Source organism: Onychostruthus taczanowskii, unplaced genomic scaffold (assembly GCF_017590055.1).
Source record: "Onychostruthus taczanowskii isolate IOZ18803 unplaced genomic scaffold, ASM1759005v1 scaffold32, whole genome shotgun sequence".
NCBI classification, from domain to species: domain Eukaryota; kingdom Metazoa; phylum Chordata; class Aves; order Passeriformes; family Passeridae; genus Onychostruthus; species Onychostruthus taczanowskii.
This window is the reverse complement of record NW_024500572.1, coordinates 1,801,823-2,088,697: the sequence shown is the minus strand read 5'-3', so window position 1 is coordinate 2,088,697 and position 286,875 is coordinate 1,801,823. Positions and strand designations below refer to the sequence as shown.

The 286,875-nt window shown below is 50.9% G+C and overlaps 2 protein-coding genes across 15 annotated transcripts; one reads left to right on the top strand and one right to left on the bottom strand.

The window, feature by feature from the left end:
- The first annotated feature begins 23,951 nt into the window (after positions 1 to 23,951).
- LOC121338957 (refilin-A-like) lies at positions 23,952 to 34,884 on the top strand. Its single transcript, XM_041410351.1, has 3 exons — positions 23,952 to 24,176; positions 32,776 to 32,885; positions 34,551 to 34,884. The coding sequence occupies exons 1-3, from the start codon at positions 23,967 to 23,969 to the stop codon at positions 34,882 to 34,884; spliced, it is 654 nt and encodes a 217-aa protein (XP_041266285.1). The 5' UTR covers positions 23,952 to 23,966.
- Positions 34,885 to 51,095: 16,211 nt separating this feature from the next.
- NCOR2 (nuclear receptor corepressor 2) lies at positions 51,096 to 281,086 on the bottom strand. Of its 14 annotated transcripts, none has more exons than XM_041410484.1 (47): positions 280,856 to 281,086; positions 208,862 to 209,062; positions 195,985 to 196,112; positions 186,599 to 186,779; positions 166,816 to 166,995; positions 161,878 to 161,991; positions 150,952 to 151,008; positions 146,043 to 146,095; positions 137,153 to 137,219; positions 131,854 to 132,041; positions 130,518 to 130,614; positions 128,060 to 128,238; positions 124,670 to 124,724; positions 122,434 to 122,532; positions 108,200 to 108,321; positions 107,176 to 107,348; positions 104,393 to 104,455; positions 95,025 to 95,167; positions 90,590 to 90,737; positions 87,488 to 88,043; positions 83,084 to 83,204; positions 81,935 to 82,172; positions 77,548 to 77,703; positions 76,954 to 77,093; positions 76,769 to 76,874; positions 76,006 to 76,110; positions 75,070 to 75,173; positions 72,504 to 72,654; positions 68,880 to 69,032; positions 68,421 to 68,507; positions 67,691 to 67,965; positions 66,540 to 66,903; positions 65,581 to 65,811; positions 65,239 to 65,484; positions 64,946 to 65,095; positions 64,383 to 64,523; positions 64,110 to 64,272; positions 63,198 to 63,631; positions 61,849 to 61,992; positions 61,607 to 61,749; positions 61,075 to 61,268; positions 59,282 to 59,428; positions 58,836 to 58,981; positions 57,546 to 57,599; positions 55,332 to 55,559; positions 53,557 to 53,736; positions 51,096 to 53,441 (listed from the first exon to the last, which is right to left on the bottom strand). In XM_041410484.1, the coding sequence occupies exons 2-47, from the start codon at positions 208,964 to 208,966 to the stop codon at positions 53,266 to 53,268; spliced, it is 7,485 nt and encodes a 2,494-aa protein (XP_041266418.1). In that variant the 5' UTR covers positions 208,967 to 209,062; positions 280,856 to 281,086; the 3' UTR covers positions 51,096 to 53,265. The 14 variants fall into 14 exon arrangements, with proteins under 14 accessions (XP_041266418.1, XP_041266425.1, XP_041266421.1 ...); XM_041410491.1 differs by having other exon boundaries at positions 55,473 to 55,559; XM_041410487.1 differs by having other exon boundaries at positions 65,581 to 65,808.
- Between the last annotated feature and the right edge of the window lie 5,789 nt (positions 281,087 to 286,875).

Below are 286,875 nucleotides of genomic sequence, written 5' to 3'. Positions count from 1 at the left end.
GTGAAGTTAATTGCTGTATTTTAATTTTCTTGCCATTTCTTAACTAAAAGCATTCTTGTTCTTTATGAGTCAGTCAGCAGGTGTACACATAACTTTATGTCAACATCTGATTAGTACTTATTGCTCATTTAACTCAGCAAAATATAAAAATTGGACCATGCCTCTAGGAAAATAAATAAAAGGAGAATGTTGTGGAGTTAGAGCAGAGAAGGTTTTTTTTTTTTTAAATCAAAACAGGAGAGGTTTTCTTGAATATTTTTTCCAAGCACTGTTGTTATAGGTGTTTCCTGAGGAAGTGACGGACTTCCCCCCATTCCATGACTTGCACCCTCGAGTTTCTATTTTTTTTTCTTTAAGCAGAGTCCAAGAGGTATGAGCAGGCCAGCACAGTGGACAGTTATTTCACTCTGCTGCTAGAATGAACCGATAGGAAGAGAACCAGACTTTTTGTACTCCAGTAAAGCAAAGCAGGGCATAGAGGTTGTATAGTGTGCTAATTTTAGGCAGGTGCCTTGCTAAGCTGTGGCCATGATAAGCCACACAAACCCATCAGTGAAATTAAACACAATTTTATTTTTCTAACTGTGCTTCAGTGCAGGGCTCCTGCAATTGGAAGCCACCTGGTTGGGGATGGATTTATGTTCTGCATTTCATGGTCAGGGCATGAGAAGGCTCCTGGGACCTCAGCTCCTTCTCCACAGGAGCTGCTCCAGCACCATGGTCTCACCAGGGTCCCCTGAGGGCCTGGTTTCAGTCCTTTGTTGCCACCAACAAACAACACACCAGTCCTGTGGTGGGCAATCTCTGCAACTGAGGTGGAATAGGGAAGGGCAACTCTTTAAACTGGCCAGTGATGGACCCAATTCTTTCCTCCACCCCAAGCTGGTGATCCCAACAACTTCACATCACGTTTCGCAGGAGAAGGCTCTGCACTTGACCCACAAACTCCCCCAGTTCAGGTGGAGGGAACTGGATTTCCACAGTTGGTTTAGCTCTTTTACAGACAGGAGTAGCTCATAAAGACAGAGCTTCAGGCGTGTTGAAAGCTTTAGAGAAAGGCAGGTTCAGATCAGCAGTGATCTCTAACCCACATGTGCAGATATGTAGATTATCCTCTAAAATTAACACCTAGGATGGTGCTGGTAGATTTGTTAAAAAAAGGAGAGAAGCCTCAGGCAGCTGTGCTGATGCAGCTATTACGATTTAGTTGCTAAAAATATTATTATTTGACTTCTCCTTGTGTACATGGATTTAACTCTACAGTATCACACCTCAGTGGAACACGTCAGCTCGGAGGCTTCACTGCATCTCAGGTTCAGCCAGAAACAGCTTCAGTAGGAGCACAGGCAGATCCAGGGCATAGGCAAAATGTTCCCTCTAGGACTTCATTCTGTGACAATCTCAGCAGTCACTGTGAATCTGCTGTTGCTTTTCCTCCCCTCATCTTCCTCCTCTTCAAAAACCAGCATGGCCCGTTTCCCCTGGCTTTGCAAACACCTCTCCCAGACATTTACAGTGCAATATTTAGCAATGGGAAGTTGCTTCTTTGGCAAGTTTCCAAGCTGCTAAATGAGAAGTGCTGCAGGAAGGTGATGTTTTCTCCCATTGGGTTAACACCCTTCCCCTCAACTGTGCACAGGGGGCTTGAAGCCAAGTCTTGTTTCTTGGATACTCTGAGTAACAAGAGCTCACAGAAAAGCTATTGCAAGGCATAAATGTTGGTTTTCATGCAGAAGATTCCACTTAGGCCCAATGCAGAATATGTCCAGGCAGAACACAGGCCCTGGTGCCAGCTTTATGTATCCTTAGCTGAGAGCTGTCCATGGAACAGACCAAAGGAAAGTGTCAACAGTACACAGAAGCACTAAGCTGTAAATCAGGGTAGAAAGCAAAACTGATCACAACTTTGTGTGCAGACCCACAAAAGTGGGTACCAAAACTGCCCTCTGGTTTTACACTGACACACCTGCTGCCAGTTCAGCATAATGACTCCAGATTGGCAGCAGCATTCCCAAAAAAACCCAATCAAGCCAGCAATCTCCACCTCAGCTGAGGCTGCTAGTTAATCAGAACAGGGGCAGCACATTTTGGGAAACAGACTTCTATGGGCTTTTACCATTGTTCCTTAGCCAGCATTGATCAGAGAACTAAAAAAAGTTGCCAAGTCCTCAAAAGATTTTAGTGTGAGAGATGCAGACCACATGTGCTGGATGGTAAACAGCTCTGGAGGATCAGAATAAAACAGTCTTTATAGTCCAAGCAAACAAAAGTAAATGCCAGAATCTAAATGAAACAGAACTTTTCAAAAGCCTGAGGCTACCAAGATTTCAGAGCTGAAAGTGTAACCTTGTTTGTTTCTTTAAAAGACCTAAAAACCAGCAGATTATCAAGAGAGGTGACCCTGTGCTGTTCTCAGCAGGGCAGCAGTGTCTTTTGGTTCTCATCTTGTTACCAAGCACCCATCTGAGCAAAGTCAGTCCATGATATTGCTTCAGATGCCTATTAAAGCTGCATGTAGTTGGTTACTTTGTAAGAGGGCAGGCAGCAGAGAGGAATATTGTCAATAAAGGCAAATACCATTTATACAATTTACTGAATACAGCAATCCAGCTTAAGCCACACCACCAGAAACACAGAGAAAGCTTTGAAATACTTTGCTTTTCTGCTTTAAAAACATGTATGCTAAACCAGAGCTGAAAGAAGGAAAGAGTTTTTACTTTTGGGGACCACAAATCTGAGGACCAAGTAAAAGCACACAGATTGGAAAGGACTGCAATTTAGCCATCACAGACTGCTGCTGCTGGGTATGTAGAATTGTTCCACAAAGACCCTTGGCCCTGTTTCAAGCATCCTCAGAAGCACATCAGTGAGGCTTTGTGCAGAAGACTGCCTAGAATTTTAACCCAGTTGGGAACTAAAGGCTCCTGCAGGATAAATCCTCAGGCAAACATCCCACTTGGCCCTGGTACACACTGCCTCTGTGAAGGCTGATGAATGCCTGCAGCTTTGAGGTTAGACAGATTTGGTTTATTTAAACTAAAGTTTTGGCTGCTGCAGCATAAACCTACTACTGCTGATGCAGTCCTCGGGCTGTGCAGGGCTGCTTCCCCCACTTCAGTACAACTGGTGTTGCGGCTGCCAGCAGCTGCTGCTCCGCTTCCTCCGAGTGTTTCTGCTCTCTGCAGATGGCTCTGCAGCACCACTGCCACGGAGCAGGATGAAATGCAGCCTGGCAGCCTCCTGCTAGCCCAAACCCCTCCTTTCCTGGCCCACTGCTGTCGGTCTTCCCCCCCATCTCAGTTTCTCTCCCAGTGCATTAACCAGCCCCGCCTTGCTGGTTCCAGTGACGCTGCTCTGTTTATCCCAGGATGAACACACACATCCAATCTGTTCAGCAAATCTTAACAGCCCTGGCAAAGCAGGCCTCCATCTGGAGTGTCCATCTTTGCTGCCTTCAGCTCTGGAGGAGCAGAGAAGTGATAACAAACTTGGGCAAAGGAAAGCCAAAAAGCATCTGAATATCACCCCTTCCAGCTACCAAACAGGTCAGCAGGCAACATGTATGACCTGAATCATTTGGCTTTTGGTTTTTTTGGGTTTTTTTTTTTTTTTAGATAATTCAGGAACATTTCTGGGATTTACATATCCAGTCTCTACTAGGGAACTTAGTTTATGTGGGCAGAGTCAGCCCAAATCAGGTGCAAGATGAAGCACAGGATAAGGGAAAATGCAATGGCAGTAGAGAGGCTGGAAAAGACCTTTTGATATTAGAGATGCTTTGTCACTTGAAGCTCATCCCACCTCACACAATCCACACTGGTACCACATAGAGAATAGAGGGAGAAGGCAACATCCCTCTCCCTCTCCAAATCCTTAACAAATACACAAACCAACGATGAGAGAGTCCACAAATTTGAAAAGCTTGTAAAGCAGCACCAACACTTCAGTTCTTTTATGGCCCTATGGGTAAACAGAAGAAGCATGGTTCACCTTGAGCCTCTTTTATTCCCCTTAAGAAATTCTTTCCAGTGCTGTTTTACAGGTTTGCACAGCCTTGCAATGAACAGACACCCCACAGCAAACCAGGCATTTAAAAAACACACTAAGCTACCATGAAGTAAATTACTGCCTTAACAGCCAGGCACCTACAGGTATAATTGGGTTTCATTTGAAGAACAAATTAAAGCAATGTGCATATTAGCTGTGAGTCTGTAAGGGGGCAGAAAAAGACAGTCTGGAAACTTTCCAAAGTGCACAAGATTAAAGAAGCCCTGCCAAAACAGCTCCCAGGAGACAGCAGTCACACCAAGAAGGATCAGCTCCCAGGGAGAGCCAGACCCACACCCAGGTACATCTGCATGCAGGCTCCCATCAGAGGGGCTGGGAAAGCTGCATTTGAACTGTAAACTCCAATGCAGGGGAAGATTTGGGTCAACAAGAACATTGACAGGGACAGAAAAGACCAGGACAGGGTGAGCAGTTGGATGGATGTTGCAGTTGTTGGATCATAATGCTCCTTTCCTTCATGCCCTTTTCCTAAAGCCCAGGGGCAGCCATACAGACTTCCCTCTCTCAGTATCAAATCCAGCACTTCAGTGTATTTCAGGGCTTTACTAGTACCTATAACTTCTGTTAAATCCCAGTTCCAAAGGCTTGAGTGGGAAAAACATGACTCCAAAGCACTCACCAAAAGTTTCTTACAACAAAGTACTCCACCACAGTGACAGTACGTCTCAGGCCAGTTTCCTCAGATACACAACTGTTGCTACTGCAGGAATATTTGACTAGATCCAGAGTCTCCTTAGATCCAGAGTCTCCTCAAAGGGATAGGATTTGTTTCCTTACTAGCTTTGCCTCCTCTACCCTCACCTCTTCTGCTTGCCATCTTTTTGCTGCTGCTAAAGAGGAGAGCAAAGGATGAAAACAATCAAGCAGCTGAAAGGGAAAATAAGTAACAGCCACGGAGGGCTTCAAAGTTAAGCAAGGAAGTAATTAGTGGAACAGCGGAAAGAGGAAGGCAGCAAGAAAAGGCAAAATGGTAAAAGAGTCAGATGAAAGTAGGGAGAGATAATGAAGAGATTATTAGCAGCTTCAAGGCTGGTCTTGGATGTTATCCTCCAGGTATTTTTTTCCACCCTGTCCCTGGAGGAGTGCCTTTCCTTCAAACCACTTGAATTTCTGAACTCTGTACTGCTCCCTGTCCACAGTCAGGGGCCAGATCCAACTGCTGCTTTCCCTCTTCTGACTCTCAAGGCCACTGAAAGTCTCAGCACTCGCCTTCCCCAGACAAAGCACCTGGATTTCAGCTGTGCAAGCCAGTCTGAGTCAGGCAGGGAGCGTTCTCTGAACAGCACTGCTCAGTCCTGCCCTGTGGAGCCAAAGGACTCAGATGACTGTGCTGAAGAAGGGCACAGTCAGACCTTTGGAGCAGGGGAACAACTTGACATGAAATCCTGCTGGAGCACTGCAGAGGGAGGCTTGGTTGGTGTCAGTTCAGAACATGAGACTGTAATAATATTTGCCCTCGGTTCAACTTCATATACTATGTACAAAAGCCTCTGTTTGAATGAAGGAATGGCCAGGGAAACATGAACTGAGAAGAGCCAAGAAACTCAAAGCAAAGTCCCAGTCCTTTTTGTCTGGAAATCTAACTGTTTTGGAAAGAAACAAAAACACAGCGAAGGTAGACAAGGAAAGCTCAAAACACATTTCTTGCTGAATTTTCTCAGTTTTCCTTGATGATATTTAAGAAGGAGAGAGCAAGCACATGTGTGTTCTACAGAAAGGGTTCAAAAATATGCCTTTTTTTTCCTCATTCAGGGAACCAGTCTGACTGTCAGAGCAGCCTTGGTCTCCTGGATTAATAAAATCATAGTGTTTTTTCATAGCCTGCAGGGTGGGAAGTTAAAAAGCAGCAGTCAGGCAATCTAGGCTTCACTCTGCCCCAATTTTGACCTAGGACAAGCCACTTGCTCACATGGCTCAGGAACAGTAATGAGGGGACGTGTGCCACTGCTTTTGCAGCCATCTAAACCACAATGCCTTCACCATTCCCTGACCCACCCTTGCTTTGCACATTTTGAGGGTTGCTGTGCAGCAGATTGAACACCAGGGCCTTTAGTGGCACCGGATCCTGGAACTTCAGGAAAAAAATATAAGCTGATTGTCAAGAGAAGAGTAAACCTGGTCCAAGGGCAGAGAGATGTCAGGATGTAGTAAAGTTTTTCTCCATCCCTCACCTAGAACACGCTGCTTTCAGCACAGCATTCAGATAACAGCCTTGGCAGTTGTTTCTGCCACTGATAAGACAGACTGGACCACTGAGAGATTCTTGAGCCTGTACACACCATTACAAATTTTGGTTTGGTCATATGAATGCTAGTTACCAAAGCTTTCTGGGCAACAAAGACCAGTGCAGCCGTGCTGAAGAAACAATATTTAGGATTTTCCAGTTGACTGTGTTTTTCCAAATATGTTTGAGAAGGTCCAGGCAGGCTTACCTGCCCCAGACACTACCCCTTTCTCCTTGAGGTGTATTTACCCAGATGGCAGGTGTTTTATATTTCAGAAAACATTCAAGTAGGAAAACATTTATACAGGCAGGTTCACCTCAGAGGACTTATTTTCTTTTTCCCTTTTTTTGTAGGAATAAAGAGCCTTGCACCAGACCCTGGAGCTACTCACGAGCTAACCCTGTGAGCACGTGAGGCCACGCAGAGCCAAGCACAGGTGGGGGACATCTGTGCTGCCAGGTCCAGGCAGGCAGTGTGCTGGGGCATTTGGCACTGCTAGGCTGAGGCAGGAGGGTGACATTATGGATACACTGTCTAACAATCCAGATGTGACTTAAATATGCACACAAGAAGCAGCTCCATACAGCTGTAGCTGCTTGTGTGATTTAATTTTTTTTTTTTTTTTTTTTTTTAATGCTAAAGGAAAGGTCCTCAGCCTTCTGGCCTCTGGATGGGCTGCAAAGGAGAGGTAACCTGAGTTAGCTGCAGCAGCCTAATGAACTCAGTAATGTGTCACCAGTGAAGCATCAGCTCTGCCAGACTTCTCCAGACACCCGCTGCTCCCCACAGATAGAGGGAGGAAAGAGCCAGTCTTGAAACAGGCAGAGCCTGAAGCACATCTGGCCAGGAAAGCCTGAGAGTGCTGTGACCTGAAAGGCTACGATTATTCATCACAGTTCCTGGGCATCTTCTGCATGAGGGTTTGTCAAAAGCCTGCTGCTCCTTTCAGGAGAGGGAGCCAAAACCCAAGCAGAGTACCAAGGCCAGCAGTGCCAGGCCTGTGCCAAACAGCCCCAGCATACCTGAGAGCAGTGAGCAGGGGAGGTGGCAGCCAGCTTCAGCTGAATCCACAGCACAGCCTGGGAACGCAGGACAGGGTCAGACACAGTCCAGACAGCACCAGGCAAGGTCAAGGAACATCCAAGGTCAAGACAGGAACAGTCAAAGATTCAGGGACTAAATTAAAAAAGTCCACGAGCAGACATCCCTACAGCACTGCTTGGAGAGAGGGGAGAGCCTCAGGTCTGAGCTGAGCTGAATTCAAGGGCCCACCCTGTAGGCAGAGAGTTTGGGTGGAGACCCCAGGCGAGGCCAGTAGGGACCAGTGATGCCCTCAGGGCTAATGACCACCTCAGGTGTGGCTGATCAGGACAGGGACAGCAGCTGTACAAGAAGAAAAACACACACGGACAGATTTCAGTTCTTGTGATGGCAGTTTGTGCTATAAGCAACTGAAGAGGGGTTTCTTTATGTAAGGATGTATGAAAAAGATTGTCTTATGTGAAGGATTATTTTCTTATATTAATTAATCCTGCTCTCTGTCAAAGTCTTTTGCAAAAGAGCAGGATGTCCTCTGGAAAAATGAAACACAGAGAGGTTCCCATGACCTAGCTAGTCCAGCCACCTGAGATCCCAGTCCAGTGCTCTGCTACATCACATTGCCTTTAATTTTATTTACACATTGCTCCCCATTCTTATAAGCCAAGATATAGAATCTAAAATTGTCTCCTATGTTTGCTGAAGTTTGGAAACTGGAAGCAAACCCTGTAACTGTAGGCTATGTCTAAAGAGCCAACTCATTTGTCTTGTCAGTAGCTTCTTTCTTTTGATCTCCAGAGTTATTCACAGCCCAGTCGCTTTCCAGAGATGACTTGTTGCAGTTTGCTTTGGTTTGAACCAGGCTTTGAAACTAGTGACCAGAATGCACAACACTTCTGCACAAGATCTTGAGGAAACAGCAGGGTAATTTATGAGACAAACTACTGGTATTCAAAGGATAACATCTTTTCAGCAGAAGTCCCTTTTCTTCAAAGGAAAAAATGCATTTTGCTTTGTGAACTTGCATTTTTATAGACACACATATAACAAATATTTATTTTACACCCACCATGCCTGTGGCATGATGTGTGTGTGCGTAGAAAGGTCAAAAGAAAGGAAGAGATGTTGTCTGGAGGTGGCTGCTCGCAGTCCCTGTGAAGTTGAAAGCAGGATTGTAAGATGCCCTGTGGAAGCAGCCAGCGAGGGCTGGCCTCCCACTGGGCAGTGCTGGAGCAGGAGCAGACAGCACGCCAGCATCTGACACAGGAATGGAACCTGTGGGAATGATCTGGCAGCCAGGAGGCTGCAGGGGAAACAAGCTCAGGCAGATAATTAGAAAGACACAAACGGCCTGGAATGGCCTGGATGTCCATGGTAATGATCCCAGTCCCATCCTTCCCTCCACACGTTCCTTGGAACAGCTCCCTCACTGGGATCCTAAGGAAAGCTGTGTCTTTACACAAAGTGCCTTCTTCTGTGTGCTAGGACAATGAAAATGGATCACAGCTCTTGCTGGAATTAGTCCTAAGGTGGGAACTCAGCCATTCTGGAGCACAGATGGGGTCAGGTCAGGTTTTTCCCTACAAACAGGAGAAGCCATGTGGTTTTCGTATAATTTGGAACGTTTTCTTACAGAATGAAGATTGATTAGATGCCTGGAGTTCCCCAGAAACAATGTTGATAGTGTTAGCAGCCTGCACACCACAAGAACCCATTCATAAAAAAAAAAAAATCCTCATTTTTAAATTTATTTTTTTTAAACTTTATGTTCTTGGAAAAAGAAGCTTATTGAGTAACTATCAGAGTTCCTCTTTCATCACCTTGTCATAAATCCCACAGGCTCTGAATTCCTTTAGCAATCTCTCAGTTAAATTGTGACCTGCCTATTCTAATAAATAAGTCTTTTTTTTCTTCCCCCCCAAAAAAGCTGGAAACATCCAAGGAGTTGCTCCCCCTTGCCCTTGCCCTGAGTTCTACTAATTGAGACATCAAAGCAGATGGAAAATCAAGGTTGTGCCTGTACAATCCCTGGGCATTAACCTTTCTATTTAGACCATTTGCAAACAGGGCAATTAACTTTTGCCAACATAGATCCCCCTCTGAAGTTTCAGCCATACATTCTTCTATCACTATTTATGTGAAGCATGGAACAGCTGCTGCCTTTCACCCCGAAGTGGCTGTTCCCTGAGGGCAGGTGAAGTGTTCCTGGGTGTATTTTGTGCAAACTGACATCCCATCCCAACCCAGTTCCAAACCAAACTCATGGTGCTGCTATAAGGCGTGGAGGCTTTTTTGTCATCTTCACAAACACTGACAGATAAATTTGATACTGACTGGTAAATTTGATACTGCAAATATCAAGGCTGAAGATGATTTTGCTATAAAAGGTAAACTAAAGAAAAAACTACCTAAAATTCATAAACCATGAGAGTGCACTTAAAAAATGATCCCTGGGCAGAGAGGAAGCAGTGTCACCTTAACTCCTTTGGACTGGGGCTTTGCTTCCTTATGGAGCCCTGCAGATAATTTAAACATTTCAAAGAAGCACAGGAACATCTGCACGAGGGCTGCACTGTGCTCTGCATTTGCCCCATCCTAAAGTAAATCAGAAAGCTCGGCTATGGAGCAATGTCTAATTCACACTGTGCCTCATGGATGTAAACATTTCACTGACAACCTGAGAAAAGATAATGCCAGATCTCCCAAGGACCCCCAAGGATCCACAGCATTTTTGTAGCTGGTTTGACACGGTAACATATGTGTACCCATGTTATATGGAGCAAACAGGGTACATAAATGAGTGTTGCCCTTGGGCAAGAACAAATCAGGTGGTGCTTGTTTTCTCCCTAATTTGCTGCCATGGTTGTTCTGCTGGCGAGCAACCCCAACAACAAAGCCCCCTGGCACATTTTCACTCATATTTAGCTTAGGCCTGTGAACACTGAACATTCAGGAAGAGAGACTGAAATGGGACCAGGCTTCAATGAAAATCTGGCCCCTAACACACACACACACACACACACACACACGCACACACACACACACACACACACTCACTCTTAAGTGCTCTATGCAGGGAACACATGATTGTGCTTAGGACAATGTGCTGCTCCCAAGAAGGGTTTGCAGGTTTCCTTGTAGAGGAGGTGGTGGCAAAGTGCCAACAACAGACATCCTCGTAAGCTCCATTTCTCTACAGTTTCTGCCTTTCCCTGTCAGACAGGACAGTCCCATTAAACCAGATACAAAATAGAACCTTAGAATAATTGAATGTAAGGTGTCCCTGGATGTCCCAGAGTACCTGGACTGAACACTGTGGATTCAGAAAATATCAGTGGTATAGCATAGAAACACATCTTTCCCTCCTGAGGTATCGAATTACTTCACATCCTTGGGCAATACAGAGTGGAGATGTGACATGCTGCCAGTCCAGAATACGTCCCTGATGTCATTTCAGTAATTCACAGTAATCCACAGGACATCTAAGCACGTGCTGATTCAGCCAAGCATTTTTGGTGTGTGCTTCAGTTCTTCAGTGACGGGGAGCCAGTGTGTGATGCTCCCTGCAATGTGTGACCACACGAGCATCTGGAACCCGGCTTCTGCTTTTAGAATTAGCCTGTTTGACCAGTGGATGACTAGAAGTGACCCCCACTTCTGGCAGTAGTTCCCCAAAACCACGCTCTGTCAGGACCTCGGTTCTTCACTGCCCCACATGCTGCTCACATCGAGCTTCCAGTGACCCCCACCCAGTGCTGAGACCCAGTAAATTTTGCTGGGTATCCAAGTCCTGGAGAATGAGCCTGGCCATCATACTCAGCTTGGGAGGCGCAGATGAACACCAGAGCTTCTCTCCAAAGCTTCCTGGCAGGATCTGACTTGGAGCAGACGGAGGGAAAGAAGAAATTTGAAAACACCCTTTCCCCTTTCAGAGCAGTGAGCTGGAAATCAGACTGCCTGCCAGCTCTTGTGGTGTAGTTGCCAGGCAGTAGTACTGCTCTGCAGGCCAGGATCAACAAACTACACATTTGTATTCTCACCAGGGCCAGCATTATTACTGCCACAACTTAACACCCTTAAACAGGGACTGCTGCAGACGAGAGAGCTGTCTTGGGAATCAGGAGAATCACACCAACCAGTAATGAAGAGCCCACAGAAAAGAGTGGTGGCTACAAACCTCATGGAAAGGGCAAACTCCTTCCTGTTGTGGACAGAAAACAAAATATCTGATACCAAGATGGATAGGAAAAGATATATAGGAAGGAAATAGACCAACTAGTTGAAGATGAGCCCTTTGGATGGACTTCCTGATGGCCTGACCACAGCCACCAGCATTGCTCCAGCAGGATGCTGTCACTAGCACTGTGGGAATTAGGACTGACATCCATCACAGTCTGTAGGCACAAGAAAGTCCACTGCCACCTGACTAAGGGCCTCTGACTTCCTCCATCTTTCTCCCTCATGTGGCCACTTACACAACCTCAGCAAGTGACCTGTTATTTGTGTTCAGCCAAGGATTCATCAGCCAGCAAGCAGTACCAGACACAAGGAAACACTTGTGCCAGTAGAAATAAAACTGAGATGCTGGAAACACTTTGCTTTTTCCACACACAGATCTGACTCAGGTCATTGTAGAGAGCTGGAGTGAACTCCAGGTGAAAGGGTTTAGACATGGTAATTACAGCATGATATTCCCTGTCAGAATTTCAGAGTGATCCCTTCATGGTGCACAGCGATGGTGAATGGCAGGATAGAGATTCATTGTTACCAAGGGTTTTCTTACCCTGGATTCCTGTGAATGTCTCAGATCATGGACAGGAGACAAACAAGGAAAAGTGTAAATTCTGTGCTTTGACCAGTTTTTCCTCCCTTCTGGCACAGCCCCTTTTGCTGCTCCCAAAACTACTGCTGCAGACAAACTGCATCGTGGAGGGTCCTCTCCATTTCCTAGGATTGAGGATGACAGTCTTACATATTCCAGGAGCTATTACTGCTGAAAATCTTCTTGAAGAGAAAACCAGATCATCCCTTGAGACAACACCTTCTATCTCAACCTTCCAGGGTTGATGCTTCACGGGAAAATTCTTCACCAAGAGGTCTTAACATTGAGCTTGTGGAACACCATCTTCTCCCTTGTTTGTTTCAACAAACAGCTAAAGATTCTCTGGCCACAGAGGAGACCAAATCACCCCATCACCTCTCTGACAAGCTCATACCAATGTACCATCATGGTGAATGAAAAGCTGTGGATGGCTCCAAATCAGGATTTATTTTTAGGTTTCCAGACTGTGCATGCTCTTGCCAAAAGAGCCTGGTCCAAAGTTTATTCAAGTCCACGATAAAAATGTCTAATGGCGTGAATGACCTTTGGATCAGCTCCAAACACTGTGCACTGATATTAGCACTGGGGCTGGCTGGGGATTCCCTTTGGGAAGGTTGCCCAGTAAAGAGGCAGTTTTCACAAAACTGAAATTTTCAGGGAGAAAAACATCCTGATTTTGAACCTTCTTTCCTTTCACAATAGAGACATTAAAATGTCCCCCCTTTTTTTTTCAATTGAGAAAAGTCAAGAAGAAATATTTTCTTTAGGGCCAGTTGGAACAAAATCAAAAACTATGTTTTGGTTTGAATATGTTCAATAAACCATTAAAACCTCATTTTCCTATAAGTACACAGTCTCAGTGGGCTGTGGTTTAGATGTCTCATCTTTCCTGCAGGCTGTTCCTCGAGGATTCCATCTGCCATGGTGCAGAGACTCTAAAGGTCTGTGAGACATCACAGCAGCTACACATTGTTCCCTGAAAAATACAGGTATTAAGTTACTGCATGAGAGCTGCTAGAAGGAAATTCAATTCAGGGCTGATGTTCAGCACTGAGTGGAGTTAAAGTGAAGCTTTTAGGGTTAATTGAACAAACTAAAGTGAAATACATCAATTTGGAGCATACCAGAACTTTGATCAAAAAATGTTGGAGCAAGACTTATTTCCCTCTGCAAAGCAAGATGTTTTGGAATTTTACTCCATGAAAAATTTGGAAACATTGGTGTTTCATAACAGCCAGAGAGAAAAACAAAGGTTTCAAGAGAGCAAACCTCCCTTTCACTGCACTGCTGTTATAAAGAAAGCAAGAAAGGTGAGGAAGGAAGATGTAAGAAGCTTCCTGCTCTGTAGCTGAAAAGTCCTGCGGAAGTGAGCACCAAACATCCACACTCTCTCTGCAACTGCATGCCTTTGTATTTCCAGGATCCTTTCACAGGATGACATGCAACGCACCAGGGAGGAGAGATTAAAGGATCCCCAGCTGATGAGAGACAGTTTTGAGTAACCATTTCCCTGGGTGCCTCAGCTCACCATGGCAAGAACACATCTCTAGGGCTTTGTAGGCTCTCTCAGATCTAATTTCACCTCCACTGCCTCGTTGTCTTTCCTGGAGATGTTCATGGTTCAAGTAAGGGAGGCCAGAATTCATTCCTGTCTCACTTGCCACCCAGCTGACAGGTGGTGTGAAAGTGAAGTGGCATGTGGTGCAAGCACAGGGAAAATCACCTTTTGATCTCACTGAAGGTGGTCCTCAAACCAGTCATGCTTGAGAGAACTGGCAGGGAAAATAAGGAGAGGCTGGGCTGCAGCTGTCTGTTTTGGGGCAGTCTCCAGGACAGAAGAATATGTGCCTTTCTCTTGCTGCCAATTTTAGAGCCTTTATATATACCACACCTAAATAAAATGGAATAAAATAAATGATCCACTTCAAACACCCCACGCCCTTTAATCACCCTCCCTAAGAACATCCAAAGGCTGCAGAGATGCATGAGGGCAGGAATTATTGTTAAAAATACCCAGTCTAGGGAGGAAAGCAATTTATGCTGGGTCTGGAGCAAGGATGAGGTTCCACTTCCTTCTGAGAATCAAGTGAACTGTGTCAACCCAGAGCCTGCTGTGCAGTCAGCAGTGACTTCCACAGCACAACTCACAGCCTGCAGCAGCACACACAGAGTCAGGACACGGGGTTGGGGAGCAGCCAGCTCATTCCCTGTCACTTGTCCAGTGACAATATTTCACAACAATCCCATCCCATCCTCGCTTGTAAACCTTTTCCTCGATGTGCACAGTTTTGTTTTGTCATGAAGCACAAAATTTAATTTTTTGATTATTTGGCCTTTGTCCTGTGAATGCTTACGGGCTCAGCACAGATTTAGGACTATTCCCTGGGGTCTTATGCTCACAGACAGATATTTGCCAATTCTTAACAGGTCCGGATATTTAGCCACCTTTTCTGAACAAGGTGGTTCACCAGAGATGAGAAGCAAGACAGATGCAGCACTAATTAGCTCTGAACCAAGGGTAGTTCAAAACACAGCTCTTAGAGAAGATAATGCCACTCAACTTTGAACTGGACCATGCAACCTATAAATGTCAGGTCTGGAATATACACTACAGTGTGGTATTTATAAGTGCCTTTTTACTATTGCTATTATTATTGTTATTATTTTCCTTTTTACCTGGGGACTGAATGTTTGGGGACTGTGGCAGGAGAGGTCTGTACATCTGGAAAGCGTCAGATTTAACGCCCAAAGTCATCAGCCCAGGTCAGCTAAAAGTACATGTTTGCTTCCAGCAGCAGCTGTGCAAACTCCTGTTGCCTTGGTTGTGCAGGGCTTATGTAAAGATTCCTCAAAGACAGTGCCCTCTTTGTGAGCCCATAGCTCTGCTGATCCCTGGCAATTCCAAGCCCAGTTTCAAAAAGAAACGGGCCTAAAATGGCACTCCACCGCAAACAGATGTACTTCAGCCTCTGTCTAAGGCAGCATTCATTTCATCATGAAAAGGAAAACACCATAATTTAGGGTCACACGTCTCCTGCCTGTCAGTCAGGCATTGCCAGCTATTTTTACAGCATCCCAGGGTGTTGTGGCAGTCTAGAGAACAAGTGACACACCTTTCCAAAGGCAGTTCAGAACAATACCATTCAGCAAAGCTTTGGGTTTGTCCCTGTTTGTTTGGTTTTTCTTTCCCTTGAACAGGCTTGAAATAAAATCTCTCTGTATTGCACATTTTTTTCTACTGCACATTGATTTTCTTTGCTTTCCATTGCTTCATGGACTGGCCCTGCACACTGCAAAATCCACAGTGCAGGTTCAGCATTAGAACTTTTTCCATGGGGCTGTGGCATGTGGGTGGAGCAGAGGTACCATGAGAACAAACTCTCTCACACCAGTGGCCAACAGCTGAATAAAACTACCCCTACTTTAAGAAAAGCCAAATTTCAGTCATTGATTTCAGGAGCTGTCAGTTGCTTCTGTTTTGCATTGAGATTGAAACTGGCCATTTTTTTAACCTAATAAAAAAACTATAATTAAAAACAATCCAGTAAAATTACCAGGAATCTGAAAGACACACAGAGAGCACAGAGAAAACAGTTCCAAGCATCCCTGCCTTGTAGTCAAATATTATATCTGCAATGCAAACAGAACACCTCCATATTTGGTGGGAGTTTTGATCAGCTTTAGGGTTCAGACCACTGCTAATTAAAGTCACCAAAAGTCTTTACATTGACTTTAATGAGCTCTGAGACAAGACTGGAACATACAGCATTCTATCAAGAATTCAAAGTGGAAAAAAAACCAACTCTGGTAAAACTCTTACTTTGGTATTTTTGAAAGTTGAATGCCTGAAGGGACTCTACTGCTCTGGCTGTGCAGTTTCAGCCTGCGTGGATAAAAAAAAAAAATCTGTTGAGCTTTTGACTCAGGCTCCTGACAGTGCCTGAGTTCCTCATGTGGCAAGGTCTGCTGGCAGGTTCCATTACAATAATTGTGCAACAGTTAATAGTACACTGTGGAGAAAGTGGGCAAGAAAACACAAGGGAGCAAAATCCAGATGATCAATCATCCTTTTCCCTGACACTGTCTTTATGTGGGCTGTTTTCACCAGGAATATACATCTAGTAATTGCCCAGATTCCTTGTTTTTTCAACATCATTCCCATGGCAAATGCCATTAGTTACTGTACTGTGGTGATTTAAAGCTGAAAACGTACTGTGACCTGAATCAAAAGACAGATTAACTTATCTGCTTTAACAAGGAGTTGCTTGAAGTCTTATAGGAAACACTGTATGAACTTACATTTCATAAAGCCAGTAATAGCTTTTCCTGTTACTTTTCTATGAGAGAAATACAAAAGGAAATGGGAGCTGGGTGCATAATGGGAACCGCGCTGCAGAGCTTTTAGTCTGCAGGTCATCAATTCAAGGTAATTTAGCTGATGACTCCAGTGGTCTCAGCCCAGCTGCCAGGGGACAGGTGACCACACTTGGCTATCCACCAATGCTGAAACCTTGATGGCAGTTCAGTGAATGCAGGGAGCTTTGACTGCTCAGCCTGTCCAATCCTGGATCCCGTGCCGGGGGGTTTGGCTCTGCCCCATCTGTTGAGCAGCTGGATACAGCACGGGCAGAACTGACGAGAGGTACCCAGGTCAGTCCCTCTGAGCACCACACAGAGGCCAGGCTCTCTCTGCCTCTGATTATGGAAATCAGAAAAGGCTGAGTGGATTCCAGTGATACAGGCTCACCCCTAGACAGCCCCAGAGGAGGGCTGTCTGTGAGGGATCTGCTAAGAGCCTGCTGATGAGCATAAACAAGTAGGAGACTTTTCAGCAAATGACCTCCAACAACGAATTTACTGAATTACAGCATCTATGGATCGATATCCTTCAGGAAGGCTCCATTCTCAGCTCCCACTCTTTCACTAGGAAAGATGTTCAGGTTGGTTTTCAGTGGGATATTAGCTTAGACATGAGGACCAAAGACTTTTAACTTGAAAAGTTAGGACAGTGAGTTCTGACTTTCCTCCCCCGTTTGTGGACTCAGCAGCAATGCAGCTCCTCTACAGTGAATTTAAGCTGACTAGAATTGCTTTTCTTGGTTTTCTTCCACAAGTGACAGGTTGACAGCTACTGCTCTTGGAAGAAGACGGCCTTCCAATCCTCAGGTCACCATATGGTGCCAAATAATTTCTTTCATGTCATAGCTGATTTAGAGCAGGAGGAAATAGAGCTAAGAGAACATCTCCCCCATTGTCCATCACGTGTCACTGCGTCATGCCGTTTTCAACGTGCCCCATCCCAACAGGCAATTTGAGAGCTGTTGTTGTCCTTCCAAGCTTTATAAATGTGCTAAATGGGGTGGATAGCTGGAGAAGAAATGTGCCGTTGACTGTTAGACATTACAGGAGGGAATAATGTGTCATAAATCAAAGAGACACAACACTATCACCACAGGCTAGCCAAGAATACGAACTGTAAGAGTTCTTATAATGACACCTATTTGTTGAGTCAAGAATTTCATCTCTAAGCTGTTCAGTGAGGCTTTACATCTCTGCTCTGGTCCTGTGTTTTAAATTATTGCTTACAAGAAAAATCTGAAAAAAAAAGAGATGTGTTTTATTTTCTTGGGGAGAGTTATCCTCATTTATCCATGCTTCTTCCATTTAAAAAAAATTCCAGAAAATCTTAAGCTATGAAATACTTGCTTTTTCAAAGAGTTTTTAATTCTTCAGAGTACCTTTTGGTGTGCTCTTCTTCTTTAATCATGCTTAGAACAGAAGCATCCTTCCCACTGTGATATTTTCTCTTGCTTGTCACAGGAGTAAGCAGGCTAGAAAAGCAGAAGTAGGAAGCACAGTGTATGTCTAGAAATCAGGGAGAGTAAACAAACCAGCAGAGAGCCACCTTGTTTCCACTCTGAATGGAAGACTATCTGAAGGAAGCACAGTAGAGGCATACAGACTGTATTCCACCACTTGGTGTTTCTTCCTCTGCTCCCCTTGCATCTTCTTCAGGCTCTCACTGCTGGTCAACATCCACGGCAGGGAAGGCAAGAACTATGCAGTCTCCCTCCTTTCTTCCTAGCACAGCACTTGGTCCAAATGAACAGGGCAAGACAAGACTCCACTTGGATCAGAAAGGAATCACCTGCCCTCCAGGTGGGGTGTTAATCCAGCCCTGGATTCCCTTTTTGGCAACAGACTTCACAATACCCTCACACCTTTAAACACCATGAGGTGCAAGTACAGTTAATCTCCAAATACTTTACTTGCACCATAAAACAAGGCACCAGTCTTAGTCCCATTCTGCAGTTGGACCCAGAGGCATGGTGGACTTGAGCCAACAGGGGTCTGGAACATCTTGCCACTGCCTCCCAAACAGGCAGCCCATTTGGCCTCTATAAGCACTGGGCAAAGCCTTAGTCCTTCATTTTTGCTGCCTTATTCCAATCCCACTGCTGTCCCTCCACAAGCCAGTTTGGTGTGAGAACAGGCCCGTTGGGGCTGCAGAGCATTCCCTGCAAGCGGGCAGAAGGGCCACGTAAAAATCAAATCCACATGACTGCAGTTACAGGCAACCAAAGAGAGGGTTGCTCTTCCAAGAAAAACTTTTCCATGTAAAAGAATTCTTAATCTCCCCTTTGACTGTCATTGTTGAAATGATGGCTTCACAGGCTTGAAATTTAAGACTCTATCGGCGTCTTTTCTGTTTGCTGTGATTTATGAATGGTTTCGCTGTTGATTATCCTCCAAGATTACAGCACAGCAGCCCTGACAGACAAGCAGAGGAAATTTCACAGGATAACAGGCAGCTCCTTCTCTGGGACAGTAAGGCAGGGAGGTGTGTTTTGATTCAGGTATGTAACAATATCTGACTGGACACCACAGGCAATTGAATACTCATCATGTGGCACCCTACTCAAAGGCAAGCAGGGTCAGCAGAAGTCTTGATAATTTTTCTGTGCTTCAGAGCCTTTGCTCATTCTGTAATACAGTGTTCAGTTGGGGATTTTTGTCTGGATTGTGGCACAAATCTACACTCTGCAGTCAAATATGAAAAGGCAACACTCTCATACAACCCTGTGCATGCTCTTCAAAGATCATCCTTCTTTCCTGCAGTCACAAAGTCTACTGCCTTGTCGGGAGATGGACCGTCTTTGTTCAAGTCCAGGCTATTCAAAGGAAATTTACTTCCTTTGATTTATTGCCAAGAACAGGCACTCCTGACCCCAGAAAAGGAGATTCTTGTGCTTTTCATTCCCATTTCCTGCCAGACAGTTTGTTCCAAGTCACTGCTAGGAGGGCTGTTTGTCTGGTGAGGGTAGCAGGGCCAGAGCAGGTGCAGCCATCACTTGAGGGGGCTGTGGCTTTCACTGGAGCAGACAGCCAAACTCGGGAGTCAAGGTTGAAAAAATTTCTGATGTAGGGGCTGCCTAAAAATAAATGAGTAGATCTATCAGGAGATGATTTTATCTCTTGATAAATAGCCTCTGCTTTTCAGGCAGAAACGTTCCTTTGATTTGAACTCTGCCACGCTGCAAAATTAATCATTATTGGCATGTGGTTTCCAGGTCCAGTACTATGGATGTGCTTCCTGCTCTTTGTATCACATCTGGACCTGTGCAGTGAGCAGTGGTTTGCTGCCCTCATGCTTGGAATCATTTTGGGCTGAGGTGAACAACTTGCAGTGTGCCAGGCAATGCTGCTGCTTTGGTGCCTTTCAACAGTGTTGTCAGGATCCCATGGCACAGAGGGAAGGATGCTCTTCTTTGGAGGGAACCAGAGAGCACAGTTACATCCCACCGTGGCCCGAGCCATTCTTACTGGGACTGGAGTTACACTGTGGGTGTTCTCAAGGCTCGGGTTCGACAGTGAACCAGAATGGACATTCCTAGCATTCTTCCTGTTTTGCCACCCAGCCTGCTTCAGAAAAAGTCCTGATGTAGGTGTTTGTATCCTGTCTCTTTCTTCCCTCACTGTATTTGTCTTTCAAGCCTGGCAGCAGTGGAAGGAAACTTAGCACGTGATGCTGACTCTCTGCCATGTCTGTGGGACGGCAGATTCCTAAAGTACTCAAACCTAGCTAAGAGAACAGCTAGGAAAACAGAAGGCAGAGGACTCATAAAAGCATGGAGAGGCTTGAATCCCAGTGGATTTGAGAAAGGATACCAGCTTTTATCCAGGAGCAGAGCTGCTCACATCAGGAGGGCTGTCTGGGTTCCTGCCCCCACTATCCACACGGTCCCTCTCTTAGGACCTCCCACCTGTTTCAGGACTTGGCCTGGGATTTTGTGTTTTATAACAAACAGATCAATGAAAAAAAAGTGGGAGAAGCTCTGAGAAATGTGTGCCTCAAAAAGCCCTCTAATTGTTGTTGTCAGGATGGCAGCACTGCCTGAGAGTAAATCTTAACAGATACAGTTGGAATATTCCCTGCTGGAATATTCCCTAGTTTTCTGCTACTTGACTCCCTACTTCTTATTTGCAGTTTTACACACAAATTCACAGCAAGGCAGGATTTTTCCTTTGCAGACAGTGCTGGTAATGGAGGCCACTCTCCACCAGGCTGTGCCTTCACACTGCTGCCCTTGTACCACTGTGCTTGCACCTGTTTGTCTCTACTCAGCTGCTTCAGAAAACTCCCCTCCAGACTTTTCCTTCCTCCTCGTCCCACCACACACACAAGGGCCCAATTTCCCTTTTCCCAGGCCAAGACACAGGAATGCACCAGTCCCTAGTGATTCCTTCCAGCAAATGAAGAAGTGCTGAACTAAGGAGGGTTTCAGTAAAGCAACATGGCCTCAGCTGAAAAAAATTTGGTTTTCTCCTTTTCTCCTTTGACATGGCACTGTGCAATATTTAAATCCTGGTTCAACAGGCATAATTCTACCACACCATACATACACCTCTGTCTGCACACTGACTCCTTCACCAAGTTTCCATTCAGACTGACTTTCATGGGCCAAGAGCAAGATACTGTGACTCCAGGAGGACTCTGACCAAAGTCTGAGTCACTTCTATCACAACCACCAGGACAGGAGCATTTCTTACCACCTGCCTGCTCTGTGCTTTGCACAAGAGAGCTCCAACCTGGGTGAGCAACCCACTACTAACTTTAAACAAATTACTAATCATAACCATAACAACAATAATACCACCACAGCTCACACATGTGCTGCAGAACAACAACAACCATGATAACAATATCAACATTAGGTGTGTCCACACATGCCTTGCAAGAACCAGCAGCAGTTTTGCCACTCATAAATGAAATCAACATCCCTACCAGTGCTGGGGGATGCTCAGCAGTGCTTTGTGTCTTCAGCTGCTTGGAACTCAGCAACTCCTAAACCATAACAACCACTTCTGAGCTGAACACATGTTGTACTGAAATCTACCTTTAGAAACATACATTATTTAGGTCTGGGAAAGACTGGATTGTAGTTTTCTCAAAACAAGAAACAGAAAAACCAGTCTCCTCTCGACTGCTCCCCAAGTTAAAACAGGGCTTTCTAGGACAAAAGGACAGTGAACTCACCTCTGCCCAGTGTCTCTTTGTCCTGCTCCTTTTTCCTCCGAGGAGGAAAGCAGCTCTGAAGACACTCTTTCCCCTTGCACACATGGTCTTGAGCCAGTTCAGGAGAGGGGCAGGGAACTGGGCTGCAGGGGAACTGCTGGGCTGATTGCCTGACTTCACAGTGTTAACTGGCCAGAGAATCCTATTACTTGATAGGTAGCAAGCCAGGGACTAATTTATGGAAATTTTGACCTTCAGTCCCCTTTGACATTTTCAGATCAGCCGTAGCCTGTGTGAGACATGAGAGCCCTTACAGTAAGGGGCTCTAAATCCGCCTGTGCAGCTGCTGGAGCCGACGAGCGGGTCAGAGGTAAGAATTCACTGAGGTTCGTGTGTGGGCTGCTCGGTGCCTGTTTGACATTTACAAATCAGTGACATTCCTCTGAACAGCTCAGTGCATACAAATCGCTTCAGTCACTCTGAGGAGGGCCCCTCATTTCAGTCAAAGGTGGATTTGGGCATCCTTAGCCTTCCCTTTCGACTTTAGTAAGAACACATAGTGGGATCTGCTCCCTCAGCAGGATGCAGTGGGGGCACTTTTAAGTTCAACCCAACTTCCAAGGACTTTGCACCATCTTCATGGTTTGGGTGTGAAGCCTTTATCATTAGTTTCAGTATCAGACCCCTCACATTTTCACTCGTTGCCACAACAAGCACTGTGTTTGTCCATTTTGTAGCACAAACAGACACAGTCTCATTTCACTCAGTGCTGGGCCAATAACTTGGACCACGAGAAGGCCAATTGGATTTCAACAGCTTCCCATGGAAACCTATTTGCCATGAATAAAGCTCCACTGAGCTGAGCCATATGAGTGGGCTTGCCCCAGATTTCTCACAGTCTAGACTCTATGTAGAGAGAAAACATGATGAGAAAAACACAGCCAGGGCTGTGGACAAGGTAACATTAGCCTCAACCGGTTATTGTGCAACAAATGACCATACTGGCTTCAGCCAGCCTGACCTGTTTAACCACTGCTGCTTCTCTGAACCCTGAGGGTCAGTGTGGACTCTTCATTCCCCTCCGTACTGGCACATGCTGCTCCTCCTGGCTAGAGGCTGTGCTGTGATTTGGGATGCCCTTCCATGGTGTTTACATTGGCCTTGACCACACAATGGCTGGGATAAGGAGGCCGATTCCTTGGTTGTGAACCAGAAGCTGTGGAGCCAAAGGAAGAGGTGTGAGGGAGGCAGGAGGTGTGAGGGCCGCCATGAGGGGATATGGTGGGTATGTGTACCTTGGTAGCCAAGACTGCCATGGTGACCTGCTCCCTTGGTGAAGCTGCCTTTTGCCATCTCAAAGCAAAGAGGGATGATGGTTCTCGAGAGGAAAATCTCTTCCCTCATGCTCACAAGCCACAGCACTGAGGGGAAAGGCTACTTTGGGGGTGTGGGGGTGAAAAAAGGATGATGAAAATCAAACCTGAGGGGGAAATCAGCTCTGAGTGCAGGAAACCTTGGGACAGCAGTGAGGGAATGAGTGGAGGTAAGCTGTGCCCCTGTGATGGCGTGTTGTATGTGGCGAGGCCCCTTTCCCAGCCTTGGAGCGTGCAGAGATCGAAGAGGGACAAAACGAAGGGGAAAACGGAACATAACTGAGGGAAAACTTGGGACAGCAGTGAGGGAATGAGCAGAGGACAGCCACAGCCCACGGGGAGGTGTGTGTGCGCGGGTGCTGCCCCGTCCCCTCATGAGGGAGAGGGCGGGCGGGCGGCGCCGAACGCGCTCCGTGCCTGGGAAGCGCCCGAGAACGCGCGGCCGGGACAGAGCTAGGGGGCCGGGGGAAGGGGAGGGCGCTGCCCGGCTCCCTCCCACCCTCTCCGGATAAATGAGCCTCCGGGAGGCGGCGGGCGGCGCAGGCTGTGGACGAGCGCGGCGCATCCCTGTCCCGTCCCCATCCCGTCCCCCGCCGCGCCCAGCGCTCCCTGCCGGCGGGGCCGCCCCGGCCGCTGCCGCACATACTCGTGGGGCTGGGCGGGGGGATCGGGCTTCGCTTCCCTCCCCTGGGAACGCCTGAGGGCGGGGGCGGCAGGGCCAGGGCCGGTGGAGGGGAGGCGGCCGGGACACCCCGGTCTGGCTGATGCTGGCGCTGCCCCGCGCAGCACCGGGCTCCGGCAGGCTGGTAGCGGCGGTCGGGACGCAGGAGGGGCCCCCCGGGCTCCCTTCCCCTTCCCTCCCTCCGCGGCGGGCGGCGCTGGAGGATTTTCTCCCGCCGCGGCCCCCTCGCTGTCCCCCAGACATGGTAGGTCACCTCCAGCTGCAAGGGATGGACGAAAGCCTGAAGGAGAAGAGCCGGGAAGGCTTGCTGGACAGTCCGGACTCGGGGCTGCCCCCCAGCCCCAGCCCCCCCTTCTACTCCCTGTCGCCCGGTGAGGGCCGAGCAGGGGGCAGCGGCGGTGCGGACCCCCCGGCCCCGGGCCACCGGCGAGAGGCCAAGGACGGCAGAGTGGTAAGAGCCAAACCCGGGCACCGGGCTCTGTCCCCTGCGGGCCCCGCGGGGGAAAGGCAGGAGGGCGCCTGTGGCCACTGCCCGGGCAGCCCTGGGCTGAGTTCCCCCCGCAGTGCCCCTCGCCGGCCGAGGGCACTCCGGGCTGCCCGTGGCGGCTGCAGTCCGGTGTTGGCAGCGCCGCTGCTGTGCCAGGCAGGGCTTGGCCCAGTGCCGGGCAGGGTTTTTGGATACACTCACAGAGCGTTGGCAGTTTGGCTGGGTGAACTGTAATAACGGTGTGGGAGTGAAAGCCCAAGCCTGAACCAAGCTCCCCTGCCCACCTTCGGAAAAGTGTAGTTGTTTCTCAGTGACTCTGCCTGGTGGGTACAGGTTGGAGCTGCATCCATCCGGACCGAGGCAGGGGCGTGTGGCTCCCAGCCATCATTACACCCTGGCATCCCACATCTGGTTTGTGAGGAGCGCGGAGCCGCGTTTGCTGGAGCCCTGGCTGAAAGAAAGACAAAAGTGCCCTTTAGCTGTGGCAGGGTAGGGATGTGTCTCCGGGGAGTTGCTGGGGACAGGGTCTGGGAAGGGCTGTGTGCCGCTGCCCTTTGCTGGAGCCAGGCTTTGTGGCATGAGCCTGTGTGAAAGGTTTGTCCTCTGGCAGCTGAGCAGAGCTGGGGGTAGTGGTTTGTAAACTCAGACAGCTGGCAGAGCACTGCAGGTCTCGGTCAGCCTGATGCAGTGCCAGTGAAGCACTTGAATGTGGAGTAGGATCTGGGTAGATTTATTATCACTATTATTTTGCTTTATTTGTTTATTTTTATCCCTGAGCTATAAAACCTGTTTTTAAAACACAGCGTTCAGAGCATAAGTAGTGGTGGTGGAGGTTTTAAAAGGATGATGAAAGTTCTTCCCCAGGGCTCTTTAAAAATTTTTTAAACATGTATAAAAGATGTTTGTAGGTGTATTCAGCGTGGTTAATTGGCTTAAAACTGCAGCACAAATCTTTCCATGAGAAAAAAATTTATCTACCTCTGGTTTAGTGACAATTTAGACTTCTTTCCCATAGAGACATTTTGCAATGACTCCTCACACCCTCATGCACTTTCTCAAGTTCTAAGGCCTTCTGAGCATATTACTGAAAACTGCCTTTTACTCCTGAGCATGCCAAAACCTTCCCTATGAACAATGACTCCTCACAGTGGAGAGGGTGTGAGGGCTTATTATGAAAGTCAAATCTCAAACCTGCTAATGCCACAGTTCCTAATATGGAGCCTTACCTGCAGATGCCTGGGTGTGTGTGCCATTTGATGGGAGTGTTTATGTACAAAGTTATCCTCATGCCTCTCACTTGGCAGCATCAGGCTGTTCCTGTGTGTCTGTAAAATAAAATTGGGGAGGAAGGTGAGTGAAGGCTGCTGGAGCAAAAAAACAGCAGGGGTGGAGGTGTCTGAAAAACTCTGGGGGATATGACAGTCTCCATTCCAGTCATATGACAGTTGGCCACCACACCATCCAAGAAAGTCCTTAGATATCGAAGAAGAAAGAACATGAGAAAATTTATTTCAGTTCATGGGCTGTTAGGATTGAGAGTTTTAGTGCTTGACTCCTATAGGGAAAAAAGTTATTCCTGTGATCTGTGTAAGGTAAAGTTTTTCAGTTGTTTTGATCATTAATGAACATTTTGGACACTTCAGAAAAGCTCACACTGTAGATGTTTCCAAATTCTGTATCACATTGCAAGGGCTCCTGCTTAGAGTATGGGTTCCATACATTGGAAATGTATGGAATTCCATGCTCTTAGCAGGTACAGAAGGTTGCAGGGATCCAAATGCTGAAACCAGTTGGACTGTATTATTTGGAGTGGTGCTGGGCTCTGCTCTTTAACTCTGTTTGGTTCACTGCAAAATAATGAAGTAAACAGGAATTTTCACTCTATTTGACTGCAGAGAGTTTCACTTCCTCTCCTTTCCACTGTGCAAATACTGTACTTGCAGCTGATACTAAAGCAGGAAAAATATGAAGAGTATTGCTTGCTTCATACTTCTAAATTGCAGTGTCTAATTAGCTTTAATTTTGCCATTTTACAAGGGCTTGCAGAGCTGTGAGCAGTTATGCAACCCATGAATGTGCTTCTGTTTAAGTCTATTCCTCTGCTGTTCATCAGAGCACGCAGAATTGGCAAATCAATAATTGCAGCTATTTGCACACCAAGAAATGCTGGTTTTAATCGCCTGTTATATTAGTGTTTGTTTTGCTTATAAACGTGACAGAGCCAGGAGCACAACCTGCACTCTTTGTGTTGGAATACTATAAAACCATACATAACTCAGTCACCAACAGCCAAGGTTCTACTATGTACGGTTACAATAAATTGCTGTCAGGTGAAGGAAACAACATTCCAGATCTGAGTGAAGTATTTCATACTGTTCTTTGCTGCAGAACTATCAAACCACCAGTCTGAACCCAGTTGCATTCTTCTGCAGTCAGCTATTTTGCTCCAACTTCACAAATATGTTACAAAATTTTTCTGCTTTAGGACAGCCCTTCTCGTGGAGACCAAAAGGAGATTGCATGCCCTGATCGAAGGCTTTCTTGTGTGCACAATCTGTGCTCTCTCTGCTCTGTGTTATTAACTGTGACTCTGAAAACGTAAACTCTCTGCTCTTTAATAAGCACAACTTTGTTTCAAAGACAATGCACCATTTATTCACATTTAACCAGCCAATTTGGGAACAGCTTTGGGATCCAAGAAAATATGAAAGGCAATTTAGGGCCAGAGTCATAAATACCACAAGTTCAACACCATTTGGGGACTTTTTTTTTTTTTTTTCATTTTACTTGTAGTGCAGGATAAATTGGCTTTTATTTCTTCAAATAAAATCCATGTAGGGAATTTGTCAAGTGTTTTGTGCTTAAGTGCAAATATCCTAAGGAAAATAGAAAGTGACTTTTACCTAGTTCTGCCTTTTAAATCTGAAACATTATTAAATTTATTCTTATGACTTGGGTTACTGAATTCTCTAGACTGTGCCTCTAAAGCTGGGTCAGAATGAACAGAAATACAACAAAATAAATCCTAATAATATGCACAAAGAAGCAGTTGCTGACAATGTGGGTAATGAAATGACATCAAAGTACCCATATCTGCTTAGAGTTTTCCCTGTTGTTCTTGCCCTGGGATACTGATTGAGGATAGAAGAACTGCTTTTGGACTGTGCTGAAATAAGTGCTTTGCATCCATCACATATCCCTAATGGATATCAGGGGACATCAAGCTCACGTTCATCTACAGAACTATCCACTGTGTGTTCTTGAAGCAGATTTTATGTTCCTTCCCAACAGCGAAAGGAGCTTTTGCCACTGCAGTGAGTTCCTTTTACTTTGTAAGATTTAGGTATTTGTGCACTCAACCTGCCTCAGTGAGCACTGACTTCTGTGGGACTGTATCCCAGTGAATCAGCTGTGGGGATATAGGGAATTTCTACTTACATTCAGCAGCAAGAATGGTTCAGAATCACTCTTGGGTGGTGGGAGAAAATTCCAGCTTCATTTCAAGTATGGATAAGGAGACCTTGCCCCTTGGCACAGCCTTCACAGACAACAGTGAGGTCCCAACAATGTGGTCCAAGTCAGCATTTGTGCCAACCATGTTGGATTAATGGCTCATGTTAAAAAAACCCAAAAGAACGTCTCTTCCTGACATGCAGCATTTTGAAGACCCCTTGGGTCGCAGAGCCAGCATCTCATCCTGCACTGAAAGTGCTTCAGGAATGGGGCAATGTCTTGTAGGGACTGGGTGGGGAATGTGACCATCAAAGTTTTTCCATGTGTAATTTCCATACCTGTCAGCACCTAGACTGAAAGCACACGTGAGAGGGAGGCCCAGCACCCCGACCTGAGGCAGCTTGCAGCCCACACACGAGGCAGGGGACGTGACTCCCAGGCCCTGTGGGTCCCAGCAGCTCTGGGGAAGCCCCAGGCTGGTGCAGGGAGCAAGGCACCCATCTGGCACCACAGCAGGGTTTGCCTCAGGGCTTGTTGGCAGCCTGGCATCCTGACCCACTTCTGAGCCACTCCCATGGGACTGGATCCTGCAGGAATTCCCCCAGCTTCAGTTCCACGCCTGTGTCCTCTCCTGGCAAAGGCTAATCCCACCTGGCTGTTCCCTGTCCCTCAGCCCCACCCAGTTCTGGATATGCATCCTCTCCTCTTCCTCCTTGACGAAGGACAGGGCATGGCTCTGGGCTTCACTTGATTGGCCTCACCTGATCTGACAGATGTCCCTTCTGGGCAGATCAGGGAAACGGGCATCAGGATCTCATCATCTTCTCTGAAAAGTGTGGCTCTGATCAAAGACATTGAGGGTGATGTCTTCTAGCTGTTGAATTTCCATTGTGTCCCTACATAACCCTGTGGACAATAAGCAAAGTAGCACACATTTCCCACTTGAAATAAAAGAGGGAGATAAGCAGGAAGGATGTAATTCTTTGAAATAATAAACCCCTGCTTTCTACCTGAGGTTTGCATTTTCTGTTATCACCTCTCAATATAATCTCATCCGGCTCTGGTATAAATTACTCGTAATGTGCAATACGTGCAGATATTGGGAAAATAAATGGTCTGTTAAACAAATATTGCTTATCTTCTAGAGCGGAGAATGTAGATGTGTGTCAAATAACTCAGCCAGATCTTTCATTATAGCTGTAAATAACAGCTGAGTAAAGTGACATTTTCATGGACCTGACATGTTACCATAGTGGGAAAATGTGGTGAGAGATTTGCTTATGCCCTAGTTAAGTTAGGAGCTGGGAATTTGGGAAGCTCTATCCTGTTTGTAGCCCTGACACTTGGAAAGCTGTTTCACCTTACAGTCCCTAGAGATCTAATGCCACATCTTAGTGCCTTCCATATAATGACCATAGCAAAAGGAGTCAGTTCTGGTTCTTTGTGCTCTCTGGGGAAAGGTTTTGGGGGTTTATTTATTTCAAGTCACGTTAATTTCCTTTCCTTTTTCTTGCTTTGCTGCCTGGAATTTGGCAGCTAAAGAACAGTCAATGCTGTCGATGAGCAGTAGGTTGAATTCCATTCAGCAACCAATTTTATCTGTGTTTATCTATCTGCTACTTGCAAAAAGCAGAGTTTAGCTGCCCAGGCCGTTACATGCCTGAAAGGCATCAGAGTTAAGGCAGAGGGAAAAATGCAGCCAAACAAGAAAGCTCTTCAACTTTTTAATACTACTGTAACTCTTTGCTGGTTGACACAAATTATGTACTAGGGAAGAAATAAAAATAAAAGCTCATTTACTGCCTAATATTCACCTTGGATTAAGTTGTAAACATGGGAGTCACTTTTTTGATATCTCTCGTATCTTTCATTTTGTCTTCTCAACCTTCCTTGCCAGACTCCTTCTGTCCTTAAAGATGCCAGGGTTGTGGTGTCTTTTGTGAAGCTGCATCTGGTAAGTGTCAGCACAGCTCCAGTTAGTGGGGACAGATGGATCAGGTCCCCACTGCAGCGTTCCAGCACAGCAACCCTTGGATAGACAGACCTTGACTATGGATCACTCGTGGACAGCCTGGTCTGAAGTGATGGGAGCTTCTCCACTTCACCATCAGTGACCCCCAGAGTGTGCAGCAAGCTCTGCTCCCTGCCAGTCTATCCATATTTCAGGATAATACAGAAACCTACCTTATTTGTGGAGTGCCTGGAGATCACCAAGTGATTCCTAGAAACAAGCCAGAGATCCTGATTTTCTCAAGGGAGCTCAGAAGTTCAGTGCTCCTCCTCTTTCAGCCATTCCTGTGCAGAAGGAAAAAGAATTGAGTCAGTATTTTTTTGACAGGCAGAACATTTTTGGTTTTTTTCCTTAAAGCAGGTTGGAAGGAGTCGGTGTCAAACTCTTGCCAAAAAGCCAGCTTTTGACATGTGCCAAGCATATAACATTTCAGCCCCAAAGACAAATCTTTTGGAAAGCTCATATCCCCTGTGCCTTGCTTCCCAGCTCCAGGTGACTTGCAGGAGCCGACATTTCGGAACATCACTGGAGGGAAAACAAAATGTCACCTGAGGTGCCTTTCAGTGGCTGCTGTGTGAAACCTGTGGTTGCTGTTCAGTGACCCTTCATGCTGTGCAAGCAAATCAGTTGCTGTTTGGTGAGCAGCCTGCAGGATCTTAGAGATCTCTATTTTTAGGCCATGATTTGTAAGTTATTTACATCTGCCACGTGCAGACTTCCAGGTTACTTCAAAGTTTCTGACCTGCAGCAGCTCACAGAAGAGAGGTCTGAGTCTGTAATGGTCTTGACAGGCAGTAGAAATCCTGGCTTTGGCTTGCCAATGTTCTCAGTTGTTCCAGCTTTCTAAACTAAGCCAAGCCTGCAGGTCTGAAGTTGGTGCTCATCCACAGCATATGAAATGCCTTTTGCCACCCTTCCCTGCCCAGAGCAAGGTTAACCCCCAATGGAAATAGCCTCATCACATCCCATCCAGCACTAACCTGGAGAACGCTTAATCCTGCTCTCACCAAGTTCAGCGGCAAATTTTTGAGTCTGATTGCTGTCAGTCGTGCATGCCAGCACCTCTGTTTCTCTGTGCACACTGGTGTTGTTCCTGCAGTGTGTTCGTGTTTCCTGTTCCCTGCTGTGGGACTTGTGCTCTCCGCAGACGGGGATTGCCGCCGTGCCCACGCTCTGGCCAAGCAGCACCCCCGATGCTCAGTGGGCTGGGAAAGCTTTTCCCGTGCACACACTGGGGGCCAGATGCCCCAGCAATGTTCCTGCTAAGCCACAGGAAAGACTGTGTAACATCTCCTGCATCCTGGGGATGTTTGGAGCACACTTAGTGTCAGCATTTGTTAGCAAGAAGTGTGAAGGCTTTTTTGCCTTCTTTGAAACTGCTTCTTTAAAGGAGGGACACGTATCCCCAGGCTGGTTTCCTTCACCAGTTCAAGAAATCTGCATCCCTCTGCAGGTGAACCCCCAAAGGGCAGCCTGCCTGCTGTTCACAAAGCTCATGAGCATGTGCAAATGGTGTTTGACTCCTGCACCCAAAGGAACCTCTTCTTATGTACAAAATGTCTTTAGAAAGAGCTCTGGCCTTGTGCAGACTGTTACAAGCTGGACATCTGCACCCTTGTGAACTGAGGCTTGTCTGATGTAAACAATTCACATTTCAGAAGCAAAGAGCTTTATTTACGACCAGAAAGGCTGCCCTTGCCCTCCCCTGTCAAGAGTGTTGAAAGCAATTCAGGAATGAACTTTGCCTTTTGGCCAGTATTTGCTAGGGAGAGTGAACATATATTTTTTTTTCTTTTTACCCCCTCCCATAACTATGCAGTTACTGTTCTGTTTTGACAATGGAACAGTATTCAATCAAAAAGAGGGGTTAGCCATTTTACTTAATAGTACAACTTTACACAGTTGTAAAGTGCAGGGAAATTTCAGTATGAAAAGAAGAAACAGCTTTGTGGCTTTGGGACACAGAATTAAATGGCTTGGCAAATTCAGATGGAGCAGTGACATTTTTTTGCCTTAGCCAGAGGCAGAAGGCCCAAACCAGGAGAGGAAAGCAGACCTCAGCTAGCCATCTACAGACAGCACAGAGGCTGCCAGCCATCTCCTTTAAAGAGATCCTGTGTCCCTGTGCGTCATAAATATCTGCTGACAGAAAAGTTGTGGCAGAGACTGAAACCTGCAGTGACATTTTTCCAGGAGGGCAGGATTAGGCTGAATTAGCTGCTGGGTTTGGTCCAGGCACCAGACACAGGATCCCCATATGTGGGAACTGGTGTTTGAGAGCACTCCAGTATAGAGAAGTGGGATTAGTCATTTCTGTGGTGGGCAGAGGAGCCTAGGCTGGTCTGTGACAATTTGTCAGAGTAAGTAAGTTCACAGTGCAGTTAGTCTTAAAAATGCAGTTTTTGGTGTCATGAATTGGAGCAGCTCCACTCATTATAAAGTCCTGGCTTGCAACTGGCTTCCTGCATTGCAGAGGCCACAAGGTGCCCCAGTGTCTCACCCCACCCTCAGTTTTATGGCTAACAAGAATGTCCTTTGGAGCACAAGAGCCATTTTTGGCACAGAGACTTTGGGAACAGCAAGTCTAACACTTCCTCTGCTGGATTGTTGCAAGGGATACATGATTTTATGTACATATTTGGATGTATATCTATAAAAATACATATACATGTCTCACTTCAGTAGACCTACATCCTTCAAGTCAGCAACCTTAGGCCCTGTTGCTGTGTTAAGTCAGACATAGAGCTCTTCTCCATGCTGACACATTTTGAGTGTTTCTAAGACTTGTTAATTCCTACCAGTAAAGGCAATATCAGGGCTAAAGAACACTCAAAACCAATTGCAATTCCTATGAGAAACAAGAAAGGAAGAAGGAAAGGCAAGGTTAAACTTCAACAAACAGATACTGCAGCATGAAGTGACAGAGATGTGGGCACAGTCACGTACCTGGGAGGTGTGCTGGGGCAGAGGGAGGTGTTGGTAGGTGAGGACAGTCCAGGTGTTGTGTTAGGCTGCTCAGCTGCCAGCCACAGCACGTTATGAACTGTGCCAGCCCCATCTGTTGTGTTCCAACACTTGCTGTGCTCTCCTTCCCTGCAGATGCCTTATCTGCTCCTGAACCCATCCATGCCAGAGATAAGGCCTCGAATGTACCCGGTGTTTTTTGGAGAAAGCATTGAGGTCAACCCTGAGCCCGTGCAGGAAATCAGGTACAGATGGGATTGGGTGGGTAGATGGGGATTTCTGTCTTTTTTCTGGTGCTTCTGCCAAAGATTAAAATGTGTTTACAAATGGGAGTCATGGTTATTTTGATGGAAAGGGAAGGACAGGTGGGAGGGTAATTCCCAAATTAAAGCCACTGACAGCAGCACAGGCAGAGGGGAAGAGGCAAGAACTGGAGGGAGGTTTTAACACAAGGCAGCTTTCCTTCCAAGGTCAGCTAAAATCCAAGGCTATGACAGAAAACCATTACCATCTGTGGGCTTGATGGCCTCCACTAAGTGATCTGATGGTCTTCATACTGTTCCCAGATGACTTGTGTCTTCAGAAGAAGCAACACCCTTCTAATTGGCACCTGTTTTTGTTCGCTCTTGCCACAGAGAAACCAGCATTAGACAGCCCACAGAGACTGAATGAGCTCCTCTGTGTGAGGAGATGGTCCCTCAAGCCAGTGATGGAGATGTTCTGCCCTCCTGTGGGGCTGGTGCTGTGGCCCATGGATAAATGTTGGTCTTTGCTCTTCGTTTGCTCTTTTGCTGATGTGGAATGTATCCTGCAAACAGCGCTTACACACAGCTTGGGGCAGGGACAGTGGGAGGACTGTAAACCCCCTCAACCTATGCAAAAGTCTCTGTGGAAATGTACCCCAGTAAATCTCTGCTAGCTGAGGAACTGCCAGCGGGCATGTTTTTATGGTGATTACATCGGAGTCTTGTTTTATGCGTGCTGAATGACTTGCTTACACCCTAGCTGTGCAAAATACATTACAGCAGCTCAGATTACACACGGTGCACAATCAGTCAGCCCCCTTCTGGGTGGAGGTAATGACAAGCACACACCCAGCTTTTAATCTTTTTTACGTGGAGCTGCACATTCCTTGGCTGCTGATTGCTGGAGGAGCATTTGGGGAGCGGGGAAAACCAGTGGAAATCCTGTTACCCATGGCTAGGGATTCCAGAAAAAGCCCTTTTTCTGGCCCGGTGTCTGTGCATCCTTTCTGGATGGCTGCAGAAAAAAGGCAGGGCTGTGACATCCCACCTTTTGTGGTTTGTCATCTGTTGGCAGTTCAAGTGGCCAGTTCCTTTGAGACCACTGGCATGGGCGTTGGGCAGCCATAGCCCACAATATCCATTTGCTTTACCTGCTCTTTTAGCATTGCTTGGATTTTTTGTAGGCTTCAGCAAGCATCCTCACCCCTCATCTCCCAGCACTCAGATTTTAGCTGTTTTGGGCATTTTTGTGCAATGATGAAAGAAAAGACAGACAGCATTGACAGCTCAACAGGTCCATCACAGGGTGTTTGTCTGCCTCCAGTGTAGCTCTCAGGGCTGAGCTGAGTCCCCAGTGGGGCCCATGGAGAAAACCAGAGGAAGAAGAGCATTGCATGGAGCCTCTGCAACAAGGTGTTTTCTGCCCTGGTTTTGCTGGTAATTGCAGAAATGCTGACATGGATTCATAGCAAGGTGGGGTTCCAACAAGATTCCCCAGCAGGACAGAGTCCTCTTGGCTTTGGGTGGTAGAGTTGGCATCTGCCCCAGAGTGTGCAGTAAGAGTTGGTAAATGCTGCCAGCTTCAAAGGGTTAGAGAAGAGTTCTGCCGGTCTTACCTCCTCTGCTGCCAGGGCTGCGCTCCTGACCCCTTGCTGTCCCCTGTAGGTGCAATTCCGAGGTGAAGTACGACTCGGAGAAGCACTATCGGGATGACATCTTCTACGGCCCCATCCCCACGGTCACCACCTACAGCGAGACCATCATCGCCGCTCCCAACTGCACCTGGCGGAACTACAAGTCCCAGCTGATCTTCGAGCCCCGCCAGAAGCCGGTGAGGTTTCAGAGCACGACCATCATTTTCCCCAAGCGTGCCAAGAACATTTACCGGACCACCCTCAACTACAGCTTGGGTTGTGCCAAGCGCTGGTTTGCTTCCAGCGTGCAGCTGGAACTCTGTGAGGAAACCAACCCGTGCGTCATGTACAGCGAGACCCTCTGATCCGCCCCGCCGCTGGCAACCGCGCGACCCCCGGGAGGCTTCGCGGGGCTCTGCCTGCGCCTGGCTTGGTGGCAACTGAATATTCATGGCTGCAGAACAGCTCTCAGTGAGGCTGAACTGGCTGGGAGGAGGCTTGCAGGGCACAGGATGGTTTTGATCAGTGAGAGGCTGGCTTGTATTTTGCGACGTTCCTGACATTCGTGATCTGGATTTTATTTTTGGTTGCTTTTTTTTTTTTTTTCCTCCGAGTGTATCTATTTTTGGCTTGTGTTTAGATGAAATCAAGATGACAAAGGACCCTGTTACCCATTGCAGAAGGATGCCTTATGAGCTCTGTAGGTCTTGTCTAGCACATAGGTGAGAGTCACTGTAAGCTTCAGAGCTATTTTGGTCTCTGCAAAGGGAAGACCAACTGCAGAGTCAGCGTCTGTTCGGTCCAGCACACACCAGGCCAGATCTCTTTCAGAGCTGAAATGCAGAGGAGGTGGTTATTTGTACCAGTACATCACAGCTTGCTCCAACAGCTCATCTGAGTGAGAGCTGCACTATTACAGCACCGCAGTCGCCCCACTTCCTGAGAGGAGTGGAGACTGTCACCCTGAGAAAAAGAGGATTTAAACAGGTCCCCCAGCTCCTGATGGCAGCTGGATGTTTGCATACCATAGCAAAGCACAGCACAACCAGGAGATGGGAGAAAGGCCTGCTGTGATGCACAGACACATCTTACATCTTCTGTGAGCCCAGCCAGGAGTAAGCAGGGAGACTGAGGAAAATGAACAGCTGAAGGGCTAGTTTCTAAAAGTGACTGAGAGATTTAGGAGCCCAGTGCCCTTCTATCAAAAATATTGTCAGATCAAGTGTACCATGCTGTTCACTGCCTCCAACACCTAATTTAAGGGATCTGTATGCACTTGCAGCCCTTCTGAGTTTCAGGGTGTGGCTGTGTTGCAGAGAGGAGTGTAGAGCAGAAAGATGCTCCCTGGCTTCTTTGAAGTTAGGGCAGGGTTAACTCACCCTCTCAATAGTTTCCATATTTGTGGCATGGGCAGCTTTTCTGCCTGTAGAGAAGCAGCCAAACTTTCTCAGTGTAGAGCTTGAAGGATTGAAGAGCCCAAATCCATCTGGGTTTTCCTTACTCAGCCAGGCTGTAGCACTAAAAACAGGTACTTCACAAACAGCTGAACTGTCTCTGCAAAAGGACAAAGAAACAGTGAGCAGGAGCCAGTGTAGCCATCCTAAGGTAAAACATTCCCCACTCATGAATCCCATCTCCTGGTATATCTTCACTTTGGTCTCTTGCAAGACCTGGATTCCCACAAACATATAACTTTTGAAAATAGCACGGAATTGTCTCCAAAAATCTTACCAAGAATTTTTGCATGCTGCTCAGACTTAGAAATAACCACACAGCTCCGGAAATTAATTTCCAGCTTTCTCTCTTTTAAACTTTCCATTTTGTTCCTGACTTGCTGTGAGTCTGATGGAGTTATTTCAGAACACAGCTGAGCAGCCAAGGCAGAAAGCCTATTAACAATGTCAACAAGACGTAGCTGATTGCCCAGAACAGTTGACGCACAAACCCACTGGGATTTAAAAAAAAAAAAGTCTGAGAAACTTGAAAAAATAATAAAATTAGTGACTTATAAAGATACTTTTTCCATCAGTTTCAAAAAGCAGTTGGTAAATGTGACCAGAACTGTGACCTTTATGAAACAGAGTTCTCTTGTTTAAAATGTAGCACAGTTTTTCCACCAGAGGTAAATATAAAGTCTTTAAATACAAACTTCAGTCCTGACAGCTGAAGCATCATTAGTGCTGAAAGATGTGTGTTATGGCAGTGCTGAACTCTCCCTGTCTTCTGGGAGTTAGGACTTGGTAGGAAGAACCCCTCAAAGGATTTCCAAGGCTTCCACCTACTGTTGAATTCTTTACAGCAGCACAAACAAGGACTATATTTGTTAGTGGTCAGATTCTGCTGTCACTGTCTGTCAGCATCAAAGCCTGGAAAAGCAGCATCTGCTTCCAAAGGGATTATTATGCCTGAAGCAACCCTTCTCCCCAGGGCTCCAGCAAACAGGAGAGCTGGCTTAGGCAGCAGGGAGTTGGTGCCTGGATGAACGTGGTCCCAGTGCAGTGAGGTCAGTGATGCACTTACTTGCTGGTTCATCTTCAGGTCTGTCCTGTTGGCCACGTGCTGCTGATAAGCCTTGGGAGCAGGGGAAATTCTCCTCTGCTTTCCTGGGGACATGTGGAGGCTCTGGAGGGTTCAGTGCCTGCATCCCCAAGAGTCTGTGCCAAGGGGCAGGGTCCCAAGCTGACAGCAGCATGATCCAGGTCCAAAAGCAAGGTCATACTCACACCCAGGAGATCCCTGCACGATGACAGAGTGGACTGATGGAGACAGGCTCACCTCAGAGCCGAGGGGATGCCAGACTCTTCCCTATTCTGCTCCTTTGAACAGCTGGATTATTCCCCTGCTTCGAGCAAAAAGCTTCTGTTCTTGAACACGGTGGTCTTTGAGCAGGACAGTTTTTCCCCAGAAAAATCCCTTTCGTCGTGACTGGCTGCAGGTTTCTGCCCACTCTGTCCACTTTTAGTTCTGTTTCCTAGATATCAGCTGCAACAGTAAAAGAGAATTCAGGGCAAGCCAAAAAAACCTAGTGTGCAAATACAAATCCAGCAGGGAGACTGAACCTCCACCTGGACTGTGACCACAGAGGGAGAGGGGCTGCTGAGGCAAAGTCTCACAGGTGGATGTGACCCTTGGGAGGGTGCAGTGCAGAGCTGCATCCTTGGCACTGGAGGGTCCCACACACCCAGCCCAAGCCTCTTTGAAGCTTCATGTTTTGTTTTCTCTGCAAATACACTAGAGGTGACCTAACATGCTCCTGCTCCTTTGAGTTGAAGCAGCTTTTCTGGTTTTGCCATGTTAGGGAAAAAAAAAAAAAAAGATAGAAAGCAGCTTGGGTTTCTATGCTGCTGAACGTATTTTGAGCTGTGTAGCCACTGTGGCTATGGTAGGACTGTCACCCTGGGCCACATCCAGACTGGGACATTGCCAAGTGCATGAGATCTGGAGAAACTTTTGAAAAATCCCTTTTTATATGGTATCTGCCGTGGGCCCGTCACAAGCTGCTTTTCCTCTCAGCAAAAGCTGGTGTTGGAAAGGGACTTTGTTTTTCCTGAGGTCAAGGAAACCACAGAGGGTCAAGTCTTCACCCTTGCCTGGGCACACATCCTAACCTGCCTGCCCACTCTGTCCCTGCTGCTCCCATCCCTGTGGCTGGGTTAGGCAGTGGCAGAAAAGCCAAAGTTCATCTTACTCATGCCTGGGAAAAGTGATGCCTTTTTTTGTTTTACTTAAACACCAGAAACCGAATTGTGTTTTTGTGTTGCCAATGAAGAATCACTCTGGGCAGCCAGGAAATGCCTTGTGCCATACCTGTAGTGTGTTTGTACATCTGAAAGGAACAATTAGTCCCACTAGGGAGGTGCTTTTCTTTTAAATGGAGTGTTGTTAACCTCAGCCAAAAAATCTTTGTTCCTGTATATTTTCTCAAAGATACAAATGATAAATTTAGACCATGGAAATGTGAGTTTCCTTGAACAGCTGGGACTGCAGCTACACTATTTCTCCCCAGGATCCTGATGTGCATGTTGCCCACAGCTCTGCAATCCTGATGGGTAAAGTCAGACACTGCCTTTATCTTTTTTGATGAGGGGAAGATTGTTTTTTTTCAATATGGAAAGTCCCTGTCTCAAAGGTGGGGGGTGTCTCTCTCCCCTTCATCCCTGTGATTCCTTTGCCCTGGAATACAACAGAGTGTGCTCACGTCTGGCCTGCCTGCATTGCCGTCATTGCATTTGGGGCCAAAAAGATGAAACCCTAACCAAATATTGAACTTTTAGAAGCTGTGGAATATGTTGCACAAACCATAGAGAACAACTTTGACCAAAAGTTTACTGCTTGTCTTCGTTTTTTGCCTTTTTCTCTCTCTTTTTTTTTTTTTTTTTTTTTTTTTTTAATTCCTAAGCCAGCTCTACTTTCCTCAATGTGAAATACAGACAGATTTGCACCCTGGGTGCACGCTTCTGGGACTGTTGAAATGGTGTTTGGGTGTTGATAGCAGTGTTTGAGTGAGCTGCTGGTCAGAGAAGTGAATGCTATTTACTATTTATGTTGAGTGTGTCTTAAAAAAATGGGAAAGGTCACCAGAAGGCTAATGAGCAAAAAAAGAAAAAAGACTTTGTAGAGCAAACTGAAGACTAAAGACTGCCTGAGTCTGATGTAGAGGTGAATGGTTCTGTGTGTGAACACTGTGATCTAGGATATTTAGCCATTGTGGTTTTAGCCTGCCTCTTTTCCTGTAGGAAAAGGCATTTTTGCCTTTTTTAGAGCTGAAACAAAATCAGATCCATCCTCTGTCACAGTCACTGCTGGAGTCTGTGAGCATCAGCATTCCCCAGGCTCACGAGGTGCTTTCTGTGAGCATCAATCAAACAGGCACAGAGCTGTGCCTCAGTGGAGATGGGGGAATACTTTAGAGGGGATGATGGATCTTCTGGTGGGATATTCAGATTTTTATTGCCAGATAAAGTCTGCTCCCTGAGGATCACCTGATCACTCACAAATTGATCTGTTCTGAACATCTCCCCCAAAGCTCTATAAGCAGTGGATTTTATAAGTCTAGGGAGGCACTAATTCTTTTTCAGATACTGTAATGGCCATCAGAATGAGCAAAGTATCCTATCTTGTGAATTGTGACCTGAGGATGGGATTGAAAGGTGTCTGAAGGTTAGAGAAGGAAGAAGAGAACTTATAAGTGGTGGAAATGCATAAGGATGTGTCATATTTTTATTTTTGTAAGTCTGATTCTCTTAAGTGCTTGTAAAGTACTTTACTGTTGTATATGTGGTGATGCAGTAGCTCACAATATCCTTTTATTTTTGTATATTCCTTCCTCCACCATAATCCCTTTCTGTTCAACTCATAGAGAGTAATTTAAGAAGACAAAATTTATATATCGTAATAAAATGCTCAAACCCTCATGCTGATGTATGCAGAGTTTCCTTCCTCTTCCATCTCCCTTTACTTGGTGCCTAATGCCCTTTTTCCATCCAGAGGGAACGTTTCTGGTGTGTCCATCCCTGCCTGTGGATTTCAGCCCAGCTCCCATGGATGGCTGGCTGTGGCACAGCCAGTCAGTGCTGTGATGTGCAAACCCTGCTCTGTGTGCCCAGGAAAAGCTGAAAAGCTGAGGAGGAACTCTCAGAGGCAGTTTTAGCTTTCAGGATTTCCCTGGTTGTCAGTTTGTCCATTTCTTCGCTCTAAATTTCCCTCTTCAGCTTCATCTTGTTCTACCCAGCTATGAAGCCTTGGTGTTGGATCTAGACAATTCCTCTCACAGCTTTTCCATGGCCTTCAAGGGCAGGAAGAACCCACACAGTGCTTATTTCATATCCAGGTATCCACATTCTAGTGCACTGTTGGGACCCCTCCTGTGTCCTGGCTTCCCAAATCCCGATGGTGGATGAGCTGCACCGGGGCTGAAACCCTGCCTGGCCATGAAGTGCATTTTAAGCCATGGCTGTAAATGCCTCAGGCTCACCAGCCAGCCCTTAGTAGAACACTCCTTTGTCTTCCAAGATGTCTGCAGGGAGAATCTGACACTAATCCTTATGGAAAAATCATTGGATTTATAGGGATGAAGTCAATAGGCTTGGATGAAAACGGCTGTAAAACTCTAAGGAATGGAAAGGAGAAGCAAAGCCATGTTATGCAAGAAGCTTGCTTCAGCTGCAGCGTAAGTGCCCGTGTCCTCATCCCAAACCTTTTGACAGAAATTATGGCTGAACTGCTCCTGGGATGAAGGATGGGAGACAAGCTCATGGCTAGGAACCTGAGGAAACAACAGTGTGGAGAAGGCAGGGATTGTGCAGGCCGGGTGAGCTCACTGGCTGACACCCAAATGCCAGATGAAGGACATGTGCATCCACTCCTGCTATTTAAATAAAACCATAAAATATGAATGCTGTCCAATGAAGATTCCTGAGGTGGCAGCTAAATCCTCAGCAGCAAAAGCAGTATTAGATGCAAGATATGTGTTTTGGCAAGTGTGCTCAGATGAGCTAACCCCTAAGCTAGTGGCTTTTACTGTGCTAGTTGGATGTTGTAAATTTAAGCAGATGATGCTTGGTATTAGTTTTGCTCCTGGGATATTTCAGAGAGTAATTGCACATATCTCTGAGGGATTACAAGGTGCTGAAGTTATAATGGATGGACTTTGAATTTAAACTAGATGCCTTTAGGAACAGAAGGAAAGGTTTAGGCTGGTTTTACAGACAGCAAGAATGCTGAATATAAAATGCCAAAAGCCTCACCTAAAAGAATTTGCTGATTATGGGCAGCTACAAATTAAATAATAATAAAACTCCACATGGCTGGGATCCCTATTCCACTCAACAAAGCAGAGCTGTAAGGAAACAATAGATGCCTTCATCAAATTTCATTCCACAGCTATTTACAGTTAACAAACAATGGAAAGATTTGCTAGAGAAAGACCCTTACCTGATCCTGAAGCAGTAAAAACGCCCCCCTGCTGCCAAACCATCAGCTCCAATACCGTGTGCAAGACCTTAGGCTGGGTCTTTGCTCTCCATCAGCAGTTGCCAATGCCACAGCCTGGACCTGCAGGAGTGTCTTTGGAAGTTCTAGACAATGCCGGGCAGCTGGAGGTTATATTGTCCTCAGAAATGTCAGGAATCTCTTGCAATGTGAAGGAATCACCAGAAGCATGCCTGGAGTGATGGCCACCTGCTTTTGTCTCCTCTGGCACAGGACACTGAACTGTCACTTAATGCTCTGTGGGGAGACTGGAATGGAAGACTGTCACAGCAGATACATCTCTGTCCCCTGAGCTGACCCTGTGGCTTCACAACTATCTCCCCCAGAAACCATTCCAGGATTCCAGTGAGTCCACCTGGGATGCTTCAGATGCAGCTCTGCAACCTCCTTGTGTCCTGTGTTGCAGGTTCAGTGCCTCAGGGGGCACCTTGGCTTCAGCAGTTGTGCCCCCAGGGCGGCTGCATGGGGCCTCTGGATGCTTGGCATGCTGGCAGGATGGTCACTTCCAAGGCTGGCACTGCCAGCTGCCCTCATGTGTCTGCCCAGCCATGGGATGTGGATCCAGTGCTGGTTTCCATCCCATTGCTTGTGGGAGCAATTCCCACAGCAGATGCAGCCCCTGCAAATATTCCACAGCCTGGCAGGAATGTGGCTTGGCCACCACACTGCCCATGCCCAGCTCTGTTTCTCAGTCCCCTGGTGTGGTGACACTGCAGAGGAGCAGGGACCTGCCCCAGGGCCGTGCATCTTCTGCCAAAGCACTGAGTCTCCTTCTCCTGGCAACAAGCCCAGCCACAGCAGGGAAATTAATGCAGGAATGGCTTGTTCTCAAGTAGGATAAAGGGTCCTGGAATTGCTTTTTTAGGGGTGTAAGGAGGGAGTTTTATGGGCTCTATTTTCTGCTTCTAATAATGATATTTGATCTAAACAGTTCCACGCCTTGGAGTCCACGGCAGATGGGGAGTTCACATCTACGAGGATGAAAATGCTCATCCTGCCAAGCCTTTGATTCTCATCGTATCCTTCCTACCCTACAAACAGGCGGACAGCACATTTCTAGCATAAAAATATCCTCCTCTCCAGCTAACCACCTCCAGATTCCCTTCCTGAGCCTGTTCTGAGCCTGGTGATTAGACATTTCTATATACATAAACATTCAGATCATCTCCCCAAGGTTCTTCCTGTCTCACAAGCAAATCCTGAGACCAGCAGCTATTCGCAGCTCCTTGAAATACAAATGGGCTCCTTCCAAGTTGACTGCTGTGGCTGGGGCTCTCCATGCTCCTCTCCCCAGGGCTCCTGGCTGCACCCTCCAATCCCAGGACACTGAAATGCCCATCACCTCCTTCTCCAGAGACCAAACTGCTCCAAACACCCTGTGCGTGGCTGCTGTTGATGGTCAAGGGACTGGGAAAGGGTCAAGCCAAGGGACTGTGTAGACTGGGAAGCATTTTGGACTGGGATGCAGCATGGGAGTGCCTGGGCATAGGCACAGTTGCAGAGGGAGGTTGCAGACCCACGCCAAAACCCACACAAAGCAGCGAGGGAACGAACAACAGACGCACACGCGCGTGCAAACTCCTTTCTCTTTGATGGAGGGTTGTAGAAACATTACCTTCCCCTGGGGCTTTGCAGTGAAATAACCTGATTATTCATGAACCAGCCAGAATCATCAATCCCTCATTTATCATTTTCAACATAAATAATAAGGGCAAGAGAGAAACACACCAGCAATAAACTAGTTATAGATGTAGTGTTGAAATCTGCCCATATCCTTTAAATATGCCCCACTTACTGATAACAAACAGGGATCCAGCCGACTCCTCTGCTGATTCCTGAGCGTTGGATTACAAAGGACACAAGCCAACGCTCAGCTTTATGTGAGTGAAAGTCCATTTGGCGCTCGCGTGGGCGGCCAGCTAGGAAATGGCAGCAAATTTTAAAAAACCCACATTTGTCTTGCTGACAAATGCCTCCAGGAAATAAAAGCCTTTGTATTCTTCTGTGACCTCTTCCACTCACAGATGGGTTTTGCTGTGCTTCCGACAGCGATTCTTTTTTAGCGCCTGCACTTCCAGGATATTTATTTTATCTGCTGACGAGCATGGCTCGGAGAGGCCACGATGCACATCATGTTGTGGGCCTGTTGTGGCCGAGTAGGATGGCCTTGGGTGGGCAGAGCTGGGGTTTTAACTTCAAGTCCGGCTGCGAACGAGGCATTTTGGGATGGCGGCGTCTCTTGGAGCACCCTTGGCTGGTTGAGCACCGGCTTTACCCTGAGATACACATTGACCCAGAGGAGAGAGGACCCAGAGCCACGCAGATCCCTCAGTGTCTGGGAGAGGAGTTGAGCATCCTTCCAGCTCTAGTGTGAGCCTGTTTTCCAAGTGGACTGAAGGTGGAGTGGAGCAGGGAATGGAGGAGCAGCCTTTGGGGCTCAGGGTGCTTTGCTAAGCAGAGCTCTGCCCTGAACTCTGCAGACTCTCCTTTCCGAGTCCCCCAGGACTTGTTCTGGCAGCGCCAGCCCCGAGTGTGAGCCCAGCCGTGGCTGAGGCACTCTGGTAATGAGCCACGTGTTCCCAAGGCCCCCAGGCCTGGCAGGGACCCTCTGGAGCCCGGCTCTGCCAGCGGGCAGCCCCGCTCAGCACTTGTGGGGAAGGTCTCCCTTGTCCTCCCCCTGCCACTCACTTCTCCCCTCCAAGGGTCTCTGCTCTATGTGCACTCCGAAAGAAGTGGGGAGGGAAATCACAGTGTGTTTAAACACTGCCAAATGGTGAAAAATAACATCTGGAGAACAGCCTGGCCCTTCACAGAGAGTCCTCCACCTCCACATCTCCCAGCAGGGAACAGATCCAGAAGGAACCCATCAGCTCAGTGCTGGGGCCAACTCTGCCTGTGGGTGCCACTGGCTTGGGGACAGCAGCCACTGACCAGGGGACAGCAGGTGCCCAACAGCCCTGGAGAAGTGGGGCTGGCTAAAGCCACACTCACTGCTGGGAGATTTTAGAGAGTAAGGGAAGCTCAGCAAGGGGTGACTCCTTGCCCATACCTGTGCCTCCCATGCTGGCCCATCTCCCCTGTTCCCCCAGGAAACAAACCTGCTTCATTCGAGCCTGTTTCCACAGAAGCTCTTCCAGCCAACATTAACACACTCTGCTTTACTTCCCAGCATGGCCTGGGGCAGAGAGCAACATCTGAACCTAATAAAAAGGCTGCCCTCCCCCTCAAAGAGACCCAAGAGCAACCTCTGCTATTTGGTTTCCAACCTCTGCTATTTGGTTTCTCCTTCACCAGTGAATGGAGGAGGCAGCTCCAGCTCAGGGGCTCTGGCTAGCCTGGAGGGAAGCAGGATGTTCTGGCAGCCCATGGAGACTGGTAGCTCAAAAATGAGTCCAGTGGGGTGGAGTTAGATGGGTTTCAGTGCTAAGGAGCCAGTTGTGACTTCTCTGGAGTATAAGGACTTGTTCTTCCCTTGAACAGAATGGTGCTCTTTTTCAGTTCCAAAAACATGAAAGCTGGAGATGGCTCCAAGCCAAGGCCCAGGATTAACATCTCCATGGGGGAAAGCTCTGCTTTGGTCCAACTGGAGTGCAGATCCAGACCTGGCACCCATCTTGAGGCACACACTGACCAGGTTCCTCGTGTCTGACCTCGGGCAGCTGCCTCGCTTTCTGAAAGGGTTCAGGATGAAACAGCAGCAGAAAATATTCCCGGGCCTTGGGCAGAGCTGGATCAGGATTTCACAGCTGAAGTCTGGACTTTTGCAAACAAACACCTGAGTGAGTGGAGTCCAAACCTCTTCAGAATCCCTGTCACACTAGAGCTGCTTTGGGGCCCATCAGGCCACACCTGCTGACAGCTGTGCAGAGCACTTGGATGTTGAATTAGGATGGCGTGTCTTCAACAGCAGCCTCCTGGATGTGCTGCTCGGTTATTTACTCTTCATGAAACCTTCCCTTCCTCCTGTGCCATTGGAGGCAGGAGAGGAACCCCCAGAAGCTCCTGGCACTGCCCCTGTCCCACGGGCACAATGTGCTCCACAAATACTGACCTGCAGCCTTAGGGAACAACTGCCCATAGGTGAGACCTCAGAACAACCTCCCCAGGCTCCTGCTGGCTCCATGAGTTTCCTCATCATCTGCTCAGGAGCTCTGGGGCTGCCATGGCAATTAATGACTAATCTAGGTGCACCATCGTTAGCATGGCCAGTGTGGTCAGCATCTCCTCTGCCCTGACTTACCTCAGCAAATACTGCAACAGTTTCCTCCAAGCTGAACATGCATTTAGTCATCAAAGAGCTTGCAAATGACTAATAAATATGAAAAGAAATTGGGGAGCAGCAAAAATTTCTGGACCAAGATCAGTCTGTACTGACAACTGCTGCTTTTCCTAAGCAAAAGTACCCTGCAGAGTTTAAAACAGCATCCGACTTCAAAGCAGACAGCTCTCCAGATGGAGCTTACCACCCCTGCAACACCCTGTGCTTTGTCAGGTTCCGTGCATTTGCAGAGGGACAGTGGGATTGTTTCCAGGGAAGGGAAACACAGCGGCCTCTGGGAGCCCAGGGACTCGGAGCAATGTGTGACTGATGCACTCCCCTCCGTGCTGGTGGTGAAGCTGACCTCTGGGCTGGCCTCCCGAGCACCACGGGCAGCCCTTTGTGCCTGGTCTCCTTTTACAAGGGCCAGCGAGAGGAAAGCCTCACCTGCCAGCTGTGCCTGCGGCTGAGATGAACGCAGCCCCTCCTCGGGTTCCGGACACCCTCCTGTCCTGGAAAGCAGGAGCCAGGAAGTGCTGTGCTTGCAGCACAAGGATTTCACCTTTCAGCTCTGTTCCAGCAGTTCAGGGCGTGCAGGCAGATGCTGTGAATTTCATTTTAGCCACCCTGGTGCCAGCAGGGGACGGGACCTGCAGCCCAGCAGGGCCTGGCAATGTGTCCCGTGCTGGGGCTGCTCAGGCTTCACCTCCCTCCCAGCCCCCCTGCATCCCTGCCAGGGGATTTCTCCCCAGCTGGAGAACTGTGTGCCCATGGGTTTCATTCCAGGGGTGTTTCTGCAAAGCTGGCTGGTTGGTTTGTTGGTTCATTTGCTCGTGCTGCAGGCTCCCAGCCCCTCTGAGCACTTGCCCTTCAGTAACGCCAACACCAATCTCGGATCACTCCAGATTCAACTGCTCCAACCTCCTGTCTGTGGCCAGTGATTTATTACCACTCCACTGCCTGGAGTCCTGACAAATCCTTTTTGGTAATTGCAGGAGGCCAAAAAATGAGAGGATAAATAAACCTGACAATTAATTCAGCTGTTACTCACACAGGCACGTAGTGACACTCATTCCCAAGTCTCTCATGAGCCCAATTCTCCCCAGATGGCACAGAAGCCAGGCAGAGCTCAGCCAGCCTGGACACCTCTGCCTCTGCCCAGCACCCTTCAGGGTCCCAGTGCTGATAAGAGCCAGGCATCCCACCAAAAGCTGCTCTATTTTCCTTCCAAGTCCTTCCCAGCCTACCCCGTCTCATCTCCTGCCAAGATCAGCTCTTTAACCCTCTGCTTCATTATCACAGAGCATACATAATTTCATGGCAAATCACAAGAACTGATGGATGCCTATTTGGATGGCAGTTGTCAGGAGAGTATAAAATGCTTCCTGCTGTACAGAGCCCAGGAACAGCCTGTGGCCAAAGGCTCAGCTGGGGAGCCCCTGCTCTGCGGGTGTGCGAGGGCTGCGGGCCACCGTGGTGGGAGGACACAGGGCTGGGTGCTGCCAGCACAGAGGGGTGGTGTTCTGCTGTGATTTGTACCCTTTTAAAACACAAACCTTGCCCTGCTCACGGCTGGGTACCCCAGCTGCATCCCAGTCCCCTTCATCACCCACAGGGCACCTGTGGGACAGTACTGTGCCCAGTGCTCCTGGGGTGCACAACAAGGACAGCCTCCACCTCATGCCCTTATCTCTCTGCTGTTGTCACTCAGCCTGGCATAGCTAAAAATTGTTTTAATTTTTGTTTTCTTGTTTTAATTATTTCCAAAAGAAAAAAAAAAAATTCTCTAATCACCAGTTAGTCACCAGAAGGTCACAATGCTCCTGCATCTGCTCAAAGGGCAAAGATATCAGGAGCATCTTTTATCTTCCCTTTCTCAAAAACTCCTGTCTGCCACTTAAAATACAAGTGAGTGTGGATTGCTAGCATATTTTTATTGCTAGTTTTCCAAGCCATCTGCTTTCGTCCCATTTCATTTTCATCTCTTTATGTAAGAGCTTTGCATGTAGACCTAAAGTTTTCCATCATTAAATTCTAAGTGTTGGCCTTGAATTGAAAGATTTCCCACCTTCTCTTTCTTCAGCATCAGTGTGAATTATTGACCAGGGAGAGGCTGTCAGCCCTTGTCAGCATTTAAACCCTGATGTGAGAGGTTGAACAGCCCAGCTCCTGTTTGTACTGGTTATTAACTTACTCTAATTGCCTTCAGAGTGGCAAAAAGCCTTTCCATGAAGGTTTTTCAACAAAATCTCTGGTCTCAAGAGATCTTCAGGCTGATTTTTAAAAGCCAGCAGTGTCGTGCATCACCATGGCAGCTGGTTGCTGGAGGAGCACATGGAGACAGGAGGAGGCACATTTGGTCAGTGTGGGTACGTACCTGGAGGGTTTCAGGGGTGTCTCAGCAATGCAGATGATCCAGGGTGAATCTCAGCAGCATGGAAAGAAACCTTTTGGATATCCCTTGGGCAAACAAGCCAGTGCTGGCAGAAGGCAGGGATTTGAAATGCTCATTGCTGTGCTCAGGAAAACCATCATTTGTGTGAAATCCATTTCTGAGCCCCAGGAAAGGCAGCAGAAGGCCCTCAAACCACCTAAAAGCCATTCAATAGACTAAATTCCATACAGTCATCAATTTGTCCTCATACACAGCCATCCCCCTCGGCTCAGGGACCCCCACTCATCAGTCCCCACCTCAGTCACACCCTCCAGCAGTGGGAAGTGCTCCCCAGCCTATGGCACCACTGTGGGAGGGCGACCTGGGCACTCCCAGCTGGAGTTAATCACACCCCACGGGACAGGTGCTGGAGGTAAAGCAATTTAGACCCACAAACAGACCCCAGGGCTTCTTAATTAGGTTTCACTTAACTAGGCAGTCACTCATTAGCCTCCCGCAAGATTTCCTACAGCCCTGGGTGAATGAGACACGGGCTTAAGGTGCTCACTGTCCCCTCATATATGGAAAAACATCTGCTGCCATCACCCCTTGGTCCCCTCAGCCCGTTTTACCTTGGACACCCCATCGGTGCCAGCACAGGGGTCCCTTCACCCTCCCACCCCTCACCTGCAGCCGCCCCTGAGCAGCTCGTCCTGCCCAGGCTCACACACACCCACAGCAGGAGCCGCTTTCTGCTGCCAAATAAGTTTGGGGTTGGCTTGGTTTGTTTGTTTGTTTATTGTGTAACCAGCACGGCAGCGGTCGCGCGCTGTCCCCACCGCTCACCGGCGGGCACAGGAACAGTGAACAAACCTTTAGCAGAACCTTTAGCAGAACCACCCCCTCCCCTCTGGAGCAAGCTGTGGAATTATTTACACCCGGTGGTCTCTGCACAGCCCTGGCTGTTACAAGTCCCTCCACAGCAGCTGTGCACAGGCTGGGTACACACACACAGAGATTTTCCCCTCCCAGTACAGTTCGAGAGACAAATTGTCCAGTGATTTGTTTGCGTTTGTACAAGTTACAAAGTTGGTAAAAGTTTAAACTCAGGGTTTTGGAGTAGTTTAAATGTGAGTTTCTCTTGGATTGCACAACCGCAGCCAACAGCACGAGGTGATGCTGTCAGACCCTGCTGTGAAATTTTGGGGTGCCTGGGGATGCCCTGGTGGGGAGAAGGAGGGCCAGAGGGGGAAACACCACAACCTAGGTGAGCAGCAGCTCCTCCCTTCCCAAAACCACACTCCCCTGAGTCCACATCTGAGCAGGTAAAGTGGGGCCATCCCTCTGCAGCCTCCAGGTCCAGGGGGGATCCTCACCAAGCTGCTCTGGCCTCCTGCCCACACACTGCCAGCTCATTGACGTGACACAAATTAATTAACCTGCAGCAGGAGGATGCTCTGCTCCTGCACCACAGCACGGGGGCTCAGAGCTCCCCAGTGGGAGCTGCTGCTGCTCTAGTGCCCTCCTCAGAGCCCCTCCATCCCTGTCCCTGCTGCTGCCAGCGACAGGCAGCTCCAGGAGGGGATGGGCTGTGTGGGGAGACCCAGCAATGGAGACCCACCAAGTGCCAAAACCAAGCACTGCTGAGGCCAGGTGTGGGGCTGAGCTCTCAGCAAGGGGGGCTCCCCAAGAGTAGGGTCCCACTGGAGCTAAACCCACCTGTCCTGGCCTCAGCTGGTCTCCTGCATCCCTGGGCTGCTCCCCCAGCCTAGGGCGGGATGGGGGTACACGGCACAGCCAGGGCCTGAGCTCCTGCACAGAGCTGGGAACATCAGCAATGTTCTTCCCCCATTCAGGAACAATGCCAAAGGATCCCACTGAGCAGGGGTGAGGCTGCTGGAGCCCTGCAGCATCTCGGTGTCACCAGTGTCACCCCAGCACCTTCACATCCTCCCAGCCCACAGCACTGTCCCCTCCTGCACACCTGCCCAGCCCAGCAGGTGGGTGACATCTGCCCTGCCATCCATCCAGCAGCGCTGAGCCACAAACCCCACAAGGGCTGAAACAGCCTCACCAATACCTTGGAACTCTTCTGCCGTGCTCACAGCACAGCCTCAGGTATCTCTGTGCTTTGGGCTCCTGACCAGCCCCAGCCCCTCACCCTGCACACAGGGAACAGTGAAGTGAGAGGAGAAGAGAAACAGCCCTGGGGTGGCACTGAAGGGTGGGACAGGCTCTTCTCTCCACCCCACAGCTCCTGTGCTGCCCATGGCTAACAGGGAGTGCAGCCCAACCCTGCCCAGCTGGGCTGGAGACAAGGCAGCTCTGCAGCTCCTGGCTGGAGCCCGTGGCCCTTCCTGATGTCCCCAAACCCGGCTGCAGGGCTGGCACGGGGTGCCCACGTGGTGAGAGACCCGAAAGCCACCCCAGCCCCGCCATCCCTGGCTGCTGCACTACCTACCACTGGTGAGAGCCCCAAAGGCAGAGCTCAGTGCCCTCCTCTCTGCCCTCGGGCTCTGGCAGGCTCTGGGGTGCCACTCTGCCAGCTGCTGTGGGCTCCTGACCAGCCCCAGCCCCTCACCCTGCACACAGGGAACAGTGAAGTGAGAGGAGAAGAGAAACAGCCCTGGGGTGGCACTGAAGGGTGGGACAGGCTCTTCTCTCCACCCCACAGCTCCTGTGCTGCCCATGGCTAACAGGGAGTGCAGCCCAACCCTGCCCAGCTGGGCTGGAGACAAGGCAGCTCTGCAGCTCCTGGCTGCCCACGTGGTGAGAGACCCGAAAGCCACCCCAGCCCCGCCATCCCTGGCTGCTGCACTACCTACCACTGGTGAGAGCCCCAAAGGCAGAGCTCAGTGCCCTCCTCTCTGCCCTCGGGCTCTGGGTGCCACTCTGCCAGCTGCTCACAGCGCCTTCCTGCACATCTGGAGACACCAAGCAGCACACAGTATTGCTACTGTGCCAAGTGGGAACTTTATTCTTTGTTGTGGTTGGGGATTTTTCTGCTATTTTTTTCCGAATCAGCTAAGGAGGCAGCTTTGAAGATGGGTCAGATTTGGATAGTTCTTTTTTTCCCAGCAGAATCTGCAACATTTTAATGGCGTTTTGCCCAGACATCAGCTCTGTGAGTTTGTACAGCCCAGAGCCACAGAGACACCAGCAGCAATAACCTGGGAACGCAAAGACTTTCCACATCGCTTGTGCATTGTCTCGGATTTTTTTTCTTTAAAAAAAAAAAAAAAAAAACCAAAAAAAGCACAACAGAAAAGACACAAACATCGATGAACATTTAAAAACCTGTACATTGTAAAAAAACAAAACAAAAAATAAAACCCAACAGAAAAAAAAAAGAAAAAAATAAAAAAAACAAAACAAATCCCAAACAAACAACAAACACCATCATTCTCTTGCTTTGAAATCAGAATCAACCTGGGAACGTTGCAGGGGGAAAAGAAAGATCCATGGGGAAGGTGACGGCGCCTGAGCCCGCGGGGCTGGGCCGGCCTGGGGCTCCTCTAGCGTATAGAATGCAAAGCATTTAATACATTTTATTTTTTTTTCTTTTTTTTTTTTTTTTTTTGCCATTTGTTTTCCCCCCAGAGCGAGAAAGCAGAAGTGAATGAAAAAAAAGTCTAATATTTTTGTTCTTTAACCATGTAACTGCAGATATGAGCCAACATCATGGAATGAAAAAAATAATGTAAAGTAGAGCATTCGTGTGTATCACAAAAATACAATAAAAACTTTTTTTTAACTTTTTTTTCCTTTTTTTTTTTTTTTTTTAAAGTTTCCTGTGAACTCCCTGCCATGCTGGCCTCCTGCCCACTGTGCCCCTGCCCTGGCCAGCTTGGAGGGCCTCTGGAGAATCAACATCTACAACCAGCAAAGGTGTGTGTAACGGGGGGGGGGGGCCCTGCAACCATGGCAAGATTTTTGTTTGGTTTTTTTTTTTTAAACTAAGTACATACATTCTCCTGACTCCCAGATAACTTTGATGGATCATTGTTACCTTTTTTTTTTTTTTAAACCCTTCCATACAATGGACAAATGCATCAAAGCCTCCATGTAAGAACAGAACCTCTTTTACAGCATGTAATACTGTGTTTTGTTTAAGTCCTTCCTTGCGTAAAATATTGACATAATTCACTGAAGGTATCAAAAATATACCCTGTAGACCAATACAATTTACAATTGCCTTTTCTCACCATTCAGAAAACAATGCACTTATAGCAACCGAGGCCCTGGGTGGGCAGCGCGTGAGCCAGCCCGGGACGTCCCTGCCCGCTCCCAGTGACCCGGGATTGCTTCCATCGAAGGGACCAGGATTTTTTGTGGGCTTTTTTTTAAGAAACAGCTCCTCACTCCCCTCCCCTGCCCGCTCCTCCCAGGCACGTTCGAAGCGTGTCGTCGCGGGGCTGATCCGTCTGGTGACACGGGAATGCCGGGCACGCGGCCCTGGGATCAGCCAGGGAACCGACCCGGGCCCTTCCGTCCTGTTTCACTTCTCAACCGTTTTTTGTGGTTTTTTTTTTTTTTTTTAAATCTTTTCTTTAACCCGCTCAAGGTTTTGCAATTCTGAGGCACATCCCCATGGCCGGGTCCGGGGGAGCATCCCCACCGCCCGCTGCCAGCTCCGCAGAACATCCCGCAGCCCCCGGGGGACGGAGCCGCAGAGCGTCCGAGCGGCTCCGGACGGACACACGGCCGCTCACGGTCCCTCTGGAGCACGGGGTCACCGCCCAGCACGGCTGCCAAGATCGAAGATGGGTTCTCCTTGGGTTTTGTCTCGTTAAGGCTTTTTTTTCTTTTCTTTATCAGACCGAAGAGGATGCAGAAATTTCCAGATGTTGAGAAAGAAAAAAAATAACCCGAACAAAATTAAAAAAAAAAAAAAAAAGAAAAAAAACCCCAAAACGAACTAAAACCATCATCCCCACCAATATGGCTGGTTGGGAGGGAAGGGGACAAAAAAAAAAAGGAAAAGGGAAAAATGAAACAGCTCTGCTCCTGCATCTTCGCTCGTGAGAGCCGGCGGGGCCGGGGCGGTGGGCGCTCGCCCCGGGTGTGTCCCGCTCGCTCCCCGTGCCCCGGGTTTGGTCGCCGTCTCCCTGCCCCTGGCTCCTCTCATTCACTGTCCGAAAGGGTTTCGTACTGGGAGCAGAGCAGGGGCTTGGGCTCCTCGTCCCAGGCGTGGTGCTGGCTGCCGGGGGTGCCCTGCGGCAGGGGCGCGCTGGGCGCCGCCGTCACCACCCCGCTGGGGAGCCGCATGGTCAGCGGGTTGTAGGGGAACGGCGTCGAACCTGCGAGGGAGCACAGAGTCAGCACCGGGGTGGCCGTGCCCCCGCTCCCCGCAGCCTCCCCAGAGCCCCGCGGGGGTGGCACGGCCGCTTTGGGGACAGTCCCCTCCAGCCCTACCTGCGGACGATGGCCTGTCCTCCCAGACGCGGTTGGTGAGGGGAGTCCTGCGGTTGCAGTCGCCCTCCGAGTGCACCGAGGACACCGAGGGCGGCCGCTCGCCCGAGGACAGACCCGGCGCCGGAGACTTGGCCTTGCGGCTGTTGGGCCTGGCGGCGATCTTTGGCTTCCCCCCTCCTCCTGCAAAGAGAGGCACCCGCTGTCACCCGGCTCGTGAGGGGACTCGGGGGGTTGGGGAAGGGGTGCGGGTTCCCAGCGCTTCCCTTTTAGGAGCTTTGCAAAAATGGCTCGTGGCAAGAGGAAAGCTCGCCGCGGGCCGACGGCAGCGCGGCGGGGAATGGCCGTGGGGCGGGGGGAGGAGGGTTCTCCCCTCACTTTGTGGGTTGATGCCACCAACTGTCCCGTGGAGGGACGTGGGGCAGAGAGAGGCTTTGGCCATTTCCCTGCAGGATCTGCTCCCAGTCTGGCTCATGGCTCAGCCCGCACGGCTCCGTGTGCTGCCCCTCATGCACAGAACCCCCAGGAGCTGCGGGGGTCCTGGAGCCCTGAGCACACCCCCCATTCTCATGGCCTACATGGCCAGGATGGTCTTTCATCCCTCCTTACAGCAGAATCCCTGGGGATGTTCAGCCAGGTTTTAAAAGGTTTGAAGCCAGAAGGGGCTCTGTGGGGCAGGGGAGCCCAGGGAGCTCCCCAGGGCGGAGGGATGGATGGGCTCTGCATCCCACCCTGCCTGCCCAGCAGCAGGCAGCCTCCAACCAGGCATGGGGAGGCACAGCTGGAAGAAGCTGCTGGTTTCATGCAGGAGCCAGAAAAGCTTTTTTGCAAAAAGCTTTAGAGTGTCTGGTGTTAGCTGACCCAGAGAGGTGTGAGCTGACCTGGAGGAAGGTGCACGTGTGCACCCAGGATCTATTCCTGAGCCAGGGGCTCTGTGCCTGGATTCCCAAGGGTGATCCCTGGCAGTGGTGTCATGCTCTGTGCAGGGCACTTGCATGAGGCACTCTGCCCTTGTGTGTGGGGGACAAATGCTTCCCCCATCCATCCCTGGTCCCTCTCCTCCCTCCCTTTTTAAGTGGGGATTTGTGCAGCCACCCTCTCATCTCTGCTCAAGTCTCCCCAAAGCTGAGCAGACCCTGCCATGGGGCTCTGCAAGCCCCACCAGGGCTCATGGGGCAGCTCACCCCCAGCTCTCCTCTCTTATCATCCCCCAGGCATCACTTTTAGCTCCCTTACAATCTCCCTCTTGCCCCAGGCGCTCCCAGATCCCATCCCCTCATCCCAGGTTGGATTCTACCCCAACACTCCCAGAGACTGGAGTGGGGAGGGAAATGCCACCCTGCCCTGTGTCCTCCACACAGCCCTTCTCAGCACCTTCCCCTCTTTTGGCAGCAGCAATCCCACTGGGGGTTTACAGACAGTTGGGGCTGGCTATTTAAGTTTATGCCTTTGATTTTTTGGGTCGAGGGGGGTTTCCACCCCCATAAACTTCTCCATTGTGTAAAAAAATTTAGGAAAAGGAGATATTAAAAACCAACAAATAGGGAAAGGAGCAAGTCAGTGGTTTAGAGAAAGCAACAGCACCTTTGGAGACTATTAAATTAACATCAAACAGGATTAATCAGCAGATCCACAAAGCTCAAAGCTGGGGGAGGGAGGGGAGAGAAGAAAACCAAAATGAACAAAAATGGGGAGGAATAAATCCCCCTGTAAATGGGGAGATAAAAGGGCTGAGAATTAATAACACAGAGAGAGTGAAGGTGGAGAGGGCTGCAGACCTGGCAAGGAGCGCACGTCCTCGTTTCGTCCATCAGCAGGAGTTATGGGCATAGCAGCGGGCAGGCTTGCACTGGCATTCAGAGAGTTAAAAGCATTGGCACTGAGAGGTGAGCGCTCTTCCCACTGCTCGTCATATTTACCCATTAGGGCTTTCCTAATTATTGCCTCCAACCCCATGTTGGTACTGGAATTCTCTTGGACCGACTGGCTCCTACAACTGATTAGCCCTGGGAGATACGGGAGAGGGAGGAGAGAGGGGTCGGGAGATGGGGGGGGAGCCAAATGAGAAGAAAGATGGGGGGGACGGGGAAAGGGGGAGAAAGGAGACAAGGGAGAAGGGAAGAAACAAACAGTCAGCACATTCTCGCAAAGCAACAAACTTTGTCATCTTGTTCTTTAAAGCACTGCGATGCACCCGTCCTCCTCCTCCTCCTCCTCCTCCTCCTCCCGCTCCATCCCGCCCCGGGGCTCGGCGGGGGCTGGCGGTGGGACGGATGGGACTCACTCTGGGGTCTGGGCTTTGGGAAGGTTCCTCGGGGCCAGGGGCTGGGGACAAGGGTTTGTCACTGAGCCCCAGGGAGCATCTCCAAGGAGCATGGGCTGTGCTCCCAACCCAGCCAGGCTCGGCATGGGGGCAGGAGGAAAATCATTTGGATGTGGGGTCCCTATGCACACACAGAGCAAAAGTCAGTGTGCCAGGAATCTGGAGGCCGGGGCAGTTTCCAATAAAGGAGATCAGAGAAGGAAGAAGGAGTAACCCCACAAAAACACTTGATGAGAAAGACGTGCCTGGATTTGGCCCTGGGGTGACAGGATGCAGGCAGCCCCCAGAGCCGCCGGCGTGGGTCTGGCTAAATGGGGAGGGGGGAGCATCCTGCTGTCCCTCCTCGTGCTCTCTGCAAGCCCCCTGCCCCCCTCTCTCCCCAGGCAGGGTTCCCCCGGGGCCCCCCGGGCCAGCCTGGCTGCGGGACAGGATGCAGAGGCGAAGTGTCCGCGTGGGGGTGAGTCTCAAGCCATGCAGTTATGGAGCAGCACCGCACAGGGACCAGAGGCTCAGCCACCGTCATTCCCGGGGTGGCAGTCACAGGGAACAAGCAAGGGCAAAATACAGACACGAAACTGCCAGGCCCCCCAGCTGAGCCCATCCTGGGGTATTTTGTTCTGGGATCCCTGCCCCTCTGCTTGGAAAGGGACAGATCCCACGTTCCCGAAAACCTGGTCTGAACATTTGTCTTGCTGTAAAAACAGGCAGGGTCTTTGCTGGTCCCCTCTAGCCTAAAATGGCCCTCAAATCTTGTCTGCCAGGACCCCTCAGGTCCTACCTGGCTGCTCCTGCTCACCCCAGCAGCTGATGCCAGCTCACTTCTTCTCCCAAACTGATTTCCACTGGCAAGCAGTCCTATACCACCAGCCTTCCCACAGCACCAAACCCCTGCCCACAGCACCTCCTGCCCTTGGCTGTGGGAAACCTGCTGTTCTCCTACTTAAAACTAACAACCTGAAGGCATTCCTGCTGTAGGAGAGCATTAATTCTTAATCAATTAAGTAGCAATTAGTATTCCTCGTGGGGATTCACTCCATTCCCGAGTCCACCTGGACATGTCGCAGGTGGCAGCAGTGTGACAGCTTCCCACTGTCATTCCCCCTGGGCTGGTCTTGGGACTGAGTTTCCAACTCCCAGGAAACACCTCCTCCTGCCTCAGCACCCCTCATCTCCCTTTTGGTCCTCAACATCACCACTTTGCCCAGCACAGGGTGCTGCTCTTGCCCCAGTTTGCTTTTGTGACTGGCTCCTGCATCCTGCCCAGCCCGAAGTGACAGAGACCCCAGTGCCCACCCTCACACTCCCCTTTGCCACTGCCACTGCCCTCCCAGCCACCCACAAGGTCCCACCAAGAGCAGGGTGCTCTGTCCAGGTGTGAGGTGCACCTTGCTAAGATGGTTTAACCCTCTGATGGCATCAGATGGCCAACCCTTGCTTGACCTTTAACCTCTCCTCAAACTCTGCCAGGCTTTCCAAGGAATTATGCTGCCCTTTCTCCAACCCAACAGCAGGGAGTTACGGTGTGTCCTGAGGCTTCTGCCTCCCAGCAACTGTTACACTTGGTTTTAAGGGAAAACAGAACAAAGGAGATGCTTAAATCTACTCAGCCTCCTGCTCTCCATAGCTGTAAGCCCTGTGGGAAACGAGGTACAGGTATGTGGGGAGTTACCTGCTCCAGTAATCGCTGGCATGTTGAAAATCTCTGTCCCAGGCTGCCCCACATCTGGAGAAAAACAAAGAAGCTCTTCAGCATGGAGAGCAGCACGTGCAGGTTAGTGCCATAGCAGCCGTGACGAGACTCCCATCTGTGTCACAGCACTCTGGACAGCAGCCCAGCTCCCCCTGGCACTGGGGTGGGACTGTGGGTGCAGGCTGGGACCAGGAATAACTCCCTGTGCCTTTGGGAGCTCCACAGTGGGCACCTTCACCAGGTGGGAAAGGGCAAACAGCAGAGCCCTGAAAGCCAGGGCAATGTCTTTGTGCTCAGCGCTGGCCTCCCTCCCTTCCTGCCTCCTGCCCTTGGGATTACAAGCTCCATGGAGCCAAACCCTCTCTCCTGCCCGTGGGATTTTCAAAGGCTCAATGCCCCCTATGCATGGAGCAGGTCTGGGCAGTGGAGAGGGCAAGGAGGAGGAAAAGAAATGTTAAATCAATATTTTCCCTCTTAGCTGAGCTGTTTGACTTGGATATTACTTTCCTTAGAATAACAGAAATTCTCATCAAATAAGAGGCGTATCCAATTTCTATATATTTTTTCTTGATAAGGGAAAGTGTGGAAGGTCAGGGGGTTCAGCCACATGTCCCCAAAGGGGCATAACAATACTGTTGGCTCATGGTAACATCATCCAGGAGAGGAGACAGCTCGGTCCCTCTTATCCGATGCAGCTGTTGTAAGATGGATTCAAATTGAATTAGTATTGACTGGATAATGCTGGGCTAAATTAAATTATGATCCTATCTACTCTATTAGTGGTTAATGAACGAATGGGCTGAATTTCTAATCTGAGCCAGCCTGGTTAGCTTTACAGAGCTGCACCAATATTGATGTAAGGCTTAAAGTAAGGTTGGGGGGAGATGCATCTCAAGGAGGAAGGATTCAGCTTGGCTGGCCAGTCATTAAAATATCAATTGCTCTTAAGTGTCCTCCATGCTCAGCTCATTATTTCCTTCCTACTGAGGTTATCTGGTGTGTGTGGGATTGACAGCCTCAGAGCACAGAGACCAGGCTGGGAAGTGTCCCATTGCCCCCTCAGATACACACAGTCACTGCTGGCACCAGTACAGAGCATTCTAGGAAACATTTGGACCTTGTAGTTCACAGAATATTCTGAGTTGGGAGGGACCCACAAGGACCACTGGAGTCTGACTCTTCAGTGCAGACAGAGCTGTCTGGGAGCTCCCATGCCTTTAACACAGCAGCACCCATTCCCAAATCTCTGCTTTCCCCACAGGTTCTTACTGTACTCCGTCTCGTTTTTGTTGGTCGTGCTGAGCTTCTTGATGATCTCCTGCTTCTTGGACTTCACCATGGCAGAGTTGCTTTCGGTCAGCTTGCTGAAGAAAGCTGGACGCTGAGTGTTGTTTCCTGGGGACTTGGACCCCATCCTGCAGAGCAAAAGACCATTGGAAACCTCTGCAACATCCACTGCGCAAAGTCCTACCTAAAGAGCCTTTTTCCTCAGTGTGACTCTCAGGATCAGGCTGGGAGCTCCTGGGATACTCAGCATCTCCAACCTCTCTCCCTGTCTCAGTGATAAATGTACCCCGTGGTACTGAACAGCCGTGACAAATACAGCCCCTAGGATGGGACAGAGCTTTGGGCACCAAGGAAATCAGCCTGGGCCAGGCCACGTGTGGGGACATCCCCCTCCCCAGCCGCCCCCAGTGCCCGCTCCCAGGCCGTACCTCTGGTCCATGGGCTCTCCCTCGCGGAACAGGACGGGGTACGGGGCGCTCTTGGCGTGCTCCGCCTCTCCCGCGCCGTCGGGTGGGGACACGGGCTCGATGCAGCTCTCCGAGCCCCCCGCCGCCGCCTTGCCCTGCTCCGGGGACCTGGGCAGCAAGGGGACATGCCATCGGTTCACTGTGACAGCCCCTGTCCCTGCGCAGCAGCTCGGGGCTGGGAGGGGGAAAGGATTCCTGGTGCATCGCAGCACGGGCCACAGGGAGAGCGTGGCTGGGGCAGAGAGAGCTGGGCTGAGCCAAGTCCTGGGCCTGATCCCCAAAAAGTGGGACAGCTGAGCCACCCCAAACACAGCACCCCAAGAGAGGGACCTGCTGGTGGCAGGGACCATGGATCCCTGTGGAAGGCTGTGACATTGACCTTCTGGAGACGCTGCTTTTGATTCTCTGTATTCTCTGTATATTCTCCACTGAACGCAGTGCACAGCACCCCAAGAGAGGGACCTGCTGGTGGCAGGGACACATGGATCCCTGTGGAGGGCTGTGACATTGACCTTTTGGAGACGCTGCTTTTGAATCTCTGTATTTGTGAACGCAGCAGAGGCAGAACTGCCACCTCCCACCCTCCTTGTCAGGGCCACGCAGGAGGGGGCCTGGAGCTGGGGCAGCTTGGAGAGGACCACTACTGGCCCCTGATGCCTGCCCGTGGCCAGAGCCTGGGACACAGCCACGCTCCAGTCTGCGAGGAATTCCTCACGGGAATTTACGTCTTTGTTCTTTCTGTGGTTTCTCTTTTTTCCCCCAGTTTTTTTTCATCACTGGGTGGTCAGGGCTGGGCTCTTTTCCTTCATGTTGTAAAGCAAACTCCAGGACCAGGCAGAGCCGGGAAGAACAATCCCATTTACTGACAAGGCACACTCATTCCTGGATACATCTGGGTGGGTGTTTGGGTGGGAAGACAGACCCATTTTTTAATTCCATACAACAGCAATCAGACCTGCCTTGTAGCAGCAGGGGGATTTGAAAGTGACTTTAAAACAAATACAGGTGGTGCCTGAAACAACAATGCCAGTTGTCAGGGCACCTGTGTCTCATAAACATCTGATTCACTTTGAAAGATGAAGATAAAATTAACTTTGAACCAATGGAAAACATGTTGCTTCAGGTTTTTTGGAATCATCTGTGGTCAGGGATTGAGAACAGTGACAGGACAGGAGGCAACAGGCACAAACAAAACACATAAAACTCCATCCCAACACAAGGAAACCCTTTTTTCCTGTAAGAGTGCTGAAATGCTGGGAACAGGTTGGCCAGCAAAAGACCATTGGAAAAGATCACAGCTCTCAGTGACCTGGCAGGTCACTGTCTCCAACAGTGGAGATCTTCTGAACCCAAGGAGCCACGACCCAGGGTAACCTGCTCAAGAGGTCACTGCTGGGCTGGATGATCTCAAGAGATCCATTCCCTAAACCTAAAAATGAGATGACCTAAACCATCCTGCGACACCAGCCAGATTGGGAAGGGAATTATGCATGGACTCTAAGGGAGTCTAAAGATCATCTCTAGGACAACAGGGATGGCAAGAGGCACCACCCCAGGGGAAAGCTGCCCAGATGAGAAAGGAGCTGGGCTGTGCAAGCAGCGAATCCCCACAGCACCAAGCCTGGGTGAACCATGCCAAACTCCAATCTGCCCCGCGCAGCCCCTCACCGCGGTGCCAGGCAGCCAAGGGCACCCACCCGACCTCCCCTGAGCCACCTGGGTCCACGTGAGGCCGGGCTGGGCTCCGAGCTCACCTCTTGCCCCCTTCGCTGTGCGGGGAGATGCGCGAGGCCGCGGCGTGCTCCTGCTGCTGCAGGTACGCCTCGCTGGGCGTGCGCCGCAGGTCCAGCACCGGGCACGCCGCCCCGGGGAACGAGTACACCGGCGCCTGGATGTGGGAGTTGAGCTGCTGCGGGTGATGGCGCGTGTAGTCCTGCGTGATGACCTCCTGGAGGAGAGAGCACAGTCAGAAATGGGGCTGGTCTTGACTTTTGGATTGCTGGGCACAACGAAGAGGGTGAGCAGGAGGGGAATAGGCTGATTTGTCCCCGCAGATGGAACTTCTGCCTCTTGTCTGCAACAGCTTTTGTGATGGGCTTCTTGGGGACACAAATAGCTGGGCTGAACACTCGTGATGCCCCCTGCTCTCCAGCCCCCAACTAGAGGACATCAGGTCTCCAGCATCACTCCCAGCCCATCCCCACCAGACATGTTTCACTGAGCTCCTCCCTCCTCCCTGGAGCCCCAGCAGGAAGGGGAGGGAGGTGAATGAGGTTAGTTAGTTACGCTGATGTGCTGGGCCAGCGTGACCACGCGCTGGTTCATGCCCTTGATGCTCTGGCTGGACTGCAGGGGCTGGCACTGGGGGCCGTCGGGCTGCCGCAGGTGCTGCAGGTGCGCGGCTTCGGGAGCCGAGGCCTTCAGTGAGCCTGGGGGGCACCAAGGAGAGAGCAGCAATGAGATCACATCTGTGTCCCCTTCCTCGAGTGCCACCCCAGCACTGGAGCACAGCCAGCCCCTGTTCTCACCTTGCTGCTTCTGCCTCAGGTCGTGCTCCCCGTGCCCCTTCTCTGTGTCCTGCAGCAGCTTGGCCCCTTTCTCATGGGACAGGCTGGGCGAGCTCACTGGACTCACTGCTTCCATCCGCTCGGGGCTGTAGCCTCCATGGAAGCCTGAGGAAATGGAAGGGAGTTAAAACCAGGAGCTCACTTAGCTTTTCCCTAGTACTGTTGCACCGCTGCTTGTGGGTAGAGTCACATGTTCAACAAAGTGGGGGAAAAAGAGATGAGGGAAAACCTGGCAGGTCACGCTGCAGGGCCACCTCTGATGTCCAGCTGTGGTGATGGCTGCTGTGAAGAGGTGAGGTCTCATTCCTGCAGAACTGGACACTCAGCAGCTCTTGGTGACAGCGTGAGATCCAGAGACCAAATCCAGCCTCTGCAGGTTCACAGTTTGTTCCCCCATTTTCTCCACCCACTGAAAGGCCCACTATGCCCAGAGGGACAGAGATGCCCAGAGAGAGTGGAGGTGGCTGCACAAGAGGTCTCCAAGTAAAACAAACACCCAAGCCCAGCATGGCCAGGACCAGGGACTTGAAAACTGGATGTGAGACCCTGGAGGCCCCAGATGCCACTCCAGAGACAGTGGACTCACAAACCACAGGGGCAAAATAAGATTTGACCATTCTCTGCTTTTTAATACCTTGCACAGACTCATAGAACCATTTAGGCTGGAAAGACCTGTAAGCTCACTGAAAGTTCACCAAGTCCACACAAACCTCTGCACAGATTACAAGTGCATCAAAGCAGGTAGAGCTGCAATGAGGGACAACTATCACCTTTCAGCAGGGAGGGGAAACCAAGGCATGGATGGGTTATGCTTCTGCAGAGGAGAGGCAAAGGATGGAGGGGCCCTGGAGGAGGCAAATGATGCCTCTCTCCAGCCAAGCACATTTGGCAACACAACTTTTGCCTCCACAGACCTTTATCCTCCTAACACTCTGAGACTGCCCTCAGCAGGCAAATGTGGCAGGGGACCCACAGCACTGCTGGAGGATTCCTCCCTGTACCTGAGGCATGGGGAGGACTCCATGGAGAACCTCCCTGCACCAGGGATTGGGATGCAGCATCCCCCATTACCCCATGCACACCAACAACGAAGGGACCATACTTTAGATTCACCCAAGATGAAGTATCCTGCTCTGGAAAGGTCCCTAACCAGCAGTTAGGTCCTGAGGAACAGCTCCTTCTTTCTGTAAGCTCTGTGGCCACAGCAGAGTGGTCACGCAGTGAGCCTCTTTCTTGCTGCCCCTTATCACAAGACATTTGGTGCACGATAATCACATCTATGAAGTTGGCCGCTGTCGTGGTGCTCTTACCGAGTGCTCGGAGCTCCTGCTCCTGCATGGGAAAGCGTTTACTTTGACTCTTTTCTCTACTGTGCTGCTCGGAGCCTGAGGCTGCGTGCTGCTGGTCCAGAGGGTGGTGGTGCTGCTGGCTTTTCCCCTGTCCTCTGCCATAGTGATGAGAGGAGCCAGGTCCGGAGGCGGGCAAAGCTCTCGACTCCATGGCTTTGATGGGCGAAGGCGACTGCTCGAGGTTGGCCCCGCTGGGCAGCTTTGAGGTGTAGACGTTGTTGTCAGTCTGGGCTCGTTCTGCCTTGGCTTCCCGCACCCTCGAGGCCTCTTTCTGCAGGATGGCCGGGTCCAGCGGGGCCGCGTAGCCGTCGGCCGCGCTGAGGGAGGAGCGCAGCGTGGAGGCCGAGGGGAAGGCGGCAGAGCGGATCGGTGACGTGGTAGTGGTGGAGGAGGATCTGGAAGGAAAATGAAGACAAGGCCAAGATGAGAGAAGCACGTGGAGAAAGGGAATGCTGTTACCAGAGCCTCCGTGTTCAGCCTTGCAGGGCCAGTGAGGAGGGCTTGGATGGAGCCTGCACCACAGTAACTGGCCACAAGGTATTGGGCCTGAATGCATTGACTGGAGAACATAAAACCCACGGACAGGTCCCAGAGACCTTGGTAACCCTATCACCAGGCAATCTTCAGCAAGAGCAGCAATACCTGTATTTGGGCACAGGCACACTCCTACTTTTTCTCCTGGCAGCAGGAAAAGCATAAGAATTGAGGCACCAAAATATGCCTTTCCCCATCACTCCCTGAAAGCCCCAATTCTGCTCCCACTGAGACTGAAGGGAAAACAACTCCCAGTCCTTCCTCTCAGAGGTGCCCATTAATTAAGTGCTGGTGCAGGCATCCAGGCAAGCACTGGAAACCATGGTGGGGGGAACATACCGTAGGACGGAAGGGGTGGGGGTCTCCGAGGAGATGATCTTCATGCCGGTGTTGTGGAGCACGCTGGGGCGCTGCTGGATGGTCTCGTGGGTGCGGGGTGAGACGGGAGAGTGCTGGTGGCTGTGAGAGTGGGAGGACGAACGGCTGCTCGACTGCTCCGTACCTGGGGAGAGCACAAGGAAGGGCTTCTTTAGCTCTCTGTCCAACAGCCCTAACCCTGCCTTCCTCCCAGCACAGGTCCCAGGGTGGAGGGTGGACTCCTCCCCAGCCTACCTGGTCTCCAGATGGGCGCATGCTCCACTGTGGTGGAGGCTAGGATGGATTTTTCACGCTCCCTCTCTCGTTCCCGCTCCCGCTCCCGTTCCCGTTCGGACACTGATGATCCTGACTGTTTGGTCATGTGCGTGGGCCCTCCTGAAACCCAAACAAAAGGCAGTCAAAGGGCTGCAGACACAGCAATTCCCCCTGGGAGTGCTGCCTGCTCTTCACATCGCTGTATCTGCAGAGCAGATAAAGAATGGCTCCATCCAAGGTCACATGGAGCAGGACAGACGAGGGCAACCAGCGCGACAAAACCCAGACAAATCATGGAATAGCTGTCCTGGTGCTGTCTCCAGGGTATGACCTTCCACAGAGCCATTTGCTTTGGGGAAGAAGGAGGAAAAGCAAGGAAGCCCTCAACAAGCAGGAACAGAGGAAGTCAGTCCTGAATGAAAATTAATTCAGGGTCTCCCACACTGTCCTGGCATGCTGAGCCCATGGCCTTGGATTGGTTACGAGTGTCCTCCTCAATAATTTTCCCACATTCCCACTGGAAAAGCAACCTCCAGCGTTACCTGGGGAGAGTGGGGAGCTGCTGTGCCGACTGCCGAAGGTCTGGGGGGGTCCAGGGATGTAGGTGATGCGGTCCATGGTGGTGGCAGAGGTGCCAGGGGTAGGGGGCACGAGGACGGGCAGGTGTGGCACTTGGGACAGGTCGATGATGCCTGCAGAGAGAAGCGAGAGGCCTGTCAGGACAACGCCGAGCTGCTGCAAGCTTGGCCGTGCCGGAGCCGGCAGTGCCAGCCTGACCCAGCCTCCTTCTCCCACGCTGCTCCCAAACCCCTGCACAGTGCCATGCTGGGAGGACCTGCTGCATAGTTGAGGGCGAGGGAGGGCTCCCGGGGCGACAGCCCGCGCAGCATGTCTGCCCGCTGCGCCATGGCCGTGGCTGCGGCGTTGTGGTGCATCTGCTGCGACGTGATGTAGTCGTTGATGATGGTCTGGCGGTTCTCCATGGCGGCCGTGTCCGGGTAGCCCCGGATGAGGTACGGGGGGTACAGGTGTGGGTACGTGGGGCTCGGAGCCAGGTGCCTTGGCAGGTAGTAAGCAGCAGCTGGGAGAGAAAAGGATGGAGATGTGAAGCCCCAGAGATCTCAGGCTTTTGGAGCGTAAGAAGGAAAAGAACAAACCGTGCCCCCTGGCAAGGTACCTGCTTCCAGCTGGATTCCCCTCGGGATGGCGGCGGGGTCGAAAGGCAGCGGGATGTGTCCTCGGTACAGATCGACGCCGCTGACGCCGCGGAGCAGGTGCTCGTACGGGGAGATGGGGTGGTGGTGGTCGGGCACGGGGGCGTGCGGAGACTTGGAGTTGGTGAGCTCTCTCGAGGTGGGGGTGATCTTTCTGTCCTGGGACACCGGCTTCCCAGCAGTGATGCTCCCTGCTGAGAGCAGAAGGAAATGAGTCAGAGACTGAGCACTGCGGCCAAGCCATGTCCCCGAGGGATGCCTCTGGCCAAGCATGTCCCACTGGGACAATCGGAGCTACCCTGAACTCGAGGGACCTTTCCCTCCTCCCTGCACTGCCATGCCCTGTTACACTACCAAGGTCAGGATGAGCCAAGTCCCAGTCGCCCCTTGGGAGAAAGGCCTTTCCCAAATCATCCTTTCACCCCAGCACATCCATGCTGGGCAATCTGTGCATTCACCCTGGCCTGCACAAGCTGACGATGGTGCAGCCTTGCTACCACGCTCTTCAGCACAAGGAGGTCACTGCTGCTGTTAGTGAGAAGTGTGGACATCTCCCACCCAGTGTCCCAAGCACTGCTTTCCCACCCACCTGTGGGCCACTGCTGGGACAGGGAGGACACTTTTGAAACACCAATGGCTTCACCAGCCTTGGCCCAAGTCTCTCTTTGGCTATCCTGGTGCAGGTAAAGTGCCCTCACTTCAACAGTGTGAGCACCCCCAGGAAGGGCACTGAGCCCCAGCTGTCCCTGGCAGCCACCCCAGTGCCATGAGTCAGCTGTGGGCGTGGGGTGCTGGGAAGAACAGGTTCAACAGGCACCTGTTGGGAATCGCTCGGGCAGGTGGGGTCAGCAGCCACCTCCCGTGCACCTCACCTGCTCGGCTGTTAGACATCTTACCACCAAATAAAAGGTCTGAAAAGTACCTTCGTGCTGCCGTGGGGTGGACTCCCGTGTGGAGACCGGAGACCCTCTGTGCAAGTGGCTGCTGAAGGCCGTGCTGTGCCCTGCCTGGTGGTCCTCATAGCCGAGGGCACTTTGGTGGGGTTTGCCCGGCTCGGGTACAATCACAGGAGCCCCTCTGGCGATGGAGCCACCCGAGTTTGTCACAGGGCTTGGCCTGTTTTTCAGGCTCTCTTCGTAAGCTCTTTCCAGATTCCTCGGGTCTTGGATGACATCCAGAGAATGCACAGAGTGAAAAGTCCTGCCGGGACTGCCGATGATGGACCGCACATCGTGCTTCTTGGTGCTCGAGGAGGAAGAGCCGCTGTCATACTTCAGCGGGGTACCCTGGGGACAGGAGGCAGAGGGGACATCAAAGGGGCCTAGAACAGGAAGGAGCCCAGTGACTGCGTCCCACTGAGTTTCAACAGGACTCAGGATGCCTCATTCAGTGGGTCAATACACAAGGTTTTCTCAGTCAAACAGCAAACAGCTGTCAGCAGAGCAGAGAGAACCACTCGGCACAGGGCAGGGTGGAGGGCCCATCTTGCATGTCTTGTTGTGCTCCAACAAGATGATGATGAGTCACTGCCAAAGGCTGGCTGTGCCCATCACGCCTCTCTCCTACACACACTGTGAAATGGGACAGGACTGCAAGGTGCCATGGGAACCCTGCAAATATTTGGAGACCAACAGGAGATAGCATGCCACGTTTCATCCTAACTACTGGCCCTGCTGGGCTGCCACTTGCCCATGAAGGGAGGAGACCAAGTTTATGTGCATCCAGAGTCGCAAACGCTGAGGGCACCAAGTTGACTCTGTCCTTGGAAAAGAGGCAAATGTGTTCCCTTTTCCTTACACATCTAGATGGATCATTGCTTTCTTAACATGCCAGGGGTTCCCTGGGCTTTGTATTTATCTGCAGGGAAGAATTATAGGATGGTTTGGACTGGAAGGATTCCCTTCAAAGGATGGGGCAGGACAACCTGCACCCAAGCAGAGCGTCAGTTCTTACCAGTGATGCAGCACAAAGCTGTCTCTGCTCTCCTTTTACCTTGGGAATGGCTCCACGGATCTGTGCAAGGGCAGCAGTCTGAGCAGGACTGATCTCATCCAGTGTTCACTCCACACTCACCTGCGTGATGGAACCTTCCTTCAGAGGTCTGGTCAGAGAGATGTCTGGTGTCCGCCTCAGCTCCTCCCGGGGAATCTCATGGATTGATCTTCCTGCTTCTTTCACTGTGGCTACCAGGTCTTCATGGGCTGATTTCATTTTCAGTGGAGTCAGATCGTGAGATCTGACCTTGTAGGCATCAGATAAGTCCCTTGGTGGAGTGTTTTCCCTCTTGAGCTGTTTGGCTTCTCTTCTGAGGTAGTCCTCATGGGCCTCCACATAGGATCGAGGTATTCCTGCAGCCCCCAAGCAGATGATGGATGTAGAGGGTGACCCCCCCAGGCAGACCCTGGACTCCCAGTCTCCATGCAGATACCCACTTCTAGGGGGTCTCTAACAGATGTGATTCAGGGACTGGTACCCAACTGAGTTCACAGAGCAGCTATACTGCTAATGCAGCTGGTCCACCTCACATCTACCACCACCTTCTGCACCCATTTCACACTAATTTCAACCTGCTTCATGCAAATCACTGACAATTTTGTCCCTGACTCAGGCAGAATTTATGTTGGTAGAAGCTGAGCAAGACTGAAAATCTCTCTGAGCACAAAGCAGGGGCTGCAAAGATCTGCAGCTGAACCTTGACGTGCCTGTCCCTGCTTCCTCCTGCCCATCCTGACAATGAGAACAAGGGGCCATGCACACGAGATGCTTCCCCTGACCATGCCCATCTTGTGCTCCAAGGTTTTACCTTGTGTAATTGAGCCTCGCATGTGATGCTGCTCCTTTAGGTTATGGGGACTGTGTCGGTCCGGAGGGATCGCTCGACCCATGAGACCTAGAAGAGATCCAAGAGGGAAAGTCAGGCTGTGACGCAGCAATTAATTTACAATGAATATGTGCAGTGTTACCAGGGATGCTGGGACAACAAGGAGAAATACCAAAAATTCTAAATTATTTCTTTTCTCCTTTTGTTAAATGTTTGTTGGTTTTTGGGGGTTTTTTTTGTATTCCTGGAGCTGGTCTGTCAGGACAGACACTCAAGGCAAACCAGCCAGTCTACATTCTGTTTTTTTCCCATGCTGTCCTGTTGGGATCCCAGCTAACCACTGCTAGAACACTGGCACAGGAAGATGCACCATGTAGACAGGAGACAAGACGAGATCTCCACAGGTCACTAACACAGGTGAAAGGTTTCAGGCAGACCCACCTTCAATGCTGGTAGATAAGGTATCACGGGCTGATAAGCCCCGGCTGATCCTCCCCTCCATCATATCATAGGTCCGCTTAGTTCCTGTGGTCTCATGGGAAGCTCCCGAGCTCCTGCTGTCTTCTTTGGGACACTGAGAAGCAGCAACTCCACCTGCAAGGGGGAACACCAAGAGGCATGGAAAATCAGCACGGGCCAAGAGAGGGTGTTTACTGCTGTTTGTGTGCGTTGCTGAGGGGTCAGATCTCATCCCAGCATCAGCCGCCGCTACGCAGAGCCAGAAACATCGCACGGGATTGGCTTCCAGGAAATTCAGCTGGTGTTCTCTCCCCTCCCTGCCTGCCTCAGACTCCAGATCCGTGCCTTCCTCTTGGGTAGGAGCATCCACCCAGTCGTGTCCCATTCCCTCCCTCCCTGGTGGGGCCATCCCATAGGCAGCAGGACAGCCCCGAGCCAGTGGGAGCAGCTGCAGTTCCACTGAACTTGACTCTTTAGGTCTGGGGAGTTTTGTTGGTTTTTTTTTTTCCTTGTTTGTTTTGATTTTTTGCTAGACACCTACTGTTTGGGATCTTGGCCAGCCTTAACATCTGCCGAGACACTCCCTGGATGAGAAAATCAGGGAAAACGGAGGAGAAGTGAAGCTGAGAATGATTCCTTTGAAACAGCACTGAGCACACACAGGAACTGGGAGTGATGGTGCAAAGCAGGACTGATGAAGTGAGTGCTAGGGTGAGGAGAGACCACTGACTGCCCCCTGAACCAAACCTGGAGCAGTTTCCCTGTGGACAGGCAGTGGACACCTGTCCTGAGCTGCAGCCCCACCACCAGCACAGCCCTGCCCGTGCCAGGCAGCATCACGCCCACCCCGGGCAATGGGCACCCATCATGTGCAGCGAGCTGTGAATTCAGCAGCTTCTGATCCAGCTGAATGCCTTGGGTTTATGCCATGAGCTCCAAACAGGATGTCAGCTAGGAGAGACAAACGCCTCTGCCCATCATCCCTGGCCAGGCTGCCCTTGCCAAGGATTGCCAGTGCACTAATCCTCCTCTTTGTGGGTAGAGAAGGTGGTTGTACAATTAGAGAAAGCAGAGAAGTTAAAAACATTCATTCCACTGTGGACAATCAGGAACAAAACTCCTCCTTGGCAAAACCAGTAATTAATAAAATGGGATTATTACAACTTCACACCCACTGTTGGTTTCCGCAATCAGCACCCACTCAATCCACAAATTCTTTGGGGCTGTGTGTGGGGAAACAAGAGGGGGTCCGTGCCTGAGCCTTTGCTTCAGCTCCATTTGACAGCAGAAATCCGGGGGTGACATTCAGAATCAGCCAAGCACCACGAGGGTGATGTGCCTGCACCCTGTCATCAAGGCACATCTGTTGCCACCAGCCCTTCTGCAGGAGGGGACGTGCTCCCAGGCACCCTTTGTACCACCGGGAAGCAGGGGGAGGGCGTGAGGGAGAAGAGAGACTAAACAGAAAGAAAACCATTCCAAACCCACGTTCCTCGCCTTGCAGAAGCCATCAGCAATCATATGCAGGATGAGAATAACCAATCTAGCACAATTCAGCTCACACATGCTACAGGATCTCGTCTCATTACAGCTCTTTTATTTTAAGCACCCTCATGACACTAAAGAATTTGCAATTTTTTTTCTGCTTGCCAAAATTCATAATCACCAACAGTTTCAGTTTTCTTATTTAATTTTTTTTTTTAACTCTTCTGTTCCTGGGCTGCTCAGCCTTGCTGGGCTCTACACGGGGAAGGAGAGAGGCAGGGCTGGCAAGGCTGCAGCAGCTCGTGGGATCACTTGGGATGTGATAAACGCTATCAAGCATGTAAAAGGCTTCTGGGGAGAGGAAGGAATTAATTCCTCATCTGTGTCCACGGGGGGTAGTGTGAGAGGTGACGGACACAGGCTGCAGCCAGGGAGACTCAGGCTGACACAAACAACAGGGGAGAGTTTGGTCTGCAGCTCTCCCTCATTGCCTGGAGTGGGATCCCAGCTCTGGGCATGGGCAGCCCTCCCTGCCAGGAGCACTCCCCATCCCTCCCTGATGTTGCTATTTCTGAGATCAGCCTTGTTCGACCCCCAGCCCGGGCAGAGGTGATTAAAATAGCTTCTTGCACAAACAAGTCCTGAAACACTTCCTGCGTCCTCCCTGGCCCAAGCCTTGCCAACTGTCCCAAAGGCCATCCAGTCAAGATCTCCTTGGTGACATTTCTTATCTGGGCTAGAGTTGACAGGACCCAGGGGACATGCTGTGAGCCAGTTTCCATGTGGCAGGCAGGAGGCACAGCACAGAGCCCTGTCCTGAAAGGTCCCTGTGGTCCCAGGACACACACAAAGGTGACAACAGCTGGAGCTTGTCCCCATGGCCTGACCTGAACCCTCTGCCTCCAGCCCTGGATAAGACAAGCCAGCCTGTGATAAAAGGAGCTGCCTGCACTTGTGGCCATGAGAAAAGGGACTTCTGTGGGACACACTGCCTGCAGCACTGCCCGCAGGGCCCAGGCTGCCAGGCAGGTGGAATGGATACTGTGCCCCAGGGAGGGAGGCAGAGGGCTCAGGCAGCACAGCAGCTTCCCAGACACACCTACTGAGGCAGCTGAGGTTGGGATCAGCTCCTTAGCCATCTCCAAACTCAGCTGAGAAGGGAGGTGACACATGAGGACGGCCATCCCTGTGCACACCAGAGCACATGCCAGCGCTTTACCCCAAGAGGATTCAGGGCTGCAGCATCTCTAAGTTGGCTCTTCCTGACTACAGATGCAATCCAGCAGGAGTATGGCTCCACAAGAGAGATGCCTGACCCAGCACACGGTGAAAGGCAAGAGTGGGGCTGTTTCCAGCCTTACTGGAGAGCAACATCTGCTTATCTCCAACGGGAGGCAGCGGGACACGCAGAGCAGCTTGGATGGGCAGTGCTGTGATGGGCTGAGAGGCAGGAGCAGCTGGTGACCACCTGCTGGTACCACTAATGCAGTGAGGCACTGCTGGCAGCTACTGAGGAAAGGCCTTCCTGTGCTGCAGGGGTGCAGCAGCAGCCAACACATCCCCAGACAGGCTCCTTGTGGGATGCAGGAATGGTTTCACCACCTCCAAGAGCTCCAGCAAAACTCACCAGACACTGAGGCTGGGTCCAGGAGGATTCCTGCTGGGCAGTCCCATGGTGGAAAAGCCCCTGGGTTCCCAAGTCAATGCAGGTGAGAACCTGACATCCAAATAAACCTTCATGCTGAACTACCTGACTTGCCTCCATCTTGCAGGTTTGAGTCCACCTTGGCCCAAGAGTTTGGGAGTGTTCTCGTAATGTTTTCAATCACTCCCCCTCCAATACAGGGTGCTAGGGAGGAAGGTAACACCTTCCTATCTGTCCTCTCCCCATCCCTGTTTCCCAAAATTATTGCAACCCTGCCTGCCATCTCTAAGACAAGATAATCACACGGGACAGATGGACACAGGGCACCACGGTGGGGAGAGAAAAGCTGGAAGCAGAGACAGGAGGCTGGCCTGTTGTACTTCATCAGCCTTTCCTCAAATAGCTCCCAAGTCCCAGCCACAGTGGCACAAACCCCTGGCATCTGCCCTAAAAAGGCAGAGAGGATTAGGACTTACCCTCATAGGACAGCACGTGGCCTTTCTTCCCTTCGTAGATGACATGTCCTTTGGGCACGGCATCCTCCCTCGCCTTCTCTGCTCTGCTGGGGCTGTCTTCTCCGATTATCCTGGTAATGGTTCCTTTGTACAGCACTTCTGCCGGGGTGCCCTTGGAAAGCCACCAAGATCCATATTTAACAGTGTCACAACCAATTAAGCAAACGCCGTGCGGGGACAGGCTGTTCCTCGCGGGAAGCTGAGCGCAGGGAGCACACCCGGCCTCCGCTTCCTGGCGCAGCCAACAGCGAGGGACTTGCAGCTTAATTATTGATGAGAATGATAACGAGGAGCAGTAAAAAGGTACGTGATCTGTGTGAGGCTGCTGGGAACAGGCAGAGGATGAGGAGAGCACAGAGCTCCAAAGAGCAACTCTCACCCTGTGTGTTTTGGAGTAAGCTACCTGGCCTGCTCCCTCTCCCCAGGTTTGGGGGACAGGGCTGGTGCTCCCCTGAGGATGCCTTAGTGACAGCAGGCACTGCTCCAGCATTAGCTTTTTCCCTGCAGCCTGTTTCCCCAGCTTGGCACAGGAGCCACAGAGATGTCCTGCCCACCCAGGCACATCTGCTGGCAGCAGTGTGACCTTCAGCGAGCTGCCTGCGTGCGGGAGCTGGCGGCTGGCAGCGCGCCCGGGCGAGACGGCAGGCGACAACGAAACCGGTCCCGCAGCAGGTCGGGGAGCAGAGCCTGCCTCAGCTCTCCAACAGGAACAGCAGCAGGCTCCCCACACACACCAGTGTGAACTGAAACCTCTCCTTCACCACAAGCAGACGCAGCTCACAGCACCTGCCCCCCGAATCCCCTTCAAAACGCACGGAGCTGGATGTCCCTGAGGAGTTGCTGGTGATTAACACCCTTCTGCCACTATAACCTGTTGGTGCTAACTGGGAGCAGCCACCATGGGGTGACAGCCCCCCTTCCCCATCTCTGGGAAGGCACAGTGATGCTGTCAGAGTGACACTCCTGACTGACACCCGCCTACTCAGCTCATCTAACCCCAGCAAGCCCTGGGACTGATGCCTGGGGGAAGCCTTGGGACGCGATGCCCGCGCCAGCTTTGCCAGTGCTTCCAGGTAGTGCCACTCAGGCCCTTTCCCCACGCCTGCCTGGGGGTGCCCCTGCTCTCTACCAAACCCTCAGAGCAGCAGCAGTCCCCAAAAGCCAGGGCATACCAGCACGTGGGTTCAGTGCCCTGGTCACCCACCCCTGCAGTGGATCTGGGCACCTGGTAGTGGCTCTCCCAGCCCCAGGTAAGGCACCTCCCTTCCGCAGATGCGCTCCGAGGGGATGTGAAAGCAAGTGATGACAGATGGCTTCAGAGCAGAGAGCATATATTCAAGATCTGCTTCCTGTGAACTGGATGACTCATCTGAGATCAAGTATCAGCTCTGGTACCAGGAGCTGCTGCCAGAACAGGGGGCTCCTTCTCCCCAGCAGGAGAAGAGGGATGCAGGCTGCTGGGCCAGCAGGAGAGACAGGCAATACCCTGGGTCTAGCCTTGGTACCTTAATCCCCAGCCAAACAAAGGAATCTGGATGGATTCATTAGCTGGCTGGATTCATTAACTGGATGCAAAACAGTGTCTCAACAAACTCTGCTGATCTCCTCAACTGGCACATGGTACTCAAGGTCCTTCATGCCCACCCACTGCTGCCCACAGCTGCTGCAGGAGCTTCTCAGAGGATGGAGCAAGTGTTTGCTCTGATGGGTTATTTACAGCCCCTGAGCACCCACTCCTGGCAGGTGTTGGACACAGGGCACCAGGCAAGCTAAGCCTTTACTCTGGGCCAGGATTCAGGATCAGGTCCCCAGGGCCAAAGTGAACATGGTCATCCTCCTTGAAGAAGGCAGGCAAAAATTGGAGCCTGAATGTCTTTAAATATCTGAATGACGGCCAGATAAAATCCCCATGGGAAACAGATTTTTTTTTTTTAATGCTCTCCGCTCTGTTACCAGATGAGCAGTAACTCACACTGCAAGAAACTATCACCCGCTTGCCAGCTGCTCTTCTGAAGATGGATGGTGGAGATTAAGGCCAAAGTATCTTCCTGCTGAAGAGCCTTTGGGCAGGACCCCCAGCACAGCATGCTCAGCCCTGGCAGGAGCTCTTGCTACCTCACCTGCCCCTCACAGCCTCCTCCCTCCTCCACCTGGCCTGGCCCTCCACCCATCTCCTTTGCTCACTTTCTTGCCCTGGCAAGATGATTTTGCCAGAGCCATTTACAGCTGCTTTTGCCTCTGTTCTTGATAGCTACAAAAGGCAAAGCTGGGTTTAAAGGTGTTGTTAGGCTGCACTGCTGTTTGCTGGGCTCTGCTCTTCTGCAGTCCTCACTCACGGGACATTGCTCGTGCCATCCCAAGCAGGGACTGTCTGCAGACCTCTCTGAGGGGCTCCATGGGGTGGGAGCATCACAGAGCTGCTGCACAGCCCTGTCCTGCACACCCAGTGTGCCCCACAAACCCCCAGTGCCCATGTTCATCAGCACAGGCTGCAGCTGCCAGCACCCAGGGGTGACAAGGGACCTACGTGTGTGATGGAGCCTCGGTAGGTGATGGGCGACTCCGGAGGGGGTCTGGATGTGGGTGTTCCTTTGGTGATGCTTCCTCCCGAGGCAGAGCTGAGGGAAGTACCTGTAGGACACAAAACCTGTGAGCTGGGGGCTGGATTTGCTGTTCAGCACAAAACCTGTGGGGCTGAGATTGCTGAGTGCAGGATTTGACCCAGTCTCTGTGGGACACCCTCCAAGAGCTGTCAGTGTTCAATCCCAAGCCTTGCAGAACCCTTTGTACCAAGTCTCCTGAGAAACCCATCCTTGTGAGTGTGGGGTGAAGAGGAGGTAAAATATAGGTCTTTTGAGGCTATCAGCTCCCTGTTGTCTTTGTGGAGGTGCTGGGCAGATTTATGAGCCTGGGAGAAAGCACAGCCTCTCCTGATGTGATCAGAACAGATCTGTGGTGAGATGCAGCTCAGGGTGGCTTGAGTTCATTCACACAGATCTGTCCTGGGCTGGAGCCAGCCCACAGCACTCAGGCTCTTGGCTTGTCTTACTGGGGGGTTCACAAACCAGAAACCTCTGCATTTATTTTCTTCTGCCTGGTTAATGGGGAAAGAAACCCATCAGAGCTGCATTTAACCAAAATGGGGTCCCTGTTCAGCTGCAGCAGCAACAATGAAGAGCATGAAAATACCAATTAATGTAATTTAAACAGGTCTTGCTTTGTCTTAAGCAACAGATTTTCAGGTGCCCCTTGAACACAAAACCTCCACCAGAATCAACACTTGAGGTCCTGATTTGGGAAGGTAGAGAAAAGGGGCAAGAGACCCCTTTGGCTGGGCACAATTCCAGAAGTCAAACCTGAGGTCACTGGGCAGCTGCAGCCAGTGTGGCATCCACCAGGATTGGCAGTGCCAGCATCCCACCCTCCCCACAGCTGGGGCACACGCCCCCCACTCTGTTCTCACCCCGCAGGATGGAGCCCTCCTGGGATGGCTGCAGAACCAGACTTTCTGGCTGGCTGGCCTGGCTTCTAGGAGAAAGTTGTTCCTGCTTTACTCCAGGAAAAGGCACTGGAAAACATTAACCAGGTATTAGCATAGGTGCAGGACACGGGGCCACAGCCCTTGGCAGTGCCAGCCCAGAGGCAGCACCTTCTTGGCACCTTTGCCATTCCCAAATCTTTGGGATGGGCTTCCCCAGGGTGGTGAATGCACAAATTCACCCACTGAAGCAAAGCCAGATCCTTCACCCTGGCACTGCCCACACCAGGACCAGAGCTGACACTCAAAACCCTGTGCTGGTTTATAACAGTGAGAAACAGCTCATATCTCTCCTCCTCAGGCTTGATCCCTCACCCATTCCCTCCTGCTGTTAAGAAAAGCTTCCAAATCTGCAGACTAAACACTTTCTTTGTTCACTTCAGGCCATTTACTCTTTATCCTACCAGCTTGGGGAACAATATATTTCCTTCCTTCGATCACAGTACTACCTGAAGGGTATTTATAGACTGGGAAGTGTCCCTGACTGAGCTGTTGCTTTCCTATACTGCACAAATTTAGCTCCCCGTGTCTCTGCTCCCCTGATGGAGTAATCCTTTCATCCTCTTAGCAGTTCTCTCTGTGCTCCCATGCTGTGCCCTGTGCTCCTCCTTTCCCCTATGCCTCTGGCAAGCTCACTCCCTCCTGCTCTCTGAACACGTGAAAAAGAACTCATCTCCCAGTTTCTTACCCAATTTCTTGGGATCCATGGTCAGTGGCAGGCCCATGGTGATGGAACCAACGGGGACCTTGGCGTGCTCAGGGCTGTAGGGTGTGTGGAGCTGGATGGGCATTCCCTGTGGGGCAAGAGGAGAGGTCAGGAGCAACTGATGGTCCTGTGAGGCACCTCCAGCACTCACACCTTCAATGCCCTACCTGGGAAATGGATCCGACGGATCTCTCCAGCACGGAGGGGTGCTTGGTGGAAGAGATGAGGGGAGGAGGGTTGGAGATGCTGGCTAGTCTCTGCAGCCCTGAGCGAGAGCTCTCATGCAGGTTTAGTGGGATGGGGTGTCCTGTGAGAAGAACACAAAAGTCAGTGAGACTGAGGGCAGGCAGAGTGGCTGCAGCCATCAGAGAACAAAGGGGCACGGGAGGGAGCAGGGGCTGGGTGCAGTGACCTGGCTGGCTGTGAGCCTGCACGAGCTCCAAGTCACACAGTCACTTTGGAAAGGACTGGAATAGTTTAAATTACTGCCTTGTCCCCTCTGCAGCCAGAAAACGAGCTGTGCCCAACCTGTCTGCCCTCCAGCCAGAGAGGGATAAAACCTGTCTGACTTTGCACCCACACTGCTCTGTGACAAACCACATCCCTACACCTGCCCCAGCCAGAGTTGGGAGACACACCTGACCACCCTGGGACCTCTAAAGAGCCCAACCTGTGATGCTGGCTGTAAGCACAGCCTCTGGGCTCAGTCCCAGGCCAGGCAGGGGAGGGCACGTGCCACGCAGCCAGTGGGTTTCACTTGCCTGGTGGGTTATACTGGAACAAGTGGGGCTCCGCCTGGGGAGAAGTTTTGATCACATCCCGGGGGTAGGACAGAACAGGGGGCCAGCAGGAGGCAGCCACTGACTCGGCACTCAGCTTCTGAACCTCGGCGATGGCTGAGAAATGCACGGACTTCTCTGCAGAGGACACAGAAAGAAACTGTGTGGTCAGGGGCCAACACGAGTGAGGGGTCCCTGTGAGCACAGCAGGGAGGCAAGAGCCAGCTCCAAGCACAGGAGATGGCTTCAATTCAGTCCAACTTGGCCATGAGGTGAGGGCTGAACTCCCCAGCCAAGCTAAAAGGAAAAAGCTCATTGTCACTGCCTGGATTTGACAGCATTTATTTTACTCAGATTTAACGTGCAGTGGGATGTTTGTTGGTGACTCTGCTGGTGCTCACTGCCCGCAGGAAGCTCCAAGGACCTGGTGGCAGCCCACCTCACCCAGGAGAGATGGCATTTGACACACAGAGTCCAGCTCCTTGGCTATTAAGTGAATTGCTCCTGGGCAGCTCCTGTCTGTGCCCACAGCTCCACATCATCCCAGCATGGCAGGGCTGGAGGATTAAAGGTGATGCTACCAAACCCTTCCCTGGGGTTAAAGCCAAGAAGCAGCAATGCTGCCATCCCTCTGGTGCATGGGGGACATCCAGAGGGCACCAGCTCGCTGGTGACTACACTGGTGTGCAGCTTCCCAAAATTACCTGGTTCCCATCCTGGATACCAGGCTGGGATCATCCTGGCTATCAAAAGGCTGATGGGAGGCCAAGAAGAGTTTAATTATGGAGGAGCTGTGCTGGGGACACCTGAAGCCTGCCATGTCCTGGAAGATACTGAGGAGAAGAGAGGCTTCATCTGCACCAGCTCTATGCCAAGTGCATCCTCATGCTTGGCTAAGCAGACGGATGAGACAGCCTTTTCTGGATGGATTAGAGGCAGGTTTGGTAGCATTTGCTTGTAATCAATAAACACTTCATTTTGCACTGGCCTTCCTCCCCAGATCCACTTGTGTAACATTCACATTGACCAGAAATTAGGAACTGGGCAGTAAACAATAGCAATCACAAATGAACCCAGACTTTAACCATCAATTTTTGATAAAAATAGATGCTGAATCCTGCTAAGCCTAATAATAGGGCAAGTAGATTATCAGAGGCCCAATTTAATGAGGCTTTACTACATTATCGTTATTAATGCTCAGTGTACTCGAAGCTGAGAGATTATTCTTGTCTGCCTGAGTGAGAGAAGAAATCCATTCTGGGCACACAGAAGTGTGCAGGCACTCACACCTCTGCAGCCTGGTGGGACCAGACCCTGGCTGTGACCTCTTCTGTCCCCATGTAGGATCCCAGAGAGGATCCCTTCATCCTGCCAACAGAGGGGAATCCAGGCACATCCTCCTCACTGATGGAGAGTCTCTGGCACACCCACACTCCCTGATCTTCTCCCCTTCAGCTCGGCCCCATTCTGCTCTGCTCGTGTGGGGGCAAACAGCGCTGGGATCTCCCAGCTGAAGATGCTCCCTGAAGCCAAGGCACTGTCAGCCAAGGCTGTGTGCACCCTGGATGGCTCTCGGAGAGCCTCGTCCTCCTCCCCTCCCCGTGGGAGCCTCCCCTCCCCTGCGAGCCTCTCCAGCCTGTGAAATGTGGCCAGTTCCTAATTGCCCCCGCATTAGAGGGTGGCTATAACTCAGCCAGCTTTTGATAAAATAGCACTTACACGGGGAAGAGAGAGTTCCTATTACCGTTTATCAAGTCCCTGGAATGGGAGCGAAGGAGTCAGAGTTTATATGATCCGTCATCCAAATTAATGCTCTTGGCTCCCCATCGCCTACAGAGGCCAAATGAAACACAACTAAATCAACACCAAACACACTGCTGGCGCTCCAGCCGCCGAGTGATAACCAAAGATATGCCCGACAGCAACCCGGCACTGGGGAAAGGATCCGTCTGCCTGGGGGTGAGATCCAGGCAGGGCTGCCTGCCTCTGCCCAGCCCCGTGATTAGCAGGGAAGGCCAGGCAGGGCTCAGGAAGGTATGGCTGGCTGGCCACCCTCCAAGCTGATAGAGCCCCAGCCAGCGGCTGCGAGGCAGCCAACGCCTCGGCCAGGATGTGTGCAAGACTTGGCTTTGAAGCGGGTCCAGAGCGGTGTGAAGGATGTTGATCTCCGGAGCGGCTGCAGGAGTTCCAGCTCTCTTATCAAGCCAGGGAGGAACAGGAGTACCTGCTCTGGTGGAGTCAGCCCCTTGCTGAGAGGTGGCACAGGGCTGCTTTCCAGAGGGCTCTGCAGGCTGGGCTGGACTTTTAACTCCAAACCATGTGGCAGCACGATGTCTGCAGTCTGGATGCTTGCCACTTCACTGGGATGGCTTGGAGAGCAGAGGAGGGAAGGGATGCACACAGATTTGCCAGGAATATCTGGCTATCTCCCTTCTAACCCCTGACCCACAGCCAGGATGTCTTCCAAGAGACAGAGACAGAACTGAGACTGTGCCCGAGTCCATACTTGTACTGAAACCAGCACTTTGGGGGAGTTGATTTCTCCCCTTGAGGTGACTCATCACAAACCTTCTGCTTTTCAAAAGGGAAATGCATTCCCACTGTAAACAGGGGAGACCAGCCTATGTCTCCCTGAGGTCCACATGCATTCCAGACCCACTGTGGAACCCAGCACAGATGCACAGCCACACAGGGCTTGGAGAGCACACAGCTGGGACCCAAGACCTACTGAAATGTTTGCAGGGATATAGGGAGGCATAATTACTTTCATTAACATGAAAGATTCAGTGCTGTACAGAGGAGAGAATAAAGTGCTTCATATCATTAGTGCTTCGCAGAGAACAAAGCAACAAAAGATCCACCTGGATAACAGATTCTTGTATTTGCTAATGGTGCCAGCAGGCCACAGAGTGGAGTGGGTGACTTCAACACCTAAAGCCTGCCTTGTACCTCATACCCACTCATCTGCCTCACCTCCTCATCCTCCTGTGGCCAGGAGGAAGCTGGAGCTGCAGCAGTGGGACACAGGCAATGCAGAGCTCCGGGCTGGAGTGCTGGCAGTGGCACCCAGCTCACAAGGAAGCTGAGCAGTGCAGCATCAGATCTGCACAGGTTTACAACACAGGAGATCAAACCTGATTACCTGCCACGGGGAGGGAAGAGCTGGAGGGGAACTGTTCCACCTGGGCAGCAAACAGGAGCACAGCAGGATAAGATCTACTGGAAATGGGACTTCACGGGTGGCAACACCACGACTTAGGGGAAACTCCCTTTCCTGCAAGGTAAGCAGTCACCTTCCTTGCCTGTATGCAAAACATTCTGAAGGTGTGATGCACACATGGTGCTATTTATTGTTTGAAAAAATTGTGGCCAAGTGCCAGCAATGCAAGCAAATCCTTCTGTCCAGAGGGACATGACAGCTTGAGGAATAACTACCTGGCCTGGACACTGCAGAGCAGGCTGCTACAATCCTGGCTGCCCGAGGGTGAACTAGTGCAGTGATTTTCCAGCAAACATCACAGCCAAGTCCAGTGCCTCCTCAGTGCAGTCTTATCCACCCTTCTCTTCCATGCACAAGCAGGTGATTTTTGCAGCTGCACCCGTTCCTGTTCAGGATCCAGCACTGGTGGACACACTGTACCCACACTAGCCCAACTTCCCTGACTGTGCCATTGGGGACACCCTCTCATCTTCCTTAACAACTGAGCCATGGGCTAGGTACAGGGGGCAGGGACACAGACTCTGAACTGGAACAGACTCTAACACTCAGATTAAAAACACATTTAGAGGATGGTTTCATCAGGACTTCCCGTCTCTCCTTAACCTTGATCCCCAGGTGCTCAAGCTAATAATGCTTCAGATGCTCTATGGTGGGAACCTCTGAATTGCTCATTAGGCAGCCAAACCACATCAGAGCTATTCCGGGGAGAAAGCACTGGGAATCTTTACAGGAACCTTTGGACTCCGAGTCACAGTATTAGCATTGATTTTAAATGAAATAATGGTCCCTGCTGTGCATTAAAAGCATTCTTTATAGAAAGCCAGCAAGGTAGAAAAGAGCCATTGTACCCAGAGCCTTGGCATGCCTCCAGGCCCCTCTGCTCTCTGGTGAATGGCAGATGCTAATAAAGGCAATCTTCACCTCCTTGGCGCTCCACACTGCCCGGCGTTTGCTGTGGGCTCAATGAGACATCATGTACTGTCTAATGAACATGGGAAATTAGCCATGCCTCTCTCGTCCTGCCTCAAGATGCTATTAAAGAGCTTTCAGGGGTCAAAACAAGCTTTCACCTACGAGGGAGAAAGCTGCTGGCTGTGTACAGCCGCACAGCCCGCGCGGATGAACGCGCAGCGACGCACGCAGCCCTACCTTCCTTCTCTCCAACCGCGGGGCTCCGGCTCTTCCCCCTGGGACTGCTGCTGGGCTGCTGCTGCTCCTTCTCAGCCTGCTGCTGCTGGGACTGTGAGAGCTTGCTCGGGGGCATGTCCTCGCGGGCAGACTCGTGGGCTTTTGTGATCTGCTGCTGGTAGAGAGCCAAGGCGTGGGGAGGCACCTGAGGCTTCGCGCTTCCACTCTGCAACACCCCCTCTGAGAAACCTTCGGAAATCTGCAAAGCGGTAAGGGTTAGTGATGCTCATCATGTGCTGTTGATATCCATAACAATCTTGAAGACATCAGGAGTTATGAGAAGCCCCTGTCCCACACTATCATGGCAAGTCTTAGCAGAGGCCAGACAGGGCTTCAAAGCTTACTAGCCACAGGACATTTAAAAAGCCCATGACAAAGAGTGCCAGCTCTGTGCTGGTGATACTACAGGACAGGGTCAGACTTGTTCAAAACCTCTAATCTATAGTTACGTGCTTGTAGTTTTTGCCAGAAGTCACATTACAGCAGCCACATCTTACGTTGCAATATGGGAAACAGGAAGAGCATCAGGAATGGTTCCTCCCAGAGCATGCAAACCCCAAAGCAGGGATTTCCTCCCTGCCCACCCTGCATCTCTGCTCCTCCAGTGATGAGCCTGGAGATACCAGGATGCTTCTTCTCACAGCCAAAGCCACTATAACAGTACTTTCAATACATGGCGACTGAGCAGCCAAAAAGGGGGACTAAGCAAAGCTCCAGGGTGAGAAAGGTGATATCCTTCAAGCACAAGATGAAGTGCAGGGCTGGGAAGGTGCACTCTTTCTTTTTAAAGCAATAGGAGGCAGCAGTCATGTGGCAGTGAGAAGCTTTTTCTGTCCAGACCTCCCACGATTTTCTGATAAAAGAGCTCAAGAGACATCCAAATGCTGCTGGCAGAGCTGCTCCAGCAGCTGGGAACACACTCTGCACAGGGAGCACCTTGCCTGGCCGGGGGCTTGCACTGCCCAGGCACAGCTCTCTGTGGACCAGAGGCCATCCCCAGGGATGAGCACATCCTCGCAACCCTGACGCACACCACGGAGCCCAGGAGGAGAGCATGCACGAGGCACAGGCTGTGCTCCCAGTCCCTGCCCTCTCCAGCAGGATACTCACAATGGGAGGGATGGCAGCAGCTCTCTGCTTCAGCTGTTTCAGGTCCAGCGGCTTCTGCGGCGAGGAGTTGAGCCGGGTGTCGCTGGCGGTGTTGAGCAGGCTGGGCCGGGGGGACAGCAACCTGGAACCAAAACAGGACATCAGCCATGGACAGGCTCCATGGCCCACGGCTCCCCCACACCCTGCACCCCTGCTCTGTGCTGCCAAACCCAGAGGACATCCTCTGCATCAGAGAGGAGCGTGCTGGACCGCTGCTCGCTGCTGGGAATCTGGGCTCAAAGACAACCCCCAAGGGACTACATGTCCAAACAAGACCCTTATGTCAGGCTCAAGAGGCTCTTGAGCCCACTTTCCCTCATCCCCATGCTATTTCTAGCAAATCTGCTGTTGTCCAGAATAAACCTGAGGGAAAACGGACTCTAGAGCTGGTTTTGGAGCAAGGCAACCAGCCCGGATTTCATTTGGACATCATGCTAACCTCCAGAGCTCATGGGTACAGCTCACCCAGGGCTGGGGATCAGCTTCATGCTCTTCTTCAAGGACTGTCTTTTATCAAGGTGCTAAAGCCAGGGCAAGCCACCATGTGCAGGCAACTCGGGCTGTTGGGTCACTTGAAAGCTGAGAGGCTGGATTTGGATGGGATGTGGCACTCAGCAGCCCAGCAGCTGTGCAGCCCTGCACTCTCACCACTTGCTCTTCCCCTTGGCTGTTTGAGCTGCCTGGCAGACACTCAGCCAGCCGTGCAGAGCCCCTGTGCAAACATGGTGGGGGCATCCCCATGGTGCCACCAAAATGGGGTGGGATGGAGATGTGCAAAGGCCTCGGGTCAAACCCTCAGCACGTCCAGCTCCTGAGCTTATGCTGAGACCTCAGGGACCACGTCTGCCCAGGCCATCTCTTCTCTGCCCTCCCTCCCGACTCCAGTTTGTTGAAGCCAGTTCATAGTTTTCAAGCTTTACAGCTTGATTTGTTTATTTTAGCTGTTATTTCAGTGTTCTCTTCAGCCTATAAATTTCAAGGTCATTCCACGCTCACCCTTGGATGAATAAACAAGCGTGGCGGGGCCGTGTGTGGGGAATAAACTCATCATGGAGCTGGGGCTGCCCCAGCCCTCGCTCTGCACAGTGCCTGGCATCAGAGGGGAAGGGGACCCACCTCCACACTGGCACCAAGGTTAGGCACCCAGGGGAAACCAACCCAAGGACGGCAAATTTGAATTCTTTCCTAAATAATCCCAATGATGTCTGCCTGTGGAGCCACATGGGTGTTGTGAAGCCACACTCCTGGAAGGGTGCAGTGCCCCAGAATCTGCTGAGACACAGTGCTGGGGACAAGGGCACCCAGCACTTGTTCCCGAGACCTTCACGCCAGGCTGAGCGGTGGAAGTGCCACCCCAGCAGCTGCTTTGTGCACTCGTTGGTGCTTGAAGAGGTACACTGAAGCACCCTTAAAGTCCCTTTAAGCACCCTCAAGATCTTCAGGTTTCCTGAAGCCCTCCAGGATCCTGATGCTTCGGAAGCCAAAGTCAGTATTAAATTCATAAATATGCAAATTGCCTAATTTATTACGTCCCTCCCAGCAGATCTTGCACCAGACAATGGGATGTCTGTTGGGTGCTTTGCTCTGGAAATCACCATATGAACAAATCTCGGCATCTCTTACCCACCTGCTGCCAACCCAGTGCCTCCCAAACCCAAGGACCAGTGCCTTAAGATGGCTGATGGCATTGGGAAGGATGGGAAAAGAGTCAGAGCAGGAGTGAGTTGGCAGGCTCACAGCTGAGCCTCAGCAGTGTGGAAATGTCCTCTCCAAGGCATGAAGCTTTGGGGATGACCATGACACTGCATTTCCCATACTCTTTCTCCTTCTGCCACGGAGACGGATGGGGATTCATTTAACTTCCAGATGATCCAACGCCCTGACACATGACCCAGCCAAACATGACTCCATAGAATTGTGCAAAGGCAGTGGCTACCAGATCTCCACAATAGGCTCCCCCAAGCCAGAGACACGGCTCCAACACTGCACTGGCCTGGCAGAGTCCTTGCACCTTTAGCTGAGCCAGCAATGGGATGTGCAGCACCGGGATGGTCGGTGCAGGTGTCTCCTCACCATGCTGCAGGTCTGCAGCGGTAGCTGTGTGTGGCCTCCCTCACATGTCCCCATCTGGTGTGACCTCCTGCTGAACCACATCTTGGCTGTGCTTGCAGCAGCCCTCCTGCAGCACTCGCTGCATGGAACCACAGACAAGCAGCTGCCTCCTTCAGCTCGGATGAGTTAAGGCTGCGCCTCCTCAATCCTGGACATGTCTTTGCTAGCGTGAACTGCAGGAGGACCAAAAAAAGGCTGCCCCTACTCTGAACCCTTCCCTTTCTCACCGCGGGGACACCCCAGCCACCCTCTGTCCTCTTCTGGGAGATGCCGGGGACAGCTTGATGCTTTCACAAGCGCAGGGAAGAGCACCCACGCCCCGCTGGCGCTGGGTGGGTGGGCGAGCATCGGGTGATGCGGTGACGGGGCGGCTCACGCGGCATCGCGGTCCCGCTCAGCGCGAGTCACGCTGCGGCAGCGGGGCTGCGCTAACGCCCGCGGGCCGGCAGCCCTCGGCCCACGGGGAAGGCAAGGGAGCAAAGCTACAGCTGGCAAGGGCACCGAGTCCCCACTGGGAGCGCGGCGGTGCCAAAAGCTCTGAGCCAGCTGAGGATCAACCCCGTGGGTGCTCCTGGGTTGGGAAGCGCCCGATGCCAGCGTCAGCTGCAGCATTCCCATGCCAGCAAGGCTCTGCTATCGCCCGCGCCTCATCACCACGCCGGCTAAGAGGAGTGGCCCGGGAGCTGCGGGATGCCTGTTTAGTGTTTAATATTCCTGGAAGCTGGTAACTGTTTGACAAGCGAGATAGGCGCTGACTCAGCGAGGAGCCGCGATGGAAAAGTTGTTCCCAAGACGACTTGCTCCTTTGCTGCTGAGAAGTTGGTGCAAGCCACTGCTGCCCTGCGTTCGGTTGGGTTAATGTCAAACTGCAGGACAGCCCTGCTGGCCTCACTCTCCCTTACTGGGAGATTTTCTCCTGTCTGGGAAGGAGGGGAGGGTGGGGAGGGGTGGTGCTGGACTCTGGCCATTGCTGGAGAGGAGCACTGCAGCCAAGAGGCCTCAGCCCTACCACGGGGCTGGCCAGTGGCACCTGCACCACCCCTTGGCACTGCCTGTGCTGCTCGGCAGCGAGGGGCTGCACCCCAGAGGATGCTCCTGCACCAGCAGTGCTCATCCACTGGCTCCTGCATCAATCACAGGGGAAGCACAGAGGACATTCGGAGTGGCGGGATGCACAACAGCTCCCTCCGGCTTCATCCCACCACTATGCTCAGTTGCTTTTTCAACAACCCCATCCCCAGCACTGCACACAGCCTGCCCAGCCTGGCAGCACCCATCTTGCTGCCAAACTGATCCCTGTGAGCCCACAGAAGATTTCCAAGACACTGGATGCAGGGTGCCAGCCTTCAGTCCCTGCCCAGCTCTGAGTCAAAGAGGGACTGCTGCCCCTACATACAATGGCCGAGCGTGCACAGGAGTCCCACCTGGCCCAGGAGCCATCATAAAGTTCACTGCTACAAAGATGTGTGCATTCACATGTATTCTTTAAAAAATGGAAAGCCCTCTCTCCATCTGTAAGGCTCTTGGGTGGGGAGGGCCCTGTGGGAAGAGCTGGGAGGGGAGCAAGATGTTTCTCCAAGGAGGCCAGTGTTTCCCCTCCCTGTCCCAAGAGCCATCCACGGAAGGTCTGAGCCGCTCTTGGCTGGGTGGAGGGCTCGGGACTGCAGTGGCTCAGGTGAAGACCCACTGGCATGGCCCCAGGAAAGCTCGCACAGACCACGTTCTCCTGCCTTTATGACCAGGATGGATAATTTGCCCCCTACAGATCTGAGCAACATCTCTGCCAAAGGAGCAACTCGCCCCCTCTTGCAGTAAAAAGGCATCCCTGACGTGACTCTTCTCCTGCCAATGCCAAGTCAGACAGAAACCATTCCCAACCCCGGATGCTGGCAAGCAGCACAACTCCACTGTCCCTGAGAGCACATCCCGCTCCATTGCGTCACGCAGATGGGCAGCTGCCACCAGCAAATGCAGTGGCTCTGCACCCAACATCTGCCCACGGCCATGTCCTAGAAGCACCCGTGCGTTGGGACATCGCACTGCTTGTTGTGTCACAGCCCCTTTGGAAGCAACAGACAAAGGGCTGGGGGCACATGGGGACACAGCTGGGAAGTCCCTTTGCCTGGGGGAGCGCCTGAGCAGTGCTATTCCCAAGGAGGAGCTCACAAAGGCACCCATGAGCATGGTGACACAATGGAGAAGCTCATCTGGCCCCTGGGTCATGCCCTTGTCCCCCTGTCCCCACGCTCCTACCTGCTCTTGTCCACAGCATCCTGCTCATCCATCTCGTCTGCGCTGCAGGTCGCGCTGGAGTCGCTGTCGGGGTTCACCCCGGGGCCTTTGCTGCCCTTATGGCTCTCCTTCTTCTCGGCCTTGGGCGTCCCCTCCGTCCCCGCCGTCCCTGCGCTGCTGACGCTGCTTTCCACCTTCTTGTCATTCCCCTTGTCCTTCTCCTGGCTCTCTTCGCTCTCCTCCTTCTTCACCTCGCTCTTGCAGGGCTCCTCGCTCACCTTCTCCTCCGGCTCCTCCGTTTTCACCACGTCCACCACCAGGTCCTCCGGCACCTTCTCCTCGGTGCTGGGTGCCTCGGGGGCCGTCTCCGGCGGGGGGCTGGCAGCAGGAGCTGGGTTGGCAGGGGGAGCAGGAGGAGCGTCGGGGGGTGTTGCAGCCTCTTCCCACTTGACTGCCGGTTCTGTGCCGGCGTCACCTCCCGGCCCGGGTGGTGCCTTGGCCCCGTTTTCGCCTCCTTCTTTGGCTTCGGGCCTTGGCGAGGGAATGCTCTCGGTGTCGGAGCTGTTATTTACTGCAGCTGAGAAAAGGGAAGAAATAAAAATAAGGATCAGCCTGAGATTCTTGCTTCCCATATCGCTGCCTCCACCCCCTCCCTTGGGAAGAGAACGCCCTCGTTCCTCTGAGGGGGAGATGATCCCAGGGCTGGGAGAACTGTGCTGGGATCCCCAGATCCAGAGCCTGCTAAGCAAAGGGCTGTTCTGGGGGCCTCTCTGCTAAGCACGACTTAACCCCCACCCAAACATAAAATCACGCACCCAAAAGCCTGCAGACCGAGTGACTGGGAAGCTGGATTTTAAGGGAAAACCCTGGCTGCTGGCTGGTCTGGCAGGACAAGATCTGCTCCCTTCTCGCCCTCTTACCCATGGCACATGATCAGCTGTCCCAGACCAGGCACCCTACTCGCTGACTTACATCACCTGTCTCCCTGGCTCTGCCACCCCTGGAGCAGCTGGGATGATCCCAAAACACCACACGTGTTTGTTGGTGGTGGCAGAAGAAAGGAGGTCAGGGTCGGCGAAAGGAAAGCGCTGGCAGTGCTGCAGGACAGGTTAATTATTACATGGGAAGGATCATTCCCAGATCTGCCACCAGCAGCCTGATGTGAGCTGGAAGCACAAGCGTCCATGCACTGCTCAGAGTTAGGTGCTGCCAAGAGATTGTTTCTACAGCTGGGGAGAGGATCACTCCCTCCAAGCCTCGGCTGGACAAACATGGCCAGGGCCAGGAACACCAGGAGATTTCCACAGTCCCATCCCAGCGTGTCCCCACCGGGCAGGGCTCTCACGCTCATGCCCCAAAGGTTTCCTCACATGCATTCCTTGACCTGCCTCTCTCCACAGAGCTCAGACAGCTTTCAAATGCTGGTGAGAGGAGTGCCACAGAGGGACTGTGTCCTAAGAGCTGTACATCAGAGCACGTCCATCAGTCCTGAGAGTGAAACTGTACCACACTCATCAGGAATCTCAGTCTTCTCCAATCTTTTTCATTTGCAAACAAGAAATTAGGTGTCCCATCATGCAGCCAGGACGAGGTTCACAGTGTGTTTGGCAAAACTCTTCCCAAATGCCACTTGATGCTGCTCTGAATGCTACGCTGAGACGTCCAACAGTGGCTCATCTCAAACTCAGCCATGCTCTAGGCTTCCCTGCATTCCCTCCAGATGCTGAATCCATAGTCTACACCATAATTCCAACACTGAGTCTTCCCAAATGCCACTTGATGCTGCTCTGAATGCTACGCTGAGACGTCCAACAGTGGCTCATCTCAAACTCAGCCATGCTCTAGGCTTCCCTGCATTCCCTCCACATGCTGAATCCATTAGTCTACACCGTAATTCCAACACTGACTCTTTCCCCCTGTCCCTGGATTGGCCACACTCCCCCTGCAACTGCAAGGTATTGTCTGAGTATCCCCAGATGTCACCCTGGAGCCAGCACCTGTGTAACACCACCCTGGCACTTCCATGGCCATGACATTTTTCACACCCCTCATGCTTTTCCACAACTCTGTAGGGCACCCCAGCAGCAGAGCAAGAGCGGATGCTTGGAGAGTAAGGCTCAGAAGCATGTCAAGAGATCCGTCTCTAATCTCAAAATCATGTTGTTTCCTCTCAGGCACTCTCACAAAGAGCAGTAACTACTTTTACTTTGCTCCTGTGAGTCACGTATCACCTCACACAAAGATTTACCTGGAATCTGCCTTGTAATGAGTCACTCACAAGGACAATTTGAAAAGATTTCCCGTTTCAAGTCCCATTAGCCTGGGTGCTAAGGCCAGGAACCAGTGTGGTGCCAGAGTGCTGGTTAAGTTATTAAATTACTTTGACAGAAGTCAAATGGGCATTGTTGGAAAATTGTGCACATTTTCTCTGAACTCCAAACTGCTGTGCTTTCTAAGCGATAAATAGCTGAAAATTGTCACTTTCAAGTTGTTTCCTTTCTTTGGTATGGCTGGGAGGGAAAAAAATGCTGCCTTAAAAGGGAAAGGAGGAGGAAAAGCCCCACCAAGGTGCATCAGCATTGCTGGTGGCAGACCCCAGCTTCCCCTGCCTTCTCTCCAGTGCTGGGCTCCGGGAGCTCCATTGTCCAGGAAAGCAGCAATGCTCTGATGGTATGGGGAGACACAGACCTTGGTGGGTTATCTCTCCTTGAGCCCATGATAAGCTCCACGAGAGCTCACAGTGGTGGCTAAGAGCACACAGGGACCCTCCTTTGGAGCAAAACAGCAAGAAATGTGATTTACAGGAGGCCCTGGGAGGCTGTGTGCTCTTGGAAAGCGCACTGACGGAAATCAGAAACCAAAGGGCTCCCAAAATAGCCATCTGCCCAGACAGACACGGGAGGAGGGCAGTGATCCAGGGCACTCCTTGCAAGCGTGAAATCCAGAGGCATCCAAAATGCCACGAGTGCTGTGAGCCACCATCACCTTGGTGTGACTTTGGGGTGACAGACCCCTTGCGAGTGCTGATGTGTGCAGCCCCGGAGAGGCCGTGTGCGGTGCCTCTGCCACGACAAAGCCTGCAGAGCTCAGCATGTTCCCTGCCACAGCCCCCACCTGCCTCACCTTCTGCCTCCTCTGCCATCTCCTCCTCGTTGCCACTCGTCCCCGACACCTCCATCTCCTCGTCCTCAGCTACGGGAGGGAAGGCGGCTTCTTCGTTCTGAACAGCGGCGCCTTTTTTCTTCTTCCTCTTGGCGTTCCTTTCTTTCTCCTGAAGAAGAGTAAGAATGGTGAGAAGCAAAGCCTACGGGGAGTTATGGAGCAGCAGAGAGCACTGGTCCTGCCCAAAGGGTCAAGAGGGATGCTTACATTGCCAGAGACCCCCCTGCCCTGGGCAAACCCTCTGAGCACCAGGCTTTGGGACCAGACTTGCCTGTTGAAAGCCTGGCAGTGTGGTGTCACCTCGCCAAAAACTTGTGGCTGCTCTGCAATGGCCAGCCTGGCCCCACAGGGAGCTCCAGCCTCAGTATTCAGGGGAAGAATGGCACAGATACATGGACAAGGGACAAGCATGCCGAGGTCACCAGCGCAGGGCTGGCAAGAGCCTGGGGGTCACGTGTCTGCTCATGACACACGTGTGACACGTTGGTCCTGCGCATTTCCGGGCTCTGCCTCCAGCTACACAAACATGCATGGCTGAGACTTGACGCTTATCTGCAGATAACAAAGCTGATGCCCCAGATACGGCCCAGCCAACATTTTCATGCACCTGCTTTCATGACCCCTTTGGCAGGTGCTGCCAAAGAACTTTGACTCCCGTGCCAGGGCAGCTGTCACCGGTGGATGGTGGGCAAGCTCAGTGCAGCACGGCATCCCAAAGGTGACTGAGGTGACTGCCTGGTGTCCCGGCTTGCCCTGAGACAGCCCCAACCCTCCCTGGCTGGAGCACGTGCCACAGCCACGAGGGTGTGGACAGCTGCTCCCTCCTGCAGACCTAAAGGAAAAGTCTCGGCTTTGCTATTGTTTCCTGCTCTTGTTGCTTGAGTAAATATTACCAGTAGGAACAGGCTCATCATCTCCGGCTCTCCCTGCAAACCCCACATGAGTGACGTGTGTAGGACGTTTATTTACATGGATGAAAAGATAAAGCCGTGCTGGAAACGTTAACTTTGCTGCTGGATCTCTGCGCTGGGAAGAGCTGGTCCCCCCTTCCCCCACCCCCAACTTTTCAAGCCTTTAGAAAACTTCCAGATAAAACAAACAAATACGGTTGCTTTTTGCTTGGAAACGCTGCTTGCTCAAAATCTATTTTTATCAAACAGGGCAGGAGAGAGGGAAAAGAGGCACTTGAGAACCGGCTCTGTGCAGGCAGAGGGAGGAAGGCCAGGCTCTGTGGCTCCCTTTCCCCACCCCAGCCCTGCCGGTGGTGTCCTGGCGCTGCCGGCGTTCGCGCCTCTGCCACGGCAGCGATTCAGCACCGCACGTTCCCGTGTGGAGCAGCAGTTCCCCATCACGCTAATGCAGTGACAAAGCGCCGACGTTACTATGGCAAAGACTTCTCTGCCTCTTACTCACGGGTCCGTGACTCAGCCGCGGGCAGGAGCAGGCTCCTCACTGGGAATTAGCTGGGAACCAGCCTCTGCCTCAGCACCCTACTTGGCCAGAGCCCGGCGCTGGCAGCTGCTGGCAGAGCAGAGCGGTGAGCGGCCCCAGGGGCACTGTGGGTCCCTCTCCCGGCAAACCCCGCTGCTGGTATTTAGGGGAAATCATGTGAAATACAGCCAGCAGATCCTGGCTACATCTAGAGATGAGCCCAAGGCCACCACTTTGCCTCTTATCACGCCTACAGCTCCAGACTCCTTGTGCAGTCTTGCTCCTCTCTACCTTCCACCAGGTATTTCTTGAGGAGCGTCCAGGACGCGGTACCACTCACACATTCTGACTCGCCAAAACCACTGAGGATATACGGCACAGCAAGGACACAGAACCCTGCACGAGGGGTCACTCCATGCCTCCTCCTCCACAATGTCTTTCTGGGCCTTCCCAATAAATTTGGCCTCTCTCTGCACTCACCACCTCATGTGGCAGCAACAACCCAAACAGCTCCCAAACCCCGCTACCAACATGGGGCCAGTCTGATGGCAGCCTCCCATCAGGCTCAGCCTGTCCTAGCAGCAGGACCAAGGCAAGTCAGACACACTCATTCCCAGAAGCAGAGGCCACAGACTGTACTCCCAAAGCATTTTTGCTGTGCAAAGCCAGCATCATCCAAAAAAGCAAGGAACTAAAGGAATGCTGCTCAGAGGAGGTACACGGGACTTGATCTCCAAGCAGGACCAGCCCCAGCCCTGGGGATAAGTGGCCCCTCTTTCCTGCACAAGCCAAAACAAGCCCAGTAGACCAAAGTGACAGTCACACCACAGACTGCTCCCAGTGAAGACAGTGCCTATCTCCAGCCACTGACAGAAGGAGCAGCTCTGAGGACACCGTGTATCCCGATGCCCCGCTTTCCTTAAATGCCAAGATTAGCGAGTGCAGTGTGCTGAAGGTCAAGGCTAAGTGACGCTGATGCCTGGGACACATCTGAGCGGCGCAGCAGTGAAACCGAGCCAAAACACACAGCAGGGCAGATAAAGTGAAGCCTCAAGGTGGCCTGACCCTGCCCCAGCAGTAACAGGCTGCCTGTGCCAGGGTGCAGCCGGCTGGTTCCGTGTCTGTTTCCCACCCCACACCAGTCACTGCTGCCAGCACTGCCCCACAGCTCCTCAGAGCCACCTGCACACTGCTGAATCCTGCTGTCACACCTACCTGGAAGAGGAGGCTACAATATTAATGAGCCCCATTTGGGAAATGAATGAGATCTGCTAATTAAGTTTACTCTCATTTAGCATGAGGAGGAAAAGCAGAGCCACTGCATTTCCCTGCACATGATCAGCAATAGCTGCTGGTGGTGAGGTCAGGGAATAATCTGTGGATGTCATGGCAAAACTAAGTGATGCCATACTGCCTCACACGTGCTTCTTCCACAGAGGTCATGGCTGATACCAGCTATAGGATGAGATTTGGAGGTTCAGTTTTCTTGGGATTATATTTAGGAGTCAGGAAGGAAGGTCCATGGCAATTTAATCTCAGTTGTTCTTTTCTTTTATTCAGCTTTCTGGCATCTGCTGTTGCCACAAAACAATAGAGTACAATAAATAACAGCTGAATGTTCATTGTTCTTCTCCACGACCGAATCCCACAGCCTCCAATGCTCGAAAAATAAAATGATGATGCTGATATAAACTGCAAGTGAGAGTGAGCAATTAGACTGGAGAAGTCTAGCGGCTGCCTTGGAGGGACGGATGCAGGGAAAAATGTGGTTCTGCAGAAAAACACTTCCGTGATATAATTTCTGCAACATTAGGGAGCAGAGTAAATTAATACACACCAGCTCCACTGCCAGCAAAGCCGTATGATCTTATTTCAGATTCTCCCCAGTAATGAACAATGATATCTTTCTAATGTAACTTTTTATATTCAGAGGGCTTGATGCACGTTTCACAGAATATTTCATTCCAGCCTTTATATGGGTCTGGGGGTCTTTTATATAGTTTGTTTGCTTTGTTTCTAAAAACAATTTGGTGAAACATGGGAACACAGGAGTGTCTCTGTGCATAGAGAATTAATAAAAAAGAATCGCCGATGTCTTCTCTTTCTCTCATTCCTATAGACTGACTAGGATATTAAATTCCTGGGTGAGTCATTGAATGTTTTCCTGTCTTTCTTTTTACTCTTGCTGTAATAGCTTGCTTGGAAAGATTCCTGCATTGAACATTGTCCTTTGCATTTTCAAAGCACCCCTTGGGGGTTTAGCCATGTGAATTCTATTAGCCAGAAACTGGGAACCCCAGGATACTCTACAAATGAAATAATTATAATCTTTAGTGTCTCTTAGCAGTCCAAGTTATCTCCAGAACACCAAACAAGCCCCACTACATTCACACCCTGCACCACATGCCAGGAAAGAAGCAGCATTAGCCCCATCTGAAGGGGAAAATGAGGCACTGAGAGGTGTGCACATTTACTTGCAGTGCTGAAGAAAACTTCTTTCAGAGCCAGGCTTTTCTCACATTGTCCTAAATCTCTGATTTCCTTTGGGGCAAACCGAAGCAGTTTACTGCACCTAACTGCAGAACCTGCAAGGCACAGACCCGTGTGGCCCAGCTGGGCCCTCTGCTCACCAGGGCAGAACAGCACAATCTCACCAGAAACAAAGTATTTGCACAGCCATCAGAACTTGCATCCTGGCCAACACACCACAGCCCTGCTCCTCCTCCTGCTCCTTATCTCCCCAGGTACCAGCCACGCTCCAGACACCCAGGCATCTCCCAGGCAGCAGCTCTGCCTCACCCAGACCTCCCAGGGACAGACGGGTGGACAACCCTTCCCGTGCCACTCCACAGTCCCCACAGCTTTCACCCAACGTAAAGAAGCCCCCCCTTGGCTGTGGGAAGTATTCAAACCCTTGCTAGGAAATATCCACAGTTCCCAGCGCAGGCTGGGACAGGGCTCTCACCATTTTCAGTTTGTGCTGCTGTAGGATCTCGTCCAAGTTCTGCCTCTTCTTGTAGTTGAAGTAGAAGTTTTTGCACTGCGACACGGTCTTGGAGCCCACCATCCTGGCAATGGCTGACCAGTTCCGCCCATGCTCAAGGAGACCTGCAGTTGGAGGAGCAGAGAGGAGCAGGGTTTAACACCAGAGGAACTCAAACAAGACCTGCAGTTGGAGGAGCAGAGAGGAGCAGGGTTTAACACCAGAGGAACTCAAACAAGACCTGCAGTTGGAGGAGCAGGGTTTAACACCAGAGGAACTCAAACAAGACCTGCAGTTGGAGGAGCAGAGAGGAGCAGGGTTTAACACCAGAGGAACTCACACAAGGGCAGCATTATCCACACAGGACGGGAAACCTCCTCCGTGCAAGCCAAACTCCACAGGAACAATATGCTCACTAGCACCTGTCTGAATGGCTTCTAGACCAGGGGATGGCCTATGAGAGCCTGTTTTTCTTTCCAAAGGGAAAAAAGGCACTGTGCTGACAGTCTCTGGAATAAAACACGTCCCACAGCCGTGTCTCGGCAGTCATGAGGACGAGCGGTGCTCCCTGTCCTTTGGGATGGCTGCAGCAGGTGTTGGCATGCCCAGCAGAACTTGGGACAGCTGCTCTCAGCTCCAAACATGAAGCAAAGGCTCTTCCCACCACAAGGCACACACAGCCCTGCTAGGGAAGGGGAGGGAAGCCTGGGCAGGTGAGCATGCTGGCAGGGAAGCCCAGGTGATGTCCCTGGCTGGGAAAAGGTGTGCCAGGGGATTAGTGCTGATCACAGGCTCATGAGCAAAAGCAGCTTCCCAGGTTAGGCATCACACCAAGGGCTGGCAATCCTGGCCAGATGGTGCCACCCAAACAAGGGGCAAACCCAGCAGGGTGGAGGAGGATGAGGAGGAGGAAGGAGACAGTCAGCACCTCGTGTCCTTGCCATCTCTGCAGGGGTATCTGGGCACCCCTGGTCCTGCAGATGGAGGTAGGAGTTACAACCACAGCCCAGGGATGGCTGCAGTGGCACCCCAGGTTCCTGGAGGTGATCTGTGAAAGAACCATCCAAGCTTTCTGGGAAGTAACACCTCACTGCCTGCAGTTATTCCTGCTGTGTGGCTGGTCCTTCATGTGGTGTCTTGTGGGGCTGGAGCTGCCACCAGCCCGTGGGACAGTGCCAGCCTGGCTTGCTCCTGACTGCCCATGTGACGCCACTATCAGGCCAACAGTTCCCTAGCCCCTCCCTGCACCTTGTGAGAACACAGGATGGTCTGTAAGTCCAGAGTTACTATACTGCCACAGAAAGGTAACTTCAAGATGAAAGCCAGCACTGAATGAACCTGCTAAGAATATCTTTCTCCTTTGCTGGGGGATTTTTTGCCCAGAGGCCACCAACTACAGCCCTGTGGGGTTGGCAGTGGGCACTGACCCCTGGCTCCACATCCAAGCCCCTCCCTGGCTGCTCTGACACCAACGGGGCTTGGGACCACGGTGAGTCCCACCCTGGGGCTCCTGGCATGGCTCTGTTCGTGCCTGGGAACATTGCAGCTGTGCCCCAGCCCTGCTGCCAGCCTCCTGCCAAGCTGCTGCTGCCATGTGTCAGCCCAGGCCTAAAGTGGCAGCCCAACCTCTGCTTCAGCCCAACAACAAACCCCAGGGGACAGGCTGATCTCAGCACAACCACACGCAACCAGGCCCAAAGGATGCACCCCCAGGCTCTGCTCTGTGAGTCTGTGCAAGGGGAGGGCATGGCGTGGGGGCTGAGGGCATGGCTGCATTGAATAGGTAGCACCATGTACCCCCAGAGAGATTAAATCCCCCTCCCTGCTTCCCAGGTCCTGGAGAAAACCAGCAGCACCCAGCACAGCAGGAGTTAACATCCAGCTGGTGCCTGTATCCTGCCCGTCCCAGCACCAGGCTTATCAAATTGCATGTACGAGGCATCACATGCACTGAGCACCAGAAAGGCCCTGGCAAGCCAAGAAACAAGTTTGAGCTTTAACTCTGCAACTCCCAGCCTCGCTCAGCCAAACCCACGACCTCTGTCACCCCGCTGACGGGCTGGGACTTCTTAAAAAAAATGATTAAAAAAATCACATCCGGCCACCAATCCTGAGGCAACGAGTGGGGCAAGAGTCCTCCCCCTGCCGTTGCTGAATGCCGCAGGGGAAAACAGGACAGTCCCCAGTGTCACAACCCATCCCCTCTGACACAACCCACTGCTGCTTTCCAAAGCAAACAAGCAGCTCTGTCCCTCTGCTCATCACCACACTGGTGGCCCAGCACCAAGTGTGACAGCCGGGCCAAGGCTGATTGTGTGCCCCGGGCAAAGCTGGAACGAAGACACCGGCAGCGGTGTGGATGTGCCATGAGCACGGGTGCTCTGGCAGGAAAGATGCCAGAAGGCAGGACCTGGCATGGCAGAGAGCTCATGGCTGGGGGGTGATGCATGTCAGCGTGAGTGGTCCCCAGCGTGGTGTGACCTTTACCAGCCACAGGCAATGCCAGCTCCTGGCTGTCCTTCCCCCTGCCCGGGCTGGCTGTGTCCCTGCTCTCTGCTGAAGGAGCCTGCAGCAGGGCAGGTGGCCACTGCTTGGGAAGAGGAAGAGGAGGAGGAAGCTGCCTGTAGCCCCTGCCCGCGGGACCAGCAGGGAGCCCCACCACTCTTCTACATGAAACCAGAGCGAAACAGCAACACCTGCTTCCCACGCTGTAGTTATGTGCACGCTCGGGAGGGACCAGCCGAGACACCCCCGGACGTGCCGGTAAGCTCCCGGCTCACCAGGCACCCATCTCCATGAGCTGCTCCAGCAGAGCCAGCCCAGAGCCTGCTCCCCCTGCTCCGCGCTCCAGCCCGGCACGGCAGCACCAGCCCTTGGTTCCACATCGCAACTGAAACTATGACTAACCGAGTTATCAGATCCTCAGGAAGGCTGAGCTCCTCGGCTCGGGGCGGGGGCTCCGGACGCAGGCTCTGCCGCAGGCACGCAGCCACACACAACCTCGAGGTTAACCCCATCCTTCGGACCCCAACACCCGACTTACGTGCTCCGGCGGGCAGGGAGCACACCTGGAGTGTGCAGCGGGTGGGCTGGGAAGGACACGGCTGTCAGGGCACTTCTTCAAAGCCCCCCCGGGCACGGCAGCCCGCGGCAAAGCGCTGCGAGTGCTCCGCTCACACCCTCCCCACGCATTTCGCTTTCGCTCCCTCGCAGCAGCCGGAGACAGAGAAGAAAGCAAAGCCGGTTCCTTAAATCCTGGGGGCGAGAGGATTTCAGAGCCATGGGCGGCCGGGAGCGGCGAGCAAACGGGCACCGAGGCTGGAAACCAGGTCACAGGCGGCAGACTCCTGACCCCAATGGCAGAAGTTGGTGGGAACACATGCTCCGGCCCCAGCGCTCTTCCCTTTGGAGCGAACAGCGTTCTCCGCTCTGCTCTGCTCGCTCGCCGGAGCGTTCCAGCCGGCTGCAGCCGCGGTTGTTAAGGTGGATGGAAGCGCCGCCAGTATTTTCTCCCCTACCTCATCTCCTTGCTCAGCAGCTCGGGGCTATAGGGAGACTGTGCAGTTTCAGGAGATGCCCGACGTTGCCAAGAAATAATAATAATTAAAAAAAAAAAAAAAAAAAAAAAGGCAGGAGAAAGGCGAAGGGGCGGGAGCGCGGCAGCTCCGCTCCTGCCAGCCCGGGGACGGGGAGCCGGTGCCGTCGGTATGTGGCGGAGCAGCGAGCAAGCTCTAATCTGTTCCTCTGGCTGACCCGGGGCTCGTTGCATCTGAATGTGACCTCTAGACAGAGCATTAATAACGAACGTGGCGCTGACCCAAGCTGACAAGGGGTGCGGCGCTTGGCACCCGCTCCCGCCCTCCCTCGCTCACTTTCTGTCTCCCTCGCTCTCGGCTGAATGTCAGCGGCAGGGGGAGGGATCCAGGAAAACAAAGCTTGGCTAATAGTTTTCTCCGCTCTCAAGTGAATCAAAGGCGCTTTTCTTTGGGGACGTGCGCGCCGGCGAGCCCAGTGCCGCACCGACGGGGTGCCGTGGCGCCTCGGGACACCTCGGCCCCGCAGCTGCCGCCCTGGCACAGGAGGGATGGGGACAGCTTTGGCACCGGTGTCGCCACGGGCACACCGGGGCCTCTGCTCCCGTACAGCAAGTGGAGGCTGAAGGAAGAGGAGCTCGGAGAGCGGGGTACCGTGCTCAGCATCTCGGGGAACAGAGAAGAAAGCTGGAGGGGCAGCGCGGCAGGCGGGGGCTGTCCGCTCGCACCCCCTCGGCTCTCTGCAGCTGGGGGTTTTTACTAGAGACATTCCAAGGCGCTCTGGCACGGCTGCCCAGCTCCACCCTGGGCTTGGTGAGGGCGGAGAGAGCCCGTAAAAGGGTCCCTTAATGGGAGCTCGCATGGATTAACCGACCAAGGTTATAGGGGGAAAACTAAGTGATATCATTCCCGACGCCTGACGGTACCTGGTATGATCCTTCAGTACCTCCTGCGCCCACACACCCTCTTGGGAGCGAACATGGAGGCAGTTCTGGCTACAGCACCGCCAAAATGTGCCGCAATCCTATTCTGGAGAAAGACCAGCCCTACGGAGTCAGCGACACCACCCAAGGCATCCCGAAAGCATGGTCTGCATCGCTTTCCCGCACTAACCTCAGGGTGGTTTGCAGAGGCTCAGAGAAGGTGAGTAACTTCTCCTGGGCCATGGATCAGTGGGTGGCAGAGCCAGTGCACGCCAGGCTGCTGATGCTGTGCCATGGGAAGCAGTGGGGATGGTGTGTGGGGGCGAGCCCACATCCCTGCAGGCGCTGGGGTGCTGCCGGAGGGACCACGGCGCAGGCAGCCGGCTCGGGGTGCTCTTGCCACCATAGTGGGTGATGCCCTTCCCTCCTTCCTTGGTGAGTGATGCCCTTCCTTCCTTGGGACCACGGCGCAGGCAGCCGGCTCGGGGTGCTCTTGCCACCATAGTGGGTGATGCCCTTCCTTCCTACAGGTGATGCTGGCACCAGCCTGCTGTGCTCCCAGGGGACCTCTCATTTGGTGACTGGACACAAGCACGCCTCTGATGTGTCCTACAAGGGAGCTTGCAGCTGAACTTCCCAGCACCTTTCACACCCATCATGCCCCTTCTCTGCAGGGAGGCAGTGTCACCCAGCAAGGTGTGGGTACCTGACCAGCAAGGAGTTGGGATCTTGGACCAGCTCAGCTCTAGTGCAATGTCCCCTCTCTGCTGGCCCTGGCTGGGGACCCTCAGCTCCCAGGTCTCCCCTTTGAAATTGATAATTCCTATACCACTGCATCCACCTGCTGTAAAACCGTGAGCTCTGTACCCTGGTTATACTACTCCTGCCACAGCCCTTCTTTTTTGCTGTGTCCTATCCTTTGACACAAGGGGACAGGAAGACCCCCTCAGGATGCCTGCTTCTGGAAATGTGCCATCCCCTCTGGTCCAGCATGGCAGTGAGTACACGTGGAGCAGCCACTGCTGGCAGGCCCAGCTCTCTTCTTTCACCTGGTTCAGATACTATTCCCGCTCCCTTATTGTTGAAAAAATAATACTCAAAATTAAAATGTAGGCAGCAAATTATAGTAATTACCCAGCAGTTCCTCCTGACAGGCCTTTTGTATTCCATTCACTGACACTCACTAAGCAAATCCTCGCAGTTTGCTCCTACACACTCGAGAAACATTCAGCCAATGGTGGCAGAAAGTGCAGCTCCGGGGGCACGGTGGGCACCAGCACCACAGGCACGGTCCTGGGGGTGACACCTTGGCTGAAAGGCAGCCAAGCACCAGCCTGGGATGGCAGGGATGGGACTGCAGTCAACCACAGCCTCACTCAGGGCAAGTGTGGCTAATTTAAGCCTTGGACACAGTTGTGCCCTCCTGGCACCCCATCTGCCCCATCCAAATAATTTTACCACGTTGCTTTGTACAGAGTTCATGACAAACAGCAGGCACCCAGGGCACTCTGGCTGTGGACACTGGGATGGCCAGGCTGGGCTCTCCTCGCTCTGGGCTGCCCTTGCACCCTGCCTGGATAGAGGACACCTGAGTGGGAGACCCCAAGGCACATCCCCCCCCAAGGCCACCAGAAGGACAACGTGCAGCGACGGGCATGGGCTGCAAACCAGTTTCTCCACCCACTTTTACTATCAGCAGGTTTTTACAGTTGTAAATACCTCTGGTGGGAGAAGGGAAGGCTCCAACATGAGCACAGGGGAGACAAATGGAGGAAGGTGTGGAGCTGCCAGCTCGCCAGCACCACCCAGCCAGCTCCTGCACTTCAGAGGTGATGCAAGGTGGCTGACTTTATTTTAGTTTTGTAAACAGAACGGGACTGGGGAAAAAACGGTTCAGGTCAGTCCAAAACTCAGATGAATTGTTGGCAGCACTGAAAATGAGCGTTCAAAAGAGTGCCTTTGGTATCCAAGGGAATATTTTATATCTACCCAAAAGGAACTATATAGGAGTTTTCATGGGTTATTTAACTCTCTGTCATCGGTGTTTTACAATCGTGCCCAACCCTCCTCTGCCTCATCATGCTGATTCCATCCCGTGTCCTCAGTGTGGGAAAAGGCATGAAGAGCCCCAGGCTGTGCCCTGAGGATAAGGAGCACAGAGCCTGGGCAAGGCATGGGAGGACCTCAGCAAGAACCTGCCACTTGCACCCGCCTCTTGTCAAAGAACAAAACCACTTGTTAGACACCACGGGAAAACCCCGAGCCGGGCGAGAACAGGTACCAGACTTTAAAGACTAACAAAGGTCATGTGGAAACCTCCCGGTTCATCGAGTTCAGCTCCAGCACGGCTGCGGCTGCCCTGGAGCTCTGGCACTAGTGGTGACACTTGGTGGAGGGGCTAGGGGGGCAATAAACCCACCCACTGCTGAGGCTGGTGCTCAGCCGCTGCTCAGACCCCCTTCCAGCCTACCTTGAACTCCTGCCTGCGTGGGCTCATCCAGCAGGTCCCCCAAAGGCAGGAACTGCCTCAACATTGCCTTTTAAGGAGCAGCACCATCCTGCTGCTGAATGCCTCTGCACCCTGCCCAGCAGCAAAGCCGTGGGTGCTGCCTGCTTCCCGGCTTGGGAAGGGAAGGGGGAAATCCTCGAGCAACTCCGGGTAAATCAAAACCTCCTGCTTTAAGGATCACAGCCTTGGCGCAAGGAGAGAATATCACAAAAACACATTCCCCCATCGTTATCCCAATCTCTGCACATTTTGACAGACTACTGAATCGAAGTTTATTGCATAATGAAAGTGTCATTAAGCAAGAACTTTCCTCTTGCTGGGTTTTTGTTCCCCTTTTTAAGTTTAGTAACACGGTACTCCCCTTCATTGTCTCCCCTGGCAGACACAATCCTGCCTTCTCCTGAGTGGAAACTCCCTGTGCAGCTCTGTGACTGTGGAGGAGAGCAGGCAGCTTTGCTATCTCTCTGTCCCAGGGCTGTTTTCTCTCACCTCAAATGGCATGGAGTTTCATGTCCCACACACGAAATGCAGGCATGGACAGCCGGGCTGGGCTGATCTCCTGGTTGGTAAGTGCTAGGAGCAGAGGTCACTGACCGTCCCCATCTGCCAAAATAGCCTGGCATGGTAGGGCTGACTTTCCCTGGGACTCACATCTTGCTGAACTCCCTAAACCAGCCACCTATGGGCTCTTACTGGTACCAGTATGGAGGAGGGTGCCTTGGGTGGCCGAGTCCTTATGGTGAGGACTGTGCCTGTGCCTCTGAGCCCAGCCTGAGCAGGCCACCACCCCCTCTGCCCCTGCCCAGCCGTGCTGGCAGCAGCTCTGCCACCGCCTCCTCCAGCCTCTGAGGTTACCTCCGGAGTTTCACAGTTGCTGTGAGTCGGAAACCCCCACCACGCAGGTCCCTGGAAATGCCAGACGCAGCCAGTTCGAAGCATTAAAGCGGCTGCTTCCTGGCAGAGGGGAATTTGGCTTTTCTGTAGAAGTCTGGTGTTGCAATCTCAGTTTCCCAGGTTGTAACGAAGGGAGAAACAATCAGCCATTGGGCTTTACACCAGCAAATCTCCCTGCCTCCTCCTGGCCCCTGGGCTGGAATAGTGCTACATGCTCCCACGCTTCATCCTTCCTTCACACAGGCTTTGGCAGCTGGTGCTTACTCCTTAAGTGCACCTCCAGCATCAAGCATAAAACAACAAGGGGCACTTTTTAACAACCAGATGCTGATCTCCAAAATAAAGCAGTGCTCGGAAAATATCCCTCCAACGACCCTCCCCTGCCAGCATCTGCTCACCCCATTACCTGGCCCCAGGCCAGTTTGCTTGATTAAAGTCTATCTATTAAGTTTTGTGACTATAGAGAGCCCCGTTCAGCAATGCACAGGATTGGCACTGGGTTGTAAAAGAGGGTTGGAACAGCTTAAAGGCGAGCGAGCCAAACACTTTGGGATATTCACAAGCAAAGTAATCCAAGTCCACAGCTCCCACCGGCACCTGGGCAGCCGGCGCTCCAGAACATGTAATCACCATCCCAGCAGCAGGTGCATTTTCCAAGCTGAGCCGAACCTGCTAACACGCCTATTTGCCTTTGCCATCCCAAACGGCACTCATTTCCATTTTAATTTCCCATTTACAATCCTCTCCGGGCCAGGAGAGTCGGCAGCAACGCAGGCGAGATGCACGGGCTGGGGACGTGAGCTCGACAGCCCATCAACAGGACGTGACTTTGGCAAAAAATTAAAGCAGTGAAAGGGCTGGCACAGAAGCGGCACGAGGAGGGGAAGTGGCAAGAAGGGCTGTGCTACACTCAGCACTTTTTAAAAACGGTCTCAGCAAAGGCTCTGAATCAGCTCCAGGATGTAAAGTCACCGCACGCTGCCCTGGCTCTCGAGAGCTCCCCAACATGTGCCTGCGGAGTGCTGGGGTTCACCATCTTCTCCCTGAATCCCAGGGCTTTGAACACAGGCAGACACTTTCTGTGTGCCTTGAACAGATCACACCAAGGCCATAAAGCTCCTAAGAGTGGGGTGACACTACACCCCATGCTACAGGCACCAGCAGCTCCAACACTGCAATGGACAACGCGCCTTCCCCATTTCCTACAGCCAACTCCTGCCTCAGGGGACACAATGCCTTCAGCCACAGCCCAGGCATCCCTGGTGCTGGCACAGCTCCTGGGATGGAGAAGCTGAGCACACTCCCTGCACCATGCCCTGCCTTCCCCACACCCTCCCTGAGGCGCGCTGGGAACAAACCAACAGGCAGGATCCAGCCCCACAGCTCAGGATCCACCACACTGCACCAAAGACAGCAGTCAGATTCTTTCCATCCCCAGTTGCTGGATTAGCTCCAGCACAGCCGATAAAAGAAAGAAAATGAGTGTCTCACCTTTTTTAGCCGTCTCCATCTCCTCTTCAGTCCAGCGAGAGCTTTCATTCATTTCCAGGGAAGCTGGGAAGGAAGAAGGAAAGAGAGCAGTCAGCTGCGAGCAGGAGCCAGCAAGGCCAGCGAGCTCAGAGGAGGTGTCCCAACACCCAAACCCTGTCCCATGCCCTGTCCCCTGGAGGCATGACAAAACCCCACGCAGTGAAGAAGTGCTCCCACAGGAAAGGCTGTCATGGTGTGGGCTCGTGAGGCTTTTCCATGCCACAGTACCCCACGCACAAAATCCCCTCGGGATGCACCTCGGTGGTGTAAAACCTCCACTTTGGGCCTGAAAGCAAAGCCAGATGGCTTGAGAGTGGCAGCAGATTTCCTGCTAATGGTGCCACGCACCCTGGCCCAACAACAGGTACCTAAGATGGAGCTGGCTGGGGCTGTGTGCTTTGGAGGAGGCAGACACAGGGTGGGACCGTCAGAGACGGAGAAACAGCGTCACCTCAGTGGTGACTTTGGCCGACTGCATCTGTCAGTGCTGGCCACTGACAACACAAGGGTGTTGGCCGTGTGACCGCAGGCTCCCTCTGTGCCACCACTGGGCTCTTGGACAGCACCTCCAAGCCACTTCCAGCAACAGTGGGGGCCTATCTGGAGCAGTGCCCATTGAAGGGGACATGCTGCTCCATCCAGGAGGCTGACAGGGGTGTCAGCATCTGATGCTGCCTCTCTCCCCAACTCCAAGCAGGTGCTGGGGACACCAAGGTCCTGCATAAAGCCTTCACTATGCACCAGTCCTGCTGGCAGCCTGGCACAGAGCAAACCCTACAATAACAAACTGGGGTGTGAGTCAGAGACAAAAAACAACTCGGTAAGGAAACAGATTTCCGGCTCAGGCTGCCAAGGGGTTATTACTCTAAACAACAGGCAAAGCATTATTTCAACAGTGATGAAAGATGTTTTGACAGTGTCCTTTCAAAATGGAAAACAGGCTGATAGGTTCAGGATGAAGAATACAGGCAAGGAGAGAAGGAAGGATCTTCGAAGAAGCTCTACAAGAAGCTGAGACCCTGTGGGAGGACAGCGTGAGTTCCAATGCCCACAGCAGTGGGCAGAAGAATCTCCTTCAGAGCCGACTGAGCACGACTGCAGGTGTCACCTCCCGGAAGACAGCACAGGTCACTGCCTCCCCCAGAACCGTGTCGCCCCTGGGACACCAGCCAAGAGGGAGGGAAATTGATACCTCACCGCTTCCCCCTGGCAGCAGGCACTGCCACGGCCACGGCGCTCGTTTACGTAAAAGCGAGTGTCCCCAACGCCGTGCAGGCCCTTGGCTCAGCTGGTGATGGCTGTTATTGTATGGTACAGAAATGTCACAGAAATGGCCCGTTTGGTTTGATTAATGGCATCGCCTGAGGTTGTGCAGTTATGAAACAGATGCCTACGGGGAGCTCCGGCACGCTGCAGTTAAACCACAATACGGTTTTGTGCTGGTTTTTAATGTTCAATTGGTATTTAAAATGCAATAACTTTCTTAGCCAACCTAAATTAAAGCGCTATTGGAGAGACATAAAGTGAAATCAATTGCTCAGATATGTCACTGGAATTGATCCATTCCTTTTTCCCAATTTAACACGGTCTAAAGGCTTTCCTCTGTGTTCGCAGTGAAGTTTATCAAGGACTCTGAGATACCAGGATAAAAAATCCCATCTAAGTTACTGGCATTATCTGCTGCTTCTCTGCAGCATTGCTGAGCAAGTTGGAGGGAGAGAGCAGGGCTCTGTTGTGCTGGGGACTATTTATATCGCCTGTATGAAAACAGAGCGCTCGCAATCAAGGCTTCAGCCAGTTGTCAGCAGAGAACAGGGAGGCGAAACACCTCCGCGTGATTTATGGCACATGGAACAGCACAAGCAAGAAACTGCAGAGCAAGGAATCCGAGAGGAGTCACCCTGCTTTTATTTTTACCTGCCTTAGGTAGCACAGCAATAATTCTCTACTTTGACAGAGTAAAAAATATAGGAAAATCAGCCAAATTCCTTGATGCATTGGCTTCTGTAAGTCAATACATCAGTCCACTCCCTGGGGTGGCAACTAGTGATGCTGCAGGTGCCAGAGGCAGATGTGCCCAGTGTGGGGCTGTGGATGCTGCCATGAATTCCCATCTAGCCCAAGGCCAGCATGGCAATGTGGCATGGCAATGGCCACGCTGTGGGCTGGTGCAGTGTCTGGATGCCATGGTACAGGCAGCACCCTTAGCTGTATCAGGCATGGATGGAAAGAGACCAGCCCAATGCCCAATGCCAAAGAGCAGTAGGTCCCACAGGCTGCAGCTGCTCAGGCTCCAGACAAATTTGAAAACAGAGCAGGCAGAAGTGGCAGAGACCCAGGCAAACCTGGGAGGGCAGAGCAAGGTCTCATGCAGAGGTTGAGGGGAAGCCAAAGTAGCTGCAAAGGGAATCAGCTCCAAGTGCAGGAGGGACACAAGCCTTGCCAAAGCACTGCTAAAACTGAAGGCTTCCCTTTTTGTCTTTTGCAACACTTTCCCTCTGAGGCCATAAAACGCATGAACACTCAGCCAGGAAAGCCCAGGCTTGCAAATACCCCCACTTATCCTGGTGACCACACCAAGTAATTCACACAGAGACAAACACTGCTACTCCCCAGAAAGGATTTCACAAAGGAAACCCCTCTTCTGCGAGCGGGGAGCAGAGCAGGGTGACGTCCCCTCCCAGCACAATGGGCACCCCAAAAGCCCAGCCCAGGGGAGGGTCCCCTTGCCCCCTGCCACCTACCCAGCTCGGCACTCTGCTGTGGCGTGGCTGCCTCCTCGTTGTTGGCCTCGTTGGCCATGGAGCGGGTGATGCGGCCCTTGCGCCGGCCCTGGCTGTTGGCGGTTTTGCGACCTTTGGAGGTGACAGTTTCCTTCTCATCGTTGTCTTCTCCGGACGTGTCGTCGTTCTTGTCCCTGCAAAAACAGGGAGAGAAGGAAAAAAAAAAATAAAATGTTGTTTGGTTGGTCTGATTTTTAGGTCAAGCAATTATTTCTCTGCACGTGTCTGGGGATTTTTCTTTTTTGTTGTTGGTTTTTTAGGGGGGCAGGTCTGCAGTTTTTTTGCAGACGCAGGCTCTTTTCCTGGCTGGGATCGGCAGTGGGGTGATTTGTGGTGGGGTTTTCTTTCTGCAGCTGGCTGCAGCTCCACCACCAAGTGCACGCAGAGACCTGACGGAGACAGGTTTAATACCAGACCATTCAAATTCATCCCTGCCTCCTCCTCATTTATCTTCCTGAAAGGGACCTGCTGGTAAATGTCTTTGCAGCCTAGATATAATGAAGCCAGATGTTCTTTTAAACCAAGTATTAAGCCCATTACAGATAGCGAGCGGTCTGCGTGCCAACCTTCCCCTGCCACGGCGCTGATGCTCGGTGTGAGGGAGGCAGGGCTGGCTGGAGCTCTTCATCTGGGAGTGCTCACGTTGACATCAATAACACTAAAGGTGAAGTGCCACGCTCCGCTGCCCCCGGATTGCTCCTCCGGCTCCCAGAGGCTCTCGTAACAACAGAACAAGCTGGAGGATCACAGGAGCTTTGCAAATTGATTGGGTTGATATAAAAAAAAAACCCCATATCGTGTTGCTTTCCCAGTTTGGGAGCAGCAGGGAAGAGGAATGAGGAGGAGGATCTGCCTTTCCCTCCCTGCAGAGGAGGTGAAGTGGGCACACACAGTCAGGCAGCCCTGGACTCTGCTGCACCCCATCACCACATTCCACCACTGCAGCCCCAGCCCACTGGAGCCAGGCAGGGAGGGTTGTCCTTACTTTGTCAGTTCTTCTTTGTCATTTTCTGTTTCCTGCTTGTCTTCCTCCTTCTCTCCCTCCTTCTCTTTTTCTTTCTCTTTTTCATCTTTCTCTTCTTGGCTGTTCCGGGGCATTTGCTGCTGCTGCAAAACAAAGGACATAAAATAAACCAAGCCCTCAGCGCTGAGGCGGACACAGGGCAGCACCTGGGCCAACCCAAACAACTGCTGTGAAACAATGCTGGGGGCAAGTGGCCAAGAGGAAAGAGCTGCAGGCAGAGGGTGCAGGCAGGGCACTGCTGGAGGCCACAGGGCCCGAGAAATCTCCTTTCCAGGGAGACCAGAGGCTCAGGATCAGGCATGGCAGCTGCACTCTGGCTCCTATTCTAGGCAGTGGGACAGCCCCAGCCGCTCCCCTGGGGTCAGGCAACAAGCAAGGATCTGATGTGGGGGTAAGGCAGGGAGGTGAGAACTACCTTGCTGTTCTGGCTTGGTGATTTGCAGCCAGTGGATGCATTTTGCTGGAGCATGAAGGAGACAGGGCACCAGTGACACCCCGAGGCCCGGCAGTATCAACACTTCTGATTTTTTTCCCAAGCGTCTGACACAGCCCATGGGGAATGTTTGTGGCTCTGTAGCACCAAGCAGGGAAGGTGTCCTCTCTGCCCTCTCTTTATCACCTGGCACCTTGACCAGAGGCTGTGAGCCCAACCACCCCAAGGCTGCTGCTGCTCAGACTGAAGGCACTGTGGTACCCCAGGGAGGGACACAGTGATTATTATAGTCCTGGATTTTGTTTCAACAGCTGCAGGAAGGAGGTTGCTGGGGAGGCCTGGTTCCCCTGACCTCCCTTCCCTCTGGTGACCAGCAAACGAGAGGCGTTGAATGGGGAAGTAGAAATTAGAGACGGAAATGATTTATTAAACCATCCTGCTCCTGGCTAATGCAAGGCTGCTTGCTCCAGGAAACCCACCCGGGCTCACCCGGCCCCTGCCCAGCCTGCAGGGCTTCCACCACCCCCTTGGGAAAGGGTTTGGTGATGTAATGGGGAGTAAAATTGCCTTAAAATGGATTTATCAGCAGAAGGTGGCTGGTCTGGCTGGCACGCAGCCATACAGCAAGTAGGGATGAGGTGTCCTCACGTCCCTTGAGCCAGCAGGACTGGCTTGATCCCACTCTGCAGGACTGGGAGGCTGCTTCAAACATGGGCATCCTGCAGCAGCAGCACTGGGTGCAAGCAGTGCTCTTTGACCCCATGGGCTGGTGCTAAAATCAGAAGCTTGGAGCTGTCAAATGGAGCAGTTTAACAAGAAAATTGCCAATTCCTTCAGGCCCTGGTTGAACAAAAGTCCTTAAAACCCATACACAGCCATCACTGAAACCCCACTGACTTTCAGTTCCTCCTTGTACAGGGGGAGAGAGCTGTGCCATCAGGATCTTGGCACGCTTGGCCAGCCCCTGGAGCACCTCTGCACACATGCAGAACACAACTGTAATGCATCAGCTCACACTCCTGCTGCTCTGGGAATTGCTCTGTGGGATGCAAGGCTGGGAGCTCCCAGGGGAGAGGGAGTCAGGGAACAGTTGGGATGAGCACTCGGTTGCTTATGATTTTCCAAAGTCCACAGATCACTAAGACCTGGGGAAGAGGCTGTCTCATGCAGCAAGTGACCAAGGGAAGTGTCATCCCCAGGTACTGGGCACTGCCCTTGTCAGCCCCCAAACTGGAGGAGGGCAGAGGACAAGCTGGAGCAGAATGTGGGGAACTCTGCACTGGCTGCAGAGGAGCAAAGGGCATCCATCATGTGCATTTCCCCAGCACTGCCCTGAACTCTCTGACTCTCACTCCACGGTGAACCCGGAGCGCGAGTTCAGCCCAGACTGACACCCCTGAGCTGAGGGCTGTGACCTCCAAGGGCTGGGCAGGCAGCAGGACAGGCTCTGCCCCAGCCCTGGCCATCACCACCCACCTGCATTCCCCTCACCAAAGGCTTTGGCAAGGGAGAGGAGCCCACATGAGTTTCACAGTATTTCTACCACCCAACTGCAAGTATTTTCTTTTGAGGGATGGGGAAATCCTGCATCCCAGAAATCCCAGCTCTCCTTAAGATTTAAACCCAGCCGTGACCACACAAGTACCTGCCCCAGCTTCAGGCTAGAGTGAGCATCCAAGAAAGGTTCAGCATCATCTTATATACTTGTCTGAACTAGGGTGCTGCCAGCCTGGGCAGCCACCACAGCTTTTCCCCATGGAATGGCAGTGATGCCAAGGAGCTCCCTGTACCAGCCTGCAAACACAGGAGCAGGAAGGCAGGGAGAGATGAGAGTGGCCTTGGTGGTTCATGCAGCAACACAGGTGCTCCCCTGCAGAGGCATCTGCCAAGCTTTGGCAAGATCAGGATGGGCAAACCCCACTGGGCTGGCTTCAATGGGCCACTGCACATCCCTCTCCTCCCGAATGTTTCAAGCCCAGCCTGGTAGGACATCAAATCAAGGTTTCTCCCAGTGCAGAGGCACATCTCAATCCAAGGTTGCCCTCTAGTGATTGCCCTGCTCTGGCCACGGCCGGGTGCCCGATGCCAGGAGAGAGAGCCAGGTGGGAAAAGCACCCTGCACCCAGCAGGACAGACAGGACAGGTCTCACCTGTCAGCCAGGTGAAATACATCAAATGGGCAGCATCATCACCATCAGGCCATGGTGGGAAAACTGACCCAGCTCCACCCAAGGCTGTGCTCATGTCCTCATCTGAGGAAAGGCTCCCAGCCAAATGCTGATGTGAACCCTGGCAAGCCCACAGTGATGGCTTATCTCCTGTACTAGAGCTTGGCTGCAGAGCAGGGCACCTGCCAGACACCCCAGGAAACGCCTCTGCTCATGAACGTGCCCCTTTACATCACACCCAGGGGTACATGCTGGGCTGGAAGCTGTGGGCTGGCACCGAGCACCCAGCCCTGGCTGGGGAACGGGCACCCCGGGGTGCTGAACAAAGCCATTTCAGAGCTCAGCTACAAATGGCACACACAGATGGGACCATCCCCCCGTGATGGACCATGAGCTGCCCCAGCCCATCCTCGCCATGTGCTCTACCCCAAACTCAGACTGGCATCAGAACCGGACCGTGCCATGGCACAGAGGTGGGAAGGCACTGCCAGGAGCTCCTGGGCCGGCCGGTCCCCCCTCCCGGCGCGCTGCCCCCGCCGTGTGTGGGGAGGCTATTCTTAGTGCTGGACACGGACCAGCTCTGGATGATTCAAGGGACGGGACGCCATCCCAAAGCGTGACGGGCCAGGAAATGCTTCCCCAATTACCAGCTGATGTTTCCCTCTGATTCACACCGCCCGCCTAGAGGTGGACTGGCAGGTGGGTCAGCCCTCAGCGGAACCCCCAAAGGCCGGCACCGAAACTGCTCAGCTCCCGGCTAGCTTAAACTTAAACCTCCCTCCACCTACATCTCTGCCATCCTGGGGATGAGGCACTCCACTTCCCAGAGGTAAACCAGGTACGTGCTCCCCACCTTGCACAAGAGGGCGAAGGGATGTGCCCGAGGCCAGGGAAGATGCCTGTGGCGGAGGGCTGGGCTGTTGCTCCCTCCCAGGTCAGACGCTCTAACCCCGGACCGCCCTTCCTCCTGCCTCAGCATCGCTGCTGCTTGTTTTTGCTGCCGACGCATCCTGTTTATTTAAAAAGGCCCCAGGACAAAATCGGACGCGGGACGCGTGAGCGAGAGGCCGACCCTGCCCCGAGTCCAGGGGGACAGGACAGGCGGCCTCCTCCGCTCCCTGCGCTCCGGCCCGAGCAGCTCGGTAATTACAAACACCTGCTCACCTCTGCCCCAAAGTCCCGCCGGCCCCGGAGCAGCTGGAGCGGCGCAGAGCGCTGCCAGCTCTCCGGGGAACAGCGCGTTCCGGGGCCGGGGCCCGCCGCAGGCACACATCGTGCTCCCTCAGCGCCCGGCTCCCCGAGGCTGGCACGGCTCGCCCGGCCTGGCCGGCTCCCCCGGGCACGGCACGGCGAGCTCCGCTACCATAAAGCTTCGTCTCCAAGCGCACTTTCGGGGCACAGCGGCTTCCAGGTAGGAGCCGGACACGGACAGGCTGAGCCTGCTGAGAACGGAGCGGCTCGCTGCGGTCCTGACAGCGGGACCCGGCGAGGAAGAGGTGCAGCTCCTCCCACTCTGTTTACTTCCTCTGCCGAGGCGCTGCCTGCTCCTGCAAGCGGCACGGAGGGCAGGAGGAGGTGGGGGAAGCAGCTCCCCACCTTTGCCCTCCCCAGCCCCGCCGGAGCCGCCGGAGCCTGGTGGCACAGAGACGCTGAAAGCGGCCAGAAACCCCCCGGCAGCCGGCAGCGCGTCCCTCGCCTCCGAAGAGCCCCGCTCGCTCGCTCCCCGGGAGCTGCGGCCCCTCGGCCCCCCCGAAGCACTCACCTCCCCGCTCCCCGGCTCCCGCGAGCGGCCGGTCCCCGACAGCCCCATCGCCAGCTCCCGGCCCCTGCTCACCGCCCAGCCATCCGGGCGCGCTGTGCCTTACGTTCTCCGGCTCTGAAGGCTTCCTGACGATTTGCATAGTTAAGCCGTAAACTAACCACAACATTCCTCTTATGATTTTGCAATCTGCTGGAATAACGTGGTCGCTCTAAGTCGAGCGATGAATCATCATCTATAAACCACAGCTCTCGTCACCGGGGCTCTCAGTGCTGGCTGCAGCCTGCGTGATTAATCCGCCAGGATGCCAAGCTTAACCTACAGTGAGGGGCTATTTATTTTCCAAACTTGCAAGCCTCCGGAAAACGACCGCCGCTGCCTTTCCCATCCCTTTGTGGCGAGATGCCCCAGGCTGTGGCAGGGGACCAGGAACAGGGGACCTCCCTCGTTGCCCACAGGACATCCCAGCGTTAACCACTGGACCGTGCACCTTGCAACTGAGGCACCCACACCCTCCCCCGGCCCCCCTCCTCACTCCTTGTGCCACAGCACCTTCAAACCATGCACCAAAACACCACTTTTGCCAGCAAGGATGAGCTCATCCCTGGCAGTCCAGCTCCTGAATCAGAACTACCAGCTCCTGCCACCCCAACGACACCACTTGCTGCTGGATATGCTAGTGGGGAACCCGGTCACGGTGGTGGCACCGAGAGAGAGCCTGTCCCCGAGCCCAAGTGCCCCTGGGGCTGGCATCTCCTCTGTCCCACACCAGCTTTCAAAGCCAGACTGGCTGCATGGGGGATGCCATTTGGTTGCCAGCAGATGCCATCGCGTCCCCTGCCATCATTACGGTGCCCCGGGCTCTTACAGGAGACAAAACCACCAGCTCCTGTTTGTTCTGTAAATCAGGAGAGAGCAAGCCTGCGCGCCCTGGCGCAGAGGGAGCTGTGCATGCCAGGCTGAGCTGCAAGGCACACGGTTTTGGTGCCACTCAAGCTCATTCCCAGCTACTGCAGGCAGCGAGCTCCGGGTTTTTGTTTAAAGGCAGCTCTGCACCCTTGCCACAGTCTCACTGCGGCAGCGCAGGGACTTGTGCCAACCCTCTCCCCGGCTTGTCACACCAGAGTCTGTCTTGACAGGGACTTTGGAGGGAGCTGCATCCCACCAGTGCGAGCCCCATACCCTCTGGCAGCTGGGAGCACCCACTCGGCTGTGCCGCCTCTCCCACGTGCAGGGCACCAGCTCTTCACTCCTCCAGTGTGTGACTTCAGATCAATGGCATTTATGATGTTCTCTGGGGCACTCAGCTGCAGAGCAGGCTCAGGCCAAGGTCATTGCACGCAATCAGTGAGTTGCAAATTAAAACCAGCTCGAGATAAGCTGAAGACAAAAGGCCAACGCTACGCTGGCCAGGAACGCCTGGGGTTTGCTTTGCTGCCTCTCCAGGAGCCCCAGCACAGCTGCCATGGCCGTGGGCACGCATGGGCTCCTGCTGGCATCACCCTGAACATCCCACAGGGTCCGGAACTGGCACCACGGGGCAGGATGCTCCATGCAGCACAGCCAGCAGGACTTGGCACTTGGCTCTTACCCCCAGCCCCACAGATTCTCTGCAGGGCATCTTTGCCAGCAACAGGGCTGGCACCATGCAGCTGTAGCTCGGGAGCATCCTCTCTCTGCCACCTACATCTATCTTTCCACCTGCTTTTAAACTCTGCCTCTGGTGAGAGCCAGGGCAGGGACTTGTCCACAGAGCACCCTCAGCACCACCTCCCCGTTAGCCACCACGTTCCCCAGGCACCCAAAGTGCCCACGAAATTTCCTTCCTTGCCAACGCCACGGCAGAGGCAGAAGCACCCACCTCTGACACAGCCACTGCAAACACTGCTCCCCACATGTCCCTACCACCTCCCGAGGCAGGCTGGATACACAGCACGGGGAGGATGGCTTAGAAATACATTTGTGTGTCATGTAACCGACTGGCAGGGCCTGGAGCCCCTGCTCCAGTGGTCTGGAACGCCTCAGGCCTGGCTGCCGCCCACCGCCACACAGCCTGGCTTCTCACGACCGCGCGCGGCACCCTCCACTCCTGGGAGAAACCACAGAGCAAAACAAGCCGCTGCCAAAACAACAAGAGATGGAAGAGGAATGTCTGCCGGCAACACGGATTTGATTGCCTGTGTCCCAGGGCTGGGTTTGATGCTGTTGGCTGTGGAAGCAAGTCAAAAAAAAAAAAAAAAATCAAAGGGCCAGGCTCAGATTTCATAAGGATGATAGAGAGCATGGGGATCACTCGCTGCAGCTCTAACTGTGACAGCTCTGAGCTGGGCTGCTCCTCTACCAGCAAACAGCCAACTCTGCAACACACTGCACATGGCAGGGATGGAGAACACCAAGGCTGTGCCCAGGGTCACAGGAAACCTGGACAGGCCCTGTGCACACTCACCAGCACAGCTTTTGGGCATCACAGGCCACAAAACACAGCCAGTGCCAGCAGCAAAGTGCTGGCAGCTGTGGCCAGGCTGTCCTGCCATGCCATGGAAAGCCCTGTGCCATCTCCCAGGCTGCTGGTCCTGAAGCAAGCAGGGTCCTGGGGGCATGCAGCACGTCAGGGGCAAGGAGAGGGGCTGGTAAGGGGACTGGAGTCATGCTGGACCCTGCATCACTTGCCAGACCACAGGACAAGCATGCCCAGGTGCACTCACCGGAGTGTGGGCTCATCTCGGGCAGTGTTGGAGCCTGCTGGGCACAGGAACTGCCCAGGCAGGGCCCTGTGTGGCTCAGCCCAGCACAGCTGGCACTGCCGCCTTTCCACCGCTCGCTCTGTGATACCACAGAAGCACTGAAGTGATTTTTACAGGACCCTGCTCACCAGATCCTTCCTTGCACCACTGAGGGCTTTTCCATAAGAGGAAATGTTTCTTTTCTGGGTCGCTGCTGAGTTTTTTAAAAAGTGATTTGATTGCTTGCGAAGGGAAAAATGACCCGAAGGGAAGAGAGCACAGTGGAGATGAGCCCCAGCTCTGTCCCAGGCAGGGAACACGTGTTTTCTCTTCCCTGTGGTTTGCTTTGCCCTGCTCCCCCCTGCTCGCAGCCCCCCGGCCACACGCCGACCCCTCTCCAAGCCCTGCCAACAGAGGAAGGTGCCAGGTCAGCAGTTTGTGGGATGCAGAGCAGCATCCACACACACCACAAACAACCAGGGGCAAAGCAAGCCCTGTATCCTTGTAGAAACAGATTTCTGGGATTTTCAGCTGTGCCTGCTTTAGGAAGCAATTTAGCAATGACGTGACCTATTTCCCATCCATTCCTAGTCAAACCTAGATCACAACAACAGATAAAACAACTCATCCCAAAATCCAACCGCTTCTGTGTCCTGCAGTGGAGACACTGCAGGTCCCTCGCTGGGATCAGCGAAGCCCAGCCTGGATCCCAGACCCTGCCCCGAGAAGTACTCACGTGGGCAGGGGTGTGGTGGAGCACTCGCTGCGAGGACACATCCACCTGCTGCTGGAGAAACACCAGCCCCAACCTCGGGGCCAGCTGGAATGGGGGGGGTCACCTCACCCAAGTGATTCTTTTGTTATTGCTACCTGCAGATGTGATCAAGCAGCACAGAAGAGCCCAGCTGTGAGGGCCAAAGGGTCCATCAGCAGCCTGTGCCAGTGGCTGTGTGTCTGCCTGCTGATGCCTGTCCCTGCTCTGAGGCCACAACCCTCCCTGCTGTCCCTGCACTGTCACCAGCCCACAAGGGGACCTGGGGACCAAGCAGCCACCCTCCTGTGGCAATGCATCCTCTGATTCTTTTCCCAAATATGGCCATGTCGTTCTCATTAAATCACCCCCAAAACTGCAGCTGGGATTTCAGGAATGCAAGTTTCCATTGTGTTTGCCCGATTGTGCTGCCTGGAGGGGTGGCACGGCTGCAGGAAGGCTGCTGCACCCTTGTGATGGGGGAAGAGGCATGATGGACCTTATAGGGTCCATCCTTCACCTGGGGGAGCAACAGGAGTCGAGACTGAAAGAGCAGCTGCCAACGGGGGGGTTACAGAATCGATCTCAACTCAAGCATCACTGTGTGTCACACCTCATCCACCTGCTGGGCAGGCATCCCAACATAAACCTCCCTGGTGACCACAGGTTTAGAGTGACAGCCTGCACTGAGCACCCAGGGGACACTCTGTGAGATGTTTCTTCCTGTGAGGCCACACTTGAGCAGGACCAGGACCACAGGGCCTGACCAAGTTCACTTCTCATCGGTCCTGCAGCCTCAGCCTCATTTCCTGGGCCATCATCAGCCCTGTCACACTGCAGATTTGTCCAGAAAATGAGCCAAATTCAAGCCCTTTTACATCCCAGCAGTCACATTCCACTGGCAGAAGATGAACCCATGCCCCAATACTGACATCCCTGGCATCATTCCCAACCAGGCAACCTCCCTCAGAGACCGCCCCTGCTCATCCACAGATAATTTCAGTGCTGTTTTAGATACAAAGCTCCAGTCAGCACAGCTTTAAGAGCCTGCAGAATAATTTCTTGGTATTTGTGGCATAAAGTTTACTGGCCACATCCAGGGCTGTGTCTGTATATGTGCTGCATGATTAAACCAGGATTTTGTGACAAGTATATCCCCACGTCTGGAAGAGAAGTTGTCAAACCCTTTATCACTAATGAGGAGCTGCTCCCTGGACTGATGAAGATCAAATGGTTCCCAGAAACAAGTATCATTCCCCTCATTAGCTGCTGTGGTTACCGGAGTGGGAGCACTTGCACAATTTACAGAGTTAGAACAGCTTGCTGAGCTCTGGATCTGATCCCTGGGGAGGGAGGAGAGGCACTGGCATGGCAAGGCTGGAGCACGGCAGGAGCCCACAGGGTGCAGGGAGCCCTGGAGTCGTGGGCAGGCACTATTTGGAATCCCAAACCTTGCCAGCCCCTGCTAGTGTGACAGGGCTGCTGGTGGCCAGGGAAACCTGCTTGGCCAGGTTCTTCCTAATGCTCCAGGACCCATGTGATGTCAAACCTGGCCAGATCCTGCTGGGACGCTGCTTCTGCCAAAAAAGTAAGCGGGCTGTTTATAAAAATCCGGGTTGGGGCTGTTTATCCTCGTTGGTGAGGGGAATGGTTTGTGTTTGGGGAGGGCGGGACAGACGGCGGGACGGATAATTCGATTTGGGTTTTGGCAGGGGACAGGGAAGAGGGTGGGCCTGGGAAAGGCTGTTGGGCCTGGCGGGGGACCGCACTGGCCAGGTCACTCCGTGGTCCCCGCCCTGCCGGCACGGCTCTGGCACCGCCGTCGGTGGAGGAAGGGGGGTCCGGGCGGCTCCACTCCCCCGGGGCACGGAGCGAGTCCTCGAAAGTGTCGGCACTAACACACGGCTGGCCAGGGAATACGTGAGCGCTGTCTGACAGCAGAGCGAGGGGCTGGCGTGACGCTCTGTCCGGCGGCTGCGTCCCTCCACCATGACTTCATCCCGCTCTGAGTCATCCCCAGGGCGGGCGGCGGCTCCTCCAGCTGCCCATGGTCCTGCTGCCGACACATTGAGCCATGGTCCTGCTGACGACACTGACCTTAGTGACAGACTGACCCATCATCCAACTGCCGACACACTGAGCCATGGTCCTGCTGTGGACACGGGCTGCGTCCCTCCACCATGACTTCATCTGCGTCCCTCCACCATGACACTCTGAGTCATCCCCAGGGCGGGCGGCGGCTCCTCCAGCTGCCCATGGTCCTGCTGCCGACACATTGAGCCATGGTCCTGCTGACGACACTGACCTTAGTGACAGACTGACCCATCATCCAACTGCCGACACACTGAGCCATGGTCCTGCTGCCGAGACTAACCCTAGTGACAGACTGACCCTAGTGACAGACTGACCCCACCGACAGGCTGACCCATGGTCCTGCTGACAGACTGATGCTGACATCTAGTGACAGACTGACCCATTGTCCCACTGCCAGCAGACTGTCCCATGGTCCTGCTGACAGACTGACCCATCGACAGCTTTGCCCGATGGAATGGTCGCCCACCTGCCCATCACAGCAATGTGTGGGAGATGATGGCTTTTCCTCCCCAAGGAATTTACTGGCAGAGAGCGTATCTGGCATGCTGCAGCTGCTCCACTGCCACAAGGGCAATGTTACTCCAAAATCAATGCAAATTTACTCTGGAATAAAAAATCTCACACTCCAAACACAATAATTACGTGCGAGTAGAGTCACTTTCCTTCCAGCCCGGTTTCAGCCCAACACTTGTGTTCCCACAGCCCAGCAAAACAGCTTCCCAAAGAATGAAGCACAGTCACAGTCAATTTCAGTGTCCCTGCTAGAGAATTTAGAGGTTTCACAGAGAGACACTGAAATATCCTGAAGAGCGACTGCCACAGACCTGAGTTGTATGGACACATCAACACAATTTTTGTTATTACAAGCTCATGCAAATTTATGCTTATCACTGTACACTGACTATTGGATCAGACTGTTTTACCATGGCACAAATTCTTTTTTTGTTTTTCGGTGCGAAATGACGAGGAAGCTATTTCTCTTCCCATCAATTCCCCCCCCTTACAGGGTTATATTGCCTTTTCATACACAAACACAGGATTATTTTAGAAAGATCTTAATCTCAGGAGCCTCAATATCACACATCATGACCCACTGGATGTGGGTACTTCCACCGAGCAGTGCCATGGAAGGCGGAGTGCTGGAGCATCCTGCCTCGGAGTGGGCGGCTGCTCCGTTTTCTGACAAACTGGAAGTGGAATCATGTGAAGTCCCTGCTCTTGGCAGGAGATTTTTTAGCAGTAAGTAGCAGCTTTATGAGGAATATCCTTTGCCAGGGGACCATCAGCCAGGGAGCAGTGGGATTCTTATTTTTTAATGGACTTTTAATGAGTAGGCCACAAAGATAGGCTTGACACAGAGAAGCTTTTTTCTCTGTGTAATTATCTCCCCTTCTCTCTCAAGCTCCCTGCAGCCTCCAACAGCAAATAAGACCACCAACCTCTCTGCGAGAAAAGGAGCAAGAAACCAGCATAGGGCCACTTGAAATGCTCTTTGTATCAGATCTCATCTGCTCTCCTCTCATCTGATACAAAAACCAACCTCTCCTCCTGTCCTCTAAATTAATTAGAGCTCAGCTTTTGGTGTTTAACTACTTGAACCTTTACCAGCAGGAAAATACGTGCAATGCTGGGAACATGATGCCATGCCTCCATGTGCTGCAGCAAGGCTGTATACAATTCTGTCTCCTCCCTGCACACTGCCCATCCCTGTGTGTCCTCTGTCCTTCATCCTGTCACCATCTCTAGTTGCTGAGACTGGGCAGGTAATGGCAGAGCTGGCAGTGCCACATCAGCCCAATGCTGCTGCTCCTCAGTCCCTAGGCCACAGGGAAAACAGAATGAGGGACCTGCACAGGTTTCCAAACAATCCAGGACCCCTTGGGAACAAGCAAGGTGCTGGCAGAGCCTTTGAAACAGGTTACTCCTGAGCATTCCTGCAGCACAGGCAGAATTTGAGCTGCTTCTGAAAAGACTCACTAAGCAAAATGCCACCAGGAGCAATCCCTCCATCCCAGCCAGTATGTGACCTCTCCCATATGGTCTGTGCAGCCACACACTGACCCAGCCTGGTGTGTGGAAAAGCAGATCCCAACAGCATCACACCCAGGGGTGACCCTGGCTCGAGAAGAGGTGCAAAGGAGATGCCTCACTGCTCCCACCAGCTTTAACAACATATTCATCCCTTTATTACCTTAAAATGCCACCCTAACACGAGTCCCTCCCCAGCAGAGCCTTCCTCTGCAGCACAGACCCAGCCCCTCAGCAGCAGTGTGCCCTTCCCAAGAGCACACAGGCTCTTCCAGCACTCCCCTATGCAGGCCTTGCAGGAAATGGATGCAAATACTAGAGGTATCACAGCACAAAGCGTGAATTTCAAAAACCCCCAAGATCTCTGTGGGAGAGCTGCTCCAGGCTGAATGCAGCAGCTGCTGTTCTGCACCTCTCTCCTACTGTGAATCATGCAGCCAGTCCTCGGCTCTTACAGCTTGTCTGAACATCCCACCTTCCACCTGAGCATCCACCAGTAATGGGAAATATTCCCTGTGTCGCTTCCTCCCAGACTCAGGGGGGCTCCTCTTTCAAAATCAGTGACGTTCTGGCTGAGGTCTGCTCCAGGGGAGGTGCAAATTGTTCCCTTTGGAGCCGTTCCTACTTGCAAAAACAGTCCTACAGGCGATGAAGCAAGTCCCTGCTTCTAAAGGCTGGCACTGAACGAGGCTCCAAAGGGCAGCACACGTCTCCCTGCTCGGGCTGGATCATGTGGAAAGCATCGTGGGAAATTCTGCAACTAGCCATGCTTTGGGTAATTTCAAACCCCAAAACACAAACAGTCCCTGCTGGGTGCAGGAAGGGCAGGTCTGTGGCTGCTGGGGTAGGTAGGCAGATGCAGAGCAAAGCCTCTCACTCTCCACATTTGCTCAATTGAACACTGAAACTAGAATGAGCTGTGCTAAATGTCTCCACCGCTAACAAGAAACAAATGTGGCCTCATGTTCTAGTTGCTGTGATCTAACAAAACAGACCATGGTAAACACTATAAAAAATGTACTGGAGGGAACCACCCTGTGTTTGCTGGGAGAGGGACTGGATAATCTAATAGGGCTTTATCCATCTCTAATGTCTCTGAAAAAAAGAAGGGAAAATTGGGCCCTGTCCATGACATTTGTCATGTGCTAGCTATTCTGATGTCTTAATGCTGCAGAAATCAAATTGGAGTGAGGCTACCTATCTGCTTCCCAATCAGGATCTAGGCCCAAGTGCTGCTTTTTATGGCCATGCAGCGTGAAGATCTGCTGATGTCAGTGGTGTCACGGGCCAGGCCAGTTTTTCCATCCTTATTCCCACATTGTCTGGGGAGACAGTCCCTTTGTGGCTACCTCACTCTTCTTGTGACATGAATAATCACTCAATTCATGGACCTGGGGATTCACCAGCAGCATCTGCCTCTGGCTGAAGGCATTCACGGGGATAAGGCACCTTCCCAAAAGGTTAGCACTTATCTGTTCCTGGGTATCATGGTGTCAGCAGCAATACTGCCAAGGTCATGTCTAGATCTGTATCTTGGCAGTGGTAATGGTAAGGATTGACTCAGTCACCTGCCCCCAGGCACCGCACGGTGCCCTGGAATCTGCTCTGCCCTTAAACAAAGGGTTAAGGGTCTCCAGTAGCTCTAGTGCCACATCTGCCAGCCCCACAGGAGACCCCCACGGGGATCTTGGACACCCTCTGGCACTTCAGATGGATTTATATGCTTCTGCTTAGGTGTCACCAGAAGTCACTCCCACCCAAGTCATTTTTCTCCCACACCTTTACCTACAGGAAGAGCCTTGGCAGGCTCTGCAAAGCAGGAGCCCCACCCAGCTCCCAGGAGCCCTGTCACCATTGTCACCTCGGCTGCCATCTCCAGAGGAATGAGAGACCTCACCTGGTTCTTGCACAGAGCTCAGGCTGCATGGGAACCCCATGCTACTGACACACAGCCAGGTTTTCCACAGTCGCTCCATCCCCTTTTTTAAGCATCTTGGATTTGTTTGGTTTTTTTTAAGACACTGTGGCCTTGGCATGGGGATGGACAAACACCAACTGCCATTAAACAGCACATTCTGAAAAGCTACACAGAACACAAACACAACCCATCACAGCCTGCAAGCAGTATCTCCACGTGAGGAGGGGGGCAAAAGCACCATTTGGGGGGCTCAGAGAAAGTGCTGCAGCTCCTTGCTCAGCCTGAGAGACGACGGTCCCATGCAGCTCCTCCAGCTCTTACCTGGCTCTTCCCGCGCCGCCGGTAATTCCTCCTCACGAGGTTCTTGTAATTCTCATTCTTCTTGGTCAGGTAGTAATAGAGGACACAGTCAGCCACCGTCTGCAATGACAGGGGCAGGTCAGGGAACAGAAGGTCCTGTCCTCGTGTGCTGCTGGTGGGGCACAGACTTCCAGGAGCAGCGCTCAGAATTGGGCATCACCAGGTCTCCTGGTGCTCCTGAAGACCTGCAGCCCAGGAGATTCCCCACACCTCCCTCCCTAAGGCTTCCCGTGCAGCTGAAGAAGGGGACAATGCCGTCCCAGTAAAAAGGCTCAGCCCTTCCAAGGACACAGCAGGGCGGTCCCGCAGGCGTGCGGAGACGGGGATGGGGTGCTGAGCAGAGATCACCCCGTGCTGGAGGCAAAGCAGGGCTGACCCCAGATGACCGTGGCAACCAGAGGCAGCAGAAGGAGCTGCCTGTCAGCCTGTGTTGAGGTTACAGGAGGCACAACCTGCCACAGCACTGTCAGCTGGTGTTACTTCCAGCCGCTAAGCTCGCTGGCTCGAGCGCGCGCGGCTTTGCCGCGGCCAAAGCGAGATTCCAGAGCTCAGGAGCTCCATCCCAGCTCCAGTGCTTGGCTCCACAAACACCACCACAGACTGGACACCTCAGCAAAACAAGGAGTCACAGCCAGCACATACCCTGCTCCTGAACAGCACGAAGTGTGCCAGGCTGGGTGAAGTCCTGTCTGAACAGGGTGGGCACCTGAACATCAGCCTTGGGCTACACCTTCACATTCAGGATCAGTGGCTTCATAAAGAAAAATTATCCCAAAGATCCACGATGCCACAAGTCCTCAGGAGCTTGGGGCAGCTGTGTGTGCCTGGGGGTGCCCGGGGGCTGCGCTCACCCTATCCCTCTGCAAGGAGTGGAACCATTTGCAAAAACAGATTGCAACTTTTAAAGTGTTAATTGGATCTCTTTCTAATTTAGCCCTGATTATACACACACACACGCGAACACAAAAACTTACAGTCATCTGTTCCAAGGGCTAAGATCACTATTTTTTTATAATGCAATTTAAAAATCTATTAATTCATTACATTGAGCCATACTTTGCATCTCTCTCCAACAGGATAATGGATGTGTTCTGTATCATAATTACAGCCTGATTTACAAACGAGTACAAATAAAATTAGAAGACATTTTACAGCTTGGAACACAGACTGGATTGTGAGCATCATCCAAGTCCCACCACTTTCGGCTTTATCGAGTGAGAAAGGATGAGGAGCTTGGGATTTTACAGCAACAGCAGCAGCATGAGAGGGCTGCTGGCCCTCCTTGCTGCTTTGGACAGGAAGGTCAAGGTCTTATAAATTATTCCCCAGCCTGAGTTTCGAGGAATCAGAGAATAATTTAGGCTGGAAGTGACCTCTGCAGGCCACCCCCTGAGAGCAGAGTGGTTCCCTCAGAGTGAGTGGACACTGTGTGCATGAAACTCTGTGGGAGGTGGGCAGTGGATGCAAATAACTAAAAGGACCAGAGAAGCAGCAGCTTTCAAATGTTTCTTGCTCAGGAGAGCGTTCAAGTGATGGACATAGCTGTGTTTTCAGGCTGGGTCTGTCCAGAATCTGCCCATATGGCCTGTCCCATGGAAAGCACCTGGCCTTGCTCAGAATGGGACAAGAGACTCACTCCTCTCTCAGGTCTTTTTCTCAAACCTTTCTTCCATCAGCCCAATTAACAGCAAAAACAGAAAGTCCAAGCAGCACAACACAGGAGGTCTGGGAAAGGTCAAGCAGTTCCTGTGAACAACTCTTCCTAGACACCAAGGTGAGCTGTGTGTTCTTTCAGGACACCCACCAGAACCGCTGCATGACATGGGACTCAGTCCACCCTCAAAAACCCCTCTCTCCCTGAACAAAGAGACCCCTCCACTTTGTGCTGGGCAGCCGGGTGCCCACCCCGTGTGTGACAGCCTGGCTGGTGCAAAATGCCTCCGGGAGACGCTGGGAAGCAGCTCGCAGGCCGATCCCGGGGTGGCTGCGCCGCCCACGCGCCAGGCTGGCTGCGTTCGCACCTCCCGGGCTCCCGCGGCTGACTCAGCCCTGGCGAGCAGGGAGCCCGTCTGGACCGTGCCCGGGGCTTGGAGCCACCACCACCCACAGGTGCTCAGCATCTGCTCAGCATCCGACAGCCGAGGGATGGGAGGAGAGGCAGCACAATTGAGGTTAGAGGCAGGAGGGCAAGGCTTACCTTCCTGTCCAGGAAGGACGCGATCAGGCCGAAGTTCTTCGGATGCTGCATGAACCTGCGGAGCGAGAGGAGAGGGTTACTGTGGGTGCTGGCTCTGACCCCCTCACAGCTGGGCTGCTGTGCCCTGAGTGCCCACAGCAGCAAGGCCAGCTCCCAGAGGGCCTCTGGGCTTTGAGAAAATATTTGTCTGCTGCTCAGCTTCCCAGAAAGACAGGAACTTTAAATTTAGCCCAGTGGGGCTGGGCTGGTTGGGAGCTTCCATGTGCAAATGTTCATCATGGGATGGGAGAGGAAAGGGGGGCTGGCAGTGCTGGGGAGCTGCTCATCACCCTGCTCGACCCCATGGCCACCCAAGCCTGTACCAAGAGCAGGCACAGAGGGCAGGCACACCTGGCCAAGGCCTCAGGATCTGGCAAGCAAAGGGTGAGGAATTGCCATCACACCCCACATCATGGCCATGGGTGGCCCTGGTGCTGAGCAGGACCCCAAGCCCTGCTGGGCTGTTGGGAGCAGCTGCAAAGGACAGGAAGGGAAACCCAAATCCTGGGAGGAAGCTCAGAGCTGCCACATTGCTGAATTGCTCAAGAGATCCCCAGTGGCACAGCAGCTCTGACCAACGCTGCCTCATGCCCAGCAAGTGGAGGAGCTGTCAGCAAGCTCACCCCTGGCTCTGGCAGCCCAGGAGGGTACACTGCCTGCTCAGGGGAAGCTGTCCCCACTAGCAGAGATGCCTCCTCCAGCAAATCCCTGTGCCTGGCTGGTGTGGAAGCACCAAAGGCCAGCAAGCCCTTGGCAGGAGGTGCTGCTGCTGGCAGCACAGTTAACCAAAGCACTGCCAAAGCATGGACAGCCTGGTGAGTGGTGACTTTGTGCCAGGAGAGGTGGCCACCAGCACAGGCTCTGCCCTGGGGAGCTGAGCAGGCAGGTGAGCCATGTCCAGTACGTGCACCTCTGCCAGCTGCCAGGAAATGACAGCTCTGTGCCCTGGGGAAATGGATGGGAGGCAAAAGGTGGGAGAGCTGCGGTGTGGGTGGAACATGGGCTGGACATGGTGAGGAGCTCATGTCTCCAGCCCTGCCAGGGATTCCCCTGGGGCAACTGGCACAGCTCTCTCCTGCTTTTGCTGCTCTGTCTCAGTGCTAAACTTGGAGTCAAGGCACTGAGCTGAACTCAGGGAGGCGTGACCAACTCCAGCCACGGCAGCAGGACATGGGTGCTGTCACCCACGTTGATGCCATTCTTGATGCAGAACTCCCATATGGTTTGGGTGGCAACACAAGATCACTGTCACCATAACTGATCACCAGAACATAAAAGAAACTAGAAATGCTAGGGGGGACAAAAAAAAAAGGAAGAAAGCAAACCAGACAGGCTGCTCAGACAACCGAGAGTGATGGCACAGAGCCAGAGCTGGCTCCTCACTCTGCACACAGCACAAACTCAGGGCTGACCACAGGACGAGGTTTTCAATGACGCTAACACACTGCTGGGGCAATGCAGATAATATTCCACTCTTTCTCATGGGCCAGGCCATCTCCCCATAATGAGATGGATGTTGCATTCTCACACTGCCCAGCACGACACAGCCCCGATGCCTGAGCAGCACCCTGCTCCTTCACCAGCAAGCCACAGCTTCCCTGGGAGTAGGCCAGCAATGGGCTCTCAACAGAGACCTGAAATCCTGCCCAGAAGCAAATCAAATCAGCTTCTTCCTCGTGGTTATGTTCTGACAGCTAAAATAGTTCAGACCTGGAGCTTGTCAGCCTTGCAGCGCCTGCCTGTTTACCCCAAGAGCCCTGCCAACTGGGCTGAACAAAAGGTTGAACCAAGTTTTCCTGGTCTCAGGAGAAGGCCAGCTCTAGGTCATGATCACGGATGACACAACTCCAGTTCACCTTAAAAACCCAGGCCAGAAGCTGCAGCACAGCAGGCAGCTGGGCTACCAGCACGCCAGGCTGGGGGAGAGCTGGGGCAGGGCTCCCTACACCCTCCTCACTGCTCCTGAGTACCAACCTCTCCAAATGAGCTTTGTGAGAGCCCTGAAACCCTGCTGCATTTCTGCCTCGAGCTCTGCATCACCCACAGTGATGACACAGAATCCACGGTGCACTGCAGGATGCACACACTGGGTGTGGATTCTTCCAGCCCCATTAGCCAGGCACAGCCCTGCCATTAATGACCGAGTAATTAGCCTTTGCGTCATTTGTGGCAAGCCTCGCTGTTTGGAGTGGCACATTTTAAGGCTAATTAGCAATGAGGATTCTCCTCTATCAAAGGCTTGGAGCCGGTTTGCTTGTTTTGTTCTTTTTCGGTCCATCTTGGCAATTAATTATTTCAGCTGCAAACAGGAGTCCTGACAAACAGCAGGAGGAGGAGGAGGAGGGATCCTGGACACAGAGAGGCTTCCAGCATGGCTGGCCACAGGCGTGCTGGTAATCCCTGGAGCCATCCCCTGACTCTCCAGAGGCCAGACCAAGTGGTGCTGCTGCTCAGGACAAAGTGGTCCTGGTGCATCCATGTACCTCCATGTCCCTCAGGTCCACAGCAGGGAGCTCCAGCAGAGCTCATCCCACTGGAAGCTGAACTCCAGCTCTGTTTTCACAGACACTCACAGCACACTGGGGGCACAAAGGAGACTCCAGTCCTTCAGGCAAACACACCTGGGTCCCTGCTGGGCAATCTGGAATGGGAATCTGGATGTGAGACCAAGCTGAGCACCCACATCTTGGCTGACAGCACAGCGGTACCCAGGGAAGGAATCAGTGACTCCCCAAGTGATCTCCCTTGATAGAGCCAAGCTGTTCTCAAGCACTGCTTGCAAACAGGAGAAAGCACCACAGCCAGAGTCTGCACGTGTGTGATGTGGGAACGCATCCATGGAAACAGCAGCCTGTGGCAAATCCTGCAGACAGCAGGATGGAGCACTGAGGGACAGGCACCACCTGGAAACTGCAGCCTGAGGGGGTCCACATAAGGGGCTTGCATGTTGACAGCCCCAAAAATCCTCTGGACACACAGTGCCCAAAGGACAGCATGAAAATCCAGAAAGGCAATGTGTAGGGAGCGTTGGGTTTATCTTTAAGGCGTTATCTTTAAACTGGCTGATACAACAGGGAATGCAAAAGCTGAAAAACTTCCTGCTCTCACCCTGCCATAAACAGCAGCTTTCCACAGGGGCAGGAACACCCCAACCATAGAGCAAGGCCTGAATTTTCTGTGCAGAAGCATCACCAGGTTCAGGGTAACACAACAACTCAGGATGTGTCCATGGGGGACCATCCAAGCACTTGGGACATTCCCAAGTGTACTGGGGCTGCAGCTAAGCCCTGCAGGGATCCTGCCCATCCTCCCCAAGGGCTGCACAGACAGAGCTGCGTGGGCTGCACTCACTTTTCCCGGAAGGTCTCCTTCTCCTGCTCGCTCCACATGTTCATCACCTGCCGGTCCTTGTAGACCTTCATGGGGTCATCCATGAGGCCGTTCATGTTGATGAATTTGATGCGCTGCTGGTCGGCATCGTAGAGCATGGGCGGGATGACGGCGAGCTGGCGCATCTGCTTCTCCAGGTTCTTTGGGGAAAGCAGAGAGAACAGCTGGTCAGCACCACAGGCCCGTGGGGACTGCAGGGGACAGATGTTCCAGAGGAAAAGGACAGGAGGAGGAACAGGAGAATTCAAAAGCAAGCACTAGACAGCTTTATTGCCGGAGTAATTGTAAATTAAACGCTGAAAGAGGCTATTGCTGTCAGCCAGGAAACAATTAATCTTTCATTTTGGAATAAAAGGCTTCAAGATCCTGTGTGGAAATGTCTGACTTAAGTGAAACAGCTCCTGACCATGATGAGAACCAAGTCAAAGCAGCGGTGGCACAGGGAATGCTGACCCCTCCCAGCCTCCTAAAGCCACATGGAGGTTCAGCCCCCCACCCCAACTGTGAGGGAAGTGGGCCAGCTTTGCAAAACTTCCTGAAAAGGTGGGCAGAGGGAGACATCATGTTTCCCTTCCACAGGAATTGTTCCAGGAGGTTTCACACGTCACTGAAATGGGGCTGTCACTCCTTACTGCAACACCCTGGGACATAACGTGATGTCTTTACTCCATCCCATGGAGCACAAAGTTCATCCAAAGCCCCAGCTGCACATCAGGACAGGACAGACTGGGCACACAGGTTTCCTTAAGTATTTGCAACAGAGAGGCCAATGTGATGTCTCATTTGTGCTGTGTTCTGCTCAAATGCCAGGACTGTCCCTTTGGCTGAGCAGCTGGGAATCCCCTGGCACAGGTCCATCCTGTGGGGATGAAGGGATGCTCTGGCCACCCCCTTTCAATTGCACCATCAGTCTGAGTCCTCCCTGTCACCTGGGATGTCACTGCTCAAACTGCCTTGACCCAGGAAGGCCAGGTCTCAAGTGCTGCTGTTTTAATTTACAGCCAAATGCTGGTTCCTGGGAGAGCAGTCACAGCCAACCCTTCCAAGAAGCTGCTGACTCCAGCCTGCCCAGTGCTGCTCTGCTTCCCTGCTGTGCAAGGTCAGACAAAACCTCCTCCTCCTCCTCCTCAAGCACATCTCTCAGCACAGATATGGACATTTCAACACATGATCACCTTCCCCATCCTCACTAGGACACCTCCTGTTTAGAAACTGGCTGCTCCTCATGGTGGGAGGGGAGGAACAACTCTCAGCTGGAGCATCAACCTGGGTAACTGCAGACTGCCCCTGGTGACAGGAGCAGCCCCTGTGCAGAGCAGAGAGGATGCTGGTGGGAGCACTGCCCACAGCTGAGGGCACAGTGCCTCTCTGGGTGTCACAGCCAGATCCCCCTCCTCTCCAGTAACACACTGGGGCAGAGAGCTGGCCCTGCTGCCAGAGATGCTCCCCAGCTCTCACCTCCCTGCTCCTTCCAGCCCTGTGAAAGAGCTGAAAGCTCTTAATGTCTCCTCTGAGACAAGCAAAGCAGATTTGGGGCTCAGCAGGCAGGGTGGAGTTTAGCAGCACACTGTGCATGGGGATGGAGGTGATCAGCTAATGCTCCTCTTGGCCAGCACCTCTGCAGGGCTGTGAAATTCCCTTCTGCTTCCAAGATCCGTGTCCTCCACGTTGTCACCTTAACTGGCTCAGAGCAAAGTGCCTGGGATCCCAGAGAGGGATCAGCCGTGGTGCACAGGCAGCAAACATCCCAGCTATTGCTGGGCAAGGGCTGCTCTCCCCTCCCAAACATGATCCATTCACTGCAGCTCGCCTCCGTGCCAAGAGTGGAACCCTTGTGAAACTAGATCCAAATGAAGCCGAGGTCACAGGGATGTTTCAAGATGAATGGAGCACTCCCAGAAGATGTGGGCCAACTGGCTCACGTACAAACCATTCATTCCATAGGATTCCCCTGTGTCAAGTCACACAGCCCATTCAAAACAAAATGAAACAGAAAAAAAACCCCTCCACCCAGCAGCCTGGGTGCTGGCTCCCTGCCCCTTCCCCTTCCCATCTTCACTTCCAGTAAAAACCACAGCCAGGAGGTGTTTGTGAGGTGCTACCCAGGATGAGCAGCACGCTGGGGTTTCAAGTCCCTAAGAGACAACCAAGTGCTGACAAACCCAACCTACTGGCCACCAGCTCCATGTTTTGCTCTGGCAGAACCATTGCACAGCCCCATTACATCTCTCACACGGCTGGGAAGATGCTGATGTGTCTTAAATAATCCTCTGACTTTGGATCCTGTCCAGAAAGTGTTTGGCATCATGGCAACCTCAGTGGGACCTAAAGTTAGTAGGATTTGGCATAGGACTGCACTCTGTGACCTGTCTGGAGAAGACTGAGTGAGGGGTGGAGAGGAAGGAGAAGCTGCTCTCACCTCTTGCTCCGAGAGCCCGTCGATGATTTCGGACACCTCGTGCTCGCTGCGTGCGGCTGACATGGAGAGCCCACCACTGCCCCTCTGTCCTACCCTGCTGGGAAAGGGCAGTGACACACTCAGGCACTGATGCTCCACTTCATAAGCAGCAAACCACATCCAAGACCATTCTGAACCTCCATAACAGCCATATCCCAACATTCCACCCCCTCCCACACTGTGGGAAAGGCACCTGCGTTTAGGGCTCACAGGTCAAGAGCCTCAAAACCACTTTCCTTACCTGTGCCAACTTCCTGGATTGCTAGAACACAAGGACATTTCATGCCCCAACCACACTCTCCCCCACATTTTCTCCTGTTCACACCACCACAGCAATGGCACGAAGGTGTTGGTATCAGCACTGAGCCATTAGCACTGTGCCACCACATCTGGTTTGCAAAATGCTGTGGGAAGTTTTAAATCAAACCCATGCACTGACATTTTTCCCTTACAGTAACAGCCACATGTCCCAAGGAATTACAACTTTTCTTATTATGCAGGTAAAAAATGAAAGCATTCCTCGGTACCATTTCTCCCTTTCTCTTTCAGACAAAATAAAGCCATCAGTTCGGAAGTTTGGACCCACCCAGTTATTAGTGGGGCACAAGGATGGGATGTTGGAAGAAAGGTTTTGGTTTTCTGCATATCAGGTGACCTCAGGCAAGATGCCAGGGCTGAAATGGGAAGGACAGGGAGTTTTCAGCAAAAAGGGTGGAGATCATGAAATTGTGTCTTCTCCTGGCAGAAAACAACATGACCTCAATTGCACTTCCAATGAGGACAGGAAAACGGACAGGGGGTGGGAGAGACAGGGGACATCCCTTCCAGCGAGACATTTTGCTCCCTTCATATTATCTGTGGCCATTCCAATAACCTCTGCAGATGTTTCTGCTCCTGTCAAAGCATGTGCATATAATAAATCATCAATGTGATCAACTGCACCTGCAAGTTTTGTACATCTTAACCTGGGCACATGAGTAAGGCAGGAATTCAGGCTGTCCCAGCCAGCTGGCCGGCATGAGGGAGCTAGCCCTGGCCCTGATGTGGCCAGCTGGGAGATCAGCAGCAGAGGTGAGGCATGCAGTCACATTGCTGACATTTTTGCTCCTTTTGGCTCTGTGTTGAGCCACCCTGGGGAAAAAGCAGCAAGACTCACGTCTGCTGGCTTCTGCCTTTGACTAGAGAGGGAGAAAAGGGACCGAGAGCCAGCCCAGCCCGCTCCTCCCGCTAACAAACCCCACACCCATTCCCAAAGAAAAAAGAAAGGCTGTCTGATACCAGCTCAGCCCCTTCCTACCGCTTCTCCTCTAACCTCTGCATGCGCTCTTGCAGCTCGCGTTGCTTCCGGATCTCCGGGAATTGCTTCTCATAGTATTCCCGCACTTTGCTCTCTTTGGCACGCCGCCGGGGGTTATTTTCAATGCGCTCCACTTTTTTTTCCCAGGCCTCCATCAGCTGGTCATAGCGCTGGCAAAACTTCTGTTCCTGAAAGGGCAGAGGGAGAGAGGGAGTTCAGAGATGTGCCTGCGAAGGGCAGCTCCTCCAGGCCTTGCCCTCGATGGCTGCTCAGGCTGGGTGAGTCATTTTGCTTAAAGAAATACAATTTATTAGGACATGGACATGCTCCAGGGCCTGGGGCCAACCCAAGGGTGAATTCTCAAAACAGGCTATCAGGTACCCTCAGGCTCTTTCCTTCCAGACTCAACTTGTTTGGTGGCACCAGGACTCTTACCCAGCGTGGCTTGGCCCACCTCTCACATCTCACCGAGCATCCTCTGGCCCACTGGGTGCTGGATTCAGCAGCCAAAGGCCCTGTGCTGGGGAGGGAGCCCCTGCTCCACAGCCCAGGAGAGAGCAAGGTGCCTGCCTGAGGCCACTGAGCAAGGAGGGACTGAGACATGGCCTTGGGAGGAGGCACAGGGGGCAGGAGAGGCGGTGCCCACCATGTGAGCAGGGTGTGCAGGACCATAATTTTGGAGCCACCAGCTCACTGTGTTGGGGAGAGCTTGCCATGGTGCCCAAGGCTAGGCACCCCTTCCTACCCACCCACACCAGCTCCAGCAGTCACAGCTCCATGCTGGCAATGGTGATGGGACTGGGGCCATGGGCCAGCTCCCTGCAAGGGCCTGGCTCCCCAAAATCAAAAGCCAGGCACCCAGCCCTGGCCCACAGCCATGCAGCATGGTGGCCTGGCCACACACTCAGCTCCTTCACCATCCTAAAAGGCAAAAGTACTTTTCCTGCTGCTGCTCTTCTTTTTTGGCCCATGTGACAGGACAAGCACATCCCCACCAACAGCAAACCCAGGCTCTGCCAAAACATGGCACTGCAAAGGGTTTCCACACCACGACCCCCTGGGTGACATCCTCATGGCACAGCCACCCAGCCACCCACCAGGTCCAGCACTGCACTTCTCACTAGTACTCATGGGACAAGCTTGGTAACATTGAAATAAGATTTGCAATGCAAATGAGTCTCCTCCCATTACACCCCAAATCTCTTCTCCCTCCTCCAGCCACACTCTTGCTGGAGGAGAACACCCAGGCACAGGGAAGGTCCATGGTGGGAAGATGCCAGTCTGGTCCCCAACAGCCACCACAGTGGCAGCAGTGCCCAGCCTTAGCTGAGAGCAGCTGGGGGACCAGAGGGGTTTTAGGGTTTCAGTTTGTGTCTGACAAATGCCTTCCAAGCTCCAAATCAGGAAGTGAAAGCAGATGTTGCTCTAATGGCAAACCCCAGGTCACTCCTGACCCTGATTTCCAGAATGGGCAGCTCAGCACCAGCACACTCAGCACCACAACAGCGACACAGGGAATCCAGATTTCAAAGAAATAAACTCATCTCTTGCCACCACCACCCTATGACCAGAAGTGTGAGGCTGCAGGATTTCCCAGATGCACTTTGCTCTCATCCTGTTTGCTCTTGGTTGCAAACAAAAATTGGCAGAGGTTAAAAAAACCCAAATCAGTGGAAATGCACAGCAATCTGCAGCCATGTCACACCTATCCTGGCACATGGTTTGGTTTGTCCATCTTGGACCTGGCATTAATCCAAGAACAGCAACACATCTTTGATCTCCATGGCCTTTTGGAGGCACCTCAACAATAATGTGAGGCAGATAGAGGACCTCAAGCCTTAGAGCTGAGCCAGATTAACACTTTCCCCTGCAAATAAATCAATTCCCACTTGCATGCCCGGAGCCAGAGACTGTCCTGCCCTGCATGGATGCACAGGAGGTGCTGGGGTTTCATGAGGAGCTGAAGGAACCAGCCACAAGATAAAAATGAAGAAGGAGAACAGAAATGAAAATGCCCTGAAAGCCCACATGGGGTATCTCACACTTTGGGCGAGGAGCTGCAGGTAACACCAACAGCCTGCGGCAGCTTGGCAAAATCACAGCTGCTGCGTTTTCACCTCTCCCAAAGCAATGCCACCAGCCCCCTGAAAACGAGAGCTCCCACCCTGCCAGCAAATCTGCTACATCCTCCTGCTTTCAGAGCATCACATTTGGGAAGAAGCTAAAAATACCCCATGGAGTTTGTGAAGCTGGTGCCCGGCGCTGCCAGCCTGCGGCACGGCCGGGAGAGAGCCCAGCACGAGGGCTCGGTCTGGTGAGAAGCCTTGAGGCTTTGAAAGGTTTGTCATTCCCCGTGGGAATGAGCCAGTGCTGGTCCCACATTGCCACCACCCCAGCAGAGCCACCTGGCACGGCCCTGGCTGCTTCACAGCCAGCAGGGCAGCTCTTTTTCCTCCTTTTCTTCCACTCCTTGGAACAACTCGACAAAAGCCTTATCCAGAATTCCTCTTCTGAGGAACTGGCATCTGAAGATGGAAAAAGCAACATCAATGCTGATTCCCCAGCAGCTCACACCCTGGCAGCAGGGCAGCAGTACCAAAGCCTCCCCCTCACACAGCTCTGCCCTCCAGAGCATGGCTTCATAATGGACTGGCTGAGCATTTCCTGAACACCCCACCACGCAAACTTCAAATTCATAATGGACTGGCTGAGCATTTCCTGAACTCCCCACCACGCAAACTTCAAACCCCACTGCAGCTGGGCTGGGCTGCAGCATCCCCATCCAGTGCTTTTTGCTCCAGCTGGGACACACACTGCCTGCAATCTCGTGCATCCTTCAAAAGCCAGGATTACAGACACCCTTCAGCACTGCAAACTCCTCAGATCATCGCAACTCCACCACCAGGAGAAGCTCCTGGTCAGGCACTTCGGGAGCAGAAGCATCTATTCCTTCTCCAGGCTTCCTCTGAGCAGCTCTAAGCAAGTGTGTCCACTCCTGAGCAACCCTCTGTGCTGGCTTTTATCAGGGGTGCCCCCTCTGCTCCCCTCCCTGGCTGGGCTCAGCAGCCCATCAGGCTCTCCATCACACCAGTAAGTGACAGCGAGCCAAACCGGACCTGACAGGGATCTAAAAACGGATGGATAGTAACGCTGCCGTAGCAGCTGAAGGCAGTTTGTGGGCTGTGCCAAGCCCCAGCCCTCCCACAGCTCCAGGGAGCAGAGCAGCTCTCTGGAGGGGAGGAGAAGAGCCAAGGTGACAGGAGGAGCCGGTCCAATTCCTCTGCAAGCCCCGTGGTTTTCTTCCCTTGGCTGATGGAGACAAACCTCTCACACTCAGAACAGCTCCCTTCACCGTTCCCTCTCTGCATCATCATCCCCATGGCAATTAAATGTCTTCTGCTGTGCTGACCTCAGTGGAGACAGGAGGAAGCCTGTGGATCCTCTGGGATGGGGCTCTCGAGGCTGGACCCTGTGGCGACCGAGCTCTGACCCTGCTCCAGCCAGCCCCAGGCAGCAACAATACCCCAGAAAGCAAAAGAGCCAGAAAGAAACGCTGGCATGTGGATGGGCTTTGCTAAAAATAGGGTCTGCTACAAAATAGGCAGAAAAATAGCTAAGCATACCCATTTTGCAAACAGAATCAGCAAATGTATTCACTTTGCAAATTCAGCAACCGTATGTTGCCTATTTTGTAGAATAGGCAAAATGCTTCCCTAAACTGAAAAATCCCCTTTCAAGGACACTGAATAAACTGGCTGGCAGAAATTCACCTATTTTGCATGACAGGCGACTTTACTGCAAGTCGTATTTTAGGAACTGTGCTCTTGCAGCCTAATTAAACCTTTTCCCCCAGCTCCTTGATATTCACACAGAGCAACTCACTCTAGGTTTAGCACAGTAACCAGCCATTTCCACCAGAAAGCAGTTCCCAGGCACTTCCCTCCTGCTTCCAAGAAAACCACGTGATGCCTTGCAATCCCTTTTTTCAGGAAGGGAATATTGACCCACTTCCACCATGCAGAAGTCCTCAGCTGCAGGAGGGGAGGTGCCCTGAGCATCACTCGACTGCCATGCCACATCCTGAAGGAGTTGTAAGCCCTGTAGCCCCTTGGGAGAAGCTTTATCATGGACAAGTCTAAATGAACACGTATTTGGACACAATGAGAGACACAACCATTCCTTAGGAATGCGAGGTCTGTGGTTTTTGGAATACTGGTAGAAAATAGCATGAAAACAGAAAGTATGAGGAAGGAAAAGAATTATTCAAAATAAATTAGAAAATAATGTGATATCTGCCTTAGAAATGTAGGTATTGGAAGTCACTTTTAAAGGTACAGCCTTCAAACCACTTCCCAGGCTTGTTATTTTGAATTTTTCCAACAATTCCTCCCAGTTTTGGCACTTCTGTCCAAAACCAGCCCTAAAGACACTGAGAAAACCTGCACCATTGCCAATGCAAGACACTAACACTGGCTTTTGAGCTGCCCCAGGACAGAGATAACCAGTCAGTATTTACATTTTCCTTGTGAAACGTGAAGCCCTGTGAGCTGAATGACCCATCACTGAAACACTGCAAAATCCACCTTCCTGGTGGGAGCCATTGGTGTTCTGGCATTTCCTCCTCTGTGCTGGCTTTGCCTTCCAGCTCCTGCCGGGAACCACTGCAAGTGTCAGCACCGAAAATGTACAAATTCTGTGAAACCCACTTGAACTTTCTCCTCTCTTAACTGCGGACTTTGCAACAAATGCCTCTGAAGCCTCACCATCAGCCCTGCCTTGCCCCTTACCCAACCAAGACCTGTGTCCTTAAAGGTCACTAGAACTCTCTTGCAGGCAACTCTGCCTAGAAACAAACTGGCACCGAGCTTGAATTTTGCTTTTAAACCACAAATTCCTAGAACATTGCTCTGTGGTCAGCTGGAAGGAGGCAGAGCAGCCTTCAGACCACTTACCTGAAGCAGAGTCAGCTTGTTTCACACCTCTCTTAGGGTTCAATTACTCACAAAACAGACATTTATGCTGTGAATAGGCTTTCTGAGATCAATGATGGGCTCTGCTGTGATTAAGCCAACCCCAAGTGTTTGCTCTGTGGGAGGCACTTGCAGAGGGAGGTGCTGCCTGCAGCAGGCTCCGGGACCTCTCCTTCACATGTTATTTTAAGCAGGAGAGATTCCACAGTAATATAACAGGCAAAGTACAGAGTACCAGCACCTCTCTGCTGGAAATCATCCTTTTCTTTCTCACATAATAAATTACGCTCTTTTATACATACAAAATAAGGTCTGAGGGAATCACTTACCCACTGTTTGCGCGCATGATTTCTCCTCTTAAAGTATAAAATTAACTTTTTCCGCATTGCCTGGTTTCTGTAAAGAGAGGAAAAAAAAAAAAAAGATGAGATCTGATTAACGAGGCGGCTGAAATACACAGCCTGGCTTTCCCCACTCCCAAAAGAGTGTGCAGCACAGTTTCCACCTTGACTTGGAATTGCATCAACTTGAGAACAGCAAATGCTCTTATCTCAGACCTGGACCAGCTTAGAGAAAGACCAACAAACCCTCTGAGAAGAGGAACTTCATCCACATCTGTGTGTAAACAGGACCAAAACTGAGAACTGAATTAATAAATTCCCACTGCAAACCTCTGCCACGTTCTCAGCACCACACGTGGGCAGACACTCAGCTCTGCATCTATCAGTGGGTCAGGCTGGTCCTTCATTGATTTCAGGCTGTTCTGCAAAGCCCCAGTGGGTGCCCAGGAGCTGGGGGGCTCAGGCCAAGCTCTGCATGGCAGGAGGTGGAACCCCAGAGCAGAGACCACCGCGGTGCCCAGGTCAGCAGTGATGGGGCTGTCGGTGCACTCACGCTCACCCCTGGGCTCTGAGGCCCTGATAAGGAGGCAGGATCACAGCAGGGCTCGCTGCACTTATCTCCTGACCTCTTGCCTCCTTGGAGCTGTGCCCGACAGAGCTGCAAACGACCAGCCAGGAGAGTTTAGCCACTTGCAGAATTAGGACCTCAAGGGGGAAATCGGCCACCACAACCCCAACCACCCCGGCGTCTGCCCAGACATCCCCTCACTTTCTTCTTCTTTCTACTTTCTAAAGGCAGCGTGAAAGAACTGCTCAAAGAGAAGCAGCACGGGAGCAGAACAGAGCTGAAAAGGCTGCAGGAGCTCCCAGAGCCTGCCTGAGCCCCAGAGCTGAGCTCCTGTGGCTGTTCCTGTTGCTAATATTCACAGCAATAAAATCTCTAGGTAAAAGGTAGAGACCAGGGGCAAAGGAGTTTCCTTAAGTCTTTTGTCCCGATTAAAGGCAGAGCTGCAGTGTGTAATTACTGATCAGGAGCTTAGCAGTCTCATGTTGGCTGAATGAAGAGACACCCCTGCTGCTTCCTCATTCCCCTCCTGTGTGGCTAGCAGGAAGGGAAAAACCACCCTCCTGCCCTTGTAAATCCCTCTGCATAATTAGCAGCAAACAGGATTGTTTGGCAAGGGGCAGAGGGCCCAGACCACTCAGAGAGAACTAGGGACTAAGTTTAGGAATGGAGAACATTGCAGAAAGCATCAACATTTTTCCCTTTTTAAATTCTCTTCTTGCTACACCACTGAACCATGCATGGGCACTCACAGGAATGACAGAGACCCCACAGCAAGCCCTGCCCTGGGAACCACAGCTCCCTCCAGCACTGGTTTGGCAGCCCCAGCTCCCCACAGGCTCCTGCATCCCTTCACATCACACACGGTGAGCTTTCCTCCGTGGCCCCAGTGCTGTGTGGTGCCTCAGTGGGCAGCAAACCCTCCTGCAGAGACCCTGTCAGACAGTCAGACACATTTCCTTCCAAGGTTCAGCTCTTTGCGAGGGTTCCTGTTTGTTTATTCCTAATCCTAATTGAAGCTCCAACACAAGGAAACCTTTGGGGCAGCGCTAATGATGATGGTGTGTGAGGTGGTCCCCAACAAGGGGACTGATTGTCCCTTGGGGCCAGCCCAGCTAAATCAAGCCCTGCCCTCCCCATGGCACCTGGGTGACATCCAGGAGCATCGAGGGGCTCTGACACTCTGCTGCTGCTGGATCTGCTGCACAAGTTCTTAGAAAACAGGAGAGCAAGTGAAGGGAATCAGCAGCTCTTAGCAGCTGATGGGTTGCCTTGAGTTGTGCATCATGGCTGACCTTGAAAGTGCAAATACAGGCAAAGGCTTAATGGCTCTGCAGCTGCAAAAATCAGAAATGCCTTGAAAGCCAGTGTATGTTTACCACCACCAAGGCTGAAGTAATCAAAGAGTGAAAGGATTACAACAACAACAAACCCCCTCATGCCCTGAATGTTTTTGCCACTTTATCTTTTTGTTTTGTTTTTGCATAAGGTCAACCTCTCAAAGGTTAATACAATCTTGGTAAATATAAATAGGCTTCACAGTTTATCTTGCTACATGCACTGCTGTTACTTAGAAACCGTTTGCAGCGAGGTTAATTCGGGCCACGTGTCTCCCAAGCACACGCCGTGCTCCCCGGGCAAACCAGCGAGGAAGGTGAGGGCTGTCTGCTGGGAGCTGGGCACCGAAACAGCCACTGTGGAGTGGCACATGGCAAGGGCTGCTCCTGCAAGGTGCCAGCCCTCCTCCCTTCTCCTCCTCCCCTGCCTGAGTCCTGCGGTTTTCTGGGGAAAGCATCAAGCATGTAAGGATGGAGACCTGAACCGCACAGGGGTGGAGAAATCAGGCAGCTCCCAGGCGGGAGGAACGGGCGCTCCTTAGAGCAACAGTGACTCTTGTGGGCAGTTTAAAGTATTGCCGGGCTGGCATGCCACACCACGCCGGGTGGGGAGGACGTGTGAGCTCCCTGCCTTACCCTCAGCAGTGTCCCTAAGGACTGGGCAGGCTGGGATGGACACAGAGCCCCCCAGCTTCTGGTGAGCTGGTGTTTCGGAGGCTGCCAGATGGCACAACCCCATCCTTGCGCTCAACAATTCATCTGTGGATGGAGCCCATCTCCATTCTGTGCTGCAGAACTCATCCTCTTCCCCCTGCCCTGACTGGGGAGCTCCACAGAGGAGCACAGTTCTCAGAGCCAGTCTCCAAACCGCCGAGTGAAACCCATCTCCCACCGTGAGCAAAGCACAGCACAGCCAGCCCTGTGGGAGGCAGCTGCTTCCACCTTCACTGGCTTGGCCCAAGCTTGCTTTTGTTTTATGTCTTTCACAATGGAGCCAGTCAAGGGGAGAACCTGCAGCTCTGACTTTTGAGCCACCTGGCCCAGGTCCACACGAAGGACTTGGCCACGGTCCTTCTGGAGGCTGGGATGTTGAAAGGACGCGGGTGCACGCATGCGTGTCGGTGCTGCTGTGCGCCCGCGTGGGGAGGCTGCCAAAGCCCTGGCAGAAGGATCCCAAAGGACACAAAGAGCTGATGCACAGCAGCACACCTGGCCAAGCCTGGGGAGACCTTCAGCCGGTGCAAGATGAGATGAAAGGAAGTTTGCTATTTGAGCAAAACTAATCAGGGGTATTTAATTACACAGGAACGTCTTTCATCAGCCAGAGCAAACAAAGTAGGGACCAAACTCAAAGAGTGATGGGGAAGGAGGCAGCGAGCAGCTGGCAAAGCCATTGTACAGCAAGATGGAGCACACAGGCAAGGGTAGGAAACCGAGGAAGCTCCAGCCAAACAAAGCACAGGGAGATGGGAGATCTGCAAACCAGGAGAGAGTGATGGGGAAGGAGGCAGCGAGCAGCTGGCAAAGCCATTGTACAGCAAGATGGAGCACACAGGCAAGGGTAGGAAACCGAGGAAGCTCCAGCCAAACAAAGCCAAACAAAGCACAGGGAGATGAGAGATCTGCAAACCAGGAGACCTGAGGAGCACAGCGAGAACGCTCCGAGGTGAAACCCGCCTGGAGGCAACTGGCAAAGCCATTGTACAGCAAGATGGAGCACACAGGCAAGGGTAGGAAACCGAGGAAGCTCCAGCCAAACAAAGCCAAACAAAGCACAGGGAGATGAGAGATCTGCAAACCAGGAGACCTGAGGAGCACAGCGAGAACGCTCCGAGGCAATGGAGACCCAAACAGCTCTGTCCTCCCCTCTGCCACGCCTGCTGCTGTGCACGGCTGGTGCCAGGATCCCCAGCTGCAGCTCAGGGCAGCCACGGATTCCCTGCAGCCACAGGACTCCCACAGGAGGGCAGGGAGCAGCTCACCCTGTTCACAGGTCACTGCACTCATTCCCTGCTCGCTCTGAAATGGCTGGAGCACACAGCTCCAGCTGCTAACACACTGTAACCTACTAACCCCAAGGCAGGGCACGCTTCTGGAAAGCCAGCTGTTCAGGGCACTTCCTTGCAATATTTAGAAACACTTTCTGGGGAAGAAAAGCAAAGCAGATCTTTAGTTATTTATCCCAGAGCCCATGAGCACTGGGATGGACTAATCCCCTAGCACCATTAGTGCCTCTGAGGGTGAAGTGGCAGAGGTTTATAACTCTGGATAGAGTCAGGCAGACTGGGGGTGCCCAGAAACACCTTTGCCTTGCCCTGAAGCCCAAATTGACAACACAAGCCCAAGTGTTGCAAGTTACTCCCCCCCCCTAACCAGTATTGTCTTTTTACTGGCAAAAGGAAGAAGCAGAAGTGTGTGTCTCCATCATTTAGTAATTCATCACTAGGTAATCTGCTGCCTTGGTGCATGCCAATAGAGAATAAAAGAGATGAGAAACCTTGAATGGGATGAGCAGGGAGCTGCTAGGTGAATTTCTAATGAGGAAAATGTCTACAAGCACTAATAAAAAAGACCTGAAAGAGAATGCATTAGTAATGACAGGGTTTGAAAGAACATTTGTGTTACATGTCAGGCTTCAGCTATGAATTTAGAGGCAATCCAGTGCTACTAAATCCCCTAAACAGCAAGTAATGAAAAGATGACTTAAATTTCCCTATGTGACAAGTGATGTGGAAAGCCACAGTTTGAGATTTTCAGGAGACAGCTGTTCTGCTCTTTTGGGGGGGCACTTAGAAAACAAAAAGAGATTCAGAAGCCCTGAAACCTCTCTGAAAATCCTGACTTCATATTTTAATTCTGCAGAGGCAGATTTCCTGCCCTCTCCCCAAGAAGCTCTCAGCTGCAGACAGGAACCCAGATGTGCAAATATTAACAGTACATTCAGCTCTGCTGCTGCTGGATCTGGGCACGTGAGAGAACCCAAATCACACCAACCTCTCCATCTGTTTTAACTGTACATTCAGAGAGCTTCTCCAATACCTTTCTAAGCATCTTGAGGGGACACAGCCTGGTTTCACCCCAACATTCCTAATTTCAGTGTAAAGCAAGGAGAAGTTCTGGAAGGGGAGGCTGAAAGCAAACCCTGTGAACGGCACCTTGAATGCACTTAACCCTGAGCTATTCACTTTGCTTTTTGTCTGCTTTTTCAAGGCTCAGGGAAGCTCACATTTTGCTTTCAAATACAAGTTCTCACAGAATATGATTGCAAGATGACTGCTTTGGGAAAGCAAAGAGGGGAGGAGAGTCCTGCCAGGCTGTTTTTCATGGCTGACCGAGCAGGAATCTCCCGCCGTAGAGACGAAGGCCCCCTTGGAGAATATCTCTTCAGACAGACAGCAGGTAATTGATCCTGCTCATGTGAACAACATCTTGTCATTTTTCAAACACTTGGAGGAAAGAAGGTTAATATCTTTGGAGCCTGAGCCTGGGGAATACGCAGAGTCGCTACAGTGGCAGGGTGGGAAGGGCAGCTCTCATCCTTGTAGCTGGCAAAGCACTGAAATAAAGACCTGGACCAGAGGCACTGGTGCTTCACTAGTGCACCAGCATATTCTGCATTTGTTGTATTTCATCAAAATGTACAAAAAGGGTCTTTTGTAGCCTTCTCAACTGATGCAGAATCACTCGAGTGGTTTCCAGCTGTGTTCAGGGCTGTGATGCATCTTGAAGAAACTTTTCAGCCTGCTGCAAAGCCAAAATGTTCTCACCTTGACAAACAGCAAGGGCCAAGCCAGCCACAGGGGCAAAGCTCACCCCATCCCTACGAAATGAGGGCACTAAATGCCATCTTACCCTCCTCTTTCCTGACGAGGAAGTGGCAGAGCCCTTCTCTCCAACAAAGCAGGAATTTCAAACAGAAAGGACACGGTCCCATCAATGGTAGGTCAAGTCTTTGGAACAAACCACTCAAGGGTGCCTTGGATCCCACAGCAGATGTAGCATACAAAATTAACCATGTTTGCTGGAAGCCTGCACTCACAGGTGAACCAAAGGGACCGCGCAGACGAGGAACGGAGCACAGCCAGGCAGCTAAATAGGACTTAAAAGCTTTTGAAGCTGCAAACACTGGAATGAACTGGGGCATGAAATTAATTTTAACTGTACTGAATAGGAGACAGGCCATAAAACTCCATGAATATAAGAGACCGGTAACATCTCAGTAAGAGTAGAAATTCTGCCGGTAAGTCCCCAGTCAGCTCTATTAGCATACGTGACTCATCCCAGCTGAAAAGCAAAGCAAACAAGAAGGGAGAATTAAATGAGTGTTGCAAGGCAGAGTATAGCTGTGGAGAAATCGAGGAATCCTGGCTTTCTGATATTCAAATGCCTTCCCACTGACACTTGCAAACATTCAACTGAGAATAAAAAATTCACACCAAGAAGCGTTTAAAAACAAAACAAAACAAAAAGCTACAAAAGGTATTTGTGACAATAACAGCCTGGCCATCTTCTGCCCATGAGACTCCAAACCAGCTTCACATGGGGGCAGTTGCCATTTGGCACAACACAGCCAGGATGCAGCGAGGATTTGTGGACAGAGTCACAACCCAGATGATTTTCCAGCAATCTGCCAAAAGGCTTTTTCATCATGGCTAAATCTGCATAGGGTGAAGCTGCTCTAGAGAATCTGCATCCAATTACACCTTGGCAAAATATAACCTGTGGTGTCCTGGCAGCTGTCCTGATGCTCTAATGCATCTGGCTGATGTCTCCCAGCACCCTGGGATTTACTCCATCTTCTATGGAAACAGCCACCTCCAGGCTATAGAGGAGAAGCTGCTCTTCTGGAGCAGAAAGGCACAAACATATTAAGAACAAGGAAAAGACAAAAAATATCTTCAATTTCAGCTTGTGGAAAAGTTGTAGCTCAGATGTGAACATCCAAGCGTAACTCAGTCAAAACAGAGAAGTCTAATATCTTTTGCTCTTGGTCAAAGGACCCTGAATCATTTGCTTGGAAGAATCACCAAAATCTTGATTTCCTATCTGCCTCCCAAGCATCAAAATGTCCTTTAACGTGCAGCACGGACAGAGAGATGGGAGGAAAGACACACCAACTTCTCTGCATGTCCACCAACAAGTAGCAAAGTGCATACCAAACCCAAGGACCTCCAAGACAGACCCACGGCCAAAACCAGCCAACATCTGGAGCCCAGATTGCTCAGGGGCCTTTCACTGACCCAGATCTGTAACTGTGCTCGGCTGGCATCAATAACCAGCTGAAGGCAGCTAATTGCCAGGTTTCTGGAAGGAGGAGACGGAGGCTTTTCATTAAATGTGTGGTTTCCTTCCCGTATTTTTGCAGCATTAATCACAGCGAACATTAACCCCAAGCCTGCCTGTTCCAACCTCTCCTTGGTCTGTCACTGCCAGCGCTACAGCCACGTGGGGACTGTCACTGTCTGGGGTGGGGATAACCCTGCAGATGCCTACAGAGGCAGGGGTGGAAGGGAACACCTGCTCTGCTGGCTGGTTTGATGGGGCTTCACCTCTCACCAACAGTTTTACTCCTGACCTGCGCAGTCAGCTCCCTCTTGTTTGCGCCCGTCTTTCAGGCAGCAACCCAGGACAGGAAATGGTTTAAATCACAGGAAAATGTGATCACAAACCCACAAATACTGGCAGGGGAATGCAGAGTGGGTGAAGTATCTGAATTTACTTTTAACTCGTTCTTTCAAGGACAACACTAGCGACCAGCTTGAAATTGCCACCTTCAGCAGCTGCACTGGGAGGGCTGTGGGGCCCTTCAAGGCATCCCCGAGAGCTGGTGACTGCCACAGCCCATCAGAGCCAGGGTGAGGCACGACCAGCAGGGCAGAGAGCACGTCCTTGGGCCAGCACCTTGGGCTACACAAGATGGTTTATCACTCATCACCCCCCCGAAGTGACAGGGACCCCCTGTGGGAGCCAAGGGGCTGGGGGTGACCCTGGGCTGGAATGTTTTGCAGGGATTGCATTGCTGGGATGACAGAGGAAGCTCTGGGTGGAGCAGGAACAGAGCGGGGCCTGGCAGCGAGCAGCGGGGTCACATCACCAAACCCTCCTCCCTGCAGCCCTTGGGGACAGAGAGCCCCTAAACACTGCCACCTCCCACCATGTTCCCCTAGAGCAAAGGTACAGGAACTCTTCCCTTATAAACCCCCGGGATCAATTAACATACCCCTGAAAAGCAAGAGATTATTAACTTTTGTTAATAGATTATTAAAGATGATTATCACCAGCTGACCGAGCTGGTACCAAAATAGACTCGCTGCAGGCAGCTCAGAGCAATCATCAGTTCATTCAAGGCAGATAAAAAGTTTCAGATCTGGTTTGACTATTTAAATTTCCAACAATAATCACAATTATCGCTATTCTCATTATCTGTTATAGTTCTTCTATGTTCAGGAAGTCACTGTGGTTATTAAACACATGCTGATGATTAAATCATGTATTGAGGTGATAAGTCAAATTAGATGATTGCTAAGTCTCAGTAAGTATCTTTGAAATAACCAGTTGTTATTAGACATTCAAGAGGTCCTTCATGAAAATCTAATTGTAATTGCAACTTTTCATTTTACCTCATCTTTCTCGCATGCAAACACACACACACAGAGGCAGCTGATTTCATATTTCAGTACGGGAGAAACACAGAAGAAAGCACTTAAGGTAAGTGTTGTCTGGGAAGACATCAAGGACCCACATCCACCCCACCCTGAGAAAATCAAACAGCACCTTCAGCATCCACCTTAAGCTACAGCTCCTGACTGCTGAGCTCCTGGAGCTGGTTCATGCTTCAGGCACCCCGAGCAGCTCTAATAGGATGCTGACAATTCCTCAGAGCTTTAATTGGGGTCTGGGAGCACGCTGGCACCCCTCCTGCTCCAGCCTACTGCCCAACCTGACATTTAAAACAGCTTTATTGCCACATACTTACATTTTAATGTTCTCATGGTACTGCCTGGTGTCTGAAGGCTGGTTGTATAACGGCTGAAACAAATAAGAGAAACGAAGGCATAAATGGCACGCTCTGACATTTAGGAACTTAAACCCATCAGCAGCGCCGCTGCCTCGGCGCAGACACCCAGCCCGCGGCCCCAGCCCCGCTCCCGGCCGTACTGGAGGCTGCTGGCTCCCGGCAGCACCGCTCGAATCCCGGTGCATCCCGGTGCATCCTTGGCTCAGCCCGTGGGAGGGCAGGCAGCGCCCGAGCTGGCTCGGAGCGAGCGCTCTGCGGCGGCGTCCGGATCAGCGCGGCGCGGCGAGGACGTGGCTGTTATTCACCGATTAAAAAACGCACTGCGCCTCGGAACATATGACACGGGGGAGGCGAGGGGAAAGCGGGGCTCGGCGAGCGGGGAGAGACAGTCTGCGAGCTGCGAGTTGTTATGTCTACGCGGTAGAAGCCTGCCTGAGCCCTCCCAGCGAGCCAGGCACAGGCAACTGCAGGCAGGACAAGTGTTTGCCCCTGGGGTTTCCAGCCTTGCCAGGTCCCCCTGCACACCTGGGCCTCAGGAGGGGTGACTGGGCTCCAGCAGAAAAGTGTTTTCCCCCAGGGTTGCTCTGCACCCCAAACCCTCAGTGGGGATATGGCAGGCACCTCCACGGGGAGGCAGAGGAGCTGGATCCATGCCCCGCTACCTCTGCCTCCCCAGGGATTTATCCTTGGGAATCTGGAGGGTCCCACTTCTGGAAGGGAGAGATGCTAGAGACCAGGCTCAATCCCACCCATTGTAATTAACAGCTCAGCACACACTCCAGAGGCTGCCACCAATTGTGTCCACATCAGCAGGCTGACAGGGTGCTCAGGATTAAGCCCTTCAACACTTCTGTTCATTGTCTTAAGCTGCTGTGAACATGTCCAGGAGTGGGATAACCAAAAGCTTGCCACAGCCCAACCATCACCCGCAACCATCACCTAAAGAGCACAGCTCAGGTCTGACCACAAAAAAAAAAAATCACTAAGTACTCAATCAGCTCATCCACAAACTTTCCCCAAAGCAGCTGTGAGCATCTCACATCTGTGACCAATACAGGCAGAGGGACATCTGATGGCCTGGTTGAAGGCAGCATCCTGACCATGGATACACACACCAGCTCACCCTCCTCCTGTGGTCGATAGGGCTGAGGCTGTGCTCTGGGTCTACCCGATTTCACCCCAGATTAAACACAGGAAAAGAGCAAAACATGTGCTGAGCATCTGCTCAACCAGGTGAGCAGCACTGGAGGCGACAGGACGCGTAAACAAAGATGGGTCCTTTTCCCCTCCAGTTTGAAGAAGGTGTTACTCCCACATCCTCTGTGGTATCTCCCCATCACCATCACAGGTGCTTGGCACAGAAGCTTGTTTTTTCACACAGCCTGTTTCTACTTCTCTGTAAAACACAGATTCTGCTTCTCCACTCTGCTGCCACACAGGACAGCCACATCAATCCACACGGAACGGAGACTGGGTGTAGCTGTCCCTACTCCATCACTGCTGCACCAGGAGGTCACCAGCTTCTCTTTCTGGCTGCCCTTGGACGTGTCCCTCTTCTCTGTGAAAGCACACGTAATCCCAGGTGGAAGGGGCAGGCAGAGCACGTAATCCCCAGGCAGACAGGCACGGGGAGATGAAGCACCGTGTTCCAGGAGCACGCAGCGCCGGCGGCCGTCCGCGCCTCCGTTACCTGGTGAGGGGGTGACAGGCTGCAAGCCTGCCAGGGACACCTGCCAGGAGACACCTGGCCACCGTGTGCTGGCAGAGCCAGGGCAGGTGAGAGGGATGAGCAGATCCTTGTGAAGAAGACATTCTCAGTGGTATCTCTTCCCCAGGGCTGTTTCTATCATGAATCCTCTCAGATCTGCTGGTTCGACTCCAGGCTCAGAGCTGGCTGTGCACTTCATGCTTGGAAAGCTCAGAGGAACACAGACATCCGTCTCATCACGTAGCTCCAGAGAGGCAGGTCTGCACCACAGGCACAAGAAACATCCACAGCTCCAGAGCATCACATCCTCAGTCACCCTGGAAGGCTGCAGCAACCACTGGGAGGCCTTGACCAGTGACTGTCTTTTGGAAGAGGACTGCAGGAACTGGAAATACTGAGGAATAATGGTATCTCTTCCATCCTTACTCATAAATATCAAAGCAAAGAAGCTTGCATGTTGCAGGTCACACAGACTTTCCTCCTGGGAGAAGCAGTAGGATTAACTTTTTGGTTTGGACCTGGGTTGGAAAGTGCTCACGTGCACATGGACATCACAGATGCCCTGCTGCCAACCAGCTGACCAAAAGCTAATGACTCCTCTCAACTACAACCTATACATTATATGAACACTTAGAGTCCTAGCTGGAAAACTTAAGTGTTAGCAGACAAGCACTGGAACACATAGTTTTAAAAGAAATGCCCTAACACTCAGTAATATGAAATTCTGGGACCAGAACCCAAGATCCACATGACACCAGCACCTCAAAGAGATTTCTATCTGCACAATAGCCTCAGCACCACAACTCAGCCCATGCAGTGGAGGAAGCCCAGGAGACAAGTTTACTTACCCACAGAGAACTCACAGACTAAAATACTTAAAGAAACTTTTTTCTCAGCAGGGCAGGGACTGAGAAACAGCATCTTCCCTCAGAGCCATCCACAATTCCTAATTCCACCCTTCTCAGTAAGTAAGAGAAGTAAAGCTCACAGGTCAGATAGGTTAGGTGATGTTCAAAACATACCCAGTGTTTCTCCAGGGTTAGGAACGAGTAATACATTTCTCTGGAGAATGCCATTTTAGAAAAACATAATTGCAATGCAAACTATTACTGGAAAAGCCCTGGATTTACTGAAAGCTCTTTAGAAATAAACAGAAAGGTCTCAATTGCTTTCTGGACACTGCAGGGCTCAAATTATGCATCTCAAAACCATTTCTCCCGGGGAAAACACGTGGATATTTTTTAAATGGTACCACTACAGTGCAGGGATGAAATGAGCCTGGTTTACTGAGTCACAACCTCCTCCTAATCCAGAGGGGAGCACCAGCTTCCCAGGACCCAAACTGGATCCCTGCTTCCCAGAAATCCTTGGCCTCCTGCTCCAGTCCTGGTGCCATGACTGACCAGGTCCCGCCACAACCCCTCAGCCCAGTCCCTGAGCTCCGGCACGCTGCCCGCTCCGGAGGCAGCGTGCATCAGCACCATCACTGCCCCAAAGGCACCCACCAGAGCTCTCTGAACAGCCACAACAGGACAGCCCAGCAGAGCTGACAGCAACACACAGCCCTGCTGGTGACAGCCACACCTCTCCCTGCACAGACTGGATTGGCACCAGGTTGCTCAACCTCCCTGTAGGAGACCCGTGGGCTGGGGCAGCTCCAAGGCTGGAGCACGAGGTGTGTGACATGGTGGGGCAGGCATGAGCATCAGGCAGACCATGCTCTTCCCCCTGGAGCTGCTTCCTTGCCAGCTCAGAAGAAGCTGTGACCATTCATCTTGTCTCTTGTAGGCTGTTGGCAGGTCCTGGGCACTGCTGTGCCCGACAGAGAGTGGGGATGGGCCAGAGGAAGTGCCTCTCCCATGGCAGATGGACCAGACAGTCTGCAGGATGCACACAGAGCCCAGCTGGGTTTTCTCAGTGAGGTTTCCCCTTTTCTCCTGCTCTCTGATGAGTAAGGCACAGAGAAAGAGAAAAGGTTTGCACGGGGCTCTGTTACAGCCCCCACCGTTCAGTGTCAACACGCAGGGAGAAAACATCAATAAATTGAAAAAAGCAAAAACAGTGGGGAAAAAAAACCCCAAAAAAACAAAAAAAAAAACCCAAACAAACCAAGAAAGGAGAAGGAAGGAAAGGAAATGCAACATCTTTTGGATGAGGAAGCACCAACCCGGGGCACTGCCAATCTTCAGAGCAGAAAGAGCAAAGGGTTTGACCCTGGTGACTCAGAGGAATAATAATGAGTGTTACCTCCTCAACAAGGAAGTGGGCTTTGTCACGTGTGACCTCTCCCTTATGCACAGGGGAAATCAGCAATTAGTACCACCCCCACAAGGCAAGTGCAAATTACAGCTGTGGAAGCCTGTGAGCTGCCTGCTCCCATCTCCTGCAGACGGCTCCCTCCACTGCATCCCACGGCTGGTGCAAAGCAGGAGATTGTCTGTCAGACTGGGTTGATCCTTCCAGCAGCATCACTGCCAGTGCACCTTTCCCAGGCACCCTTCTCCAGGACTCAGCCCCCAGGGCTTGTTTCCAGCTGCCCCTCCGGCAGTCAGTCCTTTGACTACAAATGGATTTTTCCAGATGAGGGAGCAGCCCAAAATTGACAATTTGTCCTAAGTTGTTTTCTCAGCTTCCCTGTGCATGAGAGAGAGCGAAATAGGAAGTGTGTGAGTCCTGATACCTGCAGGCTGAGGCAGCTGCAGTCGGGCTGTGCTCACAGAGCACCCTTCAGCATCCTCCTCCAATTTCAGCGGGTGGAACAGAGGAGAGTCCAAGCACCCACCCCTCCACACAGCATCTTGAGGCTGGCTGAGCAGGCAGCAGCCCCACAGCGCTGGTGCTGTGTCTGCCACCAGCAGACAAAGCCTCAGCATCCCAAGTGGAGGCAGAATGTGCCAGAGCCCCTTCCACCCTCCAGCTCCACCGCAGCGTGAGAGCAAGGAGCCAAAGGGTTAAGCCTCTCCGAGGAGGGCTCTGTGTATGTGTCTGCCTGCGTTTCAGTACTCATCTCAGTCACTTCGCTTCCTGCTTTGGTGCTGTGCCAGCAAGAGGTCCGGGCCAGCAGCACACTTCCTTGTGCCAGGCACAGGCACAGCCAGGGCGCCGGGAGCGGCTCCGAGCTGGCCCGGCTCCCGCTCCCGCGGCACAGGTAACACTCACCAGCTCCACCTGCGGCCCCAGCCCCTCCAGGATCCGGTGGGCAGCCTCCGCCTTCTTCTGCAGGGAGGAAAGGGGACAGGAAGAAAAAAAAAAAGTTACTCGTGCCGTCGCGGCTCTCTGCTCCAGCTCTCCCCTCCGCTAAAAGCACTCCTCAAACCTCCACAGAGCCGTCACAAATCCCATCCCTGCCTGGGAGAAGAGGTTCAGCTCAGCCTCCGGACCCGCAGCAAAAAGCCGGCACTCGGGTTATCATGGCTTTAAATCATCCGAGCCGTGCCCAGGAAGTGACCCGGATCCCCGACCCCTCTGGTGCCAGGCGGGGACAGTGCCCGGTACCTCTGCGCGCTGCCCTGCGAGGAGGAGGAGGAGGAGAAGGAGGAGGAGGAGGAGGAGCAGGGCGGGCACACCGGCACGCAGGCAGAGATGCCCTTTCTAGGATTCATCTCTTGACGAGCATGTGATCATTAGAGTTGAGCTGCCCTTGGCTCCTCGTCGTGCTCTCGCTTCCCTCCCCTCCCTGCCGCAGAGCAGCCCTTCCCCGTCCCCTCCCGCCCCCGGCCAGGCTACCTAGTGCTTATTAAAGGCAAAAAAAACCACCCAGGAACACGTGTCGGGGGCTGTGCAGTGGTTACTAATTAAACAGGCCTGAAAAAAAAAAAAGACATGGGTTGGCTGTAGCAGGAGTCTAAATAAAAGATGACATTTTCAGTAAACAGCACTTCCTCCGAAGCCAGGCTGTTCAGGGGGTTACTGACAGTCCAATAAATCCAGATCACTGCACGCCGCCGACACCACGGGCTGAGCTGCTAAAGCCAAATACCTGACAGTGATGGGGATGAGGAGATGGATTTTCAGAGGTTCAGATAAAATAGGTAGTTTTAGCTATTTTGGGGTAAGGGAGAGAGAAAATCCCCAGCTGCCTAAAACAGGGAGCTGAGCCCCAGGCCTGGGGAGCAGGGGTGAGCTGCGGTCTGGGCTCCTGGCAGAGCCAGTGGGGCTTGGCAGACCCTGGGGAAACTTTCCAGGGAAAGGGATTTCAGCTCCAGGGGTCCAGCTCACATAGCTCTCCAGGCACCTCTCACGCTGTCTCAGGGTAGGATGAGTTTCCCAAGGATTGTCTCACCAAAGGCTGGCACACAGCCCTGCTGCTTGCCCCCGCATCCACCCCCATGGAGGGTTTCCAACAGTCTCATCTATCCCCCCACTGCTGGCAGGTCCTCAAAAGCACTGATGCAGCTGTAGGTGTGCAGACTCCTGGCAGGGGCCTTGTGCACCCACACAGAGTCTGATCTGCACACGAGCACTTTGGAAGAGTCACCCCAAGCAGCCGTGGGAGTCACCCTGCCCCTGGTGGGGCTCAGGCTCCAGGCAAACGGCCCTGGCCAAACCCAGCCCTGTCCCAGCTGCAAAGCCTGCAGCAGGTGCCTCACCACAGCACGACCAGGAGAGCTTCCAGTTCCTGTATTTGCTGTGCACTCAGGGGGACACAAAGCTTTTGTGCAATTTAGAAGTGATTTCAAGGATGCTAAGAGAGATGTAAGCAATGTGACCGTGCAGGGAGCCTGCTCTGGCACCATCCCCACACGGGGCAGGCAGCAGCCCTGCTGGCAGTGCATCCCTGCCTGGTATCCACAGCAGACCTTGGTGGTCACAGGTGTCACCGCCACTGCCCACTGATTCTGTTAATGGGAATGAGCCAAGTCTGCCCAGCGACCTGTCCCTTGGAAAAATTCATCACACAACAGAGAACTGTGAGCCAGAGCTTAATATTTTGGTCTTCACGAGCGATAAGATCTGCTGACCTTGGAGAACATCAGCACTGTGGCATTAAAAAGCCTTACAGAATTAAATCCAAAGGGTAAGATTTTCAGGAGAGGAAGGATCACTAAAACCACTAAAAACACTCTACATCAGTGGCCAAGAGGATGATTTGGCCAATGCCTTCCTGCCTGCCTTTGGCTGCTGGTGAGCAGGAGGCATCAGCTTACCAAAATGTTTTTGATGCACACCTGGGTCAAAAAGCAGCAAACAAATTAACTGCATTCTGCATAATTCTGGGCAGAAGACTGCAGCCTCACTGAAGGCAGACAGTCCCACCACGGGCTGGTGGAAGATGCCCTGGCAGCAGGGATGGCACAGCAAGGGACTGGCGATGCTGTGTACAATGAGATTAACTTTGAGGAAAAGCTGAGTATGTTCAGCCTGCTGCATTTGCCATGTTTAGACAACTTAATGAGACAAGCCAGAGGCAAACCACCACAGGCAGAACATGTGGCAAATCAAGAAGAATGACATAATTTGTCTTGCATTAACCAACTGCAATATACATGTCTCCAGAACGAAAGATCAGGAGGAGAAGCTATTCCGAGCACGTCATGTCTTTGTACGTACACAAAGAAATTCCTCTATCTTGAAAGCTGCCCAATTAACACTTGACACCCACTGTAATTGCTGATGCTCCTTGCTGCCTTTATCAGATCACAGCAGAACCATAACGAGCTGTCTGAAGGGCCTGGCAGACCGAGGTGAGAGCTGGCAGTGGAACTGGGAAGAACATAAAACACCCAGCAGAAGGTTCCCACCACGCCAGGGTTCATCTCTAAGGACAGACAGACAGAGGGGGGGTGTGCTCCTCCCTAGGGACCCAGCAAGCCAGAACCTGACTGGAGAATTTATGCAAAGAATGGAGAATTTGATGCAAAGCTCAAACTGCTCAGGTACAAAGGCAGCCCCCCAGGCCCTCCCACCAGCAGGACCTCTGCTAAAGACCACCAGCAGTCCTGGTAAATCCTTTCCCTTCCAAAGGCACAGCCACCTAGGTCTTGGTTCCAATACTGGTTTTGTTTAGTGATGGATCCTGCACAAGAAAACCACAGGGTTCATCCTGCATCTGCTGAATGACACCAGCGTGCCTGTATTGCTGAAGGAAATTCATCCAGAAGCAAACCTAAGCCTTTACCTCTAGTGAGATACATGAAGATCCCCACCACTTTACAGTCCCTCTTGCAGCCCCCCAGCACACAGGCAAAGCCCCTTTTTTCTTGATCTGGTAGAGAATCCTGAAATATTGCCCCAGTGGAGCAGTGGTGTTCATGAAGGGACCTCCAAGTGCATTTTTGGAGGGATCAGTGCCTCAAGAAACACGTCTGAAACAAAAACCAGGCTGCTGCAGGGCCCAGGGATTCAGAAGGGAACCCACAGATGTATCAGGCAGCAGCATTTGCCCCTACAGAATCTGTCTCCCCCTGGGCAGGGGCACAGGCAGGGAAATCGTGCTCTTACCCCGGCTCACGCTCCTCCAAGCGGCCTGGAGCTAAAGAGATCTTCACCAACAGCAAAAACCTCCCTGCAGACTACAAAAATCTTCATTCTCGCCTGAAGAGCATTTGGCTTCCAAAGCAAACTCCAACCCCTTGTTTTTCCTTTGAAGAAACTTAAAATAGGCTTGGGAGGGGAAAGCAGGCAGGAGAGCAACTTTCCGGCCATGTGAGCTCCCGTGGGGATGAGGAGCCAACCCCACGAGGCAGCAGAGCAACCAAAACCAGAGGAGGGAGAGCCTGGGATTTTGCGTGGGCTCTTCTTAAAGCGAAGTTTAAAAATGGAAGAGAAGGAAACACAGGAGTTATTTTGAGAAAGCGGATCTGAAATTAGGAGGCGGCACTTTCTTGGACCGACTCCAGCCACGGTTCCATGCAGCACAAAGCTGCTGCAGCTGAACCGTGCTCCCGGGGTTATTTATAGCATCCCGTAGGCAGCAGTGCTGGGGAATGGGAGGGTTTCTGTTTGGGACCAGACATGCCCTGCACACAGATCTGCAGAGCCCTTCCAGAGGCAGGAGATGGTGTTGGGAAAAGTTCCTGTCCTGGCACCACATCCCCCCAAGACAGGCAGGGCTGTGGGAGCAGCATGGCAAAAAGGTAGGCTGGAGAAGGATTTTGTTTAAAACAAAGTTCAGGAGAAGTGTGGCTGAAGTCAGCAGAAATCATGTAAACCCTGAGGCGAGACACCTCTCTGCGTGCAGCAGAAAGCAAACAGCACAGCCAAAATGTGCTGGGACCAAACCACAACCTGGCAATGCCCGTTCCATAGGGAAAGATTTTCACTCCTACAACCACAAGCACTATTTCTTTCTGTCCTTTAAACCTCAGTGTGCTCTCTCTGAGAGCCAAACCACCCCAGCAATTTGCTGCCCTCCACACAAAGCAGGTGGGATGAGCCCCAGTGCTGTGGAAGGGAAAGCAACACTCCTCCCTCTCCAGCTCCTGCAGGCACGGCCAGCACAGTGCTCTCAGCAGACCAAGCTTGAGTGCCCCCCCTAAACCCAAATTCAGGGGTTCAGGGAGGCACTCATGAGCCCCAGGGAACCGTGGTCAGCCTCAGTGGCACGAGCCCAGCCCCTCTCACCTGGTCCAGGGGCTGATGCTCTGCAGGGGTGCCCGTGGGATGCAGCTGCCCTGCTCGCTCCCCCACCTCCTGTGTGGAGCTGGAGCCATCCCCCCACCACAGCAGCAGTGACAGAGCACTGTCCCCAAGTGCCAGCAGGTGATGCAATGGGGGTTACAGGTGACTCATCACAATCAGTAAGAAAACAGAGGAAGCTGGTGACATGTGAGCTGTGTGTTCACACCAGCTCACAGAGTTGTGACAGAACCGCTCATTTCAGTTCTTTGCTTCTCTCTGGCTTTGGCTCATCACTGCCAGACAGTTTCAGTCCTTGGCTAGCTCACACCCCATCCACGGCCAGTGGGGGAGTCCCCAAACACAGCTGGGTTTCCACTCACACTCTCATCCCACTCTGCTGTCTGCAAGGCTTTGGTGCCCTTCAAACACACTTTAACCTTAAAGGGATGTGCCAGCAAGGTTTTGCCACTGCAAACCATGGCTGAACATTCCACCACTGCAAAACTGCTCAAAGTGCTGGCATTGCACAGAAAACTTCCAGAAATCCACGTTTCAGCCCAGCAGCAATTACAGGAAAGCTCCAGTCACCCAACCCAAGAGCCAGCAGGGCTGTGTTGCAGTCTGCTTTCCAGCCTCCAGCAGATTTGGGATCTCTGCAGTTCTCATCACTACTTCCAAGACCTGAAAAAGCAGGACATGGCCTTATCTGGTCTGGGTTAATCACAAACAAATCTTCCAAGTCAATACACCTCTTGGGAACTCCAGATCCTGAAACAGACACCAGGACCTTTAAAAAGCCAAAACAAATGAAAGTTTCCTTAAAATCCAATAAAAAATTAAAAGATTCTCAATGACTCCAGGGTGACTGTTTAAATTTTATCTTTTAAAAAAATCTTGTTATTATGCAGAAATGTCAATAGTATCTGAATTCCTGCCTTTCCAGTTTTCCTCCAGACTTTCCAAAAGCCCATTTTGCATCCAAGCTCAGATGAGGCAGAATACAAGTTATTAGAAACAAAAGCAAAACAAACAAGACCCTTTCATCAGCCAAATATGAAAAGGCCCCATCCCAACTACCATGTAAAGTAGAATTTGAAAAAAGCCCCGTAGATTAAATGCTCAAAAGCACTTTTACTGTTAAGGTCTTATTTACTGCACCAGCTCCGTGCTGACGAGGCAGGCCCGATTCCTCCCTTTCTCATGTAAATCAGGAGTTCATAGAAAATCAGAGTTCTACAGACATCAAATCCCTGTAGGATCTGAGTCACACTCAGTGTCTGTGAGTGGTTAACGGCAAGATTATATTTTGCAATGCTAAAAACCTTCATTTATTTATTCTCTTATTTATGGATGGGGCATTAATGCTTTATGAAGGTATTTGAGGGTAAACTGATATCTGGGAACGTGCTTTGCACAGACACAACAGCAGCAGGGGATGGAAAAAGTTCCAAACAGTCCTTTGAATTCCAATTTTACAGCATAATGCTGAATTCATAGATAGATAGCTGTGCCCTTTTGAAGGAACAAGCATCAAGACAGAAAACGAATTAAAATTTAATCTTATTGATTTCCACCAGCTCAATCTCAAGAGCAAGCCAGAGGAAACTGCTGCTGCTCCCCCTGCCTGCCCTGCATCAAACCCAGTTTTTCCGAGGGCTGACAGCAGACAGGGATGAGCTCCCGTGGCTGCTGGCACCCACAGGGGTGACGTGGGGACTGCTCCCAGCCCTCGGCACGGCGTGGTGGGTCACAGCACGAGGTGTCCCCTCCCTGGCACGGATGAAGTCACGCCACGTCCCGACGCCACCTCTCCCTCGGCGATAAACGAGGGCGATGTTTCAGAGGAGCTGGTCTGCAGGGACACGAGCACGGGAGCTGCTCTGTCTGCTGTCCTCTGAGCAGGAGTGCTGCTGGCTCTGGGGCACGGCAGGGACCCCCAGCCACCCTCACCTGGCTGGCAGAGAGCAGGACACGGGCACCCGTGGGCTCCAGGTCACCACAACAGTCACAGAGACGGCACGCGCACATAAGCAGGAATTTTTGGGACACACAGGTGACTTGCAGGAGAATTCACCCAGCTAAACCGTGGTGGGATGCTGGTAGCAGCTTCCTCCAGGACGTACTGCCAGCCCTGTATCCCAGGAAAGGCACAGAGCAATGCTGCTGTCCTCCCCGGGCTTAGCAAGGGACTTGGAAATTTCCATTTAAAGCACAAAAACATCTTCAGCCCAGGTAATTGATTTCAAGGGAAGGCAGGTGCAAGGAATCCCATGAATGCCCAGTGGAATAAAGCTACAGCTAAAAATACACACAGATGATCTGTCCTGGTTATGGGGATGTGAGGTAGAAGAAAGGTAAATTCTGTTGATACAATAACACATCCCAGAGCTGCAAATTAAAGTCCTCAAGGAGGCTGGGTCACACAGTCACCACCTCTGAGGTGCCAGACTCAGCAGAGATCAGCTTTCTTGCACAGGGGAGACACTAAAATCACTCACAGGGTTTAATTTAGGAGACCCCCAATGTCTCCATCACTGTCAGCCTCTGGATCAACCGAGGCATCCATCCCAACCTGATTTTTCCAGGTAGTTCTGTGCCACCCTACCAAGACCCAGCTCCTGGGGAGGAGCACCCTGCAGCCAAAATCGTCCCCTGAGCTTCCCATGCACTTTTCAAAGGCTCTTGGCAATTTTAGCTCCCATAACTGTTTTCAAACACAATTTTGTTTCTTCAAGGACTGAACAGACTTTTGAAAATAGGACTCAAATGTTTCTGACAATGCTGCCCACTGTCTGTTGTCAGATTAGTCTACAGTACCAAACAAGTTAACTCCCTTTCTCATAAATCCTTTCAGAAATGGTACAGTTGACACTTACAGTTGAAATTTTGGCTCGGAAACACAAATGTGTGTTTTTCTGTGTTATACTGCAAAGATTTCCCAAAAAGAACATTTTAGGCTGCAACTTCACAGCCCATCTTTGGACACCAGGGAAAATGGCTTTGGTTGGCACATAGCAGGGGAGAAGGCACCTGGATTTTGAATATCAACTGCTCCTCTACAATCCAAGTCTTCTTCCTAAAAAAAAGCTTCCCAAATGCAACCACAGCCTCATAGTCCAGGATTTGACTGCAGTCAAGAGCAGCTTCTCTCCACTCTTCCCCAGCAGAATTCGTACAGTCACCATTTTTTTCTGGAAATCAATTACATGTCCAGCAGAGTGTAGCAAGAGGGGATTACAGGTCACATTTTCCATAATTATCCTCTCTGACACCGAGGAACTTCTCAAATCATACCCGTTAAGTAGGTCACAAGAGGGAACCAGCAGCGTGATGGGCATTTAGCATCAGAAAACCTGAATTTGGAGAAAATGGGATACAGCCCAGCGCCGCCCTCATGCCAACCCCTCATCCATACCCAGCACGGTGGTGAGAAAAATATACAGACTTCCCTGATGAACCATAAGCTAAAATTAGAAACCATTCACGCCTGCAAAGCCACAGCTATCGCCAGAAGGAAAGTAGGTCACAGAATGGCTGGCTAACTTGATTTTCCGGCTTTCCTAGCTGCTCTGTCCTCACGTAACCCCTCCTCTCCCATGGACCGCTCTGGGTCTCTCCTTTGTTCGGGAATGACTGCGGGCAGTGTGCGGCTCCGGCACGGCCTGGCAGGAGCGGTGGGAACGGGGAAGCACAGACCCCTGCTTCACACAAAGCTCAGCCAGAGCCAGGCAGAAGCCCCTCCACCGAGCTGCTGCCTCCCACCTGCTCGGGGATCGGCACAAGGGCTGGCTTTCTGCCCCTTCCACAACGTTGCTCTTTAAAGATCGTTTCAGGCTTTGCCAGCACTTCTGGGGTGCTTTCCTTTCTCGCCTCCTCCTGAGGCCTGAATATCCTCTTTTTATTTGCATTTCTTAGCGTGCACTGCCTCCCTCAAGCAAGCCACAAGCCAAGCGATGCGAGTAAATCTGGCTTTCCTTCCCTTTGTGCATGGGCTGGAGCCCTGGCTCAGCCATTACTGACGCTTTTCCCACAAGTAGACCTCCAGGCATCAACTTCACTGCTTTTCCACGGCACAGAAGAGGCAGAAAAGCTTAAAATTTGGCTCAGTGACCTTCATTAACTCTAAATCAATACATTTCTATCCGGCTTGCAGTCCTTTGCTCCTACCACCTCACCTTGCAATTAATTGTAAAGCTGCAGGTCAGCACAGGAGTGTCTGGGTGTCTCCCACATTCAAAGACAGATGGAAACACCTGGAGGATCTACTGCCATCAAACCCACCCTACAGCTGACCACCAGCCACCCTTTTCCACCACAATCTCAACTGACTCTAATCCCAAGACCCTTCCTCTTCCAGCTTTCCTCCTGCTGGCCCCAAAGGCAGAGCAACCACCACAAAAATGTATCCCAAACATTCAGTACACGAGAGGCTGAAAGCTGAGCCCATGAATGCTCTTTAGAAGGGCAATTACATCCTGATTCCCACCCTTGTTACTGGAGCCTCGACAAACACAACACTCAGCACTGCCTTTCCCCTGCAGCCCCAGATCAGCCTCTCCCTGCTGTGGTACTGGAAAGGCTCCTTCCACCCCTCAGCCATCCCAGCTGGCCAGGGATGCTGCCAGCTCTCTGTGGCTCACAGACAGATCCTGTCCTCTCCAGAGGAGGAACCTGCCTGCAGCCTGCTCTGGTTTCTCTCAAGCCAAAGGGAAGGTTGTTGGTTGGAGTGTCCCGCCCGCAGACGGGCTCCTCACACACGACACGCAAGGGCACTTGACAAGAACAGGGAAGAATCCTTGCTTGCCCTTCCCTGGCATAATTCAGACATGAACACAGAGATTTGAAATCATACAAACATCTGGTGTCCAACGTGACCTTTGCTTGCTGGGCACCACCTGGAATGAGTGCACCCATCACAAAGGTTATGGTGAAACCCCTGGCACCAAGCTGGCTGAGATGCCCCTAACACTGACAAAGGGACACCACCAGCTCTGAGCACTGTGGGACAGTGTCCCAGGTGTTACGGCCATGGACTTTCCAGGAGAAATGTAGACCTCCATGCTTGCCCTCCACAACCTCTGCCACCACCCATGGGTGCCAAGGGACCACCCTGAGTGGTGGTGAGGCTTGGAGAGCAGACCCTGTCTGCTGTGAGAAGGTGGTGGGAGGGAATGTGTGACCCTTCTGCTGGCATGGGCAGAGATGAGGTGACAAAGCAGGACAGGGGGTTGGCAGGACACCCAGCCCTGAGCTCCAGCTAATGGGGACTGCCACAATGCAGGCTGCTGGGGATGTGATGGCTGAAGATCACCTCTCCCTCCTGCCTCACCACCATCACCCATTTCTTCCCCTTGTGGTTCAGCTACACAAGAGTGTCCAAGGAGGACAGGGCTCAAATGTACAGGAATAAAAATGTTTGAAAGCTCACTTTTTTTGAGCCTCCCCCTTGCACAGGAAGCACAATCCATCTAGCCCAGGATCCCCAGAGAGGACACTTGGTGGTGAGAATGGCTTTGAGGAACACTCAGCACTGCCCCCAAAGCCCAGGGCTGTGCAGCCATCACCAGCTGGTGCTTGCTAATGCTTCAAACTCATCGACCTCAGCCTTCACCCACTCACACAACAGACCGTGCCAGCTCTGGCTTTCCTACTGCTCAGGGGGAGAAGCAGATGGAAAAAGGAAAACCAGGAAAACTGCACTGCCTGGGAGCGCAGGGTAGGCGATTTTTTTTTTTTTCTTTTTAGGAGTCAGGCACCTGGATTTCTGCAGCTCCCAGTGAAATCGCAGGCCTCGCAATTCAAAATAATTAGCGACTGGTAGTTTTCCTTTTATGCAAAATCATCCTTTTTATCCAACACCTAAATGAAAATGAATATGCTTGATTATCTACCAAAGGGCCCAATTTCTGAGCATCGCTCCGATGCACACAGCAAAATTCATCTCTCCTCGGGCTGCTGTTACAGGCAACAGCTGATAAATGAGCGGTCAAGGCAGAGATCCAGTGCCAGGGATGCCAGCCTGACCTTTGTTAATGCTATTTACAGCATCAAATATCCACAAATCCAGCCACGGCTGCAGCCACATCCTTGCTGCTCCAGCCTGGGGGGTTTAGGGGCAGCCAGGAGGGCTCACAGCTGGCCTGCCAGTATTGGAGCAGCACAGATGTCACCCTCCATCCATGCAGCCCACCCACCACGTCAAAGCCCACCCCTTGAGGCAGCTTTCAAGCTGGTTCACTCCCAGAGGAGAGGATGAAGCAAACTGTTAAACAGAGAGGAGACTGAAGCATCTCTTGAACACTTCATCTCTAAGGCTGATCAGAGGAAAACCCCCAGGCAGGTTCTTCAGAAGACATTAGTGCTCATCTGCACCATCCTAACAGGGCTCCATCTATCCCACTCCCACGGCCTCCACCCCAAAGGTAACACCCAGGAAAATCCCCCACCTGATCCTCACCAACCTCCCCATCCCTGGCCGCGGTGACACGGCACAATCGTTTGTCCTTCCCCCATCTCCAGACTCACCCTGTTCTCGTCGTAGATGATCTGCACCAAGCTGCGATGTTTGGACTCGATAGGAGGGGGAGAGATGGGTTTTTCAGGCTCTGGTGGTTTGGCTGCTTCTTCCTCCAACTGTTGCTGTGGAAGGAGAGGGGGGAGGAGGAGGGTGAGTCACAGCGAGAAACGCAGCCGTCCCCGTCCACACGAGACTCTCTGTGGTGCCTTGACCGAGGCAGAAACCGCCCTGGTAGGAGATTTCCTGCGAGCCAGGGGCTGGGGAGGCACGGGGAGAAAGCAGAGCTCACAGCTGGGGAGGAGAGCCCACAGCAGCCCCAGCCACGCAGGCGCAGCGCTGGCCTGCCCCCGGCACCGGCCCTGTGCTCGTGGGTCGGCGTGCTTCAGGTATGGAGGAGGAGGACCTGCCTCAAAGGAGCCTCCTGGAACGGGCCCGAGGCTAGAAATAACGATTTGACTGGGAACACTTCAATGAAACCACAGCTCCAGCCCGGCTCCCTGCTGCTACCTGCCTCTGGAGCTGCTGCTGCGTGCAGGGAGAGGTGGAGGAGCCAGGGGTGATGAGCGAGGCTGCTCTCCACCCTCAGCTTCACCTTCCAGTGGAGTGGTTGGAGGAGATGCCTTGGGATGACTGTGCTCCATTAAATGACTCGTGCACCAGCCACCCCTGCACCCTGGTCAGCAGCTAAACCTGACATTCCACCTGCAACATCCCAGCCCTTCCCTAAGTTTGAGGAACTGCTCAGCTGAAAGAGGAAATCCCAGATTCCTCCAGGCTCCTCCTGGGACCAGCCTGTGAGGAGGGAGAGCGCAGCCGTGCGCGGCAGCTGCGGGGCAGCACAGGCACAGGAGAGGGAGAGGCTGTCAAAAAACGCTGAGGGTTTTTCCCTGCTAGGCTCTGAATCTCCAAATCTTTGCAGTTTGTTGTTTTTTCCTGCAGCTAAAGCATCCCCTGTTGAAGCATGAGGAAAATCGAGTGAGTCTTGTACTAGGAAGAAAATGCTCCTGGGACTTGGCTTCAGCACTGCCTTCCCAGAGACACTGGCAGATGCTGGCCTGAGAAGAAGGAGAGCATCTATTCCTCCTCCCCATCACCTCTACTCCTGCTGATGAAACCTTTAGCACACCAGGGCAGGAAGACATACCTGGGATGAACCCAAGAAAGCACTGAAGCACTCAGACAGGCTTGGCTAAGAAAACTCACACTCCTAAAATTGTGTTTCAGTAGATGAAGCACTCCATGCTGTGAACTCCACCTCCCCACAGGTGGACACCTCTCCCCACAGAGGGAACAGCAGCAGTATAGGGAAGACCAAGATAAAGCCAAAAAGGCTGCTGTTGCCAGCCAGAGTGGGGAGCAGGCTCTGGCAGCACAGGAAAGCCTGTGTCCCATAAACTGGCATCAGCCTTAGAGTTACTCCAGGCATGAGTGAGAAGAGCCAGGAACAAGCCAGCAAAAAGGATCAGATATATCTACGTCTCTTGGGGGAAATATTTGTGTTTAAAAAAAAAAAAAAAAAAGTCAAAGCATCCAAAACTTGGCTATATCGTTCTGGAAAGCCACAAAAATTCTGCCAAGTGGTTGGGTGTGCAGCAAGGGATTTCAGACGAGAGGGTTTGATGGCCTATCAGGAAACGAAAGTTTGCCACTAAGTGGAGGCTCATTAAAAACAGCTCATTAGAAGAAAAAAATACTAATCTAATTATAGCTGAAGTACAGTAGAGAATTAAACTCTGCTTGCTGTGGTGTAGCAGTGTATGGATATTAAAGGGCTGGATGCTGGGGTAAGGAAGTGAGGAGGGGCTGGAGGCAGCACCTGACTGCAGCCTCGACGGCTACTCCTGGGAGCCGTGGGAAATGGCAAAGCAAAATAGGTCAGGGTTCCCAGACAGGGACAAAATGGATTTCTTAAAGGTCTGCCACAAAAGCCAGGCTGGGACTGTGACCTTTACAGGGAGAGAGTGGGATGAGAGATGAGTCCTGATGGCTGCACACTCCCTCCCTCCACCCAGAGTGGCTGCCCCAGACCTCCCTCCTCTCCCCAAATGGAGGACAGGGCAGCAGTGTTGAAGATGCCACCATTAGCCACAACACCCACAGGCCAACCCTTTTCCAAGTGGAAGAGGTGCCCCCACCAGGAGAGAGACCCTTTGCCTGGACCATGTGCTACAGAGGGACACTGCAGGCCGCAGCACTGGTGGGAGGGTGGGTGGCACTTCAGGAAGGTCCCATCCCTGCAGGTAGCAGCTCTGTGCTGCACACACCTGCCTGGTGAAGCCAAGGCTGTCACACAGCACCCAGCTGCCATCACCTGGGCACTGGCGTGCTCCACCTGCCCGGGGAGAGCAGAGCCTTCCAGCCACAGGGCAGCTCTGAAAACCACCTTCAAAGGGAACACAGGAAACTCAGCCCGGTGGAAAGGGAAACCCTGGAGCTCTTCCTCGCAGGCGGCTCCACCTCCATCACCAGGTGGGAGTGTTGTACTCCCGGAGAGCCCTTGGCTGAGCTCAGCGCCCAGGGAGGCTCCGGCGCCACTGCAGAGAACAGCCCAGCAGTTTATTTCTCCTTCAGATCCCCGGTGCCGCTGCCAGGAATAAATGCATAAGGATTATCCTTCCCTGTCAGGAAGAGGGGGAGAGAGGACTCGGAGAGATTTAAGCGCATATGGCGCATGAATGAGCGGGGGATGGCTGACGGAGGTGGCCTCCTGCCAGGGGCGTGCAGGGTTTGGGGAAGGTTTCTCAGCTTTGCTTCTTGCAAAGTCCAGGCAGAGCCTTCCCTGCCATTTTTGGAACAACCAGAAAGAGAGAGATGGTGGATTGTGGTTGGTTGGGATTATTTTTTTTATTATTTTTTGCACAGCCTTTCCATACAAGCGTATTTAATTACCCTGAGAAGGCCTCCCAAAGACAGAGGGGAAAAGCATTAGGATATTCTGGCTGCATGCAACATCTCCTCTGCTCCACTGACGTTCCTGCAGGAGCAGTATCTGTTCCAGGCTCGCTGCTTTCCCTCACTCGTGCTCCTGCACTGACAGCTCAGATGCACAAAACGTTCCTGGAGCATCTCAGACAGGACCCCCTGCTCCAAAAACACTTCTTCCCAGATGTGCTAGCTCTGCTGGAGGACTGGGATGGGGAAGGCTCCAGCCAGAGAGGGAAGGAGGCCATAGTGGGGGGGGTTAGTTTTGCTACCATACAACTTTGCCACCATGTGCCAAAAATTAAAAAAAAAAAAAAAAAGAATAAAAGGAAGGGAGGGGACACTTTTACTGCCAACAGCCACTTTCACCTTCTTCCCCATTTAACAGAGAATTTTTGTGGGCAGGAAGAATCATAAAATTTGTTCTTAGGGAAGAAATAAAGCAACTGAGCAGCCAACAATAAAAACCCCATTTCCTCATGGAAAGACAGTTTGATTTTAAGGGCGAGGAGCATATGCTGCTCCTGTCAGCATCAGCAGCAGCTCCTCAGCATCCCTGAAAAGTCAGGCAGTGGATCATCAGAGCTGTCAGTCCTCCCAGCTGCCATGACAGGGACCTTCCCTGCCCTTCCCACTCAGGAAGCCCTTTTCCAGAGCAGGAAATGACTGGTTGGCACCTCTTTCCTCAAATGTGAGTAACAAACACGGACCAGCAGCCAGGTGCCCTCTCCAGGTGGGAGAGGACACCAACATTCTGTCTGAGCTTCCTGCGAGGGAGAGGGGAAGGGCTGCCTTCACCCCAAAACCAGCAAGAGGAACCTCTGTGGTTTCCATCACTCCAGATGTTCCTCTGGGCCCCCTGAGCTGGCACACAGGGCTGCTGCCTCACACCCCCAGCACAGCTGCTTCTGCTCAGACACCTCTGCAGATACACAGCTACACATGCAAAAAAAGGGTCCTTCATGTCAATTCAACCACACTGCTTGAAAACAAAATGAAAATATTCCTGCTTTGTCCTGCAGGACAGAAAGGAACTGTGTTTGGTATGGGAAAATACAGATCTCACAGGGAAGAGCAAGTGCATGCTCACTCTAAGGACCTCCAACAAACAGTTCAAGCAGAAGTTTTGCTCCATTCCCAAATTCCTATTGTAGCTACAACCCCTTGGGAAAGGCCAATCCTCTTGGGCAGTTTGGGATTAGCAGCCATCAAGGAGTTCAGAAATTCATCCCATGCAAAGAAAATAAAACAACCAGACAAAAAGAGGCAGAGAAATGATTTGCTTTAAAAAGTGAAAGCCCTTAAGTCTGGGTTTTTTCACAGATGTCCCTGAGGGTTTTGTCATATTAATCTCTTAATGGGTTTATGGTAATTATGTACAGGCCAACACTGAGTGGGCCATCCTTTTGCTGGTGAGTGCTCCTGTGCAAGGAAAAGCTGCAGCCAGGAAGATCAGATTCAAATCCCTGCTCAAGCACAGCCCTGACTGGAGCTGGATCAGATGCTGCTCAAGGCTGCAAGAGCTGGAAAGATCCAGAGAAAGGGGACTGGAGGCACTGCAAGGGCCATTTGGTCATTGCAGCAACGTTTAAACAGCCCAGTACTGAATACTGGCAGCAACAACAGCACTGGGGAGAGAATTGCTGGAAAGGAAAAAGAAAAGACCTTGTGCTATGCTGGGCTGTCCAGGTGAGTGGGACAAGCCAGGCTGTGCTTGCAGCCCTGCTGCTCACCACTTGCACATCCACTGCCAAGGCACCGAGGACACGTTTTTCTCTCCTGTAGGTTCTCTGACATGCAAAGAGCCACGAGCTGGGGTTCCAAAGCTCTCTCCCTCATCGTGTGACTGCCAGCTCCAGACTGCAGGCACAGCAGCCACCACCCCTGTGACACCAGGGAGCAGGGACACAGGTGATCCTGGCGCTGCCACTTCCCCTCTTGTGGCCACGCAGGGGCAAGGACAGGGCCCGTGCCAGCGTGCAGAAGCAAGGGCACGTGTTCCCCTCCAGACCACAGCCTCTTACCTGCTTCTTCTTCAGCTTGGAGATCTGCTGCTCCACCATGGTGATCTCGCGGTCCACGCGGTCCATGTTCTGGATGAGCTCCTCCTTGGAGAGCCGGGCGGGCAGCAGCTCCAGCTCGGCCTCGCCGTGGGCAGGGCTCACCGGCGACACGGGCTCCAGCTTGCCAGGCAGGCCACGATCCTGGGAAGCGTAAAAACAACCGGATCATCTCTCTCCTGGGAGACTCTGGATCCTTCTCTCGTCCTCCCACAGCTCCCTGGCCCATTCCCAGCCTTCTGAGATGCACAGAACCCTCAGAAAAACCTGCTAGACGAGGGAGGACCAGCTGTCAGATCACATCACCACAGTGCTCCACAACCTCCAGCATCTCCAAAGAGAACCAGGTTATTCTCCCAGGGACACGACAGCAGCTCTTCCTCCTGACAAAGCCTCAGAGGCTCACACCACCCTGAGTGCTGCTCATGTTCTCACAGGATCAATAAACCCATCCATATTCAGGAGCTCCCAGCACCACTGTCCCTTCGGAGGGCTCGAGGCTACACCACCTTCTCTCAAGGCAAAAATGAGACAACACAATCACCTCCTCCTCAGACAGTGCCACAGAGACAAGAGCAGCATGAGCCATGCTGAAGGAGAAGGGGTTAGGAGGGCAGCCCCTGGGAGGAAAGAAGGCTCCTAGCTCCTTCATGGCTGTCTTTCTCCATCTCTTCCCAAACCCTGGGGATACTCTGAGGGTTGGATGTTGAATGCACCCATCCAAATATGGAGAAAAAGGGGATAGGTGAGTCAAAATAAAAACAGACCAAACTGACATGTTTCAAATTCCAGGTGAAGAGGCTCTCAGCTCAACAAGACCCTTCAAGTCAGAGAGACTGGAGAGATCAGCAAAACCTCTGTGGCCATGACAGGGAGCAGCTCTAATGACCCAGGGCTGAGGGAAAACACACCAAAACATTCAGCTTTGCCCCCAGCAGTTAACACCTTTGCTGAGCCCAATTGCTGGTGTGCCAGGAGCAGCCCACAGCCACGCTGCCTCTCCTGCCTCTCCCTTCCCCTCTGCAGCTCCAAGGCAAGCAGCCCCCTCCTGCCCACCAGGGATGGTCACACCTGGGATGAGGCAGCTGTTTGACAGCCACTGGCCACACAGATGGGATCACAGCACACCACCAGCCTACCCTGACCCAGGACACTCCTCTCTGGCAGCCACCCAGCGCCTTAATTAAAAGTTTATCTATTCATTTGCTTAGTGAGAGGATGGATTTCTTTTCCTGGAGCGGGAGGAGAGGAGCAGTGGCTCCATTGGTAACCCTAAACCAGTGCTAGGCTGGGCAGGCAGCACAGTGCAGCTGCTGGGAGGGGAGGGGAGGGATGGGGGAGGCAAACAAGGCAAGAAGTTCACACAGCTCTGCCACCTTCATTACAGCAGCCCTGTAAGAAATCCAGCATTGTTCTGTGCTCAGCACCCTCCTCTCCGTGCTGACACCTGAGAAAGCCAGGGCTGAGCCTCTGCCCAGGTGTCCTCCTGCCATGATGGACCTGGATGCTGGCTTGTGGACCCCTCTGTTGGGCCTCTGCCCAGGTGTCCTCCTGCCATGATGGACCCCTCTGTGCTCCCCCAGCTAACCAGGCTCGTGGGTGGTGGCTCTGGGTTACCCACCAGCCCTGCTGCAGCTCATGCTGAGTGTGGTGAGTGTGCAGACAGCACCCAGCACTGCTCAGCATCCCAAGAGCATCTGCTGTGAGCCTCCACCCCTCCCTGCTGGATGCAGCCTGGAGGCACCAACGCCCTTCCCACTGCTGCCATCAAGGGACAGAAGGCAAAGGAGCACCCCAAAACCCCCCTCTCACTGTCCTGCCTCAGCCCCATCCACCTCAGGAGCACAAAGGCACAGAAATGCTAAGCTGGTTGTATCCAGCATCCATTAGAAGAAGCAGCATCCATTAGAAGAACATGAGAGCTTTCTGGAGAATCCTGAAGAGAAGATCCCGTCTTGTTTTACTTTCCTACTATTAGACATCAAAAATGGTCAGTCTGCTGCCATGAGAAGGCTTTGTGTTCTCCCCAAGTGGTTTTTTTTTTTTTGTGGTTTTGGTTGGTTTTTTTTTTCAAGTCAAGAGGAGCAGGACAACCACAAGAAGCAAAAGATAAATTAGCTGTTCATGAAATCTTGCTCAGATTAAGGCACAGGAAGGGGAAGTGGCAGTGGCTTGTAGGTGGGTAGGTTTTTCTAAAGGAAAGGAAGCTACCTGCCAAAAATGCAGGAGAGAAAGGCTCCTCACTGTGCACATGAAACAAATTATACTTTCTCTCATCTGTCAATGTGCAGGACAGGGCATCTTTAAACTCCTACTTGGAGCAAAACACCTTGGAAACCTGGGTCCTGATTTTTATCTTTTTACCCTGCAGAATCTGAAGCAAAAGAGCAGCAAAGCTGAGTAAGGGAAATAGCTGCAAGTCACAGCACAAACACCATCATCATCATCTGGTATTAGGAGATGATTACAGCAATAGAGAGAGGCAATGTCCTTGGACCTCACATACTGGGCACTGTCATGTCACAAGCACCTCTCTAAATCAACAAAATGACAAGCAGCAAAAAGAAGGAAAAAACAAAACTAAAGGCAAAAAAAAAAAAATCTTGTCTGTGCAGTGCTGACATCCAAAAAGCAGAGTTCATGGATTTATGCAAGGCATAAAAGAAGCCCTTATAAATCACAAAAGTGGGTTGAAAAGTGATATGCAAAGACCAGAGTCTGCTCAGAGCACAGGGAAGACCCCAATGGTCAGAGATATTTCAGCTAGTGCTCTGCTTCCCACAGCTCTCAAGAAACCCTCAAAATACTTTCCCCTGCTCTAGACAGTGTCAAACCCTGAGCAAGTGCAGGGTGAAATGTGAAATTCTCCTTATTAACGTGAAGTCACAGACTTCCCAACCAGCAAGAGCTGGGAGAGGTGGAATAAATCTGCTGGAGGGAAGAAAACAATTACTGCATTACTCAAGTTGATATTTTCTCAGTAATTATACTGTTTCCATGTGATTTGTTTTTACACACGGCTAACAGCTACTGCAGCTCCTGTTTATCCCTGGCCTTGTTTTGTGATTTAAATGATAACAAGGGTGGGTGTGAGGGGGGCAGAGGCTGCACAAACCTCCCCGCAGCAAGAGGAGGTGCTGGCACTGAGGAAAACAATTATCACTGAGGAGGCTGTCAAAGAGCAAGGCCAGACTGTGGGGTGGGTTTCTTCCACATGCTTAGGAATAAAAATTCCCAACACAGCTGACGGAGCGAGGCTGCTATAAAGCAGTGACTTTAAATACATGCAAGAAAGAGAGGAAGGAGAAGGATAAGACAACTGCCTATTGATGCCTTGAAGAGCACGTAAGTCTCCAGGTAAATCTGATGTCCCTGCCTTCAGACACACTAACACCTGGTCCACAAGAAAAAAATTATATTGGGAACCCCAAGCGTGGTCCCAGGACACACTGGAACCTGCACCAGTCCATCTCCACCTGCTTATTCTGCATTACTGACCCAGCCTGTGATACTCACAGAGAAGGCATGTGAGCTGGAGGGATTTAAAAGAGCATCTGTGCCCTGCTTCAGCTCAGCAGCTACAGCTGGATGCAGCCCAGCCTTCCTCAAGGGTCATTTTTTCAGCTGCTTCCCACCCTCAGGAGACAGCACATTGGTAGCTCTGCTCCATCTGCACCTAACTCTTGCTGCAAAGTGCATTTTGACCTTGCTGATCCCTTGACTGCATCTTCAAAACTCCCCAGTGGAGCTTCCAGACCTCCAGAGCCCAGCAGAGCAGAGCTGCTTGCCTGGATGAGCCTCAGGATGTCCAGCACGGCTCACGGTGTTTGCCCTACATCTCATCCTCAGGTTCCCTCTCTGCCTCTCTAATCCAGATCATTAGTGATGTTCCCCCCCCAAGCCCAGGACAGAGATTTAGGGATGCCACAGGTTCCCTCTCTGCCTCTCTAATCCAGATCATTAGTGATGTTCCCCCAAGCCCATGACAGAGATTTAGGGATGCCGACATCATCTCTTCCACAGCCTGTTCACTTTCTAATTATCAGCCAGCAGCAGCATTTCCTGCTGGAGCGCCAGGAGGGATTATGAGGTGTTATCTTCAACTCCTGCCCACTCACACATCTCCTGTCCTCACGGGCTGGAGGAGATTGCCAAAGCAGGGAGGATAGGCTGGGGCCACTCCATTTGTGCTCAAATTAATTCCCAAAAAAACCCCTCACATGAACTTGTGATCAGGGGATCTCCTTGTGGGGATGCCTCCGCCACCTGAGCGTCTCATGGCAGCACTGAGCCAGAGAACATTCCAGCACTCCACCAGCCAACACCTCTCCCAAATCCCCATCCGTGTGGGGCTGTGCCACACTGCAGAGCCAGCAGCTCATCCTCCCTGTCCAGGAGCCCAGGGATGAGCAGCATCACACTCTGAGCAGACACCGAGCCCCCAGGGCTTCCCACACTCCCTGGGATGAGAACCACACAGGAAAGCAAAACCCCACTTGTCCATCAGTCAGGTTTTTAGGTAAAAATATGCATATAAAACTCCTAAGTGAGCCAAATACAGACTAAAGGAATTTGGTTTTTTAATTGGAAAAGCGTCCAACACATTCTGACATATCTTAAGCCCCAGGATGACAGCACTGAGAGAGGGAAAAAGTTATGGAGCTGAAAATTAATGTCTCGTTTCCCCAGGGAGGTGCACGAGTACAAAAAGTCAGGGAGTCCGAGCAGTGAAAAGTACATCGAGTTACTGCAATTCCTTTGTTCGTGGCCATCTGCTGTGCTAAGGGCTCCTTCTGCAGCCTGCCCCTTCAATGGGGTTTTAATTCTGAAATACAGCTGGGCTCTAGCTGGGCTGCATCCCCACGTGCTCCAAGGGCTGCCAGAGCAGGATGGAGACCCGAGTGTGCTCTGGGGAGCACCTGGGGTGCTGCTCACCAGCCAGGAGCACGTGGCTGTTCCCCTGCAAGGCCAACCAGTGCTCCCCAGGGATGCCAGCTGTGGGACCAAGGCGTCACCCACCTCCTTCCTCCATCCCCACTCTCCATGGCATGTGCAAAAACAGGGATTGCTTTCAATGGATGCAGCCCACTACGTGCTCTCATGGGAATTCATGAAGCTGGGGACCAAGGAGCTGTCTGAAGACAAAGCCAGGGGTATTTTTTAAATTTAATTTATTTTTTTTTAATAGATCTGACTTTACGAGCAGGCCCACAAAATTCCTTTCCTCCGTAATCCAGCTGAATTCCACGCAGACAGAGCAGAAAACATCCCAACAATTTCTAAAGCTTGCACGAAAGTAGGTCAAAAAACTTCCCCCAATGTTTCAACAGCTTGAAGCAATTTAATTGCAAAACCAGTACCAAATGCTGACCCCTCCCTCCCTGGCAGATTTATGAGGGTGGTAAAACCTTGCCAGCCTCAGTAAATGCAGTAACCAAAGCCTTGTATCTGGTCTCCCAAAACTTGCTCCTGCTCTGAAGAGCTGTTCCGTGGTGTTGCAGATGCTGCTCTGGATCTCAGCGCTGCAGAATTCTACAGCAGCACCGCCAAACAGCCTGACGGGCTCAGCCTAAAATAACGGGTCAAATTCGGAAATCCTGACTCAGGCAAACTCCCACAGCACCGAAGGCATTACCCGACAAATGGATGCTGTGCCTTTCATTCCCTTCCTTTATTATCCCCATTAGTGGATAATAATTGCATCGAATGCCAGCGTTCCCCACTGACTTAGGAGTGATGAATTCTCACCTACCCATCTACTCATTACAGCGAGGAGCTAATTGCTCCACCTCTCATTAAGAATTCCCCAACACTGCCTATTCTGCATCCCTGGATTTTCAGCTGACCTTAAGTTTGTTCCAACAGTAACTGTCTGGACTGAAATTTTCCATGCTGAATATCAGCTTTAGGCATTTTTAGTCTTTTTTTTTTTTTTTTTTTTTTTTTTTTTTTTCCTAAACAGGGAATTCCAGCCAAAACAACTCTGTCACTTCCAAGAACAAGTTTACAAGAAAATATGCCTTTCTGCAACATTCAGAAAAATTCTGGGAACTTTTTCTTTGAGCATCTTCAGTACAGTTGATACATCTGGTAATTCTCTCTGCCAGCGATTTGCCTTTTGTTAACACTGCAAAAATGTCCAAGCCAAAGGAAAAAAAAATTAATAAAAATCTCATCTTGGTGCTTGCCTTAGGGGAATGACTTGGAATTGAGCAGGCAGGCAGAGTGAGGTCCTGGTTCTGGGAAGCTGCAGGAAAGGAATTGCACTTCTACAAAGGGAAGGAAAAGGCTGAGATGGAAGAGATGCTGGCATGAGTGGAGCATTCCAGGCCAACAGCAAATGCTCCAAAAGAGCTGTGAATAAATGCACGGTTTGGGCAGGTACAGACAGCCTGAGCCCACCCAGCAGATGAGGAGGAGGGAGCAGAGCAGCCCCTGACCCACCCAGCACAGGGCAGAGCCTGTCCCAGGCTGGGACAGCAAACACAGGGTCCTGCTGCTTCCAGCAGACAAGGGCAGGACAAGTTAAACTCAAGCCCTTCCACTCCTCCAGCTGCAACTTGAATGTTCTTTCTGTAATTTGTTCGGCCAGCAGCCACCCGTGCTGACACTGCACACACGAGCTCATGCTTGAAACCTCTTAAAAAGGACCAAACTACAGAAATGCCTCCTGCATGACGTGCCAAGGCAGGGAGGGAAATTTTTAATTGCCCCATTTGGCCCTCAGCCAGGCAGTGGGGTCACCCCCGGCTGCAGAACAGCATTTTAAAGGAAATGGGGAGCTCATGGCAGAGCCTGGCTCCTCCTTGCTGGGGCTCAAACCTCCCCTGCACTCCCTGGGGTCAGCCCATTTCGGGCAGCTTTCACAGGAATCTCTGAATCATCACCAGAGCCTGTTTTAGCATTCCTACTTGTGCCTGCTGCTCACAGAGTTTCTTTAGGGAGGCAGGGAGGTGCCTGCCTGGGGGTGCAGGCACAATCCCCAAACCTCCTGCAGCAGCCTAGGAAGCACCTTGTCACCCAGCCCCACAAACCTCAGGGGGATGAACACTCACTCCATGCCTGTCAAAGCTTTAGTCTCCCATTTTTATTTTTTTTTTCAGTGTCACTCATCCTCTTTCAATTACCACATGCAGCAAAGCAAGTTCTGAGTCTTCCCAGCATGTCAACCAGGCATGGATGAAACATCAAGGTCCATCTTAATCCCAGCAGGCAAGTTCCCTCTGAGAGAAGGTGCTGGAATAGTCCCTGCCAAATCCCAGCTGTCCCTCAAGCAGGTAGAAAGCCCTCCAGGCCTAGATATTGTTTGAAAAGCAAGCTCAGGTGTTGTAAAAAAGGCTTCTGCAGAATAAAAATCCCTTTTTATACCAGTGCAACAGTCCAGTGAACAGCACAAATACCATTGCACTGCTGGGACAGTGCCTGCATCCACAACCATCAGTCCTGCAGAAGTGGGAGCTGGGCACTGCATCTGCTTACATCTGCTCTGCTGAGCATCCTGACAAAAAATACAACTTCCCACCAACTGGAAAAGCCAAAAAAGCAGGTGGGCAACCAGTGAGCAGGACTGCAGCCACTGCAGCATCATGTGCTGGAAACACAGGGCCAGATCCTGAGCCAGGCTCAGCACCAACACAGCCAGCACTGTCCTGGGGTGCTGGGACACCAGAGCCCTGTGGGATGGCTGGGAAGGGCAGCACAGAGCTCCACAGCATGAACAGGGCAGCAAATCTGCTCCCAGGAGCTCCACAGCATGGACAGGGCAGCAAACCTCCTGCTCCTCTGCTCCCAGGAGGGACTGACAGGCTGCTCCCAGGTGGGCTGTGCCCAGGAAGCTCCAGCTCATTCACTGGGTGATGCCAGGTGCATCCTCCAGCACATGGGCAAAGATGGGAGGAGGAGGGAAAATCCACCACGGCAGCTTCTCCAAACCTCACTGATTTAAAAATAAAAAATTGAGGGGAAATGAAAAGACAAAAGCCCTTCTCAGCCTGGTGTTATCAAGCAGAGGAAATGAGACTTCTAAAGCTCCCATTCAGAGAGGAGTGGGGGAGAGAAATCCCACTCCAGACGCACTTGAACGAACAGCTTTTGAAATGGAAATGTTGCTCTTCAGAAACATTTAAATTTCCTCCTATTGCCAGGGAGGAGGCAGGAGGCTGAGGAGGAGCAGGGACTCCTCAGCCACACACATCCCAGCGGGATACGCACAGGGCAGCCCTGTGAAGCAGGGGTTTGTCTGGGAGTTAATCAGGATGGCACACAACATCAATATTGGGAATTTGGCTTGAAGGGGAATCAGATTTAGAGGGGAGGGAAGGGAATGATTGAAGACAGCTCTATTTAACCACTTCTGCTGCAAGTGAGATACACTTAAAGGCAGCAGCTCACACTCCCTCCCTCTCTCACAACCATCCCCCAAAATTATTTTCCCCAAATCCCAGAGACTGAGCTGCCTACCGAGGAGGAGATTGACTGATGGAAAAAGGAAATGCAAACAAGATCTAAAATGGTTTGAGCAGCAGCTGAGCTGCGTTGTGGGACAACCCAGACCTCCTCTTGCATGCAAGAGCCACTGTACCAAGCCAAGGCTCCCAACAACTCTCCCAAGACTCACAGCACAGGATGAGGAGTCCCAGGATGATGTCCTGGATGATGTTCAGCCCCAGCAGCTCCCGCTCCAACTGTGTCAGCTCCCCAAACTGAAGTAACTGCTCCTAACGGAAGCCAGCGAGCTGAGCCTGCCAGCTGCACGTCACCACCTCGCTCCAGTGTCCTCAGGGTCACTACTGCAGGGTCTGCCTGTGCTCTCAGGTGTATGAAGCAGGACATCAAATACCTCTCAGCTGTAAAAACCATGAGGGACAAAGCAGGGACACCTCTGCTGCCTCTCCACTGCATGAGGAATCCACCAGCAGCCCTCAAGGCTGTATAAAGCACATCCAGTGAGCATCCCAAAGACCCCAGGAGCAGCTCTGGGATGTGGGACACAGCCCAGCACGGCCAGCAGCCCGGCAGGCTCGGTGCTGACAGGAGCACGGGTGGTGCACAGCCCCATCAGCTGCACCATCCCTCAGAGCCCGCTGTGCTCAATGCCTCATTGTTCTAAAAATTGTGCAGACACGTGGAAGGGGCTGCCTCCACACTGGATGCTTGTTTGAGGAGCATTTTGCTTGTTTGAGGGGCATTTTGCTTGTTTGAGGAGCCATTTCCTTCACTGCTCTGCCTGGTTTTCCATCAGGAGTGGCATGCTGTGGTGGCAGGTGGGGACAGTGGCAGCCAGCCCCAGCCCATGGGGCAGGATGGTGGGAGGAAGCAGAAACAGCATCTCCCAGGACCAGGAAACACAGCAGGATCTGCTGCTTCAGATCTCAGCTGGCAGCCAAGCCCTGCACCTCAATAAGCCCAGGAAAACATACAACACAAACCTTACGTGGGAGTTTTGGGTTTATGTGGAGGTTTTTTTTTTTTTGCCATAATAACCCTGCCCCCATACAGCAGCAGAGATGGGCTCAAGGTGCTGGGAGCATCTCAAATGTGTCACACCTTCAGCATCGCTCAGCTCTGCCATCAGAGCAGACTGGCCAAGGAAAAACCAAACACCAACAAGAGCATGGGACAGAGCAGTTCCCAAAGGGCCAGAGCAGAAACACCACTTCTTCCTGGGAATGGCTGTGGGACTTGCTCAAACCACAAACCTTTCCCAGCCTGTTCCTGCAGAAAACCATGAAGCATCTCTGCTTCCCCAGACCAGGGAATTACAGAGAAACCTGAACACCTCAGCTCCCATAGCAAGAATAAGCCCACAGTGAATTTGTTATTATCTGTTAGCAAAGCAGCAGCTTCCCACCAAGGCTGGAATTTCCATCTTGGTTTGGCAGGCACAGGGCTGTGAAATGATTACTGTGTTTACTTTTCCTTTGCTAACTATAAAATCCCATTCCACTGCCCTGCCAAGAATGACTGAAGCTAATAAAATTCAGGCATTTGGAAGAAAGCAATAATAAACCTCCCTTTTGGGGCCTTTATGATGAAATTTCCCCACTCCAATCAGCGATTATGCTGCATTCATGAACACCAGTGATGTCTCCAAGTGCACCCAGATTGACTCAAATCAATATTTAGCTTTGCTCGAGACTGGGAGTCTTTCTCCTTGTGGCAGCTGAAGGCAGAATCACTGAACAAGGCTAGAAGAAGCCTTTGAAAAAACAGCTTACAAGAATAGGAGGCAGCATATATAAATACATAGACATGTATTTGTGTATATATATATATATATATATGAAATGTAGGCTTTTCATTTACCTAAAAACCTATAGAAAGTATACACACACGATTTCACAAATTTACAAATCTCTCTCCAAATATACTGAAAGCCTTTCATATAATGCACTGTATATCTTTATGTACACATACCTGCCTATTCTGTAGGAGTTTTTAGTGTTTGAAAGCCTGCAACGTTCCTGTGTTTACATCTGCCACTCTGTCTGCTGCCGAGGCAGAAACACATTAGCTGCTGGGGGCAATCTGTTCTACATCATACCTGAGATGGCTGCATGAGATAAAATAACACAGAGCAGAAAACCAGCTCGAAATAAAAGCCTGTGCTTGGTTTGGTCACGTAACCACGTGTGACAGCTTGACCTGCACGAGGCAATGGCTCTTTTTTAAGCAGCCATGGGAACAACAGCGTCCAAAGTGGAGATGAGAAGGCAGAAAGGATCACTGCTGCTCCTCAGGGAACAGCACAGGAGGAGAGAAATCAGACCCTGTTGGGGCAGTGACCAAGCACGTTGCTCAAAGCCAAGCCCAGGAAGCATTAAGGTGCAGGCAGAGGAGGGGAGGCAGTGCTGTGGCAGCAGAGAAATCCACTGTGGACACGTGCTGGAGCAGGATGCCACGGGCTCTGCAGCCATGGGAGAATCCCTCAGGATGCAGCAGAGGACTGGGAAACACCACAAGCACTGCCCATCTCCTCCTCTCCTGCTTGGCACTGCCAGAGGACAGTGTGCTTCTTCCTCTCAGGAAAGGGTATCAGGTGCAGGATTAAGGCCAGATGAAGGCAAGCAGAACCTGGGCAGAACACTGGCACCTGCCAAAAATGCTCTGTCAGAGCACTGAGATGAGCAAAGAGTAACTAGACAGGTGAGGACTGCAAGGAGGTGGTTCAGGTCATTTCATCCCACACTGCTTCTCCCCAACTAGCTCCTACTTTTGCTCCACCAAACCTGGGGTAGGGCAGAGCACACGAGCCAGCTCTGCTGCTGGGTAAAAGCCCATTTCCAAGGACAGAGGGAACAGGCTCCACTGTGCTCTCTCTCCTTATCCTCCTGGAAAAAGGTGCCAAGAATTAGAATTACATTTTTCGAGAGCAGCAGAACAAGCCAAGGGCCTGTCAGCTTGTCCTAAAACAACCCCTCTCTGCTCTCCGAGCACGCAGCCAGCATTCCTGACACACACCAGCGTCCACGGCCCCCCGGCCCCCCCATGCAGCACGGGGCTGCAGAGCCAAAAAACCCTCAGTGTGCTCTGCCTAAAGCACAGCCAAGGAGCTTTTCTGTTTAAAAAGCAAGTTTAGGTCCAAAAAGAAAGGAGGTTCTCAGCGAGTGATTTTAACTAGGCCCTTTGGCACTCGACAGTTCCTCTCTTGTTATGGATGCTAAGGGTGTTGTTAGGAGATGAAGCTCCACGAAGCACGAACGTGAAGTCACAGCGCTTTAGCAAGGGCTGTTGCCATGTTCAATATGTTATTACAGCTCCATCTCCACAGGCACAAAGAGCAGCACCTCATCTCTGCCAAATCCATCTCTGAAATCACTCCCCCACTCCATCCCCTCCAGCAGCAGCAGGCAAACACCATTGATTGCTGTTGCATCTCCTCCACAGCTTCCACCCCACGCTGGGAAGGAAGGTATTAGCATGAAATACCCTCCTCCTCAAGACACAGCACCCAGAATCAATCTGATGGGTGTCACAACTCACTGGCTTTCGTTGTGTGAGTCAGGACTGCTGATGGGCTGCACTTCCCAGCCAGGGAGAAGTACAGTGCCAAAAATGTGCTCGGTGCTGTACATCCACAGAGAAGTCACCCAAGCTGTTCCCAGGAAGAGCCTTGGGTAGGAAGGGCATGCAGGATGCTGAACAAGGAGGGAGGAGCAGTTCAGCTGTGAGATGTACATGCTTGCAAATGGGTAACAAGCTCCTGCTGCTTGGTCACCTGCACTAACTCGACAGATCCCACACAACCCATCCCAGGGTGTGCCTAGATCTGGTGGGAGCTGGAGCAACGCTCCCTGCCCAGCAGCTCCCACACCCCCTCCCAGAACATGAGGGAAAAGAAGAAAACAGATCAGAAGAGACTACAAGGGAGGAAAAAAACAGCTAGGATGTTCTTGTTACCAGGACCAAACTCTTCCCTTGACTTTTATTACAGGAGAGGAATTTTTAACACAAATGAGCACAACCAGCTGAGCACAGGCGAAAATGGTGGTTGGCACAGCCATCCTCACCCCACACCATCCTCATGCCCTGGAGACCAGCATCAGTTCCTGCCATACCAGCACTATTTCCTAAATCCCACCTGAGGACCGACAAAGCAGCAAGCTAGCTCTCCTCTCTCCTGCACTTCCAGGACAAAACAGGGCACATTAGAATTCTTGCTATCAGATAAAACAGATACATACAACATGTAAAAACACTTCCTAGATGGAGAAGAAAAGTCTCCATGAATGCACACAGCAACACTGCCTCCTGCAAGCACAGAGCCAGAAATATTTCTTCCAATTACAGGGGTGAGGCACACAAAGTCAGGGGACTTTCTTTCCCTCCAGCAGATCAGGTGAGATGTCGCACTGCGCGAGCCTTGTAATATTGACTGAGTGGAACAGAAAAGTCCAATTATGCAAATGATGAAGCAGGCTCCCAGAAGCAGCCAGCCTTATCACACCGTCCTTCGCCACCACTGTGGCTTGAAAGGCAATTTAAAAGGTTGTTTGGGATGTCAATCACCACAAACGAGCTGAAGAAGTGTGAAACAACCTCTGCTTGAGGCACCAGCAGTTCTCCTGTTGGTTTTCCAGCTGCACTGAGCCTTGGCCCTGCTCTCTGTGGCTCGAGGAGCACTGCAGGCTGGAGGAGACAGGGAAGGGGAGAGCCAGGCTGCAGGCAGCTCAGGGAAGGGTCAAAGGTTTTTACATCCTGCCTCTGGAATGTTTCTGCAGCCCATGAGGGTTTTTCCTGCCATACCCGAGCCTCTCAGACCACAGTTCAGTTCTTTGGCCACAGGAGCTTCAGCTGAGAAATGGAATAAAACCAGTTGTCTTGCAATCATGGTGCTCCTTTCCTTCGCCCCTCAGCCCAGGTCCAGATGGAGGAGCCAAACCTCTCACAAGGACTATGCAACGCCCAAAAGCATCTGTTTTTCAAATGAAACCAGCACAAATCCATGCATGGGATGGAGATTCCAGATACAACACTCCTCAGGCTGTTCCCTTGGCTTCCACACTGGTGCATGGCACAGGCTGCTGACCATCCCCCTGCAGCCATCCTGGCACAGCGGGCAATGGAATGGACTGCCAGGCATGCCAGGAGAGCCACTCTGCTTGCACACCACAGAAGTGTGTGTTCACAGGCAGCTGAGCAGGGATTGACACACTGACACTCATCCCATCCTCCCATGATTTGGAAATTATCTGCAGAGCAGGGAGGGGAAATCCAGCCAGAAGTGTTTGTGCTGTGGCAACGTGAACAACGCAAATATTTCAGCTTTTAAATATGTTTGGAATGACAGAGAATGCCAACACGTCCCTCATCTTCCCAGAAATAGCTTTGAATCATTGCTCCCCTAACGTAAATTCCCCACCCCACCAAATAGGTTTTTTTTTGCAACCAGATTTCTATCAGGCACAAGTCGACAGTGTGAGCGAGCACATGGCAGATGGGTGGGTGTCAAACACGTCACAGGAGGATCCTCCTGACTGCACAAGCCCAGCTCCACTCGAGCTGCTGGGCTCAACAACCCCACGCCACTCAGTCCTGAGGAGTGCCCAGTCCCACTGGCCCAGCTTCAGAGGGAGAGCCCAGCTGCAAGGAGAGTTAACAAGAACTGCTGTGCTCTGCAGGGGAAGGAGGACAAAAGCAGGAAAGACGTAGGTGTGTTTGTACCCGCTGAAATTGTTTCATTTCACTGCTCAGATCTGAGGTTAGAGCTGCTTCTACAGAAGTCCACTCCTCCAAGAAGCGGTGGGGAGGCCACACAGCATGTGGAGAACCCCACAGTCCTCAGGACAAGGAGTTCTTCTCATGGCAGAGTGTTTGAGGAATTTCATTTCCCACAGGGCCGGTCAAGCCAAGCACTGCCACAGGTCTCTGCATCTCACTTGGGTTCTGGATAACTGGGATGGAGCTGGATGGAGCTGGGATGGATAACAGGGTGCTGGCAGCATTGCTGTGTCCCCTGGGCATTGGTGCTACCCCAGCTCCACAGGATCCCTCTGCCTGGGCATCCTGCAGGGCTGGTTGGCAGCCAGATGTGGGCACAGCCACAGCTGGCCAAGGAATCATCTCCCCCTCTCCCAGCAGGGAAACCAGAGCCGTGCTGTCTCTCGGCCCCCGCTTGCAGACATTCCGCAAAAGCCCAAGAAACAAGCCCAGAGCTCTTTTGCTCAAGTGAAAAACAACCTCCCGTGGGGAAGGGAGAGCCCCGAGTGATCCCCGCTGCACACTCAGAGGCTATGGGAGGACACACGCCCAGGGACGGCCGACGCTCACAGCTCGTTCCACTCTCCAGCCCCTCTGCGCTATTGTTCCACAGCAATAAATCACGGGGAGGCGCTGGAATTCCGGGCTGTTTCCTACGGGAGGGAGCCTGGGGTGCCGGAACCGAGCTGCTGCCTGGCTGTGCCTGCTAATTCCCCCGGCGAGCGCCGTGCTGAGCCCTGCTCGCTCCCACGCATCCCGTCGCAGCACCATGGCTCTCCCGGTTCAAAGCAGCGTGTCCGCCCCCTCCGCTCCCTTCCCCCAGCCCTGGATTACTCAATTAGAGATTATGCCTTTGCCAGTTACCTCCAAGCCAACTGGGGCCTCTGCCAAGGTCAACACAAGTTCCAGCCAGTTTCATTAATAACTGCGAGACCAGCCCGCTGGAAACTCTGAGAGGTTAATCCCAGCAACAGATCAATGTTCCCATAACAAAGCCACGGAGCAGAAACGCAAGTGATGATTTACCAGCCAGCCCAGCTATCTGTGCTGGGAGCTGTGGCACTGCTCCTCCAGCCCACACCAGGGCAAACCCTGCTGCCAGGCACCTGAGCCTCCTGCTCCTCTCCCCTGGTGCATTTGTCAAGGGATGGAGCAGCCACCAGGGACCAGCAGTGCCAAGGCACGGGCCAGTGAAGGAGGAGGAAGCCGAGCTCCCGAAAGGCCTTTCTGCTCTCCTTGGTGCCCTGCCAGCCTGTGGCCAGGGCAGAAGCTAGCAGGCTGGCCAAGAGCCTTTTCCATCCCACAGCCTGTCTTCCAGGAGTTCATTGTAAATTGGGCTCTGGAACGGGCAGCCAGTGTGAAATTTGGCATGTACGCTGCTGGCTTCAATGCATCATTAAAAAGGCATTTCAAATGTGTTAATTCCTCCTTTTTCAATTAATTGCTTTTAAAGCTGCATTGATATGCATGAAAGCAAAATACCCTCTGCCCTAATTTCTGTTTTGCCATACCTATTTCCTGACCTTAGTGCTGTCTTTTCCAAGACTACCCCCCCACACACATACTTTTCTTATTCCATTTTTCAGTCCGTAACAAAACAAAAATGCTCATGCAGAAAGGGAAGAAATGAGAACCTTTGCACAATGTAGAGTCCAATTCTTAACAACACATGGCTTCTTAATTGCCTTTTTCCATCCACAGTTGTTAATTATTTTACAAAAGAGGGAAGTGGCATTGTCCTGTACAGATGGGGAAATCTGAGACAGAGAAAGGGGAAGAGACTTACCCAGTGACCAGCAGCCTGCCAGGGCAGATGGCAGCAAGGTTCAGGTTTCCTAAGCCTCCACCCAGCCCCATTCCCGTGGGATTACATGGCTCCCTGTCAGTGAATTCCTGTTGGAGCAATAGGCCACTCATAAGTGCAGCCAGCCAGCCAAGGGGCCTGAATGCAGATCACAACTGACTCACATCCTATAGGAAGGAGCAGCAAACCACGTAAGTGGTGGGAGAGCAGCCTTAAAAATGGGAAGAAGAACAGCGAAAGCACAACAAGAATAAGAAGAGATGGCAGGGGAGAGGCAGGATGAAGCTCCAGCTCTGGAGAGGGGAGAGTAGGCACTGACTGACCAGATGTGCCATGCTCACCATCCCTGTGAAGCAGGATCACTGGCAGCACAGTTCTGCACGTGTGTGCAGGGACAGGGATTGTGCACATCACCCTGGCCTGCTCTGGGGCTGTCTGCTTCACTCCTGGCTGCTGTTACCTGAGGGAGGTCCATGAATTTACTGGAAAGAAAGCAGAAGCCACTGAGGGTCCTGGGAACCAGCCCCTGCCTCTCTGCCAAGAACACACCTGGCAAGGCCACATCATAGCAGCTTTTCCAGTGAATCCCACATCCAGGCTTGCAGTGAGTGAAAAAACAGCCCTGCTTTAGCTGTTCTGGTTACTGTCAGCCAGACAAAGGGAGAACCTTCCTGGGGAAAAGCATCATCCCCAGCTGGCACAGAGGGCACAGGGTTTCATTTCTTCCCAGAGCCATCCAGCAGCAGGAACCCAGGACCACGGTACTAAAGCAAGATAACACACAACAGCAGGGAAAAAGATGTTGAAGTGGGGTAAAGCAGGTAAGAAAACAACCTTCTTCCTCTGGCTTGCAAAGAAACACCAGTGTTTGGGGATATGAGCAGTGTGAGGTTCATAAGGAAAGGTAGTATCTTTTACTTATCCAAGTGAGATTTAGCTGAAAGCTGCTGCTTTTGAAAGGCACGCTGCCCAAAAGTGTGTCTGTTTTCTGCAGGGAAAATGCACTGATCCAAGAGCTTCTCCTTACAGCCTTGTCTGGAGTGAGGCTGCAGTGATACTGAACAGGGCTTAAGGGGCCCGGCTCTCCTCCTGTTTGGGAGAGGTAGATGAGGAACAAAGGACATGAGAAATCCCTTTCTCTTCAGGGGAGGAAAAATTCTGAAGCCTGTTAGCAGCAGCTGCCCCATCAATTGTCCTGTCTGTGTTCAGAGCATGGATTATGGCTCTAAACAAAGGCCTTGGAAATGTGCAGGAATGGTGCTGACTTCTCTCCCCTGGGCTGAAGGTTGGTAAATCCAGTTATCAGTGGTTATCAGGGATGTGCTAAACTTATATCCCATCACAGACCTGATTCTGCATCTCGGCTCAAGGGCTGCTCTGAAACCAGGAGAGACCAAGACAGCCCGAGAGCAACTTCCATGACATCCACATCCCCTGGGACAGCCAGGCTGGCGCCCAGAGCCTGTAACCAAACCCCTACCCTTTTTATTGAGGGCTTTGTGGAGCTCTTACTGTGCAAAAATGAGCTCAATCTGCAAAATCACCATGAAGAGCAGTCCTAGCACTATTACCCCAGTGAGTAAATCGAGCTCCTCCCCACGCAGTGACTGCAGCAATGAGGAATGGGGTAACGGGTAAGGGAACAACTCCTGGGATACTCTGACTAAACAACCAGCAGTGTGTTTAGCAATACTGGCCTCACGTGGTGCTTCTCACCCAAAGAGCTCACCCAGCTGCCAGAGCTGCCCTAGATAAAAGTATTGAGTGACTTCATCAGACACTGAGTCAGCAGCACAGACAGAACAGCAAATATTTCTCTCCAGCTCTGGTCACTGGGACGCATGTCCTGCCACCATGTGTGTGCCACTGCTCCCTCAGCACAGAGACTCTCAGGAAGGTCTTGATCATCTGTCCTGGAGGGTGATTTCAGAGCCCAGGGCTGAATTCAGCTGTGGCTGGCTTACTGTGGGTGCAGGAAGAGGTTCTACCTGTGTCCCCAGCCCAGATCTGCCAGTGCCCAGAGCTGTGCCCAAAGGGCAGCCTCAGCTCTTTGCATTTCCCCTGGACCCAGAGCAGCTCCTCCAGCATGCTGAGGCTCAGAGCAACACACACACTGGCTTCAGGAGCTTTTCCACCATCTTAATGTCCACGACCAGCAGTTTACAGACTACTCTGAGGACAACTGCTCAGGACTAACACCAAAAGACTGCTATTAACCCAATTTCCCAAGCTGCAAAGGCTGATATATCCTGTGTTCCAGACCTGCCTTCTGCTCCCAGCCACTTGAACAGCACTGAGATCATCCAGTCTCACAGTGAGCTCCATCAAACCACTCTGGAAGCAGCTCCTGCTAGTTTAGAGCACCTAATCCCAGCTCCACTCAGGCTCTCACCAGTCAAGGACACCACATTTTCTTCTTCCTTCCAGACTCTAAAATTACAAATGGCTCCACTACAAGCATAATCTTGTCTTGCTGAATTGCATCTCAGCTCTCTCTCTCTTTCATTAACCAATGTTTTAAGTCCCATAAAATGCATGTACTTCTTGGAAACGTGTCACAGACTGACAAGCAAATGCAGCCCCTGAACTGATGAACTAACTCCTCAAGAGCAGCTCTGCCTATTCGAACAAACAGTTGAGACAACCCATGGTTTTCTGGTGAGAGGCAGAACAAAACTGCTGGTGGGAATAATGTGAAGACAGAAAAGTCATCCTGGTATCCTCATATCTTTGGAGAGGGCTATATTTTGTTTCGTGGACAACAGTGCATCAGCCACCCAAACAACATCCCCTGAGGATGCTTCAGAGCCTTCAGGCCTCCCTTGGCATCTGAACCACTCCAAAGTTAAATACCCTTCTCACTAAAGAGGTCAGAGGGATCTCAAGTAAAGCCAGCAGTATTATATGGATAAAAAATGTCTGAATATCCCAGCATTCCCAAGGAAGAGCTTTCTTGTCTGTGTTATTTCAATCAGCTCCCACAGGGACACAACAAACCATCCCCATCTTCCTGGCTATGAATGTGACTTCCCTTTCAGTTCACTGAGGGCTTGGGCAGTTCCCAAGCCCAGCCTGCAGAGCTGCACCAAGCATCAGAGCCTCCAGCACATTTATCCAGCAAGACTTTCCTGCCAACCAGGAGCATGTCCAAACTGGAGGTAAAATCAAATACAATTTACCCCAAGAGAAGATGAAAGTAAATCCAAACAGGCACACAAGCAAGGGATTTCTCTTTGCAACATTTATTCCATGCACAGAGGGGACAATTGTAAGTAAACGATTTGCTTTGTTAAATGAGACTGGGACAAGAGAGGCTTTCCTGGGGAAGATTATATTAAAGAACCACCAGAAACCGATTCCAGCCCTTCAAACACCAATATTAAATAAAGAGATGTGATAAATGAGAAGCGTCAAGTAAAAATCAAATCAAGGCAGCGTATCCAGAAAAGCCAGACATGACCATCCTTAATTCAGCCTACAGGAGCTTCCACGTTGTTCTGGTGCATCTAATAGCCCAGTAAAAAGAGCCCAGCACTGTAACAGTTATGGGGAAAGCTGATATGCTTCCATTCCCCCAAAGAGCTCAGGGAAAACCATCCAGTACCTCCAAGCACTGCCCGATGCATTGGGAACCACAACCTGCACTGAACTCAGCAGCAGCTCAGAGCCTCAAAGGCAGCTCCACACAAGCCCAAAATGCAGATTCCCCACATCCAGCTGGTGGCTCAGCCCCCAGCCCCTTACCTTTGAGAGGTCCTCGGTGCCACCCTGCTGGCTCTGGTTGAGGAGAGGCGAGTGCCTCATCAGGGGGTCCTGCAGCAGGTCCAGGCGTGGCCTCTTGCTTTCAATGAACTCCAAGTCCGACGGCTTGGTCAGGTCAGAGAGATAGGAATGGCCCTCGGTTCTCAGGTGCAGCTCCTGAGATCTGGGGACAAAAATAAAGGAGCCTTTAGAAAAGAAACTACCTCTGCTCTCCCCTGCTCCACGACTGCAAACCACTCAAGAACAGGGCTGTTTTCCAGAAGGATCCACGTGGGGAGCCAGGTGGCCCTGCACTCCAACATCTCAGGTCCAAAACCACTCGAGGAGGACAGGGCTCAGTTTTCCAGAAGGATCCATGTGGGGAGCCAGGTGGCCCTGCACTCCAACATCTCAGGTCCCTGCAGACCCACAGGCACAGCCCCAGAGCTCGGCTGCTGTCCATGTGCTGGAGCAGGACCGCCAGCACCCTCCAAGGACAAGGGGCCACCCTGCTGTCCCCCTCCCCAGCACCGCTGCTGTGTCACCTGGAGAGCCCTGCTGTCACCTCCTGTGCCACCAATGCAGTGGGTGGCTGTCCCTACACCGGGACAAAGCGAGTGAGGCTGCAGGTCTGAGCCCTCCCTGTCATGACACATGGGTTGGGCTGGTCACAAAAAGGCAAAGCTTGGCAAATCCCCAAATCTACCCCATAAATCCTCCTCTGCCTCCAAGACCAGGCAGAGCCCCCTTCTGCCACATTTGGCTTATTTAGTCAAAGGTACCTGCCTCAGTGTTTATATTTAGTGTCTTTGATAGGAATACCAAAGATTGTATGTTGGAGAAAAAATGCCTACTCCTCCATGGCTAGACAGCAGGGATTTATTTTTCCAGGATGGGGGAGGAAAGAAAGCAGCCACATGTAGTTGCACGTCTCTGACACAGAGCTGGCAGGCTGTACAGGCACATTATCCAGTGCTAACTGCACCAACGAGTCACATCGAGCTCAAACAAACACCTTTTACCTGTTAAATATGATGCAGTTGGTAATACCTGGAGAGTGGGCTTGGTTTTGGTTTTTTTAAACAAATGTTGAATTTTTTTTTGTACTTCTGTCTTCCTCAGCAGGATTCTCTTGTGGGGATTGTAAAGGGATCCTACAAAAACACATTAAACCTTTTACTATGCCCTAGGATCAGCTTTGCTGCAGCAGCTCCAAGGGTGTGTTTTTAACACTTCAGGCAGAAGTGTCCCCTAAAAAAAAATAAAATGAAGCACAAGAGATTCAAAGCTTGTGAAAAAACATGGTTTGTCTTTTTTTTCTTTTCCCCTTAAACAAGATTGTTGCAATTCTCCTGAGCTGGTGGTAAAGTGTCTTCCCCAGTTACCAAACTCCAACAAACTTAACAGCCTTTGGAGCTGCTTGAAGGGGAGGGAGGAAGAGTAAGCCTAGGAGACAGGGGCTCTTATGCCTTGCTTGACCCCCCCCAAAAACTGCAACTGCTGACATGAAAAATCTCAGGGAAGATGGCACAAAGGGAAGGACCCAGAGTGCCCTGAAGCCAGCAGCTGTAATGGCTCTGGCTGACACCCAGGGAGAGGATTTTGTGGAAATCCAGGCTCTCAGAGCCGCCACCCTGACACCCTGAGCACTGCCCTGTGCCCTCCCCTGCAGCAGCATGGCCAGCTTAACCCAGCCCCAGGGAATCAAGATAAAACTGGGAGGGTTATTTTTTAATTAAACATCAACAGCAGGCACAAAGCACATGCATGCCAAGCTCTGCTGCTGTGGGTTTGGCATCGGGATCGGGCAGCAGCTTTGCTGCTGACACACAAAACCAGAATCTGGCTCATCCTCTTCCTCCTCCCCAGCGAAAAGGGGACAGGGGAATGAGGAGGCTCCAGCACTGCCTTTGGTGCTCCAACATCCCAGACAGAATTTACAGCTCACACAGCAAACCCTCCAGAGCTGAACAGCCCTGAAATGTGGCACTGAAGCACAGCTCGCTTCACCTGCAAACACTTCCATGCTGAAGGAGCCTCAGCTTTTCCCAGCAAGCCCAGAAATCTCTCCTGGCACCTCTCAGGTTTCCTGCTGCCTGGACCCAGCCCTTCATGCAATCCCTGCCTGCCCACAGCTGCATGCCAGCATTTCAGGCTCTGCTGTAAAACCCATGAACAATAAGCAACTGTTGAGCTGGGCAGGTGCTAAAGTATTCCAGCACCCAAGGCCCTGCTCTACTGAGGCAATTAAAATCAGATGTATTTATTTTTCCCTTCTTCCCCCTTTTTAAGGCCATATTACCAAGAAGCTGCTAATTGACAAAGGATGGCTCCAAGACCTCTGCAGTTGTCAGGAACTCGACACAACTGCTGCACTCAGAAAAAAACCAAGGATTCTGAAGATAAGAGCACCACAGAGCTTTACAAAGGCAGTTACTCACAGCGAGGCAGGGGCCACGCCAGGGAAAGCAGCTGCAAAGTTATAAGGTGCTATTTTATTTCCATTTCCACATCCACTGGAACAGCTATTAACTTTATCCACTGGAATTTCCAGCCGCTCCCGAGATTACTTTGCCCAACACAACCCGCTCAGCCTGTCCTGGCTGCAAACACAAATGCTTTTGCTTGAAGCCTTCACACCTTTCACTCCTCACATCCACACCTGCAGCAAGCTCTTTACAACAGACTTTTATACAGCAAAGATGCTGCTGTCAGTGCAAAAAAATGACTCTGCCTGAAAAGCCCTCCTGTTACATCGAGTTTGGGGTTTGCTGCATTTTCCAAACAGCTCCCACCCATCTGGTTTATTCCAGAGATTCCTACTTTGCTGAAGGGAAAGAGTGTTTTTAATTGCATGTGAGTTGTGCATAATTAAACGAAGCAAAGCAAATGCCAGCATTAATTATGAAGTGGGACAGGTTAGTCTTCACCTGAGTCCTTCACCACAAACACTGAATACTTCAGAGAAGCAGAGCAGCCTGAGACGTGCTGACACACAAGGCTGGGTGCCCAGGGTTTGCCCAACTTCCAGCCACCCCCACACATCCCTGCTCAGGGTAGGTCCAGGTCCAGAAGACCAAGATAACCCAAGATGAGACCTTTGGTTTATTGCTAACCCGACAAAGGAATCGCACCCTCCCAGCTGCAGGGCTGTGTTACTCATTCACCGGGGCAGATTCCTCAGCAGACTCACAGAGGGTGGATGGAAGGCAGGAGCAGATAAGATCCTACAGCAGCTCACCCCAGCAAGTGTACAAGATGGGCTGAAAACATGGGTTGTCTGGTAGCTGGCTATCAAGGAATCAAAGAATCCTCAAGGCTGAAAAAGACCTCTAAAATCACTGAGTCAAGTCATTAAGCTGAGAGCTGGGGAGAGAGGATCAGATGAGATATCCTGAGCTGCCCTTGGCTGGGACTTGAGCAGTCGTGATGAGATTTTACCATGAGGGATCTTACTTGTACTTTCCTGAAGCCAAATCACTGGGAAATGGGCAAGCACAAACTTTTCAGGAGGCCAAAGTCTCTCCCTCCCCAATGATCCACTGTCTGGCTCCTCAGACCTTCCCATTTCTCTCTCAGCAGAGCAGCAGCAGGTGGCTGCAGGAGGAATGATGCCTATTCTGCAACATCCAGCAAATGCAGCTGGACCTCCTGAAGCCTCCTGCACCAAGGGCTCAAAACATCAGCAGCTCCCACCAAATTCCCACCAGGAACACACTTTAAGAGTTGCTCCCATCTGCAAATACTGTTCCCCACACCATGGGGCCAAACAACATAACCAGGCTGGAAAACTGATTCTCAGTGTCTCCTGGAACCAGAACCAAGACAAACGACAGCCTTGCTGAGGCTGTTTATTTCCTCCAGCTGAGATGGTTTGGTGGGAAATTGTCTATAAAAAGAAAAAAAGTTCTAAAAAGAGTATCCAACCTCCACAGGTACAGACAGACAATGAAATGCTTTTGAGAAACAGTAATACAGAAAAACAGTGGTGTTGAAGTGAATTATTTATAGCCAACGCTAAGATTTGTCAGAGGTTTCAACAACCCCCTTACGGCTAATGAGAGCCAGAGTGTGAGACTGGGCAAATTGGGACCTGTTAAAGAGAGGAACTGGAGGCTTTGTAGGACCAAACCTGCCACCAGGCACCTACAGAAACATGTCCAGGACCAGCTGATATATTCCCTTTGTCATGTAGGTGGGGAGGCAGATAAACCACCGTGACTTGATGGGAAGAGCTGCATGTCTGGGCGGGAAGATGGAGCTGCTCCCACGCCCTCAGCAAAGTCTGCCAGCAGCAGGACTGACTCTTCCCAAGCCAAAGGTGTGGGACAGCCTGGAGCAGGATGCTCAGCTCACCATGTGGCCCTGCTGAAGGAATACCAGGTCTTCAGGAGCTCTGACCAAGCAGCCACGTGCACCCTCGGGATGCTCGGGCTGTGCATTCCCACACAAGGGCAGGGAGCAGTGGCTCGGCTGCCCTGCTCAACCCCTCAGCCACCTTCTTCCAAGCCAACTGCAATTTAGATAATAGCAGATGCTTTATTTAAAACTTGCATACTGAAGATCCCCCTGAATTATTCATGGACAGGACCAGCAGAAGCTTTAACACAATGGCATTGCCTCACTCAAGAGGAAGAGAAGGACCATTTGTCTCTCTCCACAAGCTCCCCCACATGCATTCTCCAGGCATCCAAAACTGCAGCCTGCCAGTAAAACCCTCTTAGCAGTCCTGGGTGGCTGGAACATCCTGAACCAATGGCTTCAGATACTTCCCAGCCCTTGGCCATCCTCCATGTCCATCCATGGACACACCAGGCAGCCCACACCAGAGCTTGCAAGGTAAGGCTTGTCCCCAAGTGTCCCCACACCAGCATCTGCCCTCTCCAGATGTTGTTTTCCTGTGTTCAATTGTGGGGAAGAAAAAAACTACAGCTCCTGGTACATCATTTCCAGTGGGAGAGACACAGATATATGGCTGTGGGGATTTCAGCCGCACCGCCGCTCACTCCTGAGAAAAGGATCACCTTTAAAAACGGAAACTTAATTAAAAACCATAAATAAAACCAAATTGGTCGTGCTGTTACCTTGGGAGCAGCTGGTGCCATTTGGCCCAGCACAGATGAAGAGTGAGAGCTGTGTGTGATTTCCAGCACCACGCATGCTGCCCCAGCTTCCCACCCCTCCCCGGGCTCCTGGGCCAGCAGGATAAATCCCAACAAGAGGCACAGTGATCCTGCCTGCTCTCCATGTGCCACACTGCACATGGCTACCTCAGATGGCTGCAGAAACACAGCAGCTGCTTAATGTATCCTAAATGTCACCCTGCAGATCCACACTGGGCAAGCTCTTCAGACTCCTTGTGCCTGCTAAGCAGAAGGGCTCCGAAAGAGGAGCACGGTCTCCTGAACTGGGAAAATAATCTTCTATGAAAATAGTGACTCATTCGGGATAAAGGTGGAATATAGTGTGTTAACACACATACCATTTATTCCATTTATTTACAGCCACATTTTCTGCCAGAGAAGCAGAGAGAAGTATCCACCCCGGCATTCCTGCATTAATATGGAACCTTGCTCTAAAATCCTAACACATATGAAAAGTTAGAAAAATCCAGTTCCTTCATTTTTCAGATCACTCACCCTCTGGCACCTGCCATTTAACACTCAACCCAGTTTTTCTCACTTCTTCTGAGGACCAAAATATATATAGAAGAGGGAAAAAAGCCCTAATCCTTGTCACCTTGCCAGGACATTCCACTGCAAGTATTCATGGTACGACTTGTACCAACAGCAGATCCTGAAATACTTCTCTTCACTCCTGCAGACCAGTTGGCACAGCCAACTGAACAAGCTAAGGGGAAGTCTGCAGATCCTTCCAAGAAAAAGCCTGCTACCAAAAAAACCATCACGGAAAGCAGCACATCCCTGCAAAGACAGGCACAGCCAATTTTCCCTGCAGCAAGAGATTCAGAGTGGCTCAGGTTTTCCTTCCTTCTTCCAGCCAGAATGGCTGCACAGGGAGTTCAATTCTTTGCCCAGCCACCAAGGGGTGATGACAACTTTTGATTGTGACGTGGAGAAGGGCAGTCTGGAACTTCCCAACAAGCTTCTTGCTCAGAAGCCCTAAAAAGCGGGACCATCTCAGCATTCCATTCCTTCCAGCAAGTTACCACTTGACACCTTTTTGCCAACAACACTTGATTCATCCTAAACATGTTGTGCCCATTGTGCTTCACTCCTTGTTTCCTTTCCACTGAATCACAACTAACCACCATCCTGGTGGCTACAGCAAAACTGCAGCCAGGAGAGACTGAAAGCATGCACAGCTCTAGGAAGACCATCCAAGCAAGCCCAAATGATTTCTGTGGGATTTTGAGCATCCCCAGGGTCAAGCCTCCAACACCACGTGTAAAGACAACCTGCAGTGGCTTTAGAGATCTGTCCAAAGGGAAGGTAAAGCCAAAAAAGGGGATATCACCCAAAAACCTGCAGAGGCTTTAGAGATCTGTCCAAAGAGAAGGTAAAGCCAAAATAGGGGATAACACCCAAAAACCTGCAGAGGCTTTAGAGATCTGTCCAAAGGGAAGGCAAAGCCAAAATAGGGGATAACACCACAAAAGCAGCACATGGAGTGAAGTGAATCCCTGCAGTTTCCAGGACAGGAAGGCAAGCAGCAGCCCCTCACCGGGCAGGTGGGCTCGGAGGAGCTGGGGCAGAGCGGCACGGGGGCTGCAGGCTGCCCTGGGTGAGTGCCAGGCACGGTGGTGATGCCAGGGCAGGGATGTCCACCTGGGAATGCTCACAGGGCTCAGTCTCCAGCGCTGTCAGCCTGCCACATCCCACTTGCACCAGACTTGCAAGCTGATATCCTTAAGGAGCAGAGCGATCCTGGAAGCGCTTCAGCCACCGCAACCAAGAGCAGACAGGCTGCTTCCTCTGAGCTCCTGAGGCAGCACAGGATTGGAAGGGCTCCCCTCTGCTGACACTTGCTCCAAGGGGAGGATTGCCACGTGCCCACCATCCCTGAAGTGCCAGCTGGGCTGTCAGGCAGGGAACCACAGCGAGGGTCTTCCTTTCAGACCCAGCACACCCCTGTGCTTCCCTCTCCTCACCCCTGTGCCGTGTTGTGGATGTTGTTTGCCTTGGTCTCCCTCCTCCCAGCCCCTCATGCTGAGAGCCAGCTGCCTGTGCTCGAAACCATCAATCCCAGCCCAGGAACAAAGCCAAGGCTCTGAGCCTGCCAAGGGGACTCAGCTGCAGCCACGGCTGCCATCAGCACCCTCCCTCATCCAGGCTCTGCACCAGGAAGAGCCACAGCTATTTTTTGGGGAGGGCACCAGTGACCAACCCAACCTGCTCCAGGGTCTTGGCCCTGGAACCCCCAGCCAAAGGGCTCCTCTTACAACACAGCAGGAACTGTGTTACAGCAGCTCCTCAGACCACCAAGGTGAACCAGCAAAGCCCCCAGAGAATGGATTTCTAAGTGTAGAGCTTAAAGATGCAGAGAAACAGCAGCTGGCTTTGAAAAGCAGACTAACACCTCTCCAACCTCAATGGTACCCAATCCAAATCACCCCAATAACTAATTATATTGGATTGAAAATTTCTTTACAATTTCTTCAAACATCCCCTCCTCTTTTTGTATCCCCAGATGCCCCCAAAAATTTGCCATGAGTCTATGTCCCAGCATTCTGGCACAAGATGTCAGCTGAACTGAAGCAGTATTTTTAGCTTTACTACGTAGTATAATTTTTGCAAAAGTACTATTTTTTGAATGTTAAGGGGAAAGGGATTAAATGTAAGTTATTAAAAGAGTTTCTTTTTACAGCATGCCAAAACATCACCATTCAGGTTGAAAATGAGGTACCATGGTAATCATGTGGATGTGTAACATCCCCTGACAACTTTGATTAACATTTACCCACATTCATGTGACTGTCAACATAAAAATAAAGTCTGGGGATTTGGAAACATTTGTAAGCCAAAGGCAGATGCCTGGATGACCACACCAGACCAGGCATGTGGTACAGCAGACACCAAGGTCTGCAGTTGGACTTTTTTTTAGTGATACAGAAAACCCAAGATACATTTTTTTTAAACAGCATATTACTGGAGAGCAGAACTGCTTCTCCATTTTGCAAACCATCAGTAGTGTGAAAAACAAAACCAGGCAGGAGCATGTTGCTGGGTCCTCTTTACCCATCTCCCCCAAATTTAGCTAAATCTGACCCAATTCCAACTTAACCGTGTTACTCTGTGCTAAGAAATCAAAGCACTGAGAAATCAAAGCGAGCCAAGGCAGTGCAACTTGCTGCAATAAATTATGGGTTATCAAAAGTGGCACGACCCTCTGTACGTACAGGTGCCACAGGCACCAGAAGGGCACATCCAGATGCAAAATGAACTTTGGAAGGTACTTTTTGCCTCCAAATTCTCACTAGTTTGTTTCTGCTGAGCACCAAGCTGAACCCAACCTACTAGAAAAAGAGGATGCTGTCTGTATTTACTATGCATACAGCACCCTGAGTTCTTACTCCTCTCCCCTCACAGTGATGATTTTAGAGGAACAGATTAATCTCTGACTCTGCACTGGTTTTATTCTTAGACTAAATAGTAAGTATTTAAATAATTGTTTTATGTGTATCTACTGTAGCAAGGCTCTTATTTCACTTCCAGGCCAGTTTTTTTCCCCCAAACCACTAAGCATCAAATGCAGAAGAGAAACTGTGAGAGAGAGAGCAGAGTTTTGCACTGAAACAGAGAGTGAGAGTGATGTCCTCCAAACAAATCAGCTCCTGTGGTTAAAGCATGTACAGCATTCCCAGCCACAGCACTTGCCTGACTTGCACCTAAACCTCTGCCAACTTCCCATGGGGCTACAACAGGAAACAGGGACACAGGGAGAGGCACGAAGGGAGCAGAGAGGAAAAAAAGCAGCTCAGAGAAAGTTGTGAGGGGAATGCAGAAAGAGAAACAAAAACAATGAAAGCGGGGAGGAAGAGCAGCAGCAGAGGAAGCGGAGATGGGGGAGGAAATGAGCTCTTCTCACTCCTCCCTGCAGCCTCGGGAGCCACAGACCAAACCCGACCACACGGCTTCACTTCCTATGCTGAACAAGCCAACACAACGAGTCACAGACACGTGAAGCTCCACACAAGTGTGGGGGTGGTTTTTTTGGTTGTTTGTTGTTTTCAAGACTTCTTTACAACGCACGACGGTCAAAGGTGAGGAACCAGAAGGCAAAGGCGCCATTGACTGGCAGAAGGAATCCAAACTGGTGGTCACTACCCAAAACCAGCATCCCACTGCCCGGATGGGTCCCTCCCAACCCTCCTACTGCCAGCCCAGCCCTGCCCCAAGCCCTGTTTGGGGCAGGCAGGGAGCCAGTACCTTTCATTGCCCGGCTGGAACTCGGAGAGCAGGGACGGCCTCCGCCGCTGCGGCTGCATGATCGACCCTGGCGGGAGGTGGGAAGCGAAATCCCTGGAATGATGCTGGTACTCCAAGAGCGCCACGTCCTGCAGGAACAAACACAGCACAGCTCAGACTCCTGGGAACTCTCAAGCAAGAACAGAATAACTCAAAGAAACCCATGTAGACATTCCACCTCTGAAGCACTGGGCCACAAAGCTCAGTGCTTTGCCCTCCCCAGAAGGTTCCCAGTAACTCCCAGTTCCACAACTGGAATGGTAGCTCAGCCACTTGTTCAATCCGGCCTTTTCCTGGGGCTGCAGGCAGGGCTGGCTCCTGGGAAAGGACCCCAGCAAGCCCAAGCCAGCCACTGAGCACCCACACACAGGTTTTTGGCATCCAAGCAATCCTGATGACAATTGTGAATCCAAGAGTAAGAACAGGTAAGAACAAAATTAAGTCACAGGATACTTTCAGCTTCAAAAGTCCACATAGCAGCATGGAGAAGGAAAAAAAGGGGGGAAAAAGGACAGAAGAAAAATCACAAATGTTATCTTGAAAATGTTCCTTTAAACACAGCTCCCCTGGGCTGAGCTCAAGGGGTTTGAAAGGACAGTTTGCTACTTATTATGTGTACGTCCCTTTTGTTCCTTGACCCTTGGAGAGTACAGTACAGTATGTTCCTGATTTTAATTAAATAAGAAGCCCTCCTGCTCTGTGCCACAGACTGATTCCAGCAGCAGTATTTTAGGCAGCTACATTCAACTGCTATTTTTTATTTGTAGATAGATTCTTGACCAACAGACTAATCATCTAATTAACTAAGACCTTCAGCAATGGCATAGAAAACCCTGTCACAGAATAACCCTGGTAACACTGACATACATTTACCTTAGAAGAACCAATTCCACCTGGGAGTCTATTTTTGAACAGTTCTCAACTGGAACAAGAAAAAAGCTTTAACTTCCTCAAAAATAAAAAAGGAATTTCAGAGTCTATAGGAAAAAAAAAAAAATAAGACACAACATGCATATAGCTGATGTGGGCAGGGGGTCTCAGCCCCAACAACTGCAACAGCAATTATTTGATCTGAAGTAATGAAGATCAATATGAAAGCTGGAGAATTCCCCCAGCAAGGTGAATGGCAAGCAAAGAATGGGTTTGGGAGCTTAAACAGCAACAACCTGAGCCTGGAGATGCCCTGTCCCAAGCTGGAAGTGAAAAGAGCAGCCTCACAGCAGATGTCATGCTGTCCCCCAGCAAGTTGTGGAGGAGGAGTATCAAGGCCCAACATGTTTGACCACCAAAGAGTAAAATGAGAGTTTTTCTGGAAAGCCAGGAAGAAATGCAGAGATTATAAACATTCAGCCTGGGAGAGCCAAGAAAAGCAGATCCCCTGTCTCACATCCAACCTCTCTTGCACAAAAGCTGAAAAGGCCAAACATCAAAGGGAGGAGGAAGAGAATTGTGGTGTCCTATGGCCACTTCTCATGCCTAGAAAGCTGTGCTGGTTTTTGGAATCAAGTTTATTTCTCCCCACTGTCAGGCAATAGTGGTGCTGCTCCTTCTGTGTTCTGACCAATGTTGGGAAACAGCAGGAACAAGAGACCTCTGCCAGCCCTGAGCTCAGCCTCTGGGCCAAGGGGTGTCTGCACACAGGTTCTTGTGACATTAACAAGGACACGACTTGGACAGTGTGCACTCATCCTCCCAGGGCTGTCCTGCTGTAAATCCAGGTGTGTGGGGAGGATACAGCCCCAAAAAGCTGCTTTTCCTCCAGCTCTGGAGTCCATCCGTGCAGGATGCCAGGGACAGAAGGTGCCATGACTCCAACCACAGATGGGACAAACACAGACTTTTGAGGGAGCCCTCAGCTCCTCCAGCCCAGCCAAAGCAAAATCCCTGCAAGCTTCCCCACGTTCACACTTGTCCTGGTTTGAAATTAAAAATAAATATTTAAATAGAAGAGTGATGCAGCTCCTGACATCCACCTACAAAACAAACACATCGTGTCTGGGAAGACACACCAATAGGCCCAAAACCAGGACCATCACTTTCTGTGGGTGTATAAACAAGAATTACCCGTCTGGGAGGCTCAAAGGCTGTGCCCTTGAGAAAAAAAAAAAGGCTCTTGCATGCCCCAAGAACCATCTGTTTTTCCTTTTCCCCTGCCCACACTCAGCTGAGCTTTTGCCTCCTCTAACCCCGTCAGAAAATGGCTGGTGGAGCTCAGAACCTGCTGGCATGGCCTGAAGTGACTCTGACCTGCTCTGCCTTCCTTACATCCCTGTTGGCTTTTACAAGGAGAAAACAAAACCTAGAATTTAGTGAGGAGGATTAAAATTGACAAATTTCTGTGCCCTATGATGAACTGTTAAGAGGCACTGTGGAAGCCCTGGAAGATGTAGGTGGATTAATTGCTCAGAAAGTTACTCCAGTAAATTGCAGTGTGAGCTGTGACAGTGTTTTTCAAATGCAAACACCAGAAAGGTTTATGAGTTGCCTTCAAACTGCCTGGTGGACTTGGCAGTGCTGGGCTGATGGTCAGATTTGATGATTCTATGGGCATTTTCCAATCTAAATGATTCTATGACTCAGAAGAGGCATCAATTTTCTCTAGCAGAGTTTTAAAGATATCTGCTGGGAGGCTCCTTGCTGCCAGCACCACTGCACCTTCCACACAGACACAGGAGCAGCACCCAGTGGGTGCCACCTGAATTCCCCACCACTGAATCACACAAATATGGTGTAGCCCTCACCCTGACCTCAAACTTCCAGCACCTGCTCCTGGGCAACTCCGAGACACCTGAAATAAAACAGCTAAAGAGCCCTGCAGCCCCAAACTACACGTTGCTCCTTTTCCTCTCCATTGTTTTGCTCAATTCTATTTTTTTGCTCCTCCTCTCCCTCTCTTTGCATCTCTTCCTGCCCTCTGCAAACCTTCCCCCCACCCCACAAATCTGCTGATTTGCCACAGCACCCTCTCCAGACCTTTCAATCTCCAGCTGCCTCCAGTAAGGACTTTCTCCCTTTTACATCAACTTTCCTGTTGTTCCTTGTGGTTCTGGTGCTCCCACATGGATGTACTTTGGGAGGCTGTGCAGATTTAATGAATTCAGTAAATGTCATGACAGAAATCAAGGAAGCAGAAAGACCATGGATAGTCAGGGGCTCTAGAAAATCAGATTTGGGGGAGGAGGCCAGCACTGCCAAGGCCAGACAGACACTGAGAGTGCCACAGCACCACCTCAAGCCACCCCAGCAGAGCAGGGCAGCACCAGGCAAACCTTTAAATAAATTAAATGCTAAAGACCCAAAAGTGGCCTCATTAAAACACTTCTTCATGCAGCAGACTGAAGAGGTCTGCTTAGACCCAGCCTAAGAGACCTTTGCTGCCCACCAGGGAAGTTGGACACGTCCCTGCTGCTCCTGTGTGGGGTGCTGGCAGGGAGAGCCAGGGAAAGCACCCCCAGTCTCAAGGCTTCTGTGCTATCCCTTGATTTGGGAGTGCCAAGAACACTATTTCCATCCCCCTTCCTGGTAAATCCTTCTACCCCAAATAACCTGAGTCTACCGGGCTCATTTAGATTTGCTAATCAAACTGTAAAAAGCCAGGCTCCTGAACACAGTATTACAGAAAAGTTCTATGGCAACACACAGAGAAAGCCCAACAGAATGAAAAAGAAAGAAGCCACCCACCCCCATGTTTATAAATAATTTTAAAGCTTCCAGCCTGCTGCCTTACCTAGCATAAAGTCTCTAGCAAACTCTTCAGTGCTGTCCCCGACTCAGGGTAACCCCCACACTAAGCCAACAACTGCAGGCAGCCGTTCTGCCTCTCTCGCTTTCTGTTTTGGACACGTGCTCTTGCTGGTGTGTTCATTTCTCCTTCCCTGCCTGCAGCTGCTGGGTCCTGATCTCCAAGCAGGAGGAAGAAGGGGAGGTCTGAGAGCGATGCTGGGAGCACCCCAGGCTCTGACCCGCAGCACACGGCGCCAGAAGCGCCACGCCAGAGCCAACAGCACCTCTGACCCTGCACTCCCAGCTCCAGCACCAAGCACATCCACACAGACAGGGCGTGCACCGACTGCTCCATCCCGATGGCCTTCCCATGGCTCCAAGGATCAGCCTCTGAGGAGAAGACCTCAGAGACAGGAGGCCTGCAGAAAGGAGGCCTGAAGCTGGTTTTGTAACAGAAAGGCGAACATGCTGGGAGCACCCCAGGCTCTGACCCGCAGCACACGGCGCCAGAAGCGCCACGCCAGAGCCAACAGCACCTCTGACCCTGCACTCCCAGCTCCAGCACCAAGCACATCCACACAGACAGGGCGTGCACCGACTGCTCCATCCCGATGGCCTTCCCATGGCTCCAAGGATCAACCTCTGAGGAGAAGACCTCAGAGACAGGAGGCCTGGAGCTGGTCTTGCAACAGAAAGGCGAACTGCTCCTCCTCTCTTCCTCCCACCAGCAGAAAAACAAGTACAAACACCCAGCGCTTCTGGCTTCCTTGGAAAACAGCTCTGGAGCAAACCCATGGAGACCCAGAGCAGCCAGGTGAGAACCTGCAGCACAGCTCGAGCGGCCCAAAGCGTGAGATCCGTCCTCGGCGCTTACCACGTCCTCAAGCCGAGAAAGCAACCGGGAGCTCCCCGCCGAGTTTCGGTGCAAGGCAGCTTTGTTTCAAAACCACCGGTGCTTGTTTTGCCGTGACACTGAGGAGGAGCAGCCTGGGGTCAGCCACCACATCCGCCAGCTGGGCCGGCTCCCGGCGGAGAGCGGCACCGGCACCGCGGCCGCCTCGAATCACGGCATCGGGCAGCGCCGCACCTGCGGAGCTCCCCGGCGCAGGAGAGCTCACCCTGTGACAAGCCACTGCCCCACAGTGTCCTCGTCACCTTCCACAGCCAGACAAACAGGCCTGGGCACTGCACGCACTCCTCGAGAAGCAAATGCCAGCTCCTCGTCACCTCCAGCATGGATTAGGGCTGCTCCTTACAAGATCACCCCGAGTTGTGTTGCAAATAGTTTTTATTTTCTAATGATGTGCTGTTTCTGCTGAAACATTCAGTGAGGCCAGTTAATAATGGTGTGGCACAGACAGTGAGAAAAAAAACAATGCCAAAACATCCCTGTTTATTTCACTTCCCATGAACTGGCCCTTATCTAATCTCACAAAGGATGTCCCCGCTGCTCGTGAGCAGCTCGCGTGCCAATCTGGAACGGGTTAACCACAGGGGAAGTGATGGGTGATGGCACAGGGCTGGTGCCCCCCAGACCGTGGCACTGGTGGCACGTAGAGCCACAGCTGGACACCTCACAGCTGCTGCTCTGGCATGTCCACATGGTCCAGAGCAACACGGTGTCCAAGACATGACCACACAGCTTTGGACTGCAGAGCCACCCCATCCCCTGGGGAAGCACGGGGCTTGCTGAGATTCCTGCACCCCCAGACCCCATGGAGCAGCACTTGGCACATGCCAGGGCCTCAGATCATCCTGCAGTTAATTTGTGGGGTGCACAAAGCAGCACGGCCACCACCCTGGTGGCTTTGTCAGAGACAAGGGGATGTCACCCAGCCCTGCTCTGCACACCCTCAGCTTTGGAAAAAGAAGTTCCCTAACATCTCTTTCTGCCAGCAGTGAGTGTGACCTATTTTAGCAATAAAAGGAAAAGTTCTCTGGTGCCTGGATACCCCTTGGCACTGGCAGCACAGCATTTGCTCATCAGACTGAGAAATGCACTTTTTAGCATTTGCCTGAAGAAAATAATTTTTCCCAAAGCCAATTCTCAAAGGTAGGAGGAAGAGGAAAGGTTTGGGAGGAAGCAGGGTGGTAGCAGAGCTGCCACTGTGCCAAGGTCCAGACACAGCTTGGGCTGTGAGGGGGCCAGTGTGGCACACAACCCACCACACTCAGCCTCCCCAGCCCAGGGGAACCATCCTCTGCTGCTGAAAGCCTCCTCTGAAGTGCAAAGGAGGTGATTATTGATCCAAACAAGTTGTCCACAAGCATAATGCTGTCTGCCCAACTTCCTCCCCAAAACCCTGTGAGGAGCTCACTGCAGGTTTAAGAAAAAAATGCCAACAACATAAACTAAACAATAACTCCTCCACAACCAGCTCTCCTGTTGAAGATAAGGTCAGTAATAAAAACCTGGCTGAATACATGCATTTTTATCTTGCCTACAGGGATGCAACATGTGCTGAAAAGACAAATGCCCTTATTGTTCCGAGACAGTCTCACTGCCATCCATCTCTCAGAAGCTGCTGACTTGGCCCTTTGTTTTAGGAGGTGACCACAGTGCGCGTGGCCCCTCGTTGGAAGGCACCGACTCCTGCTGCCGTCCCTGCACCAAGGCCACAACTGCTGCCAGCACTGATGGCATCTGTACCAGCTGCACAGCACTGCACCCTTCTCCACGCCCTCTCCCACCTCTCCAGCAAAGCAGGGCTGTCAGCAGTGCTTGGCTGCCCTGTCTGAATGTGCCATTCATGGAGCAGTCACGTCTCGGTGAGGACAGCTCTCAGCTGTTGTGGCTTCCCGGTCATCTGACCGGTGCCGGGTGCTGGAGCCAGCTGCCAGCCCTCTCCCCGGCAGCCAGAGGTGCCCACAGAGCAGCAGCACATCCACTACAGTGCTGCTTTTCAGCCTCTCCCCATCACAAGACTTTTGTCCCAGTCGCATCCAGGCGCCTTTGAGTCGGGAATGACCCGTCTGCCCTTCCTCCAGCCCCCACGCCTGGTGCTGTGCTTCCTGAAGCCATGAACACACACCCAGGGTGAGCAGCTCTCTTCACACAACAAACACAGACTTTCTACCACAAAAGGCACCAGGTCATTTAGCTCATCATCACATCTCTTCTGTAGCCCTCACCATCTCCTACCACACCTGCTCCCATACAACACCCACAACCTAGCTGCAGGTCCATGTAGGACCCTTTCAGCTTTCCATGTCCCCTATACTCTTCTTTACACCTCCACAGCAAATCCTTCACTTGCTCAGTATTTTGAATAAATGCTGTCACAATGACAACCAGCACAAGTCCCCAGCCTTGCAGAAGGTGCCTCCAGGGGCTGGTGGGGCAGCACAATCAGGGTCAGGCCTGAAGCACAGGAAAAGGCTCCAAAAGTGGCTTTGCCAAACCACATAAGCTGTGGAAGTTCTTTCTTCACCAGTGGATTTACAATCATGAGATCAACCAAAAGCAAAGCATCACCTTCTGCATCAAATCTTGTCCAAAAAGAAGATTAGGGAGCAACCACAGAAGTTTACTGTAGCTTGAAGTAAAAAAAGTGTTTTGGATAAAGGCTGTATCCTAGGGAAAACAAGATTTAAATAAAAACTGCTGTAAGCCAACTTCTTCCCAGCAATGGCAAGGGGACTCTAGGGCAGGGAATTAGGCGTCCTGTTCTTTCACCTCCATGCTCTCCCATTCCCAGAACAGAAAGCCAATTTCCCGAAATCCACCACTGAGCTGCTCAGAGCTAACGCAATCTGTCACTGGAAAGGGACTCAAGAGAGATAGCGCTGAGTTCTCGTGACAGACCTGATCAGACTCAGTATTTCCAAGGTATGTCTTTTATTTTCAGGCCATTCCTTAAAACATTAGCCCAGCAGGCAGAATTCAGGACTCCCCTCGCTCAGCTGGTAGCAGGAGTTTGTGCTCGGAGGTGGTGCACCACAAACTCTTCTGTTCCTCCAGTTCCTGGATCACTGACACAGACCGGCAATTTGCTCCCAGGAGACAAAAGCACGAATAACTACTCCAAGGAAAACCACCACAGCAGCAGCAAGGCACAGTACAGTGCCCCTGTGCAGGCTTACCTGGCACCACACCGACCATGTCACCGTGGAGAGCAGCGAGCTCCTGCCATCCCCAGAGCCTGCGCTTTCCACAGCACCACACTGCATTTAACTCGCTCTGCTCAAACTGCTGGGAGGAGGAGTCTGGGCAGGGAAGGCACTCCATTCCCCCCCAGGCCACTTTTTGGCTTGGACACCAAATCAACACGCAAGTTTGCACCAACCTCTTGTCTCTGGTTCGCACAAACAAGGAAGTTATTTATCATGGGCCAAAGCAAACGAGCGATGGGGCCGGGACGCTCCTGCACAAGGGCTGTGTTGAGAATGGGGAGCTTAATGAAGGAACTGCTGAGCTGCTCCCAGCCAGGAGAGGTGCCACGGGAAAAGCACAATGGTCTCAAAGCTGGAGCAGAGGAGCTGAGGAGGGCTGAAGCTGTGTGCAGGGAATGGGGGCAAACAGCAGGAAGGAGGCAAAATGAGCCTCTTGTTTAGCAGGGAGGGAAAAGTGCTCACAAAGGGGAATTCAAGTGATGGTGGAGCACCAATTTCATATGGATGGTGCACACACCCCAATCCTACCAATCCCTAATCCTGTTTAGCATCTCTAAAACACTTAAAGCACCCCAAAAGCAGAAGCTGTTTTGTCACAGAGGCTGCTGCTTGAGGACACCTTGTGTGCCCTGACCCCCAGCACCTCCAGCACCTGATACCACCCTCCTGGAAAGCCCAGCCTGCATCCAAAGCCACACCATTCCTGCTCTGAAATGTCAGGGCAGTAACAGGAGCAGGAAGGCTGATAAGGAGGTCACAGCAAGAAACTGGATTCATGCAGGAGGAAAAGAGGGGAACTCTTCTGTTCCCAGGGAATATTGATCATGAAGAGGTTTTAAAAAGAAAGGGGGACATGCACTACACTGGAAAATTGATCTGTTTACAGAAAATATCTGCAGGTTGCCTGAAAATTAATATCCTTCATGCGAAAGTTTCCTTTGAGAGAGCATGAACTTTGGACACATTAGAAGGTTAAGAGCGTAAGTAATGTGTTTTTTCACCTTTAGCTAAAGGTCACGGAGCATTCAAACAATTCCTCTGTTTCCAAGCTGAACATGACAGAAGTCAACTGTGCACCCCAACATTACAGCTAATGAATATGGAAAACAGAAATGTTTTTCCTGCACTTTGGCCAAGAACCACTCTGTGCCCTTAAGAAGGAACTGCTGATTATTGGAGATATTAGTTTTACCTCAAGAAAGTCAAACAAACCAGAACCTTTTCACTAAGCTTCCTTCTTCCCGTTAAAAGCATGCTGACTTGTCAAAGCTTTTTGCAAGTCATTCTCTACTAAGGCAGAATTAAATTCAGGGTCATTATAGAACTTTGCATTTCCATTTTCACATAACACCCAGCCTTCCCAACAGCTGTTGGACCAGATATCTCTCAGTGAGGAGGAAGAGGAGCAAGACACCTGAGTGTGCTGCTTACCCTGTGGAAGTGCCTGTTTGCTGTGTCAGCCATTGGAGAGAGCTCAGTCTGGGTCAGACCCACGGTTCACAGCCCTGCCCAAAGCTGGCAACCAAGGATGAAACCAGACAACAAACATCCTCCCTCAACCAGTACTGGTCTTCTCTGCCAGCTCCAAACTCAGCAGTAGCTCGTGGAACATGCTGCTGGGAGGAGGTGCCCCTATGTACAAAGCATATTTCTGTTTGTTTACTTGAAATACACTTTTTTCTCCCCATTTTGTTGGCTATTCCCTTAAGCTTTATGTGATGGGAGAAGAAAAATCCCTCAGCCTGCTTTCCACTGCCTCCTGCCCCTTCACAACATCTCCTCTCACTTGCCTCATCTGTGAAATCAAACAGCTGCAATCCTTTAAATCACTTTTCATAAAGTGTCTCCAAGCCTAAAATAATGTCACGGCTCATTTCTGAGCTCAGCATTCCTGCCGCGCCGCATTTCCCTGGGTGCGACCGTCACAGCTGAGCTGTGATTATTTATTTATATTATAATAGCATTTGCAGCCCTGCTGTGCTCAGCCCTGCACACGCGCCCAGGAGGTGACCCAGGGCGTTTCCACCACCAGGATAAGGATCCCTGAGCTGACGAATTCCCAGTTCTCAGGAAAGGATGTCTTGGAACGCAACAAACCAGAACCAAAATTTAATTAGATGCAAGTACATGTCAGTGTCGGGTTGGTTTTGGCCTCTCTTGGTTTCTTCCAAACAAGCTCTCACTGTGCAAACACACCCCATGACAAAACTGACCTGGCCAAGACATGCAAGCAAATACCGCTGACTTTTAATATTAAACAGCGCAGCAACTTCAAAGGAACTGGGCTCTCCTCTCCCAAGCAATCCCACCAGAGATCAGCTCCAGCCCCAGAGCCATGGCCAGGCTCCAGCTCACGGCGCCGCCGAGCAGGAGACACGTGTTAGTGAACAGCTGAGAGCGGCGGGGCAGATCATGCAGGGACACGCTTCCACAAACAGCCTGCCTGCCCTCCCAGCTCAGGCAAGGTGCGTCCGTTTGTGTGGGGCTGGCACGCTTCTGCCCACAGCAGCCTTCTGGCTTTCCATCCAAAAAAAATCTCAGCTCGGACCTCTCCTGCATCCAGACACCCAAAAGGTATCACTTAACTCCGGGTGATTACATGTGCCTGTAAAAATAGCTTCTAGAAGTGAATGCCAGCAGCTTCTTCCAACATTAATACAAGAGAACAGAACCAGTGTTCACTGCAGGCTGCAGAAACTCCCAGCTCCAGCCCGCTGCAGACAACTGCTCTGCTCATCCTGCTGTTGCAGCACTAAGGGGAAGCAGTTGGGATTTTGCAGGAGACCGGGGCTCAGCACCCCAAGGACAGGAGCCATTCACACTTTAAAATCTGTCTCCACACTGCAGACGAAGGTTCCTTTGGTTTGCTTTTAAACCAGAGTCTTGCAACAACTGCAGATCGTGCTCACCTTGGTCGCATCCTCCTCCCGCTCGGGTTTCTTCTAGAAACGAGAACTGGGATTTTCTTTTTGAGACAAATGCTCTTGGTTATGTTCCAGCCCCCAAACAAACACGCTCACAGTGATGGAAGCAAAGCTCCCATAAATCGAACCAGGTCAGCGTGTCTCATAGCCAGGATGAAAAGCTTCTTTGTGCAGCAGCACGCAGGCCCCGAGCGATGTAGATGAGCCAGCAAACGCAGCCAAGAGCTCGTCCCGCGCCCTCCTTAACGTTTCTATTTCAAAGCCTTTCCAATCTCCAGGTCTGCTCCTTGTGCCACTCTGCTGTAGCCAGGCAAAGAGGGCAAATGAGGGAATTTCAGCCCTTCACTGGCATTTTGTGGGTTTCCAGGCTCTCAAGTTGAACACTAAACCAGCAGAGACTGAATTTTACCATTCAGTAGCTGTGACTGTCACAAGCAACCCCCAGACAAGGTCTCCTCCCTGACTTGTGTTTCAGGCACCTTCCACCTCACTGTGATCCACCAAGAAGCAGCTCCAAAGACTCTTGGAAGTGTGAGCCATACTCCAGCACCTAATAAGATTCCTTTAAGCAGCCTGAGCTGACTAAAGCTGTTCCACTAAGAAGAGTTTCCTCCGTTAAGGGCTTAAACTGAAAACATTCACCCGCCTGGGATGAGCAAACACAGGCATGAGTGAGACAGCACAGAAAGGAGAGGCTGGATCCAGGTGAATTAACCTCTGTGAGTTCTGGTACATTCAACAAGACAGAGCCAAAAAAAAAAAAAATCATCTCCAGCTTATGCCTTGATCCAAGAAAAGAAAAGATTACAGGTCAAGACTAAGAGGGGGGGAAAAGAGGGGGAAGGATAAAATGGAAAGCTCAGCAGCTCAGTTATCTTCTTGCTCCCCAGGAGAGCTGCATAAAGAGGCAGGTCTGCTAACAGAGAGCAGGAGGCAGGTTCACTCAGCAGCTTGCCTGGGAACCAGGAGAACTCTCCTGAGGGTGTGAGGAGCAAGGACTGGGTTCACTGGGAAGCAGCGAGCCCACACGTAGAAGAGGATGCTCCTTCCCTTGTGATTCAGTGCCAAGGAAAGGCCATGCCAAAAAGGGCTGGAGGGCACATGCTCCTGCTCCACAACAGTGGTCAAACCTTCCCCTTTGCCCCCAGGTTGGATGCACCAAACCAAAGGTGCTCTTGCCAGGAGGACAAACAGACACAGGTGCTCAGAAATGATGAGCCAGAGCTCATGAGCACCACCACAGCCAGTGCTTAGGAAAAGGCTGGAAAGGGAGAGAAAAACTGAAAGCACCATATGGAGAAACAGAAGAGGATCCCATGAGAGAGGAACAATGAAATCCTGTACCACAGGCACAGAAATGGTCTGATTCCTCCGTAACAGCCACATCCGAGACCGGCGCAGCCCAACCACTGCCTGACACTGGGGACACCCACGTGGCTCCCACCCTGCCAGTGGCTGGGGAAGGAAAGATGTGGCCTACTGTATTTGTGGGGTGCCTCGATGAAGGAAGGAATGATGGATCTATGTTCTCAGAAGGCTAATTGATTATTTTATACTATATTATATTGAAGAACACTAAACTATATTATACTAAAGAATACAGAAAGGATACTTACAGAATGCTAAAAAGATAGTAATAAAACTCATGGCACAGCTCAGCACTGGTTGGCCACTGAGTCAAAACAACTCACCAGAAACCCAATGAAACAACCACCCGTTGGATAAACAATCTCCAAACACATTCCAAAGGAGCAAAACACAGGAGAAGCAAACGAAATAAAACTGTTTTCCTTTTTCTCTGAGGCTTCTCAGCTTCCCAGGAGGAAAAGATAGTAATAAAACTCATGGCACAGCTCAGCACTGGTTGGCCACTGAGTCAAAACAACTCACCAGAAACCCAATGAAACAACCACCCGTTGGATAAACAATCTCCAAACACATTCCAAAGGAGCAAAACACAGGAGAAGCAAACGAAATAAAACTGTTTTCCTTTTTCTCTGAGGCTTCTCAGCTTCCCAGGAGGAAAACTCCTGGGCGAAGGGATTTTTCAGACAGTGGGAGCGTGCCGGTGGCCTTACCGCGTGCGGCCGGGCGATCTGCACCGGGTAGGACATGGCGTGCGGGGCGTAGCGCGGCTCGGCCGCGCGCCAGCTCTGCGTCACGGGCTGCGTGGAGCCAGACATGGCCGGCGAGCAGGCTGCCTCCAAATCACCAGCCAAGGATTAGGAGAGCCGAGAGCTCCTCTTCATCGCGTGTGCGCTCTCCACGGCGTGCGATAGCTGGAAGGAAGCGGGAAAGCAGCAGGTTAAAATTCAGTCCTGTGAGACAACCGAGGATCAGGCCTTGGGCCGTCACCAAAACCTCAGTGCCCTCGCAGTTCCCCAGCAGCCCCCTTCTCCATTTGGCAAACCACACTGCTAAATTTTTTCTGTAGATTACTCCTATCACAGGAAGTCCAAATGTAAGATTGTCCAAAATTTATCGCACCCAGTTTTCCCAGAAAGCCTTCGCCCACCCCCAGCAGGACCAGGAAGCCAAACTGCCAGCTATTTCTTTGGGTCCTACTGGTCTCTAAGTTTCTTGGAGATGAGTATTTTTTTTGCAGGGTGACTCAGTTTCCAAAAACACAGTCTAGAGTTTTGGCATTTCAACACAAGGCCCAAAAAGGCACAAGGTCCCTCCCCAGCCCAAGCCTTCCAACATCCACACTCTCACATGTCAGTGCTCTTCTTTCCAAGCTGCGGCCACTCCTGCAGCCCTCTGAGCTAAGCCCTGATCTAATGGCAGGAGGGACACCAGCCACTGACCTTGCCTGCAGCTGTGTCCATCCACGAAGCCATAATAAAAGCCAGGACTCACGCACATCACACACCTTCAGTGCCACCTGGATCAGCCCTTCTGATGGGGCCAGAATGCCAGAGAACACAGCACAGCCCCGAGGGTATTTTCACAAACACCCCGTCACCCACGCCTTCACTCCTCTACCACCTGTTGCAACTCCTTTAGCAGCTGCAACAAAATCAGGAAAACCAACAAAGTGGGAAGGTGGCTCTTGGCCCCAAGGGGAGATTTGCAAGTTACTGATTTTTACAGATACTTCACACACTGTTTGCTTGGTGATGATTTTAAGCCTCCTGGCTTTTGTCTGGATTGAAAAAGTAACAAAGGTCTAAATGCTGCCCTTCATCGCTGTCAATGTGAGGTGCATTAACTATTATTCTCAAATTAACAGCTAGTTACACAAAGCATAAACTGCCACTGCTGCCTGCCCGGGTCAGGGGATGTTATCAGGACTGATCCCAAGCAGGGATCAGCTCCCTGGGACCCATTCCCATCCCACCCAGTGCTCACAAAGCTCCTCCCCAGTGCAGGTATGTGTTAGGTATGGATCTGTGCAAGGTTTTTGGCAGTATCGAACTCTTCCAGCAGCACACCAGGAGCAGCAAAGGAAACTTCCAGTGCTCCCAGGAGCCTCTCCCCACACTTGTGGTCTCTGTGCATGGGGAGCACAGCCAGCCCCAGCCAACGCAATTTCAACTGAAACAGCAGTTGGCATGCACAAAAACCAAAAGGGGGTGGGAAAGCTGGGCAAAAAAAAAGAAAAAAAAGAAAAAAAGAAAGAGGAAGCTTTTCTTTTTATATTTCTTTTCCCTGCTGCGAGACCACAGATGAGCCCGTGCTGATAAACCCCTCGCTATCTGCTGCAGCAGGCACGAAGCTGCCTCACTGGTTTGCCAGCAGCCTCACAGCCAGAAATAAACCAAACCAAGCAACAGTCCCTGGGCAGCCAGGGAAAGGCAGCCTCTCACCCAGAGGTCAAATCTTACAGAAATCATCTTCTCAGCAAACCCCCATGAAGCCTAAGGATGGCAGACACACAAAGACATCACCACGCTCCTGATGGGGGTCAGGTGAGTCTCTCTGAAAAAGGCATTTTACCCAGTGACAAACGAAAAAGGCAAGGTTTAGCTCTCAAGGCAGGGTGCAAAGGGGACAACCAGGTCCCTCCTGCTTTCAGCTCACTCCTTACACAAGAGCTGGATCCACATATCCCTGCTGAGCCCCAGGACACCTTACCTGCCAGCCCAGGGAAGCACCGGTGGCTGGGAGCAGCCTGACCCTCATCCCAGATGAGACAGCCTCCCCATGCTGGAGCTTGACGTGCTCAGTGCAATCCAGCCCGGGCAGGAAAGCCCCTGTGCACACGGGGGAATTCAGAGATACCCAGAACAGGCGTATTTATACTTCCAGTATGACTGTCCCACTTCCCCCTCCTGCTTCCGACTGGACGGGATTGTGCTCACCCATTCCCACCCTAAGCTGGGGGCTGTGCCAGGAGCACATTGTCCCAAAGCTGCCATGCTCACCCTCCCAGGAGACACCAGCACCCTGCCAGGAGACACCAGCACCCTCCAGCTCTCCTGCAGCCCAGTTCCAGGGGCAAACCCTTCCTGCAGCTGCCAAGGACATGTGCACAGGGCTCTCTCAAGGGCTCTGAAAGCTCAGTGGGATCTGCAGTAATTTAAGGTACTTTCCCAATAACAGATTCAAACTCAGACATCTTGGCTTACGGCCACCTACAAGTTAATTAGCACATGTAAAAATATACACACACACACACTCTCCAACCCAAAGTCCATGGCAGCTTTCAGCAAGCCGAGGCTTCCTGGAAGCACAGCAGGTACCTGACCGTGCTGAGGCAGCTGCCTACAGTAAAAGAAATAGGATGATTTTTTTCTTTAACTCTTCAGATCAGCAGTTCAGCTTAAAACACAGCACCAGGTGCAAAGCCACATGGTATCGAGCTCTAAAACAGTTTAAAAGCTTTTTTGCCTTGGTCTGTGCAACTAAAAAAAGTTAACTGTGTGCTAGAGGAGTACAGACACAGGATGAAATACAGGGGCCAACAAAACCATCCTGCACCAAGGCACAGTGTCTGCGAGCTGTGTCCTGCAAATCACAAGCTAGCAGCAGCATATAAAGGATTTTTCCTTAACAAGGGCAGCAAACTACCTCTGCCTCTATTAAGGCTTCTTGTTAGAAGCCCTGGGAAGACAAAAGTAAAAATCACATGGTCCTTTGCAAGCAGGGCAGAAGCACTGCCCATGCATTCCCACATCTGGAAACAGCAGGTCACCAGCAAGATCCCAGCACAAGCCCTGGATGTTTCTACCACAGGAGGAGCCAAACAAGGTCACCAAAGCACTGGGGCAGCTCCACAGATGCCTCAGATCACACCTCAGGTCCCATTTTTACACTCCATGTGCCCAGCCAGCAAAAATGTTATGAGGGCTTCCACTGGGAGTAAAGTGGGAGCACATCCTGCAGGACATGCACTGGTGCCCTTCTCTGGGTGCAGCTGGGACACCACCAGGCCACCTATTCCCAGCCAAAGACACTGGGGTGCCTCCTCCTCCAAAACCCTATTAATCATTTTAAGAGAGGAACACAAACAATAGGAACAGATTAATGGAAGCAAGAGAGAGAGTGCAGCCAGGCTCTTTAAATCTTTTAAATCAAACTGTTTAGTTCTTACTTTCTCAACTGATTTTGATGAAGAACAGACATTGTCTCACAGGAAAGGTATTTCCCCCCCCAGTTAGAGTCTCCATCTGAGACTGTTTTACCCACAAACCTGCATTAGCCATTACAGCACTAGGTACCAGGAGATTTATGGTCTCTGATTAGGAACAGGAGAAAGCTGGAGGTTATCACCACAACCAGAATCAGGGCTACAACATGAACCTGTGGAGGAGGCGAGTGCCTATGGAACCTCCTGTATCTGTTCATTTTCACCTGTTGAAAGACTCACAGGATTCTGCCCCGCTGCTAAAGCCTTCAAAACTCCCCCATCCTCCCCCTGCCACCACCCTGCTCTCCTGTTTCTCCTCTTCACGTGCCATTTACTGCCTAAAATTGCTTCCCCATCACCTGTTCTCCCAATCACACCACAAAAGCACACCACAAGCCACAGCAAGTTGCTGCAGGCTGGCCCACATGCCAAGGAGCTCTGCCCCAGCACCAGCCAGCTCCCAGCAGCGTCCCCAGCCTGTGCTAAGGGGGTGCACAGCACCAGGCCAAGCACATTCACATCCAAAAGAGGGGCACAGAGGAGTCCACAACACCCTGCAGCCACCTCTGGATTCCCAACCCACAGCACTTGGGCAGGGGGCTGTACAGCTCCACGCTGGACCTTCAGTGCAGCTCCCTCCCAAAGCCTACGCTGATACAGGCAGAACCCTGCTAAACCCTGCAGGTCTAAAATAAAGGGTTTGCAATTAAATCCAGCTGCAAAAAAATTTAATTAACATCATCCAACACACTTGTTGCTCTTCAAAGTTAGAGACAACCTTCCTGATTTGCTCTGGACTCCTCAGGGAGAGCAGGATTCCCAGGCGAGGTCCCTGGCTTGACTGGTACAACACAAATGTGGGCCAGCTGCTGTAATTACCCAGTGCCTGAGTTCATCTCTCTGAAAGGTGAGAACAACAAGACACTCCCAGCTCACAGAAAATACCAGTTCATCTGTTCTCAGAGGAGTTTTAAAGATCCCAATGAAAACACATGGCTCAAGTTCAAAACACACTTTTTTCTTTTTTTTTTTTTTTTTTTTTTTTAAAAGCAAGGACATGCTGAAATAAGATTAACAGAATATTTTGTTTCCTAAGCCCAGAGTAATGTTACTCAACTTGTGGTCTACGGACCATGGGTGATCTATAGAAGACGTTAAGAAGCAGCCCACAAAATGCCTCATTAAAAGGCAAAAACTAGTACCACCACACCATGCAGACATGGCCAACAAGAGAGATACTGTTGGCACTCACCAGCGCATTTAACTGAAGAGTATTGACAACAAAGCTCATATTTAATTACATTAAATGATGCAGTTTTTGGAAAAAACAACAAAGTCATCTTTAATCAAATGCTAAATACATGACAATTTTCCTCCTCAAACAAGAAATAAAAGGTATATATCCTCCAGTCAACTCGTGCATTTTCAAATAAAAGTTAAGGAGACCTTTGTAATGATGCTTAATTAATAGCAAGCTGTAACATCCACCTCCAGGAGTCCAACCAACCATCCATGGTGCCTAACAATCCCCAGCACCCAGCTGTGTGTGGCACAGCAGAGAGCATTGCTTGTCAGCCTCCACCCCACTGACGTGCAGCTCTAGATCAAAACCAGACCTGAAAAGCAGCTAAGAGATTTACTCACTCTTGCTTTAAAGGACTAGGGGAAGCAGAAATCATTTAGATGCGATGAAAATGGGTAGAGAGCTGTTCCTCCGAAATGCACCACAACGTAACGTTAATGGATTTGTCTAATCAATATGTGCATGAAATTTTCTTGGAAGACAGTTGACATTATACACAAATATTTGTATGTACTGTATCTATGAAGTCCTTTCAAGAGGAAAGCAGGCTGTCTGCCACAAATTTAGGGCTCTATTCAGAACAACAAAGATAACAATGTCAACGTCTGCAGCCCGGGAATCCGCAGTTCAATCACAGCGGAGCACAGAGGTTTTACATTAACATTGCAGCACGGGGTCAACAGGAAAAATCAGGCACATCCTGAGCTCTGTGGCATGAAGGAGAGGTTATTTCAACCCCAGGGATCAAGGCTTGTACCTGCATGTGATCCTAAAACATTCTCCTTGCTTTGGAAGAGTACAGAAGTCAAGCCAGACTGGCAGCACCTGCACATGATGGTCAGACCCTGCAGCTCCTCAGCTGCTCCGCCAACATCAGTACCCAAAACAGCTCTTGTCCCATTCCCCAGCTCACCCTCTGGCACAGCGCTCCTCCCTCTTCTCTTTTGTCCAGATGACTTCTGAACTAGATTTTTTTCCTTGCTTAACCAACGGTGCAGATGCACAAGCAATTACAGCAGCAGATTTTTTTTTTTTTTTTTTTTTTTTTTTTAAAAGCAAGGACATGCTGAAATAAGATTAACAGAATATTTTGTTTCCTAAGCCCAGAGTAATGTTACTCAACTTGTGGTCTACGGACCATGGGTGATCTATAGAAGACGTTAAGAAGCAGCCCACAAAATGCCTCATTAAAAGGCAAAAACTAGTACCACCACACCATGCAGACATGGCCAACAAGAGAGATACTGTTGGCACTCACCAGCGCATTTAACTGAAGAGTATTGACAACAAAGCTCATATTTAATTACATTAAATGATGCAGTTTTTGGAAAAAACAACAAAGTCATCTTTAATCAAATGCTAAATACATGACAATTTTCCTCCTCAAACAAGAAATAAAAGGTATATATCCTCCAGTCAACTCGTGCATTTTCAAATAAAAGTTAAGGAGACCTTTGTAATGATGCTTAATTAATAGCAAGCTGTAACATCCACCTCCAGGAGTCCAACCAACCATCCATGGTGCCTAACAATCCCCAGCACCCAGCTGTGTGTGGCACAGCAGAGAGCATTGCTTGTCAGCCTCCACCCCACTGACGTGCAGCTCTAGATCAAAACCAGACCTGAAAAGCAGCTAAGAGATTTACTCACTCTTGCTTTAAAGGACTAGGGGAAGCAGAAATCATTTAGATGCGATGAAAATGGGTAGAGAGCTGTTCCTCCGAAATGCACCACAACGTAACGTTAATGGATTTGTCTAATCAATATGTGCATGAAATTTTCTTGGAAGACAGTTGACATTATACACAAATATTTGTATGTACTGTATCTATGAAGTCCTTTCAAGAGGAAAGCAGGCTGTCTGCCACAAATTTAGGGCTCTATTCAGAACAACAAAGATAACAATGTCAACGTCTGCAGCCCGGGAATCCGCAGTTCAATCACAGCGGAGCACAGAGGTTTTACATTAACATTGCAGCACGGGGTCAACAGGAAAAATCAGGCACATCCTGAGCTCTGTGGCATGAAGGAGAGGTTATTTCAACCCCAGGGATCAAGGCTTGTACCTGCATGTGATCCTAAAACATTCTCCTTGCTTTGGAAGAGTACAGAAGTCAAGCCAGACTGGCAGCACCTGCACATGATGGTCAGACCCTGCAGCTCCTCAGCTGCTCCTCCAACATCAGTACCCAAAACAGCTCTTGTCCCATTCCCCAGCTCACCCTCTGGCACAGCGCTCCTCCCTCTTCTCTTTTGTCCAGATGACTTCTGAACTAGATTTTTTTCCTTGCTTAACCAACGGTGCAGATGCACAAGCAATTACAGCAGCAGATCTGGGGGAAGAACGGACTTTGCAGCTCCACCACAGAGCTGCTCAGAGCAGGGTGTTGCCCTTGTAAGAAGGTACAACTGGTCCCTAAGGCCATGGAGGGGATGACAGAAGCTCAGGAGCTGAAGTCTCTCATGCTGGTTTGCTGTCTCATAGCTGCAATCAGTCTTCATCAGCTCTCCCAGCCACGGCATGGCTCCACGCAGAACCGGTTCCAAGCCCTGATGAAAGATGACTTCTCTGCCCTGCTCCTATCACTGCCCAAAGCCACAAAGCAGGATTTGCCACTTGCATTTCTCCTTTTCAATCTTTCCAAGCTATTTTAGGCATGGGACCCATGTTTAGCTCTGCCCCAAGATAACCTTTGCCAGCATTTGTGCACAGACCTTGGCACCGCGGCGGCACGGAGCAAGGTCAGAGCGTTGGATTTTGCCAGCCCCATTCCCAGTAGTGTTCTGAAAAGCAGGTTTGCCAGGCCAGCTGCTCCCAGCCTGATGCTTCTGGAAAGGACATGCTGAGTGTGCACTGTGATTCCTGTCCCTGACAGCCCGTGCTCAGACCCCAACCCACTGATTCCCCAAGAGCCCGTGAGACATCTGTGCACTCGCCCCAGCACTCCTCCTCGTCAGGGGAGCACTTGCAGGGGATTTCACAGGCTTTAAATACATCTCAGCCCGCAGCAGAGGGGCTGCAAGTGACCTTGTGATGGTTCCCAGAGGGACATGTATGTGCTTAAAAGAACAAGACTGACCCATTTCTCTTTGCAGGAGAACTTGGCCGTCACTCCCCAGCTGCAGGGACATTGTCTTATTAAAATGCACAAGCCACACACCAAGTGCCAGCCTGGCCATGGCTCCAGCCTCAGGTCAGCATCAACATGGCTAGTCTGAGTCTTTGCTTTCCAAATCCAGTCCCAATGTGCCTCTTTTCCTTTAATCTCTCTGCTCCCATTGCTGGATTCCCCTCTTGGAATCAATCTAAAGAACATAAGCACCTCCTGATTTTGCCATTGAGACTGGTAAACCATGCAGACGACGCATGGCTCCTGGAGCAGCGAGCCTGTCAGCAGGGACACGATGGCAGAGCTGCTCCTGTTATGCAACAGCGTCGTTGCTCCCGTGCCAAGGCACCCACAGCCCTGCAAACCCATTCCCAAGCTGCTCCAAGGGAAGTGGGGACAGCCAGCATGCACACAGCCACACACAACCCACATGCCCAAAAGGGACACTTTGAGTAATTACAGATAGTGACAAGGAACAGTGAAACAGAAATCCACACTAAAAAAAAAAAAAAAATTAAAAAAAAAAAGTTAAAAAAAAAATAAAGGGGGGAGGTGGGATTTGGATCCATGCACAGGCCATTCATGGAACAAAGGAGTTATTTTAAGTCTGGGCTGGAAATAGAAAACAAATTAGACCATGCAAGGCCTTTGTTGAAGATGATCTGCAAAGACAAATGGAAACGCCTGGAGAGGAAATTAAAAAAAACCTAAACATGAAACCACCCGGGCACTGGGACTGCAAAGGGAAACAGGGCAGGGGAGTGGAGAAGGAAAGGAAAGGAGTGACAATCAGATGCCAAAAAGGAGACAGATAAGAAAACCAGTGGAGGACAGCAAAAGCAGACTAACAGAACTGACTGGTAAAACCCCAGGGATGGAAAAACAGCTGAAAATGCCCCATTTTGTGGTGGAAGCCCATCCCAAAGTCCCAGATACAGAAGTGCAGGAGCTGAAACTAAAAAGCCCATCTGCTGGGGTAAGATGGGCTGTGCAAAGGAACAAACCAAACCCTCCTCCTCCTGCCCAGCCCTCTGTCTGGCAGCCTGGCATGCTGCAATATTCACCCTGTGCTGCCACATCCACCTGGGATGGGATCCAGGCAATTTTACCATGGTGCAAGAGCAGACAGCCTGTTCCAGGGCAAAACTCCTTCTCTCCCCACTTCCAGACCCCATTTCTCTCTTTTCCCTGCTCACCCTGTACACCATCTTACATTAAACATGGACTTAAATGCTGGAACTCTTACGCAGTTCCAATCTCAGTTGAATAAACACACACCAGCAAGTTTAAATCAAAAAACCCCACGCAATTCCTTGCTGACAATGACACTGTAAGCACATGGGAATTTCTGCCCTGCTCCCAAGTGCATTGAACAGCACATTAACAACCGTGGCTGTAACAACACATCACCACTGCGTCCACTCGCTGCTCCCAGGAGCTAACCCAGAGCCCAGGCTACCCAGACAAACAAGGCTTTTAAAATGCAAGGCAGATTACAAAGCACCTGCGAGGTTTATTTATATATTTTGCACAGAACACGCTGCTCATTTGATTTTCAAACCCTTCAGTTCATGTTGCTAAAGAGACAGGTCCTCTGATGTCTTGGGCACATTCATGAAAGCGAGGGGAGTCATCTCCTCCAGATCCTTTTGTTGAACAAATTACTCAGCTCAGGAGTGACATTTTCAGTTATTTACATCCTGAATAAAGAAGGGAAATTCATTTTCTGGAGTTCCTAAGATAAATTCTTTGAGGAAGATTGTACCACTAAACATTTTCTCCTTTCGCACGTTCCCGGTTTTCAAAGGCGACAAAACATCTTTGCCTTCTAAATTATTCCTTTTCTTTCATGATCCTCTAATGATTCAGGAGTCTAAACTCCACACGAGGACCTTTGAAGAGCACCAACTGCCAGCATAAAAGCTGAACTATTATGACAAACTGCACAATTTAATGCCTCCCTAGGAAGACACGTGCAAAGGAACAGAATTACCCTAGGGAACCGAAATGAAGCCTGCAAATAAATTAAATGACCTGTAAACCAAGGTACTCAAAAATATATGAGATGCTATGCAACTGTGCCATAAAATATCACTAAAGAAAGGGGTCTTCTGGGAGCAGAGCTGTTTTAAACTAACCCATTTCACTCCTGGTTTTCACTGCAGTTGTTCCACACACCCCTGCACCCCAGACTCCGGATGGGAACTGAGGTAATGCTACCTCAGCCACTTGTGATGGTCTGTCAAATATCAGCTCTGAACCCTCCCCTGGGCCTTCCTCCTAACATCCTCCAGGTAATTACTAGCAGATAGAGTCAATTTTCAGCCCAGGTTAATAACTGAATTCCAGCTATTTGTTGCTGCATATTGCTGCTGCTTTCATTTCTCCCCAGGAACACTGATGAGAAGTTCTGGCTCGCTGGTGGCCCAGAGAAAGGAGCTGCTCATTAGTTCACAGTCAGACAGGTCCAAGCAGTAGCAGGCATTAATTGGCTATATTCTGCTTTTCTTGTCTAGGTAATTAATAGCTTCTAGACAGAAAGTCAAAGTCTCTCTTGAGGCACCAAAAAATTCCAGTGTTTGCATACAATGAGGGCAATTTGCAGCGAGGGAAGGGGAGCAGGAGAACATCACCTTCACCTCCTCCTCCATCCCCTTGTCAGACACCCCTACATAAACCACAGCCCACTGCAGCAAGAGGCCTGGACTGCAGCAAACCTGCTCTGAATCCACAGAGGAGTCTTACCCTGAAAAGAAGGAAAGGCTTGCACAGCTCCAGCTCCCTCCAGCTTCACTCCAAGGCAAACAGCACTTAGCAGGCTCTGGGTTATGTTTCTAGGACAGGCTTACAGAACAGCTGGGGATTCCTGATGTGTTTAATAACTGAACTCATGCAAGTGGGCAAACAGGATTTCGGTGCTTCCCTGCCAAGCTCAGTCCTGCTGACAACACGCTGTCCAAAGCTGTCAGTCACTCCCCAGCAGATCAGGACTCCTGCCTTGTCAACCAGGACTTCTCCAGCTGCAGCCTGCTCAGACCCTTTGTCATTTGCCTCTCCTGGGCTTGAGGCAATGCTTTTCAGCCTGTCATTTACAGGTTTCTGGAAGCCTGAGGACTTAGTTTGCAGGAGTCCTTGAAAGGTGGCTGTAACTCATGCTAGACAGATATCTCGCAGGGTGGGCTGCTCCAGGGAGAAGCAATGAGCACTGGGGTCAGAAGACTCTGCCCTCCCTGCCCTGTCACAGGGGAGGGAGGGGAGACTTTTGCCTTGTTTGCTGGCAAAATGCCAGTCCCTGGGCTATCAGTCCATCCTGTTTAGCAATTGCTGAACTCAAAGCTATTTAGTAATAATAATTAATAACTACTTTAAAAACCCTCTGAGCTGCCAATGTCAAGCTATTCCTAAAATGAGTCACTGGCCCAATTTGCTGTTGCCACAAACAGGTACCTCCTGTCCCCCTCCATCTGTCCTGGAGCCAAGGTTACAAAGGGCTCCTCACCCTCCAACCTTTCAGCCATGTAAGAGAAACAAAGAAAACCACGAGGGAAGCGTGTGACACAAAGCAATCCTCATCTGGGCAGCACAGCTCCTGGGCAAACAGCAGCTCTGTGCCTGAGTCACTGAGCTCACACCGAGCTGGTCTGGACAAGAGCACCGGGAATGCCAGCAGAGGAAACAGGAGAGCCACAGCCTCAAGGTCAAATACTGCTTTTGTGGAGCTATAGAAACAAATTATGGCATAATAATCTTTCCAGAGTCCATCTGGGAGGTACTTAAGGATGCTTCCCAGTACTTCCATGCATTGAGCTAATAACCTTGATGAAGGCCTCAGATTTAAACTGAGATGAAAGCTCATCATGCACAGCAAGAAAAGACCTGGCGTCCAAAATTGTCTCTGCTGAGACAATGAGTTTCCTGTGGTGCCAAGATGAAACAGGCAGCCTACACAGGGATAGCTAAGACAATTATTGCCCCCACATCTCCATGACTTCTGCTTGGGCAGTCGAGCTGCCTTTAACAGCCCTGATGCTTTACTGGGAGTAGCCAGTGATTGTGGATTTCAGTGAAAATAGCTGTGGTGCCTGTGAGGGCTCTGTACCACAGCACACAGCCCTTCCCACTGCTCCTGCAAAGCCCCCGAGCCCACCCAGGGAACACAAATCCAACCAAAAAAAAAGAAAAAAAAATGAAGCAAAATGCTTTTTAAATAGCCAAGAGGCCACTATAGCTTTACTCCAGGTGTACAGCAGTCACATCAGGAGTTACTCCTCTGCACAGCTGGGCAGTGTGTGTGCGCTCCTGGGGCTCTCTGGCATGGGAAAGTCCTTTTTTGTCCATCTTTGGAGCTGCAATTCCAGAAGAATTCACACCACTGGGTACTGATTACAGCTCGGTAGGCACAGACGTGCCACTTCAAACTGGAAAAACAGCAAGTTTCTGTATTTGGGTAACTCTCCAGCTTTTAAGTCGTACAGGAATTTTTATGGATGAACACAGCACACACACACTGTGAAGCTCTGTTCCATGCTTTACCCAGGAAATTCAATCTGCTTTAATACAAAACACTTGACCACAATTTCACCCAGTGGAAGAACTGCCTGCCCTTCAAAAGGAGCAATGCCATCCTCCCAGCAGCTGGGGAACAGCAGGTTTCCCACAAAACCACTGCCAGCAGAAGCCCCACACAGCCCAGGAGTGCTGCCTTGCAGGACAGAGGTGACCCAGGTGCAAGGCTGTTGACTGACTTAGGCAGGCAGGATAGGGAGCTCCTTAGTCCTCCTCCCACAGCTCTGGTTTAAGGGGTGTGGAATGACTTAATTATGCCCCTCAAGGCAGGAAGAAGTCGCTTGTCTTTAAATACTCAAACTTTTATTGAGTTAACAAGTTTTAACAAGGTCAAGGCTTGAACAGTAAACTCTTACCCAAAGGGGAATTTGCTGTTTCCCCTCTTGCAATTCATTAGCGTCCCCCACAGTTTATCCCTGGGTTAAAGTGATAAACTTTACAGAGAGAAAAATCAAGAAAAAAAAAAATATTAGAGCAGTTAGGGTAAATAAACCTTCATTTTTTTCATCCTACCACAATGTCCCAGAGAAGCACCTGGCACTGTACACAGCAGCCACACACATCCCTGTGGAGGGGGCACAGGCAGACAGGGCACCCTCCTCTGTCACCTCCTGCCCAGCCTAGGGGTGAGCTCTGGGAAACCCCCTCTGTTCCCATCACTGTGGGCTCTGCACTGCAAACAGCTGCAGAACAGCTGGCTGGGAACTGAACAATGGGCTCGGGCCACGGGAGCCAACCCCTTCTCCCTCCATTTCCTACGGCATGCCTGATTGCTAAGGAGTAGGAAATCTCCAGAAACAAACACACAAATCTTGCAGACAGATGCTAGAGGTAAAGAAATGAATGCTGAACTGTTTAGCAACATGGAAAGAGAAATATTAATTGCAGCCTTCCACAAAACCACCTCCCTGCTCCACAGCCCAAGCTGGAAAAGGCTTCCCAGTTTTGTTTTTACATCAGCCACCCACAGGGCAGGACCATTCCCACGTCCCCATGTGCTCATTTACATCATCAGCCTTGCCTAAATATTTCCAAGTCCTACAAGCTCAGACTGCCAAGGAAAAGGACAGCATTACCATCCAAACATACACCACTCACCAAGAACATTTAACCATGTGAGCAGAAAGTCACCTAGGAGGCAGGGGTGGGGACAGAGGAAAAGTCAGCCCTTGCCAAATTTTACCTTCTTCCTTGCCAAATTTTACCTTCTTCCCACAGCCCTGTGAGAAGGGCAGAGCATCAGGGATGTACCTTGCTCAACCTGCACTTGAGAGGTTCTGTTCATTGTCCACTTGAGGATCCCTCAGCAGCAGTCACTGGCCTGAGCAGAAGTGCCATCCTTTGGACATCCAGCAGTTTTAATTCCTCCGAGCAGGAGTTTGTACTGGTTTGACTAAATTTTCTTTTAAATCAGGTCTGCTTGAACTGGAGTTGGTTTCCTGCTGCAATTCAGATATCCCATTACACAGCTCATCCCAGCTGCCAGCTCTGTACAGCTCAAGCAAATGGAAAGTTGAGCAGTTCATGGAAAAAAATGCTTTGATACACAGAAAAAGAAGTCAGATTTGAAAAAAGCCTGTACAGAATTTACCTCTAGGTTCTGATACTTGGTTATATAAAGGTAAGGAGAGGTTGGATGGGGGGTTGAGCAATCTATCTAGTGGAAGGTATGGGGGCAGGGGGCTGGAACTAGATGATGTTTAAGGTCCTTTCAAATCCCACCCATCCTGAGATTCCAGTAAAACTCAGAAGACAGCACACTTCTGGACATGGAGCAGGATGCAGAGTTTTGCCTGTACCTCTTCTCTTTCAAAGCAACCTTCCTGCTCTCCCCCTCCAACCCAGCCTTTTCAACGAGATTCCAGTTTGGCATCCCATGGCTCCAAGCCCTCTTCCCTTTACAATTTTTAGCTCCCTCAGCCTAAAGGCAAAGGAGATCAGACAGGGCCACAGGGGCAAGTGCAGGACCCCACTTGCTCTAGCAGAAGCCAGGTCAGCTGGGATGTGTGTGAACAGTCACCAGCACCACCAGGGCTCTGCTCCAAGTCAGCAAAGAGCTGCTGGAAGGACAGAAGCAAGGCAGTAGATTGCACTTCTGTACCTTAAACACACTGTAACAACGTACTTAATACTTCAACACATGAAATATAATTTCTGTCAACAAAATCGGTGTTACAGGCCCACGGCCTCTTTTATTAGCTAGATGCTAATGGAGCTACAATACATCAGGTCCCATTTTAAAAGTTGCAAATAGTTTATAAAGGCTTAATCAATCATTAAATAGGTGTTTGAATAAATGGCTAAATCAATCATTATAAGCCCTAACTCTAAGTAAGCTATTGGACTTTGTAATAACCTGCAAAATCTCCAGCTGAGATTCCCACACCTATGTACAGGACCCCATCACATCACAGACCTGAAGAACAGAACATGCTATCTATCATTTCTTAACTATTTGTGCATAAGCTTTAATGTAAATATAGACTATATATTGCCACATTCCATGTGGATGATGTTAAAAATACAGATGAAACACTGCAGAGCACTAAAAAGCAGTCCTTTGGGATGGCACTGGAGAATATTTAATAAAGGCAAAAGCTGCAGGCTAATTTCCCCTGGGAGTTCCCATTTAGAGCCTGTCACAGTGAGAATCCATCACAGACAGCACTGATACACCCAAATATGAGAGGAAAAACCCTCTTCCTTCCCCAGTGCCAGCCACCAGGATATCACCTTTGGTAAATGAAGGAGCACCTCTGGCAGGGCTCTGCCAACAACCCACCCACCCTCTCTGAGGGTATCCAGCAGTGGCATGGAGAGGGATGGAGCAGAGCATCCCTCAGAGCTCCCACCCCAGCCCCTCTCCTGAACCTGCCTGAGAAGGGCTGTGATCAAGCTCTTCTGTTCCATCCTCCTGTAATTCATGCCAGGTAACTTCTGCAAATGCTGTTTAGCAATCCCAAAGAGCAAGAGATGCAGTTTAACACGTAGGGTAACACATTAAAGTCACTCACACCCTGCAGCACCACTGTTCTCTCTGGCACACCAACCCAAAGGTTAGCTACCAGCAGGTATTCAAATTTCAAAGTAAAAGAGTTAAACTTTAAACCATTTTAAGTCTGTATCACACCCGTGTGTGCTAAGTAGAGAGGGGAAAGGCATCCTGTCCAATGGTTTAAAAAGATTTCAGGTCACTGTCCCTTATGCAATGAGAGTTACTCAGCTGGATAAGATCAGCCATTAAGCAGGATTACAAATTTAGCTTCCCTCACCAGTGTGATCTTCTACTAATAATGGTATCATGAAATATAACAGAAAATGTTTAAAGAATTGCCCTTTGAGTCACTAGCAAGGCACAAAATGCTCACATGGCAAAAGGCAAAATCTTGTCTTTTAACTGCAAGGATGCTGCAAAAAACCGAGGTGGGCAGAGAGACAGAAAACAAAACACCACAGCCCTGGTGTCACTACCAGCACAAGAAAACCCTGGCAGTGCTGAGACCCTGCAAATCGAACTGGTGGGGCTCAGCTGGGAGGGAAGATGTGAAGCATCAGCAGCCAACTCACCCCAAGAAGCTGGGATTTGACACATTCTGCTTCTGATGGCACCTTTCTTACATACAGGCAGGGCCTTCTTGCTCCAGGACAGTAAAAATAAACACAGACACAGTCCAAGACATCCCTTGAGAGAATTAAGGCAATTTTTACAGTCTCACCCCCAGCCCCAGTGCAGAGCACAGTGCAGAGCAGAGGCAGCTCCAGGATCAGTGCTGGTCAACAACTGCCCCACACCTCCCAGGGTGGGGACATCCACTGCCCATCACCAACTGCCCCACACCTCCCAGAGTGGGGACACCCCACTTTGCATCACCAACTGCACTGACACTTCAATCTCATCCCACTAATCTCTGCACCAGGGAACACTGGGCTACTCCAGCAATGACATCATTGGCAGATTTGGTTACAGTGCTGATTACATCATCACCCACAAGAGATTATGCAGCTTTCCAAATGGCACCAGCAGCTTCTAAATAGCTTAGGTGGAGGAAGCCACGAAGGACATATAAATTTCAGAAGTCTCAGGTTGTAAGTTTAATGGAAGAACTTTCAACACTATCTTTTGGAAATATCCGTGCATGGACAAAGTATTTTCACATGCTGTCGCTCATGTCAGTGAGCCAGCACGCATTTAGGAGAATATTTTGGTTTCTGGAAAAGTCACACTCATGGTGAGTGAAGGCTCTGCATGAGCGTAACCAGAAGAACGTCACCGCCGGTCGCGGGGCAACAGGCAACCCCAGATTTGCCAAGAGCACGATAAGGAATGTGTGTGCTGAACCATCTCTCTCCACAGTGGGAAAAATACTTTTAAAAGCCTATTTAAATTACTTTCAGCAGAAGACAACGAAGTTTAATAACAGGAACTCAAACGAGAAGCAAGCACCCATTACAGAGTCTGGCACTGTGAGTCCAGGAGCGTGAGAAGGACACTGTTCTGCTGTCCCCATGCCACACACCAGCATTAGCTCTGTCACGGGGTGCTGCTGCTTGCTCAGCCTTCCCTCCTCTGCGTGGACTATTTGCAGAAACAGCATTAAAGCAACCATCAAGCAGATGCTTAAAAAATGCAGAATGACGTTCAAATGACATCTATCCATAAATCAGCCCAAACCACAAACATCTGAAGAAGATTTTCACTTAATCCAATTTACTGTAATCTCTCTCTTTAGTTAAAATGACAGAAATGTCAAAATGGGACTTTACTCCTCTGTCAAAGCATCTCATGGTGAAAAAGGAAAATAAGCAGGCTCTCGCACGCAGCGCCACTTATTAGGTTAGAAATGTCAAAACTGTACTTTGATTCTCACTATTAGCAGTCACATCCACATGCTGTGCCCTTCTGTTGCACTTCATTTCCCCCAAAAAGTGAGCACATAGCATATGCTCCATGCCAAGCATCATCCAGGCAAAACCACAAGTTTCCCATTTCTGTTGCTGATGACCCTTGTGCTCATCCCTGTCCGGGAGCAGGCACACCCTTCTCAGATCACACAGAAATAGTCTTATTTGCCATCAAAACTCTCAGGAGGACTGTGTTCTGCTGCTCCTAAAGAATACAACAACAACCCAAGCCTGCTCAGCAGACCAACCTCAAATTGCTTTCCCCTATCTCCCCACATTAATTAGCAAATGGGGTAATTGACTCTCTGCCTGGGAGTTAAGCACGTGTGTGTCCACATACATATTTCCATGTGTGAGAGTGCATATCGTTTTCCCCAGTGGTCACAAAAATTAAGCCATAATCCAAGAGTCCAGGGAAGTGAAAGAAAAATACCTACTGTCAGGAGTGGGGTCTTCATGCATTATTTAACAAGAACTCTGTTGGCAAAACTGGTGTTGTTTTTATATAAAAGCTAATAGAAATTGTACCTCCAGGTGTCAAAACACTGATGGTAATTCCTGCTGCCTCAGACATCTTGATGTTTCAATTTTAGCAGTATGAGGAGCCTGCAGGGAATCCAAGAGGGTAAAGTGCTTGTACTCAAAGAGAAGCAGAGAGAAGGAGAGCCTTTTTATTTCTTTATAAAGGGCTCAGGGGAACAGTTCTACTCACTGGAATTATCAGATCTGGTTCCCCTGCTCCTTCCCTTCCTTGAAAGAGGAAAGAGCAAGATAGGCTAACAAGGAGTGATTGTATTGTGTCGACAGAGAAAAAAAAAATCCATGAGGCTGCTAAGGAGAAGTGAAAAGACAAAGAACTGGTGAACAGAAGACATCGCTGGGGTGCAGCAGCACAAGAGCAGCTGGAGGTAACGGGACACTCCAAAGATCTCCAGGGAACAGAAAAGCTGCAATGGAAGAGCAATTTTAATACAGGCTGGGTTTTATTAAGTTTGTGGCTAGAAGCACAGTGATATGTAGGACTCCTCCCTCACTAATTTCCACCTGTAGTTCTTCAGCCCATCACACCTCCACAGAGCAATGACAGGGCTGTGAAACAGTAAGAGACACATCAAGAGTCCTCTCCTGACCACCCCAGAATGTACAGCCAACTCCAGGCAAAAATCAGAGCCACAGCAAAGACACCAGGCAGTAAATAAGCTCTGACATTTCAATAATCAATTATGGTAGTATAGCAATAGTGGTTTCAGGCCAATGCTGCACCTAAAAAGCATAGGCAATGCAAACCACTGTCCCCAAGTACCCCAGTGGAGGCTGTGGGGAGGAGAGCACAGCTCTCCAAATCCACCCTCCTGGGCTCAGTGTGTAGGAGAGCCCCAGGAAAAACCTGGTCTGGGCAGTCCTGTTTCCATATCACTTCCACCATGGGATGGCGGGGGGGACAGACAAGGAGAAAACAATAGCTCAGGAATCTACACACAGCTCAGCATGGAGTTCAAGGGAAAAGAAAAACAGCTTCTCCAGGCAGCCACTCAGCCAGGGACACAAAGGTCTTGGAGAGATCCTTCATTGGGTCACGAACTTTCGCAACCCCACTGCAAAAACAGCGCCGAGGAAATTCCCGAGGAAAAGTAAAAAATGGACACAAGAGCAAGCTCAGACAAGGAATGCCAGCACTGCTGCTGATCCCATTTCACCAAAGCACATGCCCAGTTCTCCTTCCACCTGGCAGCCCACCAAACAGCACGACCACCCCGTGGGAGCTGCACCCGAAGCACCCCAGATCCTGCCCTGTACCTGGAGCACAGCAGGGACTGGGAAGTGACCAGGGCACTCCCCTCCCACAGGGATCTGATCCTATAAGGTTATCCCAGCAATCTGTACCAGGCCCCCTCCCCACTGTGTGTGCCCAGGTATCACTTACGGCTGACTAACACTTCAGGGATGGGCGGCCATCACTCCCACCCGCTCCGAGAGAGTCATTTGTTGCCTCCTTGCTCCTCCAGCCATGTCTCACAGTGCGTGGTATAAACTTTAAGAGGCAATGACCTCATCGGAGCTGGGAAGAGGGAGGCGGGGAAATTGGCTACTTGCCACCTTCTCATTTTTCACATAAGAAAAATAATTTATGAGTGAAAGCCCATTTTATTCATCTGGAAAAAAAAAATCCTACTAAAAGCAGCAGGCCTGCCTTGGAGTGTGTCACTCGTAGAGCAGCTCCTGGAGCAGCACCCACCTGGGGTGATGCAGAGCGGGATGCCCAGCACTCCCTGTACCCCTGGCTCCAAGGAACAAACCCCCAGGCACCCCTAGACTGACCCACCAACCCACAGAGCACATCAGGCTACAGTGCAAGCAACCCTCCCCTCTCTGTTAAGGCTGGCTTCCGTTAAGGCACAGGGAGCGACTTCCAGCTCTCTCTAATTTGTAACTCCTCCAAAAGGGCAATTAAGCAGCCAAACCGTAGCTGTGACTGGGATTTCAGCTCAGCTCTCTGTGATGAGGCCATCAGACAGGGCTCTGCAGCGAGCAGTAACTCCAAGGCATGTCATTAATTTTGCCCAGACATGTATCACACCCCATTTCAGATCGCACACGGAGCATGTGTGCGGTGCTCTGCAGACACAGGATACACAGATCCTGCATACTCACACATTTTATATACTCGTATTACTTATGTTATAGATTCACACATACATTACTCATAGCTCTTATGAACAGAACATACAGTTCATCTTGGCATGAATCCCAGAGAAAGGAAAAAAAAACCCCAAAAACCCCTGCAGTAACAAATCCAACTTGTATTGAATCCAACAGCATCTGTGGTAGGAGTTAGAGCAGTATTATGGATCATTAAATGATTGAATTATTTTGTGTAACACACCCATGCATCTCTGAAAGCAGCAGGCAAACCTGCTGTTTCAAGGGACATTTCCCCAGGGAAAGCGTGTCATCACTCTCCCAAGTTTTTGCCCATAACTGTGGGAAACTGTGCAAAAAGCAGCTTATTTCTGCAGCGTGCATTCAACAAGCTGTTGTGTGCATCATTCCCACTGAGGCACCCCTGTGTTTTAAGACAGAGCCCAAATATGTCCATATGGGACTGCAGCTGCCCTAAGAAGTACAAGATCTGAGTCACAAGTGCTGGACAACACTGGAGTCCACTCTCAATAGCAGTCTGGGATATTTCACCTGTACACACCATACAACAGTGGCAAGAAGGCAGATTAGGATGGACTGAGAAGGTAACTCCTTAGTAGGATGCTGTGCAATGAAAGAAAATTAAAAAAAAAATAAATCACAGCACACTGCAGATTCTATACACCTTTGTAACCTCCGCAGCAAGTTTGCAGCATATCAAAGCATTCTTCATCCCCTCCAAAAATGGGCTTAGTTCACTCTTTGGAGCTTGACACCCAATGTTAAAGATTCAGAAAGTCACAGCTGCAAGATTCTCATTTACTGAAGGAGAACTGAGCACGATGTGGAGCAGCAGAGCTGAGCCCAGCTCTGACTGTCCCAGCACAGCCCTCCCGTCCCACCTGCAGCATCCCTGTCCCTGCTGCCTCCTTCCAACCCAGCTAAAGCCCCATCTCACCATCTCTCCTGGAATCCCCACCCCACCAGAAGTGTCTTCCCCAGAACCACCCATTCCCAAAGTTCTGCAGGAGAGTTCTCCAGCAGTAACTCCCGGTATGCCACAGCCAGCACCAGAACAGCAGCTGCAAACTCCCACTGGCCTGACCCAAGCCGAAACACACCGAGCGCCGCTTTTCAGGCAAACCCAAATTACAGCATCATCTGCTGACTGCTCCCAGGACCAACAAACCCACATTAATTACAGGCTAAACTTTGCAATTCACCTCTCAAGCACACGAAACATCAGCAAAACTGCTTTGATCCCACTGACAAATCCCCTCTCCAGCCGACGCGTGAGACCAAAACGTCCGGGAAAAAATATTTCCAAACTTTTTCTCTCCTCTTCCCTAGCTGCTACCCTCCCCCTAAAATTATGTGTTCCCCACCAAGGAGGGCTGGAGGGGAAAAAAAAATCACCTCAGAAAGCAGCAGGGGCTCACAAAACCTTGCACTTCACCTCCACCGGCAAGCAGCCGGGCAGGCGCAGGAGTGCGTGCTCAGCCTCCAGCGCTGAACGCTGTTTCTGTGTCGCCGGGCCAAGTCCCAGTTTTTCAAAGCAACTTCTTTCTGCTGTGGCCTAGTTTAGTTCTCCACACAAAACGGCACCAAAACAAAAGCCTCCCAGCCAGCCGAGGGAGGGAAGTGGGGGGTACTTACCTAGCAGCATCCCCACATCACCTCCTGCATCTTTAGCAGCCACTCTCTTAACTTCAAAATAAATAAATAAAGCGAGGCCACACAGCCTTAAAACCAATCTGGAAATGAAATGGAAAGCCTGTAATTATTTCTCAATGCTCCTGCCAGTCTCAGCCTATAAACACAGTGGATTACATAAGTCCACCCCTCCTGTTTTGAAGCCAAAAGTATGAGCTTTTCCTCCAGCTCTGGCAGCAAGTAATAATTCCTCGTCGGCATGGCAACGCTGGCTGGCTTCCAGCAGACAATGGGCGAGTTGAAATACTGCTACGGCCTTTTTATAGCTTAGCTCTGAAAAACCTCTAAAATATTAGCTATCTGATGGCTAACCCAACTTGACAACCTCTCCTCCTTTAACTGTTTCCTTCCTGCACCACCAGCAGGAATTGCCCAGACAGTCCAGGGTCACGGGGCAGTGGAGCAGGGGATGCTCCTCCTCCCAGGGACAGCACGCAGGAACCGTTTCCCATCTACTGGATTTGTTGATTTGTCACAGACACAGCATCTGCAATAAGTGCCACAACCCCATCTGGGCTCTTCTGGGGTTATTTCAGTCTGTTACTCAGCAGGTACATTTGCTCTGCTCGCTGCCTCCAGCGAGCTGCGTGCCAGGTTCTCCTCCAGCTTGCCTGGCCTGAGAGAAAACAGACCACAAAATAACACTTTGTGCATGTGGCTCCATCACCGTCCTCCCGGGTGAGCTGTGAGCAAGCTCGTGGGGCTCCGAGTGTGATATGCAGAGCTGCAGGGAAGCAAGATGCTTCACAAATCCTCCCTCATCAAATGCTGGGAGAAGTCATGTGTCCTTCTGGGACAGCATTGCAGGGATGTCCTGGAGAAGCAGCTGCACTCGAGATGCCCTGTGCCCCTGTGGCAGTGTAGGGCAACCTGCCCATACAGCTGGGGCTTGTTCTGAAGCTGAATGAATTAAAAGCAGCAACACATCCCAGCAAGACTGAGAAACAGCAGCAAAACTCAAACAGAAGAGGAGCAGACACTCAAGTCATCATTAGTGTCAGTGGTGTAGGAAGACTGATGAAGTTAAGGAGCCTCATGATTGAGTTTCAACCAAATCCTACTGAAATGAGCAGCTAACACACACACTTCATGTGAAGTTAATATTTATCCTGACACACTCTGTCCAGGATGACCCCACCATCTCCACACCCTGGCACAGACCCTGACCACCCAAAGGCCAGCAGATCCCAGCTGCATTTACGCCTCTGAGCATGAGCTCAGTGAGTGCCACTGCCGTGTGCTGGCTTGCTGCAGCCTGAGGAAAACTCACCCCAAGGGCTGGGAGATCCTCTGCAATTTGCTGAATTTTGCAAGTTAGCAAATAAGCAAAGAAAACAATAGAAATTAAAGGGAAAACTGAAGAACAGCAGAGCCAAGGCCACCACAAAAAACACAGTTAGCTCCATTCTCAATGCTCAGTTCTCAAAACAGTGTTGCTAGTGTTCACAATCCAGCTCCATTTCTGGCAAGAATGCTGGGAAACCCAAAGGCTCCTGCTCTGCACTGGTGGCTCTCCATGGCCAGCCCTCTGCACACAGCAGCCCACTGCCCCCGTGGTCTCCAGGAAAGTCTTGAATGCACGACCCCTGGGAGTCTTTAACACTCAAAACCAGAAGGCAAACAAAAAAAGAACATTTCTTTCTAAATCTCATTAAGTTGCAGAGCATGATTATGATTTTCTAATGTGTAGAGGTGATAACACTGCTTGGAGCTCTAGTTCAATTAATTATTTTATGGGAATAAACATACCAGGAGAGACTAAATGCAAACCATAAAGGTTCCTTGGTACATGTCAGGCTCACAGCTGCTCAGCCTTTGATACAAGGCTACAGTTTCTAATGCCACAGAAGGGCCTAATTCCCACAGTAGAAAAAAAAGAAAAAAGTCAAGCAATCATCTCAGCACAAACCAGGATGCAGCACACCCTGGCAGATGCTGGTTCCTATACCAAAGTGTGCAAGATGGCCAAGAGCAGCAGCTGTTGCTGCTGATAATTAAATACACGTTATGCTACCAGAAAGCCAAGCAGAGCCACACACGAGGGGAAAGAAAACCAGACCTGTTGTGGAGCATCTACCTGAATCTCATGAGCTCAGAATGGGCTCATGAAGTTGAGAGGTGCCAACTTGAAATCTCTTAATGTTGTTTTTCCTAATGAGGACTCTGTCACATGACTGGAACACTTGTGTTTTCTAGGTGAGAATAATAATTTAGTCTCTTTTTAATGGCAAATTTTCTGGGTTTCACCCCAGTAGGTTACAGGTGAATGAGCCACAGAGAACCCTAAGAACTTCCACGGGGGTGGGACTTGGCCCTGCTCTGCTGAATGCACAGACACAGCTCTATCTCATGCTCCTCTATTCCAGTGAAACTTCAGTGTGTCTCAGGATACCTTCCCTGAGCAAGCTGCACTTCATCCCAGTCTCCTGCCCCTTCCCCCAAAACCTCCATCCCAATTTGCTGGTACCAAGATGACATCTAAGGACCTGACTACAAAACAGCCTCTCCCCAGCCTGAAGAAAAACCCCAAGCTATTAGGGAAAACAAAAGCTGGTATTTCCTCCTGTGTGTAACACAGCATGTGCATGCAAAAACAGCACCTTAAGGTGGGCATCAGGAGTCACAAGAAAGAGAAAACAGTGAAGTCAGGGCTAAAACACTTGGAGAAGCCTTCCTGCTCTTACACAGACCAACCTCTGTTCTCTGGGTAAGGAACACCCAGCCCCACCATGACCCCAGACACAGGGATGGATGATGCAAGATGAGGAACAACAACTACAAAACCCTGCTGAAACGTTAACATGGCATCACACTACACACACTCTTCCAGCTTAAACCCTTAATTAAACAGACTATTCTTTATAGTGCTGGAGCCACTCCAACTCCCATTGTTACATTTAAAATAAAACCCCAAAACCCCACAGCATCTGTAAGACATTAGAACATTCAATACCGACTTCTTTATTCAGCTTTAAGACATCATTTAATAATTTTTCCCCTCAAACCCCAAATCTCAGGATTTAAAGGAAATAACCACCAGCACCTCTTACAGAATGTTGTTGGTTTTTTGTTGTTTTTTTTTTTTTTTTTTAAATGAACCTTCTGCAATAATATTCTTGACCTTTAACAATTCCAGACCAATTAGGTGCATGCTTGTACAGCCTCTGGACAGACTGCACAGCCAGGGCACGTTCAGTGCTGGGTGTCAGGATGAAGCAGACTCTACAGCCAGAAAGCCAGCTCCAAATACAATCCATTCATGCACAGGGACAAAACAAGAAGGCTGATTTGACCACAGAAAATCACTGGGAGCACAAGAAAAATACATTAGAAAATCAATTTTGATCACTGTTAATAAAGCTGGAAACACAAGCCAGAACCTTGCTGTTATAACCTCCATTATTCCAAGGTGGGTCTTCACTTCTCTCCCTGGAGAAGGAGCCACTTACAGCTCCTGTACCAGCCCTCAGGTGGTTCCCATGGCCTGGAAAACACATGTTCAGCCATGAAAAGGGACCCAGACATGGTGACTTTCCTGACAGGACCAGGAGAAGAACTTGGGCTGAATGCCAACCTCTGCACAGTCATGGGGAACTTCTCTTCAGCCATTCCCTGCAGGGACAGCAGGATTACAAGCTGAAATATCACCTGTTAGCAAGCCCTGAAAACATGCTGGCAGGCCATGACAAACCTCCAGGTTTCCATAAAGCTCCTACAACTTTAACACCACTGCTGATATTCCTCCTGTAAGCAGTTTCACAGCCTCTGACACAGTCTGAGGTGTCAGGCGGAAGAGCAGATGACCCCAAGATCAGCAATGTGCCCAAGGTGCACCTTGGCTCCACGAGCAGCCTGCCCAGGTGGGGGTACCAGATCAGGGACTGCTTCCCACCATCAAACAGCCAGGCTACACACCAGAGTCAACTGCACAGGCACTTTGATCTCTGCTCAGGTGATAACATCTTACCTGGGCCACATCCTCGGGCACTCCTGCCTGCTTGCTCACAGCAACTCTGCTGAGCCAAAAACATGAAAAGGGCAGCAAGGTTTGCAGAAAATCCCAATAAGTTCTCTCCAGCAGTTCCCACAGTTAATTAAACTGTTCAATCACGCATGCCTTGAAGTCCATGAAATTAAAAAAAAAAAAATCCCCAAAAGAAATACAAAAGCTGGACAATTGGTGGAAGCAGGTTTGTTTGATCAACTCTCCTCCACTTGCCAAGCAATTCTGTGGCCACAGTAAAAAAATCCTTCAGGCAACTCAGTCCTGTGTGCTGATCCTACCCTGCAGCTCCAAGTCTCCTACACCCACAGCTGCATGGCTAGGACTAAACCATCCCTCTGCTCCACAAGCCAGAGCCTCCAAAAAACACACCCACCCCAGGTACAACTGCACACTGGGCACACCTGCCTCTACGAGAGAAAAAGCTTTGCAAGGGCCAAGCCACATCCTTTGGAACAGGCTCCAACGTCAGAAAATTCTGTTAACACAGGCAAAACAAAGGAAGCATGTGGCACGTACGTAGGAACCAAAGGATGTTGGATGAGGAACACAAAGAAGGGAGGAGGTGGAAAAAGACTGCTCATTCAAGGATCTGTGCAAAAGCTGGCATTACTGGGTAATGCTTCTCCAACTGGATCAAGAAGTCCAGTAGCAGAGTATACCCCACAGACAGCACAGAAAGGGAAAAAAATCCAACAAATCAGAGTAGGGAAGTAGCTCATCACATCTTTTAGTGAAACTAAGTGGAAGGGAGTAAAAACCAAACCAAGACTCTGATCCCAAGCCGTGCTTTACTCCAGCAAGGGTCTTCTCTGTTTCTGTGAGTGCTGGACCATGTCCTTGCCAAAGGCACTGCCTAGACAATTTTTAAAAATATTTTAAAAGCATTGAAAACTACACCTCTGAAAGGTATAACAATACAGTGTGCGGAGCCCTGAGCTTCTTCCTAAAACTTGGGAGAGACCTGCAGACATGTAAGAGGCCACATGGACAAATACATCCTGAAAGCAAAGCAAGAACATGGTGAAGATACTCAACAGCAAAGTCATAAAACAGCGCAAACTCCTCCAAGACCAAAAAAACAGCTAGCTCAGACTGGATGTGGAACCAGAAGGAAAGATCAGTGGAAACACTGATCACTTCTCTGCAATCCAAGAAGTCAGGGAGAAACTGGAGGACAAGTGTTCAGCCACCAACTGGCAGAAGTCACAGGGACTTTGAAACATGGCTGGAACCTATGTAAAGCTTGTTTTTGAACTCAGGAAAGGGTAAGTTCATAGCCAGCCAACCACCACACCAGTCCTCTTCCAGAGGATTCGACATTTCCTGATTTTCAGTCTGAAACAGAAATATCCTGTAAAGAAGAAAGAAAAAAAAAAAGTCCAAATAAAATCTAAACAAGGGGGCTGTACCCAGGCCATGCAACTCAGCTGCTTCCCAAACACACACCACTGTTATCTGTTTATTCTCAGCTGGAGCTTCCCCTCCACGTCCACCTCCTCCCTCCTTTCACTTACAAACTGATATGCCATTTAAGATCTCCTATCTGCTGGCTCTGCCCACTGCATCCTCAGCATTTAAAATAAGCTGTGACAAGCTGGGTAAACCCAGGCACCATGAAAGCTGCAGAGCCGAGTGGCTGAGGGGTATTGCAGTCTAGTCATATGCTTCAATATTTTGTCCCCAAGAACTCGGCCAATCCATTTAGCAATGGAGCAGGACTCTAATAATAGACACAAGGATACACAGGAGATAAATGTACACAAGACAAAAATAAATCCCAGCCTTGTTATAATTTTAATACAGGAGCTAAACTGGGAAACGATAAATGAAGACTGTTTCCACAACTGAGTCAAGAGGAAAATTTAACTCCCAACAGCCCAAGAGTGAACAGACATTCAAAACTGGATAGGAATTCTCAGGAAGTTGGATGAGCATTAATCCTAAAATAAGTTTTTCATTATTTCAAACTACACAAAAAAACCCAACATTTTAAAGAAGCAGACTTTAAACAACTGTGCCTGTTCTCAGTCATCAAGCTGTGGGGCCACCATCCATCTCAAGCAGTTGCTCTCAGCTCTCTGTAAGTGGTTCAGCTCCACAGCAGCTCATTCTAATCTCAGTCAGTGATCTCAAACTGAAGTTCTAATACACGCATGTACATCTATAAACTCCTACATACATTTTTCCTTTATGAGCTTCAGCCTGTCTTCACTCTACATGGTTAACCACGCTCCCCCACAGCCCTGCCTTCGCTTTAGAAAACAACCTCTGGTGTTTATGAGATTAACTATTTCCCCATGGAAATTATCTGAGGGATAACTCTTCCCTTCCCACAGGAATACCCAGAAGAGCCTCAAAGATTTCACAACCTTAAGCCCTGTGTCATCATGAGTTATGCTTCTGCATACACAAACATCTGTGTGATCAAACGAGGAGGCAGAGCAGGGGCTGTGGGCCAAGGTGATGCTCTGATCTGACCCCTGGCCAGATGTCTCCAGCCCAGGGTTTCACCCAGCAGCTCTCAGACACTCCCCAAGCCTCCAGACAGGGGAAACCACCATGTTCTTCAGCAATCTGCCCCAGGCATTCACCATCCTACTGTCCATCCAGCCCCTCTCCTAGGTGTGACCACGTTCACAACCAGGTGCTCCAGCTCTGCATGGAAGTGGCTTTGTGGGGCCTCTCACAGGGCAGCTGAAGGGGGCTCCAAAAGTCCTGGTAGTCCTCCCACCTGATTCCCCCAAGCTCTGGCTCTGCAGCTCAGCATGCACAGGATCACTTCCCAGGAGTGATGCAAGATGACCCAGAGCAGATCTTCAACCACATTCAAGCCCATCCTCTGCTGAATGACAAGTGCTTGGTCCTCCCCTCCTCCCTTACCAGCCATCACTGCCTATGGTTTCAAAGCTTATTAAAAGGCTGAGCATCCTTTTTCATGTGACTCCCAGACTGCAAGGAAATCCATATTGGTAGTGGAGTAAGACTGGACCAGGCTAAATTTCACTGCAAGTTTATCTCTGCTCAAATCATCCTACTAAAAAGGAGAAAACAGTCATGTTCCAGATGGGAGAGACTTTTTATAGCAAGCCATGGATATCTGGCACGCTTTACTGAAGGTCTTTCATCATGCACACAAGGTATAATGCTATCTAGTAATCTGAGGAAACATCCATGGGATTTTCAACCTCCTCTAGAAATTGAGATTCAACAGGAAACCACAAATACACCACGCAATTAATTTTTCTTTACCAAATGTTTCCAGTCATGTCGCAATTTTAACAGTAAGCAAACTATTTGGGTTCTTTCCAGTTCTTGTGCAACAATGTTCCTCATTTTTCATTTTATTTTTTAAAGAATCTGGCTGAGATTTTTTTTTTTAGAGGAGAGTTTAAAACAAGTTAGGAAGTCAGTGTGAATAGATCATACTCTCCCTGTTAAATACTTACACCACCACCCCCCAAAGTTTCCATACCACACAGCAGAGGTTTTGTACAAACAAAGTAAAGACTTTTCCCAGCTAAAAATACAGCAAGCAGCCTAAGAAATAAGAGCAGAACAACATCTCTACCGACACAGGCAACGCTGAGCTATCTGAACCACATAAATAAAAGTCTCATTCAAACATTCCCCCACTCCCCTCCCAACACCATTCCAGGAGAACAAAGAAACATTAAGTCTTACTTTCCTGGTGTATATTTGATCAGACCTTCTGTTAACACAATATGACAACAGCAATGAAGGGAAGAATATCACAGCTAAACAACCGTCTACCATTCCCCTTCCTTCTGCCGAGTCCGTGCTGACGCAAGGATGGAGCAGCTGCTGTCTGTTTTTAAACAGCTCCATATTTCATAAGAAGCTGCTGATTTCTGAAAGGACAGAAAACCCAGCCAACGGCTTACAAAATAAGAACCAAATTAAAGCAATTCAGGACACACTATTTAAACATGGTGTCCCTTTGCTCAGCCTCCCTCCAGCGTACCACCGCAGCTGAAATTCCTAAGACACGTCTGTCCTCTGTCTCAGCCTGCTCCCTTATCACAAGCACAACTTTTAAGTATTCATCTAGCACAGAGAAGAGGACAATGGAAAATCCCTCCCACAGCTCCAGATAAAACAAATGCTTGAAATATGGGGGAAAACAAACTTTCGTCCAGCTTGATGCAATCACAGAAACTACTTCACCAGATTAACATAACCCCTCCTCTAGCTGTGTGTTCTGCTGCTGAGGGAGGCTTTATCAACAACAAACAGACATTTGGGATGGAAGGACTCTCCTTGAAGGACACAGCCATGTCTCAAACTTCTGAAAACTTACCCCAAAAATATACAGCTATTGATATAATTTTCTATTTAATCATGGATGTATCAGGTATTTGGGAAGCCACTCATCACCACTAAAATTCCACATTTGGGTCTTCTAAAAATCTGCATCATAGCAGACAGGTCACTGCATATTAGGACCTCAAAAGAAAGAAGATCAGAGATTTTCTGCTCTGACTCTGCAGCTCTCACTCTGGCTGTTAAAAGCAGTGGGTTACACCAGGCAAGTCCCTCCCGAGGGGCTCCAGACACCCGCTGTCTCCTTTCTAGTTAATAGCTGCTGTAAGAATACTGCTTTTTTGGCTGTTTGTGTCATGTTGATTAGCTTAGATAAGGGCTTGGGGAAGGAGCAGGGAGAAGAAGAGAGCATGTAGGGGGAGGAGGATTTAAAGAGGGGAAAAAAAAGGCTTTCATCTGCTCTGATAATTAGCAGGTCATGCTGAAAATGATCAGCATCCCTTTAACGCAACTGCGCATGAAATGTGCAGAGCCCTGCTCAGGTCACTGCACCCATGCAAATCACTGTGTTCCATCCCTCACTACACCCTGTGGTTTACCAAACTCCTCTGCCTTCATAAGGACTCCAGCCAAGATCCTTCTACTCCCACGTGGGAGATGGGGGGGTCACAAGGGTCTCCAATCTTGCTGCTCTGTCACAGGGGCGCTGGGCACAGAGGTGCCAAGGCCAATCAAGGATTAATTGAAGGTTTGCAAAAGACCTCCAGATTCTCTGATGAAGCAGCACAGGGGAAGCACTCGCCATTCCTGGAGAAAAAGTGGTGGCACAATCCTCCTGTTCATCACAAGGAGGTTTTTTCCCAGGGAAACCATCAACAGGGAGAAATCAGACTGCCCTGAACAAGCTTTAAAAATCTTCTGTTATTCATTACCTGTAGCTGCTGTCCCAGGCATCTCCTGCAGAGCATTTATTGCTTCATGCAGAACAATCTCCCTGCCCAAAACACACTGCCAGCTGTGGGTCCCCAGGAGCACAGCCCCTGCATCAGGCAAGCTTGGCTGCTATACTGAAGGCACCATCTGGGGCTTAGCACATAAATGCTGGAGCAAAATGAACAGTGGGGCAGGGGGGAAATTCAAAAAGCAGCCACAGAGCTCTGGTCATTTGGGCTGTCCCTCCTCCCCACACCTACTCTCCTCTTCAGAAAAGTCAGGAGTCATCTCCTGGAGGGGCAGGACCAGTTCTGCTGGAGCAGAGGCGCTTTAATAGACCTGCCCTTCTCAAAAGGAGGTGAAAAGATGATAATGACAATGACAATTCTTCCTCTGATGTACTCACATCCTTCTATTAAGGACACATTACCTCAAAGGTCAGTAATTGCCAGCCAGAGCCAGCTCTGCCTTGACAGCCCATCTTCAAAATGCACTGAGTGCCTGACTGTGCCCAGGACAGGCAGAGACTGCCCTCAACGTGCTGTCTGGAGAGAATTCCCTTTGGTGGCTCTGATGGCTGCATTTTCTCAAGTGTCTTGAATTTCAGCAGCTTTTCCTCACTTGAAAATTGTTCTTCTGCCTCAGCTTAATGTTTATCCCCAAACTGACACACACCTTCAAAGCGCTGCTGCTTGAAAGAAGCCCAGGAGGATGGAAATGAAGAGATTATTTTCAAATAAAGAAATGGGCTAAATCATTGTGCCCAGAGTTACCAGACGTGCCATCCTGCTTTGTGGAAACAGGAGCAACTTGCCAGGCACCACAGGGATGGGAAGGACAGGGAACAGTCCCACCAAGGAGATCAGTGGGGCACAGGGACCAAGGAAACAGCACTAAGGCTAGTGCAGGAGCCAACCAGAAACCCTCTGCAGGAATGTAAAAAACCATCATATAAGCAGCAGAGACTGTTATCACCCAAACTCCCTCCACACATCTCAGCAAAACAGAAAACAGCAACACTGCAATGGTCACAAGAGCATCAGGCAGGAGCCAAAGCCAGCTGAAGTGTAAAACACATCCCTCGGTGCTACCAACATTCACCTGGGAAAGGGGAAGCTTCAGCCAAGAGGGCAGCGTGGAGTTCCTCAATGACAAACCTACAGCAATTATTAGAAAGGCATCATCCATACATAATTTTGAATTTAATTTAATTAGGCACCCTGCTAACTTCATTACTTATTTAACTGGACTGCTCATTCAATTTACATTACTACTGTTCCAGATAACTGCTCCAGGCCCCATGCAGTGGGAAATGCACAAGAGGACACATTTGGGAATGCTGTAGCCCCAAGCCACAACTGGAAACGCTGTAGCCCTAAGCCCATCCCCTGACACTCAGCATTTCTCCTGGGACAAAGGCATTGACCATGCCTAAGGTTTTATTTTTCTACCTGCATGTAAAGAAGTCTAGAAGATCCCAAAGAGTTAAAAAAAAAAAAATTCCAGGTAAAATCCCCAGATTTATCATTTTTAATGCTTGTGTACACCAGTCAAAGCAACAGCCTCCTACACAGTTGCCAGATTCTTATTTTTCACCTAAGAAGTACAGAAAAGCAATACTCCATGGGGCTTGGGGGAACATATATCAGAGCACTTCACTCACCACCCAAGAGCATCTTCATAAAACCTCTCCAGAACACGACACATCAGGTCAGGACAGAAATCAGGAAAGGTCTCACGCAAGCAACTGCTCGTGCCACACAGCTGGGCTGGGGAGGCCAGCAGCCTGGAGCCAAACCTTTCACACCAAATCACAGCCAGGGATGGAGGATCCAGCTCCCCAAAGCCTCACTGGGCAGCGTGTGCATCTTCAGACAGTCACATCCCTCCTCGTCTGGAGCTCTGCCTGCCCTCGCCAGCTGCTCAGACACAACAGAATTTTCCCAGGCAACTCCGGGAGTCTCCTTGGAGGACTGAGTCCAAAGCCTCAATTCCCTGCCTGATCAGAAGGGATGCAGCAGCGTGGCAGTGAAATGGAAAAAGGGCAACAGCACCTCAAGCAGATTCCTGACACAGCCTGAAGTATGCAGGAAGATACCTCAGCCTTAGACTGAAAGGTCTGTCTCAGAAAATTCATACACATTTCAAAAGATCCCTGACTGACAGGAGTAAGAGAGTGTGACATGGTACAGACACCAGCCTCAAATTAGGCAATCCTCTGTTGTGTTCGGATTGGGGTTTTTTTAATTCCCTCAACTCAACATTTCTTCTTTAAATCAAACTGCTCTGAGAATTCTGACCATCCATTTAAAAAAAATATGTGAACAAAAAGCTGGAGAGCAGCACAAAGCCAGGAACGCCCCAGGACAGGCATCCATTCCTTGTGCAACAGCCCTGTTAGCAGGGAGGTGCTGCTCACCACAGGGCCTGCACAGCCTGGAACGAGCATCATGACCTCGGGCAGTGTCTTCAAGACACTTGTGACATCCATTTTTCACTCTCCAAATCAACTCCAGACCCAAAAATAATTTAAGAACTCAGGAGTTCAGTGCAATTTGCTCCAATCAATGCACAAGCCCTGTACGAAGCATCAGAAGTTTAGAAGAGTGCAGACCAATCCTCACCTGGCATTTTGGAATCTGTTATCTCCATGGAGAAGATACAGACCCATTGGTAGTGTTTTTTATTTTGAGGTTACGTGGTAAACAAAAGGACCAATAATCATCTCTACAAAGATCAACAATTCTGTCATGAAACCAACACGTAGTCAATAACAGTAACAGCTCAGTCACTACAAAACCTTCAAGAAGAACCAGCATCAGAAGTGATGAGTTTTCCAGCTACCTGCCATAAAAATGAGACTATCTAGCTCACATCCCCCCTCTGATCTTGTCTTCCAGAAGTTCAAAATGAAACCTCTCACCAAGGCAATCTAGTATTTGGTTTCACTAGCACGCAAGTGCAGCATGGACCATTTGCCTGTTCCTTGTGAAAATAAAGTTGCAAAATGATTTGCACCGCGTTAGGGGAAGTGTAAGCATTACAGTTCCCATCAGTGGGGAAGGAGACTGACAGTCCCAAAGCCATCTCTGCTGCCATATCCTTGTAGAGTGGTGGCAGAGGCAAATCATTGCATCAGAAGCAGGACCAGGCTTTGCTATCTGGCAAGGCTGAAGTGGCAATATCAGCATTATTTCAGTCCTCACTGGGGAAGGGATCACATGGACTCCAATGAAATACAGGATCCTGGCAATTCTCATTTCCTACGGCAAACAGTTCTCAGGGGCCTCCTCCAACCTCCCCCAGCAGGAAGAGGGGAACTTCTAACACCTAATCGCTGACATTTAAGAATGTGAAGCCTCAGCCATCAAGTTGACACTGCAGCAGGGAATGCAGCTAACAGGTATACAGTTGCAGGCTCCCAGACTGTGGATTTCAATTTACAGTTTAAAAAAAGGAGAGGAAACTAACCTACAAAAACAATCAGCTTTATCTGGGCTATTTATCACACAAACCATGTTGCCACACCATAATGCGAACAACTGTGTGGATTATGCATTTGTCCTCCACTAGCAGTGTCCAAGACATGTTCACATCTGGAATCCTTTATGTTTTAAATGCTACTTCTGCCTTCTCCCTGCTGCCAAAATGCCTTGAGCAAGCAGCACACCCATGGGGGAGGAAAGGAGCAGCAGAAGAATCAGTAAGGTACCAAAACACTTCAGGTATCCACATGATGAACACAGCAGGCAACCTGAGGAGCAGACCTCCACCAGTGTGCCTGCAGGCAGAGATGCTGCGGCTCACAAGAAGATCACACTGTGTGAAAGTTGCTGTTCTCCTGTGGCTAACAATGAAAAGCAAAGTCACACTTCTCCTAAGTAAACCCAGTGTTTGTTATTTCTGTTCCTTTGTTTGCTATGTAGAGCTCTAAAGCCAAGCAGGAACATTTCCTACCCATCTAATGTCATTCACGTAAAACTTACCAACCTAGGCTTGCACCTGGACTTAGGAGGCACAAAGAGTGTCACAGGCAACCCCTGAGTCACACAGCACTCCACAAAGACCCAAAAAATGCCTTACAAGTCCTCTCCAGAGCTGCCCCAGCTTGGCTGCTGCCATCTGAGGTCCTTTTAAAGCAAGAACTTTGTAATGCATCTCTCGCTGCTCTGGGAGACAGCATTAAAACACAAAGCCACGCAGTGCTCATGCTAATGTTTCCATCTGCTCAGAGCCTGGGTTTTTTTAAGGACAAAATAAAACCAAGCATGTCATGATGATCCTGTGCATAGACAATTGGGTGCCTCAATCCTTTCAGGCATCTCCAGAGATTTTCAAAGTGCCCCAAGGACACACACACACAAACAAACATTTAAAGGGAGATGCGTGTCGAGAGGTCCAGCAGCAGGTCTGTAAGAGATGTTTGGCCTAAGAACTCAAGACAGAAGGCCATGGGAAAGCCCTCTGCCTGCAATCACACGTGGGCTGACCCTCCCAAGCCTGCCCCTTGCCTTTGCTCCAGTTACCCCAGCAAAGACTGGGGTGACCCCAGCTAGCCTTTCGCTCTTTGCTTTCAATGTCCAGCCTTCAAAGAAACCTGACCCAAAGTCCAGCGAGGTTAAGGGACAGGCACAGGCTGACGTCAGTGAGGTCCCTGGATAAGGTCACTGCAGTGTTTGCCTTATCTTGAAACTGGCACTGCCTGGAAGCCAAGGAACAAAGTTAACACTGATCAGAGGTTTGCTGTCTTCGCCTTTCCGAGGCCCAGCCTCTCTTCTGCACACACCCCTGGCAGGGCTCGGGCAAGAGGGCACTGGTGTTAGAAAGCTTTTTCAACAATCCATATGGATTTCTCCATCAAGCAACCAACATGGCCAGACTTCGAAGACTTAGAAGTCAAACCCCAAAGGCAAGACAACAGACTGTGGGGAAAGCTGCACATAAAATGTTGGTGCACATTTCATCTCGCGGGCCAAAGTGCCAAGATCGAGTCTCTAAAAGACTTGGGTTCCTCAGAGGTTCAAGGGTTACTCCCAGCATTGTCTACCAGGAACAGCAGACGTGACCTCGTTTGAACACAGCACATAACATTGGGACCCACAGTCCCAAATATTTGCCTCATAAGGCCAGAGGTTGCAGTGACGTTATTTACTTCGAAAGTTTCATTCTACCCAAGGCAATTTTTGGGCTGCACTCCACAGACATTTACCTCCTGCACCAGCCTACCCTGCCAGAGACACCAGGAACCAGTTATTCATCAATCCCTTAGCTGAAGAAAAAAATAAATTGCGTCATTACTAAAGTCAGCTCTTTGATAGAGACTCCCTGAAGATCCTCACGTGACAAGAGACAGGAGCTCAGAGACAAACACTCCTCTGCTCCCATGCCAGAACACCTGTTTATTTCTATGCCAAATTCCAACGGCTCAAAAAAAAAATTATAAGCCATCTTTCTCCCTTGCTTCTTTTGAAGATGATGGATGCATCTGGTGGGAAGCTGAGCAGCACACAAACAGGCCTTTCTAACACCCCCACAGCCCACAAGCAAGACACGCAAAGCAGTCACTACCAAAGATCAAGTCCTCATAAGACCTGAAATATGAAGGGATCATACAGAACAGCATTGCTGAGTATTTGTGTACTAAAGCTACTTTTCTGCAGCAGCCAAAAAACCCAGAGAGCCTAAGGCAGTCCCAGGCAGGACGTGCAGGCTCAGAGTGAATGTTCACACAAACTAACAGGGAAAGAGAGTGAATCACCCTCCTCCCCTGTAAATAAACACGTGCAGCTCAGCACAGAGGCTGCAGCTCCCCAGGCCTGTGTAACCTGCCCCAGGCTGTCGGTGTGGAAAGGGATGGTGGCTCACTGGGTGTTAGCACAGCCTGCACCAAGCCTGCAGAGCCTTTACACAACACAGGAGGCACAGCCAAGGCAGTCTGGGGGCTCACATCGGGCTGTGCTCACATCTCCCACCAGCAGCCTGGATGTCAGCAACAGTCAGAAGCTTCAGGCATTTCTCAGAAGGAAGTGCCTTGCTAAGAGCAGCAATATTGGCCACTCCAGGAGTCTTAATCAGAGTTTTCAGCCACTGCATCGGTAAAGGTCCATGACTGCCCTATGCTAAGAGCAGCAATATTGGCCACTCCAGGAGTTTTCAGCCACTGCATTGGTAAAGGTCCATGACTGCCCTGAAACCAGGACAACGTGGCAGCAACCACTGAATAACCACCAGTAACTGCAGTACTAACAAAGACTGAGGTGCACAGCCTTCACCCAGCCCTCAGTCCATCTGTAACACCCCAAAAGAACTGTGTGGTCATTCTAGGACCAAATATCCACCAGTAACTGTGGCACCAACAAAGACTGAGGTGCACAGCCTTCACCCAGCTCTCAGTCCATCTGTAACACCCCAAAGAACTGTGTGGTCATTCTAGGACCACATACCCACCAGTAACCGTGGCACCAACAAAGACTGAGGTGCACAGCCTTCACCCAGCTCTCAGTCCATCTGTAACACCCCAAAAGAACTGTGTGGTCATTCTACCCAAAGCTAGCAATTCCTAGAGCAGAACCTGAAGAACAAAAGCACGTTACCAAGCCACAAAACTCCACTTTGCAGCGTTCACAGCATCACACCAACCGAGCACGCCTTTGCCAAGAGAGGCTGCCAAGCTCTGCCCACGCCGGTGCTGTGCGCGCTTCGCAGCGCCGGAGGCGTCCTCAGCAAAAGCCATCACAGCCAAAGCAAGAGAAGGTCACCAAGGGGAGGGCGGGAGCTCTGCAGAAAATGTGAGGCATTGTCGGGAAAGCAGCAGGAATGTGGCACAAAGGTAACTGCTACAGCCTAGGGCCGCCAGATGAAAGCAGGATCAATACTGCACTATGTTGTTTAACCCGTTTATTAGGGGGGAGGTGGAGATAAATGAGTATTTGAGTTGCCAAAGGGTACACTTTCACCCCAATCTGAGTCAGCCAGAGCCGAGTTCCTGCCCAGCAACACCATCGCAGCCAAGTGATTTCAGCCTTACAGTTCACTTCACCACAGAATACAAAGAGCCAGTAACCCAGCAGTCGATAATGGAATAAACTATAGGTCAGCGACCAGGAGAAAACACACCATTTAAAATTATTCCAATATTGACAGGCACAGGAAACAGGCCTGTATATTTATTTATTTGTTTTTAACCAGCCTATCTGCTCAGAGGTAGCGCTGAGCCAGCTGCTAAAATTACAAGGTTAGATTCTCAGAATCTGTGGGTGAACTGCATGATGCCAGCACACTCTTGCAGCCTTCAAAGCACAGCACTGGCAAGCAGGACCGAGTGTACATGTGATCAGCCCCAACACAGCATGCACACACTTGCTTATCAGAACATCAGCAGGCGAGGGTTAGGGGGTACCTGAGCACGAAGCACAGCTCTGCCAAGCTGCCTTTGAAAGCCTGGCCTGTAGCCAAAAGGGAGAGCACAAACTGATTCAAAACACTCAGCCAGGAGCCCAGCCAGGCTCATTTATAGCTCCATTTCCTCTCAAGGCTGCTTTTCCCTGGAAAATGCTGCAATGGCAATTTGCACCTTAGGATTAAAGATCACTGTGGCAGTGTAGCAGCTGAAAGCACCCAGAAAAGCCCCTTTCCCCTCCCAAGTCTAAGGAGCACTTCTTCCATTGCATGTGAGCAAAGCGAGGAGGAGGAGGTGACACCAACTCCTGCACAAGCACCAAGCAGGGAACATTTCAGACAGAGTTCACACGGCACCACAAATCAACCCTATTTCCCCAAAATGGAACAAGACAGTGTGAGTTTGGCAGGGCAGTTCAGACGAGCCGTGGGCACTGCTCCGGGCCAACCTCTTGCTCCACTGAGTAAAGCAAAACCAGCTGCACCATGAGCACCAAGCAGAGCTTTGAGCCTGCAAAATCAAAGAATTTGGTAGGACCCGGTGCTTACACGCCACCACACAAGTAAGGTTAAATTACAATTACATTTAAATTTTAACATATTCAGACACAGAGTGTCAATTCCAATTCCTCCTATTTGCAGAGCTGCCAACCTCCCCACACTGAACGAGATCCAGGGTGTTCTTGATCCATGCTGGCACCATCAGAGCCATGGCTCCCTGTGCTAACCAACCTGCCCAGGCTGAGACAGGCAGTGCCAGCAGCGTGGCACCAAAGCATCATTTCTCAACAGCAGCAAAGGGAATGCAAAGCCAAGACTGATGACTTTTCCAGGAGAGTACCAAGGAAATAAATTACACTGCTTCCAAAATCCGTTTTTCCTCAAAAATACTTGCTTACCAGAGGGGAAAGACTTCAAGGCTGAATGTAGTGCTCAGGAAAAAGACTGGATTAAGAACCCCAGAGAGCACTTGCTCTGTTTTTTCTCCAGCAGAAGTGAAATAGAGCTGCAAATCCCAGCCAGGCAGATCTTCTGCACACCACCAAGGGCAAGTGACCAACAGGATGGGCCACAACAGAGCTCAGCTTCCCATCCCAGCCTCTCCTTGGCATCCTTCTCACCACTGCTAACAAGGCCACTGCAATTCCCACCAGCAGGAGAAGCACCTGCCCATTAACAACTGGACTCCTGCCACCCTGTGCCATGAGACAGCTCTGGCTGTGCAGTGCCAGCCCTGGGCCTGGCAGATCCCACGGCTGGCTGCTTCCCTCCAGAGCAGGATGAGAAAGCACAGCCTTTGTTCCGTGTCTGCTCCTTCCATCATTTGCTTGGGAAATAACCAGCAGGTAAACAACACCCAGCATCTGTTTATCAACAAAGAAAACCCTCACCTTTCAGCTTTTATTTCTTTACTTCTTTTCTCTTGTTGTTGTTGTTGGGGTTTTTTGATTAATTCCGTAAGAAACAAAGCCTTAACCCAGCTCAATAAAGCACTGCAGAGCCTGGCTCAGCTCACTTGGGCTAGAGGCAGATCAATAGCTTTCTTATATCTCTCTGCTCTGCTTGGGAGGGAAAAGGGGCCACTTTTTTCCCAGCCAAGACATCTGCACAACGCATCTATGTGCTGTGAGCCAGGACCCCTCACAGGGAGAGCTGAAAAGAGATGAAAGAGTGCTTTGGCACAGCAGAGCCATCTCCTCTCACCCTCATCTCTGCTGGCACTGCCACTGCGTTTTATGTGGGAAAGTTTTCAAGTCCGGTTTGGCCTCCCAACCAGCATCAGTTCTGCACTGGTTAGTTATTCACAGCGGGGTGGGGTGGGAGGAGGGGGAAAAGTCCCTTGGAGCAGAGGTTCAGACACTGCAGGTAGGACTGCACAGGCCTCCTGGGCTGTCCAGGCAGCTGCTGACAGAACTGATTATTCTGCACATCCATGAGCTTAAAAAATGAGCTCCAGAGGCACTGAGGAAAAAGCATACAGGAAAGCCAGCCCTGGAGCTGGGAATGCCTCAGTGGAAATCCATCAGTCCCTAAAGTCTCCCTGAAGGTCATGATGGGTGGCTGCTGCTTCTTTGGGGAAGAGAGTGGCATCCAAAAAGCACCTGTGCAAACATCCCTGGGCTGGGAGCTTTGACTTTTTGAAGTGAAATGAGCCTGGACCAGCCTTTCACTTCCACCCATGAGCCACCCCTGGGCTGCCACCACGCTGGTCCAGGAAAACCCAGCTCCACACAGCATGCTCGGTCCCACAGAAAAAGGGAGCTGACTTCACATGATCAGTCACCAGCAGTAAAGCATAAACCCCACAGCTTTAAAATAACAGTTCACATAAACCCATATTCCAAACATGAACAAAGCTCTGTCAATTGCATTAGGCTCTGCCTTATCCATCATGTTTACAAGACATGTGAATGCTTTCTAAAGAGCAGATGCTTTTCAAGTTTAATAATTCAACCGTTTAGAACTGAGCACTGAAAGACCCTGCACGCAAAGAAATAAATGCACGCACAACAGAAGCCTTTGCTGATTTTCAACTTTTTTCCTTTAAACAGAAACTACCAAGAACGTCAGAAATGTTTGCTTCTGAAGAAATGACTGACAAGGAGGATGTCTAATAAATGGAAAGCATTTGAAGAAGGAAAAACAAAAACAAGATGACCCTCAAACATATTCTTGCGGGACAACTTCTGAAAACCACATGAATAAGTAATACAGGCTTCCCTTGAAACAGCAACAGCACAAGCTTCAATGGGCAGCGTCACCAGGACTCGATCTGTGCTGCAGATCAAATGCCACACAGCAGGAAACAGCTGACACACAGCTCAGCCCAATTACATACAGTGCCCCTTGCATACAGGGCCTCCTCTTTAATGCATCTTCAGCTCTGCTCTCTTTGCTGGCAACCAGCCCCTTCTGCCCCATGAAGGAAAAAGGCCAAGTTGGATTTGTGCACCCTGCCACGCAGCCCAAGGGAACTCGGAGCTGGCGTGTCTCAGGGTGTCTAACCTACGCTCTCTCTGCAGGATGTTCAGCAGCACAAGCACAAGATGGAAAGCCACAAAACAGCCCACGGCTAATCTCAGCTCTGATAACATCTTCCTGGAACATGTCACTTAAGGTCTCCAAACCTCAACTTCTCTATCTGTTAAAAAAAAAAAACAAACCAGCAAAAAAAACTTTGCCAGTGCAAGGGCTACACGGAAAACACTCATAAAAAAGATTTTCCAGGTGTGCCCTGCACTCTTTGTACTCACTGTTATCAGGGCTCAGACTATGAATTGTTCAGAGCCTAAGCTATTTGCATTACCTGGTGAAAACAGTGCAGTCTGTTGCTAATGCTCAATGCACGGTATTTCCTACACACCCATCTCATCATCCCAGTCATTTACACCATGACTAGTTCTTTTACATGTACTCACACATAACCACCTCAGTTTGGCATTTACCGCATTATCACTACAGAGAAATGACTGCAGGGGACAAATTAATTACCTATGCAAAGCAGGCTGAGAATAGTCAGCAACATACTGTACCACTGAAATGCTAGACAAAGCCTCAAACAGAACTTCCCTCGTGTGGAGGATTATAGGCTCTACCCACAAAGGACTCAAGTGTCTTGCCTTATCTTTTTTCTATTTAAAAGGAAAGAGACTTTCCTGAAAACCTGATAGAAACATGCTTTTACAGAACAAATGCAAATGGATTAACGCACTTATCAGCAGTAGGCTTGAGGGGAGGCAAAGACATACTCCTCCTGCTGCCTAGATATTCTAAGATGCTTTTAATTAAATTATAGAACATCATTAGCTAATTAAATATTCTGGTCCATCACTAGACATCCCTACACCTCCTGCTGCCTTGCAGACCCCCATGGTCTACAAAACACAGAATTGGTCAAGCTGGAAGGGACCAGAGCAAATCATCTTTTGCAGCAGGTTGGACCAGCAGAGGTCCAACCTCCCTGTTCAAGCAGGGTGATCCTGAAGACCATGGGACAGGATTGCATCCATGCAGCTCTTGAATACCTCCAGTGAAAGATTCCACAACCTCTCTGGGCAACCTGCTCCAGCATGTGGTTACTCACACAGTAAAGAAGTTCTTTCCTCACATTTAGGTGGAACTTCCTGTGCATCTGTTTCTGCCTGTTGTTCTGTTTGTTGGTTGGCACCACCAAGAGAGAATCCACATAAGCATTTCAAAGACATGGGCACTGTAAAGGGAGTTGTAAAAGAAAATCTCACTGCCCTTCCTTCCTCCATAGGCCCACTCATACTTGATTCTGGGACACAGAGAATCCCCCCTAGGCATCTTGTACACAGCCCTGAGCAGCACAACTGCCTGAGCACAAAGAGCAAGAGCTTGGCCACACTTCTCTGCTGCTCCCAAGGTGATGTGAAAACACAGGTACCTCCCTGCTCACCCATCTGACCCTCAAGGAAAGCAGAGCCCCCCCAGCTCACACAAATCCACAAGAGCCTGCACAGGCAGAAGGCCTCATAAACTGTTTGGCTTTCAATGCCTTGCACTGGCTGAGGGGTTTAACAAGTATATTCCACAACATTGCCTTGTCAAGTTCTGGATCGTCAGCGTTAAATCCTTGAGCAACCAAGTGAGAAATGAACCTGCAGACAGAGAAACGTGTCTCGGTGTTCTTCCCCTGCCTCGCCCTCTCCGTTAGCCAGTGCATGTTTGCTTTTGCTTCTAAACTTCACTTCTCTGTGCAAACAGTCTGCTATGAGAGGTATTTGCTCAGTCCACAAGTTTCCTGCATTTTTTTGTCCAGCTCCAGGGCCTACCATCAGGAATTTCCAGCTCAGAAATCCAGGCTATGAACAACTTCAGCCCCACAGAAGTGATGCATCAGAAGCAGAGACACTTCTGCACACAGTTATCTGAGGACCAGAGCAGATGACAGGGATGCTGCAGAGGACCTCAGGGTGTCAGAGCCACGGGGCAGCCCAGCCCTTCCACCCAGGAACAAAGACACCCAAAGCACTGCACCTTTGAAGCCACACTTTAAAAACATCAAGCAATTCCACAGCACAGCCTTCTCTCTGCTCTCCTGTCTGCCTACCTACTCCCAAAGAGACTCTGCCCTTGGTCATGCTTTGTAGGCTGGCAACCTCTGAAACTCAGCCTGCTTAAAATCAGCTTTTATACCATCATCTCTGTTCTACATCAGAGCTTTACACCACGCTCACCACCAGTCCACGCGCCCTGGATTCGTGTGCCCAGCCTATGGAGATGTAGTAACTTTCCCTTTTCCAAAGGCCTCTGACACCCACATCTTCAAGTATTTGCTGCAGCTCTGCACGACACTGCTCCTTGAGGAGCCTGTAACGTGTCCAGTACACTGAGCAGCTTTGAGCTGGAACAGCACCAAGCACAAAGGGTCCTCAGCAGGCTCTGTATGCAACAACAACACAACAAGGAACACTCCAGCCCAACAGAAACCCGGGGGACACAAACAGTTGAGCAGGATTTGGTGGATGGAGGTTATTAGTGCATTACAAATAGAACAGAAATTCAGGAAGCAGTTATCTCCAGAAAAGAAAGATTCATTTCCTTATGGTGCTTGCAAATCACACTGCTAACTTCAGATCGGAAGAGCTGGTGCTCAGTAGAATGAAATTAAGCATGTTGGATCACACAGGACACCCGAGTGGATAATAGCAGAAAATTAATGGAAGCATATGTGCCTCAGGCAGAGGACTGGAAGACCAGCAAGAGAGCTGTGCTCAACTAAACTTCACCATGATAAATGAAAGCCAGAAAACATACTGCAAATGCAGAAATATGATGATTAGCTCTACACCGGAGGTTCAACATCTTAAACATTAATTTTCTTTCTCCAAGAGCATCACTCCTAGCCAACATAAGCACATGTACAGTTCTCCTTCAGAGACAAAAGGGTACAGGGAAAAACAATCACAAACTTTTGGAAATCATTGGCCTCACACAAGGATTTTATTCCTGGATCATCTCCAAAGAAAACCTTCCAAAACAACAAATGAAATGGGACTGCAGAGACAAAGCAATCTGCCACTTAACTCCTGACAGTCAGCAGTCTGGTACTTGGGCAGCTGGTGACCCTCTGGCACTGCACAGCTCACCTTTCCTCAGCAAGTAAAATCCTGACACAGGTCCTCCCACCTCAGCACCACCAGAGCAGGGTTCAACAGAAAGTACAAGGCACTAACACTGACTCAGGCCACCATTCCATCAATGCTGAAGCAAGTCTGTGCCCTTGTAGCACGTACCTGACTGTTCCCACCGCCCCTGCCATGCCGCCTTCTCTCCTCCACCAGAGCATCAAGTACTTTGCTTGCACATTTCCAGCAATCTGTTGTTTTCAGTGATGCCAATTCCCTCCTTGCAAACCTAAATCTTGGAGTCTCCCTATGACTTGCCTTCACAAGAATGCTAATTAGGTCTTTACTACCCCCAGGCTTTCTGAGAGAACACAAGCATCTGCCATGTGCACTCCCACTCCAGCTATGTTTTCCCACTCCAAATCAACAAAACAAGTGTGTTACTCGGTCACTGACATGCAGAGGACACAGCCAGATTTTTAAGAAACCTGGGAAAGGAGCTGCCTCACCCACCTCATTTCAGTCAAACACCATGAGGGACATCCCTTCTCCTCCAGGAGAGACCATGCCCCTCATGAGAAGCTGCAATGCCTGGCTCTCTGTGTGCTGGGTCCTTGCTCCAATGGTGCTGGGCTCCCTCAGCACTTCCAGAGGAACCATATCTCAGCCCACACAGGCTTTCCAACCCACACCATTCCCTTCCCGTGACACCCCGGTATTTTTAGCACGAGGTGCACAGAGTGAAAGGCAATCTGCTCCCATCAGCTGGTCACACTCATTACATCCACCAAGAACTGCCCTTCTCCAGACAGCCCACACCCAGCAACACTCAGGTTTCCAGCCAAACAACCTATTCAAGGACAGCTGCCAAGGTGCTACCAGCTTGTTTCTCCTGTTCATGTTGGCTCTTCACTCCTTCCTAAAAGGGGGGGCATTTCCCAGGACCAGGCTGCCCCCAGCTCTCACATACAAATGAACAGCCACACAACAACATGAGGAGGAGACTGCTGCAAGATCTGTCTTCTGCACACTTCCTGGATGACAGACGTGCCCTGCAAATGCTAAGCCCAGCAGGTCTCACCTTCTGCCTCAAGTACAAGGGAATGCAGCACTCCCTGCCAGACTTAGGGAAGGTGTCATTTTGAGGAGCAAAACTATCTTCACACTGAAGGGCCTCTGATGCAGGAACAGGCAGCCAAACACACTGAAACATAATCAGGCATGTCAATGTGAATTAGGAAGATGCCACAGGTCTCCCAGTTTTCAAACAGGTAAACCATTTTGATGCTTCTTTTCAGCTTCCCAACTCAGAAGATGGCTCACAGTGGCCACTGCCCACCTCCAGAGGGACTGGACATTTTCCACAGCTAATCTGTATTGTACTTGGAAAACAGGGAGCTGAAAGATAAGGAAATATACTCGGATACAAAGAATGTGGTACAAGTGGCTTTGGGGGAAGCATTCTTTAAATGCAGCATTTTACAAGCAGAATAAATCCTAGACCATGTGGCGACAACTGAGCTGCATGCAGCTGCTGAGCCAGCTATCTCTTTCTAGGGGCAAGACTAGCTCCCTGCATAAATGGTTCTTTAAACTTTATAATGCCAACTGCATGAATAGGACTTTTATGGATTCCTGCAGTGACGCACAAAGACACCCTCAACATGTCAGAGCTGCTCTGTAAGCCCACACGCTAGCTGCCTTCACCAGAGCGCTCAGACCCCAGCCCAGAACCAGACCTCTTCCAGGAAGTCTGTCTCACCAGGGACATCCTGCTGTCTCCAGGAGGTCAGCACTGCCAGCAAAGTTTGGTTAAAGTCCAAACAGATCATACTCTGCAGCCTTGGCTCCCAGAGGCCACACCAGACCCTGCTCCACCACCACCACCCTCCTCAGACTGCTGCACAGGGTTTCATTGTCCACGCAGTTGTGCCTTCGAAGAGAGGCACAAAAGAAACTTGAGATGAGCGTGTAATCAATACGCCTCACCCTCACAGCCCTCCTGCTGCCCCTGCCATTTCTCAAAGGGAACTTTTCCTTCCTCCCTCCCCTTCTGCATCATCTTCCTTGGCACCCAAACCGACAGCTGTGGCTGTGCTAAGCCAGCTCTGGCAAACTGCTCTGTGGAGCTGACCCTGGCCATGCCCTGGGACAGCGACGTTCCAGAGCTGGGACCTCTCCATGAGCTGCTTCTGCTGGTGTGGCCAGGGCTGCCCTGCTGCAGCTGCCTCGAAGGCACTCTCCCACCCCAGAGGACACAATCCAGAAACACTGCCATGGGAGAGAGGCTGTGACCCCAGGCACACCACCATGTGTGCTCCCTCCTGCTGAGAAGGGACACAGCTTCAAGGCATGAAGGGAAACAGTCCCACTCCTCTTACAGCAGCCAGGGCACCAAAACCACCCTGCAAAAGATTTCTGTGGCTATCCAAGGAATGCCTCCCCCTCAGTTTCCAGTACAAGAGCTTTACAGCCTGCTTCTCTTAAAACTCCCTGCTGCAGCCCAATCCCACAGCAAGTCAGCGAGCAGCTGGCACTCACTCTGCTCTTTCCAGCTGTGCTGCTTCTGCAGAGCAAGACAGGGAAGCCTGTGGTCTTTCCAGGACACGTGGGAGGCTCAGCACTCAAAGAGCATCAGAGATAGGCCCACTACAGGGAAGCATGGAAGAGCTGCATCTCTGTGAAGGCTGAACAATTCCATCTGTCCTGCTGAAACTCCTCAAGGGATGGACACAAAGAGCAGCACAACGACAGAGATAAAAGGTATGTTCTCAAATGCGCCAGTGAGGCTGAAAGACACAGAGAACAGTCTGTACTGCGCCTTCAGGAAATCCTCTCCCTTTTCCATATTCATATTGATCCAAAAACTCCTACATGACATCTCCTCAAGCTCAATGCAAGCTATTACAGAACTCTGGAAACACAGACAAAACCTTGAAGACACTCTCACAGCAGATTTAACGAGGCTGATGGTTTATCCACCTGACTTTAATCTCCCCCGCTTGTCTTCAGCAGCTCTCAGTAACACACTCAGAGACCTTCTGGGACTTTTTCCATGTGCAGAAAAAGTGCTTTTCACTGCAAGACCAGGCTCTCAGGATGGAAAAACAAGTACTAAGGCATGGAAATACATAAGACAGCGAAGCAGCAGCTAATATCAGGCACGTCTCACCCAATTTTGTACATGACAACCAAGTGAGCTTGACCATGTTCACAGAGAAACCCCAAGGCCAGGGCAGGCAGCCCCCACATCACCCCACAGACACTGTGAGCTCGCTCCAGTCTCGCTGGCAACGAGCACAAGTCCCAGCTGCCAGGCTGCTGCACAGAAACCTGGCAGGATATGTGGGAAATGAAGAAAATCAATACCGGTTGGGTTGTTTGCAAATCTGTTTCTAGCCTCACCTTCCCGGTCTCACAGAGGACAACTCATTAGGTGTCTGGAGAGCTGCCAAACCCAGCTGAGCCTGAGCAAGCCATGCTGCAGGACACATCCCTGATAACCACAGCCTCTCTCCCCCTCTCAGCAGCCCCCTCCCCGAGATGGCAGGTGAAAGTGGTGCAGGCAGCAGATAAAAAGGGTAAATATAATTCAGCCCAATGTGCACCTGTCCTCCAGACAAAGCCTGCTCCCGGAAGCCAGGCTGTGCCTCTCAGCGCACAAAGACGGGTCTAAATCTGTCTGTAATAGAGCTTTTCAGGCTGACTGAACAGTAATGTTCACAAGCTGCTCCCCTCAAGGGAATACTGTATCCTCCTCACTGCATTACCCCAATCAGAAAGATCAGTGAGCAGCTCAAAGGCAAAGGTGGAAGAGGCACCGCTGATGTGATTCCATTTAGAATCTATCAGAATATTTTATTCCTCCCTTTGAAAGCGACAGATTAGGTATTTCCACTTCCCTTTGAAGTCTGGCAGAACAATTCACACCAGTGGACCAAACACCCCTTACTCCTCTCCATGTGCCAGGTAGTGCAGATGGGAGAAAAGCCTCTTTGAAAGCCCCCCAGAGTCACCCGAGGCAAAGCTACCTCTGCAATCAAAGGCCCAACTCCCAGCCAACAGGGTAGCGATTTCTCTTCATCACAGCAAGCTTTATTTCCATTCCAGCTTCTTTATTTTCAGAAAGTCTCCTGGAAAATTAAGTGTGGTACACCTCTATTCCAAAAATCTTTCCTTGGCAAGTGCTGGCTTCCCACTTTCTGGCAGACACTGAAATTAAATGCAGCCTCCCTGTTTATTTCCTTCTCGCTGTGGATATGCACATCCTTGCTGAGCTCTGGAAGCAATTTTTTAGTTGGGAAAAAAATAAAGAAAGATTCCAAGCTCTTACATAAACAATGGCTGGTGACGAGAGGAAAGACAAGGGTTGGAAAATTTCTCACATTTTATTAAAGCGTCTCTCAGTGCAGCAGATCAGACAAAAAGAACAAACCCAAACAAACAGATTGAAACAGCTGAATATTAAAATGGCACTGGAGGGATCAGCTGCAGCATCTTTCCATTGCCAGGACCAGAGAGACACCAGACAACATCATAGAGACACAAACAAGGGTGGACTTTGTTCTTCCATGGTACAGAAAGAAACCTTCTAGAAAGAAGGTGCCCAGCACAGACCCATAACAGAAAAGCAGAGCCCAAGGCTCTTGCACTTGTCAAACACACCTCTGCTGGTCTCAAGTCTCAGTGCTAGAAGGAAAAGGAAAAAAAAAAGAAAAAAGAAAAGAAACTTCCTGCACAAAAAGGGAAAATAAGCAACTTTGTCAGTGCTTCCTCCAGCCTGAAGCACAAATTGATAGGATCACACTGATCTAATCCAGAGGGCATTCCCCTAGAGATTACAACAGTCTCAAAGTAGGTCATGCTTGGGCTTGAGCTTCTCAGCAAGCCCAATTCTGACATATTTCCAGAGCCCATGTAGGTGCGTGCGTGTTTTCCCTTTCCCTGCAGCAGCTCGCTGTGCAACGCCCGTTACCAGAAACCCAAATTAGACAGGAGTGAAGTTTAAGGCTGGGATCTCTGCTTGGAACAGCAAGAGATGGAGCTATCCAGGCCAGTGACCCTCCTCTCCACACTCTGTTAATGGCCAAGGGCATTCCCCCTGCCGGGGTTTCCATGGGATTATGCTGAAATACCAAGGAACCCACACACTGCCCGTACAGGGGGAAGCAAGCACGGGTGTTAAAGGGACCAGGGCTGTGCTGGCCACGAGCTGAGCTCAGGGGAGAGCAGCGTTGGTCAAACCCAGCCTCAGGTGAGACACACTGAGATTCTGGTGTCCACACAGGGTCCTATTGCTCCCTCATACTTTTCCTTTCTGCACCAGCTTCAGCGCAAGGAGCTCATGTGGCCTCAGCCGCCACTCCTCCCTGCTCTGGATATTGCACAAGGCTGCTTCTCCAAGCTGTAGCTGACTCCAGGCTCACCCTCCACCCAGCCAACCTGCTGCACACTTCAGGTTGGAACAAACAAACAAAACTTAGAGACCTTCACCAACCTGCATTTCGCTCAACTACAAGAAGAACTCCTCCACTTCTCCACTCCAGCACCTCTTCACCTCTCCCCTTATCCTGAACACCAGAAGCACATACAACACATCACAATCAATGTTTGCAATCAGGTCCCTACAAAACAAGGGATATAAGCACAACAATACTTTTGATTGGTCAGGACACCAGCACATCCCTGTTCACCCTTCATCACCCTGGAACAGCTACAAAACAAAATACCCATCCATACCAAATTGCTTTTACACTCATGCACTCAGAGCCTTTCCCATAACTTTAATTTCAGATCCTCCCAGCTGTCACAGCACTTGCCTCATCCTCCAAGGACTACAAACACAGGCTTTCTTCAGGGTCCTGGACTGTTTATGAGCAGAGCAGGGAAGAGAATTGCATTTCCTGAGGCTATGAATGATTTATCATCGCACTGAATGCGGGAGGAGCGGGGTCCCAGGGCTCGCTGCATGACCGGAATCTCACAGGCAGGCTGCATCTGCAGAGATGTTTGTGTGCACTCCTCAAATCGTCATTAACCAACAGGACCCTCAAGAGGAGCATTTATTTCCTTGGGATTGTAAGGGAGATGGCTGCTGAGAAAACAGCTGGGCAGGATTTAGCCCCATTATATCCGTCTATCTCATTCCACTCTCCCACCCCTCCACCTCTCAGTTTAGTTGAGTACAGAAATAGAAATAATAATGAAAATTAAAACAAAAAAAAAAAAAGAAAAGAAAAGAGAGGGAAGTGTAGCACATAGCACAGGCCAACTGCAGGTCACAGCTCTGGTCAGTAGAAGTACATGCAGCTGCACAGGGCAAGTTTTATATTTCCAAATACCTCCCCCCTGGGGGTTTAAGTACTCATCCCATTCTCCAGATGATTTGCACAGCGCTGTAAATGCAGGTGTTATAAATAAACAAAAATATGCCCATGCTGGCACGCAGCTTTCAGCTAGTAAAATGGGCATCAAGGATTCTTAATGAAACAGTTTTGCAATTCCCAGCAGTTCTGCATTCTCTGGAGACAGGGTGATTAAACAAATACACAGAGCAAGAGCCCAGCCTTGACTCCATCTATGGGAGTTTTGTCACAGACTGAAAGGAGGCAGGAATGCCATCCCATGGACCTCCCCCAGACAGCTACACAGGCTGTAATTTAATATTATGCCTCTTGTTACGTGTTCATACCAAGAGTCAACCATATTTAATACAGGACTCTGTATCTAGGGATAAAGCAGGATGGAGCCAACCATCAATCACTCAGCTTCTCTTTCCTTGTAGGATTACACAGGCCAACCCCACGGCTAGGAAGTATTTATAAAGTATTTTTTTTTTAGTTCTACATACTGCAGACTTTTTTTATAGTTACTACAGTCCTCTATTTTCTGCGTACTGTATTGTCACGCACATAATCCTCACCTCAAACCCACTCATTAAAAAAAGTACTGCTCCCTTGAAAAATAATCCTCAGATTACCCACAACTCACCCTCTCTCTTCCCCAACAGCTAAGAGTGCCATCAATTACCCCAGGGAGAAAACTGGAACTAGGAAGAGAGAGGACTAGGCAGGGGGTGGGTGGCCTTGGAGTAAACCTCCCCTATTTCCTATCCTTGAATAATTTCCTCCTTCTTCCCCAGGCAACCCATAGATTAGATGCATGAAAGTACAGCAATTACCCTCTTCAATTACCCTAAAGACTCGGCAAGAATAAATTGTTTGCAATGGAGAACCCTCTTGCCTTCTCCCGCCTCAAAGCCAAGCCCATCCTCCATCATCTACAGCCAGCCTATGAGATCTGTATCCTCTGCAGACCGAGACCATGGCTAAGCAGTCAGCTTTAATTTCCTTGGAGTCCTCCAAACACAGCACTGTGGCTCAGACGGAGTTATCCAGCACTGCCTTTGGAGGCTCCATTTCTCCTCTCTCCCTCCCCAGCTCACAGCCCACATATCACCAAATACAAGCAGGAAGAGAAGGGAGCAGGGAAACTTCTCTGCAAAACCACCTCTTTATTTCAGGTTTCTTGGATGTGGTGCAACACCAGCCTGAAAAATAAATCCTCACTCCCCACAGCCTACTGAGCTTCCAAGGGCTGTTTGGAGAAACAGCACCAGACATCAGCTGACACTAGCAATTACATCCAAATAGCAGATACAAGTCTGTTATCGATCTGTTCCTAGAGGGAAGGACAAGCTATCCAGTAAAAAGGGGTGTCACGTTATTAAATTCTGAAAGGATAATAACCCAACACAGAGGGCACAGCTGTTACTGGTACACTTCAGGCTTCGTTTCCAAGCCTGACAGGGAGCAAAGATCATCAGAGTGCTTCAGTGTTCAGAGACAGGCCTAGAAATTAGAGGAATAAATTAACATATCCATATCTGAATTACTGGGCTAAGGGGGCTGCAAGTTCTACTGGCCTGGTGCTGAAACCTCTTCTTAGCCAGTGTACAACACTCAAGAAGCACTTGGACCTCTCCAAACTGCAGCTTTGCCCCAGAGCAGAGTTTTAACAGCCCAAACACTTGCAATAGCCCATGGAAAAGGTGCAGGGAGGTTGACTCCCTTCAGTAACCTGAGCCAAACATCTTGGACAGAGAGACAGCTCTGTGGAAAAGCCTGGATCAATTTTGCTGTGAAAAAGAAAACATGGCTCAGGGTAAGTGAACAAACCACAGCCTTTCAATATCAGCAACTCAAAAGAATGGGAGAATTTAACCAAGCTGCTGCTGAGGAAAAAAAAAAAAAAATCCACGAAGAGTTATCGATTTTTATGAGCTTGGAGTCAAGAGATCCATAAATTATTCACAAGGCAACAGAGATGGCAGATTTCTTGGACATTTCAGCATTGCACTGCACAGAATTACGAGCTCAGATCATTTGGCCAGACTGTCCCACAACTGAGCCTTTAGAAATAGGAACAGTGATCTCCAAAGGGGGGCTCTGGATGTGTGACAGGCAACTGCCCTGCTAGCAGCTTGTGGGACATGCCAGGGGCTACAGGCAGAGCTGGACAGACAGAACCACAACACAAAGTGGTTTCAGAGCATACTTGGGGGATTTTCCACCCCACTGCAGACAGCAGGTCTCCCTGTCTGCCTTAACAAAATTACAAACATAACACCACGAATTAACAGTGAAAGGCACCCATATCCCTGCCCAAACAGACTTGGCCAAGGAATCAAAGTCCCTCCAATCATCCCAAAAGGCACTTGGAAATCAAGGTGTGAACAGCACTACAGACACCAGTATTTATCTGAGATGCAAGTCTGGACAGAAAACTCCAGCTCAAGAGCTCTGTGAAGCACTCCCAGCTTCATCACAAGCCTCAGGTGCAGCCTCTGGCAACTCATCTCTCCAGGCCCCTTTGCAAAATAGAAGGCAAGAGTTTTCCTCCTGCTGCAAGGGAGAGGCACTGATGCCCCCAGATGTGAGAGCAGCCAAGGCCAGGCGGCTCCTCAGATCCTGAGCTCGTCTGCACAGATCCTCATCACCACAGCCAACCTCCCACACTGAAACAAAGTGCTCCCTTAGATTTGCAGCACTCAAAGCACTGGAGACACCTGGGATTATCCTTTCACACAGCCAGAAAAGCACGGGCTGAAACAGTGCTGCTGAGCCAGCCAGCAGCACACAGCCACTGCCTTCCACTGGCTCCAGCCACACCAGTCCCTGGTCCTGGCTGAGAACTGGGGACTCTCTGCTTGAACCTAAGCCAGGTATGACTCCAGAGCTTGTAAAAGATCTCAGCACTGGAAGGACCCTTGTTTAAAAAGCAGTGGATTGGAAACCTTAGAACGAGATTAGTTTTTATGAAATCTAATGGGGGAAGATCAATATATTCTTTTGTAGGTAAATGTGGTCATTGGAAACACTAGAGCAGCAGCTCAGAAGACAGATTTTCTGTTTATCCACACTACCAGAAGCAGAAGTGAGAACAAAGGCAGCTGTCCCTACCCACCACCCCAACACCAACCAAATCCAGGATTCTGAGCCTTTAACTCACAGAAAAAAACCATAAATCTCCCTGTGCTTGTGCAGAAAGAGCTGGAGGTTTTAAAAAGTGCTGGAAGGGAAACCAGCCATTTGTCTTTACCCTTTCCCAACTCAGGGACTTGGATGCCTGACCAGTTGCCCATAACAGCACCAAAACCCAAGGCAGTGGTGCAGCTCTAAACAGCCAAATCCCCAAGTGTGCCAAGGGTGAGCCAAGTGTGGGTTTCCAGCCATACTCTGGCAAACCCAGCAAGATGCTGGAGGCACACTGATGGGAAGGCTCTCGTGCTGAGCTGGCTCACACTAATGACCCCACAGCAGGATCTGGCAGGCAAAGGCAGCCCCCAGATTTAGCCAGTGCTGCTTGAGTTTCAGACGGAGCAGAACAGCACATTGATCCATTTATCGTCTCTGGGTTGCCATGGAGACCACAAGTCATTCCCCACCATCACCACCCCCCTGCAGACCCCCCCACTGCTTTTCAATTGATAGCTGGGCACTGGGGAAGCATTTGCAGCACCGTGGAAATTAAATCCACACCAGAGGAGCAGAGGATTCAGAGCTGACACAGCCAAGGGACCTCAGCTTGAGGCAGTCTGTCCTGCTCTTCCCCACTGAGCAAGGCCAAGCAACCAGGCACTCCAAGCCTGAGTATTATGGGAAATTAACAATAATAAAGTGGGATTTTAATGCCACGCCACGGGTTCCCCTCTGACAGTTCTCACAAGGTAGCAGGGAGGAAAGACTTGTATCTCTCTAAGTGCATGTGCCAAAATAGGTTTTGGTGTATCCCAGAGGACAGCTCCACCAGGGCAAAGCACCAGGGAGTTCCCATCTCCCCAGACAGGGTAACACCCAGCAGGACAGCAGGCTTCTGCTTCTCATACAGCAGATCCACTTGTGAAGGATCACAGCCGACCCTTCACTGAAGGGAGCAGAGCATCAAGCAACTTGTGCACACTACAGGCAGCAGGATGAGAGTGGGTGGACCAAACTCCAGCCACCTGCTGCTGGAAAAACATCACTTCTTGGTCTGTAGAAGATACATGAGCCACCAGCTCTGGGGGCAGCAGAGCAAGGCTTGAGCACATCCTGAAAGTCCACCCTTCAGACATACATTCCCCAACCTCTCAGCCAGGAAACAGAGAAAATACTTGCACTGGTTTTGGGGCAAATGACCCAATGGGGTGCACAGCTCTGCCTTCCCACACCTACCCAGTCCAGGCTCTGGCACCACAAAGTATTCAGGTGCTGTTCAGCACTGTCATTTACTAGAACCAGATAGCATCACATTTCCTTCCTCCCACCCCATGCAGGATGAAAAAAACACCATCAAGACAACCTGAGAAAAATTTTTCAAACCTTAGTGATTAGGGTTTGGCTTTTAACTCCACACACAGCCACTGAAGCCAGTCACCTGCTCAGTCAAAAGAGCTGATCTCATGCAATTCCCTTGCATTTTAACAAAGGGCTGCTGTGCAAGGGCTGCACTTCTTAACAGCTCATTCCCTGCACACACCAGTGTGAAAACTTGGTGCTGGCTTTACCCCAGGCTCCAGAACTGGATTATGACAAGCACCTTTTAGGAGGCCAAAGGACAGAGGAAGAGCTGGTGTCACCTGCCCCCCCAGCATGGTGGGCTGCTGCCAGAGGAGCCCAGCAGCCAGAACCCACCCCAGGCACTGGAGCATGAGGAGCCAGGGCAGGTGGCAGAGCACAGAAAGGCAGCTGCAGGCTGAGAGCCTTCAGGGAAACTCAAGAAGCGTGGTGTAAATACTGTATGTGCCTGGAGCCAGAAAGCTCAGCGAGGGCTGTGTGTGGCATTTCCTGAAGGTTACCTCTAATAAGTGCTGTCAGCTTGCCAGCCTTCGACTGTCTGCTGAGTCCTTCTGTGGGAAGCACGGCCTCTGTGGCATTGTCACAATCTGTGACAGCAAGAGCTCAAAACATAAAATTCCCCCCACGCAGCACAGACAAAGCAGGTGTAGGACACCGGGGCAGGCAAACCCACTGTAACCTGGCAGGGTGGAAAGGCTCCTCTCCTCTTGCTAATGCCTGGTCACAGGGCTGCTTGCTGGGCAGGGGGTATCTCCCCCTGCCCAGGGGAGGGGGCAGAGGCTGAGGCAGCCCTGTGCAGGTGAGCAGGTGGCCCAGGCTGTCCTGCTCTGCAGCCCTGCTGTGCACGCAGATGCTCAGCCCCTCCATCCCATGCCAGACACGTCCAGCAGGATCAGAGCTGTGATGCCCAGGCCACTCTCGTCCTCCAGCAGCAGCTGGGGGGCTGCAGCAGCTCCCTCACCCCTGCAGAGGGCTGGGCACTGCATCCACCCTGGGCAGGAGTGGTTGGTCAGCACAGCCAGAGCACAGCAGTGCTCATTTGTCTGCATTCATTTTCTAGCTGCCACCCAAGAGATCACTCTGGCCCTCCCCACTCATTTACTCTTTCCACTGGGAGCAGACAGGGCATCTCCATCTATTCCCAGACGTTTTCTGTTCAGGGTAAAGGTTACTCACAGCTTTGGAGCCTCTCCAGCCCCGTGCTCACATCCCACTGGTGAAGTGGATCTGCTCTCTGCTGTTCTTCAAATCACCTGCTGAGCTCAGTGTACCACAGGGGCTTGCAACCAAGCCACATGGCATCAATCTCTCCAGCAAGGACACCAAGCTTTCCTGCAAAAGCAGAAAATGCCCACAAGTCCTCTTGCTGAGCCTCTGCCTCAACCCCTTTTCTTTTTTTCAGCTCCAAACACAGCACTGGAAATAAATGCCAGTGGTAAGCAGACAGTACACACTAGATAACAAACACTGCAGTTGTGAGCAGAGAGCTCAGGAGATCTGTCATTCCAGTTTCCAGAAAAAAAAAAAAAAAAAGAAAAAAAGCGCCACAGTTCAAGGCCTCTTTAGTTACGTAAACTTCATTTCCATGTCTTTTATCACTGATAAGATAAGCCATTGCTCAAGTTCAAGTTCTGTATCAAGTAAACCATGATAATCCTCTTAGGAATTCCCCATGCCCCAGCTTGAACAGACCTGCAGAAAAGAGCTTAAGGGGTTGCCTTCAGCTTAAAAAAAGAAACACACAAGCACACAGCCACAGACTTATTTATAATGTAGGCAAATTTGGGGCCTAGTATAGAGCACTGGAGGCTTATACAGCTCTGTCTGAATAAGGGATCTACTTCTGCCCTAGTTCATAAATGCTACAAGCTACTACTTGGTCATGCATGGCTCAGCTGAGCAGCAGCCTGGAGATGATTGCCTTCCAAGGAGGATTTCTTGCAGCAACAGGAATCCAGAGGGTCAGACCCCAGAAGAAATTAAACTGATTCACAACCAGACACACACACTTTGTCCTGGATTAGAGCAACAAGACTTTCCCAGGCAGCAGTATTTTTTTTTTTATTTATTACAACACAGGACAGTTTTATATCCTTTAATGGTGGCAGCAGAATTACAGTGATTTTAGGCAATTATTGCCCTGCTTTGGGTACAAGACATTAAACTCACTAAGACCACCTCCTCCTGTACTTTACTGTCAAAACACCCAGATGCAAAACATCACTGTCTATATTTGTTAAGAGGATGATTTGATCCAATCCAGCAACTGACTACATTTACTAACCACTTAAATATGCACTCACACACCCCACACTGCAACACAAAAGGCCATTTCATAAATATCTGATTGCAAGACAGATGACAGCAATAAGCAGGCACACAAACTCTTGCCCTCCTCTCTGCTGCTCATCATCAGGACACAAATTACCTGGGCCAGCAATTTCATCACGGTGTCTTCCAGGGAACCGACTTAGCCTGAAGGCAACGCAGGCCAACATTTGAAGCTTTAATACTTCACTTCACAGGGCTGCATGTGGCCACCCCCAGCGTGCTTCAGCAACGTGCAGGCACACACTGCAAGGCCACAGCATTAAACCCTTCTAAGCTGGTGGCTGCCAGAAGATCTAGGCAGTGGGTAACATCTGAAATTGGTGCTTAAAATGCAAATTTTCTTCAGGTCTATCTACTTCCTCAGCCAGCCCAACGGGCTCCAGCACTCACAATTGTTTCTTATACATTTCCAGCTACCATGACTTTTATCCCTCTGAGAGCTTCTCTCCATTAGGGTCTTTCGCACATCTCTCAGTATTTTATGACACTCAAACTGAAAGATGCAGCATATCAAACAAAACACATCTCTCTCCTCCCACCAGCAACTTCAAGATCCTTCAGCACTGACTGACAACCCACAATATTGTGGGAAAGGCTGTTTTCAGATCAGCTGCTGGAAAAGCTCTTCCAAGGTAGCAGCTGAATTCAAATCACATACCAATTAGCTCAGGGGGATTTGTATGTTTTTCTTTCAGGAAACCTATTTGAAAACAAAACAAAGAGGCAAAAAAAATTGTTAAAATCTCATTAAAATATCTCAAACTGTGTCACAAGAATGCCACACTTTCTACTGAAGAAAACAGGAGCAGCTTTAACTAGTTTCACCTCATCGGACGGAATTTTGTCCTTCAAACCCACTTGCTGTGTCCCTCCACCCCCAAGAAGATAACACAGAGGTCCAGAGCAGCTGCAGACCTGCTCAGCATCACACAGCAAGTAAACCACCAAACTGCCTGGGTCCGTCCCAGATCTTTCCCACAAGATGAGGTTTTCCACCCTGCTCTCCCTTAGGTTTTCACCTCAAGGCCACATGCAGATGACCGTGCTTTTTCTGAAGCCAGTGCCAATGAGGCCACTGCATTCGTTATCCAGCAGGATAATGACAGAGTGCAATTCAGTCAACAGCAAATCCTCCACAGGGAGATGCCCTCTGACCCTCCCTGAGCTGGGGGATGAACGCAGACAGCCAGATCTCAGACAGGCGGCAGGGCTGAGTGAATAATTCCTAATGAATCCTTTCATCTCTTCTTTTGTTTTGGGGAAGGGAGGGAGGGGGTGAAAGGAAATAGTTTGGTACTATACACCAGCAGAAAATTATTTTCTAGAGCTACCCCAAATCACTGTCATCTGAACAACATTTTTCATGGCTTCTGCACAGTACGTGGGCACAGAACACAGGCTGCTCTCTGCAGAGAAGCCCCTCGTGCAGACAGCCAGTCTGGGAGAGGGCAGCAACAGCCAAAGACACAGCAAGAGCAGGGATGCTGCTGCAAGCCTCGCTTAAAATCACCCTTAGGCAGGCAATTGAGAGTTAATCTATGATATCCACTGAAACCGCATTTCTGCCAACGAAATTCAGTTCCACTGACACATCAGCAAACGCATGAAGGACAAGAAAGTTCATGAAATGAGGCCCACAGAAAGCCAGGATCTTACCTCTCTCCACATGCCACTCAGACCTCACTATCAATTTTCTCTCATTTTCCAAGCCACAAGCTGTAAGGATAACAAGGATGTGATAAAAGCAGATTTATTTTTTCCCCAACAAAAAGAAGCAATTCTCATTTCTCCAGTGTGAATTCAGCTGTAGAATTCAGTTTAGCAGCATCTGCTGAATGCTCTGTGTCATGCAGAGGTACCACAGTAAACAAGGGTGGAAAAACAACTCCCAACTCTGAGATCTCAGAGCTGCTTCACAAGCTTTCAGTCATTCATGCAGCACCCTGGCCCATGGGCACTTGTCCTCATCGCTTTTAGCTTTGCAGTTTTTATCCCCATCTCTCAACCGGTCCTAAATTCAGCCATGTCTGAAGCAGTCACCTCCAGCTGCACCAGCATTTACAGGGATTTACCCTCAGCAGGTTGTGGGTTATACTGGGAACAGAAATCACCCAGAAGGACCATGGTGGTGAGATGCTCCCAGCCCCATTCCCAGACAAATGAACTGACATGAACCTGCACACTTCAACAGGGCTTGGCTCATGTATTTATAGAGATGCCAAATCCCAGGGATATCAATGACAATCTCTTCCCCAGTAAAACCTGATTACAGTGCTGGACTCTCTAAAGCCCCCCTGCCACCTCAGACATCACGGGGAGCAGCCAGCAAACCCCTCCAGGTGCCCTGCACAGCAGGGGTTGCAATGCCAATGATTAAGCAAATCTTCAAAGGAAATAAAACCAAGAGTCCTGGTCAATGACTGACCAGTGTAATAGCTCAGGCTACTATCATGTGCTCTTCTCACACCACATTTGTTTGCTGGGCTGCCCAAGAGGTTTCCAAGGGTCAAACACGAGGTCATCAGCTTTGCTGAAAAATATAAAAAGCTGGAGCTGCAAGTAAGGAAGGTCTCAGTACTTACAATTAAGGCTAAAAAAGACATGAAAATGCAAATCCTCGAAGTTTAAACATACCAGAGGCAGCATCAAAAAGGAGAAGAAAAAAAAAAAACAAAAAGGGTTTTATGGTTTTTGAAGATCAGACCTTCGCAATATTTAGTAATCCATGAAAAATTCTGACCAGCCTCAAGGACCAAGAGTGGCTGTGGAAAGCAAAACCTTGCTTTCAGGCTATTTTGAGAAGCACTCACAAGGTTTATCCCAGAAACTGCTTTCTGCCTACTCAGATTTCTCAACTGAGCCAATCACATGGTGTTTCGATGGACTGCTGGAGACACTTGAGAATAGCAGAGCTGCCTGCTGCTATCTGCCTGGCACAGGGTGGTTTTTAATTGAGGCTGAACTCTTAAGTCCCTGCTGCAGTCTGCAGCTCCAATCACTGAAATAATAATTAAACCCAGGAGAAGCAGTGCAAAGCAGCAATGCCTTTGACTAGTACATTAAGATGAGAGGACCTGAAGATGTGCACAGACAACTCCAGGATGTGCTGGTTTGTTCCAAGCCTGAGGATTTCACAGATTTTTAAACAGAAAGAGCGGCAGAGATCCTGCAGTACAGAAACAGCAGAGATGCAGGAAAGTATCCACTTTCACCTCACCCAGTCCAAGGAAGAAATCAGGGCAAGTTTTTGCCATCTGAGTTTGGGACCTTCCTTACCCAGAGAGGGGAACGCAAAGCAAGAGATGCACCCAAGACATCAGACTGATCTGAGCCATCCTCCCCAGTTCAAATTAACCTGGGAAAGAAACCACTCTGAGAAAGTCTGTGCTGGCTGTGGAGGTTGCTGGCAGATCAGACAACACAAGTTCAGCTCTGAAATCTGAGGGGAGAGACTGAGCCTGGAAACGACTCTCCATTAGGTTAATTACTCAAGTTTGATGTATCCAAGTCGGTTACCATGGCCACAGGAACTGAAGAGTAATGCTTTACACAGATTTCCTTGTGTGGGACTGGGGACAGGGAGCTCATCCAGCCCCTCCAGGCCCCCTGGGCAGGCAGGGAGGAAGGAACTTGCCACCCTGGGCTCTGTGCCAGCCCCTGGGCTGGGCTGCTCACAAACCCTTTACTGGAACTGCTCCCTGTCCATAAGGCTGCTAAAAATAGCACCCGAGCTCAACCAGGTTAATGACACATCGAGAAGATGCATTTGCACATAAAAATAAACAGAATGCATGTGAGATCTGCCCTCCACCTGGCTTTTGGCTGGCTGGTTTTGAGTGGGGAGAAAAACCAAAAAGCTGCTGTTTTCTCTTAAAAATGCAATGCCTATTTGTCAAAGAAGTGACAGAAAGCTGTCCATCTCTCCAAACACTATGGCAAATACAGCTGAAGCTTGTCTATCAATTTCAGAGCCTGGAAAGAGACCACGGCATATTACAAACAAACAAACGAACATTTTAAGTGTCATTAGTTACATTATGATCAACATCACGTCAGTTGCTTACAACTCCACTCTGCAGCAAACACTCACCCAAGCACTAGCACACATGAGTAAAACCCACTGCAAGCAACTTCAGGAACAGCAGCAGATTTAGAAAAGAGTGGGAGAGAAAAAGCAATCTGTAATTCAGCAAGGCTCCTGTGGCAGAGCAGGTTTCAACTCCCTGGAGAAAAGGACCCTCCTCTCACTCTCTGCCCATCAGGTGCCTCGCTGAGCCAGGACTGACGCCTGCAGAAGCTGCCACAATGCACAGGGGATGGCTTCTGCTCAAACCCTGCTCCCCATCAGCTGGCCCTGGGTATGCAGGGCCACTGCACAAAAAGCACAGAGCACCTCAGGCTCCTGGGTGCACAAGCAGGAACAAAGGTGCTGCAGCCAGCACAAAGCAGCAACAATTAGAGAAAACCAAGCCTGCCGCAGAGGAACATTCCAAGTCAGCACTCCCAAGCAAGAACTTCATTTCCAGCTCACAGGAAAGGAGCAAATGCCACAGAAATGACTGAAGTGCTACAGCAGTGCCTGAGTTTGACCCCAAGCTGAAACTTGAGGAACCCCAAGGTGAAACTGCTGCTGCTGCAGGAACACCAGAGCCCTACCTGAGGGTCTCCATCACCTGCTGCAAAATTGATTGGTGCATCCCACGCTTGAGAGAGACATGTGGCATGTCTGCAAACAGGTCTGTGCACAAGTTTTGGGGGAATATCTCCCCTCTTAGAAGGGAATTTCAGTCCTGTGGAATTTATTCCTGCAAAAGAATGGCTTGAAGCACAACCAGGTTGTGTGAAGTACAGCCACTCTTCCCTGATTTCAGGCCCTGTATCCCCTGGCTCCACATCTGTTCTTGCAGCATCCGTACTTTGAACTGACTTAAACAAAACCATGACTGCTTTGTGAAGACATTCATTCAGCTACTCAGGTGAAAAATAACAGGAGAGGGAAGCACTGCGATAGGAACATGCTGAGAGGCAGGGAGGTGCAAACTCCTTCAACCAGCACTATAGCCAAAGTCCCCCAGTTTCAGAAATAACAGCTTAAAGTGAGCTAGATGCCGTGAAAAAGAGGAGCAGGAATCACCCCTGCCTGACAGCCCCAACCCCGCCAAGAGTTACAATCAGCCCCACCTTTCTCAGTAGGCTCATGTTCAGCTGTTAGCTTCCCCCCTTCTCTGCACACGCCATAAGTAGTTGCTCACACAGATTTCTTTGTTACACTTACCAAAAAACTAGGAGATGGACATCTGACAGGAGCACAGAACATGGAGACCACCACTCCCTTCTGTAACTAATTGTTCTGCCCCCTCAGCACACACCAAACTGACTTAGCAAGGCTGCAAGGCAAAGCTGCTGTATTTATTTACAATTTTTTTTTTCCTGCTGGTTGAGAAGCTTCATAAACCAGTTTGCAAATGGCCAAGACAGCACAGGCACCTTTTTCAAGTTTTGCATAAACTGGAATGAGTGAAAATAGCAGGGATAGCAGCATTCCTGGCTGTGTCCTTTACAATAGATATTTTACCCTCAGTTACCTAAGAATTAATTGGCAAAATACTCAAGAAGTTCTCAAGTAAAGGCAAGTGCGGACACTCACTCATTTCTGGGTACAGTGCTCTTACCCTAGGGATCAGATGCCTCAAAAACAAAAATGAGTATGTGCAGACTGGCTGCTCAGAAGGCAGGGGAGTGCCTGTGTAGCCAAACACATTTTGTGCCTGGAGCAGCACCCGGGTAAGGCCAGGCTGAGCAGTCGTGCACAGACACGCTCCTGGAGCAGCCACAAGCCTGACTCTGCACCCATCTTCCAACTCAGCCAAAGGTTCAAGGTGTTTCCGCATGAAACAAGGAACTAGAGCGAGGCAAACACAATAATACATTGTGTGGGGACTGAAACCTCCTGCTGAGAAGAAATCCACAGACGTTTAAAAAGCACAACCGAGCAAAATGCAGGAAAAAAATAAGACACAGATGGAGCTTAAAGCTCTTGTCTCATTGAGCCAGAGCAAAACTCACTCTGCCTTTGGCAGGGGAAACAGGAGCAACCAGGGTGCTTGTGTCTGCCTCTGCAGCACAACTCCTCCACCTCAGGGCAAAGCAAATTCCCCATTTCTCAGCCTTCTCTGCTGCTGGCAGAGTTTAAGGACATTCACAGAAGTGCGTTAGATTTCACGAGCACCGGTCTCGGTGGAGAAGATGCAAACCTCAGTTCTGCACAGTGAGAGAGTTAAAATAAAAACACAACCCTTAAGGTACATGCTGACTTCTCTCTTTACTTCTGTTTCATAATGCTGGAGAAAACCCAAAACCCTGCAGTGTTTCTCACTCCAACACCACACAGCCCTCAGGAACGCTGCTGGCAGCTGGCTGGGTTCTGGACCAAAACCACAGCAGCTCTTTATGTGCATCTCAAGACACGTAGACATCAAAAACCAAAGAAAAAAAAAAACGAAAAAAAAAAACCCCACCCCAACAATTTTTAAGTAGCAACCCTGTCAAGATATCAAAGTAAAGCCAAAACTAAAACCTACAAATGAAGCAAAAAAAATAGGAAGGAGAAAAAAAGGGCTGGCTGACACCTCCTATACATGCTGCCAGCAGGATCATTTGCTCCAAAAATAAGGATGCTCAACACATCTCAACTGATAACATGACAACTGCTTCACGTCCCAACACCGAAGTTGCATAAAAACCTCTGAATACCCATTGCCTCGCAGCTCAGTAAAAAAAAACAAGCACTCTACTCAGTCAGAGCAAGCAACAAACACCGAGAAACATTTTCAGCTCTTCATTTCCACTCAAGCATCCAGTCAGGCTGCAGAGAAGCATTTTACCCCTCCGCCCTTTGCCAGTCACGCTCAGCAGCCCCAGCCACAAGGCTGCAGCTGAGCTGGCTGCCCAGGTGCCTGTGCCCACAGCATGCAAAAATATCCCAACTGTAGCTCTGGATCCCAAAAAACTCCGCAGAGCAAGCGCACAAGGGGAGAGCTACTGACTCCGGGTCCCCCCAGACAGCAGCAACCAACTCCTGCAGAGCCTGGATATGCTGGGGCTGCCTCAGTAGCACCTCCCAAATAAGAGACATTTAAGACTAGAAAGCCTTCAATAAGAATTCTGAAGGCTTTTTCCACTGCCAGTTCAGAGTTTTCCCAAAGCACAGAACACACAGACTCCTGTAATGCAGACTTTGCTGCATTTTATTTCTTTGACAGTTTTTAATCACCTCTGGTCTAGCATTTGGAAATTATTATTCACACACACAACAGGAACAAGGCTGCAGGGAAACATGAATTTCACTGGCCTGCCTGGTTTTGTCTGTGGACACCACCTCACATATTACCAAATCAAAACAAGCCGGCCAACTTGAGCGTGAGGGGGAAATGAAAGGGCAGACCGGTGACCTAGAAATGAAGCTGACACTCTGGCATGAGCTTGAAACTCTGCAGCAAAGGGGGGAAAAGAAAAAAAAAAAAAAAAAAAGCTCTAACTGCTTTCAAGATGGAGCTTGAAAAGTTTATTAATGGAATTATATGATGTGGTACCCACAGAAAAGCAAGGACTTGATCAAGGAGGTTTTTCCAATAGGAAAGAGAGGACGTAGTTATTTGCTAAACACAAGAAATTCTTACACCAAAGAGGAGACGTAGTTATTTAATGTTCAGACACCATAAAAACACCCCTACCAAACCACTGGAGAAACTTCTTGAGCACACAGTTGTGGTACCAAACACCACTGCTCTGACAGACACCCAAGATTTACAGACCACACGATGTCACAAATGGCACGGCGGTAACAGCATGGATTGAGCAGGCAGTAGACAAGGCTTGAGGGCTTCAAGCAGTGATCCAACGCAAGCTCACCCTGCCAGGTGTAATTGGTTCAAAGAGGGTGTTCACAAGCTACCTTTGTTTCAGCAAGTCTCAGGCTTGAGCGAGTAATGTCCACATCAGCAGCATAAACCGACACAGGATCCGCATCGCCCTCGGCAAGGCTGACAGAGAGGTTCCACGAGCCAACATCCAGCCCAGACCCTGCGTGCACCATCAGGTAATCCAGTGTAAATCACTGGGGACTCACAGCCTCCCAAAACCAGCTCCTTGCAACATCAGACCAAGGAGATCACGCGGCCTCGGCAGCAAACACTCAGAACGCTTCTGCTGCAAGAGCCAGGTGCTGCCACTGATAAACCACGTGCTCTCCAGGGTTTCTGCAGCACTGCAGGTACAGGTTTGAGAAGTTTGCAGAGGCCAAAGACTGAGCTATTTATGAAGTGATCAAGTACCATACAGCTGAGAGCTGGTCTTATAAAAATTTAGCCGGCGGAGTAATTTTATAAGGTTTTAAAATATTTTCAGAAGAAAGCCAACTTTCCATTGTTTGCCGCAGCTTGTTAGAAGCCCACACATCCCGCAGTGTAGAGGAACAGACACCCTCCACCCTCTCCAGCCAGCGCTGCACGGCTGGAGGCACAGGCAGATTTTCAGAAAGCTCGACTTTGCCTGCCATCCTCCTCAGCAATTCAGTTCTCCCACCACATCCCACTGACACCCAAGCGCAAGGATCTGCCCTTCACCATGCTGTGTTGCAATAATCAGGCCCCAGTTCTTCACACAACCACCTAAGCCTCCAGACCTCGCAATTAAACACTCCCTGAGGAGGATGAAACCTGCCCACCTGGGAGGCAGTAAGTCCTCAGGGACTGAACACAGACGATGGGACGATCTGCACCAGGAACCTTCCCAAATCCTGTCATCCTCCACCCACGGGCTGACACATTTCTTTCCTTCTGCCTTATTCAACACAGAGACAAGGAAGAACACACTGCAAAGGACTCTCCTACCCTAACATGCACAGGACAAACCCAAACTGTGTTGCTTAAGAAGCTGGTAAGCAACATTCAGGTACCAGCACACAGCACCAGCCAGAGCCTGCAGAAAACACAGATTAGAGGACGCAGAAGTCCCAAAAACTACATGATAGATGGTCACGCCACTGAAGTATTTATTCAGTTTACAGCCAGATCCCTGAGCAGGCAGAGAGAAGCACACCCAACTGGAAGAGTTAACTTCCCACACGTTTGGCCAAAACTGCATTTCTGGGCACCGCCACTCTGGCCAGTGTTACGCCAGGGAAACAATGCTAAATAAAGATTACGTGGAGTGGTATTATGTAAATAATTCTCTTCCACAATGAAAGGATAAACCTAGACTGCCTGGTTAGTTATTAACCCAGGAGCCAGCGCTGCAGAGAGGAAATCCTGCCGGCTCTGCCTCCCTCCCTGACACACGCACCACCCACCCGGAGAGGCACAGCCAGGCCTGCAGCCTCCAGAGACAATACCCACAGCATCCCCAGCCTCCCTGCACGCTGGCACTGTCCTCACATCACTTCCCACAGGAGGAAACTTTTTGGACCCCACCACAGTGTCTCCTCCCAGGGCAACCCCGCTGCCAGCCTCATCACTGCTGCCAATGCTCAGCTTGTTCCCCTTCCTCCTCCTCATCCTCCTCTCACCATCAGCCCAGGACACGAAGGGTTCCCTGTGCTATGAAGGGAACACATTCCTCGACACATCCCTCCTCTTGAAGGCCTTCCCTTCCCCTCACAGCTGAACCCATCAGAGCCTGCCTTTGCTTGCATACCTTCTGCCCAGAATAACTTACTCGACCTTTCTGCCTCCATTTCTCCCTGCAACCTTCCTCCTGCCTCGGCCTCAGGTCTGAATGCTTTATGTTTGTCATACGATTTTAAATCTGTCAGCAATTCATCCATCTGCCACCTCCTGGGATACAGCCTTGCATAAACCTCTTGCTGGAAAATTAAGCTGTACCTCATTCAGAAACCAAACTGGCTTTGAGATCATTTCTTTCCAAGGTGCTGGGCTATTTCAAAGACTGGCTTCTTCCCTACAGCGAGCAGAAAAGCCATGATGCTATCCAGTCTAAAATAAACATTATGGGAGCAGCGATAAGGGGAAATATTTCAGCTGACTAAGAGCAATGCGGGTTCAAATCCAAGCGTAAGCTGATATTGCTTATAATTTGTTCCCAAGCCAAAAACACAGACTGGGAGTGAAAAAATGGAAGGCATTAAACAACAAGCAGCATACTCAGCGACTCTGAAAAACTTCAGCATTTCCATTTACATTATTATTTTTTTTAAATAACCTTCAGTTTCACGGATCATAAAGTTAATTTGGAGTAACTTCCCTTCTCTGTAACTAGACAGAGCTGCTATCCTTTACATTCATTAATGTTTGCTCAGTGCTCCGCAGCTATAAAGAGAGCACTAACCATTATCAGCATCCTCCATGCACCCAGCAGGCACACAACCACAGCCGTGCTCTCCCTGCACCCCTCCAGCTCCGGCACTGTGGGAACAATCACAGTCATGGACACCCAACTGCATCTTCACTGCTTTTCTTCCAGTGCCAGGCACCTCTCCCCTGCTCCTCCCTGGGCCTCTCCAAGCCAGACTGGGATCAGGAGCAATCAGTGCCTCCTCACCTCAGCCAGGTGACATTTCTCAGCGTCACACAGTGAAGGTGGCAGGGGAGATGTTACTGTGAGAGCACTGCCTGCTCATCAGAAACATCCCTTCCTGGGGCACCCTGCTCACCTTTAGTAGGAACAGTCCACAACCCAGAGAGACTCCAGCTGCCAAAGGCAGGTTGGCTGGAACAGAGAACTGGTGGCCTCAAGAAGGGAAGTGACAAGTAGGGTGGGCAGCAGGACTGGGGGTGCAGCCCAGATTTCTCAATTCCCAGTACAGTCCCGCAGCTGCCTCGTGCTCAGGTCAGGGCTCACTTCCCAAAACTGACGAATCACTCATTTCCTTCTGCTCTTCTGTCCTCCTTCCCTTCCTGCCAGATTCATCCCTCACTCTGATCAAGCTTTTACATGCCCTCTGTTCTGGAGCTCCAGCTCCCTCTTCAATCTTCTTTTTGGGAAAGCAGCTCTGCTGTAGTCATGCTCATTAAATGATACACATTTCCATTTTCTACTGCAATGCAAAGATCTATCCCTTGACATTACAGGGCAAATCAGAGACCTCAACACCTGTGTGCCAGCACAAGCCCAGCCATAAATAGCAATTCTCTGCTGCTTCCTATGTCGATACACAGCAAGGGTCCTTCAAAGCCGTGCAGGAGCCTGTGCCACAGCAGCCTAGATGAGAATCCATGACCTCAGGATGCCCAAATCCTTAAGCAGCTGCAAAAGCCTCAGTCACTAATCAGAGAGGCGACTGGGTGCTGCTATAGCTCATTTCCAGCTCCATTAGAGCTGACCCTGCTCTCCGCTGAAAACTCTCAGCGAAGACTAAAGGAGCCAGGGCTCCTAAAAACGCAGCTGCACAAAAATAACAGTGCTCCTAAGAACACACTGGCCTGGATTCCCATCCTTGTGCAGCCCTGCAGCGAAGCCCATGGTCTGCATTCGGGGACCACTGCTCACAGGCACAAAGCCCAGGGGGAACCAGCACTTTGCCACTGGGAGGAACAAGCCCTCACACTGAACAAGCAAAGCACTCATGGAGAAAGAGACTTTTCACCAGCCCTCCAGCAGACTTGCTCTGACACATTGAACTTCACATAACCCCACCAGCCTCAGTTTTCTGACTTGAAGTGATCTGGTCAGAATGAGACACTGGGTTAGGGATGGGCAGTACTGCACCCCAAAGGCCCTCCTCCAACCCATTTCCTTTCACAACTGCTCAGATCAGCCACCCAAAACCTACCTCTGAAAAGTTACAGATTCATCCTCCTTTTGTACCCACTCATCTACAAACTGACAAGATCCTAACTTTCCTCCCCGCACAGGGACACGACCATGATGGTATCTCAAGCACATATATTATAGCTGGTTTCAAACAGGTTTCTCCCAGGACAACTGGATTGCAAAAAGGATTGTATTGCAGCAGAGGCCACTAAAAACCAGAACCAGGAACACTGGGAGCCATCAAGGGAGACAAATAATTCACAGCCATGTCACAAAAGATGAAGATATCTCCTATGACCCAATTCCAGCAGTCCAGAGCTGCCGTGGAGATCTCAACACGTGCAGCTATCAGCACAGCTGCACGCACACCATCGCTGCCAATCATAACAAAACTGCCTTTACCAGACTGCATCTCCTAATTACGAGACGTGAACACGGCCTGAACCAAACCCTCTTTGGATTTAGCGCAGGATGGCTCCAGGGATTAGTACAACCTCCACTGGAGGCAGCTTGGTTCAAATCCAACCACAGCCATTAGCAAGTGAAAAGTATTGCCAAGCAGCAGCTGGCTGGTGGCTTGCTCGAAACAAGTTTATGGTTTCAGTGCAGATCCTGCCGCAAAAAAATGCCAGTCACCTCCCTGGAGCTCCAAGGTGTGAAGGCAGAGGCACCCACCTGCTTCTCCAGTGCTGGAGATGCTGGTGTGGGAGTTGTTCCCAGACGGGCCCAGGACCAGCTCCAGAGCCAGCCCTGACCTCCGCAGGGTTTCAGAACCAGGTATGTTTTGCAACTTGGCAGAAACACACAGCTAAGTAACAGAAACCACCACCCACATGAAGCCCAAGAACAAAGTACCAGTGTTTTCCTGCCCCAGACATGTGCGTGCCCCATCTCCTCTCTCACACCAAAAATAGCTTCTACTTTTTCCCTTTTGGCAACAACAAACCGAGGTTTGAGTGCATTTGCTTTCAATAAACTAAACACGTTTTGCAAGAGTCTCTCTCACAGCGAAACTTACTCAACTAAAGTTTTAAAATATTTGTCACATGCAAAACTTCCCTCCCATGGCATCGTGGGACTCAACCCCAACACACTCTGTGAGCCTTGCTCACTGAATTCCTCACCCAAGGCACAGGTTTGAGCTAAATCCCAAAGTCACCCAACATCAGCACTGAAACTCAGAGAATTAAGTAGGATTTGATTAAAAATATCCAGGAATACATGGCTTCACTTGAAGAGTTTTACCACCACTTCCAGAAGAGAAGGAAATGCTCACCCAGTTGTCCCACCTCATTCCCTTTATGAATCAGTAGTAGTACCAAGTGTTTATCACTAAAGCACACGGAAAACTTAAACTTAACCTTGCTGATAAAACCCCTATACTAAATGGAAAAACTCTCACCCCACATGACCAAGGAATACCAGCAGAACGATATCACATCCACCAAACTGATTAAAAACACCAGATTCAGCAAAACCCTGACGGGTTTTCAGGAATCCAGAGCGCAACCTTTGCTTCTCGGGAATATTGAGGGAGAGGTCGCCGCAAGAGTTCAAACCATAAACGCCTGTGAACCAAGGGGTTAGGAAACACCCACTGCACAGATCACCTCCAGCAGCACTGTCCTCTCCCGCACATTCTTGAGCTGACCCAAAACACAAAGTTCAGGGAGCAGACACAGCCTGGGGCGCAGGCAGCAGTGCCTGCAGGCGTGCTGGGCTTCCAGAGGGTTCAAAGCGCTGCAAGCAGGGATGGCTTTGTTGGGTCAACACGGCCCCAGCCCGAGTCCTGCAGGTTTTGCTGCTTCAGTGGTGTTGGCAGCAGCCCACATGGCAGGCAGCTGCCTGCACCCACTGCAGCCTGCTCTTTGTGCATTGTCAGGGCAAGGGAGCAGGAGGAAGGGCCGAGGGAGAAGAGGGAACAGGAAATTATAAGAATCAACGGCAAAAAAAAGAAAAAAGGAAGAAAAAAAAAAAAGCAAGCGATCACTCCAGAGACCTCAGCTAGGGTTCAGAGAAACGTGCACTTGTTGCCTGCAGACACCCGGCTCAGTTACCTGCCGTAAATATTTACACGGCGAACACCGCACGGCCCGAGGAGCCAGCCCTGCGGCTCGCGGCACGGCCAGGAGCCGGCCTCGGTGCCCCCGCGCCGGGCACAGGGCCGCCCTCGGTGCCCCTCGGATGCTCGCTCACTGCTCCGGCTGTGGGCCAGCGCCAGCCCACCGGGCCCCAGCGTGCGGGGGAAGAGCGGCGAAACACAGCGGGATTGAACGGAAGGGAGAAAAAAAAAAAGAGGATGGGGGTAAAAAAAGGCCCTTGGGTGCCCCCAGCCCGCAGAGGGGTGTCCCCGCCAGCGTGCCGAGTGCGGGGCTCCCCCGCGCTCCCGGGCGGCGCGTTCCTTTGAGGCCAAACACAGCAAAACCAACAGGGGAAAAAAAAAATAATAATAATAATAAGAGAAAGTTTCTCCCCGGCGAGCAGCTCCCGTGGCACATTTTCATTTTTACGTAACGCGGCCGCCTTTCCCCCACCTGCGGGGAGCGGCCCCCCCAGCCCGGCCCGCCCGCAGCCCGGCACCGGGGGCTCCCCCGGGGGCTCCCCCCATCCCGACTTACCTAATCCCGCCGGCAGCTGCCGCCCCCCATCGCCGCCGCCGCTCCCGCTTCAGCGGCCGGCGGGGCAGCGCTGGGCGCGGGGACGCGGCCCCGCCATCTGCGCCGTGTTTATAAATCCAGAGCCATGGGGCTGCGAGCCGCGCCGCCCGCTCCTCCGCCCGCCCGTCCCTCCGGCCGTCCGCGGGGCCGGGCCGCCCCTCGCCGCAGCGCCCAGCCCTGCCCTGCCCAGCCCTGCCCCACAGCCGGCGGGGCGGGGCGGGGCGGAGCGGAGCGGGGCCGCGCCGCCCGCGCGCGTTAAAGGGGCCGCGTGCGCCCGCGCCGCCGAGCGCCCGGCGGGACCCGCGGGTCGCGACAGCGGCCGTGCCCCGGCACCCGCTGCGCCCCCGGTGCGCCCCTCGCAGCGCTTTATCAGTGCCGCCAGGTACCTCGGTGCTGCCGGGGTTGCCAGCTTTAAAGGTGCGGCGGGCTGCGCTAGTGGCCCTGCGTGTCATTGATGATGTTTTTGGTGGGAATCGGGGGTTCTCACTTGTGGTGTGAGCTGGCGGACAACCCCCTCGTGCCGGCGGACACTTCGGAGGAGGAGGTCGGGGCACCTCTTGGCGTTCTGAACCCTGGTAAAGGTTCAGCCCCGAGAAATTGTCCAGAGCGTTTCACAGCAACATGATTAAGAACTTCAGTTTTCCCGCAAAAGGAAAGTGGGGGGCTTCAGGAGAAGACCCCCGTGATGCACATTCCCAGCCCTGGGTTAGTGTCTGTGCTGTGATCCCGACTGCATCAAAAACCTTCTCGGCGTGGGATCTTTGCAGGAAAATACGAACAATTTAACAAGCAAATGCCCACGGGAATCAGCACTGAGGCAACCCAGGTCACTGAGAGATTTTAACTAATATCTTGCTTTTCCACACTTTTTCTTCCTCTCCATCCTCCCGGGGGGACGGGGGATGAGGAAGGTCCTATCTCCTCAGCCACCACTGTTCCCCCTGCACAGCTGGGTGTCCCTCCCTGCCACCCCAACAGCTGGAAAAGCATCCCGCAAACCTCCACTGCTCCAGCAGCTGTAAAAACCTCCGCGTGTCCCACCCCGCTCCAGCAGGCTGATGCGGACATGCAGGGATGCTCTTTGCCCGCATCTCTCCGCGTTTCCTCGGAGCGGGAGGGCAGGAGAGGGAGAGGGAGAGGGAGAGGGAGAGGGAGAGCTCACGGCATTCCTTGCCCCAATACGGCGGCGCTGCTGCAGGGCACAGGCACTTTCCCAGGCCTGGACTCAGTCTCCTGAAGTCACCCCGCTCGCTGTGTAAGCACGGGCGGTGTGAGCACAAGCACCGGGAGCACCAGGCAAATCGCCTGAAATGAGCCCGGCGCGTCAGAAAAAGCAGGAAAAGTTGCCCTGCCGTGCCTGTGGCAGCTGTGTGTCTGCTGGCTCGGGGCAGCACCCTTGGTGCGGTTCGAGTCTTTGGTTTATCCACAGGCTGAGTGTCTTGTGAAAGCAAAGGGGCGGATCAGATCTTTCTCTTGAAAATATGTTTGTCTTGGGAGATAGAGGACTGGATTTATCCCTGTTGCATTGCGGGGCTTCTCTGCTCCAGCCATTTAGCATTTTCTGAGCTTTTTTTTTTTTAATATCTGTGATGTTTCACTTAATGAATGGAAGGCAAGTCCTGTACCACAGCAAAAAGACTCAGGACTTTAATTTTACAGGAGCCAGGCATTTACATCCCAGTGACCTTAAGAACAACATTAGAATCAAATGCATTTAAATAAACCCCTTAGGGTTGAACACACTTTCCAGCAGCACCGAATACCCTGCCAGGGCACAGATGGATTTTTTTGCCTGTTCTTGCAGTCCAGAAGGCCATGGTGCCAAAGGGAATCACCAGGATGGTGTTGCAGTGGGAATATGGGGGTTCTGCAGTGGCATTGCTCTTAGAACAGCGGGGATTATTTCCTTGTGCATTTCTAGCTCTTGGAGCCTCGAGGCTTTTTGTTTTCAAGCTTTTTTCCCTGCGATCATGGAAGCTGGAAGCGTCTTGAGCTGGAGATATCACAGATAAGATTGTGGCAGCATCTCAAGGCTCTGGGAGCTGAGACTTCAGGTGAGCAAGTCCATGGTGAGGCTGCCTTGAGCATCCCGGAGCAGAGGAAGTGCTGCTGTGGGTGCTGTGCTGCAGCTGGACACGTACAGAGCCCTGAGACAGAGCCTGGCTGTCGCTGCAATCCCGGTGTATCTGTGCTGCCAGCCTGCAGATAGCTTACACAGATTTTTCCTTAGCGTTTCACTTGGAAGCTGCCGTTGATAGCTATTCCATCAGATAAAATGGTAATGCGAGCCGTCCAGCAGCAAAGATGGGGATTTCAGCTCTCAGTGGAAAACTGGAGTCCTGCCTCGGATATTTGAGATGGCCTGCGTTAAACTTGCCCCATGCCCGGTACAAATGCAGGAAAATTGGGGTGTTTTCTTGCTTAGGTTGACCTGAACTCCTCCAGGAAAAGAAGTGAGATGCAAAACAGGAGCCACCCTCCCTTTGAAACCACCCTCCCATAGAAAGCTTCAGGGGAAAGTGATTACATCTAAAGCAAGCCGTAGCCTTTAGCCTCAGTCAGCCTGTAATTCACTTTATCGGAGCATCAGCCCACTAGGACCAATGTGAGCGAAAACTCTGGCAGGGTTTTACCCTCCACAACCACGAATTCCAGCACAGGGACGAGGGGTCTTGGACCTGCTGGTCTCAGGGAGGAACTGGGGGTAGGTCTGGCAAAGGGTGGAGGCAGCAGGAGGTTTGCAGCCCTGCCCTGCATGATGCAACACGGCTGCCTCCAGAGCACCTTCCCACAGCCCTGGTGACCTGCCTTTACTTGCTCCAGGCATGAGAGGAATTCGGTAGGACTCAGGCGATGTGAAGGGATGGAGTTTACCTTAGGGAAGTGGATCTGTCTCAGGGGGAAAAAAACCAAGCAAACTAAAGATCTCTGCGTGTTTCCCTGGAGAAGGGGGAAAGGCAAAACCCGAGGATGCAGCTGGTGTCATGGGGTCTCACACCCACTCCCCACTCCTGACTTTTTCTGTGTTCACCCTCAAGCTGCCGATGAATTACAGAAATTAATTACGTAATGTGAAATATCCCAAAGTCAGTGGCACTCATCTGCGTGCAGAGAGGGGGGAAATGAAGCAATCCTGGATGGTGGCTGTAAACTGGGAAATTATTCAAGTACGACCAGGTTGCTTTCATCCCCAAGATCCCACCCTATGCATCAGCCCCACCATGGGACAGGGACCCCATCAGCACCTTGACACACTGCAATTGCAATGAAGTTCTGCTTTCCCAGCCAGTCCTGACCCTGGCCACGAGGCTTTGCCTCTCTTTCTCTGGCCATTTCCTCAGCTCCCTCTCCCAAATGGCTGGGCTGAGTGGTCCTGAGCAGCTGTCCCATTCCCTCCCAGGTGGGTTTGGGTTGTGTTTGGACACGCTGTGTCCTGCTCCACTGCCTGTCCTGCCCCCGTCACAGACTGGCACACTCCCATCAGCTCCTCACAGCTTCTCCAGGGGGCTGCTTGAGATTTCAACACGTCAGAGGACAGACAGGACCCCAAAAGGGTCACGTCCCTCCTGAGGGGATCAGTTTTTAAACACAGGTAAACACCTGCAGATAGGTTTTAAATCCAGCTAAAAGCAGCAAATGCATTCTCCCCTCCCACAGGTGCGTGGTGACCCCAGGGCTGAGCTGCTGTGGTGCACAGAGGCACCAGGCATCAGTTTTGAGCCAGGGGACAAAGCTGCCCCTATCAAAGCCAGCACTGGGGACAGTGACAGGCAGGACACAGGCTCAGTGACCAGTCCCACGTGCATTTTGGCCTCCCCAATACACACCTGGAGCAGATGGTTGCTGCCTCCCACGGTGATGGGGCAGCTCACAGAATAACTAACTAGTTTTTACCGCAGAAATAAATGGCCACAGCTTTATTAAATCAATATTAATTCATAATCTTTAACAGACAATTATAGTTATCTCACACACAAAACTACCCACCTCTTCAAATCTCTGATCTGACAGGGTTATAATTAGCTTATTACTGGCCATACATCTGCTAATAACTTTTCCCTCAGCCCTGTGAAGTGAATTAAGGAGCGCTAATAAACCATGGCTGTTAATCCATTTATATGTCTTATGCTTTTGTCTAGGCACCGAATTTAAAGATACATAAAAAGAGGTTTTCTCCTTTCTTTCCTCCAAGGTCTGACTAGGCTGCAGCCCTGAGCTGCTGCCTGTGGACAAGGTGGTCCTTTTGATGTCATCCTCCCTGGGAGCAGCGTGCAGCAGGAAACTTGGGAAAGCACTTTACCAGCTGAAAACCCTCAGAACATTTAAAAGCAGCAATATTTCCCCCAGTGCTTTCCTATTCTCACCCCCAGAGCCCATTCCTGACACGAGGCAGAGGATATTTGGGGAACGTCCACTGGCAAGAGCATGAAACCCCAAAAATACCCCGTGTGGGGGAATAATGGGCAGGCAGACAGGGAGAGGAGCTGGTTTGGGCTGGGCTCCCAGCACAGCACAGCACAGAGGCTGCCAGCACGGGTCATTAGAGATAATGCCAGCGAGATCAGCCGCGGCTGGGGGCGCAGGGAAACGCTGATCTGGGGTGACGGCCGGTGACAAGGGACAGAGGCACCGTGTGATGTGGCCAGATCAAAGCAGATGGCTGGCTGCTGCTTCTAATTATAGGACCCTGCTAACGAACAGGGCGCTGATTAGACTGACATTGTCCTAGGACATGGTTTTCTAGAGGTATCTGCACTAGGGTTTGTGGGGGGTGATGTGGTGGGGATCCCCACTGCTGCCAAGACCGGTCCCAAAACCTGCCCCGTCTCTGCCCTTATCCTAAGGGAAGTTTGCTCTCACCATGCACTCGGGTCAGGGGCTGGAGGGATGTCAAAGAGGAGCCAGCAGTGATGTCCCCACGTATTCAGGCAGTGGCAGGTGGGAAAACCCTAAAATCCACCACCAGCCCTAGAGGCTCTGAGTTGGGAGGCCCTGGAGAGGAAAGGAGGCTCCTTTTGAGTAAGAAGTGCGGTTGAATTCACTCATGGGTGAATAATTTATGATGCTTACTGTAATGAGACATAAAAAAACATTCAATTCTGGTTTCATCATATTTTTGGCTATGAGTAAAACAGTAGAAAATGATGAGGGCTTCCCGCAGCAAAGCTGAACCCCTGAGACTGAAAGTGGTAGCCAGGCCACTTCTAACCCATGAGTTGATCTTATGCATATTTTTGGTCGTGTTGGCACTTCTCCTCCTCCATGGAAGAGATCTGAAGTGTATTTTTGATGACAGCTCTGTCTCTTTCTCAGCTGAGCTCAGCTGGGGATGCAGAGAGGAGGACACTCACCAGCCTGCCTGGCTTGGTGGCAGTGCCCTGACACCCATGCACATGGGACAGTCCCTCCCTGAGGGGCTCAGGTACCCCTGCACCAGTGTTCCAACCCCACAGCATCCCCCTGCACCTTTTCTCCTTTTCCCATGGTGGTTTTAGGGGAACTGAGGTGGCTCTGGAGCGATAACTCCCATAGGAGGGGATAACTCTCTGGTGCAGGATCCCAAAAGAAGGTTCCCTGTGCTTCCAGCCTCAGGCCCTGCAGGGATAGCAAGGTTTTCTTTGCCAAAAGAGCTGAGCTGAAGTCAGATCCCCTTGTCACTCCTCCAATGCCACCCTTGAGAAACTGCTTCCCTACTTTGGATATGCTGCAATATGTAGTAATCGGGAAATTTTGTTTCTGGAGGTTTTTCATTTTAAGACATCTGGTATTTTCTGGAACTGGGAAAAACATATTTCCTTCTTTTGTAGTCACTTAAACTCCAGTGAGAGCCCTGCATTGGGATGAAGAAGAATCAAACAAAAGACATAGGATGTGCAGCCCAAGCTGCACAATAAAAATGAGGTAGAAATTTTGCCAGACATGATGTGGATGGAGAGGCTGGAGAGCACCTGGCTGAAATTTGGCAAAATCTTGAAAAAAAA

Coding starts and splice junctions, on each gene's coding strand:
- NCOR2 (XM_041410484.1), bottom strand. CDS start 208,966: ATGTCTGGCTCCACGCAGCCCGTGACGCAGAGCTGGCGCGCGGCCGAG. Junction 128,239..130,517: donor ACGGGCTCTCGGAGCAAGAG/GTGAGAGCAGCT, acceptor CTTTCCCCAAAG/AACCTGGAGAAGCAGATGCG. Junction 90,738..95,024: donor AGCAGCACAAACTGAAAATG/GTGAGAGCCCTG, acceptor ACTCTTCTTCAG/GAGAAAGAAAGGAACGCCAA.
- LOC121338957 (XM_041410351.1), top strand. CDS start 23,967: ATGGTAGGTCACCTCCAGCTGCAAGGGATGGACGAAAGCCTGAAGGAG. Junction 24,177..32,775: donor AGGCCAAGGACGGCAGAGTG/GTAAGAGCCAAA, acceptor CCTTCCCTGCAG/ATGCCTTATCTGCTCCTGAA. Junction 32,886..34,550: donor GAGCCCGTGCAGGAAATCAG/GTACAGATGGGA, acceptor TGTCCCCTGTAG/GTGCAATTCCGAGGTGAAGT.